Below are 233210 nucleotides of genomic sequence, written 5' to 3'. Positions count from 1 at the left end.
CCCTTTCATCCCAGCACCTCCCCCCCATCCCACGTCCTGCCCGGATTCAATCAACCTTGATTTGAGTCACCACAGCTGCTGTATTGTATTGGCTGTCAATAATGTTGAATGTTGCTACACATTACAGTAATCAATAACGTCGAGTACAAAATCGATAAACCGTTTTAGCAGTTAGGTTAGGGTTAGCTTATAGCTTTAAGGGAGACTGTAACTTATTAGTGTTGATAACATAATCACACATCCTGAAACATGAAATTAGAGTAATTTTAATTAATTTAACTTTTTAATTAAAGTAATTTCAAAATAAATTAAACATTAGCTAGCTACATAATTGACAAATGTAAGCATAAATTAAGCATCTGATGAAATCCTTACTTTTGCCACATAGCCTATAGCCTACTCTCTGACACCCTTTAATTCCTGGTATTGAGACACTAAATGAATGACAGATTGGAGTATTTCTATGAGATTTTCAAGGATTAAGGACTCACATTTAATATTCTCCCCTTAATCCTGACAAATAGTGTAAGGTCAGAGACTGTATCAGCAGCCCTGTCTATAGGCTACTGGTTTCTGCCTTTGAAATATATTGTCTTTCTCAACTCCTGTTCACACCTATATTACTGAGCCATCATTGTTGTCTGTTTTTTGTCTGTGTGACAAAAAATATCAGGCTTTTCCTGAAATCTGGGTCAAATGATGTTGGACACTGTTGAGATTGTTAGGTAAACATGTCAACCTCATTCGACACTAAAGAAAACGATTTGTATACTTTGAAACAGCAGTCTTGGGAATCATGTTAACCAGTAATCAAACTTGTGTTTGCTGAAACTTGGCAATTGATATTGGAGGTTTGTACAACATGTAAACATAGTCTACATAAACACGTTTTGGACTCATAAAGCTGCACAATGTTCCCTTCTACTGACTAGATTAAGTTACTGCAGCCAAGGGTTGTTTGTCAGCGACAGAGTCAGAGATACAGAGGCAACTCAGTGACTACGAAGAAAGAAAGACAAATTATCTGTGTATTTCTGTACACAGAGGAGGAAAAAGAGACAGGAAATGTGAGGTTGATGTACTAGTGGCTGAATGTGGGGGGAGGGGGGGTTAAAGGGCACAGACAGGATTAAAGAACGTAATCTGTTCACTGAGATCCTTCAGCCAGCACACAAAACATCCCAGTCAAATAAAGTATCAGCAGGTTTTCCACACTGTCTGTCTTCCTCTCACCTACAGAGCACCCCATCTACTCTATACAGCTGGCACAACTAGACTTAATTTTCTTAGAATTAAGTCACACACCTAACAAAAGTGTGTGCTGATATTTTGCCGTTTTTTTCCCCCTGTGCTTTTACTCCACTGTCAGTTTAAGTTTTTGTATTGTTTCACTCACGTTTGGGACCTTGCAACTACAGTTGTACATTTTTTATTTTACAACACTTACTTTTTTATCAAACATTTTCAGTACAAATTGTTTAAGAAATGCATATAATATGAACTACAAACAGGCAGTTATTCTTAGCTCATGCAAAGCTAAAATATGAAGATAAAATACTGCTTGAGAAAGGGAAGTCACCAGCACATAGGAGCATAAAAGGAGAGATGTGCAAACTAAACTTTTTTTTTTGTCTTTTTGACTGTGTGTTGTGTAATTATTTATCTGGTAAACAGCTTACTCAGTCTGAGCGCTCTTAGCTCACTCCATCACAAGACTGCTGTCAGCAGACCATCCTGCATGCTGCCCTCATGTCTCCCATTACGCCCTAAAGGATAATTCAGTTAAACTGCCTCACTCTCCAACTCACTGACTCTCTGTTTCTGACATGCTGACTTTCTCTCTCTGTTTCTTTCTCTTTCTAAAATGCTGACCCCTTTCTCCACTGTGCTTACTTTAGTGGTCTTTCTTTTCGGACTTCTTAGCACCTTTCTTGCTGTTTTCTCACGCATATACACACAACATAAACACATAGGTCTTATTTTGCAGTAGTTGGTTTTATGATTCAAATCTTTTTTTTATTTTAAGTCTATGTATGTCTGTAAATCACTGAAAATAATAGTAAAATATAGTTATCGCATTTAGCTGTATTAAACAATTCCTGTTGTTGTGAGGGGTCACTTCATATGATATAAAATGAACACCACCCAAATGCAAAACACAACATCAGTCTTTTACTGTCATCTGATCATAATTACCTGTCGAAATTAAATTAGAAGTTTTCGGGAGGAGACAGTGACTGCCTGAGTAACATGTGCATTCAAGACAAAAGATAGGAGACAAGAACAAGACTGACTAAGGGGAAAAACGCTTTAGATGACAATTTAAACTACATTTGAGAAGGTGGCACTTTATCAGCTTAATCGAAAATACAGTGGAAGAAAAGCAGAAGAACAAGACAGAGGGTGGCTTGCACTTCAAAGACGAAGAGAAATTTAATTTAGGAATGAGTTGTGGGGACGTATCGGCTCAGCAGTAAGTTTGATGAGACAGCTGTAACGTCCCAAGAGGCGGATTTTTGGACGTTCTTGAATCGTTACCTGAAAACAATTTGAGGATTTTTCACTGGACGCGTCATGTCTCATTCAAGACTTGTGATTGTACTCCTGTGTTGTCTACCTTTGGCAGGTATGTAGTTCATTTATTTCAATTCAAGTGGAATTATTACCAGAGGACATTCAAAACATTATTAATTTATTGTAAAATGTGTTTTCAGTGATATGCTACTAAAACTGAAATGTCTAATTTATTTTATATTTGAGGCGGTGTTATTATGGTAAACTAAAACTGCACATAATACAAATAAGTAGTGAAAAATAAGTCAACTGAAACTAAATTAAACTAAAATATTGCCAGGTTAAAAAAAAGTAATACAAATAAAATAAAAATGAATGTAAATTAATTTCAGACAGCATGAATTTCTGTCAACTCTCGGGACATTGAAGCACAGAAATTGAACAGACTTGATATTGCAGGAGATGGCACTGTGACACAATTGCTTTAAATTGGAAAATAAAGTAGCACGAAGAATAAACATTAAGGTCTTCTCCAACCATGTATTTTGTATGTAGCTACATACGTCTGTATTTCATAGTTTTTACCCAGAGAGGACTGACAAGTTTATTTTTAACCGTAATTAACTATGATTAGTGTACAAGGTCCCACTCAGGACGTATCTTGGCCACAGCTCTTTTATAACCACATTAACAAATCAAAAATGTTTGTTTATGTATCGGTTATCAGTCAATCATTATCAGATTATCAATGTCAGAATTCAATTACGCTCCCAGTAAGTTTTTTTATATTTTCCCCCACTGTTTGCTTTAGCCTGTTTGACCTGTTACACCTGTGTATTCCCGGCCATCTCTCCTCTGGACTGCTTTAAGTTTCCTCAGGAGTGTCCAGCCGGGCAGCGCTGCCTATCCAGTACTGCGATGGGGAGACGGGGTGAGATCCAGCTTTGTGTGCGTCTGTGTGTGTGTGTGTGTTTATTTCTGTGTCTGTAGATGAGATTATTTTCTGAGAATCTAGGGCAGGATGGTCACAATTTGGCAGACAAATCCTCATTGTCCTGAACATTGTCTGGGAACAGATTTGAGAATTGTACAATGCACTCTGTGTATACATCTGTAACATGTATATGTTATATATACATATACATATATGTATATGTATATATATGTATATGTTACTTAGTAAACCATCATTTTTCAGAGTCAAACATTTACAGTCTGATCTATGTGTGTTGCTGCTATGGATACTAACATAAACATTGTGATTGGTTTTCAGGACCTTTTCACAGGCCTGATTCTGTCCCAAATCCACAAGTGTAAAAACAAAATGAGACAAAAGAATCACTAAATAAATCAGAACTCATCCGGCCGGTTGTCAGCTCACTAATGGCTGTGATGCCATTAAATTATCTCTAAAAATAGCTCTCTGGGGTCCATGGGTGGAGCAAAACGTTCACTGTTTCTCATCAGTTTGTTTTGTTTTTCTTTTACATGCACCTTAACCCGTAAATGCTTGGACAGTTTTCATGTGAGCACCATGTGGGACAATCTTTCGATGTCCACCACCTTTAGGGTGTACAATTTGGTAAATGATTGAGATAAAAACCGGCCAAAATGCCAGCCAAATGCTTCTCTTAATGTTATTTTATCATCAGCATCAATGTTGTGAGAAATTGAGACTGGGTCTTTTGTGCAAGAATATAATTTAATCAGTATACTAGACAATAAGTGCAGTGCACAACATAAACTCCTTGCCTTTCTCTCGTAGGCGCTCTACAAGTGACAATGTACGAGAAGAGCTGTGCCGTCCAGTCCCAGTGTGGTGTGAGTGGGCAGAAATTCGCCTCAGGCCTTTACTTCAACTACACCAATGTCTGCTGTGATACCAACCTGTGTAACGGGGTTGAGTCCTTTGCTGCCCTCAGCTGGGGAGGAGTCGTTCTCTGCCTGCTGCCTGCACTAAATCTCCTTCTGGCCTGAACATCTTAGGTGGTGGTGGTGGGGGGTGGAGGTCTGGATGGGGTCACACTTATCAATGAATATCAAAAGATATAGGTGCCCTGGAACACTGACAGGCACATGAGCCTGCACTTGTAAGACAACAGGGTTTTAAACTCCTGTTTTTAGGAAAGAATTAACAGGAACAGATTGCATTAGTGATGCACTGATTGTCAGAGGCCTGTATTATCGGATATTTTCCTACCCACTGTATCCACTTGTCTTCTTAGAAAGGTCAAAATAAACAAGTAAGACTTGGTCAGTGGTAATAATTAATACAACATGTTTGACAGTTGTGTAAAGTGACGTACAAATACAAAAATGAAAATACCACAGTAGTTCAAAAATAGTCAGTAAAATTAACAGATTATCAAAATATATGTAAGGGATAATGTAGTGTGAGATGGTCATTATTGCAATTTAAACCCCGACAGGGTGACGCAGGACCCTACATATTACAAAAATCAATAATTTGAGTTGATAGAATGCTTGATTATCCAATCAGAATCAAGTATTCAACAAAGCCCTGTAATAAACCATCATATGTGTATATGTATTTCTTGGCTGTTCTGGTGCTTTTAATCATATCACATGATCTTCATTTGGAGATAAGAATTTGCTCAGTTGTAGATGATCCAACCAAAAAAGAAACTTGAGCACTTTAAGAACCGTTTGTCCATTTTGGCTTAAAATGTCATTGTTCATTCTTGACTTTGGAAACAACAGCAGAGAGAAAAAAAAAAAAAAAAATGAAGAGAAGGTAGTTTGAAGATGATGAAGAGCATGTGATAGGATAGAAAGCTCTTAAACAGCTACTGACTTACTGAGTTTTCTGTTTCCAATGTCAAGAATTAACTTTGAATTTTTATTTTGGACAATAGCTTTAGTTTAGCCATGTATCAGCCTAATTAACCTTAATAAACTACATTGAAGATATGTCTTTTTATTTGTGCTTTATTAAATATGCATTGGCTGTGTAGGAATAAATTTTTTGAATTACCATACTTGACATGTTTACAATCATTGCTGTCTGTGGTTTGAGCGTTATGCTTGTATAGACTACAAATCTTGCATCTTTTTGAATGCCTTCTTTTTAACCATCTCAATGTTGTTACTCTCCACAGTGGTTAGTAAATAAAAACACATCTGTCACTTGTTGATTTTTTTATCAAGATATTTCTTTATTGGGATATTAATACATGCGTCTGTAAAGGGCTTTAAAGTACAAAATACAATTCAGCTGTGCCATTAGTTTGATTGTCTTTATAGTTTATTCAAATCTACTGGTTTAGTGTCCACACCACTGTTTGTTTTGATCCTGTGGACTTTTAAGTGCAACTGCTTTTGACGACATGACATGAAAAAAGACAAAACAAAAAGTTAAAATATTGTAGGGAAATGAGTCAAAAGCACAATATGGGTCTTATAAAAAAGAAAATACAGCTTATGAAATTTAAAGAAAAAAGTGAAAAACTAACTAATTAAAGTAATGAATATATCAAATTATTTCTTTTTTTATTTTGTATTAAATGGTCCCTGAAATGGTATCAAATCCAACAGTAAGAAGTGAAAAACGTCTACACTTGGAGAGAAAAAAATACTAAAATACAAGAGCACTGAAATAGTTCAGACATGATCCCTTTAAATGTTGGTCCATTTTTAGAAAATGGATGAAATCCATAACAATTGAGTCAATATAAAATATACAGTATCATCTCTTTGATCAACCGTTGCATTACACCTCAAGGAAGGATTTAATTAAAATCATGTAGAAAAATAACCAAGTGTGCTCACACTGGATGCGTAAAATAATCAACATCTGTGTATAAGCTTGCCGTTTCAATCGGCTTGAATTGCACTTAGGTTTAATTTTTTATTTTAAAGAGCTTCACCCTGATCTGTCCAGTCTTAATTGCCAACAGCCTCTATTAATGGTAATTTGCTTAGTTGCTGTGAAGTTAATAAAATTGTCTACACAAGCTGCAGTCGGACAAGGCCTGGTTAGTTGTTCTTCCCAGCGGTTCAATTTTACACTTACACTTTTACAAGAATTACTTCAGACTAGCAAACTTAACAAGAGTGTATTATACTGGTGACACATGACAGTAGGGCTGCACTATAGGACGTAAAATCAAAATCACAATTAATTGCACATTTTACCTCGATAACAAATGAACGATAATTAATCACATGGTTCTAAATCATCTTTTCTGAAGCCAAAACGTTTTCAGATAACGGACAATGCAGGTTTTTTTGGGCACAATTTGCTGTTGACATTGGACTCTGTGTGTGAGTTATCCTCCATTATGCTTTCCATGCGGCTAACTGGTCCGGGCAAAGTCACGCGACTACACATGCGGTAGAATATTTTTAAGGAGAAAGTAGGCCTATAAACAGGAATAAATTATCGAAATTATCGTCATGGGAAAAAACGATACAAAAGTTGATAACAGCTTCCAAATTTCGATGTTGATAAATTTTTGATTAAACGTCCAGCCCTACATGACAGTTAAGTGACAGCCTGCACTCACTAAGTATACACAGTTTTTCATTTAAGGATAAGTCTGGTGATATTGAAATTGATCAGTTGTATACAATTTTGTCAACAAACACCATAGAAAGACCAAAAACATAGAGCTAGAAACACATCAATGACTGGTCATTGGTACACTGACTGACATGTTCCTTTCATTACAATGAACATATGCCCTGTAGTTTATTTTGAATCCCTCCCAAATACACCGTCCCTGTGCTGTAAATACCCACTATTTACTCCTGTTTGAGTGGTGTTTGTTAAGTAGCAGTGCCCTGCAGTGTTAGGAAACTACTTAGCATTTGCAAGAATTAAATAATATATTTGTGACCCAAGATTCCATCTTTAGTAGGACTGAATGATCTCAAGGCCACAGACAGGGTTGAATAATTCATTCATAAAGTATTGATATTTTAATGGGATCTGTTGTGAATTGATGTTATTAAAACAAGTATTGAATATTGCCAGTCTTATACTTTTTATTAATAAAAGGACAGCAATCTAAAGCTGCAAGTGTGATTTTCACTTTAAACATTGTGCATGTTTATATCTAACTTCCTGCAGTTTTTTCCCCGTTAGGAAAACATGTGACAGAGCAGGCCATGTGCCCCGAGCTACCAGAGGAGGCAGTACAAGTCCTTTCAAGAGATGCTCAACAGTGTGGTTCTCGAAGTAAAAATCCCGTTGATTTTCTCCATAAGGATTTTGATTATTAGTCATGAAGTCTAAACCATCCAAGTAGACTTACTTGAAACTTCAATGGAAATATTGAATGGGGAAAATCACTTCCGGAACCAGAGCATTTCAAAAGTTGGCTGCCACTGTTGAGCTCTATTTAGGACTAGCAGTTAACAACAGTTTTTAACTTCTTCATCCACGGCCACTTAAATACACTTACAATCTGATCTCCCTTTTTTGTATGACACTAAAAAAGGATCCTTCATATATGACAGGCAGAACAAAATAAACTGTTGGTTAAAGGCTCTGACAGCTTAATCTTTAATAATCCTTCACCCCTGTTGTGGGAGCGCAGAAAGGGGAAGCCCGAGTCTATTCAAATAGTTTCCTGTCTCTATAACCGTTTTCAGCTCTGCCTCCCTACAGTGCTACCCGGTCTGCAGGCCACTGAGGAAAACACCCCACTTCCTCTCTGAGGTGAACTATGAAGAATAAAAAGCTGTTATATCTATTTAATAAAATTAATATTAATAATAATATTTGTGATCCTCAACTATTAAATGAAATGCCTTGGTCCTTCAGTAATGAAATAATAAATTCAATGTGAAGGATCTGTGATTACAGACAAACCACAACACTTTGGCAGGTGAGCTGGCGCTAGTAAGCATGTTTGTAACCTAAAAAAACCCACTTCCTTCATACCAAGACTGACAATAAGAGGTGAATCAGCTTGTGTGAGGCTTGCACGACCCCCAAAAAAAAAAAAATATATAAAAAAAAACTCATCAAGAAAGGAAGAAGAAACAACTTTACACTGTATCTACGGATGGTGAAACTAATTACAAGTTAGACTTTAGTTTTTGTGTGTGTGTGTGTGTGTGTGTGTGTGTGTGTGTGTGTGTGTGTGTGTGTGTGTGTGTGTGTGTGTGTAAGCAACATGATCCATCATTAACTTCCTACAGAGGTGAATGTACAGAAAAAGTGGGAATACATTTTGCCACAGCTAACTTTTTTTGTGTGCATGCATTTGTTTTTGCATCAGCTTATCTGACTCCTGTGCTACCTCGTTTCCCTTCTGATGTAAACTAATCCACTTGGCAAACAAAAAGCTGGAAAACTACATGAATAAACATCTCTAAAACAAACCTAAGAGTATAGTTTGATGATAGGAAAATCAGCTATATGGACTAACATTATAAAAAGGTGATTTTAACTTTTAAAGCTGCAAAAAATGACCGTACAGATGCAATGAAGTCTCTTGAGAAACTGATCGACCAAGTTGCTGAGTGTGTGCAGGTGAGTAAATGTGTGTTTTTGTACTGGTGTATGAAAGGTGCATCCCGCTGGGCTCCTACTTGAGAGCTTTAGCTACAGAGGAGTAGGCGATGTGGATCTCCTCGTCGATCGGGCAGGTGGAGGCAAACTCCTCCCTGGCGTACGCTGCGTTCAGGTACCTCCAGAGGTTTGTCAGAGACTGAGGGATGCTGAAGTTTCGGTATTTTAAACACACCACCTGGAGATAGAATAAGAGCAAGACTGTGAGAAACACAAAACAACAAAACATGCTGGATACAAGCCTTCAATTTCAGACCAAAACATGGACTCAACAATATAATCTTTTCATCCCAGGCCCCTAATGCTGAAAAGCTTAAAACAGACGATTACCTTCACGATGTGGAGCTTAGGCAGCAAGTTACAGTCAGCCAGAGTAAGCTCTTGGCCGTCCAGGAAGGGGCGGGATGAGGAAGTGAGCTCATCGTCGCTATTCTCGTCGATCTCGTCAGGAAGTGGGGAGCCGAGGTAGTCGTCCAGCTTCTTCAGAGCCTTCAGCAGGCCTTTCTCTAGATCTGAGCACATGTGCACACAGAAAATAATACACTAATACAGTGTTTAATCAAAGCTAAAGGGATAGTTTGTTTCTCCAAAATAGATGTGCAAATCTAAGCTGATTTCAGAATAATGCATTTTATTTTTTCATTTGTTTAAATGGCTGAAATGATTGAGTGAATTTCATTTTAAAGAAATAAGCAACTAGAACGAAAAAAACACAGTTTTTACCCAACAACAGTGATATTTCCAGTAAGATCACCCAACACAGAGTGGCTAAACCCAGAGAGCGGCAGGCGACCTGTTTGCACTGAGGCAGAAAAGCTCCGACCGTAATGGTATTAGCTCAGACGCTCCCTGCTGGTTTTCTGTCCTGTCCTAGAGAAAGACAGAATGTTAGATATACTTACTTTCGTTGGCCTGAGGGTTTGAGTTCTTGACGTAAGCAGAGAATTTGGAGAAAACATCCATGCCTGCTGTGTTGGACTCTGGGTTACGAGCAGCCAGACGGGGATACCTAAACAAACAGAGAAATCGATGATTATTTACATATAAACATTACAAGCATACATTCACAAGAATGAACGGTGCATGAAATGTGAAGGGCTAAAACAAAAAAGATTAATAAAAGGATGACACAAAATTAGCAAGAAGTCGAAATAGTAGGTGAGTAAAACAAATAGAGCTGTAATTAACAATAATCATCAATTAATCCATTCATTGTTTGGTCTACAAAATGTCAGAAACAAGTGAAAAATTACTTTTACAATTTCCTATGATATCATCAAATATTTGATTTGTCTAACAGAGTCCAAAGATATTCAATTTACAATCACATAAGACAAAGAAACCTGAAGATAGGAAATCTTTGGAAAAATGACTTAAACAATAATTTTTTTTAAACATTTGTGAAACAGAGTGCGTGATTACTTCGGAGGGCTGAGATTTTCCTCCAGGAACTCCTCGATCTTGTTGGTGTCTGTTTTCACCTCGCTGCCGTACAACAGGAAGGGAGGCTGGGCACCCGGAGCCAGGTCCTTCAAGATGTCTGGCTTCCTAAGGTGGACAGTAATGAAAGAAAGTCAGAAACAGAGAGACAGACATCCAGCAGAAAAGAGAGAGGGTTAAACAGCAGGAGAGAGATGGAAGAAAAGGGGAAGAAGGAAAAGGAAAACATTTGAAACCGCAGGAAATGACTCATGTTTGCAACTCAAGACTTCCACAGCTGTCACTGAAATAAAAAGCCAGAGTGGCTTTATATCTTTTAACACTCAATATCTGAATAAAATGCCCCCTAGTTAAATTACCACACAGTACGTACCACCACCACCACCACCACCCACCTCCCCACCCCCGCTACATGGCTGGTGAGTTCACCTCTTCATATCCACTGTGGTAACATCGAAGGTGACTCCTTTCAGCCACAGCACCATGAAGAGGCGCTGGGAGAAAGGACAGTTGCCGATGCTCTGACCATCGCTCCCTGCCTGGCACACAAAAACAGAAAACATTTTATATTATTTCACGTTTTTCGTATTGTTGCTTACATGTTTATTTTATGTGGTGCCACTGGGTCGAGGCACATATGCGGGCCATGGCTGTTACTTTGCAGTTTTTTAGTTGAATTGTTTTCTCTCCTTTTTGTGTGGAAAAACAAAAGGATGAAGTTTTCACTCGTAAACCAAGGTAATGTTTTTCACATCCACACAGCCTCTTTTTTCTTAATGTTAAATAGTTATATGTTTGTGTTATTTGTTTCTGTATTTATTTCATATTCATGTTTATGTATGCACCAACAACCAAGGCATATTCTTTGTAAGTGCTACTTACTTGGCAAATAAATCCTTTTCTGATTCTGAAGCTGCAAAGTCAGCACTCAAAAACTATTACAACACCCTCCATCAACCTTTAACTAATTGGAAAACTCGTTTAGAGTCCTGGCTTTGTTTACAGACAATACGGAAGGAAGGAAAGCAACAGAGAAAGAAAAAAGAAAAGAAAAAATGAGCTAAAAAGAAAAGTAAAACAAACTTGACTCTACAGCCTAAACTCTGCAGGATGCCCCTATTTGTTTATTTCAAAACATTGACAAAAGCAACTTGAGCTTACAATATAAATTGAGAAATCAATCGTTAGTAGGGTTGGGTACCGAAACTCTGTGCCAATAGGGCACCATTTCCAACGTAAACGGTAGTAACAAATACATATGAAATTTTCGGTGCCATACTTTTTCAGAAGCATTGCTGCACAGGACGCTAGGTTATCGTTAGCTAGTAGCTGGATTAAACACAATGGTTGAAATGATGACCGCTTACGTTAAGCGGTGTAAAGTGTGACTGTATTTCCCTGTAGAGGATTCCAACACCGGGACGTAACAGTCTGACTGCAGCTGCCGTTGTCAGAAAAACAACACAGACATCACTTGAAACTCGCCACCCTTGTAGTACATTTTATGTTATTGTAAAACACCCTTTTCCAATCTGGTGCTTGTTTTTGTCGTTTACCAGCAATTTACTGGTGAAATAAGTAATTGTTATAAGTTAGTTATTACATTATTAATCAATTATTTAATTTGGACCATATGGCCTTAGCAAAAAACAAGCCGTTTTATGATTTTCTGCTTTTCTTTGTTTCATATGGCAGTAGGGCTATTCAGCTAACGATTATTGTCTTTACTGATTAATCTTCCAAATATTCTCTCCATTTATCGATTCATTATTTGGTCGGTAAGTGTAAGAAAATAGTGAAGAAAAAAAAAAGCCCTGATTTGTCTTAAAATGTCTTGTTTTGTCCAACCAACAGATCAAAACACAAATATAATCAGTTTATTATCACATGGTATCACAGGATAAAGAAAAGCACAACATCTTTATGATTGAGAAGCTAGAACAATGTAATGTTTGTTTTTTAGTTGAAAAATTACTTTGATTCATTAATTGTCAAAATTGTTCCTTCTCAAATATGCAGATTTGCTGCTTTGGTTTGTTTGATAACATGGTAAACTGATTATCTTTGGTATTGAATTGTTGGTTTGGATCAATCGATAAATGGAGAAAGTAGATTGATGATGAATATAGCCTACTAATTAGCTGCTCTCTTAGAAGCAACATAATTCACTCTTGAATTCACCTAGAGATTGTATGCTGCTCAGTAAATGCTCATACAGCTTTAAAATGTTCCTTGTGTGGCTGAAGGAAGTCATATTTAATCTTCAGTCATTCTACTGTATATCCCATTAAAGGTTTGTACAGTGGCATGAACAGCATACAGTATAAACTTACAGTTATAGTAAAACAGGAAACCTCTTACTTTCTGTTACAGAGGCCAATGTGAAACTATAGGCTACTTATATATTCTGTTAATTAAGGGTATCAAATGTCAATGAAGAGGCTGACTTTAGAGAAGTTACAGCAGCATGTTACACCCCTGAAGAGGAAAAAAAGTAGAGGGTGTTGCACATGTTCATACAGAGGAATCATTATTTAAGACCATGAGGGGAAGCCATATTTGTTGTATTGGAGTTTTGGGCTCAAAGAAGATTAGCCTGCCTGACATACTAACATACTAAATATAGATTAAAGTCGCCTGCCCATTATGTTAACGTGCATTTAATTAGATTAGTCTTACTGTAATTTATAAAACCGGGTGAGTCAGCAGAGGTGGTCTAACTGACATGAATATAGGCTATTATAGCATATGCTGTAATGTGATTTTAAGTGCAAGGTGACTTTATGTCTCCAAATACAAAACAGTGTAAGCGTATCAGCTTTTAATAACAATACAGTGAGAAGGGTAATAAAATATAATTAGATAAGAAATTTCAAAACACGCGTATCTTCAGCTTTAGGCCGTTAAATAAATTAATGTCACCGCCGTGTCGACACTTTTTTTGGGGGGGCGGGGGGCCTCATTCAATCACTTACCTTCACAAAAAGTTCAACTTTGGGCTGATTCGCTTCGCTCATTTCCCCCTGCTGATGCACGAGACCTTTTTAAAAGAGTAAACAGAGATAAATAAGTTTTAAAATAAGGCTGAATAAAGCACAAAGCTCCATTTCCTAAACAAAAATGAGTTCGAAACTCGGACAGCCAAGCCCATCTTCCGCTACAAACCCCAGTCAGTAATTGACGGATTAAGCATTGTAGCAGCTACGTACGTAACGTAAACGTCAAACAAAGCAAACTTTGGCTTCCTAAGAGCTCAAAATATTACATTGTAGCACATTTTAAATCTGCAGAGGTTACCTGCAAAGTGTTTAAAGTTGTCGCTGTCGCCTGTAGCTGCTTGCTGGTTTCCCCTCCCAGTTCTGCTGCCTCGGCTGCAGCGACGCACTCATCATCATCACAGCTCCTCCATTTCCTGGTGGTGCTGCACTATGACGGATGGAGCTTTCAGCAAATAGGGGGTGCAGGGTAAAGGAGGGAAGGTTTGGTTTGAGTTCAAAGTTATTTTCATCTTAAAGATAATTGATTTCTAAACAAAAACGTGACTTCACATAAGTCAAAATATGGGGTTATAGGCCTATTAAGCTTAATGTGGATCAAAAACGTCCAGGATGTGGGCTAAAATGTTATTTAGAAAAGCCATGTTGTGAATAAGCCGAGGCTTATACAGGGCGCAGACACAATAATAACACCTGTAGCTTACATTTTAAGGCAGTCCAATTTATCAGCTTTGTGATTTTTGTGAGGCTTTCTCGTTGTGTTGGATTGCATTAAATTGTGGGTGTAATAGTTTAGGTAGGTTTAGCAGTGGGCTTTAATAGGCTACACAAACACAAAACGTTCCTAAATGTATAATAATAACAATACATATCATTAATATAGTGCTTTAAAAACAAGGCACTTTACATAAAAACAAAGACAGAAACAGTAAAAACAATAACAAAATAATATAATATATATAAACAATATACAACTACAACAATGTATCATGTGGATATATATATGGACTTTAAAGTAGAGTCTTGCCTTTCTGCATCCTCTGTCAGCATGACCATAAAGAGTTAAATACATTTTTTAGTAAAGAAGTTTAGTTAAGAAGGATTTTTTTTTAATGTGTAGCAGGGCAAGCTATAGCTAACAGCAGGATAGAGACAGGGTGAATTTAAACAATGTCTGAGTTGAAAACGCATCTTGTTGTCACGTAGGCCTAAGGGCCCTGTTCATATGAATATATTGCACAGTCGACATTTTAATTGTATTTTGTGTCTGTTAAGAGGCACAAAGGCACTCGACAACTGCCGTTTTAGCTAAGTGGAAGCTCTTAGACGTAGCTGCAGCTACTCCGTGTTGACCGCACATATTCGGCTCGTTTTTTTCTATCGACTGTACTCGCATATTTAGCGATCAAGATTAACGTATAAATTGGCCGGAATTCTCCTTTAATATACACTTTCGAGTGTGATACCGCAGTATGTCTCGAAAGATCATCTTAGCTTTGTTGGATAGTATGCCATTATGAACACACAATGCATATTTATTTATCTATTTTACATGATTTTTGTCAAATACAACATAGCACTGTACACAGTATAGTAAAGAGTCAGTAGAGGGAGATATTGGCCTTTAGGCATACTTTGCTTGCTGCTCTCAGGAGTACAAACAAGACCTGAAAAGGTGTAGGCTACTGAGTCTAGTCCAAAAATCTGTAATCAATATTATGAGGGAAGTCCTGCTGGGTTGTCAGTCCAATAAGCATGTTCAAAGCCTTAACTCAGATACAGTGTTTCCTGTCATGGAGGACCAAACTAGTATCCAGAGAGCTCCACAGAAGTCCCTATTTTTGGGGACAGTTTGAGGATAGTTTAATAAATTTAACCAATGAGAGACAATGTAAGAATATAATTCTAATTCCAACTATTTTCAATGGCCAAAAATCTAAGCAAGCCATTTAGAGAGGGACTTTAAAACTTTAAAATAATTGAAATAATTAAATTGTGCAGCAGTGGCTGACACTATAATATCAAGAAGAGGTTGTTATTTTAGCATATTCGTTTGCTAATATTATATAATAGGGTACATATGGCTGATTCTGTTTTTTCTCCTCTTATTAAAAACATTGAATATAGTGTCTAAAGCTTGCTGCAGTAGCTTTTGATAATCAGGTTGTGGTGTAATTGTATTCAGCCTGGTAAAGTGCACTAGAGGGCATCCTTGGTTTTGAGATGACATGCAGGTAGGGTGGTGAAACAGGATTAATTAGATCATCAGGTTGTCTGTGAAGAAAACAATAGTGCATTGCAGACTGTAGCTGGTATGTGTTGACAACATGTCACAGCACAAATCCTCCTTACAAAACAAGCCCTGGCCTGCATAGTGCATACAAACCTGTTGTGTGTCTTTGTGAATAATAACAGTGTATCATTCCCACTAGTAAACATTTTTAAAGAAGTGGTTAGGGACCTATAAATAAAGCATTTTTATTTCCCAACATAAAGCTCTAAAAAAATTCCCAAAGCTCTCTCCAAGCTGCCTGGAATTCAATTCTGGCAGTGAAATACTAAATTCTTTAGTGATTTTTAATTTTATGTTTTTGGCCTAAAAGTAATCACTTTTAAACTGAGTCTAAAAATACTGGACCTAAAAAGTATAACTGCAAAATATAAACTCTCTGCAGGTTGCCCCCCTAAATAAATGTTTAGGCCTATCTGTAGGCCCATATGTAATCTGTATTTACTGTATGTGATGACACAAGGCAGAAAAAAATGGTTATAATTATTCTTTTTAATGATGCTTTATTGATTTTCAAAGTAAATAGTAGGCTATAGTATTCTGATTTATAATTATCACTTCATAACAGAATTAGTGCAAACAGTAAACAAATCCACTCAGTGAACTGTGGAAACAGAAGCAGATCATGCAAAACTACAACTCCCACAAGCCCCACAAAGAGGACAAGATGGCAGCACAGAGAGCCACAGTCAGAGAGAGCTGGACAGAAGTGGCTCCATTACACAGGTTTGTTGTACAACACTGGAAACTGCTGGTGAAACCAGCACCCAGGAGGCTGCCGGTCACTGTCTTCCCACACAGGTCTGAGTCCAGGCAGCCGCGGATGTGCAGAGTGAGAGCGCCAGTTCCATTGAACTCTGGGAAGGATTGGAAACAGAAGAGGATATTTGAAAATGTAGAAAAATTAAAGGGAGATTATTTTATCAGTTAAATATTCTGTTGCTAAAGCAACACTACTTCCATGTCAGTTTGACATTGTAACATCCACCATTTTCACACAGAGCAAATATTCACAGGCATCTTTTATTTAAATGGCCTTGTTCGAGAATCATCTGTACAGTAGATACTCTTTTCAATTCATTAAAATGAATTGTTTTGTAAATGTTTGTTAATTTAGTTTTGTGTGATCAGTTCAGTGCTAACCAAACTAGCCATTATGCTAACCTAGCTATCTGAGGGTAATGTGTTAATTAGCCTACTGTTGGCCTAACTTACATGTTTTTATTGTTTTTACTTTTACCCTAATGTGTAGGCTATATTTACTAGTAATTACTAATTACTGTGTTGTAGAACTTGATGTTGCTCTTTCACTAATAAGTAATAGTAATAGCCTATATGTTGTTTCTACTTTGTTTCTAACGAGGGACAATGTAACTAATTTAACTACTAGTCTATACTTTTTTGAATCCAGTTTTGTATTTACTGTAGTTTTGTATTTATTTGTTACAATAAATTAGCTCTAACTCTATTTGTTATGGAATCTCATCTTTTTATTTTTTGTAATCGTATAAAAATAGTAGTTTTTTAAAAATTAAGTTGTCCAAAACTATTTTAATAGTTTTTTGCTTCTAGAGAAAACTTTAAAGGCTATTGGAACACAATATGTGCAAGCTTTTCAAGTTATTTCATTCAAACCTTAAGTTGAAAGCCTTTGAATTTATTATTAATCATGTATTATTCATCATGGCTCTGGTGTTACTTTATTTTATTTGGTAATCTCATGATATTTTTTATTTATTACACACTTCCATATGTTGTAAGTAAATGTCAAATTTTGCTTATGTGTTTAGAGGTTTCCTTACGTGCTTCTCCACGGTAGCAGCTCTCAGTCGAATTATTACATGTGATGTCGCTTCCGAACAGACACGTGCCAAATATATCAAAAGGGCACTGACGACAGTTCAGGCATTGTGCTATTCAGTGAAAAGAAAGAAGGTAATCAGATGTGATAATCAGATTTACAGTACAGTAACTCACTCAACAACATTTCCAATTTATCCACCTACAAGCACCTCTAACACTCATGTTGTAACCAGTTTGTTTAATGTGTATAAAACCAAAGTGTGAATAACTATTTGTAGTTTTACGAGTGGTTATATGCTTATTTATTGGTGGGGAGACTTCCTGGACTCTTTAGGGGTTCTGGTGGTTGGATTTTGTTACTTTTGGACAGAGCCAGGCTAGCTTCTTCCTCACATTTCCAGACGTTGTGCGAAGCTAAGCTAACCTCCTCCTGCCTAGCTTCAAACTTAACGTACAAGCATACCTCTTATGTAGCCTACGCATTAGAGTGGTATCAGTCTTATCATCTAACTCTCAGCAAGGAAGCAAATTTATGGTGTATTTCCTAAAATGTAAAACTGTTCCTTTAAAGGTAAGATTGATCAACTGCTCCTGCTGGCCAGTCCTCAGTTTAAGTTCTTTCAGATCTGAGCTATGTTGATCTTTTTATAATTGAACATTACTGGGAGGGAATCTTGGGGTCAGTTTTAAAATGGTTTATCCATGACAAAATTTGACCTGTGGAGTTCCCCATGGCTCTCTACTAATAAAAATAAATGTATGTACCTTTATTTCTCTTTCTTTTCTGCCATAACATCCTTCTCAAACAGGTAGCCTACTCATTCATATTCAGGAAGTTCTCCAAATGCTTTATTTTGCATTTAAATATATTATACTGATTCTGATACAACATAAACAGAAATACCCTGTTGGATCTGTGGCAGTTAGTGTTGGCCAAGACACTTACCAAACTGAATGTCATTAAGATGCAGTGCAGGGAACTCACCTGAGACTTAATCATGAACAGCATTTAATATGACCACTCATCTTTAGCTTTGTTTGTCCAGAGGATTTTTGTTTGTCCCAAGTAATGAGCCACAGTAAAAGCCATTTCTTTTTACTGCATTTGTCATCCAATTAAAGTGTTAGATGGTGCTTAACAAATACATTAAATTATATTTAGTTGGTACAGAGGTCAGATTAAAATCATGTAAAAACAATGACACAAAAGGCATTTTTATTCCACAATAAGAATTATAGCGAACAAAGGCATATGTTACTCTTAAATCCTCCATTTGCTTCAGTGTAGTTCTACTGTACTGATACTATAACTTTTGTTTTTACCTCAGGGCACATTATTTTTACCTTACCTGCTGTGATGAAGGCACTCAGCGCAATCACTGCTTTCCAAGCTTTATTCATCCTTCTTGAGGGTTTCAAGGTCTATAGATTCCTTTTTTTTAAATGTACTTCTTCTTAATACCTCTCTAGTCTCAGTCTAGTGATAATTGAGTCTTATGTCCAACTGAGAAAGTCATAACAAGATACCAGGTTAGAAGAAGAAACGTGCAAGAATGAGGTTTATCAGGTTTTGTGTTCCAGCTACGTGAAGTGGGAGTCTTTCAGTCATTACTGGGAAAACCCAGCTCAAACATTCAAAGCATGGAGGAACCTTACACTCACTAAGATTGAACAATTATTATTATTTACTTCCATTATAAACATGCATTAAAGGGTTTCATGCAGTTAAAATATTCCCTTTTATACTGTGTCTATATTTCCTCAAAACAACACATTTATAGGCATAGATGTTACAAAAATGGGATTATCACACCATTGGAGTATGTTCAAGGTTAACTAAGTGCAGCAATTATAGCTATTGCTTGCGTACATAGGCAACACTCAGTCATTAATAGGATCTTTTTTCTTTTAAAGGCTCCAGCTGCTCCAACCGGTCTGTAGCAGGGCGCACAAAGCTGCAGTGAGAGGGAGCTGGATGGATGTGGCTCCAGTACAGCAGTCAGTGCTGCAGCAGGTCCTGGTGACGGTGCATTCTGCAGTTAGGAAGGCTCTGGATTCAGTTTGGTTGCAGAGAGACAAAGCCATGCAGCCTCGAGTCTGAAGGGTCATAAAATGACTGATATTGAAGGCTGAAGGAGGACAAGAAGATCAGAAGAGTGTTAACTTATTTTTTTACATAGAAAATAAAAAAGTACTAATAGGCTACATCAGGGGTCGGCAACCTTTTTGATATGAAGTGCCCTTTTCAAAATTTATTGTTTATTAGTGTGCCATGTTAACATTAAGTGTTATTATGACATCACATCAAAATGTAATATCCAGGGAATCTGTAATTTTATTCCATAGCAACATTTGATAACATGTATTTCTCATAATCAGGACCTTGTAAGTATTATTATTATTGTATATTATTATTATGATTATGGAAACATGGTTTTAGTATGCAGTCCTAATTGGTGGAAAATGGGCTGACAAAACTATCACTGTCAAAGAGCCTGAAGGAAAAGTTGAAGTGGAAAAGCCCAGCTTTAATGATGAATGGACTGATAAGCAGGTCCTGTATGCCTCATTTTCAATGAAACAATGCTGTGGCAAAATAATAACACAACCAGCATCATTATCAACATGAACATAACGATTGCGTCATTCACGTGCATATTAAGTAGCCACATGTATTTGTTTTGGTCTTATAATGCGTCCATATTTGCCGCTCCAGCGGAGAGGATGGTTTCTTCAGCCAGCTTAAGTTTATAAGAATTTGTCCAAATTTCAAGATTCCCTGCAAACTAAGATAAACAGACTACAAACCGACAGCTTTTGTTTTAGCTTGTTTTGTAAAAATGTGCTATTTGCAGAGTATAAAGCTGTGTTTGCGTAAAACAGCGCGGTGGACAAGAGTGTAGTGAGCAGACAGAGCAGATTGAAATATCGCCTCCTGCATGTTTATGCCGGTCTACACAGATGAGTGCACTGATAAGTAGTGACTTTTAACTCACGAAGGTTTAATTGTAGCCTCCTTACAGTAACAAGACTAGCGTTAGTTCATCTGCCCCAGCGGCAGTTGGTAATCCTCTTTGTATTGTTCCCAGTCAGAGATATGAGTCTATCAAACTACCGTAAATAACAGGTCGCGCACAGGCGCCGATTTATGTTTTCATCCGTGGGTGCTCACACGCACACCCTAAAAAAAAAAAAAAAAAAAAAGTAGTCAAAAATGTTTGCATTTCAGAACCTTAGGAAATGGACAGCGGCCGACACGAACACACACGCCATACTAAAGGCGTAAAGTAGCCTATCTTTCAACTCAGGACAGCGCCACTTCTCACAGATAGAGATAGGATTGGGGATGAGAAGTTTAATCAGGTTCGTGGGAAATTATAAATCAATGCCACCGCCATGACCAATCACTCTATGACACACGCTCCACTAAGCACCACCTGCAATGTTTAATATTAAATGAATGTAAAAATGAACTGGGAGTCTGGCACACGTGGGTGCTCAGTCGAGCTCCCACGGTATCGGCACCTATGAGGTCGCGCAACTGTGAAAGATGTAATTTGGCATGCGGATGAGAGAGTGCTTCAGCATTTCAACCATGATTTCAACACATCAATAACTCTCTTGCACACATATTGCCAGCGTGCCATTGGTTAAGGTCCCGCGTGCCCATGGTGGCACGCGTGCCTAAGGTTGCCGACCCCTGGGCTACATCATCACTCTGGGTCTGCAATTCCATATAGCCTAATGGAAGATGTATTCAGACCCTGTACTAACATAATAAGTATATATTGTGTCCTGAGTAAACCTTCCTCCTGCACGTAGGCTATATATATCCAAATATCCCCTGTTAGCTGAAGATAACAATATCAAAGCTGATTGAGGTGGAGCTGATTTGTCTATGTTGTATTCTGGGTAGTTGCATCTATAACAAAGCATCATATTTTGTGATGATCCCATGTTTTGTAAATGATAGTAAGTAATCTGAAGCGTAGTAGCTGCAGCTCCAATACTATCATGTGTATATTTGTGTGTTTACTATTCTAACCGCAGTTGGCCTGAAATGGACTTTTCAGCTGTGTGTGTGTGTGTGTGTGTGTGTGTGTGTGTGTGTGTGGCATTAGAAAGTTTATACTGTTTGTTTTATTTTGGGCATGACAGGTATTGTGCTGAGTTGTGTCATAGGAACAGTAGTCTCCCTTTGCCAGACCATCCACATGCTGCAGAGCAGGGGAGTCTGGTTACTCCACATAACATTCCGGGATGGGAGAAAAATGTGTTCTGGTTTATTGGTATTTCTTTAAACCAATCACAATCGTCAGTGGAAAAGTGGTTCCCAATTCTTCCTTGGGTGACGTACCCCCACAACCCCATAAGATGAGCTCAAGTACTGCTCACCGGCACAGTATTGTTTTCATACAATTGAATTAACAATGTTTAGATTTATATGCATACTAAGAGAAGCAGAACATTTCAACCATTTACCCATTTCTTACTTTTTATGCTAACTTTACTTGGGGTAGCGAGGACTTCTGACTAGGGACCCGTGCTGCTTCCAAGTGTAGTTACTCAATTTGGCCTTGTACACAGTTTTAAAAAAAATCACCCTAATGCTAGGCCCCGAATCCTGGTTAGTTTTTAAAAGTAACAGTATGTCCCAATACATAGGATGTCAAATGCAGTATGCCAAAAATACCAGGATGTCCTACTGCATCTGGTTGCATTTTGCAGTTTTCAAGCCAGTATGCTTTTCTGGCTTTTCTGCCCCCCATTCTTTGTGCAGCATATATGAGCAAGAGGGTCAAAGTTCAAGATGCAATGTTATGAAGAAGTAGTATGTCCCAAATTTATGCATACTACATGCAACAGTACATTTTGTAACACAGCCTAAACATGTTTTTTTTTTTTAAATCTGTTGATGCAGACAGACGATCACTCTTAGCACTCGGCAAACTAGCAGCATGGCTAAATGTTAGCACCATGGGGAACACAATGCATACAGAAATGGGCCATTTAGGTGACATCGCTACACAACCCTGTGCTAATCGAAGTAACAACTGAATTGGTGTGAATGCAACCTAAGAACGGCATGTGGCAAAATGTTTTCTACCCCTATGCTGCACATGCATCGTGGATTTGGTGGTTTTAAAAAAGGGAACCTGTCTATTACTTTTAGCAAACTATATTAATGTGTATTACTTTTGGCTGACTATTTCAACGCTTATCTATTATGCAATTATTTTAACTATTTCAACCATTTAGGGGGTACTTTTTGAGGAAACATTGTAGTACAAATTCAATAGAGTTACTAATATTGTGTACTGAATGATGTTAAAATAGGTGTGAATGTGAGCATGAATGACTCTGTCTCTATGTGTCAGCCCTGTGATTGTCTAGTAAACTGTCCAGGTGTACCCCAGCTCTCGCCAAATGTCAGCTAGGATTGGATGCAGCGCCCCACGACCCTTAAAGGATAAGTGGGTAAGGTAAATGGATGCAATAAAATAAGAGCAAATAGCAGAGGCAACAGATGTTTTTCAATGATTTACTTTATTTTTGTCATATCAAAGTTAAATAAAAAAACAAAACAAAGCATAACAACAGCTACGAAGATTTACGAGCTCAATGTTTCCCTGAAACATCCCATTGATCAACTTCCATGAAGTGGATACCTTAGTTTGGAGATTTTATATAATCTGTCATTAAAATTTAACCCTGACATGACAAGACCTAAGTTATGAAAAAAAGAGTGTCACAGCATATGAACATATAAATAATCATACTTATAAGCAGGGTCCAACATTTATTTTTTTGTCCACCAGCCAAATGGCTAGTGAATGTTCAAATTTTATCACCCATTCAATAGATCACCACTGTTTTTTGGCTGGTGAGTGAAGCAAATCCACCAGCCACTTGCATATTTTACCAGCATTTGGCCGGTAGATGGTGCTAATTTTGGATCCTGCTTATAAGCTCATAAAGTCTAAAGAGTTTATTTCAGATAGTGCTCTTGGCCTTGTGGTATGGTTAAAATATAGTGTATTCCAGTACAAATGGATTTGAGGTGCATCTGACTGCAGCAGTCCGCTGCTGTTTCTGTGATTTTGCGTTAGGCGTATCACAGAATGCTGCCCCACATGGAGGCCAGGGCGGCTACACCAACGGCGGCGGTGAGGGTCATCTTGGTCGATGGGGCGCCGCTGACCTGGACAGGGTTGCAGTTGTTTGATGAGCAACAGTTGACTGTGATCGTGTATGGAACATTCAGCAGGGTGCCGTTGGTGGTGGTGTTGCAGCCAGCAGGCTCCTGGCACCCCTGGGTGTTGAAGCCCACAGAAGTGAGTGAGGTGAAAGCTGAGGAGAAAGGGTTGTGAATACTTTTTACACAGCTGGAAAATAACTGTTGTACATGTCATTAAACACAGTTTGGAGGTCCGTTATTTGAGTGTTTCTATTAGGGATGAGCGAGTACAGCATAATCTGTATCTGTATCTGTATCTGTACTCTGACTGGGCGGGGCCTAACCCGGAAGTAAACAGGATTTAACCCGGAAGTGGGTCGGGTTGTCTTGAAATGGGCGTGGGCTTTAACCGGTATGTTATTTTAAGCATGCAATTGATATGAGTTGATCAGAAATTGATAGTAGTTTCAACTCTAGTTTCTATTTAATCACTGGATTACTTAAATCAACTCAATGGATGGATATCTATCTATCTATCTATCTATCTATCATTCTTGCCTTCACTACCTTAAAATACAAGTGTTTTTGCCTGACAATGAGATGAGTAAAATGAGTAGCCTACTTCACTACTTACAGCTACTACTAAAGACTTGTAAAGAAGTATTTTAATTAAGTAAAATAGACTATATTCAGGATTTTACACACTATAGACATAAAAAATAGATTAAGGAATTGCTAACTGAATCAGTATGAAGATAAAACATTGATATAGTCAGATGGGATACTGGTTTCCCAGCTGGTGTGCTTGTTGATCTATGCGTGACTGGGTGTCACAGTATTGGGGAGTGATTTAAATTTAATCATACCTATGCTGTTATGCAATGTTTGCAAAGAAAAGGGTGTGAGCTTTTAGATAATGAGGAGGAGACTTACTTGCTTTTCCAGTAAAGCAGACACTGGTGTTGGTTGAGCAGGTCACTTGATTGTTGTTAAAGCAGAAGCCCAGCAGACCATACTTGCACTGGTTGCAGGTCAGGGATTCAACTGAAACACAAACAGGTAGATTCAAAATTGTGGGAGGTTTGTGTAGATCTTTCTAAAACCTAACCTGTAATATACTTTACACTTATGAAAGTGATTTTTTCTAAAGAATTTGCGTTAATTTTGTTTTGAAACTAAACACTTTTGGACTACAGATATTGGCAGTGATGTATCATCTATCACACATTCTGCGCTGTGGCGTAAGCAAAATGTGTCAAACCCAACCCAAGCTAAATAAAAAAATCAAACTCAGATTCACCCACCGTTGTCAAAGGAAAAAAAATCAGGTGTGAAAGGGTGATAATCAGTGGTGCGCTTCTATTGTTAAAGTAGGGGTTTATCTGATTTAGAGAGTTAAAAAAGAGACAAAGGGCTATGTTAATATTTAATAAAGGTCAGTTTACCCAAATGACACAAATAAAACTTGTCTCAGTTTACTCTAGTGATAGCCTGATAGCTGTCAAAAGTTGTAGTTTCCCTTCCTCAGATTTTGAGATATCTGCCTCTGCAATTGTTTGCTGTCACCACAATTCAATAGAGGTATATAATTTCATTTTTATTGGAACTACATTTACATTACATGTCATTTAGCTGATGCTTTTATCCAAAGCTACTTCCACTTAAGTACTTTCAACCACGAAGGTCTAAATTTTCAACCATGAAGGTCCAAACTTTCTTCCAAAGAAATAGTCCCTTTACATTTTATTAAAGTTTGTGAATTATCCGGAGTAATTGTTTTTGGCAACACATTGCTGTTGAGTTTTCCCAATGTAATTTGGGTGAGCTGACCCCTTCTCAGAGAACTAAATTGGTTCCCTTAGCTACATGTTGGAGAAGCATCATGAGTTTTCTAAGTGTTAAGAAATTCATCAGTTGCAGTAGTTTAAGGATTTGTTAAAGAAGAACGTGGATGAAATTGATCCACCATTGGTTTGTGCTAATGAAATGATTCGGATTTGTGCATAAAAAGTTGAATTCACTTTGTCTTCTTTAATTAGTTATGATTCAATTGAGTGATAAAACAACACTAAGAAAATAAGTCAAAAGGCTTTGAAAATATTACTATATATTGACATTAACATACAGACACTTTCCAGTAATACATTTGTGATAATTGATTGATAATTGTTAAATCTTACCCAGCATAAAAGATGCAACAGCTGCAATGATTCCAAATAGGATCTTTCCCATCTTGATGTGTTGGTTTGGTTCTTGGTTTCTACTCAAAGACAAAAAGAATCCTTCCACCCAGGTGATCGGATGCTGTGTGTAGCAAAAACTGATGAGCTTGTTTGGTGATGGCTGTATTTATACATGAGACAGGTGATGGGAGGGGACAAGAGGGGGGTTTCAGTTCTTTTGTCATCAGCTTTACCTCGGGGGAAGAGCCACTGAGAGTAAAGGGTGATTGAACCAGAGAAACATCTGACTTAATACTCTAAGCTGTACAAACTGCCTGAACCTGTCATTCAAGTAAAAGAGTTAGTCATTGACGAGTCCTAATTTATACAATATAGTGAATTTGCTTGTAATATTTTCATTTAATTGTCATTAAACGTGCAAAACTCTTTTCTATCACATGACGCAGAGAAGCATCAAGTCTTCAATTTTGATAAGCTAACACCAGAGAATATTTGGCATTTTAGCTTGAAAAAGGATTGATCAACTGATCAATCGACCAATTCTTTCAGTTCTAAAGCATATTGTTGTTGCAAGGAGAACAGTAAAGTTGAGAAACAAATCTGTATTGCATATGTCTTCTAAAGAGGAAATATGGAAGAAACACCGACATTTGAGTTAAAAACAGGTGTGTTATGAAACCAATGATCTAATTTTCGCATAAGTATCACCTACTTTTTATATCATTAAACCTCTGGATCACAAAGGTCAGACTACACTCAATAATGCTTCATGTGAATTATAAAGAAATAGTACTTTGGTTATTTAATGATGATTTGAAAGCTCTTTGTTTGCAAGCAGCTTTTGTGTGTTTACTATTCTAACCCCAGTTGGCCTGAATGGGCTTTTCAGCTGTGTGTGTGTGTGTGTGTGTGTGTGTGTGTGGCATTAGAGGGTTTATACTGTTTGCTATGGGCATGACAGGTATTGTGCTGAGTTGTATCATAGCAACAGTAGTCTTGCTTTTCCAGACCATCAACACAATGCAGAGCAGAGGTCTGGTTACTCCACACAGCATTCTGGGATAGGAGAAAAATGTGCTCTGGTTTATTGGTATTTTTTTAAACCAATAACAATCGTCATAGGCGGCGCTAAGCTCCGCACCGAGCCGCTGTAAAATAGTTGTGCGAGAGAAAACTCAGATTGGACAGATAGTCTAGCTAGCTGTCTCATTTTACCATGCAGAGATCTGAGGAGCAGTCAACCATAGTCCTCATAAATCTACAGGAGTCTTAAAATTCCAACACAAAGAAAGCTGAAGGAAATGGTCATCTGCAAAAAGGCATGCATCCGGTGGAATTTCCTGAGGCACCAGAGCAATCCTGGAAGTTAAACGTCAAGGATATAAAGTATAGCAACAGCAACAATGACTGAAAGTAAAGGAGTAGCAGACTGACAGACATAAACATAAACACTGGTTTTACTGAACCTGGTTACTTCAAGGTTAAAGAAAGTAACACTATATTACATTTTTCACCTTACTATTGGCCTAAGTGCTAAGTTGTAAATTACAGTCCAGTATTTCTAGCAATGAACTGCTAATTATCATGATTTAGCCCATTTACAGTAAAAAAAAAAAAAAAAGTCCTCTAAATTAAATTACAAAATACATTGTTTGTTCACACTCTAGTATGACACATTAATCCCTTTCTGATCAGCATGACATATATTGTCTTGGAGCAGCCTGGTATCACAAAAAGGCCTATGAATAACACAGCAATTTCTTTAACCCAGGAGACCTGAAGTAGGTTTCAAATGAGCTTCATCAGCTCAGGGAATCTGCTTTTATGTTAAAGGTGTGCTATCACTGGGCATATAAAATAGATAGATAATCATGACATTGATATTTGTCAACAAATACTCTCTAAAATAATGAGGGTTTTTGACAAGAGGGAAGTTTATTAAAAAGCCAAACAAAGAACAAAGAACTGGCTTTGTACGTGTGTGTGTTTGTGTGTCATGAGTGTGTAAGTATGACAAAATAATCTAAATTCAAAAGTCAATTTATAAGCATAGAATAGAATAGCAATTGAATGTACAAACATGAGAGTATCAATCTCCTTATCTAACTCTCAGCAAGAAAGAAGTATTTCTCAAAAATGCCAGACTATTAACTACTGCTTTGTTAGTTTAATGTCTGCAACATCCAAGCCTTGTCTCAGAGAAATTACATGAGCATATACCATCATATCAATCATTTAGGAGGTTTTGTTCCAAATAAAGAGAAAATACAAATACAACGCAAATAATGTATTGTAGTTGCCTTCAACAGCCTGCAAATCTAGACTGATACATTAGTCTGGAAAGGTTTTGAAATACATGATTACATTAAAGCTTCAGTGCGTAACTTTTTGATATTAATAAACGTTACAGACAAGCCATTGCCAAATGAGTTGCTACAAAGCTAATCAAGACTATCAGCTCCACACAACTCTCTCTGTATTTCTGGTGACTTTCCCGTGCGGAAACTCAAGTGAAGATAATTACCTCTTCTGAAGAGTCCATTATGTTTTTTTAATCCTCCGTGTCCTCCTTGGCTACTAGCAACTGCGTGGAGGAGGGGTGGGGGTGTATGCGTGATCACGTAAGGCTTGTATCATGTGGAGGCGCCGACAGTTTTGTTGTCATTAGCCTACTTAGAATTCCTCATGGGGGCGACAGAAACTACGCACTATAGCTTTAATGAGGTGTTAAAATGTATTTAAATTACATAGAAAAGTATAGATATTCAGTCCTGATATAGTATAATAACAGCTACAAATTTCTGAGCTGAGTCATATCGTGCAGCCAGTATCTCTCCATTATATATCATGGGGACACTTCCTTAAGGCATATTTAAAAGATGATGGATTTTTAAAATGAGAAGCAGCAACCAATTTTCTTCCTCCTATATTCTTCTTTAAAGGGCCCACTGGTTCCAAACTGCCACCAGAGCAGCACCCAGAGCTGCAGTGAGAGGCAGCTGGATGGAGGCAGCTCTGTTACACAGGTTGGTGCTGCAGCAGGTCCTGGTGATGGTGTAGTTAACAGTCAGTATGGTTCCATTATCGTTTACGCAGTTGGAATTTTCTATACAGCCTCGTTCATGGATATCCAACAGGTCGGCACTAAACTCTAGAGGAAGAAAGAGGAGATACTTTTTGTTGTGATTCCTACGTGTTTGGAACAGAGTTTCAAGTTTCAAGTGACATTTTGAACAGAAGTTGATAATATATGATAGTTTATGACAATGTGCAGTATTCAAAGCATGTTGGGGATTTAAAACTCTTAACGAAACAACTAAAACAAAGTCAGTGTTACAGATAACACACGTGTATTCATTTATAAATCCCAGTAGGCCAATTCAGAGGGTAGAAAATGTGGAAAGAAATCCAATTTAAATACATTATTGTTCCCTGTTTTAGCTGTGGCCCGTGAACCTCTGTAGTATCAGAGGAAGATGAGGTATAATTGAGTTACTGGGCGTTTTTGGCATCATGCAAAAATGATTAATGAGTCATTCAGCTGATTGTCTTACTGGCTACTGCACTGAAGCACCTGTCCTGAGCTTTGGTGCAATTTACAGAAGCCTTGAGGAAGCAGGTGCCGAGGATCCCGTCATCACAGGTGTAACAGGAGAGGGGCTCAACTGTGGAGACAACAAACCAATAGCAAAGTGTAAAGAAGAATGTTTTTGGATCTCAAAGTATCAATCTTTTGTCATATACTGAAGGAAAATAAAGTTAAATCAATACATCCGGCTCCATCCAGTTACACCTGATATCAAACAAGCACCTGCTGTAATCACAAAGTACACATCAAGAGTTGGTTACATAAGCTCTCAAGGTGAACACTGGCTGCAGATGTGTCATCTAAAACGGAATCCAGGATACATGTGTATGACTTTGAAGCAAGTTTTGAGATTTTCTGCCTCCACCTGGATACATTGGAGGTGACTGCCTTTTGTTTGTGGTTCTCAAAACGTTGAAAAATGACATTTTACAGCAGCTTGTTTTTCCAGATACACCGTAAAAAAATGTTTACCGTGTGTTTTGTCAAATTCTGCAAAATAAAAACAAAACTACAGTGTCAGTTTCTGGTTTGTGGCAGAAATAAGATGGATTATATCTGAAAACCTGTGCAAATAAAACAAAAACAATTTGCTAAATAGTACTAGAAGTATGTGATACAATATGTTTTTTTTTTGTAATTTGGGTAAACTGAACCTTTCAATGCAGGACAGTTGTGATTTTCTTAGATGAAGCATTTGGTTGCTTCAAAGTCATATATCCTGCCCTGCGTTACAAACAAACACATCAAATAACATCACACATTTTAAATTGAATTAAACAATTGTGCTCTGACAACATATATCTGCAAAAATCACTTTCATTATTTCTGGATACCCTTTGTCTTTATGGGCTGGAATAAGGGTTAATAAGATTTTGAGTTTGTGAAAAGACATTCAGAAATAATTTTAAAGCCTATAAATAAGCATGAGAAATTCTAGTATGTGGAAAAAGATTTGCAGTTTTGAGAATACACAGTTAAAGTTACATGTTTTATGTGAGTTTCTCATGCAGAGTTTTGTCACACATTCACAAAAGGTGATATAAAACCACAGGCTTGGAATTACTTCTGAATACAGCTCAAAATCTTATTGATCGTTATTTGAGCCCATTCACAAAGTTAAAGGTTTTTGTTTTCCATCCACAAAATAGAGTCAAAAATCTCCTACCTGTAACAAACAGAGTCAATAATGCTGCACAGCTCCACAGAAATTTGTTCATCCTGATGTTCTTAGATGGGGAAAATACCACAGTGTTGGTCAGTCTCTAAATTTTTAAGATCTTACTGTTTCAGAAGCTGTGGGATTCAATTGTGAAGAACAAGGACTCACGGTCAACATATTTATACATGGGGAAGTTATATCAGTAGTACGTCAACAGTAGGGATAAGAAAGTTTGCAAGGGGTGACATATTCCCGTAACAGGAAGTGCAACTTTAATGTACAGTCCTTCAGTGGAAAAGTGGTTCCCAACACTTCCTTGGGTGACGTACCCCCACAACAGTGAACCTTCCCTGAATAAATAAAGGTTAAATAAAAAAGAATGTCAAATGCAGTAGGCCCTATGCCAAAAATACGAGGATGTCCTACTGCATCTGGTTGCATTTTGCAGTTTGCAAGCCAGTATGCTTTTCTGGCTTTTCTGCCCCACATTCTTTGTGCAGCATATATGTGCAAGAGGGTCAAAGTTCTAGATGCAATGTTATGAAGAAGTAGTATGTCCCAATTGTATGCATACTACATGCAACAGTACACACGATTTGTAACGCAGCCTAAACATGAAAATGTCCATAATCAATCATGACCATTGTTTTCTACCCCTTTTCTGCACATGCATCGTGGATTTGTTGTTTTTAAAAAGGGGAACCTGTCTAGTCATTACTTTTAGCAAACTATATTAATGTTTATTACTTTTGGCTGACTATTTCAACGCTTAACTATTATGCTATTATTTTAACAATTTCAACCATGTACGGGGTACTTTTGGGGGAAACGTACTAAAAGTTGAATAGAGTTACTAATATTGTGTACTGAATGATGTTAAAATAGGTGTGAATGTGAGCATGAATGACTCTGTCTCTATGTGTCAGCCCTGTGATTGTCTAGTAAACTGTCCAGGTGTACCCCAGCTCTCGCCAAATGTCAGCTAGGATTGGATGCAGCCCCCCACGACCCTTAAAGGATAAGTGGGTAAGGTAAATGGATGCAATAAAATAAGAGCAAATAGCAGAGGCAACAGATGTTTTTCAATGATTTACTTTATTTTTGACATCAATGATAAATAAAAAAAAAAAAAAAAAAGCATAACAGCAGCCACGAAGATTTACGAGCTCAATGTTTCCCTGAAACATCCCATTGATCAACTTCCATGACGTGGAAACCTTAGTTTGGAGATTTTATATCATCTGTCATTAAAATTGAATCCTGACATGACAAGACCTAAGTTATGAAAAAAAGAGTGTCACAGCATATGAACATATAGATAATCATACTTATAAGCTCATAAGGTCAGAAGAGTTTATTTCAGATAGTGCTCTTGGCCTTGTGGTATGGTTAAAATATAGTGTATTCCAGTACAAATGGATTTGAGGTGCATCTGACTGCAGCAGTCCGCTGCTGTTTCTGTGATTTTGCGTTAGGCGTATCACAGAATGCTGCCCCACATGGAGGCCAGGGCGGCTACACCAACGGCGGCGGTGAGGGTCATCTTGGTCGATGGGGCGCCGCTGACCTGGACAGGGTTGCAGTTGTTTGATGAGCAACAGTTGACTGTGATCGTGTATGGAACATTCAGCAGGGTGCCGTTGGTGGTGGTGTTGCAGCCAGCAGGCTCCTGGCACCCCTGGGTGTTGAAGCCCACAGAAGTGAGTGAGGTGAAAGCTGAGGAGAAAGGGTTGTGAATATTTTTCACAGAGTTTGAAAATAACTGTACATTTCATCAAATACAGTTTGGAGGCACTGGTCCATTATTTGAATGTTTCTATTTAATCACTGCATTGCTTTTAAATCAACTGAATTGATGGATATCTATCTATCTATCTATCTATCTATCTATCTATCTATCTATCATTCTTGCCTTCACTACCTTAAAATACAAGTGTTTTTGCCTGACAATGAGATGAGTAAAATGAGCAGCCTACTTCACTACTTACAGCTACTACTAAAGACTTGTAAAGAAGTATTTTAATTAAGTAAAATAGACTATATTCAGGATTTTACACACTATAGACACAACAAATAGATTAAAGAATTGCTAACTGAATCAGTATGAAGATAAAACATTGATATAGTCAGATGGGATACTGGTTTCCCAGCTGGTGTGCTTGTTGATCTATGCGTGACTGGGTGTCACAGTATTGGAGAGTGATTTAAATTTAATCATACCTATGCTGTTATGTAATGTTTGCAAAGAAAAGGGTGTGAGCTTTTAGATAATGAGGAGGAGACTTACTTGTTTTTCCAGTAAAGCAGACACTGGTGTTGGTTGAGCAGGTCACTTGATTGTTGCTTAAGCAGAAGCCCAGCAGACCATACTTGCACTGGTTGCAGGTCAGGGATTCAACTGAAACACACAGAAGAAAGCACAAAAGTTGAAATAAAAAACACTTTACGCTGTAGAATTTCCACAGTAGTCATCAAACATAGATTAAAACAGGGAAGGTTTTTAGACCAGGGGTCACAAGTAGTCATCAAACATAGATTGAAAAAACAAATTTGCTCAGGCCTTTAGGGGAGGTGAAGACATTGGTCATGTTAATGACCAATAATTTCAACAAACTTAACAAGGTGGGTAAATAATATCAATATTCAATTTTCATTTTTAGAACAGGCCTGAGGGCTACTCATGTGGTCCTTGGGGCTAAAACTCAGGGCATCCACCCCTGGTGTAGACCTTTCTAAAACCTAACCTGTAATATACTTAACACTTATGGCAGTGACTTTTTCTAAAAAATGTATCATCCATCACACATTCTGCGCTGTGGCGCAAGCAAAATGCGTCAAACCCAACCCAAGCTAAACAATCAAACTCTGATTAACCCCACCATTGTCAAGGAGAAAAAAATGTAATTTCTTCGTGGTTTTCAGTTTTTTAAATACATAATTTGGGTGAGCTGACCCCTTCTCAGAGAACTCAAACTTGGTTCCCTTAGCTACATGTTGGAGAAGCATCATGAGTTTTCTAAGTGTTAAGAAATTCATCAGTTGCAGTAGTTTAAGGATTGGTTAAAGAAGAACGTGGATGAAATTGAGCCACCATTGGTTTGTGCAAATGAAATGATTCTTATTTGTGCATAAAAAGTTGAATTCATGGGGTGGCCTCTAGCTCACCCGGTGGGAGTGTTTGCCCCATGTTGGCTGAGTCCTGCAGCGGCGCATGGTTCGAGTCCGACCTGCTGCCCTTTGCTGCGTGTCATTCCCCATCTCTCTCCCCCTTTCATATCTATCCACTTTCTAATAAAAGGAAAAGCCCCCAAAAAAATCTTTAAAAAAAAAGTTGAATTCACTTTGTCTTCTTTAATTAGTTATGATTCAATTGAGTGATAAAACACTAAGAAAATAAGTCAAAAGGCTTTGAAAATATTACTATATATTAACATTAACATACAGACACTTTCCAGTAATACATTTGTGATAATTGATAATTGTTAAATCTTACCCAGCATGAAAGATGCAACAGCTGCAATGATTCCAAATAGGATCTTTCCCATCTTGATGTGTTGGTTTGGTTCTTGGTTTCTACTCAAAGACAAAAAGAATCCTTCCACCCAGGTGATCGGATGCTGTGTGTAGCAAAAACTGATGAGCTTGTTTGGTGATGGGTTGTATTTATACATGAGACAGGTGATGGGAGGGGACAAGAGGGGGCTTTCAGTTTCAGTCCTTTTGTCATTAGCTTTACCTCGGGGGAATAGCCACTGAGAGTAAAGGGTGATTGAACCAGAGAAACAAGCTGTGTACAAACTGCCATTCAAGTAAAAGAGTCAGTCATTGAAAATTCCTAATGTCTACAATATAGTGAATTTGCTTGTCATTTTTTCATTTAATAGTCAGTAAAAAGTGAAAACCAGTGCAAAACTCAGAAATAATCAGTTTTCTATCACATGATGCACCAAATCTTCCATTTTGATAAGCTTAAACCAGAGAATATTTGGCGTTTTAGCTTGAAAAAGGATTGATCAACTGATCAATCGACCAATTCTTTCAGCTCTAAAGCATATGGTTGTTGCAAGGAGCTGTATCGAAGAAAAAAAAAAAAAAAAAAACACTATTGCATGTGTTCTGATAAGGAAATATGGAAGAAACGCACCAACATGAGTTAAAAACAGCATGTGTTATGAAACCAATGATCATACTTTTCAAAATCAAACATTTCAAGCTTTCATGATCCGTTTTCACATAAGTATCACCTACTTTTTTATATCATTAAAGCCTCTGGATCACAAAGGCCGGACTATATTCAATAATGCTTCATTTGAGTTATAAAAAGATGGTCCTTTGTTATTTGAGGATTTGAAAGCTCTTTGTTTGCAAGCAGCTTTACTCTGGTTTGAGTTGTAGTTTCTCATACAATAAAAATGTGGCAAAACCTGAAATCAGGACAGATGGTTCCTTCATACCAATAGTGCAGGGGTGGCGAAACTGTGGCTCTTGAGCCACATGCGGCTCTTTGCCTGCTCCTTTGAGGCTCTTACTGTGTGGCTTGGGGCTGTGTTATTGGTAGATTTTTTTTTTACTTTTTGAAACATTTCAGATAAGTTTAAAAAAAAAAAAAAAGCATTTGAATGATGCATTTGCCAATTATTTTAAAATAAAAAAATGCAGCAGAGTTTTTTTTTTTTTATGGACAGATTCTGCAACCTGAGGAAAAAAAGCGGCCACAGATCACCTTCCTCATTAACCCTTTTACTACGGATTGTTTGAAAGCCCCTCTAGTGACAAATGAGTGAAAGAGTGGCAACAACAGAGTACAACCTGACCTAAAAAGGATTGTGGATAACAAAGACTGTCAGGTTTCCCACTGAGTCAATCTAAGTAAAAAAAATAAAAAAAACTATGAAAACTGCTATGTATTATGACTTTCATTAGATCTGGAAGTCACTGTTGCAATATGGACGTGCATGTATTGTGTGGCTTTTTGCTATGGTGCGTGTTTTCTTGTTGCTCTTTATGCTGAACTGGTTGGCCACCCCTGCAATAGTGGAATCCTTTCCACTGTGACGCACCAAAAGCCGAAAAACCAGTTGGTCCTGCAGAGCGGGAATGAGCAGTGGACATACAAGAAGAAACCAAATCACAACAGTGATAAACACAGACCGGAAGTTTTTGTAAGTAATTTGTATATTTATTGCATTCCACAAATTGTTTGCATACCAAAATTTTGACACAGCTACACATTTCTTTTTCAGAAAATAATGCCAAAAGTGTCAATTTTAGGAATTCAACTTTAATGATTTGTGTTAAATATAGAATATCTAAAGATTGTCTCAAATTTCTGCAATCTCAATTACATTGCAATATCTACAAACATGATTCAAGTTAATCACGTTCCCCACACATTTCACATATCCAAAACTAACAAGATAAACAAAGCTTTTACACCAGAGTTTAAATAACCGGTTAAACACAGAACTGATGAAGCTATTTGTGTGAACAAGCTAACCAAAGAGAAATATTTTCACAGACACTACCAGACATAAGCCAAGAGACAATTTACATTATGTTAGCTACACGTTAACAAAGCGAACAAATGGCAATAAATGAAATTACTAGAAACAAATGTTCATAGGAGCTTTGAAATCTATATATTTGGAATGTTCTGACTTTAAAAAATTACAATGCAGTGGGTCAAAAGCAACAAACTAAAAGGAATAGTTCGACATTTTGTTAAGTACGATTAATCCTCGTTTTACACACACACACACACACACACACACACACACACACACACACACACACACACACCCACACCCACTTGTAAAACAAAATCACTACCACCTTTAAAAGCTCAATAGTAAAGTTACGTGTGGGTAAAAAGGAGGTGCTAGTAGCCACAATTTTTACCTTTAGACTGTCCCAAGCTAGCCATTAGCTAGCCATTTCCCGTTTCCAGTCTTTATGCTAAACTAATGGCTACTGGCTGTAGCTCCATAAAAATGCAAATAAAACAAATAAGCGCATTTCCCAAAATGTTGGACTATTCTTTTGACTTGCACTAATTCACCTACAAAAACAATTTAGTCATGCAGTGAAATGCCTACCATGTGATTCATGAATATGAACTTAATTCCACACATTTTTCAAGTGGAGAAAGTAAATTAGAGGGCATGTTAGACAAGTGGCGGACTACTTGTATCATCTTTGATGTCTTGTGTTACACTTTAAATTGTCAACTAACAATTTAATATCTCTTATAGTAAAATGAGGACTGGGACAGCTTACTGAGTAATCTAAATACAAAAACAAAAGAGGGAATTTAAACGGATATAAAATTTGTGTGTAGATCAAGAATAGTGACCACAACACCCATACGTTTAAAAAAAAAAAAAAGGAGAGGAGAGGAGCGAGCATTTAATCATTGTAGTGCTGGTGTGTGTGCAATAAGTGTGTGTGTGTTTGTGTGCACTTTGTGTTATCCATCTTCCGCTGTATTTTCTTTCAAACCAGGACGTTGGCCACAAACAGAGCAGTGATGGTGGTGAGGGTCAGGCTCAGAGCGGAGGTCCCGGGCAGACCGGGCGCAGCATTGCACAGGTCGGTGTTGCAGCATGTCATGGTCATGCTGTAGAAGGTGTTGTTGCCACCGAAGGTAACTTGTTCGGTCATGTTGCATTTGGCCACTGCTAAACAGCCCTTTTTCTTGATATCAAAGTAACCAGCTGTGAAGTAACAACAAACACGCACACAATCACCGTCAGTGTCTAATGTTCATTGTGTTGGACTGTAATGGTTGCACAGTGAGGAGGTATGCACTGCATTTTGTGGTTGTTGGCCATTGGTTTCCATAGGATATACTAACCAATTAGCAGCTGAACCGTATTGAGGTATATACACAAGTTACATTATCATTGGCATAAAGTTAAAGGCAGAATTTATGTTCACTATGATGAATTTCACAACTCAAGCTTAAACTGTAAGAAATTAAAAAGGAAACCCGACAGCTGTCCGGGACACATTAAGAAAACTAAAACTCACGCAGCCAAGCTGAGCTACACAATATTTCCCACGTACACCCTGGCATCTGCAGGTGTACACCATGAGATAAAATAACCCATGACTGGAACCATTCGCTTTAATGACAAAAAAATTCTGTTGATCAACCGATTGAGTAATCAAACAATCCTTGTCTTAACCTTTTGATGAAAATGCTTTTTACAAGCACCAAGGTATTCTCCTTTATTGCAGTTACATATGCATTTTAAGAATGCAAAAATTGGGTTTTATCCAAGTGTTGAAGTGGTGACAACCTTCCTTTCAGAAAAAATGTTGTCCGGCGAGATTGTTAACTTCTGAACTCCTTACCTGCTTTCCCGAAACCACTGAAGCATCGTTCTCCGCTGTTACATGTAGTATTGGTGGTAAAGCACAAGCTACTTAAGCCAAGGCTGCATTTGTAGCACGTCAGAGCTTGAACTGGTATCAGACAGTTGGGGGGAAGGGAGATTGAGGCAAGGAGAGAAGAACAATAGTAAAATTAGTGTAAACAGATTTGCAACAGGCTATAATAAGGGATGTTAAAATGTAGGCTAATTTAAAACGTAGCCACACTAAAACATCTTCCGTTTGTCTGAAATAAAAGCCTTTGCTGATACGGTTTCAGTGTTTAACATCCAGTCACATGATGCAGTTCGGCCTTACAGTTCTTACATGGTTGACTATGAGATAATGACAAAGTCAGTGATCATGGGCAATATGAAATAATGGGTGACCTTTGTTGAGGTCATACCAGCTGTTGGTAGCACCTGATTCAGTCTTAACTCATACACTTAGCATAAAACTGTTATCACACTTAATATTTACTATTTATTATTGACTTATGTTAGCACCTTATACTTATATAGCTTACATGACACCTATTCTTTGGTTTCCATTTTGTTCTGTTGATCGAAAAATGTATAAACTAATCGTTCCTAGTTCCAACCTTGATGAAAAGCTTATGTTTTCACCAATTAAATACATTTTGTGGTGCTTTTCTTTATCCAAATTGAGGGTGTAAGGATAGAGTTTCTTGCATATATGAAGGAAAAAAATAAAAAATAAACTTCACAAATTGGGGATTTTAAGCTGTATAAACAAATCCTGAGCCTATTTTACCAGCTGTTATTAGTTTCCAGACAGAAAAATGACTGCAGACTACAGGTAATAGTACCCTGTGTAGAACCTACACATTCAAACCATTAGTTTGCACGATGGGACATCTGAATTCAGTTTATATTTGAGGTTTGTTGACAAAGACCATGCCTCACAGATAACAGGCCTTAAAAGGTAGTCATCAACTCAGGATGGATGTTTGTCAGCTCACATGAAAGAAGCAGGTTTTTAACAACAGAACGGCAGTCAATTTGGACAATTTCAGAGCCGCATGTAGTGATGAATGTGAGGCTTGCACATCAGGAAATAAAATTAAATAAATACAATTGTATGGATAGGCAATAAAAAGCACAAACATAAATACAGAACCACAGCTTAAAAACTATTTAACACCTAAAGATAAGTTTAGTCGTAACAGTATACAATTGTAAAATTGTATACTGTTGGATTGTAAAATTACATGTTAAAAAACTGGATTGGAACAAAATATAGAGAGGGAGATGTAAATAAAACCAACCCAGTGGGTACTGTGGCTTGAGAGGGTTACTGGCCTCAAGTCATCTGAGGTGAAAAAGTAATAAATTAAATTCTCTCAGGAACACCTGTATGCACCTGTAAACTTGATACGTCACTGTAACTCTGATAAAGTAATAAAGCTACTTGATAACAAACCCTCTATTACTACAAGGTGGATTTAATGTTTTCCTGGACACACACCAAACTAAATACATGTTTAGCAATAAAGCCGCTCTGCAGATCACAGCTGTCTTTTCTTACTTCTTAAGTGTACAGATTTTCCTGCTACTAACCCTAACTCAAAGGATAACTTTTTATAGATTTAAGAAAACCAACTCATTGCCGTTTATTGCCGTGGTGATGCACCAAGCCTTAAAGCCAAGTGGCCATTGTAGACTGAAACTATGTGACTAAGTGCTGGGAGGGAAGATACTCAAAGCCTTTGTTAGAAACCTGTCGGTCCAGTTCTACATCACTGTCCTATGACCAGAATCTTCATGGAAGTGCCCACTGAAGTAATTTCTGATAAGTTCCCTTTTCTTTTTTAATGTTTGATCAAGATTTAGTTAGTTTAAAACTATTAAACAAGTTTGTGAAGCCACTGAGTGTTGTTTGACCTTAGTGTGTGTAAATGCAACATGGGCTCTTTCCCCTGTGTAAAGTTCATACAAGAATTCACTAAAAGTCATAAAAAAGGTCCAGGTGCATTGTACAACTCAATTTTGTGAATTTTAACCAGAGCCTCCTTAAGCAGAATAAGTAAAAGAGTAAGACTGTCGTGTTAGGGTGTAGGAAATAGTTTAAATTCTGCTACACACATTATTATAATCATTTTTTTGGGCTCGTCTAATGTTTTTATTGTGAAACACTGTATAATTTAACCGAGTGGTTCCCAATCTGATGGATCATGAAATAAATTAAAGGAGCAGGATGAGAGGATTTCCTGGGTAGGAAATAGGAAAAAAATTATTCTGCCAGAAAAATGAATAAATCTTATTTTTTTTGCTTTTTTCTTGTGAAACACTATCGTTTTACCTTTACAGGCCTCTAAAAATGACTCTTATCTCAGGTCTGATGAGGTCATAAGCAAAACACATTTGGCAACCATACACTTTGTCAGTGACTTGTCATAGCTGGGGCATGGCCTGTGGCGGAGTGGCCGTGGGGGAAAACAATCCATTCCCCTTGAATGGATAACACAGCGTCAACCCAGTATGGTCTACTCAAAATAACTTTTACCGTCCGACAGAGCAAGATACATTACAAAAAACTGAGCCATATTGGTACATTATATGTGAGTGACTGGACAACTGACCCAACGGAATGGCCAGAGGTGTTGTTTCCCGAAATTTTTTGTTAACGTTAGCTACCTGATTGAGTCTCCAGATGAGACCCAGCTAACGTTAACCGTTCGCTTATCTTAGATGATTCAAGCTGACTGTATTATCAGTAATGTTATCCCAGGGTCATCAAACAGTTTATGGTTATCCCACGTTCATTAAAGCTATATTAAAGACCAGTATGTCTGAGCATGTTAAATGAATAAACTCCTTGTAACCGTTAGTTTGGACTGTAGCAGCGACCTAAGTGGTATTAACACCGGCTCCGTCTGTCTATTTGGCAGTATATAAAACTTAAGATCATGATTTTTTAAACTTATTAGAGGCACACAGCAACTTTTTGGCATTGTACTAAGCACAAAAATAACCGTAAATATGACAAATATTAAAGATTATCCGCTAACAAGGTCTACACTCACCCACACATTAATTAATATATATGTAATATATTTACAGTAATAAATCCAAAAATGATCCCAATGAGTCATCAGATATTAAGGAAACATGCCAAGTTGAAATACAATCTTTTCGGACAACAATGCTAATGTGAAGTATTGCCTGGCTATGTGAGGCAAGCGTTAGCAACCAACTTGCCAGCAACATTGTTGTGGATGCTTCAGTCAGCAATGCAGCAATTGATTATTAGAACTGATGCTAATCAACTTATATTATTTTTAACTGATTATTTAAGTAAAGGATTAATTCACTAGAATTCTAAAGAATAGAATAATCTCACACGTTGAGGAAAGATGCAGCTCTTATCAGCAAACCGTCTCACATTAAAGCATCACAATACATTTTACAAAAACATGTAAGGCAATCACTCCGGTAGAGAAGATGGATGATATTTAACTCCGGTATTTGAGATAGAGAGAGAAATATTTACTGCTATATTACTGACGTGTTTGCTGGGCCGACTCCTCAATATTCACCTTTTTTCCCCCCAGCTGTGTCTGACATGTATTCAAGTCACAAAATAAAACATGTATGGCCTGATTTCAATTTTAATTTGATAATACCAGAGATTAAAAAGCATGGCCACGCCTTTTTACACAAACTGTCCCACACTCTGTCCTGCTGGTTTCAGTTACACCCGAGTTGGTGTAGAAACTGACAATTTAAAAGACAATGCTCATGTCCTCTCTTATTACTCCTATTATTAGATAATCTCACGCATACACTTAATATGTATTCTGTTGAGGGATAGAACAGATTTCATCAGGGAGACAAAATGACCAAAAAAACTTTAGAAATAAGGGTGCCTACAAATCACACTTGCTTTTACAAGATTACTAAAAAAATAGTTCTATAGTAAAATGTCAGCACACAAGTCCTAAGGTGAGTCACTGGTAATAACCGTCTCATATGATCTTGGTATAGCCACACATAGCAAAACGTAAGCGCTATTCAATGCTAACCAACGCGTTGCCTTGTGGAATCCAGTCTGACGTGATCCTCTGACCTATTGAGTAACCTCCCCATTGACACAACACACATTCACACAAACAAATGTCTTGCTCAAGACTTTTTCCAGCACAAAAGGTTTATTGTGAGAGGAGAGTCTGGAGGTGAAGTGACAGGACAGTAAAGTTTAATGATGTTCAATTACAGAAGAGTGTTCACTGCAGCAGAAGTGTCTAAACATATAATTGATTGTGTCTTCACCACACACACGAGTTTAAATTCGACATCCACCGAGCCAAAAGGCTTATGTTATCATTAGTTAGCTCGTTCCGTTTTCCTAACTGCGTCGCAAGTTAGGAGTATATCTGGGAACTTCATGGAGACAGCTAAAGTTAATGTTAGCTGTTAGCTAGTAAGAAGCATTTTAATATATGGGTAGTTTTGTTTTGGGTAGTTCAAGCTACAATATTGCATTCATTTTGTATACAATATCTTCATCTGCAAAGTAATTAACTACAGCTGACAAATGTAATTTAAATTTTAAAAATATTTGTTGCTGACATGTAGATGAAGTAGAAGTATAAAGTTGCAGAAAATGTAAATACTTAACAAGTAGCACTGCATTGTACTACTTGAGTAAGGTTATCTGCCCTACAAAAGGCCAGAGACCAGTTATTGCAAAAACTGAAGTTAGTTTTCTGGCTGATTATTCTACTTAAGACTGGCAACAGACTGACAATACTAACACTTCACACTACCTTTGTAAAATCTTCCATGAGAGGCTAATATGTAATATGATCATAAAGTTTTAAGGGATTAAATGAATCTGTTTTGCTAAATTTTTACCAGATATGTTACACTGACTTTATTTTGTAAGACTGTTAAGTGTATGTAAACTTATTCAAAAGGATTTACATTACATTTCATTAATTTCAATAAATGACAGTAGTTAAGTTAAGAGCCCTATTCATTAGTAAAGGAACTTTTGAGGATGGAATTTAAATACTACAGCTAGTTATACCACCTAGAATTGAGCAAAACTCAACCGTTGCCATCAATTTTATAACAAGGAAACCAAGGAAAACTAAGGTGTGGCACATTGTGTGCAGTGTCAGCTGAATACTGCCCTCTAATGCTCTGTCACTGAAACTACAGATCATGGAGCCCCTTGGGTTCTACCCACATATATGTATATAACTGGCTCTACCACAAGATCAGGTTTTTGTATTGCTTTGGTACTATTATCTCAAGTAGGTGGTTAACCTCACAGTGCTTAGTACAAAACTCAAAGCAGATAGCAGTTTTTTCAAACATTCAATCACATGTTAAAGTGACTAAGTACAAAAGACAGAATTACAGTAACTTTTTCACCACACCTAATCAGTGTGTTATCAAAGACAATACCTTTCATATGAAGTAATTGTCCATCACAATGCAATGCTCACACTACTTTTGATATGCTTCTCTTCTGATTTGCATATATACATTTCACCAACATTTAATCCAACTGCTCTTAATGGTTAATCACTAAACCGTTTGGTAAACCTATATATTTTGAATTTGTTTGTCAGCTATATTAAATGCGTGTATGTATGAACATTTAAATGACATGTAACCACACATAATGAATACTCGTTATTGCTAATTCACCTAGTAGCAACCACAATTGGTCTCCCTACGGTACACTAAGGAGCATGATAGACCGCAAGGAATAGGAAGAGGGATCCAGAGGTGTGCATGGGCACCAACAGAGAGGCCAGAGGTTACTGTAAAAACTAATTTGGCTAAATGATTGTAGAGGAAGTCTTCATTGATCACAACTTTGTTACACATAGGATAGATATTATGGAAATTAGAGATTCTGTAAATGATGGGTAATGTAAGTGTATTACCTACTACAGTATGTATGTGAAAACTGTAATCCATCTTTTACACAGCTGTAGCATATTACTTTCAGCACTTCTAATGTCGATTTGATTGTATCTTGCATTGTTTGTTACTGGAGTCACTGGTAGTTAAAAACAACTAAACCAAAAAGATATGTTGTGATTTGGTGATTAAACCGCATGTTCTCATGACATTTCACAAAAAGCTTATACTGTATTTTCACTCAATGGTTGTGTGGTGATAGATGTTTACAATCCAAATGAATGCAAAATGTAATTCAAAGTTTTGAATGAAAGACAGTCTGTGTTACAAGTGTGATGAGTTTGGAGTGGTGTACTAAGAGTTGTGAAATTGTACCACATAGTTGTGATAATAGTACCAAAGCGAAAGAAAAAAAAACCCAAGGGAACCCAAAACAGAAAAATAACAAAGAACAACAAATTAACTAACAGTGCCTTTGTTTAAAAGACTAAAGTCCTGTTAAAATCTAATACTAAGGAGGTAAAGAAAAAAAAAGTGATTACAGAGAAATAACCACACTGATGTGGTTAATAGTGTCTAGGCATATTCCTTGTGCTTTGGGAAGAGTCACTCAATAACTTTGTCCCTAATTCACTACTAAAAGATTTTAAAAAGCTTTGTATCATTTATTATTTGAAGGTTTCAACTCGCTGTGGGGAACAACTGGGAAGAAAAACAGTCAACAAGCCAAAATTAAACTCACAATGTGAGTCATGCACTATAACGCCAAACCCGCTGTGCACGGGAAGTTAAAGTGAGACGGCATGTCATGAGATCAATTTGCAAACAAGTTTATACATACAAGATTATGAAAAGTAATGTGAGGGTAAATATTCAAAGACTGCCATCAAAGCATCTGCTAAAACTGGGACCATTATCATTCTCACACCTACAGCCTCACAAAAGGTCAATATGAATAGGGTGGGTCTAGTGTCTGTGTAAATATACAAGGATAGGATTAGCCAGACTGATGGGAAGGAGCAGTCAGATTAAATGTTTTGTCCCCCTCGAAATTAATTTTTACAGATTAATGAAACATAATTTAAGTAAAAGTAAGTAGGTAAAATGTATTTATGAAGAGCTTTTCACAGAAATAAGTCAAAGTGCTTTACAGAGGCATACGAGCACAGTAGAAACACAACACACAATGGGTGTTGTGTCACCCAATAATGTTGAAAGTTCAGACAAGTGCCTACTGGTCAACCAAATGAAACAGCTTTACCTGCTTTTTTCAAAGGAATGCACAGAAAGAGCAGACCATATATAGGGGGCAGAGCATTCCATAGTTTTGGCACTATGGACTCCAAAGCACAATCGTCTCAGGTCTTAAGATGGTGGCGTGGGACATACAGTAAATATACTATAGCATATTCAACCTAAGAGAGTGAGCGGACAAATATTTAACTGTTTAGCAACATATGCAGAAGCCTGACCGTACTATGCTCTGCATTAAAGAATTTTAAACTGAATCCTATATGCAAAACTTTAAAAAAAAGCAAAAATAATTTGTATTTAGTACAAAATGTAATTCAAATCCAAAAACAGAAGAGTTGACCTACTTTAAAGACAAAGATGTAAACACTAAAAAAGGAGATACAAAAATTGGTCAATAGTCTCCCAACTTGACAAATTTACTGCCATCTGGATTAAAACGTAGCCAAGTTTTTGTCTATTTTACTGGTGATTGGAGGAAACCTCACAGTAGCCTGTCACATGTTGACCTCAAAAATCGACCAGATTCAATAATTTACCATTTGTGAATGAGAGCTGTCAGTCTTCCTCTATAATTCGAATTTCATTTGTTATTTTTTTTAAATATTCAAATAATATTTGAATATTTAATGCTCAAATGCAGCCTGTTAAATATGTACTACACTACTCAGGCTTCTGCATTGACAATGCCACTATAAGTATGTGGTTGTTGTTACACATTCAGTCCACTAGAGTGACTTTCAACATCAGCCTGGCCTTGAAGGGGATCTATGTAATGGCACATTGCATTTCTTGCATGCCGCTCTCCGTTTAAATTATATTCCACCACGAGCACACAGCAACAAACACATCAACAGAGAACTCCGTAATGAAACATTATCTAACAAGTGTAGCTAGTGAAGTGGCTCTGTTGTAAAGGCCAACATTGCTCGGTTAGCTCAATGACATGTTAGAAAGCACAGCCGAAACGATTGGTCATGAAATAAAAGTAACAGTGTTAGCCACAATGATAACGGCATTGATAACTAAGCCAAACCGTGCTGCCACTACTATTTTATTGATTTATAAGCAACCAGTTTCTTGCAGATTGTCTCGTTACTGAGAATACAGCTATAGAAGGTAATATACAAAGTTGATGCTAACTGACAGCTGTACGGCAGCTAACATTAACTTTAGCTGTCTCCATGAAGCTCTCAGCTAAGCTCCTATAACTCCCGACGCAGTTAGGAAACCAGAACGAGCAAACTAATGATAACATAAGCACTTATGCTCGGTGGATGTCAATTATAAAAGTAGTTAAAACTATTTTGCATCCTTCTACCGATTTCCAGCCGTAGCCTGTCACTCCCCCTTGTACCAACTTTACTCGATACGTAATGTTAACTCACAATGCCTTCAGTTTCTCGCTCCCGTAACTTATTGTTCAGACGTGACATGAGAAGATGGAGATTAGCTAACGTTAGCCAACCTATTTATATATATATATATAAAAAAATAAAACATTCAAATATTGGTGACGTGTCCTACGAGGGGTGATAAAACTATTGATTTGTTTTATACGAACGTTAAGGATGGCTATGTTTCTAATGTGCTTCCTCCGCTGGGTAAATCGGACCATAACCTGATAACCTTGATGTCTAAATATACTCCGGTGATACGGAAACAGCCGATAACGTCAAAGACTGTGCGCATCTGGTCAGAGGATGCCTGTGAAACACTAAGGGGGTGCTTTGAATGCACAGACTGGACTGTATTCTTTGATGGTGATAATGATCCGGATAGTATCTCTGACAAAGTGACTTGTTATATTAATTATTGTGTTGAGTCTATAATTCCTTGTAAATCAATCAAATGCTTTCCCAATAACAAACCATGGGTAACCAGAGAAGTTAAGATTGCAATAAATAAGAAGAAAGCTGCTTTTTATAGTGGTGATAAAGATATAATTAAAAATGCCCAAAGAGAATTGAAAGTAATTATCAGACAGGGTAAATTAAAGTATAAGGAAAAGGTTGAAGGAAACATGTCCTGTAATAACACAAGAGGACTATGGAATGGTATGAAGTCTATTACTGGATATGGGTCCAGTAAACCCAGTTTATGTAATTTGGGTGTACAGGCTAACGATGCCAATACTTTTTTTGCAAGGTTTGATGAATCTGACTTCTCTACACTTCATGAGAATGTTCTTTTTAATCTTAGGCAGAGCAACTCTGAGGACTGTAGCCCTGCTATTATTCTAAACACTGAAGAGGTTCGTCAGCAGTTAAGGCGTACTAAATCAAATAAGGCAGCAGGCCCTGATGGTGTGCACCCACGCACCCTAAAAAGTGTGTGCTGACCAGCTGTGCTCCGTTCTCCACTCACTGTTTTCTTTGTCTCTGTCTTCTGCTAAAATCCCGGTTATGTGGAAAACCTCCTGTCTGATCCCTATTCCCAAAAAAGCTAAGGTGTCTAACAGTCTTTCAAATCTGAGGCCTATAGCTCTGACCTCGCACATTATGAAGTGTTTCGAGAGGGTTGTACTAGAGCATCTGACTAGACAGGTGTCTGCCTTTCAGGATCCTTTGCAGTTCGCATATAGGAAAGGTGTGGGGGTAGATGATGCACTATTATATATGGTTCACAATATTTACAGTCATCTTGAAACTACTGCCAGTTCCGTTAGGATAATGTTTTTGACTTTTCGAGTGCTTTTAATACTATACAGCCTCATATTTTAGCTAGTAAATTAATTGATTTTAAATTGCATAATACCACTATTGCCTGGATTTTAGATTACCTTTTAGCACGACCACAGTTTGTTAGGATTGGTAACAAACATTCTGATACCATTCTAACTAATACTGGAGCACCTCAGGGCACAGTTTTATCTCCCTTTTTATTTTCTCTTTATACTGCTGACTACAGGCATAGTCAGCCATCTTGTTGGGTACAAAAATTCTCGGATGACACTGCTTTAGTGGGTTTACTTAATCAGGGTGATGATCTTGCCTACAGAAGAGAGGTGCAGTCTTTTTACACCTGGTGTGAGTCTAACTTTATGAAACTGAACGTAGGAAAGACCAAAGAACTTGTTATTGATTTTAGGAAGAAAAAAGAGAAGGTCCTTCCAGTTACAATTAATGGGCAGTTGATTGAAATTGTGCAGTCATATAAATTCTTAGGTATATACCTGGACGAAAAAATTAAACTGGAAGGAGAATACGAATGTCCTAATGAAGAAGGCTCAGTCGAGATTGTTCTTTTTGAGAAAACTTAGATCATTCAACATCAGCACAAAGCTCTTAAATGTTTTTTATCAAGGGATTTTGGCTAGCGTACTTTTTTATGCTGTACTGTGCTGGGGAGGCAGTATATCTGTTGAGGACAAAAATAGGATAAACAAGTTAATCAAGAGAGCTGGTTCAGTTATTGGTCTTAACCTGGATGTACTGGAGGTTACTGTAGAGAAGAGGATTAGTTCAAAACTAAAAATTGTCCTGCTTTTTGAAGGCCATCCATTACACCCACTGTTCAAAGGACTCCGAAGCTCTTTCAGTGAGCGATTGGTAATGCCTCGGTGCTCTAGTGAGCGCATGAGAAGGTCTTTTGTTCCCGCTGCGGTTAGATTTTATAACCTACACTGTTAACCGTTGGATATTATTTTTGTCTTTTATAATTTATTTATTTATTTATTGTCTCCTTATCACGGTCTATTGGTCTACTAGTCCAGAATTATTTGTTTGTTTATTTGTTTTTTAGTTGTGTATTGTGTTCGATTGCTGTATGGTTGGTGGCAAACCAGTTTCCCTATCGGGATTAATAAAGTTTTTTCAATTCAATTCAATTCAATTCAATTCAATTATTGATTTTTTTACTATTCAAATTATATTCAACTTTCAGAATTTGTTCCAACAGCCCTATTGTGAATCAACTATTTAAGTAAAGTATTTGTAGGCTTTAAAAAAGGTCAAAGTTATCACCTGAGAGTGTAAAAAAGCAGCCAGGATGGGAATAGGGTTCCTGCTAAGAAGTGTAGGAAACAGGAGACCCAAATAACAGAGTTATAGGCATCCAGAGAAGACAAATTGACTACAATAGCCTCAAAACACAATAGTAGAAGAACAAATGACCATTTTAAAGCACCCAGTCTATAGAGCCTGTGTAGAAGTGGAATTTGAGACTTGGGCAAAGCCTCAACAGTTACAGGGTGAGGAATTTCTCATGCAATGGCTGGCAGGCTGGAACATGATTCAGTCTTTAAAATTCTGGGGGAAAAACAGAACATCCTCGTCCCACAAACAGGCTGCCTCACCCCAACCTGTAATAACAGCATTAGAGTAAAGCCTGGGATGTGCATAGAGGGTAAACAGCAAAACTGCAGCTTTGTTTAACCGGTGACTCATTCTGTGTTCTATTGAATCTTACGTAGTCCTTTAAAACATAAAAAATGTTTTTAGGGCTGCATCAAACCAAGGTGATATGTCCAAATTTCTGGTTTTATCGGAACCACAGTTCAAATATTTAGCTTCCTGTCAGAGATGAAGAAAACCAGCAAATTCTCACATAAGCATTTTTGCTTGAAAGATTACAGAAATAATTAATCAATGATCAAAATAGTTAATTTTCTGTCAGTTGACTAATTATTTCAGTTCTGAATGATTCAACGGTTTATCCATTAGCCTACTTTTAGCCAATTATTATAACAGTTTTTACATTACTTTAAGCTAACGGTTTCAACGGTTTAGCTAACTATTTCAACGGTTTCATTACATTAAGCCAACTATAAACTGTATATCAGTTGCCTTTAGCTAACTGTTTTTCACCAGTTTGTCCATAACTAAAGACCATTTCAACTGTTTATCGGTTACCTGCAAAGTTAGTTATCTATTTAAACTGTACATATGCTAACACTGATTTTCAACTGTTTCATTAACCTACTTTTAGCTAAATGTTTTCCCCATTATTTTGTAACTGTTTTAAACATTTTCCCTATTACTTTTGGCTAACCCAAATCAATTGGGATGACTGATGGCTCTTATAGATGACATTAAGAGAAACACAAAATGGATATAACAACCAAACAGTGATAGCTAGGGCATCTGCAACAGTCAAACAAGTTCATTATAGCCTTTTGTCCACCAAGCAGTCCGGTTCAGTTCCGTTGAGTTCGGTTTGTTACACTGTAGCTACATGTTACATCAGAACAGTTATTTTTACCTTTCTGTCTAAAGTTGTGAATGGTAGGCTTACCAGTAAAAATCGCTCCATTTAGGCTACATGTAGGCTAATCTTAAATGACAGTTTGGCCATTTGTCACAAAAGGTGCCCAGATCCAGTTTTGGGCACCCTGCCCTTAAATGATGTGAGCACATCACTGGTAGGCTATACAGAGTGTACACTCAAACTGTAATTTCCCCATTGGGGCTCAATACAGAGTATTTAAATACATTAAACAACAGCACCCAGGTCTGCAGCCTTCAACACTAAGCACAATAGGTTAAACAAAAAAATAACGGAACACTTGTGACGCTGCTGACGCACACTTAATCATCTAACGTTACATCTTGCAAAAAGAAGTGTCATTTCTGAACATAGCAATACTGAAGACACTACTTTCTGTGACGTTGATTAAATCAACCAATAAACACAGCCGCACCAAACTTCATGTAGCCTACCTCGGGGGAAATGTTTAAATAAATTAAGTTTTAATAAGTTAATTTCACCTTTAGAGGTTCGTTTTTATAAGTTACGTTTTAAAATGATGGACAACTATTTGCAATTTTAAAGGAATTAAGTCATAATTGATTTAGGGTTAGCCTACTTACCGACTGCAAAGCAGAATCCGAGTGCAAAAAGCTGGAGAATAATTCTGTTCATCTTGAAAAAAGGACAGGAATAAGGTAGGCTAACAAACTCGACTTTCTGGAGCGGATGCTTGCCACTGAGACTCAGACCGTTATAATGTTTGAACAAATAACGTTTTCCCCACCATTTATAATCTTCCACTCCCATCCAAACGTCACCGTTATCCAATCAGAGGAGGTCTTCTGGGACATCCACACAGTTTTTTTTTAGCTCGCCCACCTGTGGGAATCACGGGTTGGGTGATATTACATTTCAGCAGTAAGATAAAGTGTGGAAAAGCTGGGGAAACCTGTGGGGAAAACAGGGAATTGATGATTTTAAGGTGATGTATTTAACCCCTTATGTGTCATTACAATACATGGATTTATAGTGTTTTGGTGGTGCTGAAAGGTGACTTTCATGTTGTTTATGGCCCCTTAAGCCTTTCGTTTTAGAGGCAAATATTATTTTAACTCTACTCACAATATCCTATCTAAAGGATACTTCTTCCCCCTGTGTGTTTTAATCTATAGTAGTGCCAAAAGGGACAGCTACATTGACATAATTGACCAAATCAGGATTATCAATATTTGTCTTCCTGGTACAATTACCCATGGCACCTCTTGCTCAAAGTGACTCAGTTAACAGATCACATACAGTACCCCAGTCTATCATGGCCTCTTAAATCTCCTGCCCTAACTCAACAGGTTAAAAATGAAAAAAAGAAAGTGTGTGTCAGGTCAGTGAAGACTAAAGTTAAACTGGTCAGTTATAAATGAGTACATTTGTTAAGAAATTAAGTCCATTATGACAAAGTAAACTTATTCAGCTTTTGCTCTATTCTTTACTCTATAACACACTAAATTATTAGACAAGAGTTCATTTCCTCCAGAGCTGCTGGACAGACACAGGTTTAAGTCATGTTTTTAGCTCAACTGTCTAGAGTACAATGGGGTTGTAAAGCAAACGTGGGCCATCATGTTGGTCACAGCAGCAGGAGGGACACCCAAAATATCATACAGTATAAACTTATATTTTTTATATAAACTTATAACACATTTAATTATTGCATCAACTCCTCTTTCCTGTTAGTGCACACTGTGAACATCAGCTAAAGCACCAAATACCATCTCATTATGTTATAACCACTATATATAACCACTACAGAACACACTGAAACTGATCCCAGGTTACGCATAAATTACAACTCTTGCGCACTCTTGATATTTAGAGTAATATTGTACTCCACTTGACAAATAAGTATTATGTGAGTACTGGAAGCAATAATACATTCTGTACTACTGTCTGAAATTGCTGTAAATCCCGGTCTCCTGTTTGCTTTGAAACTGCTTATCGAGGCATGAGAAATCTAAACTGTAAAATTCCAATAATAGGCCTATATTTTTACATTATATATCTATTTATAATAATATAAAAACAAGATGTGGTTTTGACACAAAATTGTTGAAAAGAGTATCATCAAGACCAAACTAGAGAAGGGAGGTTTCTGCAGGTCCTTCCTCCCATGTGATGAAGCAGCCTCACTTCTAGTCTTCAAGTCTAAGCAAATCTAGTCTCGCCCAGAGTTAGTCCCCAAACATTTGACTGTGTCTCTGTCTCTGAGTGTTTGCTAACAGCCTTAGGGAGAAATGACAAAAGCATTTAATAAATTACTGAAAGGTGGAGGCATGGGTGAGGCAATTTATTTGTACACGTCAGTCACAAAAGGACAGCAGTTTGTTTTGAGTGGTGGGGCAGGGAAGGGCAATAATAAAATGAGATCTTCAGAGTCATCGTTTTGAAATGCTTTGCTGAGAGGGAGGCTGTTTGGGCCGGTGAAATGCCTCTATTGTTTTGCCCAGAGATCCTCAGAGTTTCTCAACTGTTGTCACTTGAAAAGAGGGCATGTGGGAGAAGGCAGCCAAACTAACCCTGATTCTATCTGTCACAGCAATAACAGCAAAAGTCAATATGCAAAGCCAAACTGGACAGAAGAAGATAAGGTGGAACCAAAAGCAGGGAAGTTTATATATTAACATAAGCGGAAAATGTCATGTTTTGTTTTTTTTGCAACATGAAATCACCTGATCAGAAAAAGAGCTTTTAAAGTGGAAACAGACGGGCGCCTGGATAGCTCAGTTGGTAGAGCGGGTGCCCATATATAGAGGTTTACTCCTCGACGCAGCGGGCCCGGGGTTCGACTCTGACCTGTGGTCCCTTGATGTAAGTTGTTCCCCCCTCCCTTTCATTTCTTCAGCTGTCCTAAAAATGCCCAAAAAATAATCTTTAAAGTGGAAACAGATCAGTACAAAGGAATCTAAAAGTCAGCGCAAAGACCAAGAGACCTATGACACTTCATGAGCTTCAGAGGCTGAGATTGGATAAACTGCATACAACTACAGTTGGACCGGTGCTTTATGGGAGAGTGGCAAAGATAAAACCACTCAAAACAAGAGTCAAGAGTTTTAGACCGTAGTCTATTTGCTAATTAGCACTAAAAGTACAGCTGAGGCGGATGGGAATGTCATTACAGTAGTTTAGCAGGTATTTGGTCAAAAACAAAAGTGTTGGACAATTTGAAAATGTCCTTTAAGTTAACATAATTCACCCTATTATCATTTGTTTGACAACATGAATGTGTGTACAACATTTTAATTCAATCCATCTGCAAAATGTCAGATATTTCTATCAAAACTAAATGTCAACCTCATGGTGGTGCTGGAGGAAAAGTCAGGGGATCAGCAGAGTCAGTAGAATTCAATCTCTGGGGATCATGAATGTCTGTACCAAATTCAATTGCATGCATTTAATAGTCGTTGAGGTATTTCAGTGTGGACCAGAACAACCAACGGACTACTTATACAAATAAGTATTTTGTATTTGTCATTCACTTTGACATTTAATTTTCTTTTCTGTTGATCGATGTCGAAAAAGCCACATTAAATCTACTTTGCTTCAATGTTGTAATACAATAAAAAACATGAAAACTTCCAAGAGGGGGGTGAAAAATGTTTATAGTCACAGTAGAAGGCCAATTTACCAAACTGGCTGCTATATATCAGCTTCAACTTGTCTTGTCAAGTTAGAGCTCTAATGAACCTCCAACCGAATTTGTAACATTCTTGCTAACCTCAGCACAGACTGAAGCATAACACGTTGGAGAGTAAAGACACTAGAACCACATATTATATATCAACAATACATGTTTTTTAGAGTATGTTTTTGTGTGTTGGCTCAGTCTCGGTGGCTGGTATATTTCCTTAATAGTTTTGTCTAGTAGATCTGCAGAGGCATCCCAAAAAACAACCTGTGAGGAAAATGGAGCAATATGGCCTCTGGGTGTGGCAAAGCAGAGGCTGAACATTTTACATGACTGCAGTATGAGCCGCTCAACTGACAAGATTATTACTCTGTAAACACTCTCAGAGCTGTTTTCTTGCCACATTTGGAGATTTGTTTCCAGCCCAACACACAGACACCTTTCTTTACTTGTCAGACTATTGGAGGAAGAGTCTGCTCTTGTACAAAAAATGGAGACACTCACCAGCTACAAAAATGGGGGATTCCTCTACACAAAGTTAAAAGGAGTTACAGAGAGAAAAAGAGAAGGGCAGGTCCCAAGCCTTGGTTTGAGGTTATCCTGAGTCATAACGGAATCTCCTCCTCTTCTCCCTCTGGAAAAACTGACAGGACACACCACATGAAGACAACTTAGTCCTGCCAGTCATTTTTTTTTTGTCAAAGACAGCTGCCAGGCAGAGGGGGAAAACAAGTTTGTATGAGTCATACGTAAATATCCATACGTTTCTATGGCTTGAACTGGATCTAGTATGGATTGTGTACAAAATGTATTGTGCTTATTTGTAATTTCCATTCCAACTTATCAACTATATCAAAAGGCTAACGGACATCCAAAAGCTAATTTAAAAATTACAAAAGCCTGACTGAGATCTTATGATCTTGTCAATGCAGCTAGATGGCATTAATTTGTTTTTGTGTGTGTTTGTGCGTGTTTCACAACCAACGCTGTTACTCAGTCATGTGAAATGTCACAGCAACCACACCCAGAATCCAGACAACCATCATCTCTATCACCACAGGGAATCTTCCTACAACCTCAAAAACACTAAGAATGCAGCAACGGTTGTGTGTTGTATAGTTCCTCTGTGTTACAGTACATCCTCATATTTATGATTTAAATGCAACTGCTACAACAAGTAGTGCCTTGAAAATATTTAAATGTAGTATATATATATATATATATATATATATATATATATATATATATATATATATATATATATATATATATATATATATATATATATATATATATATATTTTTTTTTTTTTTTTTTTTTAAAGCATTAAGTTCTCTACTGACACTATGTGGCAGGAAGGCAGAACTGCAGTCTTATAGATAAAGTAAAAAAAGAGTATGAAAAGAAAATAGAAGTTTATTGAGAATTCTGAATCCTGCTCACCCTTCCACAGTAGCAGAAAGACAACAACAACAACACAGACAGTCATTAGTTAAAATCTGGACACATAAATACCGCTTCTCTTGTATCATGAAATCCAAAAACAATCTATTGCAGTCACACAAACTTAAAGTGGGGAGGGAGTGAAGAAAGGGCAGCTGAGTATCTGCCCCACTGCTTCAGAAACAAAAAAATAAGCGGCTGGTGGTCGGTCTGTCTCTAACCCTGAACATAAATAATGAGACTGTGCTGTGGAGAGACACCAGTAGGATCAGTGCAGTGGTGGAGTGAGCTGAAGGATTCAGATTGTCTAAATTCCTCTTTCTCTGGGTCTCCTCCTTGATTTTCACAGGAATAGTTTGACATTTGGGAAATATTTGCATTTAGGCAGAGTTAGATGAGCAGACAGACACCACTCTCATATCTGTACGTTAAATATAAAGCTACCACCAATAGCCGGTGAGCTCAGCTTAGCAAAAATACTAAAAACAAGGGAAAACAGCTAGCCTGGCTCCGTCCAATTGTAATAAAATCCACCTACCAACAACAAGTCGTATTTGTTTGTTTAATACGTACAAAAAAAAGTGTAAAAACTATTTGCATTTTGGTCATGGGCCGGACTATTTCTTTGCAGGGACCAGTAACTTCCTGGAGTCACTACTGGTTACCCATCGATTGCTAATCAGCTCTAAGCCCCTCTAAAATGGCGAATTGTCATTTGCATTTTTGTACCGATTAAACAAGATATAATGTGTTAATTAGTGATCTTTAGCTACTAGAAGCAGCTCTATAGCTAACACTTTATATTTCGTTTGTTTAATCTGTACAAGTGTTTAAGTGTAAAAACGACTGGGTGTAGCGTTACAGCCCGGACTTGGCCGGGACTAGTAACTTCCTGGAATGAAACAATGGTTGCCTAGCAACTGCTAACCCTCTGTAAACCTGTGAAATGCTGCAAAAATGGGCTGCTAGGAGGATTTATTTACCTTAGAACAGAACTAGCCAGGCTAGCTGTTAACTAGCCGAGAACTATGTTAAGTAAAGTTAACCAGCCGCTAGCTAGTCTTCTGATCTACTCTGCCAGAAAGCAAATATGTGCATTCCCCATAATGTCAAACTATTTATTTTAGGGAGATGAAGCTACGAGGGAAGGGGGGGTGATAATACAAACACAGCTAAGCCGGCTGCTGCAGGAGGGGACACGTCTCAGAAAAATGTAGCACAGGTTATATTTTTACTTCAGGACCAATACAGACAGTTGTTTGACACACGCACAGACAGCTGGAGAAATGACGCAGGCTGATTACAATTGTCTGAACGATTCAGAATTCATTTTAGTTAAATCTATTTCTACTTTACCTCCTCTAACAGCAGAAAAAAAAAACATTGTTGCTTGTGTATCTTGAAAAACAAAAACAATCTGGGTGTGTTCTCTGAATCTTAAGGCAAATTTAACAGAAAGCTTTGTGCAACACCACCACAAAACAAACATAACAGACAAACCGGTAACCAAATTCTTTCAAACGAGTCGTACAGAAAGACACCCACCGTCCAAACTGTCTCTGCGAGTGCCAGCCTGAGTGTACATGCATGGGGGGGCTTATGGGAAGAGGAGGCTTCCAATGAAGGAGGGTTTACCACCACCCTTTACCAAACTGTGCCAAATACAGAACAAACGCAGAGCCAGAGGTCAAAGCTGACTCAGCCGTTGCACTCTTAGCCTTTCGCCTAACAGCCCTGGACATTAAACCTTTTCTACGAGGAAAAGTTCCCTGTAGTGTCCAACTGATTATATCATTTTATCATCAGTGTGCTCGTGAACAGCAGCAGCAAGAAGCCCCTGGATTGTTCAGCTTCCTCTTACCTCACCTCCTGTTTTTGGCACTGATGAGTTTGGTAAGGTACATGCATGGAATCCCAAGTGTGTGGATGCATTGATGTATTTCTGTATGTATGAGCGCGCGTGCGCACGTGTGTGTGTGTGTGTGTGTGTGTGTGTTGGTTTGTGATTAAGATCATGGCTGTGCGTTTTTAGGTCTCCCTCACACTCAAAAATCTTTACACTTTTTCATTTGCCCTAATCTAAACCAAAATAATACAGTCTTCAGGGTTGGGAGGGAGCACCTGAAAAGCTTTGTAAAATGCAGGTGACCCCTCCCCTTCTGATGGTAATTCTTTCCCGTCTTCTCTCTCTTCGAATCTTCCTTCTCCATCTCCTCTGTCCAGGGCGCTCTAGCGGATGGCCTTGACGGGGCTCTTGAAGCTGGAGGCGGCCTGCAGCTGCAGCTGGTAGGCCATGGGATGGATCTTGAACCCGTACAGTCTGGAGAAAGAAGAAAGTGACAAACAGGGGTGAGCGTTTCTTCTGGCTACTGTTATGATCTTAAGCTCTCATGGTTTCCCATCACCCCACCCAGACTGTGTCTCACATGACATTATCTGTCAGCAGATTGAAATGGGATGCAAGAAAAGGAGGCGGATGTGAGAGAAAATAGACTAGTGATCAGGAATCTGCTGACATTGGTTCAAATTAATTTGTTGCGTCACATTTAGCAGATTCTCTAGGTCTGAAACAATTAGTCGCTTAATCGAATCGACAAAAAAATAATCAGCTACTATTTTAATAATAGAACATTTCATTCCCTAGTTTCAGCTTCTAAATGGTGAGGATTACTTCTTTTCTTTGTCTTATGCAATATTAAACTGGTTATCTTTTCGTATCGTTTTGAAAAAACAAGCAATTGTATATCACATCCATTGGCATTGTTCATGTGCATTTTAAACAATAGTCTGATGTTTTATAGAAAAAAAAACTATAACTCCATTCACTGAGATTTATCGATTGTGAAAGAAATTGTTAGTTGCAACCCTAATAACTAACTCTGACACTAATTTGAGTACATCCACCAGCCTACAGTGTAGGGCTGCATAATTTCGACTACAATCATCAGGGCGATCAACAACACATGTTCTAGCCTATTTCATCAGTCGGATCCACATGATTCACAGTATTTGGTCCCAATTAATATAGATGCTGCGATTGGTGGACTCTTTTCTTATGATGTGTTACATTTATTATAGTGAGAACGGTTAGACACAGCATGCTCCAAAACATACACCGATTGGTCAGAGTGCAGATGTTGCTGCTGCTACAGCTATTATTTTTACAGTCTCTGCCTGCTGTTCTAACCTTGGGACAAACTGGTTGGCGGGCCTCTTGGGCCTGTACTCAGGGTGAACCATGAAGAGCATGTGGGGGAAGCCAGTGCCAAAATAGGCTCCATCTGTGTGGTGGTGCCTGGAGGACTTGGGTGTGTAGACATCCATACATTTAGGACAGTACAGCTTCACCATGGCCTCTCCTGGGATGTCTGACAGACCTGTGGAGGAAGAGGAGGAGGGACAGAGAGAGGAAGAAACTGTTTAAGACGTGAGAGTAAATCTACCATTAGAGCCTGATCAATAAAAGGACTTTTAAGGCTGATATCGATACAAATATTTGGTGTTTTAAAAATCCGATATTCCAATATATCGGCCGATGTAGATTTAAAAAAATATATATCCAGAAACGCCTAACAATACAAACAGCTTTCCCTAACATTAGTTATTTGTAGTTATTTATGAGTCCTCACTAAAATAATGATAATGCAGTTTAAACATAAACTTGTTTGTTTTATTGTCACAACAGAACAGAGGAACATCAAAATATATATATAAGTTCTGATATATAGAACGTATAAAAATACAAACTTAAGATATGAAACTTAAAGGGTTAAACACGAGTGTTGCCAACAGGGACGTTGTAGAGCGCCCTCTGGTGGACAAAACACTCAGACCATGGTTGAAGGGTGTTTCGTCCGTTTTTATTTTATTTTTTAAATATTAATTTATCGGCCATTAAAAATGCCGATACGATAGTTTGGAAAATGCCTAATATCGGCTGACAATATCAGCCTGCCAATATATCAGTCGGGCTCTATCTATTATATCTAAGATAGAGACAGCACTGGAATGCTGCTAATACAATACAAATACTTATTAGTTCCTTCCAGGTATTTTCATCCATTTCATCGTCACACCCATTTGCATTTGAATAGAAACAAATGGTGCAATTTGAGTTGCACTGTGAGGTTTGTCACACCATAAATAAATTGCTAAAAACGGACCACATATTGTAAGTAAAAAAAGATTCCCAGACATTCCCATACCAAAACATCAGTCTAATACCCCTCTCCCACTGGCCAAAAATCCCACTTACACCCACTAACATCTGGCTTTTGTCTACAGTGGGAACGGTTACAATCGACATTCACTCCCGGGACAAATTACTCTGCAGTAGGCACCGGGTATTTATCAGCTCCAGCTCCAAACAGCAGTGATGGAAATAGTACACCAAGGTGGATGCGCTAATTTTTGGCCATTTTCCGGTGCGATGAGTCACCTCCGTTGGTAACTTCGGTCATCTTGTCTCCACCCAAGCAGTGCTTGAACGCCAAATTAGTTGGCACCAATATAGTCTACAGGAAACCCCTATACGGCCCATATGAAACCCAGAAGTGTTGTTTCCTGTGAAATTTTATGATTGAAATATCATCTACAGCCCAAGTGGATGAAAATAAGCTTGGTTGCTAAAAGTTGCATTTTGGGCAATTTTAGTAATTAGCTAGTTAAGGTGACATAGGAATGTGTGGGGCATCGTGGGGTAGAGTGGCAGTTGACAGGTGGGATAAGGGTGAGGAAGGGTGGACTTTGCATCATTGCTCATATAATCTTTTTTCTCTCTGTAACAGCGATTGACTGTAGGCTAATATGTCAACAAAATTAAACAAGAATTTAAAACCTGGCTTTCACCAATGTTCAGATTTCAGTTCTGGACATTTATGCAAATTAGCACATATTTAACAAGATAATGCCTCATTTGCATATTAAAAATAACATTTCAGAGAACTTGTATAGTTTATTTAGTAATGCTTTTTTTTGTCTTAACGTCAGTAATCAACTTGGGAAGTTTCATGTTATCTATTAGTTCATTTTCTTAGCCTATTCACCTGTGGTGTCTACCCCTAAATGAGCTAATCATGCTAATTACTAAAATAATGAGTGAGCGAGTGGTCTGATCGGAGGAAGGTTTAAGTTTATAAGTGAACGTTTCAAGTAAATGTACAACAGAGTTTTTTCCCCCCTTTTGAGCACTGTTATCGGAAAGCTGTAGCAGGAAAAGTTAAAACCCGTTTTCCAGCGCATTTGTGACGTTGAATGTGACAAACCAGAAAAAAAAGACAGACATACTCATATATTGGCAATAGAAAAGGAGTCTATCGGCTATTTTTAGCAGATGTACTTGTGTTTAAAACCCCCGCATATATAAGCTATCGGTGGGAAAAGGGTATAAATGACCTCTCTGTGTGACACCAGTTTCTCAGCTAAGAACTGTTGCAGATATTTAATCTATGCAAAGCCCCAGACAGACTGTAGCTATATTCCTAAATAACACTCTTTGAGTCATATTATATTCAACATGAAATGTTGTGTTCCATTACGATGGTGAGCAAAGACTTAATGCTAAGCTTAGAACAATGTGACACCTATAGAGACATAATGTTTATCACTATTATATAAGCCACAGCATTTTAATAGTTATCAGCTATCTTGTGGTGCTTTACCATATCTTGAAAACATGGACGTTTTGTATTTAAGAATGAATCTTTTTACTCACCGATAGGAAGCATAGGCTGATTCTCACAATAGACCCGGGGGCAATAGCCAAAATCTCCCTGTTGATACTTCTCCAACTGCAAGGTATAAAACAGGATACATACTATAAATTATAATAAGTGGCAAACAAGCCTTATTTAACAACGGTCTTTCACTGGTAAAGTAAGGCTTTCACTCAGGGCTCCAATACTTTACATCTCTTTAACTGTTTGCCAAACTGTCTGTCCATCTTTTGCACTGTATTTTGAAATGTAGACCTGGAAATAATGCACCAGGGGAAGTGTGTTGTAACAGTAAAGACCAACAAAAGTAAATGCAATATTGGACACAAATGGCCTCGAACAAGGTGTTTTTGTCAGTCTTGTTTCTGACTGTACCATATTCTAAGTTCCTTCAAGTTTGCCTAACCTCCGGTTTGTGACATAAAATTGCAATAATCGCTGCTCTACATCGTTTAAGTCACTTTGAGCAGATTCGCCTTTTTAGTAATAAGGCAAAACAAACCTTTCGCTTTATATCACAAAGGGAATTAAAGAATGTAAACACAAATACTGTTGGGAATACAAATATATGTAATCCATCTAGTGTTGACGGTACTATCAGTAGGTCAAATCGGATGCTGAACTATAAATCCAAACCTATGCAGTAAATAATCAATGGTAGGACTGTTGTCAACCCCTTGCATCAAGTATTAACCCAGCTTTAGAGATAGTGAGCTGCTGAAACTGGGACTGACCACTACTTGCTTTATTAAACAGTTATTGTAATAAAGTCCAACCATATTTATTAATTTTCCTATTCATCTCACAAAAATCCAGTATTATCACCGCTTTTATTGAATATATAATAATAATACTAAATTTTATTTATAAACGTACTTTACATTTAAAACAAATCTCAAAGTGCTACAATGTAAAGCATCAATATAAAAGACAGATAAAAGCATAAAAACGGGAGAATAAAAACAGCAACCAGCGAGGTTAATTAAAAGTCATAGGTCTTGCTAATATATGTATATGTGTCTGTCAGTTAAACTCGTTATTAATGGCGTTAACGCAAACCCATTTTAATGGCGTCAATTTTTGTATCGCAAGATTAACGTTCTTTTTGGACTAGCAAATTTTGTAGTTTTTTTCACATGCTGTTGCAACAACTAGTAACGTTAGAAAACTACAATACCACACCGGATCTAGCTAGACCGGAAACAAAACAACAGGCACGCCGCACACACTTGTTTGGTCTTGCGAGCCGGCCAAAGAGTAGCTAGTAGGCTAACGTTACGTTTTGAGTGAATGGCGAGTGCGAGACGCCGAAATGGATGCCAATAAGATTCTGAATGGAAAGTTTACTTTTAAAAAGTTGCCAAATGGTTCCATTGACAAGACCAAAGTGATCTGTGTGTTTTGTCGTTGTGAAGTCTGAGTCTGAAGTTGTCAGTCTGAAATACCACTTGATGGCCAAGCACACGGCTGATGCGAATTCTCCGCCACCTCGTCAAAGCCAGGCGACAATGGATATAATGATAAGAGCATTACAATGAGAAAAAAAAAATAATGGAACAAAAAGAAATCAAAGGACATTTATAATAGATAAAAATGTGCGATTAATTGCGAGTTAACTATTACATTAATGCGATTAAATATTTTAATCGTTTGACAGCACTAATTAATATATATATATATCTCTCTATCTATCATCAGTGTTTAAAGTTAAATCTCACATGGTGTATACAATTTTTCAACCTGTCAGTTTTTCTAATGCAGACATGGGTAGTGGATTTTCCTGGCGCTTACCATCTGTGCGATGCCTCGGTTAGTGAGGATGTAGCGTGCGTGGATGAGGCCGTACAGCATCTCAGCTGCCTGCTCGATCAGGTCACTCTGGTTGGGATTGTCCTCCAGCTCTTCATCTGAAGACAGAAGGAAACAGAGGACAATGGTTGGTGTCCAAATTTCTTTTTGATAGTTTACAGAGATGTAAAACTGTGCCGAGAAAGATTTTCAAATGGATAAGGTATATTATTGCTTGCCTTTAACCCTCCTGTTGTCCTCAGGTCTATTTTGACTCATTTTCAAAAAGTTTCTATATCACTAATTTGGGTTTCTTCCAAATTTTCAAAAAAAAAAAAAAGGTAAGGTGGATGTTTCCATACGACGCTCTTCACATGTAAAATAAATGATAAGTTCACTACTTTTGTTGAATTTGGGTATTTCACTTAATTTTATAGCATTTGAAAAAAAGAATTGATAAAAGAACATTGAAAAAAGTGACAAAAATGTCAGAAAAAGCTGTAAAAACGGGAAGAAAAAAAAAATCACAACAACGTCAAAAAGTGCAGAAATAAATCAACAAAAATGTCAGGAAAAGTGACAAAAACTTTGAAGAAAGGGTCAAAAACATTGGAGGGAAAGCGGCAAAAGTGCTGAAAAAGACGAACAAAACGTTGAGAATTTTAGGCCATTTTAGGCCTTTTATTTGATATGACAGGTTAGACATGAAAGGGGAGAGAGGGGGAATGACATACAGCAAAGGGCAGCACGTCGGATTTGAATCTGCAGCGAGCACGGAGCCTATGTACACGGGGCGCACTCTCTACCAAGTGAGCTACCCAAGCGCCTTGTTAATTTTAAATTTTGACCCAAAAAAACTAAAAGTTGCATGGTCTACAGGACACATAATATGTTTCTAAACATTTTCTATTCTTTGAAATGGCATAAAACAAACATAACAGGCGTTCAGAAGGAGCCTGAAGAGCAGTTAAAATAACATGCATGGTTTCAAAGATCTTGTGAAAATGTACAATGACTTTGATATAAACCTATACTGCTGGATGTGTTCAAATATTTGTAATCATCTGACAAGGAGAGAAACAACCTGCACAGCAGCTGAGCAGGATAAACAGCCTTAAAACAAAACAATGCTGAGATCAAATGCTCATTCTCATTTCTGTTTAATAGATGACAAGTGCAAGATGAGTAGAAAGCAACACTTGCTTTGTCTCCTTTGTGGTGCAGGGAATTAATTCCCCCGAAGATCCACTTCCAAAGAATTTTATTTCCCTTTTTCTTTGGAAATAGATAACATGTGTAACAGTGCTCAACAAAGAGCAGCATGCGGTACAGTCAGGATCACTAATGTGGTGGAATTTCCAGAAACACCATGTTGTGTTATGATGAGACTAAGGGATAGCTTAGACAACATCAGGTCATTCATAGGTCACAGGTCAGGGGACGAGAATATTCAGCCCGTCTCTAATAACCAAACGTCTCGCTTTGTTTTTTTATTTATACAGGACAGTTGAAGACATGAAAGTGGAGAGAGAGGGGGAATGACATGCAGCAAAGGGCCACAGGTCGGAGTCGAACCCGTGGGTGCCGCGTCGAGGAGTAAACCTCTATATGTGGGTGCCTGCTCTACCAGGTGAGCTACCCAGGCGCCCTATGTTCGTCTCTCTACAGATTGAGGGAATCTAGGCAGCTGTATGACAAGGGAATGTTCTGTCTCAGGACTGTCTTCTTTTGGGGGTTGGAGGGCCGGCCACACTTAGCACACTAGCATACTTCCCAGAGAGGTAGGCTTAACTAGGATTTAGCATCTGTGCTTATGGCGCCTGCAATATCTGTTTACCCTAAAGGTTCAGCTAAACGTAACACCTCCAGAATTAGTTTAAATACACCTACAGGAACTTCAGAGAGTTGGGACGGCACTGCACAGTAACACATCGTGGTTAAGCTGTACTGCCTGCTTAATTGTTTCCTCAATTGAGTGTTCATTAAATGCTTCTGTGTAAGTCATAAGTCTCCCGAACCTTCTTAACGTACTGTATGTGAAATGAGTTATGCTGCTCCTGAGTTTTCCTTAACAACTAATGATAGTCTCCTGAAACACCTGCAATTCCTTTACTTTTACACCTCTATATCTCTGTTACACATGTTAGCATGTTTGGAATGGTTTTCTCTCTCCCACCTAGACAATTATCCACCGTCTCAACCACATCAATGGATGTTAACTAAATTTGAGAATGTTGTGGCATGAACATAAGATACAGACCTGGTTCAAGGTCCAGGATCATGTCTAGGGCCTGGCGGTAGTGGGGGACCTGCTCATTGAGCCCTGTCAGGTTGAACTTGTCCTGGATGTAGTCTTCATCCACCTTTAGTTGGAGAAATCAGGTGAGACAACGGATTATTCGGAAAGAATGGCATATAACTGACAGCATAGGTTGACGTTTTTTAAAGTCTATGCCAAAAGGTCCATTTAAGAGTTGTTAATCTCTGTAATCATTCCTCCTGTGCATACCGGCGGTGAAGAGAACCCTTCCAAATGTTATACTAAGAGCTGGGGTTTAAAACTGGAGATACATTACGTGGGGATGTCTTCAGGACCAGTATGAACATGAGAAATGATAGCAGGGACCAGTAACTCTTTCAAAGTAAACATGGGCATGGGAGTATTGTTTAAAGCTAAACTTGAAAAACTGTGAACCTATTTAATAAGGAACAAGGGGTAAGAGCATGATTGTTTCAGGACCATGTTGTTGAAAGTGTGAAAATACAAACTCACTGAATGGTAAGAAATGTTCTTAGCAACTCAAAGGCTCGGAAAAACGATGTCAAGCAAGTGTGTAAAGTAACAAATGAAGCAATGATTTATTCAGTCAATACAGAGCATCTAAACCCAAGGATGCAGCACACCTGCTTCCTCACTCATCTTCACCGACTGAGATTTCAGTTTCTATTAAATTTATTGGAAGAAACCTTTGTTATTTTACAGTTGCTTGACACCATTCTTTCTAATCTTGTAGGTCACTACGAAGACTTCCTACCACCAAGTGAGCTCCTATAATGATGTAGGACCTGACACATAAGTACACAGTCAAAGATCAGGACTAGCTGTGGCTATGTCCCTGTGTGTGATGAAAGTAACAGTAAGCGAGACATGTCAATATGGAGTGCAATACACCTCACACTCTCTGTCTCTCTCTCTCTCCAACCAGTGAAGGCAGCTGGTTTTTTCCTCGCCACTGTCGCACCAAATTAATTGTTTGGTCTCTGTAAATTATAGTGTGTTCTAGTACTACTCTATCTGTAAAGTGATAACTTATATTATGATTTGACACTATAAATAAACTTGAATTAAATTGGTTCTGCTTAAAACTAAGTCCAGCTTCTAGTTGGACTTTATTTTAATAGGTCACTACATGGATGTCAACAATTAATAGTTACTCAGACTCACCTCACAGAAAAACTCATTCCCCCTCAGTCCACAGAACCAGGAGATCCATGACACTTCCTCTGAACTGCTCATCTCTGAAGATCTATAAAGAGACATGTGAATAAAATACTCAGGTATATTAATCAACTACATCAACACTGAATTCACACTTAGCAACATAATAACTATAATAAGACTAACTGCCAATGTCAAACTCATTACTTCAACGGGTGAGATTCCTTCAGGATTTTCACAATGATAGTTTGTCCAAAAATATGATACTCTGTCATGTCAAGAGTAACTGAATAAAGCAATAGCTTCTGCCCAAACCTGATGAAGGCTAGGCTAAACAGCTAGCTAATGTTATCTTCTTAACACCGTTCATTTAATGAAATACTCGTTGCAGTAGTTTGTAATTCTCGAATCTGTCGAAAACATGTTATGAGAGATAAATCGAACCTTTAATGTGTGGTCATATATCTATGCGCGACGACAAACGGTTAGCAAGTATTTTTCTCTCCTAGGATGGCGAAGGCATGTCCCGCCCTATTCTGCCTCAGATTGGTTTACCCTATTCTACCCTAACCAATCCCACTCCTCTGTCCTAAACCTAACCAACCCAACCAGAGCAGAATATGAGTACTAGCCAATCAGAGGGAGAGTAAGGCGGGTCATGCCCGCCCATATGCCGCCCATACCCTAGCCATCATAGGAAAAATATTTTCGGCAAACGATTAAAGTAGCCAACGTTAGCTCACTAAGCTAAACCCCGCTAGCAGCTAGGTGAAATTCAATATGGCGCATCGTTAGAAAATAGGCCTCATGATAAAGATTAGCTCTTTTTGGAGCTCCCCTTGCCTCTGCGTTTAAACGTCTAAGTACGGTTACATGAGTGATTCTGCCAACTTACCCGGCTTTCAACTTTTATACTCCTTAAAAAACCCGACAGCTCGAAAATTTAGCAATCTCACCGGTGTAAATAAGATGGACACCACCTCCCAGTTCACCCTCTACGTTCTTCTTCTTCCTACACAGACTCGGAGGCAGCATTCAGCGCCGATGATGCACTGCTGCCGCCCACTGGTTACTAGTGATAAACCGTCTCTGTGGATATGTTACGTGCTGTGCATACATCCGTGGCTGTTCCGAGATTCAGAGCGTGCAGTTTTCCGCAACAAACATGTATTATTTTCTTATATCCATTTATTTATATTTTATATGCTTGTAACCAGAGTTGTAACGTTTTAGACTAATGGCGTTAGTGACCCCCAAAGCCCAAACACAGTTGAGAAAAATTAAAGTAATCAATTGACTATCATAAAAAAGCAATCGATTCTATAATCTAGATCGGGAGTTTGCCGTATTAGCAGCAGCAAACAACTGGAAACTTTTTACAATTTTCATCTGCTATTCCACCACTAAATTCACTATTGAGACATTACAGACCCAGATAAATTAACTGTGTAGAGTTTGAATATGGGCAGTTTTACAAACATTGATGGCCAACTGCACATTTTCTCCGATGTTGTCAGAAGCTTCAGTCTGGCGGGACAGCCAGCTGGTGGCGGCCGGGATCGCCTCCCTGCTGGCCGGCCAGTGATGCTCACAGACACCGCTGTTAGCTGGAAGTCTGAAAAATAGCCTACACGGGCTGTACAAAAGGCCGTCAATCAGGAGTGATAGTTGTGAGTAGGCTCCATGTTGGAGAATAGCGCGGACACGCACCTCACACCGCGCGCACCACCCGGAGAAAAAAGTTTGAGAAAGAAAAAGGAGAGGTCGCAGTTCGGACGATGACTATCCGGTTGAGATTGTGTGTGTGCGTCCTCGAGATCTGACCACACACAAACACACGTAAGCAGAGCTACCCACACCCATGTTTCTACTGTTGCTTAATTAAATATAACATCAAAAGAGAGAAGTTGTCTGAGTCGTGTTTTAAACAGACACACCTGGGGCGAAGTTGGGAACCAGAATCAGCTTTAAATCTAGTCCTAATCTAGTCCTCACTAACACGGGCCCGATTATAGTAACTACATGAAAACTTCACGGTTGTTGCATGAAATGTGGTTTTTGTTTAGCTTACATCATCATTTTCTATCATGTGAAACAAGACCCAGCCTGGTGGTGAATCTGCAGACAGATGATTAACAGTGTGCTCCTCAGCAGTAAGCTCCCCCTGCTGCTCATAAGGTGCCTCTGCATCCCTTTGGTTTCAGACCCTCCCACCAGCCTTTGTGGCCACGCCACGTCAAGTCCAAATGAAAAGGCAATGTTAAATGGAAATTCAAAAGCCAAATTTTAAATTAAAATTAAAATCCAATGTTAAATTGAAATTCAAAAGCCAAATGAAAATTAAAATCCAATGTTAAATTGAAATTCAAAAGCCAAATATTAAATGAAAATTAAAATCCAATGTTAAATTGAAATTCAAAAGCCAAATATTAAATGAAAATTAAAAGCCAATGATAATTTGAAATTCAAAAGCCAAATATTAAATTCAAAAGCCAAAGCCAAATGGAAAATTTAAAAAATAATATTTTTAATTTGATCTCGCTTTGTTTTCCCTTTGGACTTTCAATTTCTCTTTGTACTTTCAATTTGAATTATGAATAAATATTTCCTCCATAGTCACGTATTAAGGTTTTGGTTAACTGGTTACTTCTTTTTTTGTGTTTGTAACGGCTGCTTGCAGCTTTTATGTTGCACTAGCCTACTGCTATCTTCTGGAGTTAGTTAACTTCTACACATAAACTGTATAAAAACAATGTATTATTTACAGTCATTGCTCCTACAGTGTCCAGTCAGATTTTCCTCAGCAGTCCTGTTCTCATTAGAAAGCTGAACAAGCATCTTCTGCCTTGGCCATGTCCACTTTCACCACACTTCAAAATGTCCTTTACTCTTGCTTCTGTTAGCCCAAATCATTTCATTTATTCCAACATGTAATTTCTCTCTGAAACATATTTTCTTGCAACTTAGCACATTACAGTTTCTGTGAGTAATTGAGGTACCATGGTACCTCTAGATCATCCCAAAAAACAGTTGGTTGCTTCACTATAATGCCACTGGTTACTTTCAGTACAACATATTATTTAAAGGTGTGTTTAAGTCAGTCTTGTAAATGACCAGCAATCACCGTTGACATATATATAAGGCAATCACACTACTTTTCTTGGCAAGACCCGCCCCAGCGTAGCAGCTGAGTGGTTGACGTCACCAAGGTAAGGTGAGGGTGATGACTTCCGAGTGGTTAGGGTGTATCTGATGTAATGTATGTCTGTTCTATGTATTTTGTATATTATTTGACTGTAATGAGTTGTATAAATAAAAAACATAAGACAGTATATAAGATTATATATAAGAGGTGGTTAGGGTAAGGATAGCCCCATTGGTCAGGGGATAGGACCTGAATGTGCGAGCATGGACGCCTGGCCAATCCTTGGGCTTGAATGCTACACAGGGCGTGTCTTGCCAAGAATAGCATTAGGATTCATATTAACGCGGTTAGCGTCTGTATTTTCATACTTCACCCTTACCTTTTTCAAGAAAATACATCGTTTGGTGTTATTTTTTCACCTCTACATAGAATTAAACCATTATTATCATTATCATTATTGTCCTGCAATGACATGTCAAATCACGTGCAGTGAGAAAGGTATTTCATCTTGCTGAACTTTTTTTTTTTTTCACAATTTTCCAAGAAGAATGAGACATGCAATTATTTTTTTTTCCATTAAATCAAAAGTAGTTTATTTAACTTTGCCTTCTCTGTATAACTTTATTATAATAAGACACTTCTCTGCTTGTACATTGCTCCCTTGAACTAAAAATGGCAACATTTGTTTGTGGGAATGTAAGTTGGGGTAGACAAAACTTAGATACATACCAATATACATACATGTGTGTATATTACGGTTCCATTAATAAAACCATAAATGCTATTTAAAAAAAAAACAGTTTGAACCACTCCAGGTACCTTGGTAATGCTGGAAAACAGTACAATCTTTGAGTAATTTTTCTGGAATACACTATTTGTTTTCTTTTAACATGGGTACATAAAATAATGCGCACATCAACATTAAGAGTTAACGAGGGATGAAGGACTCTTTGAGCCAGTGTTAAGTGTACAGCTATTAATGTATAAACCAGTAACAGACAAGGCAAGCTGCACCCATGGGTGTGTTCATGCTTAGAAGCGAGGGGAAAAAAAATATATCCAACTTCACTTGCCTGCAGAAAAATGTATGATTAAATTACACAAAAGAAAGGGGTGAAGTTCTCCACTGCATGTTCTTCATTTGGAGGATGAACATATACACACAGCTGAATGTATACATGTGGATGTATTTAAGAAACGTAGAATTGTCTTGATAATGGTTAAATCAAGTGTGGGCAAACAAGGCAGAAAGTGCTTGCCATTCATGTTAACCTCTCCGGTCCCCAACCCCTTCCCAAATTGTTATACTAACACCAGAAAAACGCACACATGCCACAGACACATACACACAAGCACGCACACACACACATACACAAATCATTAAATGCCCTACTCACAACATCCCAGAGACGATCTTCAAACTGTTGTCAGTAAACAAACAAACCCCAACTTACAGCAGTGACAGAGTTGACGCAGATGTATAAATCGATTTTAGTTCCCCTTGGAGGTCGTCTCCATGTGCCATTTTGTCTGTTATGTATGATACAAACTATGTTTACAAGTGTAATCCTACATCAATCCAATATTTTCTCAATACTCCAGGTCGGCATTATTTGTTGCAAGTGAAATCGTGGAAACCGTGATAACTGTAAGAAAGTGACTCGCGTGACACCTTGTCAGCTTTGTCCAAAATTGAACTAGTTTGGGCTTCTGGTTGCCACAATGTACTGAAACAGCCATCCAGAGAACACACTTTGAAAAATACTTCCTCAGACAAGGAGCTTTTGGTAGTAGTCCTTTCTTGGTGTGAGGAGTCTTCACAAAAGCACAAAGTAGTGTGGGGGATGGGGGGGGTGTAATAGTACAATACTCAACCCAGCTCTGTACTCTGGGCCCAGACAGAGTACCTGTCCTGTTGCATCACATGTAACCTGCCCAAAAAACAAAAACAGCAACCATGGGTTTGTGTTATACTACAAGGAGTGCTTATTAGGACATATTCAATAACCTATTGAAGCATTAACAATTTTTATGAAAGTCAAACTTTTTTTTTCTTCATTCTATCATTTCACTCATTTTATCCCCCTTACAATGTGGTATTTCATCTTCAGGGAGAGAAAAAAAAAAAGTGTTTCCATAAAAGTGGAAGTCACTGAGGAAATAATGGTTGTTAAAATAAAGCCGTCAAGCTATCAATAGTCTATCTAGCCTAGTCTTCATAGGTTAAACAAAACTCATGAATGACAGAATAAAAATTGGGGAACTTGGATTTACGCAAAAATTCTGCAGGTGGGGAGGATGCTACGATGAAGCTAAAAAAAGCCTCTATTTCATAAAAAGGACCAACCAATAGCTAATGAAATGTCAGATCAGAGGTCTATCTGAACAAGCAGCAGAAACATTGATATCAAAGACAAATCAATGTGATCAATGCAAACTGTAGGTGAGCAGTAGTACTTCAATGGGTCTTATCACAGTAATCACAGACGGAGTTTGCAGGAGTCAGCAAAAGGAGGAATTAGGGAATTTAGTAAAAAGGTATTTTAATGACCTGCTTTAGAAGAAAAAACACACACCCCTAACATTTCCCAAAGGCTGAAACCCAACTGACACAAGGCCAAAAAAAAAAAAAAAAAAAAGACAAAAACAAAAACTTATGGTACATTGTTCTCGTTAAAAGATGAAGCTGCACTCTTTCCCTTTGTGAGGGAAGTAATGCAGAACTGCACTACTGAATACCACCCAAGGCCAAAGTGTGGTAGAAATATACATAGGTACATATATATATATAAAAATTAGCCCAATCCAAACATTTGCCAATTTAATCCCTTGTTTTGATTTTGCAACCATATGACTGCATGTGTTCCGTATGTTTGTAAAGATGTCATATTTGTGCTTGAATACGCAAGTGTGTGTGGAGCTCTGTGTGAATGTCTTCTGTCAAAACGACGTGCACCTCCCATCTGAAGAACCACATGCTTGTCAAATCCAACTGGGGTGAAATTATTGAGGGAAGGTGTGGTGGGGTGGGGTGGGGGGTGGGGCACAACTGAACAGAGAGCAAGACAGAACAAACGGAGAAATTTACAATAACGGACGGTTGATGGTAGATTGATGTAAGGGGAAAGAGGTGACTGGGGCGGGGCACTAAAGTGAATGTGAATACCATCTCCGTATACTGTACAATGCACTACTCAGTTTAGGGATGCCAACAGATAAGCCATGAAGTAATTATCAAAAAGGGAGAAAGATGCAAGAGGGTGGGTTTAATGTGGGTGGGGGTCATCTGAAATGTTTTGAAATATTTCATCACTTCCTATTTTTTGGGGAGGGCCAGTTGCCACGCCTCTCCCCGCGGTTGCCACCTCCATTACCAGGCCCGCCGGAGCCACCTCCAGGCGGCCCTCGTGGGCCTCTTCCTCCCCCTCCACCTCCACCTCCTCCAGGGTTGACCCTCCGATTCTGTCGCTCCATGCCAGGACGCTGGCTTGAGAAGCTTCTTTTATTCGCTGAGGGCTCTTTCCCCGTCATGTTGCGGTCGACCCCACCTCCGCCTCCCCCTCCCCCCCTTCCCAGGTGATGGGGATGGTGAGAAGAATAGGACTTCCTCCTCCTCCTCCTCCTCCTCCTCCTCCTCCTCCTCCTCCTCCTCCTCCTCCTCCTCCTCCCTCCCTGTCTCTGAACTCTGTGAAGTCGCTGCTCTCGGAGGCCGTCTCCCACTCCTCGTTGGCCTGGTCCGAGTTCTGGTTGGTGAAGTCAGGGGACTTTGCTCCATGGCTGTGGTGGTGCTGGGGGTGGGTCTGCCCAGCGTTGCCCTGGTTGTAGTGGTGATGGTGGTGGTGACTGTTTGCATTGCTAAGATGCCCGCCACCACTGTTACTGTTGGTTGTTAGTGTGGTGTTGTGGTTAGCATTTTGGGCATTGCCCGTCACGGGAGCAGAGACAGGGGCTCCGTTACTGTCCTGAACTAAATTCAGGGTGGGAGAAGAGGGCCTTCCTCCCCCGATGACCCCCACTCCTCCGTTGATACGTGCGGCATTCTCTCGCTCCTTCAGTCTCCGGAAGCGAGGGGGCTTGTCCTGCTGGTGCTGGGACCGCCCGTGACGGCGACGTCTAGGTGGTCGCTCGAACCCACTGGGAGGAAACCCACGGTTAGTGGGAAGAGGGAGCGCATTTAACCCTCCAGAGTTTGGCGTGGGGTTGTTTGAAGCTTGCTGGGTCACAACTCCGCCATTTTCAGTGGAACACAAACTGGCAGGAGTTGCAGCGGATAAAGACGGCTGAGGGGGATTGGACCCCTGACTTTGAGTTTGACTTGCATCAGCTGTCTTGTCCTTCTTCTCTCCTCCATTTCCTCCCCTGCCCAAGTCTTTTGGTCCAGAAGTTTGTGGCGGGCCTTGCTGTTTTCGGGCAGAGGCTGAGGACTTGGAGGACCCACTGTGAGAGGCTGAGCTGGGTCCAACTCGGTGTCCCCCAGGTGGTCCTCCAACATTGCCACCACTTCTGTACATGTTTCCTCCCCCACTACCTCCACCCCTGCCCCTCCGAGAGGGCACACCCCTGGGGGTGAACACCCGGGCCTGGGAACCTCTGGCTGGTGCAGATGACATATTGCCGCTGCCAGTGGTGTGGGCATTATCAGAGCCATTCTTGGTGTTACATTTCTGGTGGTCTTCCTTGTCTGAGTGAGCAAGGTCACTCGCACCACTCTCACTGCCAGTCTCTGAACCTCTCTCCCGCCTTCTCTTGGGTATTTCCTCATACTCTGAACCCTCACTGCGGGTTTCACTCCGGTTCCTGGCCCTGGCTGGGTTATGCTGGGACCGATCCTGACCGTGTCTGCCACCGCCCCCCTCACCCTTCGATTCGTGGTGGTGGCCACTGCCAACAGATGAACGGTAGTCTCTGCCACTCCTGCCACTCATTCTGCCCCGACTGCCACCAGTGGGCCCAGCAGCGGCCGTGTAGGTGCCACGGTAACCCCGGCCACGCCCGTAGAACTCTCCCCCTCTTCCGCGACTGGCTCTGCTGCCCTTGGCGGGGACTCCATGGTGGTGGGAGGTGGCTCCTCCTCTCTCAAAGGAGCGGTCCCTGTCCCTCCTGGAGGACGACCCTGAAAATCCTGAGGAAGTGGCGTCTACATCTTTGGGTCCTCTACCAGACCCACCGCCTCCTCCTGTGGGTCGTTCCTTTCCTCCATTCCTGGGTTTGGCTGTCTGGGCTGGCTCATCTTTAGATGGAGCCGATGTGTTCTGGGAGGTGGAGGAAGCTTCCTGCTTCATAAGGATGGGTTGGCCACCATCTTTCTCTTTATCTTTCCCAAAACTTGTTTTTTCTACTCCATCAGCTTCCCCTCCATCTCTCTTCATCTCCTTCAGCACAGGCTTCTTAATGGGGCCAGCCCGCTTGTTGGAATTGCTGCCTCCCATCTGGTTGGAGGGTCTGTGGTCAGAGGGAGTGTTGGAGGAGTCCTCCCCTCCACGGGAGTTGTTCCCACCTCCTGCATTGTTGGCCCTCCTACCATGAGAGGACCCCCCACCTGTATTGCTGCTGCCAGGCCGTGGGCCCCACTGGGTCTCTGTCTTGTGCTCCCGCCCCCCTCTTTGGTTTGATTTAGGATGAGAGTGATGCTGCTGCTGAGTATGACTGCCATGTTGAGAGGGAGGTGGGCTAGAGGTCATGGAAGAAGGGGGAGCATATGCCGGGCCTGTTTTCTCCTGTTTCACATGGCTGCTATTGCCGGCACTGCCACTGTTGCCTCTTTCACCATGACTGTGCCCGACACTAACTTCACTCTCTCTCTGGGATGGGTGGTGATGCAGTGCAACTTTGACATTCCCATCTTCCCTGGCAGAAGAGGAGGAGGAGGAGCAGGAGGATGAGAGGGAAGGTTGGTGGATTGGGGGAGTAGAGTCTGTCTTCTTAGCTGGGGCCTCAACAACCCTGTCTCGGCTGGTTTCTGGCTTATGGGGGTGGAGAATGAAGTGAGGCTGCTGAGGGTGGTGGCTGTGATGGTGGTGGAGATGAGAGTTGCTCTCAACAGGGGGGTGATCAGCACGACCGTTGCGATCGTAGTGAGGGTGTGGGGCTCCCCATATCTGTCCCTGCTGAGACCCTCGTGGAGGCCCTTCATCCTGGTGGGTGTAATTATGCGGCTGATTTCCCCTCTCCGCCCTCTGCTGCTGCTGGTGGGTATGCATCCTCGCACCCTGGTCAGGGAAGTTGCTGTAGTTGCCCCGCCCACTTATGTAGTGATGAGGGTGGTGGCCACCTCCCTGGACCCCAACTTGAGTGCCAACTGGAGGTGGAGTCTGATTGGATGTCCCAGAGGTGGAGCTGGGCTGCTGAATGGGTCCCAATCCACCCTCTCGCATGCGGTGTGGAGGAGTGTCGCTCCTAAGATAAAAAAAGATAGAACACAAATTACTAAATCAATCCATTAAATAAAGGGCCGGTTAACCCGTATTACAAAAACACACACACACACACACACACACACACACACACACACACACACTTTGAGTATGTGGAGCATATGCAGTTTATAGAGGACATAATATCAGCAGTGTGTGTATTTTGGAAAATATCCATACCTGGGCCCTTTGGCCACATCGTCATCCTCCAATGCCTGCTTCTGCCTGAGGGGGGATGTCAGTCCACGGCCCTCCCCTCCGCCAGGGAATGCCTCCTGCCCCCAGGCCATCTTAGGATCCATAGGGGGGGTCCCACGGTGAGGATGCCCTGGATGCTGTTGCTGCCTGTCAAAGGAGTCTGAACCAGATCCCCCTGAATCAGACCGCTCACGCCCAATAAGCCCTGTGATAGTGAAGAACTATTTTTAAAAAAAGGATACTTTGCTGATTTTTAAACAAATTTATATATAATAATGGTGTTGTAAATGAACTATGTTAAACTTCACTTCATTTAACCAGCGCCCAGATCTCCCTACTCAAAAACCGAACTCTCTCTCTCTCTCTCTCAGACCAAACTCTCTCTCTCTCTCTCTCTCTCTCTCAGACCAAACTCTCTCTCTCTCTCTCTCTCTCTCTCAGACCAAACTCTCTCTCAGACCAAACTCTCTCTCTCTCTCTGACCAAACTCTCTCTCTCTCTCTCTCTCTCTCAGACCAAACTCTCTCTCTCTCTCTCTCAGACCAACCAAACTCTCTCTCTCTCTCTCTCTCTCTCTCTCTCTCTCTCTCTCAGACCAAACTCTCTCTCTCTCAGACCAAACTCTCTCTCTCTCTCTCTCTCTCTCTCTCTCTCTCTCTCTCTCTCTCTCTCAGACCAAACTCTCTCTCTCAGACCAAACTCTCTCTCTCTCTCAGACTCTCTCTCTCTCTCTCTCTCTCTCTCTCTCTCTCTCAGACCAAACTCTCTCTCTCTCTCAGACCAAACTCTCTCTCTCTCTCTCTCTCTCTCTCTCTCTCTCTCTCTCTCTCTCTCTCTCTCTCTCTCTCTCTCTCTCTCTCTCTCTCAGACCAAACTCTCTCTCTCTCTCTCTCTCAGACCGAACTCTGATAAAACTGTACAACTAGACTCTCTCTACCAGTATTGACCAAACTCTCTCTCTCTCTCTAAAAAATAAAACTGTACAACTAGACAGGCTGAAAAACTGAAAAATTTCTAACCTAAATGTTTCCAGAAACAAATTTTGCAGCGAACGCTGTCAGCGTGGAGTTTTAAAAACCGTAACCACACTTGCACCCGCTTCACCAGCATTACCGTGACTCTCTGTGACTTTAACAAACGTAGTTTCACTCTGTCCGCACCTGTGTGTGTGTGTGTGTGTGTGTGTGTGTGTGTGGGTGTGTGTGTGAGCTCCGCTCTGTCAACATGCAGAGAAACTTGCGCGCTCTCAGGTACCGAAAATTGGCAACGTTTGATTTAACGTGAATCGGTCCGTGGACGTAATTCGGTCAGTACCCAAAAAAGTAGCGAGATGCAAGGTTTTGTAATATGGCAGTATCATATTATCTCATTACTCAATCAGTGAGCTTTTGAATCATTTATCTTCAAAGCATTTCATTCTCAGTGATTACGTCACTTCAACTCACCTGACGGGTGCATGCCTGCTGGATAGTAGTCCATAGGTGGAGGGCGGCCCTGCATCATGCGCGGGTCCATGTAGGGCATCATCATCCAACGGGGGTCAAAATTCATTGGCAAGGGTGGGGGTCGGACCATATTGCTGGGTTGATACATGGGTCCACCCTGCTTGGGTCCAGGCCCAGGCTGGGGTGTTGAACCTGGTGAAGGACCCTGTTGAGCCTGGGGCTGGGGGGACATCTGGCTTTGTGATGCCTGGCTGTGCTGCTGCTGCTGCTGCTGCTGCCACTGCTGCTGCTGCTTCAAGAGCTGCTCCTAAAAAAATTAAAAATAATAAAAATAATAATAAATAAACATAAAAACATATCTATAAAGCCATGCCTGCATTGGTGGCAAAATACGTAGCTCCCTTGTGGTTAGGGCTGAACGATTTTTGAAAATAATCTAATTGCGATTTTTTCCCCAAATATTGCGATTCGATATTCGATTATTTTTTTAAGCTCTTTGTCTTCTGTATTATTCAACAAAGACAAACAATAAATCATTGTATAGTATGTATTATTAGACAAAAAAGTATATATATATATAAATCATATACATATATATATATATATATACAACACATATATATATAATACATACATACATATATAGACATATAGTATAAACATACATAAAATATATACATATATATATACATATATACATACATACATACATACATATATATATACATACATATACATATATATATATATATATATATATATATATATATATATATATATATATATATATATATATATATATATATATATATATATATATATACATTTACATACAGTGCAGTTTTATACAGTGCTGCCTCCAGCACCTCCCCTCGTGAAGTTGCGTGCCGCGTGTGCATGACACCGTCAACATTGCACTAGCTCAGAGAGGCTATCGTTACGTTAGCTGCTGGTGGTCTTGCCGTGGGATTAACTGTACTAATAAAACCGTTGAAACACCGCGGCCACGCTGCTGTGAAAGCTCCCCGAACCATCATTTATCAGTCTGATTGTTACCCCTCTCAGTGGCAGCTCCTCCACCCATATCTTTATAACGGAGCTAACCGCTAACCGGAGCTAACCGCTAATCAGAGCTAGCTCGTTGCCAACCGAGCCTTCAGTTCTGTGTGCCTGTATTCATTAACTGCATGTATGGACTTGAGCCCGAACAAAACCCTTCATTTTATTAAAATGGCTGTAAAAGATTTAAGCTTCAACTCAGAATTGTTTGAATGACAGAGATCAGCTCAAGGTACGGTGTAGCGTTAGCGTGCTAAGTTGATGCTTTCTCTGCGGAGTGCAGACTGATTTGCTCTCGCGAGTCACCAAATCGAGACCAAATTGCAGCCTTTGCGATTAGGAAATCGCGTTTTAACATATCGCGATATTATCGCAAATGCAATTAATCGTTCAGCCCTACTTGTGGTGGCTATTTTTGTCTCTGAATAAGACATTCAAAGAGTCAAACTCATCTAGAATATAACAACCATTCAAGCAACACTTGTACTAAAGACAACAGACAAGTATAGATCCTAACCTGCTGCTGCCTCTGAAATCGAGGTGGAAGAGACTTCTGGTACTTTGAGTAACCCTGGCCAGGTGGACCACTGGCTGGACGACCTGCTCCCCCTCCGATATTCTCAATCTTCACTGGGTCGACTCCTCTTTCACCTACACTTCCTGCACGGATGTGTGGACTGCCCATGGTCTCTTCCTTATTTTCTCCTGGTAAAGGTATGTCCAGCGTGGGCTGCTGTGGCTGTGACACAGCCGGCTGGGGACACTGTTGGACTTCTGAACCAAGAGAGAAGGTTGTAGGGCTGAATCAGGGGCCATAATCAAGCAGTGGAAGCTTTATTTAAACGGCCATATTAAACATCAGGTGTTAAGAAAGTAGAGCTGGGCGATATGTAGAAAAGCAAATATCACGATATTTTGGACCAAACACCTCAATATCGATACTGTAGGGTTGACTTATTGGTGCTTTCACAAAATATTTACACAATGAGATTTTTGACAAATACTCATCAATAATGTGGATATAATGACTAAGTGGGTAAAGGTAAATAAAACAGCTAGAACAGTCTGGTAAATTTAGAAAATGACATCACTTTACTGTACTGCAGCCTTTAATAAACCAGGAATATATAAGACTTATGCCACATTACGATATAATGATATCCAAAATCTAAGACGATATCTAATCTTGTATCACAATATCGATATATAATCAATACATTACCCAGCCCTATAAGAAAGCCGAATCAGGTGTCAGTGATCTAAACGATTCAGATGACCAGTCATCACTAATCACGTGTCCATGTACAAACTCACCTGCACTGGAGTCATAGCTGCTGTTGCTGCTGGCTCGCTGTCGGTCACCGACTCCAGGACTGGACCCCGGCTGGACAACCAGCACTGGAGGCTCTGCAGGGTCCACACAGGGGGATGGGGGCTGGCTGATGTTGGGGGAGGAGGCAGAGGCTGAAATAGATGGACTAGGGCTGCCTGCTGTGGCAATTGTAGCGTTTCCATCAGGGCTGGGGCTTTTACAGCCGCTACCAGCACCTCCTATGTTGCTGCCCTGCTGCTGTTGCTGCTTCTCATCCAGCCTCTTTAGCTTCTCTGCGCAGGCTGCGCGTCTCTCCTCCTCCATCCTACGTTCTTCCTCCTCACGGCGGCGACGGGCTCGCTCCACAGCAGCAGAGATCTCAGTAGAGGACTGCTTCCTGCGCTGACGCCAAGTCTCATCCTCATCATTTTCCTGGGGTCCAGGAACCAGCAGACCCGGTTGTGCAGGAGGAGAAGGACCTCCTGGTGCTGGCTGATGCTGGGCAGGGACAGGTTTCCCCGGGCCTTGAGAGGCGCCCTGGTTTTGAGGCCGGTCCTGAACAGTTAGAAAATAGGATTGCTCTATTATGCAGTTTTCAACTCTAGATAACACTAGAAAAATCACGAATGATTACATAAACCGAAACAAAACTCAAGATTCAAAAAGCGAACTTAAAACTAAAAGATGACTTATCCATAAGACCTGGGGCGGTGGATGAGATAATGATAGAAATGATTTATCTATGAGGCGCTATCCGGATGGCTACCTGTCGGTAAGAGGAGTAAGACCCTTGTCCAAGGAGGGGCCCAGGTGGGGGGGAGGGTTGCTCCCGGGGACCACCCAATCCAGGCCTGCGCCCCTGTATACAGGCAGACACAGTTAGCCATGCTGCACCACAATCTACACTGACAGAAACACAACTCTGCCCACAAAGTCTTTGCTTAACAGAATGTCCAAATTGTCCTGTGTTGAAAATGTGGACATACATCTTTTCAAAGCTTGAGCATGGCTCGCCTGGGAAACACCTTATTGCTGCTGGTCAGCATGCTACCTGGTAGTTGGTTGGTGCTCCCTGTCCCCCCCAGCCACTGCCTCCCTCCTCGGCCCATCCTGGCTTGCCGGAGGGGGGTTGGGGGCCATTGTCAGCATTAGAGGGAGGAGTGCGGCGGGCGTCTCCGCAGCTGTCCGATGCTCGAGAGCAAGAGGTTGCAGGTGGGGCATCCTGGGACCTCTGCTGCTCACTGAGGACAAGAGAAATGTTTGGTCAAACAAATGATAGTAGCTTGTATAATGTAATGACATTTATGCTGAAAAACTGTATTAACTTGAAGTGACATCACATGCTGAATGTACTTGGTCACGTACCGCAAGTCATTCTTGCTCTCGGTTCTCTCCTCTTCCCCCTCTTCATCATCACTGAACTTCAACTTGGCGGAATAATCAATCTCCTCATGAGCTCCTGTTAAAGCAGAAAATCAACAAGAAAACATCAGAACCATGTTTGTACCAAACATTCTTTCAGTGCATTTGCACATCATTCATCACACTTCACTTTGATAAACCAGATCCTCCACTCGGACCAGCAGGAAATATGATATGCAGAAACATCTGCAATAATGTAAGATGGCATGAATGTAATGTTAGCAGGGTTAGCATGGCGGCGTTAACCAGGACCAATCGGGATCACTTTACTGGCTATGTCTCAATTTGTTTTTGCGAGTAACCAACTTGGGTACTCAAGCTATATAATTCAATGAGAGTACACAAATTTTTAATAGAGATGGTCCGATACCATTTTTTGCTTCTCGATACAGATTCCGATACCTGAACTGCGTATTGGCCGATACAGAGTACCGATACAATACCAGTGGGTCATATATTTTATTATGTTTTAACAACTGTATACTACTATCCCTGTATGGATGTGATATGATATAACAACTGTATACTACTATCCCCGTATGGATGTGAGATTATTTCTATCTTTGTTGTCTGTCTGGCTCATGTTAAACTCTTTGTAAAACATGAACAAACACAAACAATGAAAGTCGTACAACTTTCTTTTATTCTCCAGTTTGACAGTCGGTTATAACGGAAAAAGAACATAAATAAACTACTTTAACGTGGATTTTCTTTAGGGCTTTATTACGTGGTATCGGATCGGTGCATAAACTCCAGTACTTCCCGATACCGATACCAGCGTTTTAGGCAGTATCGGAACATCTCTAATTTTTAAATTACATTAAATGCCCGTCCCTTGTAACGTTAGCTGTGATAAATTAGCCTGAAGCTAATATTTACCAGTTCAGGAGGAAATTGTCCAACTCTGTGTCCTTTTGGTCTCTAAACTGTCTCCATTTATATCAAAGTTTTATATCTGTGAATGAGCTTTTTGTTTTACCTGCCCAGCCCTCATCTCCATCGTGGTCCAGCTCGTCTAGCTCCTTCAGGTCATCCTGCTTTAGGATAGAGGGTCGCTTTACCACCTCTCCACCTCCGTCACGTGGGCCAGCCCTGGGGCCTGCTGTCCGGACCACCCTGCCCACGAGAAAACCTGAAAGAGGGGAGGAAATTCGTTGAAAGCCATATATCGACAAAAAAAAAAAAAAAAAAAAAAAAAAAAAAAAAACGCAGCAAAAGGCAGGAGAAATGGGTTTCAATAAGAAAAAAAAAAAAAAAAAAAAGGTCCAGGTGAATAAACTGTCATGAAGTAGCACAATACTAGCTTTACACTTGATTTCGACAAGTAACATACCTTGGAGGAGGCCCTTCTCCAGGTGCCGGGTACCTGTAGGGCCCCTGAGGGCCATATGGGCCCGGAAAGGGCAGGTAGGGAGGATACATCTAAAAAAAATAAAGATCAGGTTCAGGTACAATTTTTTTTTATAATCAGTAGGGCTGGGTTTAAAAAAAAAATATATATAAATTTTCCAATTCTAAATGATTTTCATTTGAATGATCCAATATCGATTCATAAAATCCAGTATCAATCTCTGTCTGTATCATAGGAAACTAGTCGACCTAAGGAATCCATTGGTACCAATGTCATGCTAGCTTGTTAGTAAGGGGGTTAAAAAACGCTCCAAAGATGGGCTACATTTTGGCAAAGAAAAACTGGCATGGCCATTTTAAAAGGGTCCCTTAAACTCTCACCTCAAAATATCTGAATGAAATGTCACTGAATAATTACCGACTGTAGAATTGCACTTTATTGTGTTGACTGCTGTAGTGTGTTCATGTTAAATAAAACATTAAATTATTATATATTATTATAGTACATTAATGCAATTGCTTTGAGGTCAATTATTAAGGTAAACATCGATATTTTTAATAATGCCGGTTAGAGAGAAACTTGTACAATTTTAGAATCTTTTTCATATCCAAGCGAAACTGGTTTTGCAACTGAAACATCCCAAATCGATATTGAATCAGAAATTGAAACGGGACCTTGTGAATCAGAATTGATTCCGGAAATCAGTGGCGATACCCAGCCCTAATAATCAAAAGAAAGTGCAGCACTGGCCAATTCTGCACTCTATCTGCAGACAAATGTTACATTATTTAAGTAGGCCCTGCAAATGCATTGCAAAGCAGTTGAGTAGCAATAGAAAAACAACATATTAACTGAAAAAAAAAAAAAAAAAAAAACAGAATATTAGCCTGAAATCAAAAAGAGGGGAAAAACAAGAGGAACACTTACAAAGGGAGGCATGATCCCTCGGTATTGGGGGAACCCAGGCCCCACAGGGGGCTGGGGCAGGGGCAAGGCGGGGCTGCCTGCGGGAGGGTTCCTAGGTGGCCCGTGGGACTGAGAGTTCGGAGGGGGGACCCCAGCTGCCCCATCCATCACCAGAGTCACACCAGTGCCACCCTCCACTGCCCCCTCCCCAGACAGGGTGGGCGCCAGGGCTCGGCCCCCACCGTCCCGCCAACTTGTAACGTCTGAGGACAGTGAACACAGGAGAGGACAGAGCAGTCAGTAGGATTTATAGGCTTTAATAGAATAAGGTCAGAGATGCAAAGCCATTACTTTAGAAAGATAACACATCCTTTTACTTAAGACCCCATTGCTGGAGTACTTGAATGAATGGATTAAGGATTTGTCATACAATTTTTTGTTAATAAAAAATAAATAAAAGTAAGAAACTTTTCTATTTTGCCTTATTCCCCAATTAGACTTGGTTTTGGAAAGTGCATACCAACCAAAGCATAAAGAAGATAATACATACACATTATGACCACTCTTGTTGTGAATTTGTAACAATAATACAAGCCAAATGAATAATCAATAGGAAAAAAAGCTTGCTGACTATTTGCTCAGCTGCCCCATGTTATCAACTGAACCACTCCCATACACAATATTGTGAGAGAAGTTTTCTAACCACCACTGACTTCAATAAAGTTTATCAATTATTGGCGATTAGTTGGGTTATCACTCACTCTGGGGGCGGAGGCTTGGTCCGGGCCCATACCACTGATCTGCAGTGCCCTGTTCTCTGCCAGCTTTGTCCTGGTCGCCAGCCGCCTGCAGGGTGGGAAATTCCTCGCGAGAGAATGGCGACGGTAGGTTTGATGCCTTTCCACCTGCAGAAAGGGAAAACGAGAGATGATGTGATGATGATGATGAGGGTGGCATGTGTCACGAAAAGCTTATTCCAGCATATTTCTTTGGAAACATGTACAAAAAGGAAGACTCACCATCCCCTTGTGTTCCATGTGTAACACTGGCCTGTGCCCAGGACCTTGCCCCTACGGCCTGGGTTGAAGCTGGGGCCAGAACCTAAGAGAGGGGGCAAACCCACAAAGAGACAAACACCATATGATACATGTCAACTATGGCCGCGATACATCTCCATGCACATTATCAAGAAAAAGTATGACTTTGTATTCATGTTACTGGCACTGCGTGTACCTCTGAAGCTGGCGGGGTTCTCGGGCGGGTCGGTGCAGGTGTCGGTGAAGCCGCAGGCTGCGGCGATTCCGGCTGCGGTGCTGGCGATGCATCGGTACTGAGAGAAAGAAAAAATGTTATTAGACAAGTTAGTCTCAGCAAAAGAAAAAAATAAAATAAATATAAATCAGTATTTTTTCGACTATCAATGTTGTAACTTTAACACGTAAAAGTCGATGGATTTGGTGCTAAAGGGGAGTTACTTACCTCTTTGGGTCCGCTTGTTCCGGTTTGCTTGCCCATCCTGTGCCGTCTTTGGGAACGAGTGAGACGTTGGGATCGTTGCCTTTGTTCTCTGCCTTCAGACTGGGCAGGTTGGCAGGGGGTGGCATACGCCGTGCGGAGGCAACTTTACCAAGAGACTGCAGGCCATGGCGGGGGGGAACTGATATGGGAAAGAGAAAGGAGGTCATTAGCACAGATGGACCACTGAAACCTGACACCAATTAGATCTACTGGGTGTAAGGAGCAGCCCGATGACAGGGATGGCGCTTGCTGGATACACAATTAGGATGCCAACCTAAACAACCAACAAAGTTAGAGGTAGGGCTGAACGATTAATTGCATTTGCGATAATATCGCGATATGTTAAAACGCGATTTCCTAATCGCAAAGGCTGCGATTTGGTCTCGATTTGATGACTCGCGAGAGCAAATCAGTTTGCACTACGCAGAGAAAGCATCAACTTAGCACGCTAACGCTACACTGTACCTTGAGCTGATCTCTGTCATTCAAACAATTCTGAGTTGAAGTTTAAAACTTTTACAGCCATCATTTTAATAAAATGAAGGGTTTTGTTCGGGCTCGCGTCCATACATGCAGTTAATGGATACAGGCACGCAGAACTGAAGGCTCGGTGGGCAACGAGCTAGCTCTGATTAGCGGTTAGCTCCGGTTAGCTCCGTTATAAAGATATGGGTGGAGGAGCTGCCACTGAGAGGGGTAACAATCAGACTGATAAATGATGGTTCGGGGAGCTTTCACAGCAGAGTGGCCGCGGTGTTTCAACGGTTTTATTCGTACAGTTAATCCCACGGCAAGACCACCAGCAGCTAACGTAACGATAGCCTCTCTGAGCTAGAGCTAACGTAACAATAGCCTCTCTGAGCTAGTGCAGTGTTGACGGTGTCGGCACGCAACTTCACGAGGGGGAAGGGCTGGAGGCAGCTCCTCTCTGTGCACTGTAAAAAAAATGTGTGTGTATATATATACACACACACATATATATATATATATATATATATATATATATATATATATATATATACACACACATATATATACACACATACATACATACATACATACACACACACATATGTGTGTGTGTGTGTTTTTACTTATTTAACTGTCTACTGTGTAATTGTGTGTTGTTCATACTATACAATGATTTGTTTGTTTTTGTTTAATACAGAAGACAAAGAGCTTAAAAAAATAATCGAATCGCAATCGCAATATTTGGGGAAAAAATTGCAATTAGATTATTTTCAAAAATTGTTCAGCCCTAGTTAGAGGCTTGGTAGTTTCAGTCTGGTGATTCTGATGAATATGGATTATAAAAAAGCCTCAAGACGTTATTAAAAACTTCCAGCAAACTCACTTCCATTACAGTTAACAGAGAAGTACTAGGATATCAGATTCAGATTCTAAAAAGTGAAGCCCTGCTGAATATCAATCCCCAATTTGTTTCCATGAGGCTTAGAGAAACCACAGCAGTCGATGGCTTCTCAGGGGGAAGTCTGTAGTTTGGAAATGGGACAGCTGCTTAGAGCTAGTGGGGAGCTTCTGAATAAAACATTGACTGGGGACTCAGCACAGAAGTCAAACACCGTCAACAAGTAAGCCTCTGTCTCAAGTCAGGCTCAGCTGACATGTTAAGGCTCGAGAGCCAGTCACCCTCCAGACCGTGCATAATCTCTTTCTATATAGCTACAGATGAGAAACATTGTAATAGACAATGTTTTTTCTCTCTCAGAGACAGGTATATAAGAGTATTAAATATCCTTGATCCCTGAATAATATTAACAGCATCAGCAAAACCAGGTTGGCAGACAGTTGAGAGATGCAGCAGAGAGATGCAGCACATCATCCACTTCCTGTATTGGAAATCCGCCCCAGAGCTATTAGGGAGACAGTAGGCTAACGCATCAAAGTTACAGTACTTGGTGTCAGAAGACAACACAGCACAGCCAGGCACTTTTAATCAAAACAGCCAACGGGTAAATCAAGCTGTGCATATCAGAATTGTTTCTCATGTCTAGATCTGATTAATTAGAAACTTTATTATTCCTAATACACAATCGTACAGTATAAGGTAGTGAAATTAAATTACTTTATTTAACAGATTCTAAGTATTAGAAGCAGTGGACAGCTAGATACACAAACTTGGGGTTCAGGGTCTTGCTCAAGGACACTTTGACATGTGGCCGGAGGATGGGATTGAACTGCCAATCTTGTGGTTAAAGGCCAATCCACTCTACCTCGCCACTAGCCACAACCATACTTAGTGACAAAACAAAAATGGCAGAATGTAAACAGAGCCTGACAGGCAAGCAATACTAAAAAATAAATAAATAAATAAATAAATACCCTGGGTAGAAAGACAAAAAGGCCAATCTATTAAAGTGGATGTATGTTGTGACAATAAAAATGTGGCCATAACAGAACAAAGATACTCACCAACAGGCTTTTGTGTTTCAAGGCTCTTTCCTTTGTATGTATCAAACAGGTTGAGGGACGCATACTTGGTTTTGCCTTCCTTCCCCTTTGCAGTTTGCCCAGAGCGCTCTGACATTGCGCTGTCCGCTCATTGAGTATGGTGAGCCCTGAGACTGGGGGGGCAAAAACAGAGAGAAAGTTTTGACACCAGATATACACAGAAAGTGGGAGTAAAAGGTGATGATTGTATAAGCATGCAATCAAAACAACTAGCAAAATAGAAACTGTTTCACAAATCAAAATATCCTAAACATGTGCGTTGACGCGACAAATTCAAATAAGGGATTCAACAGCTGGATGAGCGTGGTATTATCTTTTTGGGCATTTTAGGCCTTTAATTCCACAGGACAGATGAAGACATGAAAGGGGAGAGAGAAGGGGAATGACATGCAGCAAAGGGCCACAGGTCGGAGTCGAACCCGCGGCCACTGCGTCGAGGAGTAAACCTCTATATACTGTATGTGCGCCTTCTGGTCCATACCAACTGAACCAACCCGGCGTGTGGTATAATTAAGCACTTATAGAAGTATTGTACAACGGTGTTAAAAAATGTTAACTATAGAAACATAGGTATCACAACATAGGCAGACCAATCTCGTAAGCTACTTAGTAAGACTAAATGCCATTCCACACATTTTCTAAAGCTTTGACATTTTTAGTCCTCCGTCTCACAGAACAGATATTCCTCCATTTCAACAAAATATCATCCACAGATGTTGCAATACACAACTCGGTTATCCTGAGATGTTTTTCTCCTTCTCGCACAGTAAAATCACATTGGAGGCCAATAAAACTACATACATTTCCTGTTGACCATTGGGCACTTCAATTATGTACATTTGCAAGTTAAATGCATAAAAAAAAGCTACAAAACCACTTCTTAATGCCTGCAACCAAATAACTTCCTTTAAAAAACTTCTCTTAGGACATTTTAAGGACCAACTGTGGCATTCAACATTTAACATACCAGTTTATGAAATACATTTTGGCTGGCCAATGGCCTTCCAGTACAACAGCTCAGCTTCAAAAGATGTTATAGGTTCAACAACTTGACAAACTGAAGTATTCCGGTCAGTTTAAGCAAAAGTCACTTCTTAATTATGTAATTTTGCCGGAAGACATGTATTTTTTTGAATAAGCCAATCCATAAATCTAAAAATGTTGGTAGCATCCCAAGCGTCAGACTTGTTAAGTTAATTGGCCAATCTTTACATAACAATTGTCAATATAACACCAGGCTACATAAGGAACTGTATGTGTTGTAAGTATTAGACAAGTCAGATGTCGATGGACCTTTCCATAAATCAGAATTTTTAAAAGTTGCTTTACAGTTTCCACAGGGCTCTGTCCCATAGAGTAGCAATTTTTTTTTATTTGCACCAGAGATAAGAGTGCCTGTTCCATAATAACATACAAACTGATCAAATTAAATTAGTCCCAGTCAATAAATGTATTAAGGCCATTCTCGTATTTGGGTGTTGTTATAGAGACAGCGCCATGTATTTGTCCCATCCACGTCACTTACACTGTTAACCTACTACTACCACCCGGTCCTCCTGACAGCCCAATTCTTACTGACACGATGAAAGCTTAAGTGTGGTGTTTTAGGGTTATCGTGGTAGTTTCAACACCATGTGTGCAACTTAGTAGAAAACCACAGCTTTTTATGAGGTGGGCAGGTGGATTAGTACTGGGATAGTCTATATCCTTTGCGTTCCACTTCCGGGATTGCCCCGGTGCTGCAGGGAATTCCGCCAGATGCATGTATTTTCCGTTTCCTTCCGCTTTCTTTGTGCTGGAATTTCAAATTCGGTGGATTTATGAGGACTATTGTTGACTGCTCCTTAAATCTCTGCAGGGTAAATTGAGACAGCTAGCTAGACTATCTGTCCAATCTGAGTTTTCTCTCGCATGAATATTTTGCAGCGGCTCTGTGCAGAGTTTAGCACCACCCATGACGATTATGATTGGTTTAGAGAAAAGCCATTAAACCAGAGAACGTTTCCTACCATCCCCGAATGCTTTGTGGAGTAGGCAGACCTATCGTCAACGCGCTATGGAGGAGGGTCTGGCAAAGCGAGCTTAGTACTGGAATAACTTAAGCATCCTTTTTCAAAATGTATGTTATCTAGATACACAAAGTATAGCTAGGGCAGGGTCAGCATTTTGCCAGCATAAATACAGTTTAATATGAGCAGAACTAGTACAGTGCATGACTACACACAGAATTTTTTTTAACCATGGTCTCTATGGCAACACATTATAAATGATATTCTTCAATGCCTTTCCTTGGCTCCATGGCAACTGCCAGGCCTTTAGCTTGAACTCATTTTACTGTACATCAATAAAACACTGACATCTGTCCAATCAAAAGTGATTTGGCTGCATCCAGCAGGTTTAACAGCTGTCCCCACTTCATCGTAGTCCTACCAGGAACAATTACTGAGAACAGATGATTCTCCTGAGATCATTATGCTACAAATTACATTAGTAATTTCATTCACTTGCTTTGAATTGAGTGGTGAAATTATGCAAGCTTATACACATGGTTCATGACCAGAAGAACTATTTTAGAGCTGAACAAAGACTTCAGCAACAGTTAGCCTATTTTGTTCTGTAAAATATTGGGACATAAATATTTAAATGAACGAAAAGGTGAAAGAATGGAAATCCTAAATCATGACCGCTCTGTCAGTATGCCTGAATAACAAGTCTACCCTAATATAGATGACTGCAACAAGGCCCATACAGTAGTGGGACTATGTTTAGCCAAACCAACAGATTCAAAGACGGATTAATATTAAACCAAAATCAAAACGATGCTGAAAGACTCAAATGTAAAGCCAACTACCTTCTACTGCTCACTGGTAATCTTCATAATGAGAAAAAGCATGATGTCTGCAATACACACATCACTAAGGAAAATAAATACACAAAACAGAAGGAATACCATGCACCAGCAGCACTGCACCATGCCTCAATAGCCAGATGAGATTAGAAAAATTAGGTCGTAGGATAACTGGTCAACTACACGTTATATGGGGATTAACGGGGGGCCAGCAGCTAAATTACACTACGTTATGAAAATTTCACTTTATTTAACCAAATCAAACCAATTTAGACCAAATTAAAGGATTATTAAGATGCGCGGGTGTGGGTGTCAGTATGACCAGTGGTGTACGTGTGCATAAGTGATGTGTGTGTGTGTTAAGGGGCAGACAAAGTATTAAAAAAAAAACTAAAGCAACACAACGAAACCAACGGATGAGAATAGGGAGCTGAAACTGCAGCAACCGCAAGGCAGGCGGAGAGAGCTCCGAGTCACACAAGCCATAACTGCAGCAATGTAACGTTATACCACAAATCAAGTTACCGATAAACACGAGAATATTTGGCCAAAATCAGCTAGTAGCAATTAGCATCAAATATATAAACATCAAAATGCTGAAGCTACAGACGCATATAGATATCTTTATTGTAGTGCTAACTAACGTTAGCTGGCTAACACAGGGCCTCAGTGTTGGCGTTGGGAGGGGGACTGCGTTGATGTTTCATAATGCATCCCTTGTGGTAACATTAGCTTCTTGCTCTTCAATTCTGTGAGGTACTACGTTTTGAATCTCACACCATACATCACGACTGGACGTTTTCATCGATGTTATTAAGCTTTTCTATGTGTTGTAGAAGGCACAGGACAACGCAGAAAAAAACTGATCTTATTGGGAGAACAAAACAAAATGGCGGTGGGGACAGGCCCGGTGCATATTAACGTTAATATAACCGGTTGTGTAGCATTACTTGGCTCAAACAGCTTATATTACAATAGACACTTGCAATATAGGCAAAATAATGTTTGTCGTTTTGAAAAAATATCCATAGAAATAAACATCAGTTTTAACTAACGTCAGTGTATCGCAGACTGACAGTGTGTTAGCTCAAAGCTGCACAGTAACGTGTATCCGCTAACATTAACCGTTAGCTACGCACAGAGGATCGGTGGCAAACAATGATATATTTAAACAACTAGCTAACTTAGTAGCCAGTTTCACCAGATAATGTATATACGTAATGTTATGGCTATTCAGAAAACTATTACTCTACCATTTGATATGACAAACGCTAGCTAACCACTTAGCCAAGCTAGGCTGTAAGTCAACAACCAACTGTGCCTTTCCAAAAAAAATAAAGACTGCCCCTTTACAAAACATCCTCTCGGGTAGCTAAGTTAACTCGATGTCCAACGACAATGGTCATCATTTCTAATCAGCATAATGTAACTAATCGGTGTTTGCATACGAAATGCAACATGTTCCGGCCACTGACCTGGTCTTGTCCCGACTTGTCTCGAGGTTGTATCGCAGAGTGAGGTTAGCTAACGTTATGCTATCGCGTAGCTTTCTAGCAAATGACCCAGCTAGCTAGCGTAGCTAAGCAACGTTATCCTCCTGCATAGTCGAACACATAAGGTCTTTGCAGTAGATCGCCCCAACTAACTATGAGTAGTAACGTTACTAGCTATATATAAAGAAGGTGTTCGGCTTACTTGCACTCGTTTTCTTTTAATTCCAAAAATAAATGAAAAGGGGAAAAGAAAATTGTAATACTGGACTCGATCCGTCACCTAAAGAGCCGTCAACGGCTACTGGGTAATTTCGTGAGATGGAAGCCGTTTGGGACCTCAACAGTGATTTTCAAAGTGGGGTCCGGGGCCCCCCAGGGGTCCGTGGAACTCTGCCATTGGGTCCGTGAAAAGTTTCAGATTCATTCATTAATAAATTATCATGATGTAAACATTTTTAATTTATTTTTTTTTTTACAAAAAGCTTAAAAAACCCTATTCACACAGTACTAGTATTAGGCCTTCCTGGGGACCTCTGGTAATTTGTAATAATTGTGGAGGTCGGTTGATCTTAATTCAGTACGAATCTGCCATGTCTGTAATTTGTCATATTTCGCCAAACACAGAGGTTGTGTGATAATATTAATCCTGTGTGAATCGGCATCTCTGTGATTTGGGGCCGTATTGGCTGTGTTGGCAATTATAAATGAAAGTTTTGACAGAGCCATAACATATGTAAGATAATGATGTCAGTAAATACAGTGTTCTTTCACATAACATAACTAAGACCATAGAAGTGTAAAAAAAACTTTAATTATTCCAAGGGACATACATAAGGGGGCATATTCTCTACCTTGTAAGGGGTCCTTGGCTGAAAAAAAGATTGAGAACCTCTGCACTACAGTAAGACAAAAAATGTGACCCTTATTTAAATGCTTTGAAATAAACGTTAATAGAATAATTCTCATTACCATATGGATTAAGTATGAAATTAAATAGGTGTAAGACTGTTCTCGATGTATCCGCTATCTTCACGTCCACTGTCATAATCCCATTAAGAGGAATAAAAGATGAAAGATGCTTTGCAAACATCAACTTTATATTTGAGCAAGCAAAGAAAAGGAATGCAAAGGCTGCAGAAAAAAGTATCAAAACAAAAAGAGTTTTAATGTGATACAATTATCTCAGGTCACATGTATGGTAGTCTATATCCTTGACATTCCACTTCCGGTGCCGCAGGAAATTCCACTGGATGCATGTATTTTCGCCGATGTCTGTTTACTTCTGCTTTCTTTGTGTTGGAATTTTAAACTCCGGTGGATTTATGAGGACTATGGTTAACTGCTACTCAGATCTCTGCATGGTAAAATAAGACAGCTAGCTAAACTATCTGTCCAATCTGAGTTTTCTCTCGCACAACAATTTTACAGCGGCTCGGTGTGGAGCTTAGCGCCGCCCAATTCTAATTGGCTGCAGGGTGTCCATTAAAAAGTTATTTAGGACACCTAGTAACATGTTCTGGTGAAACTGACTGTTTACTGTTCCAAATTAATGCACTACATTAAATGAAAAAGAAACTCTGAATAGGTTATTTCCAGAGGTGTCAAGTAATGAAGTACAAATACTTCGTTACCTTACTTAAGTAGAAATTTTGGGTATCTATACTTTACTGGAGTAATTATTTTACAGCATACTTTTTACTTCTACTCCTTACATTTTCACGCAATTATCTGTACTTTCTACTCCCTACATTTTAAAAATAGCCTCGTTACTCATATTTCAGTTCGCTTGTTTTCATTCCAGCTCGTCCATCATCGTTCAAAAAACACACACACCAAAAAACCTATCCAAATCGCTCCATCCGGAGAGAGTGAATTTGATTGTGGTTGGATGAGAAGTATAAACATAGCTATTCCGACACCCTATTGGTTTGTACGCGATCCATAACACCTGTACAGACCCGGTGCTATCGCCACCGGTGCCTTAACGACCGTTATCTACCGGACGAATAGCAACACGGATTTGGTGCCTTAGGTGCCTGCGCGATGCTCGAAAACGGACGTTAGAGGGAACTGAACATCGCCGCCGCGGGACGCTAGTCAACACTACAGTTGGAAGCAGGTTAGCCTAGCGTTAGCTAGAAGATGGAGTAAACATGATAAAATGCTGAGAGCTAAACGGTGTAAAAGTGTGTCTATATTTCACTGGAGAGGAGTCTGACACCAGACTGTAGCTGCCGTTGTCTGAAAAACACAGAAGAGATGTAGCCTACGTGTCACCTTTTTCAGCCCTTCTGAGTTTGCAGGTATGATTTTAATATACTGTAACATTATTATAGTCATATGATTTTGTCCCCGCGTTTTAGAGTTAAGCTGTTGTCCTTAATGGCATTTCCCCCCCTTACATCAGGGGTCTTGAACGTTTTTTAAGCCAAGGACCCCTTAACTTAAAGTGAGATGTAGCAGGGACCCCCTACATATTGTATGAAATTAAGTTGCATATTAAACTGGGCCTACAATAACTGTTAGGGTAACCTAAAGCCTTCTTACATACGTTTTTTCATAAGCTATTAAAATATTAATTGTTGGCATGATTTTATAAATCATATTTTAATGTTACATATGTGGCACAGTAAATCTAGGATTAACTGTATCTGTGGGCTGATATCTTAGTGACTACCTTACCTATAGGCCAGTAAGCCTATCATCAGTGGGAATTTATATTTGCTAATACTATGTTGGAATAGTATTGCAATTTTTTCTAAAGACTCAAAAATGTACAATAATTTGGAGGCCCCCCTGCAATGACTCTGAGGACCCCCTGTTGAAGATCTCTGCCTTACATTACTTTTACTTTTATACTTTAAGTAGTTTTGAAACCAGTACTTTTACACTTTTACTTAAGTAAAAAGCTTGGGTTGATACTTGAACTTCTACAAAAGTCTTTTCAAACCCTAGTATCTATACTTCTACTTGAGTAATGAATGTGAATACTTTTGACACCTCTGGTTATTTCCAACACTGAGTGTGGAAATAACATTTGTTGCTGACCATTTTTGCAGGGTTTTTGATGAGAAAATCTGTGGATTTATGCAATTCTTTGCTGCTTAGGAAGACAATTCTAAGATTTCTTTGGCTAAATTATGAATGACACTGCAAATCAGCTCGGTTGTGCCCACAATTGTTAGAGATCATTTATTTATCTTACAGATAGTACAAATTAGATACATTTCCTGCATGAAAACAATGTAACCCTGTGCACAATGCTGGTAATACAGGGCATTCATGAATTTGATATACATATCCAAATCTGAATAGAGAGGATTTCAGACTGATTACAAAATATCAGAATACATTCTGCGCAAGTGCAAAAGATGATACTTTGGCTACATTATGCACTTACCACTCTCTCTCTCTCTCTCTCTCTCTCTCTCTCTCTCTCTCTCTCTCTCTCTCTCTCTCTCTCTCACTCTCTCTCTCACACACACACACACACACACACACACACACACAGACCATGTATTCATGGCACACTCACATCCTAAAGAAGACATTCATGGAAATTACAAACTCAGACCCATATAAGATTTGAAAGCAGTGACCATGTTGGCTCAGTGGTAGAGCAGGTGCACATGTACTGAGAGGTTTATGTCTCGACGCAGAGGCCCAGGGTTCAAATCCGACCTTTGACGATTACATGCATGTCTTCCCCCCTCTCGCCCTTTTCTCAGTTAGCTGTCCTGTCAAAAATTAAAGGTGGAAAAGCCCAAAAAATAATCTTTAAAAAAATTTAAAAGTAGGCTACTTCATTATGACATTATATTATCTGAGCAAATAGAAGTCATTTAACACCATCACCAAAGATATCTGACAGTTTAGTGATAGATGCCAGAGATGTTAAAAATGATTTTGCATACCATATTGAAACCACTGAAAGTCATTAGTTGTCTACTTTATGGAAGAATGTGTAAAAATATGTAAAAATTAAGTATTCAACTTCAAAACAGATATTTCCATGACAGTATGACTGGAAACTACTGTATTTGGTCTGAAATTGAATTTTCAACATTTAACTGTCCCTTGCTTGGTCATTTGTTGTTTTGAGTATGAACAAGAAAACTCACAAAATATTGTGGCTGTGCAAATTTTTTGAGCAAAAAAAAAGGTAAAATATCCAAACACATAAAAATGGACAATAGATTTGTGACTTCATCAAGTGTGGGAATTTAAGAAAAGAGGAAGACAAAATAAGGAGAACATTTTTAGATCATCACAGGCCGAAAACTGCTGGACATTCATGGTGCTGAGCCTCCCATTTTCAATATCATAAAGTGAGTATAAAAAGTCTTATTTTCTTCTTGAGAAAGTAGTGGGAGTATACAACAGCTTCCTGTTTCCCTTTCCTTCCAACATTTGAATCTGGGAGACAAACACAAGGGAAAATTAAAACAGGGTTCAAACTAACACTATAGAAATCAGTTTTCATGCATCGTACCTGTTGATGCTCGTCTGCTTACCTCCCTCTCAGATGCTCTACCGGCCACCAAACAGGTGGATCTTAGCAAACGAGACAGTCTCGTCATAGTCCTTGTGGCCCTTCTCATAGATGACAAAAATGTACTTCCGGTCCTCTGGAGAGCCGCTGTTCAGCGATGTGATGCTGGAGTAGCCGCTTGGACCAGCCCATATCTGCATAGCTTCTTGCACCCAAGAGTTGCCATCAGTCAGTGACCAACGTAAGGTCAGGTTAACTCCTGAGGGGCCAGAGGCAACCAGTTAGTATGTACTGATGATACTGATCTTTTACAACACAGACCTTAGCAAAAGTTACAAGTTACTTTCTATATTAAATTGCTCATATTATTCTCATTTTGGGTTCATAATTGTATTTAGAGGTTTTATCAGAATACGTTTACGTGGTTTAATTTTCAAAAAACGCCATATTTTTGTTCACCCTGTGTGTTGAGCACTCTGTTTTAGTTACAGAGTGAGGCATCTCACTTCTATTCCATCTTTGTTGGGAGTCGCACATGCGCAGTAGCTAGGTAAGGACTACTAGCCAGTCAGAAGCGGAGTATGAGGGCGTGCCACGCTAGCAGCTAGGTGAGCATTATAATGTGTGTTACAAAGTGACGCACGTTTGTCTCTGAAGTAAAGGCTGGAATACAATAGAGCTGTTTGGAGCAGTTTGTGAACAGTGTTTTCTGTTGGAGATGGTAAGTGCCTTTGGGGTGGACTTTGGGCTTTTCACTTTGTAAACCTATAACATAAAAAGATAAAAAAGATATATAACACAATAAAGGAAAGGGAAAACGCCAAAAAGCATAATATGAGAACTTTAAGATTTTACAAAAAAAAAAAAAAAAGATTTGGTTACAAAATATGATGCATTGTTATAGATTACATTACCCAACAGCATATAAAAAAAAACATAAAATTCACATTAACCAATTATATAATATATATGCTAATAATACATTCTGAGGAAGGGGTAATTATATCCAACAAATACTTTTAGTACATATTGCTGATAATACATTTTAACTTTTTTTTTTTTTTTTTTTTTTTTTTCAGAATAGTATTGATACTTTTACTTCCACCACTGACCATTAGTGACAAAAGTTAGGAAGGAAGAAGAACAGTTCTTACTGTGTTGCTCATTTGAGGGGTTAGTGAAGTAAAGCACTCCGTCTTTCTGCAGAGCTCCAGCTGCTACTACAGGATCCACCAGCTCGTAGTCAAAGAACAGATCGTCTACGGGCAGGGACAATCCACCATCACGGCTGCGTACCACGATGCGACACCGACAGTGGTAGTTGTTCTGGTTCCGAACGTTGATGACAATGCTGCCGTCCATCATCTCAACCGGCTGCAGAGGAGCAGAAAAGGTTTAGCTTGACAGTATTGAATGCTCTCATGAGCTATTATTTGATTGATTATGACACCTTGGTATCATTGCTAAATGGTTAAGATAACTGACATTTCTTTTTATAAATATACATTTTACAGCTGCATTTCTTTTGGCCCCTAGAGGACAGAAGAACACCACAACAAGCAGACAGATAATCTGCCCTAATAAGAGTTGTCACACATCCACCAGACACAATGCAACACATTAGCATTCATTAGGAGTGTGAAACTCTCCCTGCAGCTTTGTAATGTTTTTTACTCCTCCAACTCCAACTCCTCTTTTACCTGCTAGAACTTTTCGTTGCTTACTTTGTCTGTCTGCTGATGGTGCTGGACAAGCAGCGTACAGTGGCTTTATCACATACATTAATCCTATTTTTTTTGTATTTACAAATGTCTGCCACTGGAAACTGGGTTGATAAGAGCACTGTAAGAAGTTATAAGCACTTTTTGTTGTAATAAAGTTTCATCTTCATGAAGGCGAAGGAGAAAAAAAAGGTTTTCTCCTGGTATTGCATTAAAATGCCACACATAGCATCGTTAACTAACCCTACAGTGAGTTGTCAAAGAAGATGTGACTATCCTGGCGTAATTCACAAATGGCAGCAAACGTACCTGGCACTCGTCAGGGTTGAAGTCCTGTGCTCGCTTCTTCTGGTTGTAAGGGATGCTTTTCAGCGCGGCGCCGTTGTACCAGTTACGTCCGTGGTCATCACTCAGGATGCAGAAAACTCCGTCTCCCTCCAATGTCCCATGACCACACACCACCAACCTCCCCTTAGCTGGGTTGTAGCGCTTCTGTAGTGCAAAGACACAACAAATATGGAATATAATCAACACAAAAAATAAACAATGATGCAACCTTGATTCTAAAACACAAACATCCAATTTTGAAAATAAGATAAGCCTTTATTGATTCCCAGAAAGTAAATTCAGGTGTTGCAGCAGCACGAGGACAGAAATAAGTACAGATAAAAGAGAAAGTACAAAATAAATAATTAGAAGTATATAAAATAAGAATATAAACTAGAGCATTTAAAGGCAAGAGGGACCCTGTCAGCACAGTATAGCAGAGAGGGTACAGCAGAATAATATACATGATTAAGTAATGATACTGAAGTGTTTGTTTTTATTAATATAGAAATATTCTATAGTATATAATGTAATGAAAGAGTATAACATATTCAGTCTGACTTTATTAAATAGACAAAAATAACATAGAGTATCCTCTACTTCCAGTATATCAGTGTCCATCGTGTCCCTGTTGGTTAGTTTCAACTTGGAACTGCTGTTCCTCTTGTGGATACAGTTTGTCTGAGGTTGGTATATTTTGTTTTGACAAAATGTGCCAACAATATACTCCATCTGCCTCAAAAAAACTGCTACCTCTACTATAATAGCTGATAAACGCTGATAACGGTCATTAAAAGCAGAATAACCACAGCAATAAGCAGAGTTTCCCACTGTGATTAAGTTACGTAAGACTTTTACAGAAGAAAGGTGTGGTGAGCTGGATATTAGAACTAAGATAGTTTTCACTCCTTAATTTGGACAGAATTATGTAGTTCAATATACACTTCTTTTCATTCATCACTCAGTGGTGAGTAAACCCGCAACAACAGATGATCATAATATCCCTGCAGGGAGTAGATCAAGTTTTTGTGCCTTTAACAACTCACTTTAACACCTGTAATCATCCTTAGTACGTGACGCTACTGACTAACCTGTCAGTAGCTCATAATCACAATAAAACCAATGTGACATGAACGCAGCATGGAGGTAATTTAGCTTCAATTTGATCTCACTTTACAACTAGAAAGCAGCTCAGCCACAGGTTCGTATATTATGTTGTTTTGTTCTCTGACCTGGATGCCGAACCCTGGCCCAGGAGCAAAGTTTTTCACTCCGAGCTGGACCGAGAGGTTTCTGGGCGGGCTCCAGCTGAGCCCGTCGTCCATGCTCTCCACCATCATGGTGCTGGACGGGTGGCACTGGTAGAGGTGGAAGCAGATGGAGTAGACCAGAATCACCGAGCCCACTTCCTCGTCCACCACTACCGAGCCCAGGTTCAGGCCATCCGGCTTTGTTCCATCATCGACTATAAAGGTGGTCGGGGACCAGGTGGCTCCTGGAGGGACGGAGGAGGAACAGGAGAGGATTCAGACACAAATCCTGACTACTTTTACTCTGAATTCAATAATTACACTACTTATTAAAAAAAAAAAACTCATAGACCACAAGTCCCAACATCAGTTTTCAACCTCAAATTCTGTTATTTCTGCTTTATGCTTCCTGCTTCATGCCATTTCATTACACGGCAGTCAATGTGTATTTATTAAGAGCGTAATATTTCTCTCTTCAAGCAACTGTGTTATTTTTTGTGTTGCAAAATGCAGAGATTCAAATGTGTACAGGTGTAAAATCCTTTCAGAAATGCCCCTAAAATATTACTTTCATTTGTACATCAGTTTGGACAACAGCATAAATGTAAATATTTGATGTGTTCGTCTTGATGCTTTTGTTTTGTCTGAGGTTTGGTGAGTTTTATACTCTGGTCCAGAAGAAACTTAATTTCTGTTCCACTTTATTTTAACAGTTGATATGATACACAAACATAAACTTTGACCCTATTGTATGTAATCAGATGTATGCTGTAGTAAGTAGGGCTGGATGTTTGGTACAGCTTGAAATGTGTCAGTAATAAAATAGAATCAACAACTGTCAAGGACAATTTCATATTCTTATTTACTAACTTTGATCAGACATTTTCTGATTCAAATTGCAGTTTTGACAATTTTATACTGCATTTCATTTAGGTAAATGTGGTTTAAGAACTGTGAAGTTTTTTTTTGGGTGAATAAATAAATATATATATATATAGTGTTTATCTGAACTAAAAATATTAATAAATGGATATCAAATGATAATTAGCCCAAATTATAATAATAGACATGTTATTGTCTGTGCATTTTCTCTGTAGTCATGAAGGAGGCTTGACAGTTTCTCAATTGTGCTCATTGTTGACCTTGGAAATAGCAATTTGTAAAAACAAATCTTGTCAAATGGTCCACTTACTTGTTTTGCTCACTAAGCTACACTTCATCCACTAATGAAAGCCACAAGATGTGGTTATAGCTCTGGAAAAATCAAGATTCTTTTCATTTCTATACTTTTGTGTTTAACTCTTTATGTCACAAAATAAACCAGCACACTACGGTAAGTTTAAGTGATTATTAACTATTGTTTTGAACTTTTCCCTCCTTTTGTGAATGTTAAATATATCCCTGTGAATTTGTAACCACTCTGTTATTGTCTGTCTGTCTGGCTGTGTGTCTGTGTGTGTGTGTGTGTGTGTGTGTGTGTGTGTGTGTGTGTGTGTGTGTGTGTGTGTGTGTGTTTTGTCTGTATATCTGACTGCTGGTTGTCCTTGCCTTTGTCTGTGGACCGCCGCATTGCAAGGAACTTTGCGCCCTCGTCGCTGGCCGTCGACTTCCTGGCCTCTGAGAAAGCCAGCAGGCTTCCTTTAGAGGTGAAGGTGAGCAGCGGGATCCTATAGGTGCTCACCTGCCCCTGGGCTCCACTCACCCACAGCAGCTGCTCGTCATACAGCAGAGGGTCAATCTGGACATCAAAGAAAGACGAGACAGGACAATGAAGAGAGGCTGACTAAAGGAAAGGGAAAGAGTTTAAATATCTGCTGGAAAAAAACAGTTAGAATATCTGCAGGATGCGTCTGGTGTCAGGTGACACAAGCAGGTGATGATCACACTTTCACTTCAGGAACGCTTTATTTATGAAAGAAAATTGTCTTGGAGAAAGGGAAATTGCTGCATCAAGACCAGATATCACAACAAAACACATTAAATAAGAACACATCTGCAATCATCAGCCTGAGAGAAAAACACCAGTCAATTATTCCCACGCCATTCACTCTGTTAAGAGCTACAGAAATTCAAGACATAGCACACATCAAAACATACACACTTTATTACATAAAAAAAGCATGTCTCACTTCACGATCTGTAAACAAAAAACAACCCAGCAGTTATCTGAGTCAGTCCCCCCCTACCCTTCTGTCTATCCTCCAGTCAGGAGTTGCCCATTGATCTGTTTAACTGACGAGGGGCAAATTATTGATTAATACTTTAATTTATAACGAGTGTGCTTGTTTACACAGCTGTACCTCCTTCAAGAATGAATAGGACGGAGCTTAAACAACATGTATACCTACAGCAGGGCTACTACATTGTGTTGTAACGTATTTCTAAGATATTTAGTTTACTGTACCTGATCAGGGCTTAAAGTACAAACACAGAGAGACAACACAGCGGAGAGGAGTAAGGACAGTGCAGCAAGCCGGCTTCCTGTCTTCATGTTTGTTAGATTTAAATCCTGAAACTTTCTTCTTTATTCCGACGGATAAATATCAGTAAAGTACAGATGATGAGTTTAAAAAAACAACTAAAAACGGACAGAGAGATAAAAAAGCGGAAATGTTCTGGTTCGAGCTCATCCACAAAACTCCGGCACATGTCATGTGACCAAGGTGGGTGATCACATGACTATCGCGCACCAAAATAAAAGAGGAAGTTAAATAATATTGAATAATTATTTAAAAAAAATATATATAACAAATATTTAATAGTTAAATAATAAATAATATACACACTCAAATTATATAATTATATTTCGTCTTTATTTAACGTTATCGCATTTATTTATTTATTTATTATAATTGTAGTTTATATAGTTTTTTCTCTTTTACTGTTCTTGTCCTTTATATTATTTATATTAAATGTAAATATGATTGTGATTTACACAGTTCTATACACGTTTGTCGTGTCAAATATAAAATTAACTTATTTATGTATAACAATAAAGCATTTGCAAAGGAAGAGTGTTTGATTTGTCTTTTGAGCAATCGTAATTTATTCCGTCTACTTATGATTTATTTTGCATTTTAGGATTATCTTTATAGTAATTTATAAATAGTTATATTAGCTTTCACATAATTTGGAATGATGCTTGTAGCACACTTATAAAGCTGCTGCTGATGTTTAAATGTGTGTTGTTACATTTCAATAAAAAATGATTTAAAAAAAAATACCTTGCAATACAATTTAAATCTATGAACCACATATGCAATATCTATCACATTTCTCTTTGCTAAGTTGGAAGATCAACTGCGGAAGGAGTAACATTTTTTGTGTTTGCTTTTTACAGTAGGCATGGATAACTGCTATCAGATAAAAAAAATAGACTATGTGTTATTAATTTCAGTTGATTTATGCATTTAATTGTAATGTTCTTTTATTACCATAATACTAAATACACTTACAACTTCTATCCAGACAGGGGCAGAATTTTTCTAAAACAACATCCCAGCCACTCAGTGTTACAGTATAAAGTCCTGTGGACAGTACACAGCACTAAGGTGCGGTTTTCAGGAGTTTAAACATGCTGTGAGTCACTTTAGTTGTAAAATAACACCATGGTTAAAGTTACATTTCAAATCAATTCACGTGTCTTAATTGCAAAGTTAAGTTTATTTTTTGTAGCAATTTGCAGCAAAAAGCAAAAACAGAAGACTCATATAAAACCAAAAGTAGATTCATGTATTGTAAGTGTAGACCTCTATCCAATGTCTTCACAATTGCAGTAAGGGAAACGTGCGTATGAATTTTTATCCCTTGTATGTATGACCTCCATTGATCCACTACATGATGCCAAACTGAAAACCAAATGGAAAATCTCCGTAATGCCAATAAAAGACAGACTTTAGTCTATGTCAAAACCACAAGTCCCACGTCAAAATAAGGTGTGAATGGGCTTTTTTAATTACCCTCTACATATAAAAATGTTTACCCGCCTTCTACTAGGGTTGATTGTGTTGAGCTGAGAACCACAAACCACATTCCTGTAGTCATGAGGCCGAGCTGATCTGAGTCACACGTTAAGAGAGAGAGAGAGAGAGAGAGAGAGAGAGTTGCTCTCTCTCAGAAAGAAAAAGTGAAAGAAAGTGTCAAAGCAACATACGCCACAGTCTGTTTTAGCAGACTACAGACTGTATAATATAGGCGCAGACATAGAGTATATTGCTGCTTTCAAGGGATCTAATACATATCTGGCCGACAAGGAAATATAATCACAGTTTTGTTGACATGATGGTCTTACATCTAAAACGCAGGTAAGCTGTGTTTGATCATGTTAAATATGGACTTCCTAGCTTCATTTTAGTTGGTTTTGGTTTCATGACTTCAGAGGTGATTTGTGCACAAAGAAATGTCCCTTTTATATACCCTTATGTCCAATAAGAGCTTTTAATTGCATACAGATTTCAAGTTTTTGGAGATTAATTATTATAAGTATGACAGCTCAATATGCAAATATCAGTTTAACTTAGGAAAAAAAGAATATTGGGAAATGTTTTTCTGCAGGAATTGCTCCTTAAATAGACACAAATACAAAGTAATGAGGTCCAGCAGTATGTAACACAACACACATGGGCGTGAAAACAGACAGACAATATGCAATTTTAAGATATGAGATTGTGAGTTGAGTTTTTACTGAAAAGCTTAATACATCTGGGCGGTTTCCTCTATCTAACAGGGAAATACTGCTGTCTGTGTTTGACCACAGCCTTCTGCTTGCACTGACATGTGTGAACAATAGTATGTTTTCTTTTCTCTTTTTGAGCAGGTGCATGTCACGATTGACGACTGGAGAGGAGGCTTTTCAAGTTCTCAATTTGTCTTTATAAACAAAAATGACACCAAAATATACTCAAAACCAAAACACAAAAAACAAGATATTAAACTGAGGCAAAATAACAGCAAACAAAACAGCAACCTCACAGCAAGCTGCCAAGATTCTCAAACCTTCTTCTCCTGAAGCCCTTTTTAACTCAGCCTCCCTTAATTAGAACCTACCACCAGCGCAGGTGATTATAGGGTGAGCTATCCTGAGCAAGCAACAGTTACACTTAAGTTTCTCAAAACATCATTACAATTGGATAGATCAGTTACTGCCAACATTACTATTTATACATATATGTGCACCCACTACAGTAGGCACCCCAAATATTATAAACATGTCATTTACTGGAGCACTATCTTACCTATTGTTCTTCACCTTAGTATTGCCCAGCCCCTCCCTACAGAAAGGACCTAATGAACCCATAAAACCTGCCGAACAGGCCTATGTCAAAGAATAAAGTAACAAACTAAAACAACGACATTACAGTGAAATTAAGAATTAAACAGACACAAAACAGTAACAATCTTGGGAACAGGGCCTAGTGAAAAGGGAGAAGGGTAGCCTTTTCACAGTGCAATGTAAGCAGGCAGTAATAAAATGCCCTAGATTATGTGTGACTTTATTTACATGCAAGGAAGTGAAAATGAGTGTAGATAAAGGCAGAGAGGCCTGTGTGTAAAGAGAGGACTGAGAAAGAGGTTAGACTACATCAGAACTGCAGCATTGAGTTTTCACACTTAAGTGCAAAAATGTGGCTCCGTCACAGGCATGCAGACGAGAGTAGGCCTACAAGATGGAAAGAGACGCAGAGAGAGCTGGTTTAGTTTTATAAAAAAAAGTGTGCTATATGGAGGTCCAGAGTCACGACTAAAGATACCTCTTATCCTCTAAACAGATTGAGCTATGTAATGATAAAACATGACATTCTGGACACTTTAAGGCAGTACAGATATTGGCAACTCTAATGGTTCATAAAAATGTAAACTCACTTAAATAGCAGATAAGAGCAGATAAAACCATGACAATGTCACTGCAGTAAAGGCCATCAGCCCTGACAGCAGAAGTGATCTGGTTTCCTGCAGGTTTTGAGACGTTCTGCCTTTCTTTAAATAAATTGTAAACATGTCTGTCAGATAAAGGCTGTGGTTAATCTGAAGGGCTTTTAGAAAAAGATCACACTCATCTGGCAGGACCACTCCTTTTCTTCAAGCATGACATGTTTAATCAGTTAGGACAGTGGTTCCCAACCTTTCATCATGTCTGATGTGCCCACACATCAAATGAGCTCAAGTACCCCTCTACCTTCCCCTTATGAATGAAGTATAAACTGGATGTTATTTAACACTTTTTTTATATAAAAGTGGAAACAGTTCTAATTAGTTTTTTCATAAAATAGAACCATCAGTGTTTAGGCTGCTTTGGTCAAGGTTGGGTACCGAAACCCAGTTCTACTATGGAACCGGTTCCTACGCAACCGGTAGGAATCGGACCAGATTAGAACGCAAATTTCGGTTCCTCATTTCGGTTCCACTTAATATGTTGAGTGAAATATTTTCCCTCTGTCTCTCCAAAACGGACGTAAAAATATCACGCTTTCTCTGTAGTCTACCGTTAGTTAGCTACCGTAAATGTAGGCTATCATATTTTCCCTCTGGACTCACCAAAACGGATGTAAAAGCATATTAACCATTCACTGCACGTGATTGTTGCACTTGCTCTGCTAGTCTATCGTTAACTAGCTAGCTTTTAGTGCATTTAAAATGCCTAAAGCGAAGCGGTCAAAAGTGTGGCTTTAAACTCTATAAAAGAGCCTTTCTTTGATGTCATTTTTCTGTTTTTCAAGAATCGGTTTAGGAATCGGAATTGTTTTAAAAGTACTGGTTCGGCATCAGAATCGTAAAAATCCAAACGATACCCATACTCATAACAGTTACAATATGGAGTGACATTAAGCTGGAAGTTTTAAGCATTTATCCATTACTAGCTAACGCTAACTCTTTCAACTGTTTATCCTTTACTTTTCGCTAACGCTAACTCTTTTAATTATTTATCTGTTACTTTTACCTACGTTACCCATTTTAACTGTTCATCCGTTACTTTCAGCTAACTATTTCAACTGTTTATCTACTACTTTTAGCTAACTTTTTCAACCGTTTATCAGTTACTTTTAGCTAACACTAACTCTTTCAACTGTTTATCCATTACCTTTAGCTAACGGTAACTCTTCAACTGCTTATCTGTTACTTTTAGCTAACGCTAATTCTTTCAACCGTAAGGGAACACTGACCCTAATTTGGGGGGAAATCCTTGAGGGAACAGGGCTGAGGGAACATAGGACCTTATTTTGTTGGGGGGGGGAGACTGCCTGAGGTGTGCCTTTGGTTGGGAATCATTGTGTTATGACACACGTCCAGATACAGTAAATAAATACCTCTATTTTATTTAATGTGATGGAATATGCTGCCTCACTAAGTTTCTCCAAATTTTTACGCAACAGCATTGCTCCTGAATAATTATTACCTTCCTGTATCAGTCACAATCACATGAACACTGATTTCATGTTATTTTAGATTGCTGGCACCTACTTTCGACCATGATCTCTGTCGCAGTCCTTTCTTTTGCGACTTCATGTAATTGCTAACGATGCATGTCTGCTGCCACATGAAACCACTGGATCCTCTTTTGTTCTGACTGAAATGAAAGATTCAGGGATGTTTGAGTGTCAGGTTTCAAGACCTCTTTCATTCAATTTCTGTTTTTTCAAAAATTCTTAACAGGAAATCATAACAAACTTTCAGAATTCTATTCTTAAGACAGCAGCTTTTTCCTCGTTTTCTCCTGCTTTGTTTTTTTTATTTAGGACGTGGTTACCTCTGAGATGATGGAGGACATGAACAGAGTTTGTCATGTGATGGAGGAGAGTGAGGTGGATGTGCAGATCAGACAAACCAAAGCTCAGCCACAGCAGGCCAGCAACAATAACAGACCCACCTGGTCAAATGGTAATCAGCTGCCTCTTTGTTTTTATTTGGTGAATTGTTCAGCAAAAACACTCTTAATTCACTCTGTGTCATATTTTTAGATTACTTATTCACTGCATCTTTTTGAATTTCAATGTCACCCTCAATAAATCCTGAAACAGATTTTGGTAACAAAAGTTATTTCACAAGGTGCAGAGAATTGCAGGACCTAAATGCAGAGACAGCCAGGCAGTGGCGAGCTTGAGGATTTAATCACAATAAAAAGATCCTCTATGTAGCAGGCAAAATCATTCCAGAATGTAGAGGAAGCAAAAGAACAGGAATACCGACTAGAACTAGAACACTGAGACAACGGGGCAGACTCCACACACAAACACTCCAAACAATACAGTACACTGATCTGACAACAGACAAAGACAACACAGAGACTAAATACAAATACAAGACGTAACGAGGTGAAACAAGAAATAGGTGACACTAGGGCTCAGGAACAGGTGAAACACATCAGGGTGGGGCAGACAATTACAAAGGTGGGAAAACACAAGGCAGGAAGTAAACAGGACAAGACAAAGGAGAAAAACAGACTACAAAATAAAACAGGAAACAGAAACATACACAACCATGACAAGTTAAGTATTAAATGTGCACCAGTCACACTAAAGTGTTACAGCTGTCTTGTCTCATAAACCTTTGCCCTACAGTGCTTGTTTCAGATTTTCTTATAGTTTATGTCACTATAGTATAAAAAAGATCAGTGCTTTTATTTTAGATTACCTCGTGACCAGCCCTACCGTGTGTACTGTACAAGTACTTCTACACCATTAGACAAGCATTATCACTGTGTAGTCACCATAACATCACACTCACATGCCTCAGATGCCAGTAAACAGTCATGCAATGATGTAAATTAGAAATCTTTTAACAATTCAACATAGAGCCTAATTCAATCAGGAGAGACTTTGTTGCAGATATGCAAATATTTATTGTAAATAAGCATAATATGATATGAAATGTACAGAGTCTTTGGGGATTAGAATCCATAATTAAAAATATTTGAAAGGGGTAGAGAAGCCAGACATTTCCCCCAGATGAAGCCTAGACACTGGTGATGGGGGAGAGGGAACCCGGTGACCGAACGAAGGACCTGAAAGGGACTCAGGTTGTAGTGATTGACAATGCCCGGAGGTGGAAGGGGAGGAGTAGGGTTGCACATTTGCCTTAAAAGACAGCTGATAGCAAGGAGAGAAGACATTTAAAGCAGGATGTCATGCTGTGATTGGATCATGAATTTTGTGGCCAATTCTGGTTTGTTTACTGAAAAGTGAACGCCTCTTAACAGCTAAATAGTTTTAGGGAGCGATAGTGGTGATTGCCGTAATATAGAAGTCTTCCTGAAAGAATTTGCGCTGAGTTTCATTAGACTTGTAGGGAAACCTTGGGATTAAAGTTATGTTGTGTATAGGTTTGAACAATATTTGGCTGTACAGCATGAGTTTGTAGGGACTCGCCCACCTTAGGTCAGTGAGATTTGAGGGATTATTTACAGTATATTTGACTGTATAGTTTATATATTTTTTTGTGTTTTTGTGTCCTTAAACATTTTCAGACAAGTGTTTCAGACAAATGCAGGTTCTTGTCACACTTCTATTTTCAGCATTTATGTAGTGATAATGATGATCCTGTCATAACTCTTGTTAAGAAATCTCTAAAAGACGTGTTCGTTTGATTTCTGAGGAGGAAGGAGAGGCTGGGGTCGAATTGAAAGTTAAGCAAAAGGTTTAATGAACAACATGATGAAAACGACAAGACAAAACGCAATCAAACATAAAACATGAAACACTGCCAGCAGTGGACTGCAAGACATATGCTTCCCCTTGTGGGGTCACAGTTTGCAGCCATGCGACATGACAAAACAATAGCCTACACTGTGAACAGCAGACTGCAGAACCTTGTTCCCTTGTCGGGTCCCAGGCTTGCAGTCCTGAGATCATCTCAGGATCTGAATTATATTCCTGTCCCTCAGGATAAGGACACAAATCTGAATTTAGGTTTACTCCAGGTCACAGACAAAGGTTGTTTATCATGGTAGTGCCGATTCTACAGAGATATGCATTTCCTTTGTTCTAACCCAGACTAGGCACCAGGAGATTGGAGACTCAAAGAGACGTTTCTCTTCATACGTTAATAGTTGGTTTTAACCTAATCTATCTGCAAGAAACAGGAAGAGAGGGGGAGAGAAATAACCAGCTGTTTTTACCTTAGTAGTCATTCTAGATTCAATTCCTATTTTCATAACCTGACTGCAGCATACAATTTATTATTTAAAACATAAAACATACATGGTTATTAAAATCAGCATTGTTACAACTTTATTTAACTCAACACTCTCTCTCTCTCTCTCTCTCTCTCTCTCTTTCTCCCTCTACTTTCAGGTCAGTGTGTAGTGGCGATGCCAAACTGTTCGATGCTAAACCCGAGCTTTGATCTGTCTCTGTGTCGTGCCAAACTCGAGAATGATGGCTTTCAGGTCAGCATACGCACATACATGACCTACTGTGGCACTGGAAAATTCATATATCTTTACTTTAATCTGTGTTTAATCCAGGTTGTTAAATTGTTACATTTATACATTTTTAGATTCCAGTCAGAGACATGGAGGCTCCACTGAAGACAGCTTTGGACCTTCCCTCAGTTAGGAGATACATGGTTTTTAACTCGGCTCTCTTCCATTTTATAATGGCACCGGTATGTCCTCCAGCTTTCTGTCCAGTTTACCAAATATGTACTCTGATCATATCCCTCTCTCCCTATTCCTCTTCAGTTTTAATTCTCGCCTACTTCATTTTTTTCATTTTACTTTTTTCTGTTTTTGGTTTGTCTCAAATGAGCACTTCAATGTTTTAGTGCTACACTTCCATAAAGTTTGGGAATGTTCAAGAGACAGATTTAAAAATAAAAATAAAAAATTTAGAAGCTCTAGAAACCCCAGGTTGTTTTGCTACACAGCTGGAGCTAGGAGGCAATTAGCTTAGCTTAGCATTAAAGCCGGTTGAAGAGGGAAACAGCTAGCCTAGCTCCGTCCAAAGGTTAAAAAAAATCTTCCTACCAGCACCTCTGAAGCTCATTAATTCTTGTGTGTTTGTTTATTCCATACAAAAACAAAAATGTAAAAGTTTTACGTAGAATTACATGCTTAAACTATTTTTTGATGAACAGAGACAAACAAGATATAGGCTAACGTGTGTTAGCCTAATCAGAGAGCTTAAGGTGCTGGTAGGCGTATTTGTGAATTTGGCCAGGCTAGCTGTTTCCCCTTACTTTCAGCAGTCTTTATGCTAAGCTAACTGCCTCCTGCTGCTATTTACTGGACAGCCATGATATTTATATTCTTATCTTCTCATCTAACTTTCTGCAAGAAGGCAAGCATATTTCCCTTTTTTTTTTTAAATGCTGGATACCCCTGTCACTGAGAATATACTAATTAATATTTCCTCTCCCTCCAGGTGATGTATGTGGTGGTGTGGTGTGCCACGTTCTCCACCCTCCACCTCTTTATCACTGTCAGTGACTACTGGGTTCTCTGCCTCTCTGTCAGCCTGGTCTCCATCTTCCTCACCACTGTCATCATTTTCATTCTCCACTACAGTAACAAGGAGGTAAAGAGGGGGTCTGTTACCATAAAATTAGTTAACAGTAATACTAGTCTCGCATTGCCAGACCTTCCTACACAGCGAGGCGGAGGAGGGTCTGGCTAGTCCACACAACATTCCGGGTTGGGAGAAAAACGTGCTCTGGTTTATTGGCATTTCTTTAAACCAATCACAATCGTCTTGGGCGACCCTAAGCGCCGGACAGAGCAACGGTGCCGCTGCAAAATAGCCTCAGGAAGGAACTTGTTTTGGTGGAACATGTGTACGTTCAAAAGTAGTTTTAGGTGCAACAGAAAACTCAGATTGGACAGTCCATTCTGAGTTTTGCTGTTTAGCTGTCTGGATTTACCCTGCAGAGATCTGAGGAGCTGTTAACCATAGTCCTCATAAATCCACCGGAGTTCCGGAGTTCCGGATTTCCGGCGGCACCTGAACAATCACGGAAATGAAACGTCGTCAATATATAGACTACAGTAATACTGACTCATTCATATCTGAAGAGGAATCTTTAAATAAATTTACAAACTTGAAATGGGAAATAAATGATTCTCAAACGTGTTTCTTTGTCTGTTTCTGTGTCAGATCAACATGAACGTAGACGTTCGGTTAATCCAGGTGAATGAGAGGATGGTGAAACACAAGCTGCTGGTGGCCGTGGCCGACTGGGTGCAGTCCTGCACTGGAAACATGAAGGTTGTTCTTATAAAATCAACTGAAACTGTGAGAATATCAGGTCCCATATGGGCTAGAAGTGTACAAATGTCTTTATACATGTGTCCATGTCTACTGTTGTTAGATATTATTTAGGCTGATACACAGCTGTTCTGTGGTTGTCTCGTTTCTTAGTTTCATCTTATTTGCATTCAAACAACACAACATTCCAGGAAGAACAACACAAAGATGTAATAACAAAATGATGAGGATAATTTATGACATGGAGATCAAGAAATATTCAACAAAACCATGTGGTCAATGACACAGCAAGATGACAATGATTAGATGTCTATTAATCTAAAAAAAAAAAACAGTAGAAAGTAGTAAATTATTGAAGTATGCCATCCTTTATGGCTGCATCATACATTAAAACGTCTGCATGTTTTGTGCTTTACTTTATAGACATTTTCCCAAAATGTATTCTGCAATATTTGGTTTCTTTTGAAATTTTAGGATCTCCACTAGAATGCAAAATAAAGTTTTATGGGTTTGTACAATGAACCAATCATTGGAGTCAGTTTTATTGACTAAAGGGCCTGCAACAAGAAAAGGTTGGTATTGAGTGGGTTTGCTCAAAGCAAACAGCACAAAGGTCATCTTCAAGATCTGTCGGTAATTCAGGGAATAGGTCTATTTTGTTTTTTAAAGATTAATTTTTGGGGCATTTTTGAAAGGACAGATGAAGACATGAAAGGGGAGAGAGAGGGGGAATGACATGCAGCAAAGGGCTGGAGGTCGGAGTCAAACCCGGGCCCACTGCGTCGAGGAGTAAACCTCTATATATGGGCGCCTGCTCTACCAACTGAGCTATCTGGGCGCACTGGAGTAGGTCTATTTTACTTGTAATATTGTCTCGCATTGCCAGACCTATCTACACAGCGCTGTGGAGTAAGACAAACAAGTAGTATAGTATATATCTAATAAAAAAACAGATACATTTAAAAAAAGGGAAAATGTGGAGGTCAGTAATAAAATAAAAAAAATAAAAACACAAATGCTAAAACAAAATGTTAATACCATAAATGGCTTGTACTGAAGTGCATCTCCACTAATCTTGTGGGAGTAAAAAGCTTCATGTGATCAATAAAAATGTTAGAACTCGCCAAAATTTGAGTTGTGGGTGGTAATTAAGTGGTCTGGATTCAGGCTAGTACACCAGTAATGAACCACAAATTAAATAGTTTTGCTTCTGCAGCCACTGATGCTGTTGTATTTATCTCTCTGTGTCTTTCTGCAGCTGTACTTTGTGTATTGGGACATGTCCCACTGTCTGAGGGCACTGACTGAAACTTTAGAGGAGTGCAGCTTTGTGGTGAATGACACCCAGGTGAGTGAGTCGGGTACATCTGTCCCTCTGTTTGTTCTCCTGCTGCTTTATTGATTTTGCTTGTAATTCCATGTTAGTCCTCCCTCAAAATCAATAGAAACATAATTCTAGCTGCTGTTGAAAGGATATTTATTTCTACATCTTCTTCTGGTAAACAGAAGTTTAGTCTTTGAAGTATAATAACACATTTCATAGCTTCCATTTTTACAGCGTGGAGGAAGTTTAAAACGATCAATTTCACACTTTCATCAGAAAAAGCTGGAGAGGAAAATGGCGCATCTCGTTCTTGTGACCAAGGACACGGCTGTTGTCCCTGAGGACGAAGGGTCAGATGTGGAGCAGCAGGACTCAAATGAACAGAGGCCTCTGCTGAGACACGAGGACACCGGCTGCTGTACCTCATCCAGCCAACAGGAGGGCACCAAAGTCACCACCAACTACAGCCTCATCCCTGATGCATCGTTACCTGCTCAGGTAAAGAGACATGATGCTGCAAGATGTCTTTGCTCCCACACTGACGGAATTTATATTTATATGATCAGCAGCATTGTTTTATTATAGATACATCAGAATTAGCAATATATGTTTGCTGAAACACAAAAAGAAATTGCAGTGCATGTAAACTAGATCAGTTAATGTTTTTAAGGTGTTTTTGGTTAGTTTTCTAGATCAGGAGAATGTGGAGTTTTGATTTTTTTTGTGTGAGGGCCTGAAGTTTGCTCTTTTGCACATGTTTAATTATAGTTAAGTAGTTTCAGTACCACCATCAATCTTGCTTTTACTCTCTTCATTCTCATGGTGAAAGCAGCTTACTACAATTTATTAGTGGTATTATACTTTTTTTGCAGGCTACAGCCTACCAGCTTCTGATGACCTACAGTGCAGCTTATGTGAAGCTGCTGGTGTCTAAGAGGCTGTCAGGACCGTCACACCACCGCCTACACCCCCAGAGGAATCACTGCACCACCGCCCCTCTCTGCCTCTGCCAGTACATCAAAAAGAAGATCCTTCAATAACAGAACCAGTGTCAAGACTTTTGCTTTGAACCCATGCTCTTGAACAGACAAACTGACATGTAGGAGCACTTCCATTGCAGCAAACATGGATTATATTGTTTAGGTCAAATGAAGGAACCTTTTCAGAGCTTCACACTTTTGATTTCTCTGTTTTTAAGTCTCCAGTTTGCAGCCTCCTGTACCTCAGCTGCTGTCTTCATGCCTGTTCTGTATTTGCACAACCTGGATCCTCGTCCATTTGCTCCCAACAATTTCTGCACCATGCCAAACGCTGTCTGATCCAGCTGCTGTAAACCAATATTTGCACTCTTGCCCACATGACAATCACAGCCTTAGCCTTACTGTTTAAATTATTTGCACAAATAATAAATATAGATTATTGTGATTTGATTTGCAGTAGATTCATTCTGCAGTAGAATCATTGGATTTAGTTTCCTTGATGTATTACCTCAAATGTCAGCAACAGAAGCGGAATCAGAGTGTGTTTGTTTTTGTGTTCTCAACCCTTTGGTTTTATGTGTGTAGGTGGATTATACAGTATAATCTATCTATGCATGTTTGTGTGTAGGATGCTGGGATTCTCACCAGCGATTACCCATCAGTCCTGGAGCTGTGGCTGAGATGACAGCCCAGCGAGAGAGCCGCAGGATGGCACAAACACACAGTGAGACAGCCAGCGTGGCTGACCTGGGGGAAGCTGGGATTGTGTGATGGAGGAGAGACGCGTGCAGCGTGAGGCCAAGTTAAACGATCTTAGAGATCCTGGCTGTCCTCAGGAGGCTAAATGGCCATCTGTGATCCTTCACACACAGGTTGGCTTAGCTCCCACCTTTAGTTTCTCCCTCAAACCTCTTTTCCATTGGACGGATTGTTTGGGCCCATACTTCACATTTTCACAGATATGATTTATAATTAAAAAAAAAGTAATTGCAGGTTTAAAGGATTTTAAATCGTAATCATGTGGAAACAATAGCAAAAATAGGGGAAGACAGAAAAATAAGAGATGTGAAGACATAATAAGACATGAAACAGACATGCTAAGCTATTATGGTCTGAAAATGTCGAATTGTCCCCATGGATGTATTAGGCAAGTTCTTATAATACATCTGTGTGTTGTAGCATTCTCACACTAGCACTTAATACAATGTACAACTGAGGCTGCAGTGATGGCCGTTAGTTTTGCAGGTATTTGGTCATAAACCAAAATACCTTTGACCTGATGGTGGCACTAGATCTTTTACTTTGCACAGTTTCATCGTCTGTAGTCATCGCTCTTTACTTTGTTTGTTCAGCCATAGTAACCTAAGGGGAACATAAGTTTGTGTATAACATTTCATGGCAATCCATCCGATAGTTGTTCAGACATTTCACCCAAACCGACAAATGACAACCTCATGGTGGCACTACGGGAAAAATCAGGCAGTCACCGTAAGTCATTAGGATTTTTCCTATGGGGACCATGAATATCTGTACAAAATGCAATGGCAATCGATCCAGTAGTTGTTGAGATACATCAGTCTGGACCAAAGTGGTGGACTGCCCAAAAGATAGGCCGGTGCTGCCTGGAAGGGAAGGCAAAATCGTTTTATGTGGTACAGATGATGCACAAAAAAACAAATGCCACCATAATGTACGAAAAGCAGCTGTAAAAGAAAAAAAAAATGATAGTGACAGAAGATAGTGAGAGATATTGTAGTTCATGTTCTGACAGAGGGAGGAAAAATAGATGGAGAGGGAGAAAACCAGGGCAACTATAAATAGCACCTTAGTGATGAGGGGAGAGAGGAAAGGCCACAGAGACACTGAGAGGATGGAGAGACACCAAGAGAGAAAAAACAGAGCTGCAGAATGAGACCCTGCCTTCACCAACGTGTCGTTCACAACCCAAAAATGATTCTTTTATTCATTACTCAAACAACCAACCATGTGCAACACAGTCATGGACATACTGTAATTATAATAATAAACCCCAAGAGAACCACATGTACACAGGTAATTTTTGGCTCTTTGAAACAAGCAACCCATCGCATTTACAAGCTCAAAAACAAAACAAAAAGAATGAAAATGAAGAACCCATCTACCAGCTGGGTAGTAAACAGCTTTGTTGCTGAGCACAGAAGATTCCCATCAGAAAGCACACAGGGAGACGAAGCCTAGCGCTGTATAAACTAGATATGCTAGGAGTGACTCTATTCAGTAGACACACACTCACTGCCAGAGCCCCCTGTACAATAATAATGCTAAACAATACTGTGTTTCATTTACTCTTTTAACACAGAAATATCACTGAGTCATACAAGGACAGGGCATGTATTTATCAAAAGGCTAAAAGTGAAATTTAAAGTAAAAATCTTTCATTGTTACTCATGCTCGCTAATAAACAAGTGGGAAGTAGGCTTATCTACGCTTTCTTGGCGAGAGTTAAATAACAAGATTGATACCAATACGTTAAATATGAAACAACAGCAAGAAGCTAGTTAGCTTAGCTTAGCAACAGGGGGAAATAGCTAGCCTGGTTTCATCCAAAGGTAATAAAATCCACTTACTAGCCAATTTGCGTTATGTCTCTCTCTTTTTTTTATACAAACAAAGACTAAAGTGTAAAAACAACAATTTAGAGGTGACAGAGCCAGGCTAGCTGTTTCCCTGTTTCCCAGTGTTTATGCTAAACTAAGCTCATCGTCTTCTGGCTGTTGTGTTACATTTAGCGTACACACAGTTTTGGATTGATTGTAATGACTATAATTGTTTGTACTGAATATGTTATCTGAAGCAGTAAGAATAATCACGTTTTAGCAGAAAAACTCATCACTGAGTAATTGGATGAAGGATTGTTTTTGTTTTGTTTAATAATAAACAATAAGGCAGTTGTTGGGTAAATCTTTGTCTCTGATTGGCTATTCCTGCTCTGAGCATATGTGATCAATCAAGAAAAAGTTACTGGCTGTAAATAGGAGGAAGTCACTTTTTTTACTACTAAGCTTTTAAGAGCATTATTAATTGTAGTTTTGATAAATATATGCACAGATGTATTTAATATTATGAGTGATAATCAAATGCAATGCAGTTGCCAATAATAATACCAATAATAATATATAAACTACATAATAAACTGTATTTATACTGTCTCTATTTGTGTTCATTGTCAACAAACATCATTTTTAATATCTCTGAATAAAAATAGCATCATCATAGAGACCAACAGGGGGGAAAGGGGGAAGCAGAAATATTAATTGGTCCAATAACTCATGTGGACAGGAGAAAGACAAACAGAGAGAGGAAAGATACCAGAGGAAACATTTCATAGAGCTGAAAGTGCTACAATACAGTATAGGCATTAATATTTTCTCTCTGTCCTATTGGAAACATTCATTTTCAGTTCCTCCCATTACTCCAGAAACCTCATATAGTCGTTCATACAGTAACGTTACGGCCATGTTGGCTCTTATAAAGAACAGCACACCTGCTGCTACATTATGGAGACCATACTCATAGGAAATGAACCCTGACTCAATGTGTTACAGTGAAACAACGTCAAAGGAGCACACATCTAGCCTCGATATTTAAGACAAATGGAAACAAACTGTAGATGACATGCAGGGTTATGTTGCCTTAGAAGTCTAATGTCGTACTAAAGTTTCACACACAGTGTCTCAGAGATTAAATAGCTAAGGGATGTGCAACACAAAAAGGCCAAAACACTTACTTAATACTTGCGAAAACAATATTTGCAAAGATTCAAATACTTTCATTTAAATGGTCTCCTTTTCTTGTTCTGACAGTAGCTTGTTTGAAAGTTACTGTACCACACACTTGTAGACATTTTAGGAAATATTCCCACCAACAGCTGGGACACAAGCTATTATTGCACTAAACGCCCCATTAGCTTAAATTTATATTTATCATGCACTATAAGAACTCTGAATGTAAGCAGCTACATCATATCATCTGATTACTACAAAGCGCAACATTGTCAGAAATCAAATTTGAAGCCAATTTCAAAGTGTCAGATATAGCTGCAAAAAACTAGTGATATACTCTAAATTAATGAAGACAAAGGCAATGCATGGGTAGATATTGAATGAATTAATAAATAACAGATTTTAAATAAATCAACCAACATATAATTTATAATTAATGTATCATCTCATCCAGCTAAATGTCCATGTAATATAACAACAACCAATCTCAAATAAATACTCTGTGTTTGGTTACATTAGAAACTCTGTCAGTTGAGTCTCCATTTGGTGTGGTAAATGTGTATTGATCACCCCATCTAACAATTTCAATCAGTTTGGCAGTCTCTGTCAGCAATAACACTACTCCTTTAAATCAAAACAGTTTCAACATGGAACAGTGTTTTTAAAGAAGAAAACACATGTATACTAGTACTTGTAGTTAAGACTAAAATATGCATTTAACCATCCAAAAAATAACTTTGTGTGGGCCCATTTAGTAGATTTAGTTGTTGGAATATTTAAAACTGAAACACACATTGACCTATCCTCTTATCTAACTACATCATCAGTATGAATTAATCAGCGTCAAATGAATTATTAATACAAGGAGCTTTGTTTCCCTCTTGGAGCTCATATCTGGGTGTAAATATTAAGTGGTCACTGTGCTAACAGCAAAACTGGGCCTAATTTTACAGCTTCTTGTATTTGGTGTTTGAACATCAGCTGTGATTGGTTGTTTTTGGTTGTCGGCGTGTGTTTGATGGCAGCAGGTTAGGTCAGAGCTCAGTGTGTGTGTGTGTGTGTGTGTGTGTGTGTGTGTGTGTGTAGCTGTACACAGAGAGCCAGCAATGCAGTAGCAGTTTGTGTGCATTCTCAGTGCACCTCCAAATGATTGAGAGTAGTTAGCTAGCTAATAAATGCCATGATTTCCCATTTGTCTGACGCTGCGTGGAGTTACGGCTCCCAGTCGTCATCGTGGTGCTGCGAGGCAATGATGACAACAACGGTGAGGATGGTGCACAGCACAATGGAGGCGATGCCAACAGCCAGGCTGATGAAGGAGAAGTTGCGTGCCTCGCGGGAGGCTATTTCCGCCGTCACCATGTCCCCTCTGGATATCGCTGTGCGCACCTAAGTGGTGCAGGAGGGAGGGGATGGGTGTGTGGGAGAAAAGGGAAATTAGAAAATATGTTATGTAACAAGAAGATGCATGAGTGGGAGCAGGAGAAAGTCTAAAACACCATGAATGGATCGATTTCACTGCAGCACAGCCTGAATGTGCAGAAAGAGGCCACTCCACACAACATTAACACACCATAACAACATATACAGCTCAGACCGGTTGGTCCATGCCTTGTCAGCTCAACTTAACTCAAAGCCAGCTGAGCAGGCCCAGAGGAAAAAATCCATTCAATACCATTGCGCCGACAATGGTGCAGTTACGTAATGTGGTCTGTTGTGTGCATGTTGGTCAGCACATTCTCCCATTACAGAGGCAAACAACAGGCAGTGTGAGGTATGAGACCCACCAGACTGAGCCTTTACATTTCTCACATCACGCTCAACTTAACTCGACCAAGATACCAAACTGTGCCTTTTAATGCAGAGGTGGTATAGTTGTATGCACTTTAGGTGTAATGGTGGTGCGCTGACCCAAGATAAATTCTCTTTAAATGTGTATATAAATCCTGCGGTGGCAGTTTTCTTCTGCTGCTGACTATTTTTCCTTATTCTGCATAATTTAAAACAATTGAAAACATATGGTGTCAACATCAGTTATACACTACAGAGTCTTGCCTAGTTCGTCCTTGACAGGGAGGGGCCTGAGAACTGAACAAAACATCCAAGCAGCCAAATACAAGCTAATTTTGACACAAAATATACATTTTGTTTGAAAAATCACCTGTATTAACACAATTATGTGCACAATAAAAAAAAAACTTTAGCGCCAGAGGAAAAGTCAAGGGATCGCCAAAGTCATTAGGATTCATCCTCTGGACGCCATGACCGTCTTGTATTAAATTACATGGCAATCCATCAAATAGTTTTTGAGATAATTCAGTCTGGATAATTCAGTCTGAACCAAAGTGCTGGACCGAATGAAATGATCATCCCTAGAGTTTAAGATATAAACATGACATTTTCCCAAAACACTCAATCTTAATGTGACTAAAATAAGTGTGATTTATAGTACCTTACTTTTCTGCATACTATAACTTTGTTTATCACAGTGTCTTTCTAAAAGTACACTTCTGAAAATAAAATGAAGGGCGAAATGACTCTAGAATCCATTCACACAACAGTCTCCCTGGTAAAGGGGACATTATGTTAATAAAACTCAAAGATCAAAAGATGAATGATGAAGTGGCATTAACCTGCACTGCTTTGATGATCGCAATAATGCCTGTTGGCCAGAAGCAGCAGACGGTGGTGAGCACGGCGATGGGCAGGTAGTCGTGTGGCGGTCGACGGTCCATTAGGGTGATGCTGGGTGGCATTTGCATTGGATAATTCTGGCCCGGTAGAATCCCTGGGTGGCCTCCTCCGGCTGGCATGTAGGGTTGACCCTAAACAGAGGGATAGAAGAAGAAGACAGAGAGTAAGGACTAGTGCTATTTAAAAACAGAAGAGCTGTTGTAGAGCAGCTTACAAAGCACTTTTCACTCCAAAGACACAGGAACAAGGTGACACAGTCAAAGAGGAGGACAGCTGCATTAGCACAGTCTCTGTTGCATGTATTAAAGAGTTGTGCATGTCGTAGCTTTATCAGAAATGTCTAAAGATTTATGATTTATATGTGAGATTACAGCTGGCCTGCAAGATGGTTCAGTGAGTTTGCTCTTGATTACATTTTCCGCACCCTCCTTTAGTCCCGTACACAAGAATGTATGCACAACAACATCAATTATACTGCCAGGGATTTTGAATATTTCATTTCAAAATAGACTGGTGAGGTGGAACTCTTGTTTTAAATTCAGTGCTTGGTGGTGAGACTTAGTAGCACAAAAGCACTTTCAGTTTTTTGATGACTCAATTACATTTTGGGGCCTAATTACACCACTTTCAGTTTACTTCAAGGGGGTGGTGTGGATGGTTTTATCTACTGTGTAAACATGTGCAGCTAGATTTAATTTTTGTACAAAATTAATGAATAAGTAAAGGGTACAATAGCATCTATTAATTATCCTGAGCACTGGTACACAACCTGTTTTTATACCAAAGCAATGCCTACTCACATCCCCTCGTCTCAGCTTGCATATTTTATGAAATGTGAGCGACAAAGACGGATGTTCCCGTCTCATTTTTTCATTGTTGTTTTGGGAATTCTATGCCTTTAATAAATAGCCAACAGTAGGGAGATGACAGGAAATGAGGGGAGATAGAGATGACATGCAACAAAGGAGGGGAATCTGGGAGTTTGCGGTTTGTTCCAGTATTATTTCACAAGCAAAAAAGCACTTTTTTGTGTTGCAGAAGTAGTTTTATCTCCTATGTTGTTAATCATCTCACAATGGTAAGCAAATGTCATTTATGTCATATTCTGTTGTTTTTAGTCTCAGTGTCTTACATATATCACTTTGAATTAACCGTTGTTTGAAATGTGTCATACAAATTAAGTTAGCCTTTCCTGTTACCTGTCAGAATTTCCGGCAGCACCTGAACAATCCCGGAAGTGGAACGTCGTGGATGTAGATTAGCTGTCAGTGAATATTCTACTAGATGCTTATGTATCGGTTTGTCCTTAAAAATCAATATTGATCACATTAGCTGTTACAAACATTGCTGCAAACCGTTTTTTAATAAAATTCTTAAAATAAAAAATTGACTTAAAGTTGTTTTAAACTGTAAAAGAGATGTACATAACATCTTTGACAACATACTGCAACAAATGTATAGTTTAAGATAATTTTTTGGTGGGCTTTTCCCTTTATTCGATAGTGACAGTGGATAGACAGGAAAGGGGGAGAGAAAGAAAGGGTATGACACGCAGCAAAGGGCCACAGGTCGGACTCGAACCCGGGCCGCCGCAAAGGACTCAGCCTACATGGGGCGCACGCTCTACTGGGTGAGCTATAGGCCACCTCCAAATGTATGGTTTAGAAGACATATAACAGAGTTTGACATAAAATAAAGGAAACACTTTATTTTACAGGTTTGTAGTTTTTCTGATAATGTTTTAATAATTTCCGATCATGTTTCCTGGAAAGAAGTACTGTATGTAATTTTGTACTAATTATAGGGAAAACTAGAGACAGTGTTTATTTGGTCAATTTAACTGGTAACAATGGAGCTTTTCTTTAAAAGAAATTCCTTTGAAAATCCACACCTATACAAACTGAAAACAACAAACAACTGAGATAACAGACCACTGTACTTTCCCTATAATTAGTACCAAATTGCAAACTTCCTAGTCAATTATTATGAAACTATGGACCTGTAAAATAAAGTGTATAGGATGGAAAACATAATAACTATTACCTGTGATATGAGGTGAAAAGAAACGTATATACAAACGAACAGAGACTGGTGTAATTCAGACTTGTACAATCTTTCAAAGCACTTTACACGTCTCGGACTCACCGATGCCATGGGGTAGACGGGTACGTAAGCTGTGCAGGGCTGCAGCTGAAGCGGGTAACCTGGATGGATGTATCCTACAGGGGCGTGAGGCATGGTGCCTCCGGGGCCTTGGGTCTGGACCGCGTAGCCCTGCGGGGCCCCCTGGGGACCCAGCGGGCCGCAGTGGAACTGGGTTTCTTGAAGATATCCATCTGATCCTGGAGGAGGAGGCGGAGGAGGGTAGTTGGGTTGGGTGCCCGGTGCAGGCTGCATGTTGGGATGATGAGGTACGTTTGGGTCTTGCGGGCCGGGGAGGTACGGAGGAGGCTGCATGGTCTGACGGCCAGAGTCATCGAGACCTGACAGATGAAGAGGAAGACAGAGAAAAGATAAGAACAAAGCAGGTAGGAGAGGAATCATAAATAGAAAAAGCAGAGGAAGAGCAAGAGAAGAAACAGATGTAAGAGTGAGCGCGCAAGCGTTATCTAACTCGAGCACTGTTACACATTTGTCTGCATGTTGACTGTGATATGTTTTATCTCACTGTTGAGGAGGGGGAGAAACAATTACACAGACCACAGCTCCTCAGCAAGACTTCAAATAGCATTCACAAAGACAGAAAATCCTCGTAGTCTGTGTGCTAATGATGACAGTGATTGACATTTTCACCTCCAAAGAAGAAAGGCCTTTTTCTCTCCTTCTCTCTTCAAAAACAATGTTTATTAGCGGTTATAAATGTGGCATTTCTGGGCGCCTGGCTAGCTCACCTGGTAGAGCGCGCACCCATATACAGAGGCTCAGTCCTCGACGCAGCGGCAGCAGATTCACCTCCGACCTGTGGCCCTTTGCTGCATGTCATTCCCTTCTCTCTCCCCTTTCATGTCTAAGCTGTCCTGTCATAATAAAGGCCTAAAATGCCCCAAAAAAGAAAGAAATGTGGCATTTCTGAGATGGAGAACTTCATGTGTCTGAAGCATCCTTCTGCGTTTGAACATTTGATGCTCACACCTCTGCTCCCTTTGTGTTTGTTTAACATTAAACATGACTGATGGGGTGTCGTGTTTTCACAGCAGGGAAGCGGCCGAGGGTACGGTAATCCAGTTTGACAGGGACATGAGGAGGGAGGAGGAAGTGAAGATGGAGATAGATGGAGGTGAGGATGGAGGAGTAAGGATTTGATGGGACAGAGGAAGGAGAGAGCAGGAGGCAGTTTGCAGAGCAGAGCAGCTGAGTGATGAGTGATGACAACTTGTGCTCGGGGACCGGCTTTACATAAGAGTCCCCGACTCCGTCACAACTAAGAAGCAGGACATGGACCAGAAACAGACAAGAGGGGAAAGGAGCGAGCAAGAGGGAAGGGACACCTTTGAAAGGGCATGATGTGCCATCAATTCAAGAGTGGGCTTGTGAGATGGCTAGGGTGGCGGCGTTTGAAAAGATGTCATCCAAACGGTTTTCCAGATTGGATGTCTTCACTAGAAAATGGGGAAAGTACCTGAGCTTTCTGGAGGGAGAGTATGATGGGCTAGATATGTTTTTTTGGTTTATAGTTTATTGCATATTTTGTTATTTTGTTGTAAGGTCTTGAATATTGTAGTTATGTCCATGTTATCTTTTCTGGATTTTTGTCTGGGTGGGTAGTGATGTCGAAGGGGGGTATGTTCATGTTTCAAATTGTATGTTTTGTGTGTTGTGTTAAAGTTAAACAAAATTTGTTAATCATAAAAAAAGGGCATGACGTGAAGAGCAGCTTGGCAAACACAAGAGACAAAACATTGGTGTTTCGCCATTTATCCAACATCTGTCAAAGTAGGATTAAACAGAAGAAAGAAGCTAGGGAGTGGTGGATTTTCAATTTAAAATAGGTAACATGTGACATGTTCTAAACATTGGCTTTAAACAACACTTGTGATACAGCAGGTGATGCAGCAGGTATTTCCAGTAAAAAAAAAGCACCAAATTCACAAATAAAAGCCAAGTTTTAGGTGTGTGCTGCAAGCTGCCAGAGATAAAATGGATGGATAGCTATCATGTGTCATTAATCAAAGTAAAATGACCGATTTAGATGTTTTTAGAGGTAATTTAACATTTGCTTTTTGCTCCTCACTTCTTAAAGACTAATAGACTAATAGAATACAATACAATATAATTGCTTTATTGTAATTGCACAGAATAGATAGATGAGATATTCCACATTGTTGAGTTGTAGTGGCTCTATACATGTAATACTATTGGAAATAACTATGTACAAGGAATATGAAATGGCAGGTTTATTGAATTATATTGATCTATAATACCTTAAAAATTGGGCTAAAAGTCCCTATTGATCCAACTCTAGCTATAATGTTATTACACATTAGTTGTTAAATACTTATTTTTGAATAGTAGTTTTTAAGCAATGTTTTAGTTGTTACAATTGGAACGTTCGATTTTAGCAGGCGAATTGAAAATATTGACTTTTACCAAAACTAATTTTTTTAATTTGATTGGTTAAACTAAATAGAAATTTAACAGACTTTTCTCACAGGGAACATTTTTGACTTGTAGTAGCAGGAAAAGCACACAAGTGTAACTAATAACATTCATGCTTGTTCTGCTTAATCCAGTGAACCAGCATGCTCAACACTGTGCATACCTGGACCTAAAATGAATGTAGTAATGTTATTATACACTTGTGTTTGACAGGTCAGGTCAATTTCATTCATACAGCTCAGATTTCTGTGTCGACAGTTTATTCTGCAGTGAAGAGTAGGAACTTAAATTAGTGCCCTAATTATTAACAATTACATATTAAGGAACAGGAGACATTTTGTTGATAAGTAACTAGATGAAATATTATAAAAATGTTGTAGGCCTATATATAATATTTAAGATATCCTTTCCTGGTGACAAAATAAGTAGCTGCTAGTGCCTGTATTTAGCCTTTTAGGATAGTAGGAATAAACACAGTACTGCAGGTTTTCATCTGTTATTGCAGGTGTAATTTAACCCCAGGTTAGAGGGAAGCAGCAGGGTGAACCATGACAACTGAATGAATATCATCTCAAATACATAACACTGAGCTGTGTTGAATTTAACATGAACCAAAACCATTCCCACTCAGACATCTGCAAGGTATCATATCCCTACAGTATTGACAATGTACTGCATCCTCATGAATAACATTATACTGTCGGTGTGCTGTTGTTCTTGTTTTTACATCAATGATGGATTATTGGCCACACAGGGTTCATTAACGCACGAGACAACAGTAAGCTTTACAGTCTGCAGTCTCCTGTAATGTACCAGTGCAACTTTATGCTTTTCATTATGACCTTTATTATTTTATTCTTTACTGTAAAGCTGCTGTTTGAGCGCCTTCATTGGCACTTTAATATCCTAAAATGGAAGAGAAATCTGGAAACACGAGACAAAATTGCTTTTTGTTTCAGTGCACCAGACGTTAAGGATTATTAATTAAGGCTGTTAAACACGCGCAAGTGAAGGCGTGCACGCGCAGAGAACACCCACACTGATGTCTATAGTCAGGAGAGATGTACGTAGGCATGTGGGCAATGATGGTAATGAGACACAAAAGAAAAAAAATAACAATCACCCCATAATAAATTGTAAAGTAGCCTGTTACATAAATATATATTTTAAAGCAGTAACATAAATAAAATAACTTCACTGCTTGTGATACAAATACAATCACATAAAGTCTAATAATGTCACTTTAAACTCTCTACCCATGGATATAATAAGAGGCCCTATTGTGCTTTTTGCTCGCCAGTCTGCACCCACACAGCGGTGCATCATCCTATAGAAACACCGCTGTGCAGATAAATAGCGGATGGAGATGTTGACAAGAGGCGAGCTGGACAAAAAGATCTCGTCAGCCCGATATGTATCCGCGGATGAAACAAAACGATGTCCATTTTAAAAAAAAATAAAATTCTCACATCTTAAAGAGGGTTAAGAAGAAGTGGCTCAATTAGGCTGCCAATTAGGCTTTAAAATGCGCCACATTTTACACAATTAAAACACCTCACCGTGTTTTTCCGACGACATGCCTTCCGATCTTCTGTCCTCCACTTGTGGTGTTTTTACTCCAAGCTGGTGGTGAAAAATCCCTCCTTTCGTGCGCGATGATGCAGACTTTTACTCCAAACAACCCATCCTCAAGATGTCTTCATTTTAAAAACACCCACGTTTATTATGGTAACTTCCAAGTGTTAGAGTAAACCCAATTCTCTCCCAGCGCACAGTGCGCCTCCTCTCCTTTCTCTTTGTGCGGCTAATAAGGTTTCTCCACTAACGCGTCGCCTTACATTGAATTAATCAGACTCAAAGCTATCGTTGTCTTAAAGCGACAGCCCGGACTGCGAAACTGCACATGCACTGTGCTGGAGCATCCCATCACAGCTCAACGGAGCCACGGATTTCTTTCCTCGCGTGACATTTCACCACCTCAGTTTTTCCTCGCAGGCACGTTATCCTCAGATGGAAGATTTTACCTCGAGGGGTTTACCGGATGTCAGAAAAGCCAGGAGAATGCACTGGATGTAACCAAACATTTTCAAACATCTCCCATCATTTTAATTTCTACAAATATCCGAGACAAACAAACTTGTTCATTTTGGAATACAGATTTTTATTACTGTACAATAAATTACAATCCAGATTTCATTCCCACAGTCTGTACTTTGGTCTGTTGGTTAAAATCATTCCCTTTTTAATGCTCAGGAGTTTTCATGTAAACATCAACATGTCTTATAGGCACATACAGCAATTGATAACATTAACCATCTCTTTACCTCCCCCACTTGTATCCACATCTTTCTCACACCTTTCGAACAAAGAAACACTTGGTCTGCAGGCAGATCTCTCATTCGCCCTTCTCTCAGTGAGTGTAGAGGGAGGCGGTGAAGACGATGTCCCTGCGGATGGCCAAGGAAGCTTTCTCCATCTTGCTCCCCAGGACGGAGTCTCCCACAATGCGTGCGGCCTGTCGCACCTCCTTCAGCACCTCGTCCAGGCGCTGGATGCAGCGGACCACCGTGCCCTCCTGGACGTCCGTCAGCTGGGCGATCTCTGCGAACGGCTGCAATGGGACAGCAGGAGCGAGACAGGAGGAGGATGGATGCCAGAGAAGGTGAGACGTGACATGGTGAGATAGTGAATGATGCAACAAGCAGGGAAAGAGTTCAGAAGGAAATACATATTCTGTCTCTTTTCATTTTGTAAAATCTGCTGCAGTGTATTTTAAAAAAAGTATTTTAAACAATCACAACAAACCAAGCTAATAATAAATAAATAAATAAATAAATAGATGGGCAAAACTAGCCTGAACTCATGCTTTGACATCTCATACGGTTTAATAAAAAATCTAATATATCAATTGGAGAAAATAATGAGCAGATTTGATTATAAAAACAATTGTTAGTTGCGGTTTTAATCTTAATAGATTATCTGATTAATGACCTCTGATAACGTGCCTTTTCATTAACACTTGTTATAATCAGTGTTTTTGTTAGCTGGATTCTGCATGCTTCGTTATAAGGCCACAAAATGAAAAATGAGGTAGGCAGAGCTGGCAACAAATATGGCATGTCTCAGGTTAAAGGTCTTCTGTAGCTTTTTGCCAGTTTGCTTGAGATCTCAGGAAGAGGTGGAGTTTAGTGACTTTTGAACTGGTTTGGCCAGTATTTTTTTTTTAAGAATAAGAATAAACAGCACAGCTTATATTTACACCTAGCATAGATCTTGAACACAACACAAGAAACATTTAAAAGTAAACTAATCTTGATATGTAAATATGGTGTAGTGCCGTGAGTTCTCATCCAGATACAAATAGCAGTATAATACCAGGTGTATATGGGGTCAAAAGCAAGTGCAACAACAAAGAGTAAAACCTCACCATGCCTCTGGCCCAGCAGTACACCACCTCTGTCAGGCCAAACTTGAACTGGCCAACAAACTCCTCAGCTGTCTGTGGTATCCCACAATCCCTCTGCAGCTCTCCGATACGCTTGGCCACTGACAGCACCCGATCGATGCCCTGTAAGAAAAGGACAGAGACAGTGAGAGTGAGAGAGAGAGAGAGAGAGAGAGAGAGAGATAGTGAACATATTGGAAAGAGTAAGTTATGCTTGAAAGAGATTTTAGTATTACAAGTGGCCCTTAAATACATCACTCTTGCTTCTATGTGATGTTCCAGAAATCTGTTTTACAAACCATACCATGGCGCGTCTGCTCTCATATTGCAGGTCTACAAAGCTCGGTTCATCACTAATTCAGGCCCTCATAAAGCACTTTCATGTATCAGGGGCTGTTCACAACACAAACTGACACAGCAGAGGGAAGTTTGACAGAGTCAGACGAGAGTAAATTAATAACTGAGCGAGTGACTGGGATGAGTCAGGTGAAGTGCCCTTATTGTCCTTTCTGCAGGGAGAGAATGTAAAATGTGATAGCAAGAGTGAATGTGAGTCACCCATGGAGGAGGCAAAGTCTGTACAGTATGTCAGTACACACACATCATGACATCATCACTTAAATGGCTCTGCTTTTCATGGAGATACAAGCACGAATGAACCACTTCCTCCTTACCTCCTTTAGTGTGTTGGTAATGTGCGGCTCCACCTGTGTGTTCTGTGTGAAGACCAAACAGGACAGCAGAGCGGCGCTATCCTCGGGCGCCAGCGGGCTCAGGACGTTCTCGAACAGCAGCTCGGTCAGCAGCAGCTCATGGCTGCTGATCTGACAGGCTACGCGGCCTTTCAGCTGCACCGCCCCGCTGCTGTCGACGTACTGGAGGGACTGCAGCACCTGAGGCAGAGCAGCGGGGAAATAAACCTCTCAGTGCGTTTGTTCAGCCAGGATCAATCGAGCTGCGTTCGGGCTACAATTAAAATACTACTCCTCTTTGAAATTGCAAAACTTCCTTTAAAAAGTAAAAGTTTGTAGGCCAGGCTAAATCATATCTCGAAAATAAAAAATGCCTTGGCAGAAACAGGTCAGGACAGTGAGTCAAACGTCTGATCCAAACCTTGATCCTCTGGTGGTATTCAGGCAGGAGAGACAGAGACTGGTCCGACACCAGGAAAAGCAGCCGGTCCAGCTCCTCCTGCACACTCATCCTCTCCTTAACACGAGCAAACTGACACACACACACACACACACACACACACACACACACACACACACACACACACACACACACACACACACACACACACACACACACACACACACACACACACACACACACACACACACACACACACACACACACAGTGAGGGGGAAGGAAGTTACTTAACATGAGTATACAACAGCAGTACTGCAGCACTTGACCTGATTTTGGTGCAACAAAATAAGAGAGGAAAACATTGCCTATTGTACTGTCATTGACAGCACAGAGGAGTGAATATGTTACATAAACCCACAGAGGCCAATTACTGTATGCAAACCACTTGCATTGTAAAGCATACTACATTAATCACCGCTTTATAATACCCACTATGGGGAGGGGACAGTGATACTACAAGTAAGCTTGTTATCTTGCAGAGTAATGAAAGCTTGTGCGTGTGTGTGTAAAATAGTTTAAATGACACACAGTGAGACAGTGATGAGCTGCACCTATGAGCCTATATATGGGTAATTATAGAAACCGCCGGCTCCGATTCTTGCATCTTATCTCCTCAACGAAGCTGCCAGGAAGACAGGTTACGCAAACACAAAAGCAGAACTATTGTGGTGGAGTTTGATGTTATCATTTTGAAACTAGATGAGAAATGATGAAAGTATAAAAGGAAACTGATGCTGGGAGAAATAAAAGGGGCATCAGAATTGGGCCAATTGTTAATTGTCTTATGTAAGAGTATGATGTTATTAGCTGCATAAATATGTAATTGCGGCACAAAATAATGTAATGCCTTTATTAAAGAAACAGTGAAATGAAACACTTGCCTCATCATTTATCTGATGAAGAAAGAACTTAAAAAGAGTGCTCTCTCAGCAGTTAAACACCTCAACCAACAAACACACACCTGCTCTGCGAAGGTGGGCGAGTGGATGCAGTTGAACTCTCGGAGGATGTCTTGCAGCACACGGACTCTCATGGAGTCCTCCACCACATCGACGCTCTTCAACTGGAGGTCGTTCACGGGGTCGAGGGTCGCTATGCCGCTGGGGTTGGCCTCGGCCAATCGCAGGAGCTCCTGGGTTGCCGTGGAGATGGCTTGGCCGGGAGGGTCAAGCCTGAAGTACGAGAGGGTGAAGGCTTTTATTTTGCATATGGGCTGGCTTATGTTTGTTGGACTTTAAAGCCTTAAGATGCACTTGGAGGGAGTTTTCTTGTAAACAAACAGTGCATGCTAGGTTTCTTGGGTCTTTACTGCCCCCAACTGTCAGTCAGCAGAATAGCGTAAAACCCAGAGAAACAGAAGGAGAGTAGAACGGGCATTAACATTCAAATCAACATAGCCTGATGGTCAGAGCGGTGGCCATGTTTATGTGCACTATGAACTATGACTATGACTACGAACTATGTGAACTATGACCATTGTAGTGGGCTAACTAGTCTGTTCTACTCTCATTCTATTTCTATGGGGAAAGGTCTCTCACACACACCTGAATCGCGGCTGTTGCCTCTTTTTGTAGTTGTCGATGATCCTGTCTGGAATCACTTTGAGGGTTTTTACTGTGATGGCTGAGATGTCCTGAAGCTTCAACTTCTGCACTGTGTGGCTGCAAGGGCCTGACAAAAACAAAAGGAGCAAGGGAACCATCATACATGCTTACACTTCTGTTACACTCGCTGCAAATGACTCTGTGAAAGCCTCATGAAAATGACTGAAATGTAAATGTACGTCATGTCTAACCTTCAGGTATAAAGAGAGCTGTGTTGTAGAAGTGAGGGAAAGTGTTGTTGTTTTCTTTTCCTTCCCCTTCTCCTTCCTCGTTGCCCTTCTCACAGATGACGAGAGCTGTGAAGGTGCGATTTACAGAGTCACTGGACACCTGGCATTGAGAGAGGACAGGAGTAGATATCAAGAGATGGGTGTAGGAATCAAGAACATTTTTTTTCCATGTGTGGGCTTCCACTGGGTGCTCCTGTTTCCTCCCACAGTCTGAAGACATGCAGGTTGGGTGACATCGAAACTCTAAACTTCCTGCGGGTGTGAATGTCTGAGTGTGTCAGCCCTGCGACAGACTGGTGATCCATCCAGCTTAATTGTCGCCTGCCCACTGCATGCTGGGATCGGCTCCAGTCCTACACAACCCCACTGAGTATCCTGGGTTCCTACTAAACTGACTTGCATAGTTTTACGTTAGTTTCTTTCTTTTCTTATGTTTAGAGACTTATGTGGTTGTTTTACCTGTACCAAATTACCATAAGGAAATCTTTGCTACACTTTCTGTCCAGAACATGTATCCCTTTTGCCAATAGTATGTTCCTCATCTATTTGCTCTTCTTTAAAGGTCCCATGGCATGAAAATTTCACTTTGAGGTTTTTTAACATTAATATGCGTTCCCCCAGCCTGCCTATGGTCCCCAATGGGCTTGAAATGGTGATAGGTGTAAACCGAGCCCTGGGTATCCTGCTCTGCCTTTGAGAAAATGAAAGATCTGATGAGCTGTTCTGGAATCTTGCTCCTTATGGAGGTCATAACAAGCAAGGTTACCTCCCCTTTCTCTGCTTTGCCCGCCCAGAGAATTTGGCCAACCCATGAAAGAGAGACATCATGGCTTTCAAATGAGAAAAGTGGCAGTTAGTCAAGGCCACACCCCCCCCCCCCTCCACCTTGCCCCTCCCACTCTCCTCCTCAATAGCTACAGACACAGAAATGGCACGTTCTGAGGAAAGCTCATTGTGGGACTGGCTCTAGTGGCTGTAATTCTGCACCAAGGCCGAATTTTGGGAAAGAGACTTCAGATACAGTATTAGGGGACCACTAAGGTCTATATAAAAGAGACTTCAGATACAGTATTAGGGGACCACTAAGGTCTATATAAAAGAGACTTCAGATACAGTATTAGGGGACCACTAAGGTCTATATAAAAGAGACTTCAGATACAGTATTAGGGGACCACTAAGGTCTATATAAAAGAGACTTCAGATACAGTATTAGGGGACCACTAAGGTCTATATAAAAGAGACTTCAGATACAGTATTAGGGGACCACTAAGGTCTATATAAAAGCATCCAAAGAGCACCATGTCATCGGACCTTTAATTTAAAGTTTCTCAACTCAACGTTTTATGCAACCATCTCAGCCAGATCTCCCTTGCAAAAGAGGGATTTAGCTAGATATATATTAAAAAAATAAATCAACCAATAGCTAGAAACTCCTCAGAACATCAGCACTCTAGTTTATTATACACCACTTGACAGACAGCATGACAGTCTGTTAACTTTACATACATCAAAAACAGAACTGTATTTTAATGCTTGGATTTAGAACAGCAGGTCTTACAATTACATATTGTCACTTTGCAGGGTTTTATAAAGCAATTAAGATTGATATGTGTACAGTGTGATGTTCATGTCTTTGTCTGCTGCTACTCTTCAAGCCACCATGAAAAACACACACATTAACACACACCTACCTGTAGGATAACTCCCAGGGCGTTAAGATGCTGCTCGTTGTTCACCACCACAACTCGACCCACAGACAGAGCTTTCAGTCCGTTGACAGACTCCAGAATAGCGCGCTAAAACCAGAGACAGCAGTGAGGAAATCTAGCAAGCAGCAGATTAAAGTTGTACGAATATGAACTTTGTCTTGTTTACCTGGAGGGCCTCAGTGGTGGTTCGTAGCTCCGTCACTGTGTGGTAGTAGGGCAACATGTCGGACAGCTGGCCTTCTGTGTCCAGAGGAGGCAGAGAAGACACCATCTTCTTCAGCTGGCTGATCCTCTTCTCATGGGCCTACAGCATGTGGAAAAAGAGAAGGAAGAGAAGAAGAGGAAAGAAAGAGCTTTTATAACAGAATTGTCCGTTGTCGTGACTCAGGGAAGATGCCAGAGAGAGGAGCGAGGAGAACATTACTTTTTGAAACTGCATGTAATGTTTCTATGTTGTCTACTTACACCTTTTTACGTTTGCCATATAGCATTTATGATCAAACCTGTTGTTTTTCTGCAGCTGTACATTACCTGAGTGTCCCTGTGGCTTTCAGAAAAGCTCCTCCTCATCATGTCGGTCACGCGGAGGGCTTCGACTCGCAGAAGATTAAGGATCATCGTATAGGTTAGTCTGAACTGGGACTGGAGTGTGGTGGGTTTACCCTGAGCCAGATAAAAAGGATGATAATCAGTCAAAGAAAAGTCAGTGCACAACTAAGTGGTAAGAGTTTCCATATATATATATATATATATATATATATATATATATATATATATATATATATATATATATATCAGGATCAAGTGATTGTTGGTTTGGGTATCAACTAGACTTATCCTTTACTGCCAGCAATTTCATTTGCCTTTATATTTAAATCCATATAAAGTTTGCCAATGTAAACATACCTTGAAAATAATTGGGAAAGAAAAGAGCACTTTTAGTCAAGAAGATAAAGCTCCCAGTAGAGAGGAAGGAGAATTATTTCTGTTGACGAGCACATTGAAATCAAAAGATTTCTCTCAAAGCTGAAGTGAGTTAAAGAGCCCACCCAACTGTGCGGTCAAATATTAAATGACTAACTCAGCGTGTAAGACTTTACCTTGAAACACCGCCAAAATATACAGGAGGCTTTGCTTTTAAGAGATTATACATATCTTGCAATATTGACCTTTAGAAGGAGATTTAATACCACACCAAATGATATATAAACTGCTGTTTAAACATGGACCTTACCAGCATCATCACACGCAGATCTGACATCTCCTGAACTCCGGCTTTACACAGAATGATGACAGTGCCTGTGGGGTCCAGACCTCTCCTGCCTGCTCTGCCCGCCATCTGAATATACTCACCTGAACCAAGAACAAATTCAAAAAGATATCAAAAATAAAATATTTTAGTTTTCTCTCAACTCTGACTCATCCTCAGAGATAAATGAGCTCAGATGAAAGAGAGGAAACAAAGACAGAGACGGAGAGCGCCAAACCTGGCAGCAGATTTCTAAAGCCGGTCCCGTCGTGTTTCCTGATGCTGTCGAACACCACAGTCCTGGCAGGCATGTTTACTCCCATTGCAAATGTCTCTGTGGCAAACAGCACCTGAGAGATGCAGGACTATTGTTTCAACCATCTGTGGGCTAATGTGCATTTGCAGATTATTCTTGAAATAACAGATACATAGTGTTTCTATCTTTTTGACAGTACCACACTTGAATTTGAAAAAGGTTTATATTATATCTTCTCTCCTTATTAATGAACCATTCAGACTAGAGCCCGACCGATAAAGGTTTTTTTAAGGCTGATACCGATACAAATATTTGGTGATTTAAATATCTGATATTACAATATATTGGCAGATATATATTTTTTAAAACAAATCCAGAAACGCGTAACAAAACAAACAGATTTCCCTAACATTAGTTATTTGTAGTTATTTATGAGTCCTCACTAAAATAATATGACAATGCAGTTTAAAAATAAACTTGTTTGTTTTATTGTCACAACAGAACAGATGAACATCAAAATATATATATAAGTTCTGATAAATAAAATGTATAAAAATACAAAGTTAAGATATGAAACTTAAAGTCCTTTGAACAAAAACACAATAAAAAAAAACAACAAATAAAATCCAACAGGGACGTTGTAGAGCGCCCTCTGGTGGACAAACTAGGCAACGCCAACACTCATAACATGGTTGAAGGGTGTTTATTTTTTAAATATTCATTTATCAGAATCATTTATTTGTCATTATAAATGATTCTGATGAATGAATGAATGAATGAATGAATGAAACACACACACACACACACACACACACACGGCTCTAATTCAGACTCACCTTTACAAGACCTCGGGAGAAGAGCATCTCAATGACTTCCTTTAGAATCGGCAGGATCCCGCTATGATGGACTGCTATTCCCCTCTTCAACAGGTCCCTCATGACCAAGATCTAAACATGGCATTTGTATGTGTTACAATCACATATTGTGGTTGACTTTATTGTTAATAGAGCATTAAGACTTAACTTCCTACAGATACATCTAGGGTTGGGTGTGCCATTTGACTCAGACTGGACTTTAAATGGAAAAAAGAAGAAGCTATTTTTAGCTATGTGCTGTGAATAATAATGTATGTGTTTTCTATGTGTACATGATTTTTTGGAGATTGTGTTGTCTGTTGCAGTTTATGCTTCAACATTGATGGTTGTTTTAAATGATTGCTTGTTTGCCCATCAGAGAGATTACTATTACTGTACACAATTCTTATATTCATTTGGCCAAAATCAGATTCTGGTGTGAGATATAGACACTTCCTAGCATAATATCAATATTCTTTAAAACTTCTTTTAAGCTCTGTTTTTGTGTTGTCTGTTTTTTCCATCTCCTGATGGAAGTAGTGCTAAATAATCCACTGTGCTCACCAGCTCGTCACAAACTCTGTCTGTCTGACATCTAATGCTAGGCAGGTAGTGTACAGTGGTTGTTTATGAGTTGTGAGACTGAATCAAAACAGTAAAGTTGCGAGCCAAAAAAACAAAACAATGGAGCTAAAAGAAAGTAAAATGCTGAGGGGAGTCAAGTAATAATTCTCCGTGGTTTTGTTACTAAGAACCACCCCTTTCACATAACACACAACACATTGAATGTGATCAATTCTTGATATAAAAATATTGATTTGCACAGCTTTAAACCGCAGTGGGCAAGCAATGGCACATTAGTTGCCCTGTGCAGTGTATGTACCATCAAAATAGAGAATATTTTTCCTAGCCTTCCCTTGTGATCGCTACATTGTACCTAGGGGAGCTGTCTGAGCCAAATGACTATTAAATATTAATATTAAAAGGAAATTCATCATCCCTTCAGGATGCCGCCTATAAATCGGAGGGCTAAGCCGGCCGTTTATTACCTGAGGCAGCTGTCGGTCTCCTCCTCGGAGGCGACTCAGGCTCTTCTGGAAGAAAGAGTGGATCTCGGCCTTCTCTATGGAGGTGGTCATGTCCATGGAGTCCAGCGAGCGGGCATTGTCGTCGCATCGTGTCCGAGAGAACGTGAACGCAACCACCGGCGTCTGCTGCCGCTGGGACAGAAAGTGCAGGAGAGTGAGCCACACCGATCGGTCCTGTAGAGGGAAAATGCAGAGAGGGATGAGAACATGAAGCAACATGTTGTAGGAGAAAAATCAAGGAAAAGAATGGAAAGGAGTGACCTGACTAGCTGAGGTGTTGTGAGAAGTACTTTTCGTGCCAAATGATTGGGCATGTTTGCTGGTGCGCTCCTTTTTGGCATCGACGGCTGCGTAGTACCTGAACAACAAACACAGCTTTCTTTATGAGAAATCGCTTTCTGGACTAAAATAATTGGGAGTACCACAAAACTTTCTTCTTGTACCCTTTAGTGAGGAAGTTTCCTGTAGCATCCATCAGCAGGAACATCTCTTTCTGAGTCTTGGTGCTGTTTCCAGTGTACAGATAATGCTCCAAAGGCACAGGTCTCTTCATTGTGCTGATCACGTAAATATGCTTCTTCTTTATACGACTAGGAATTAAAGAAAAATGTATGGGGGAGTGAGGGAAATGTTTAAAGGATACAAAATGCAATAAATATTAGAAGATGTGCTCTTATTTTGATAAATACTCTCTTGTATTGAGTGTACCTACCCGATCCAGTCGCTAAACTCCAGAGCATTTGGAACTGTGGCGCTAAGGAGAATGATACTGACGTGATCGGGGAGCATAATCAAAACCTCCTCCCACACAACCCCTCTCTGAGGAAAAACCAAGGCACGGTAATAGAAGAAGAGGATAAACCATTAGTCTTGACTTAAACAGTAAAATGAGATCAATTAAAAATACAGAAAGCAGTTGGGGTCGTTCCTGACCTCAGCATCGTTGATGTAGTGAACCTCGTCAAAGATCACCCACTCCAAGTCTCTGATGACCTCTGATCCGTTGTAAAGCATGGACCTGGAAGAGAGCAAGAGCAAGAAATCTAACAAGCTCTTTCGGTTTTATTTAAAACATGAGTTTATAATCTAAAACAAACAGCCAGAGTACCGGAGGATCTCAGTGGTCATGATGAGGCACGAAGATTCAGGACTAAGCTGCACGTCGCCCGTCAGAAGTCCGACATCTCCAAAGGTGTTTTTAAAGTCTCTGAACTTCTGATTGGACAGGGCTTTGATGGGAGAGGTGTAGATGGTCCTATCAAAACACCAGATTAGAAAGAGGATCAGAATAGAATATGCACATACAGAAAATTTATTAAAATAAACACAAAAGAAGAAAGAAATGTTGATACTGTTGAAATACTTGTTAGTCCCCTAAAAATGTTATATCTCTACATAGAACAACATGCAGAGAAAGCATAAACACTCCACAATGACATGCATAAACTTTATTGCTGACATGTTCCATGCCTTCATCGGAGCGTGAAAGAAAGCACGCTGCTTCTAAAGTTTCTCTAATTTGGTCATTTTTTATGTTTTTGGACATGTTGAATGATTACCTGCTCCTCTGTGAAATTCTCCAAGCTCATAAGACACAGATACACACAGACACTCACACACACACACACGCAAATTGATTTGTACCAACAAATACACACACACCTTGTCATGTGTTTCTGTGAGAGAGCAATGGCGTATTCGGCCACCACTGTTTTGCCAGCTGATGTGTGTGCAGCTACAAACACAGAGTCGTGAGCCTCCAGTCTCAGCACAGCCTGTTTCTGGAAGACATCCAGCTCAAACGGCCACTGGAGCAGAAGAGGGACAGAGAGATAGATCGGTTATCTCAGGATGATCAGCAGATTTTCATGTTTTCATGTTTCATGCAAATACATATAGTGGTAACGTGTGATGTTTTGAAAACTACATATAAAGAAAAATACAGTATATCATTTTTAACTGGATGATTTCTAGAATACTAACCTTGAAAGCTGGGTTGGGGATGCGTTTATAGAAATCATCGCAGGGTGAAGTAATGTTGACAGGGATGGCCCATTTCTTATTTTCCTCTGAGTTCCCTTTTGGCTTTGATTTGTCATCTTTTCCTTTCTCTGAGGGAGTCGAGGATGACACAACATCCTGAAGACAGAGGAGGAGAATCAGATTTAGTTTAGCCAGAGGCATAGTTGGAACTTGGAATTGAGATTGTATCTATAACAGTACTACTGTGGTTTGGAAAAGACAGGGCTACATTACTTTGTGATTGATTTTCGGTTTGAAAAATTAACCAGTCGACATATTACTCATACTACATAATTTTCCTACATGTAGAATACCTGCAGGGATTGAAAACAGTCGAGAGACTGTCAAATGACAAAGAGATTTCTGCATTACACTTTCATCTCATCATGCAAACGTATACAATAAAAGGTTAACCATAAATCTGATCATTTTAAGTAAAAAATACACAAATATGTCAAACATCTGTACATTTTGATTAATGCACACAGACTTGCTGGCCTGTAGTCTTTATTAGCATGACGAAGACATACAGTGTTTTATTTCCAATGTTTTTATGGACTTTATTTTTATCTATTTCTTTTCTTCAGTAAGTTAAAAAAAAACATGCATTTAATGACCACGAGAGCCCTAACTCAAACACCAGAAATCCTGCGTGTATCCAGATTGGTTTTGAAACTGTTCAATTTAACATAACACATAATTAAATTGCACACTTAACCATTTTAGAGTTGACTATCATTTCAGAGAGGAGAAAACAAACAAACTGCAGTACCTTGATGCCCAGGTCTTCAAGGCTGTTTGTTCTGGGTAGTTTGGGAGCTTCTTTACTTCCTTTGCCTTCCTCTTTCTCCTCTGCCTCAGGTTGCAAGTAAGTGATGTCATTCAATGTGGACAGGAGGGACATGAGGTTGACCTCTGCCTTTGCAATCTTGGCATCTTCAGGATATAAAAAAAATGTTATATATATATATAAAAAATTATAATTTATTATCATTATTATTATTTTTAGATTAATGGATTAATTAGAAATTAAAAGATCTAACCTTTGTCAGTGAAGTCCATCCCCGCTTTAAGTCCAGGTGGGATTCTGAGTAAATCTTCGAGGGAAGAAATAAAATGACAAATTCAACCATAAACAGCTGAAATAATAACAGAAGTCTCACCAGTATTTTACAACACTGCAAGTCAAAATTAAAAAAATCACCATTCTCAAAGTCTATGTCCTCCTCCAGCTCAGATTTCTTCTGGATTTGGTCCAGAGTAAGCTCCTCCATTCCTCCTGTGAAGAACACCATTGCAACAAATATATTGTTAGATGATAAAGACACAGTGAAAACACCTGACTTGCAACTAAAGGAAGACTATGTAAATGACTGAAGAGAAAACGCTTTGAATGAATCTATCTCACCGGGGAGGAAGGGGTAGTTGGTATTGCTTCCTCGAAGGCTCTCTGAAGGAGGCCCCGGTTGACGTTGTAATGAAAGCGAGTTCTTTGCTGACAGGCTTGTGTTCTCCAGTAACACCTAAAGATGAATTAAAGACAAAACAGACCCCCAAAAGTAGCTAAATTAGATGGATTCATGGATCGATTCTTCAATAATATAGTTATACCACATGTTCTTCTCAGTAGGATAATTTCTACCAGTTTTTGGTATAAAAGGATGACATGATTAAGGGTGCAACTAACAATTCATTTTATTATTTCAATATTATTATATTACTCGTTTGGTCTATAAAATATCAGAAAATAGTAAAACATGCCCACCACAATTTTCCAAAGCGCAAGTTTACATACTGAAATTCCTTTTTTCATCTAACAGACAGTCCAAAACAAAGCTATTCAGTTTACTACGATGGAAAACAAAAAATATACACATCTGAGAAGCTGGAGCAAGTGCATTTCCATAATTTTTGTTTAACAAAATTAATAAAACCATTACTTGATTCTCAGAAATCTTGCAGATTAATATTCTGTTGACCGACTCTAGATGACATTATTCTCTTTATAAACAACTTTTTTTAAACTAATAACAGTACAGTGGGAAGAGCGGGCCAGTGTGTTTGTGAGCTACCTCTGTGAAGTCCAGCAGCATCCCTGTGGTTGGATCTCTGACAACAGACACATCGGAGTGAAGTGAAGATGGAGTACAGTTGATCAGAGAATCAACATTAACTTCTCTCTGAGTCACCCTGGTAAAGACGACGACACAACAGTTACATCTTCGTCAGATACATATAGTTGTTTTAAAAAAAATCCAATAAACAATATTTGCATAATCTGCTTATTTTTTACTTGTATCATAGTTTTTTTCTGGTCTGAAGTGTTTAATGTTGAAATGTTAACTTTATGTTTGTACCCTCCTTGTATTTATTTTGTTTTTGTGTTGAATTGTTAATTTTATATTGGTATCCTTTATGTATTTATTTTGTTTTGTGTCAGCACTAGGAAAGTGTTTATCTAAAATGTGTCTGAATAATCCTATAATGGATGGACCGGGTAAGCGCCCAGACACGAAGATACCAGATCATAAATCATATCTCATTCTTCTTTAAGTCTCATTTTTATTTCATACACTGGCTACTTTGATTTATTCATCTCTAAAGGCAACATTCTGGAAAAGCAGGGAATTAAAATTCAATCAAGGGTTTAATATACGGTTTTATCAAAGGTGTACAAAAATCAATTATAAACATACAGTATATGCACATTACATTTTAGCAACCTGCACCAAATCTAAAGCACATGCGTAAGGAATACGTACTTGAGAAACTTCTGGAAGGCAAAGTCTGTGTCGTGAATGGGAAGCCAGGCCGCGTCCCGTAAAAATTGTTTCTCTACTTCTGTCTCCAGGCTAAGGCTGGTGGGAGGAAGCCCATGAGGGAGCTGAGGAAGGGAAAGATAAGATCACATGTTCAGCTACTTATTAAGTGAGCCAGCAGATGCATACCATGTAACAGTTAAATCCCAGGTTTGATTCTTATATCACATATTAATTCCTGTCATTTTCCCTCATGATTACGGTCAATTACTGTATCTACTAAAGTCTATCTTTTCTAAAGTATTTATTCATCTATCTATCTATCTATCCATCTATCTATCTATCTATCTATCTATCTATCTATCTATCTAATGGCACAAAAATAATACAAACAAAATTAATAATAATGTATATGTGAATATAGTTCATGTAGACATTTATTTATAACCACACATTTTGGTTACTTTAATATTAATATTAAGTTGAATTTAACTGATAGCAACATACTGCATAATGTATTTTGTTCTCCTCTACTTGTGTATTGTATACTTGTATCTATATATTGTTCTGTTTTTGTTACTTGTCTAGGAACTACAGATGTAAATTAGCATTCTTGCTAACTCCGGTATGTTTACATTACATCTTGTATTTTATACTGATGTTTATTAATGTGCTCTGTCCCTATCAAAAAAAAAAAAAAAAAAAAAAAAAAAAAAAGGAAATAAAAAAAGACTGGAGGTATGAAAGCTCAGCAGTGGTAGAAAAAGCATTCAGATGCTTTAAACTAAAATAACAATAAAACAATGTTAAAATACACCACTACAAGTAAAATCTCTGCACTGAAAAACGTATGAAAGTAAAATACGCAAGTATTATCTGCCTAATGTACTTAAAGTATCAAAAGTAAAAGTACTTGTTATGCAGAAAAATGCCTCTGTAAAAATGTATTACATTACTGGATCATTAATACAGATGTTTTAATGTTGTTGGTCAAGATGCAGCAGTTTTAGCTACTTTGCATACTATAACTTATGAGCTAATTATGTGTTCTGGACTAGTATCTATACAGCTGTCAGATGAATGTATTAAAAAGTACAATATACCCCTCTTCGAAGTGTGAGTATACAAACTTTACTTTACTTTATTCTTTATTCAGGACACAAAAAACGGTCCATAGCACAATACATAACATAGCAAAAGACAGACAGAAATACAAATACAAAACACATACAATCAAAGTAAATACAAAGTATACAAAGTAAGTGCGAATTGAACTTAATTGTACAGTATTTGAGTAAATGTACACAGTCATCCTGCTGCATACTCACTGTGCTCTGTGGAGGTAAAGGCTGGTTAGGTATGGGGTGTGTGATGAGCTCAAACCTGCCAGAGCATCCCATCTCCAGCAGGGACAGCGGCAGGTCCATGGGGCCCGCGGGGGGAACATCTGCAGAGGGGAGCGAGAAACAACACAAAGAGTATGAATGCACCAAACAAATACAATAAGGCTAATAATGCATGTTGCAGCAGGAAGATGCGCCAAATGCTAACTTAACTTGTCTTTATGTTTTTTTTGTTTTTTTTTTCAAGAAAGAAAGAATAGACACAAATACAGCGATTGAGTAATTCGCTGAATGACATATTAATATATATATAGCTAACAGCCATGAGGCTGCTGAATGGAGCACTGATTGACAGCTACCCTATTAGCCACATCATCACACAAGCTACACCAGTGAGGCGTGTTAGCAAGATGAAACGCGATTCAATATAAACATTACTATGCAAGCTGACTACACATTTAATAAGCTACATCTTACTTATTCTGTCCATGTCCCCACTCCCAAGTAGAGCTAAAAGTTGCCACCAACTAGTTCCTGCTGTCGCCCCGGAAGTTGCCAAAATGGATAGGCGGAATTGGCTACTGAACTAGCTAAATTAAGCTCGCAGCGATAGAAAAAAATGAAAGCTAAACTGTAAACACGTCACCCGTTTTCACAAAACTGTCTACAACCATGTCTATAACATGTAATTCGTTGGTATTTCCCGGATTTATGTTGTTTTGTGTGCGTTGCTAAATGTAATTGCTAGTATTTTTTGTTGCAAAAAAAGCTAAACACGACCAGTAGCGTTTACGTCATATTTACGCGTCGGTGTTTTTGTTGAGACACCACCGTTTGAATTTGGTGAGTGAATGAATTTGATAAAAGCTAATAACTGTTATAGTAGTTTTAAAAGAAAACACGAATGTTTTTTTTTATGATTCTGGCAACCTAGAAGTTTACTTTCTATGTGGTCTGGATGGGCTAACTACATTTATATTCTCGGAAGAAAGTCGCGTTTAGTTACCTAGGCTAGCAGCTGTGATCGGGAGTAAATAGCAAATACGCGAATTTGTTAATGGCTATTTTGTGTTACTAGCTACAGTATTTGTTATCAGCTGTTAATGCAGTTGTCTGTATTGTAGCTGCTGCCATCATGGCGGTGTTTCCAAATTCACTGACGGAGGAAGAGGAGGCTCTGCAAAAGAAATATGCTAAACTCAAGAAAAAGGTAAATAAATGAACGCTTGCTTTAACATCCTTTTAATACCATGAAAATGTAAGGCTTGCATTTTTTTTTTTTAATGAAGACGTGAATGTTTAAAAATATCACATCTGTTTCAATAGCATGTGTTGAATTCCCCAGGTATGGAGTGAGCAACTCAAAGGACCACATTGAAATAAGTCTTTATTTTATTTTTATATTAGCATTTACATTTTCTCCACTGTCTTTTCAGAAAAAGGCGCTGCTTGCCTTGAAGAAGCAGAGTTCAACTAACCAGACAAACCAGAGTGGCTTGAAACGGAGTAAGTGCATTTGACTGCGTTTAAAGTTATTTGTGTGCTTCAGCGTTTGTCTTTTCTAAACTAAAACTAAAATACACCGTGTGTTTACTCGCCGCCAGCATATCCAGTGTGTATGATTTAAGCCATTCATTCACGCAATCACTTTAATTTATACAATGACACCTGTTGAGACTCTTATCTTATGTACAAAAATGACCTGTTCACAAGAATTTAAGATAACAAATGAAAACACAGTGACAAGAGTAAACACAAAATAATGAAGGTAAATACTAATAAATAACCCGACAAAAAAGACAAAATATATATATGCCTATTTGTATACTCGTACTCACTCAAGCCAACCGTATTAAAAATATTCATGCTTCTTGTGGCTCAATTTTTATTTTATACTACTTTTAATATACTTAAACACTGGGTATACTTTTATTAACTTAACACTTTCCTTCATGACAGCTTTGTCGGACCAGCCTGTTGTTGACACTGCAACGGCAACAGAGCAAGCAAAAATGCTGATCAAGACGGGTGCTATCAGTGCCATCAAATCAGAGAACAAGAACTCCGGCTTTAAACGCTCTCGAATGCTGGAAATTAAACTCAAGGTGAGCTGTCATTCCTTAGACGGAGTTGTTTTGGCTGATGTTCAGCTGTTTTCTTGCTTTGCTTTGTTTGATAATTTGTTTAATTGTTGCTTTTTATCTGCCGCAGGACCCTGAGAAAGGCTCAATTCCTGCTTTCTTACCATTCCAAAGGAGTGTCTCTACAGATGAAGAACAACCTGAGGTATAGTGGATATAAAACATGATTAAAAAAACATGGCTGCTGCATCAAGTCATGAAATTTAGAATATTGTTGGGAAAAAACACTAATGCAATGTTTACATCTTGCTTTGGCAGCCGATTGCGATTTGGTTGCGACGCATTCAACTAGTGTTTTCTACTTTAAATGCCTTATGTAGAATTTCTGTCAAAGGTGACTCCTAGCGGTAGCGTTAAAAAAACACATAGGCAATATTATGCACATTACAAGGTCTGAAAATGAATAGAGGTGGAGGAAAAAGCTGTAGTGCTCTGAGTTGTATTTGAACAGAAAATAAAAGTGTAACAGCTTATTTTTGATGTGGTCATATTTGTGCTTCTCCTAGTCTGGGAAAAGAGCCAACAGGAAGTCTCTGTATGAAAGGTAATAATATCTTAAAAACCACGATGAACATGCAAAAACGACGACGGTAAGTATCTGTGGGTGTTACATAATTTTTACCCATGTGCCCCCTGTAGCTTTGTCAGCTCAAACGACCGATATCGGGATGAGGAGGACGGAGGCGGCATGTCATCCAGCCGCGAGATGGACAGAGACAGAGAGCGAGACCGAGAACTGGACAGAGACCGGGACAGAGACCGGGATAAAGACCGGGAGAGGGAGAGGGAGCGGGAGAAGGAGAGGGATAGAGACAGAGGCAAGGAAAGAGACCGGGAACGGGACAGAGAAAGAGACCAAAGCAGAGAAAGGGATCGAGACCGCGACAGGGAACGAGACCGAGAAAGAGATGGACCGTTCAGACGTGAGTAACCAACCAAGGAAAAAAAAATCCATCCTTAGGAAAGGCAGAAATGCAGTTCATCAGTTGACGAGAATGCAGTGCAGAGCCATGCCATAGTGTGGATGCATTGTGGTTGTGAAATGGCATGCTGGGACACATAAAGGACACATTGATTTGATTGACAATGATTTTTCTCTGTCCCCCATGTTTTCATTCTCAGGGTCAGATTCATACCCAGAGCGGAGAGGGGTACGGAAGGGGAATACGGTGTATGTTTACGGCTCTGGGCTCGGCGAGGACAACCTGCGCTCTGCTTTTTCTCAACATGGAAACATCATCGACCTCTCTATGGACAACCCACGCAAGTATGGAACCATTAACCCTCGTGTTGTCTTCCCGTCAACCTTTTTTAAGCCTTTTTTCACAGTTTGTTTTAGCTTTTTCCAACGTTTTAAATTGTAAAAAAAAAATTCTACACATTTTCAGTGCTTATTTCTACGTCCCATATTTTCTGATATTAAACAAAAATTGAAAACTGGTCAATTTGACCCAAAGTCAACACAAGGGTTTTCAACAACTCTGTGTGCACATAGTGGTCATCTCTACCTACTGTTATAAATGTGTTGCTGTCCTCTTACATATATTATACGGTCTTCTCCTGCATTTTATTCTATGATAAAGTTGTGACTTTTCTTTCTTCTTGATGTTCTTTCTAGTTGTGCATTTATCACTTTTGAGAAGATGGAGTCTGCAGACCAGGCTGTAGCTGAGGTTGGTGTTATTCCATATAAGAAAAAACATAAAACAAATATGATCTTTTTCCTCTGGTAATAATACCACAAGTTCCAAAACAGAGCTACAAATAAACAGGAATCAGCAAAGACATTTAAAGGAAAATATACATGGGGCGACCTCTAGCTCACCCAGTAGAGTGTGCGCCCCATGATGGCTGAGAACTTGGCAGCGGCCTGGGTTTGAATCCGACCCGATCCTTGCTGTATGTCGTCCCCCCTCTCTCCCCTTTCCTGTCTTTAAACTATCCTATCAATAAAAAAATAAATAAAAATAATACATACGTGTAATATCAGCAACTCAGCCGACCATTAAAACAATAAGTAGAATATTCATAAATACATGTTTTACAGCATGAAGTGTAACGCAACGTAGGTGTGGATTTTAGAGTAAACTAATTTTTATGTGTAAGAGACTGCCTAATATAATAATTAGTGGAGGGAATTTGCTTATTCGACGATGGATTTATTACTTAATTATTAGTAGACCTAAGTATGATGGTTGTCTACAGGCGGGGAGATTGTAACCTGGTAACCATGGCGTTGTATGTGAACAGCCTCCTTCATCTTTCTTTTTATTTTATGTCTAATAAAATCTAGTCATTATTTTACTAGAAGACACCCAGAGGTTACGGCTTGCTCCTGTAGACTGTATACGAAGCTGACGACACTCTAAACTCACCTCGCTGTTGTCTCACAGTTGAATGGAGCCACGGTGGGAGACGTTCACATCAAAGTCAGCATCGCCAGGAAGCAGCCCATGCTGGATGCTGCCACTGGCAAATCTGTCTGGGCGTCACTGGGTAATAAACACAGCGCTCTTATTGTCTGTTTAGACGTTGATCAGACCCTCTGTGTCTGCACAGCGTGGATTCACCTTCAACAATGTCTCTCTTCTTTCACAGCTGTGCAGAACAGCACAAAAGGCTCCTACAGGGACAAGAGGAACCAAGTCGTGTACAGTGAAGATTTCCTGCGATGAAAGGAGGAAAAAAACAAACAATCTTGTTTCTTTTTTTTTTTTTTTTATTTTGGCATATAGCTTTTCATGTTTTTGTTTTAATGACATTAGCCAGCTGCTTAAATGTCTGTGTTGCAGCATAAATCCAAAACCATTGTTTGTCTTTTGGATTAGATCACTTTACCTTACATGGTTGGTATGTGCAGTGTGGCTCATTAAAATTAAGAGAGTTTTATGCTCAATAAAAAGTATCCAAACATTGTTACCTTAAGCAAGATTTTCATGAGCCTTGTACAGGGTTCATATGCATTTTAACCAATACTTTTTCATGACTTTTTGGCAAATTTCCATGACTGTGTTCCTGAAAATGATATGACATTATACAATAAGAATACAAATCTGTGTTAAAGTTTACCCTCAGAGGTTTAACTATAAAATGAATGACAATTTATGTGGTTCATAGTGGGATTCATAATATCGCTCCCTGAATAGAATGCTGAGGTTCAGACAACTAGAAAATACATTTGTTAATGACATATTATGCTGTGTTAAAAGAAATTCCATGACTTTTCCAAAACTTTCTGGGTCTTTTTATGTTTCCAAAACCTTTCCAGGCCTGGAATTTGCATTTTTCAAATTCCATAACTTTTCCAGGTTTTTTCAAAATATATGAACCCTGCTTGTATCAACAAGACACTGTCAAAGTGGGAATTGTTGAACAAGGAGGGCATAGAGACCATTTTGTTGGATGTGTATGTATTTGTGTATTACCATAAAAGCACAGATGACTTGAGACAAACTTTCCAACATTGAAAATTGAATGAGTAATTGTGTGAATCCTTTAAAAAAATACCACTTTCTAAATGTTAAACGTCAGGTTGTCAAGTTTTACACAACAGCCCTCACAGGTGCAACAAAACTAACAGGAGAGCGAGAGATGCCACTAATTAGTCAACAAAAGTGGAAAAAAAAAAAACTTTTGCGCGTGGACTAATATTATACAAATGGACTGATGTTTGCATGTAACTGAGGAGACTTTCAAATTATTTTATTTTCACTGATTTACATAATCTTTTCTTTGAACTGTGGCATGTCATTGTACTGAACATGTATTACATATATTCAAGTTTAACATTACAGTTTTATTCTAAGAGACACAATCAATGGGACTTTGTCACTGGGGACACTTTGACATGTCACAGTATGAAAAGCACAGGTGTAAATAACAAAATGAAAGATGGCAGAAAGAAAGTGTCTCTCCTGTGCTTTCTGAGCATGGTCAAAAAGCTACAGGATGAAAAGTTAACCCTCTCCTCGATTTCACGTTGTTCACGCCGCTACCAAGCGGACCGATCACAGTTGTTGCGGTCTGCATTGCTGCAACGTGTAGTTACATTTCTGGGGAGGTGCTTGTCAGGCAGAGCCATAAATTGGGCATCACTGGGACTCTTGAATACAACAGTCATCGTTAATGTTATAAGCAATACCTGTGCCAAGTCAAAATGTCTGGTGTCAAAAAGGCCTTGTCTCAGTGTAAGAGGGTGGAGGACCATTCAGTCCCAGTCATTTTACCCACATCCATCACTCAGTATATTTTTATGCACATCTGAAACCATTTTCATTTGAAAAGGGCTTTTGTTGTCTGACATTTTAAAAGGCCTCATATCTACATGGGGATTGTGACCCCCACATACTGAGCTCCCCTCTGGACTCGTCACTTGGTGAACTATCACTGCAGTAAGCTGCCGAACCTGAGGAGCTTTAGATGTTTACACAAGACCCTTAACGGTCTTTAATGCTTTGGTCTATGACAATTGCGCAGTAACCAGGCATTCTTGCTCTTCTTCTCTTATTCTTCCTCCGGCTCGCTCCCTCTCCTCCTGCTCATGTAGAGAGTTCTGCCCCGTGGTTTTTCCATGTTGTTCCTTCAGGTGGCGTCGTAAGGCAGGCTTGTGTGCAAAGCGGGCGTGGCAGTATGCGCAGTGGTGCGGTCGCTCACCACTATGGAGGTTCATGTGGTCGATCAGTGTGGATTTTTGGGTGAAAGTCTTATAGCACAGGGGGCACTGGTGGGTTTTTCCGGCGCCTCGGTGCACGGTCATGTGTCGGGTGAGGTTGGCGGAGTGGTGGAAGTGTTTGCCACAGCAGGGACAGGCGTACAGCAGGTGAGTGGAGCGGGAGTGGATGGCTAGGGAGTGGGCTGAGGGGAACGCCATGCCGCAGTGCTCGCAGGTTACAGGCCCAGCTACACTTGAAGTGGATCCTACCACTGCAACAGACTCATCCCCTCCCTCGTTTGTTGCCACAGCTGAACTCAGCCCTGAACTCCCTTCTCCAGGACCACAACTAGACTCCTCCAGGGCGTACTGGGTCAAACTGTTGGCAGCCATTGGCGAGGCCTTTTCTCCCTGCGTGTTGCCCATGCTGAAGTCTAACTGTGGGAGTTCAACTGAGACGTAATTTCCTGCCTTAAGTCCTTCTTGGCTGTAGTCCAGGCTGAAACCCCCTCCCATCCCCCCAGATGCTAGGTACCACAAATCCTGGTGGTGAGCCATGCCTGGAGGTCTTTTCTCCTGCGATGACACCCACCTTCTCCTCTTAAAACCCCGCCCCTTGCCTCTCCCTCGGCCCCGGCCAATTTTGGGGTCAGGTAGCCTACGCCCGAGAGCGCGTAGCCCCTCTACTGAAAGTCCCCCCATATTGAGATCATCTTCTGTTGGATTCAAGTCATATTCGCCTTCTTCTCCAATTACGACACTTTCTGTCTCTGGGTAAGCCGCATCTTGAGGTCCATCAGCGGGAGCTCCTCTCTCCTCCCTTTCTCTGTTCATTTGCTCATCTGAGACGTACACCCTGAACACACCATAGTCCTCCTGTCTGGCTTCTTCCTCCTCATCTGATGCATTAACCTGTAACAGAAAAGAAGACAGAATAAAGTGTGTGGTGCTGTTGTTGATGTGAAAAATCTAAATTTCCAAAATTGCTCACTGTGTCCAACCTACAATCCAATACCCAAAGATATTAAATTTACAGTGATATAAAAACATAGAAAAGCAGCCATTCCTCACAGGACTAAAATAGCAATTTAATGATTTGTATTGGTACTATTATGTTTGTACTGGTGCTCTATGTGAATTGTGCTTTAAAAGACAGACACAGGTAATGGACATTTGTGAGGAATTTTAATTATCCCTAAAAACCTATCCCTCTCTGTGTTGATCCTATGCTCTCGGTTATCTTCTTCATCTTTTCATCCCATTACCCTGTACCACTTCACTGACCCTCTGCCATTTCTGACTGTATAAAAGTCCTGAAGGGACAAAGGAAAACGTAGGTCTTCCTCCGTTGTGTGTGGCCAGATTTTATTCAGGATCAGAAACTGTCCTTAAAAGGCTTATCTTTGTTGCTTTGAATACATCTCAACAGGACAGAAAAACACCAGTGTGGCAATTCACACCAGTGACCAACCAAAAGCTGGTTAAAGGGACATTCTTTTCAGTAACTTCTGAAAACTCACTTTTATTGGATGCTTCTAAATGTTTTATTATGTTATTCTTTAAATTATTCTTGTAATCTAATCAGTTTAGCCTTTTTGCTTTTTGTTTTAATTTGAAGCAATTTGTAACTGTTTAGAGAAGTGCTACATAAATGAAGTTGAAATTATTAGTAGTTTTTTTTATTATGACATAAACACTGTAGATTTGTAAATCAATGTAGATTAAAAAGATACCCTGGTCTCTGGTTTTTCTTTCACACACAAACCTTAATGCATGGCTCATCCAGCGTGGGACTGCCACTGTGGTGTTGGCTGCTTCCCTCAGCAGACACGTCAACGCCGTTCTCCTCCACCGAGCGTACTACAGGACTGTGTGGGTGCACAGGTGAGGGTCGGCTAGTGGGAGGAGATGCAACAGAGTGAATGCTTCCGCTGACAATCAACGGTTGAGTCTGGCTCTCGTCTGAAGTCATCTAGAGGAAGGAAACAGATTATGAGATTGCTAAAAATGTATGGGAATTGCATTACTACAAGTTATGAAAGTGCTGAAAATGTATTACTGTATGTACAGAATGTAGAACTGAAATTACTCCTATTGCAACATACAATTACTGAGATAAGGAAGTTCCTATGGTTGTGATAAAATTGGAATAATAACAAATGGCTTACAATGAAGATTGATTTACATGCAACAGGAAAAATGAAAAGAAAAATAATGTTGTTTTTTTTTTTGAGAAGGTATAAATTATGACCAATTTAATCCTAAAAGATTCCAGACAATCAAAGAGGGGTACCTATTTTTCCATCACTGCACAACATATGTATCAACTCAACTAGAATGAATATTACCATTTAAAATGATTGTTTTAGATTACTGACCTTCAGTGGACTGGGGTTTTTTAGCTGCACATACTTCTTCAGTGCTCCTCGGCAGCGCTCCACAATATGCTCCATCTGAAGGTAACTGGCAGCGGTCAGGTAGTTGACAATCTCTTCTGGGTTAAACTGCAGGATGCCAGTGTAACAAGACTGAAGCAGATCACACACCACTGTGGAGCTGTACAACATCGACACCTGGGTAAGGATGTGAAACAAATAACATCAAGAAGCACTGTTTTTACTCAGCAAAAGAGCATTGAAGAGATACATGAAATTAGAGAGACACAGAGTTGGTAGTGTGACATTGTGCATTGACATTTATCTACCTGAAGCTTGGGGGACGGGTTGAGGAGGAACTGGTCCCTTAAGAAGGGCGAGCAGGCAGCCAGCACCACCTTATGTCCCCTGAACGTCTTATTGTCGTTTGCAACAATGGTGATGTCACAGAAGTGCTGGCGAGACCTCAGTGAATTCAGGTGCTTCAGGGTCGTGTCCCCGTGGCCCGGTAACCGGAAACACAGCATTTCCATCATGTCTGAAGAGAAATTAGAATCAAAATCAGTTTTAATGGCCAAGCAAGTGTAAACATATTTAAGGAATATGACTCTGGGATTTTGTTGCTCTAGCAGTACATACACAGGAATAGACATATGGCTAAAAAAAAGGACAACAAGGCTTAACAAGGTAAACATTAACATTTGACTATGTACATAATAAGTTTATATGTATACATAAACACATACATAAGAATACACATATGTACATACATGCACACATGTAAACAGAGGTAGTTTCATCACAAATAACTCAGTCAGGTGGGCTACTCTTTAAATCAAGGATAAAAAAAAAATAGATACCGGATCTAAACCAAATAGGCATGTGAGATCAAATTTGGCATCTAGCTAGTCTCTATAGAAGGCAATTTTAACCAAAGTGACGACAACAAATCCTGTAAAACTTTATGAGAAACTCCAAAAAAATGACTTAGTATCTCAAAATAATGGATGCTAAGTCATTATTTTGAGAAAGTTTCTCATTATTTTAAGATACTAACTAAATATAATGACAGGATCTCCTTTTCCATCACATTGGCGGAAATGGGTTTCCATAACGTTAGTCACACACACACACATCACCAGCGACATTTTATTTATAATCGCCAGCTTTGACTTGAAAAGTTAGCTAACATGTAACGTTAGGTGTAAGGAAAGCTATCTACGAATACCAACATTTAATGTTGTTTATGAGTAGTGGAGTCTACTATAAAATTAGGCAATTTAACGTTAGTCAACTGCCGTAAAAGGTTTAAATCGATCCTAACACAATTGTTGTAATCCTTTCCTGCTGGCCTGAACGTTAGCTAACGTTAGCTTTTGGTTAGCTTGCTGGCATCTGCTTGAGACCCACCACAGAAAAAAAACAAAAGCTCTCCAGTTATCGTGAAACTTTGCCGTTACTTACCTTCCCTTTTTATTTGGTTGAATGTTTTGAAATAAAAATTTCAGTTTGCTTTAACAGGACAACCGTTGATTCAGTTACTGTTACCTAGCTAGCCGACTGTATTTCCTCATCCCCATACTAGCTATCTAGCTAGATTTCTGTTTACTTTAGCTCATTTTTGGAGGAATCACATCTCGTGACAACAAATACAAACTGACTTTGAATCGGTTTTCGTGGGAAGCTTCTCCTCGCGGTTAGAGGTAGAATAACAGTACGCACGCTGACTTCTGATCAGTTGTTTTCAAATCAGTGGACACAAGGGGGCGAGTATCTTTTTTTTCCCACGATGGCGCATGGAACGACGGCGAGGGCATGTCCCGCCCTTCTTTGCCTTACTTTGCCTCTGATTGGCTTACGCTAACATTCTTATCATAACCTTGACCAATCCCAATCCTCTTGCCTAAACCTAATCAACAAATGCAACGAATACCAGTCAATCAGAGGGAGAGCAGGGCGGGTCATGCCTTCGCCATCCTAGGAAACTAAATTGGCACACGGGGGGCGGGGCTCTGCACGGTGACGCGGTACGTTTACTATACGTCGTTGATGCGCGTCGCGAAACATGTCGGCATCTGAGACAACGACGAAGGTAGCAAACCCTCTGCAACACAAAATTACATGCTAACGGAATTGAAGTTTGTTTAACCACTTGTAAACGCATTGGACTACATAGCAAAAACATGCTAGTAAAGCTGCACTCTGCTTTAATGCAAAATGTCTTCACTTGTCAATTATAGGAGCTCTTTGTTGCAAGCTGTGCTACACTGCTAGCTACGTTAGCTTGTAACAGTTTTTTTGTTAACCAACGTTAAATTGCTCTAATGTTGTTACTGTTTTGCTATTTTTTCTCGACTCCTTGGGCTTTAAACCATTGTATGCCCGTCGTATTCCGTTGCTTGTCATGTTTTGCTGTTTTTGTATTGTATTTTGTATGTTGTATGCTCAGTTTACCCAGTTTTTAAAGCTAATTTTGAGACAAAGTGTCCTTTTGTAAAGTTACATTGTAACGTTAATGAGTTAATCCCAGCGAAAAGAAGGGAGGGTTTCAGAATCAGAAATACTTTAATAATCCCAGGGGGAAATTATTTTTGTTACCACTCCAGGTATACAAACAACAAATAAAAACAACATATATTATCAAGACTTTATATATATATATATATATATATATATATATATATATATATATATATATAATAATAAAAACAAATATACATATATAATAATAATATATACAATATGAAATGTACAGTGTTAATGTGCAAATAGTGCAATAAAAAAGAGAAATGATTGTCTATGTTGAGATGATTGAGGGTTTGAAGCAGTCAGTGTGTGAAATCCAACTCCGTTCCTTTTCATTTTACGGACTATTGTTGAAAGGTTTATTTTGGAAAGGAGACTGCGGAAAATTGGCAAGTAGACTCACTAAACAGATTTGTATTAGTTATGATGACCCAAAAGGTGTCTGATAGAGATAGGGAGAAAATGGTAATGTATAAGTAAAGTTATATTGTCAGTCATGCTGATTTACACTGGAATAACAGATTACAAATATGTGACATTTACCGCTAATGACACCTAAACTAAAACCTGAACCACTGAGTTAGTATTAACTTTGTTTCCTGGGGAATGTGTTTCACTAGCAACATGTTCTAGGTTATTTTGCCAGTCTAAATTAGTGTGCGAAATATAATTTAAATATACTTGCTTATTACTACCGCGGATTGGACAGGCTTGGTTTGGTTGAAAAAAATGAGTTAGTATTTATTACACAAAAGTTATCCATTGTAACCCTGTTACATTTTTTATAAAATGTTGCATTCCTTATTAACAAGCCAATGACAAAGAAAACAGTCTAAGTGTGTCTCTCTTTTACCTGGTATAACACAAAGACACTGCCAAACCTGGGTTATATACATGTTACAGCCTATGAACTTAATTTAGATATTTGGTAATTGAACATTTCCAGTTTTGTACCTCATAACACCAAGTATAGCTCAATTGTTTCACATTGGTGCAGCTTCTTGAACTTCAATAATGTGTACTGTGGTGAATAATAAATAAATTGATCCAGTAGTCTGTAATCCTGAATATCAATTGCTTTTTATAAGGACAAAGATTACTATTTTTAACATGATATTTTTTGCTATTTGTTGTTTCTTTGTCAGGAGCCTACTGAAGGAAATGACTCAGAAACACCTGCAGAGTCATTAGCTGGACCAAGTCAAGTAAAGAAAGGTATGTCTATAGGGAGATGTCTAATGTTTGACATCTGTGCCTTTTTAGGTACACAAATAAACATAATTATTGTGTGATTTTGTTGTTACTACTTTTCCAGATAATGCAGCCTTCACCACTGCAGCTGTTGCCAAGAAGACAGAGCCCATGGGTGGCATGCAATCAATGTTATCTCTGCAGCCTGGGAAGGATGCTTCCAGAGCTGGAGAGGAGGGAGAGAAATGGTCACCTGCATCCTCTCCAAACAAACCTGCAGCAGGTAAGACTTTGGATCCGTACAGCTTTCATTGATGTTATTAAAGCGGTGACTCTCTGTTTGATTAACCACATTTGACATTAAGGTGATTTGATCCCAAAGCATACATTGAGATTAAATTATTTTCCTGAGTTTGCTTTGCTGAGGAAGATAAACATGTTGATATATATTTTTTTTATATTTCTTATTGCTGTTAGAATAAAAGCTTTGCATGTGTCAAATTGAATGTGCTACTCATTATTGGAAAGGCTTTAAAATAATTTTTCAAGAAGTTCAAAGTATTCATGCATTTACCTCCCTCTTACAGGACATGCAGCAAAGTCCCTTTTATCAATGTCCTCTTCTACTTCTACGTCTTCAACGTTGTCCCCTGGCCGAGCAAAGATGAGTGTATCTGGACCTGGCAGTAGTAAATCCGTCCTGGCACCTGGCTCCTCCTCTTCCTCCTCTTCGTCCTCTTCCTCCTCTTCATCCTCTGCCACAGCCTCCTCATCTCCTTCTGTCTCCCCTGGCCCACCCAAGATCCACCGGGCCCGCAAGACCATGAACAGGCCTCCACTAGGGCAGGTGAGCCTATATAGCAAGTAGTTAGCATTTCCATTTGGCATGAGTAAAATGAGATGTGTACCCCTCTGTCTTGATTGTGTACCAGCATTTGGTATCTGTCATTGCATTGGCCCTTTTTTGTTCTTGACCTGAGTAACACTCTTGGAAGTGTGTTGTGAATGTTACAATGTGAAGAAATATTCCAGCCACTGACAAAACTTACACCGTGAAGCAGTGGTTCAGTTTTTTGTTGCAACCTTTTCTTTACCATTTGAGTCACTTACTATTTTTGTTTTACAGATGAGCCATGTTGAAGCACCTATTGCACCTTCAGGATCCTCTGACTCTGAAAATGGTTAGTGGCTGTAATTTACTCACACTAACTAATGTTTGCCTGTGTAAAATAATGAAATTGCTATGAATACAAATTAATTAGTGTCTTATATAAGTTAAGACTCACTCTGTCGTGGTTGTCATGTTTCCAATAGTTGCAAAAAGGAGAAAACTGGGTATTTTATCTGATGGCACACTTGAGAAGTCAGAGAATGTTCCAGAAAATGTTCAAACTGTGGTAAGATTATGTCTTTGGAGGTACATGATTTACATTTACTAATCTAATAACATGTAATTAGGTTGATGTTAATATTTTTATTTCTGCTAAAACTCAGGAAGAAACATTATTTCACAAAAAGATGGAGTCTGTTACCAAGACTGCACCAGAGAAGAGCAACAGCAGTGAGGGGAGGTCAGAGGAGGAAGTAGCTGAGAAAATTCAGATTTCCAGTCGGTCCACGCGAAATTCAGAAAAGGTGTGAGTGAAGTGATCACATAATGCTATAGCATGTGTGCTTCATGATTTTTATAAAAGAACAAACTGAATGGTAATCTTTTTTTCTATTGTCAAACCTGTATTCATTGCGTTTCTATTATAGTTTGAGGATGGTGGGGCAGAAGCAAGGCAGCACACTAAAGACATAGAGGGGTCAGTGAACATGTCGGATCATGTGAGTCATTCTATTTTATTAACTTAATACCCTCTTATCTAGTTCTAGCTACATTAATCTCTTAATTTGTCTTCTAGCCATTTAGCTAGTCGAAAAGTTGTAATTGGGTCATGTTTACATACTTGGAGGGTGAAGATTGTGCTGACACACATGCTATCCAACTAGAATACCGAGGTAGATGCAACACAATTTGCACTGTAAAATGGGAAATAGGAAGACTGCAAGTCAATAATTCACGTTTAAAGGTGCCCTGTAGACAAACAGTTATGTTTACATTCAGTGTTACCCCTTAGAAACAACGTACGTGCATTTCCTTCCTCATAAAACTTTTGCAAAGCCAATAAAAAGAAATCTATTTATTTAAAATTTGTGTTTTTTTTTTTTTTTACCGTCACCGCCTTTAGAATAGAGGGAGAACAGTGGTAGGAACAACTCCACAGGACACCTCAACACTGCAACTTCACATACCTTCTTTGTTTTGTGTTATAAAATCGTCAGTTACCTTTTTTTCTACCCTTCACAGATGTCACACTTTTATATTCAGACAGAATTTCTCCCTTGCAGGGTTCAGAGTCTGAAACAAAGAGAAACGTCCAGAGTAGAAATGAGAGCGAGAAGTCTTTGTGGCAGCCAACAGACCCGGACAAAGAGAGAAACACAGCTGATGTGGTGGAGATAGTGGGAGGTGAGTGACATTAATTACCTAGTGGGTTTTCTACAACACTGGATCATTTTAGATGTAGTTAGAATAGTTTTAAACAGAAACATCTTTTTAATGGCATAGTGGGAAAAAATCTATACAAAATAATTTAAATTAAATACAATGTAAAATAAATTTTGCAAGTGTTCACTCCGTTTATTATAACCCACCTAAGGCCTAGTCCAAACGTACACAGGTATTGTTTTTAAACATAGCTTTTTCTATGCGTTCTGGCCTTTTGTCCACAAGGAAACTGCGTTCTAGGTCAATGAAAGTAGATCTTCTGGAAAATCATTCCAGGGTGAAGAATATCCAGAAACTTATTTTTTCATTGTTGACGTGTAGACAGAAAAACAAAGTTTTTTGGCTTATAACATTAGAGTATGTGCTGTTATCACCTTTGTGAGGCGTCACAAATAAGATGGAATTTCGTGCAATGGCAGACACGGCCCGAAGTGTCAAAATGTGCTATGGAGTGATCCATGCGTTATTTTAGGCTTCTGCTTGACCAACATGGCTTTAGGGTTGTTGTTACCTGTTGGTTTGGATTGCACTTGACAGTGGGGGGAATCCACCCCGTGATTTGGATCTGCTCCAAAATGTAAAGGGTCCTTCCTTTTCCGATGGTACACCGTTCCACCAAGGTTAATAAAAATGGGGCCAGTAGTTTTTCTGTAAATTCTATTTTTTGTGTAAAAAAATGTCTCCCAGTGTATTGTTTTTTATTGCCATTATATCTTAAGCATGTGCACCTCATTAAACTGCATCATTTTCAAACATGTATCCCTCCTGTCCAGTGCTTATACTTTTTCATTTGGTGTATTCTCAGAAGAAAGGTCCACAGAGTACACAGAGGTTCCCTTGGGTGCTCTGGACATCGCTGCAGCCGACAGTCTGACACTTTCTCCTCACCACGGTAGGTTTATGATACACATATGTCCCTGTAATCTGAATTGGTTGAAAATCTGAAAATCTTTTTCTCTACAATCAGGGTAGTATTAACAAAACAGTCACAGTCACAGAGCGAGGTTTTGGGACAATTACATTTATTTTCTTCCTTAGTATTGACTGCTGCCAGGGCATTTCAGCTGTATTATAAACACTACATATTCAGGGTTGGTGACCATACTTTAATGTTAAATGGACAATTGCCTTAAGACTATAAACAAACATCATAAACAATTAAATGTTTAAACTCCCCTCTACAGAAGGAAGTGATGCAGGAGACACAGAGCGGCTAGAGGAGCTTCCTCTCTGCAGCTGCAGAATGGAAGCTCCTCGAGTCGACAGCACCAGCCACCGCATCAGCAGACCGTGTATGGCCACTGAGAGCATCAATGGAGAGGTTTGTCTTTGTAGACTTGGATAACAGGACAGTGTCTCTGCTGGTCTGGTATTTGATTAAGCGCACAGATAACTTTCCTTGAAGCCACATCTGTGTAACTGTGTAATCCTGTCTCCTGCTGTTTGTCAGCTGAGGGCCTGTTCCAATCGGACAATAAAGGGGGAGACCATGCGGCCGTCAAGTCGGGTGCCCCTCATGGTGCTTTGTGAAGTCCATCGCTCACACATGGTCAAACACCACTGCTGTCCTGGGTGTGGATACTTCTGCATAGCGGTAAAGTGTTTAAACCGCCTCATATCATACTGGATTTAATGTGGCTCAGTTGTGAAATTGTGCAATCGCTGCACAATAGTTTTTTTTACCAATGCTGTTAATGCTGTAGGGCTTTACAAGCTATAACTTAATTTTGGCTTAAATTAATGTTAATGCTATCTTCTTCTTGATATCATACTTCTTCTTGAGCTCCTCATCCATATCCTACCCTATTTTCTTCTTTTTCCCTCTCTATATCCTGCCTTCTTTTCTTATTTCTCCTCCTCCATATCCTACCACTTTCTCCTCTTTCAGGGCACATTTCTTGAGTGCTGCCCAGACCAGCGCATCGCTCACCGTTTCCACCGAGGTTGTGTGACGGTGCTGGGCGCTGGGCGCAGCCGATCAAATGGCGGCGGTATGCTTTTCTGTCCCCACTGTGGTGAAGATGCCTCCGAGGCCCAGGAGGTTACCATCCCGTCCTTCAGCTCAGCCACAGCCTCCGTGACCACCGTTGTTACCATGTCGGCCTCCTCCACCACCACCCCGTCTCTGCCGCCGTCTGCTCTTACGGCACCCTCACTCACAGCCTCGACAGGAGGGATGAAGGACGGGAGGATGCCTGAGAGACCTGTCAGGTAATATTGGATGACATGTGAGAGATGTTATTGGCTCCCTTTTATTTTCTTCTATTAACTATAGAAAAGTTTTTTTTTTTTTTTTTTTTTTTTTTTTTTTTAAAACCTGGGCTCCCCTTCACTACCTCCTTCCAGTGCACGTATGCATAGTCATGGCTTAGTGACACCGGCAGTGGAGCAGCAGCCCCCGCAGCCTGTAGCCTCTGCAGCGACTGGCGCCACTATCCCCCCAGCAGAGGAGGGGGTGGACAGCGTAGGGCCCTCTCTCTGTATGCCAAATGGGAAACCCATCAGCCCTGGTGCACTTCCACCTGGGCCCAGCAGGGCGGCGCTGCAGAAGGCCATTCTCACACAGGACACTGAGAGGTTGGAATTTAGATTACTATTTTTCATCACAGTAGGTTGAAGGATTGAACACTGGAATAGATACAATGATTGAGAGATGTAAGAGTATTTTCTAAATCATGTTCTTTTGGATCTTTTATGTAATGTTGAGTTTAAACGCTCAGTTTAAAAAATGAGTTTTCAAAGCAGAGTATCCTTAATGTCCCTTAAGGTAAAGAGTTTGTTTACATTTTACTCTTTGGAAGTTTTTGTGCCAGCAGTTCAGAAACTTGTTCTATTTGAACATATCTGATCTTTAGCAGCAGACAATTTTCAAATAAAATCAGTATCTCCATTCTCTGCTGTTAGAACACTGCAGCCACAACAAAATTACAAGTTGCAGTGAAATGATTTCCTGTTTTGTTAGCTTTAGCTCTTCCAAGGGAAATTACAAAGCTTTCAGTGGACAAGAGGACATCAGCCAAGTTGAGACTAAATTGGTGATTGTTGTTTTTGATTTTACAGGAAGAAGAAACTGAGGTTCCACCCCCGCCAGCTTTACCCTGCTGCCAAGCAAGGAGAAGTGCAGAGAGTCCTGCTCATGCTGAGTGAGTGAGCTCGCACTTTTCATTTATGACTGAGTGTTGTAGGTGGTTTATTTATGTGTGAGTGTTGTGTGGTGGTTTAAAATGTGTGTGTGTGTGTGTGTGTGTGTGTGTGTGTGTGTGTGTGTGTGTGTGTGTGTGTGTGTGTGTGTGTGTGTGTGTGTGTGTGTGTGTCAAAGTGGAGGGTATAGATCCAACATACCAGCCTGACTCTCAGAACAGGCGCTCTGCTCTACATGCTGCAGCCCACAGAGGTCTGCTAGAAGTCTGCTACATACTTGTACAGGTGACAAATTTTAGCTTCTGTCTTGTTGGTTTCTTTTATGTAACTAGTACATGTGCTGTAAAGTGAAAAAGAAAAGCTGTTTATTGCAGGTTCATTTTTAAAATGATCTATAACACTTGCATTCAGGGTCACTGCTGACATTATTTGAAGCAACTGCTCCCTTGAGGGATGGGTTAAATGCAGAGAATGAATTTCGCTACATGTATGTGTATGTGACAATAAAGTACCCTTACCTTACCTTACCTTACCAAAATGAAACCTAAAACAGAGCTCTCATTATTCTGTGTATTTATTTGGTCTTGTGCCTGAGATTAGGGGTTATATTTAATTGTATATTGACAGGCCGGTGCCCAAGTGGATGCCCTGGACAAGGACAGAAGGACCCCTTTGTTGGAAGCAATCATCAACAATCACATTGAGGTGGCTCACTACCTGGTCCAGAACGGCGCCTGTGTCTATCATAGTGTGAGTGACTGTTAGCACCTAAAACGAAAACATAAATGTGAACTTTCAGGGGTTTGGTTGATATTTGTTTATGTCTTCAGGAGGATGATGGATATACTGGCCTCCACCACGCAGCCAAGCTGGGAAACCTGGAAATTGTCAACATGCTTCTGGAAACGGGTCAGGTTGATGTGAACGCACAGGTAAAGGAAGAGCCCAAATGTCAGTATTTTAGGGACATCGGATAACCCTCTGTTTATAATTACTGTCAGTTTGTACATCATATCTGTCTTACTGGAGGTGACCGATTTAAAAGGCCAGTGTAGAGTAATTCTGAATCTTCCTGTCGTTTCAGGACAGCGGTGGTTGGACGCCGATCATCTGGTCCGCAGAGCACAAACACGTAGAGGTGATAAAAGTGCTGCTGAACAGAGGAGCTGATGTCACCATTAATGACAAGGTAAGTTTCTACTCTACTTTTTTTGATTCATTTGAATTTGAGTCGGTGGGTAAAAATATAAAATGTCCTCTGTGATTCTGGAGCGATCCATTGTTTTTTATCTTCTCTCTGCTGCCCCTCTCACCTTTATTGTCCTGTAATAAGTAGTGACACTGGCAAAATGGATGTAGTTGCATGAAAATGTTTCAGGTTATTACTTTAAACAGTCCCTACCCTCCTTTCAGGAGCTGAACGTGTGTCTCCACTGGGCGGCGTATGCAGGGAATGTGGATATAGCAGAGCTAGTGTTGAACTCTGGCTGTCCCCTTTCCTCAGTTAACATGCACGGAGACACGCCGCTCCACATCGCCGCCAGAGAGGGCTACTTGGACTGTGTTACGTGAGTCAATACCAATCACAAGCTGTAGCCTAATTTAATGTATGAGTTACATGTATTCTTTGCTTTAGCTTGAAGCCCAAACAGTTATCCATGTTCCCACTACCATATACATACAAATACATGTTTCTCTTTCTTCTGCAGGTTGTTCCTCTCCAGAGGTGCAGACATTGACATCATGAACAGGGAAGGAGATACGCCTCTGAGCCTTGCACGGGCCGACACGCCGGTGTGGGTGGCACTCCAGATCAACAGGAAGCTGAGAAGGGGAATAACCAATCGTATGCTTCGGACTGAGAGAATCATCTGCAGGTAGGTTTTGTGCTATTTTCATAGTCTGTTTTTCCTCTTGTTTGTTCCTGTTTTTCTTCATGATTTATCTCCATGTTTATTGTTCCAGTGATGTTGCTCAGGGCTATGAGAACGTACCGATTCCCTGTGTGAACGCAGTGGACGATGAGGGCTGTCCTTCAGACTACAAATACGTTTCAGAAAACTGTGAAACTTCAGCAATGAACATAGACCGCAATATTACACACTTACAGGTAAAATATTAATCAGGCTCTCGTTTGAACTGTAATCTTTCTTACCTAATTATTTCATCTGCAATGAAAAATGCATCTCATGCCTTTTAATTATCTTTACTTCAGCACTGTAGCTGCACTGATGACTGCTCATCTAGTAACTGCCTCTGTGGACAGCTGAGTATCCGCTGCTGGTACGACAAGGTAAATAGAAATGTTGTTTTACAGCCACATCATTAAAGTAATCTGCTCAGAAAACCTGTACGATTTTAATCGAAAGCCTCGACTGACTAGCACCGTGGGGTCAATAGAGATCTGTATAATCTGCAATTTTTAGCAGAAATTCTAATGAGGTTTGGTTTGAAAGTCAGTAAGATCCATGAGGTCAATGACTGGGATTAATGAGTTACAGGAGAAACTAAAGGACTGAAACTAACCTTAACTTGTTGTATAATGTTTTTTAGGACCAGCGGCTGCTTCAGGAATTCAACAAAATTGAACCTCCACTTATATTTGAATGCAACATGGCGTGTTCCTGTTACCGAACATGCAAAAACAGGGTGGTACAGGCAGGCATCAAGTAAGAATTCTAAATATAACTCATCTAACATAATATTTCTCAACCACATGCAGCTTTTTTTTTTTTTTAAACTAATGATTATAGTTATTGACTGGAAGGCAAAAGCTGTATATGCCGGGGCATTGAACCCTCATAATTTCCTTTTTTTCCTTTTAGAGTTCGTCTTCAGCTCTACAGGACAGAGAAGATGGGCTGGGGAGTTCGAGCTCTGCAGGATATTCCCCAGGGAAGCTTCATCTGCGAGTGAGAGGACTGTCCACTAGTCAAACAACAGGTTTCTTGTTACTGTATATGAAAGGTCAGAGATTAGACATTAAGCTTCTTTCCTTACGTTCACACAGATATGTTGGGGAGCTCATCTCTGACGCAGAGGCAGATGTTCGGGAAGACGACTCCTACCTGTTTGACCTGGACAACAAGGTGAGAAATAAGTGTTTTCTTTTTAGTTTCTGCTGTATAAAAATGAGATGACTCACGGAAAACACGAGAGAGAGCATTTGGCATATTTCCTGTATAACCAATAATACATTACTATTAAATGAACTTATTAGCCAGACCTTAACTCATACGGAAACTCATACAAAAAACCAAGTAACATTTTCTATGGCAAGTGCAGTGTTGAAAGAATTCCCCATCCTTTGACATTTCTCGATGTACTGCACTTATAATTTTAACATTTATAAATCAATCAGCTCCTGAATTCCGAAAACACAAACAAACCATCCAAATAATTGGTGGAATCAAATTTTATTTGAAATCTGCTGAATCAGACACTATTCTGTTGTGAAATACTGTGCTACATAAAACCGTTGTATGTCATTGGTTGTCCGTCTCTGTATTTTGCTGATGTTATACATATGTTGTACATATGTTTTTAGTGGGTTTATATATATATTTATTTTATAAAAGTAAAATGATACAATAACAAGACTCTAATTCAACTCCAAAACAATTAATAATCATAATAAAACTAATAATAATAAATTTTATTTAAAGCGCCTTTCATGACACCCAAGGTCACTTTACAAACAAAAAAGGACATTAAAATGATAGTCCTCTCATAAAGGTGCTGAGATTCACACTAGGGACATGCAGTAGGCCTGTTGAGGAGGATCTCAGTGAGCGGACAGGGGTGTAAACTTCCAGTTCTCACGATGGAGCAATGCAAGACCACCTTACTTACTTACTTACAATAAATCTCAGTGTTTTTAAAATGCTGCATGTGGTATTTAACTTGGAATATCAGATATTAGGATCTGTTTATTATGCACAATGTATATATTTCTAACACAATGCATGTTTTTTTTTTTTTTTTTTGTGCGTTTTGTAAAGGATGGGGAGGTGTATTGTATCGATGCCCGGTACTATGGCAACATCAGCCGCTTCATCAACCACCTGTGCGACCCAAACCTCATCCCAGTACGTGTGTTCATGCTGCACCAGGACCTGAGATTTCCCCGCATTGCCTTCTTCAGCTCCAGAGACATCCACAGTGGACAAGAGCTGGGGTGAGAAGTTGAGATGTTTATGATCATCTGCTCAGAGTTTATTTCTGTAATTTTTCCAGTCTTTCTGACATTTATATTTCACAAACCTCTAATGTAGTATGACCATTTCCATTGGATTGCCTTGTTTTGGGGAGAGAGTTTTGCACATGTAAGCTTTTATTATTTTAACTTGTCTGTTTCAACAGATTCGACTATGGAGACCGCTTTTGGGACATTAAGAGCAAGTATTTCACCTGTCAGTGTGGATCGGAAAAATGCAAACACTCAGCCGAGGCCATCGCCTTGGAGCAGAATAGACTGGCTCGACTGGACGTTTGCGCAGAATCGGGAACTGACTGTGGGATGACCATACTTGGAAACTCTTAAAACACGTACCCACGGGGCCTTTGGATTAACTTCATCCATTTCACATGCGCACATTGGCAACGGAAATACACCTTGAGGGTTCTATCATGTTTGAAATTCTGTGTTTGGTGCATGGTGCTGTTTTTTCTACTTGAAATGTCCTTTTTTTTCTCTCTAAAATGTGCCACCTTAGGAGGATCATTTAGGTAGAGGACATGGGCCTTTACATATTTTTAAACTGTGTGGGTATAAATCACAACAACTTGTGATTCTGTACATACCGTATGTTTACTGTATATCACTGTCTGTTTGCCTTGACACATGAAGTTTGTGCATTAGGAGTCTGCCGTCATGTAATTGTCATACATATGTATTTTCTTTTGTGCCAACAAACGCAATGCATTTTTAACACCGTACAGTAATTGGTCAACCCTTAGCCCATACTGGACTCAATAAGGACCTGAGAGATAGCATTGGTTATGGATGATTGTGTTAGCTTTATTTTTTATACGCATTGTTTTCTTGATCACATTTAGTATAATAAATTAGCTCATGAGTTGATCTTTGGGCTCTTGTATTAAAGTGCTCATATTATGCTCATTTTCAGGTTCATAATTGTATTTAGAGGTTGTACCAGGATAGGTTTATGTGGTTTGATTTTCAAAAAACACTATTTTTTGTACTGCACATTGCTGCAGCTCCTCTTTCCACCCTGTGTGTTAAGCTCTCTGTTTTATCTACAGAGTGAGGCATCTCACTTCTATTCCATCTTTGTTGGGAGTCGCACATGCGCAGTACCTATGTAAGGACTACTAGCCAGTCAGAAGCAGAGTATGAGGGTGTGCCACACTAGCAGCTAGGCAAGCATTATAACATGACATAACGTTACAAAGTTCGTCACAGAAGTAAAGGCTGGACTACAATAGAGGAGTTTGGAGCAGTTTGTGAACAGTGTTGAGAGAGAGAGAGAGAATTCGATATTGTCTTTGTATTTAATCCTATAATCTGACCTATATCCTAAGTGATTTTCTGTGCATATACAATTTGACATTGTCAAGTTTTTAGAGCGATGTGAGCTCTACTCAAGAATGTTGCCTGGCACATCCAGATGTTAAAAGGAAGTGAAAGAAAGATGTCCCACTCTGTCAATAATTTGTGTCAATGAGTCTGAATTGCAGAAAAGGACATTTTAGTTCCCTGAGAACAAATGTTCATTGGTTATCCCAACCAAACTTCCTGGGTTATTAATTAACTTTGTATCTATTGTCCATTTATAAAGTCTAAAGATTAACACTGGCTCACTATTATAAAACTACTTATATTACTCTACGTCAAAGGAGGAGCTACTTTCAGGAAGTAAAAAGCCAAGTCTTAAAATGATGAAAAACGTTTACCACCCTGTACCTCGTGTACGTAAGACTTTGTTATTAGCTTGTGGTAACTTCATTAAGTTGTGCTTTTAAAACACAGAGGCCCCCCCCCCCCCCCTCTACTGAGTTGGGCCCTCAAGATCATAATGATGGTATCACTTTAGAGCCCCAACAATTTACTTTATATTGTGCTTTTAGTGATGCAAGCAGTATTACCAAAGAGCCTCTGTGCGGCTGCCCCCTGATGAACAGTGGTGCAAAAAGTATTCTGATTTTTAACAATACTACTGTGTAAAAACACTCTGTTACAACTACACGTAAAAGTAATACATTCAAAGTCAATGCTGAATTGCCCATTTCAGAATCCTACATTACTGGATTGTAATTACGTTGCTGATACTGCTGGTGAATTTGGGGCTAATTTTATTTAGGCCTACTTTATATAATGCTGGACAGCTTGGCTTATAATATATCATAATTTATTAGTTGATTTATAGTTTATCTGCAAAGAAACTAGTACTAAAGGTGTGCCTCCAATATGTAGTGGAGTAAAAGTATTGAGTAGGCCTACACATAATGGAAATACTCAGGTAAAGTACAAGGACTTCAAAATTGTAGCCTATACTTATAGCCACTCATAGATATAAATACGTATATTTATGATAGCAACTAACCTTGATCACGCAGTCATTCTCACTCTTTGTGAGAGAGGTTTAATCAGATCAGAGTGATCCCTCATTGTAATAAACAATCTTTGATAGCATGCGCAGGTGCGCATCCCTCAGCAGGTGCGCTCATGTCGTCACTGCCTAGTTACGACTGCCAGGAAGAAAAAGATTTCCTAACTTAGTTACCATGCCGCTCTGACACGGTGTTGCTCGTTTTAAACGCGATTTTAGCTGTTTGCAAAACAGTTTTACGACTAGGCCTAGCATTACTTTAAGCAACGGAAGTTGTGTTTTAGAAGTTAAGGAAGATACAGGTGGAGGTTCTGGTGGAGAATGGGTAAAAAACAGGAGACAAAGCCGGACTCCGAATATGGTGAGTAGACATCGCCCGTTAACGTTAACGTTAGCGACCTCAGAGGGTTCACTGTTTACATCTAGTTATCTGTAAAGTTTACTAACTATAATGTTGGCCTATTTTTTTGTCTCATACTGAGTTCTCAACACATTTTGTGTTGCAAGAAAAGTTTGTAATAGGCTAATTGATTTTACCAAATGATTTTCACGATTTATTACGTGATTTATTTTGGCATGGATGTCTTACTGTCTGTTTTACTGTAGCTTCTGTTCAAGTCATATTACATGTTATAGGTAGCTAATTATCAGCCTAAATCGATATTGTTTACACCAGATTTTTTCCTTTTTTAGTGAAATAGAGCCAAAGAGAGTAACTGAAATATTTCCCTAAAGCCAAATGTAGGCTTGATGTTTGTGAGTTGCTACCTGAGTGCCAACAAGGCCTACCTGAGGGAACGTTACACTCACATGAACGTTAATGGTTTACAACAACTTGTTAAATTAACGTTACCGGTATGTCATAATATATTTATAGCTGAGCCAAAACATCCTAGACAATTGACCTACAGATAAATGCTTAAAATAAACAGCAAGCTTTGAGTTGGCTATAGAAATTAAATAAATAAATATTTTATTATTTATTATTAAAGTTTTGTTTTTATTGTTTCTTTAAAAAAAAAAATTGAATATTGAATAATTTCACCTTTGCAGGTCTTCAGAGAATTGTTGTTGTTTTTGCTTTAAAAAATACTTTTTTACTCATTTATTTTTGCTTACATTCATTATTTGATTATCACAATAGTTGCAGATTAATCTTCTGTTGATTAACTAATTGTTTCCGCTCTAATATTGTTCATGCAGCCGTAGCAGAGTCTTTGAATGGCTAGTGTTGTCATATAGACAGACTTAAAGAGAACGACAGTGTCTTAAAAGACACAGAGGAGATTTTTGGAGTATGATCTGCTGGAACATTTCATACCTGCCTGTGACTGTTTGACTTTTAGCTGTCTGTAGTCATGTGTACAGTAGATCTCTGTTTCTCTGCATCCTGTTTACTCTTTGTGGTATTTGATGTAGCCCAAATGATGGAGTCACACATCTATTGACAGTCTGGGAGGTTTTGTAAGGCTACAGTAAACAAACCCTCCCTGGAGGCGGTCAATATCTAATCGCATTTCATGTCTCCTCAAATAACTTATGTAAACAACGGAGAATAAGATGTCGACAAAAAAAGTGTAGGATCTGGCCGTTTACTACTCATGGTGACAACTGAACCTCTGTTAACAAAAAATGCCTTTTATATGTAAATTCATGATCATCATCATTTCTAATTGGGAATCTGTTTCCTGCTAGTTCTCTACTGTTGTAGCAGCCTTGAGGAAGTAGATATCCTTTTGAATGTTGAACACATTAAGACTTCCTAATTCAGACTGTTGTTGCCACTTGTACAATATGTCTGGGTTTTGTCTTGTTCGGAGCAGTTACACATTTCAAATGCAACCTGTTTTTCTGTTAAGAATGTGAAGACACTCAGTGTTGGGAAATAATTGGCATGCGATGGGTTGCTTCTTCAAATCATTGACCAGAAAGTTTGTTAAATCTGCTGAGGTAACAAGGGGTAGAGACAATTTGATTAATGAACAGACATCTACTGACTTTTAATAAATTCAGCAACTCTCTCCATTAGAGTGGAAACAAGTCATAAGTATTTGGTGAGTGATTACCACTTAAAGTTACGTGTTAAGAAAAACCTAACATTTGCTGGTTCCAGCTTCACTATTGTGAGAAACTGATGCTTTTCTCTGCCATGCTGTAGTAAACCAGTTATGTTTAGGTTTTGCACTTTTGCATCTTGGGCTCTGGAGAAGTTTAATGGGCATTTCACACTATTATTTGACATGTTATATGCTAAATGATACATTTATTAATCTATAATCAAAATGAATCGCAAGTTGCACCCTTTCTATTTCTCTAAACTAAAAAAAAATAAGAAATCCTTTCTGTTGCTGTCATGGGTTTGACCTGTTTAACCACAGAGGTATTTAGGACTTCCAAAACAGTTTAGATAATCACTTTTAAATCATTACATCCCTTCCCTCATATTTTACACAACTTTGTAAAGAAGATTTTCTTTCTTTCTTTGCCATTGGGACAGGTTACTAATTAACCTTGTTGTCATCCTTTTTTTTCACAGTGAAATATAGAGAAGAGTGAGGTTTGTACAATAAACCAACAGTCTTTACAATATTTACTTAGATCACATAAAGAGAGGCATCCTTCAGTCAAGTGATCAATTTCTTTGATCATTATCTTCATTTGTTGCCCCAAATGACTGATTACCTTTTTGATTCATTATGTTACCTAACTTGGTCAAAGTAAAGTAAGATTAGAGACACAAGGTCAACGGATGAATGTCACACCCATTGTCTTACAGCTAGCCAGGTTTAAAGGTTTATAGCTGAGCCTCCATCTTTTACGAGGGCATAAAACTGAAAAGTCCTTTTTATACAGTATGTGTCACACAGTCCCGGTGAGCCATTGTCCACGTTGTCGTTTAGTCCAAACACACAACACTATCCTAGCAGAGGTGAAATCTGACACTCATGGCATGACAAGAGGCTGATCAACCGGTTTCTTTGTTGAGAACATTTAGTATCATAGCCGAGAGTGGTTTTTCAGATTTTCCACAAATGAAGGTTTAGGAAACAGCACAGAGGCATTGACATCATTCACACACTTGTTGGTTGTTAACATAAGATCCATATTAGATATTACTGAGAGGAGTTTGTTTAGAGGAGTGCCCTTCTCATCTAACGGGGAATTTTAGTTTCAGTGTACCACTGCTCAATGGAGCATTTCCTATTCTGAATGTGTGTGTTTAGTTTCTTGGTATATTGTTTACTAGACTGAATCTGATACTGTGCCAGGCTTAGAGCAGAATAAAAAGCTGCAAATGTATTGCATCCTGGTTGAATATTTGCATCCTATTCTGATGTCCTGATGCAAGAGTGTGCTCGCAGTGTTGACACAGTCTCCATTCACCCCGATTCAAATTACAGCCAGTGGAGATAATTTCAGCTCTATAGCTGCTATGAGAAATGATTATGGTGAGCTGCCTGGCTAAATGTCCATCCCTTTGGCACCTATCAAATTGAGAAAGCATGTTAGTATTTGAATGTATGAGTATTTTAATGTATCAGATATAAATCTGACACGTAACCAAAGGAACACCTGCACACTTTTTTATCACGGTTCAGGCTCTCCATCTCAACCTTTTACCACTATTATTTTTCTAGTAAAGTTCTGGAGCTCAAAAAGGCAGATTCTCTTTTTTTTGTGTGTGTGTGTTTTTCAACTTGAGTGTGTGTTTTTTCAAAGGCATCTTCTTCTCATGATCACATACCACCAACTACACAATACATATGTGGCATGGGAGGGTCCTGAATTGCTTCAATGACCTCTTTATAAAAAACAAATTTCCCTTTTTCGAACAGTTGTCAGAAAAAATGTAACAATATTAACAGATTAGACATTATCTTAAGGGTGTTACTCCCAATAAACCCTCAAACAAAATGATTGATGCTGTCATGTCTTTCCAGACATCAGGGTGCAATGTCATCTATACATGGGCTGATCTCTAAATTAGACTGCCCTTCCTTGTCTAAAATGTGAACATGGAACACATGGGAACAAGACCTTCAAATAACAACTGATGAGGAGACCTGGGCTAATTTTGAAAAGAGTTCACTCTTCGTCTATCTGTGCTTGACACTCTGATTCAATTTAAAGTGATACATCGGGTGCATCTCTCCAAGTCCAAACTAGCTAAGATATACTCACAAATGAACCCTATATGTGATCGAAGTCTGCAGATGCAACATGTTCTCGCTCCAACCCCCAACTTAGAGGGGTATTGAAATGCTATTTTCAAAGCTCTCTCTACAGTTTTAGCTGTCAAAATTAATCCAGGCCCTCTTATGTCACTGTTTGTAATTATTATTATTGGCCATACAGTTGTTGCCTGCACTAGCGTCCTGGCACTCCGCCTGGCATACTGCCTGACAACCAAATGTGGAAGGAGGCTGCCCCGCCCTCAGTCTCCCACAATCCTCCTGTACACTGAGCAGTTTATCCTGCAACGGAGGCTAATTGGGACTCACAGATGACTCTCATTATAGGAATGTTTTCAGTTGGGATCTCCTCAAACAAGTTTTCAGATCATTTTTAATAATTAAAATTATTAAACCTCTGTGAATCTCCCTCCTCCGAAAGCTTTAAAATTCAAATTCTAGTCAAATAAGCCTGAGCTAGTGTCAAGGCTGTGCTTCAACTCTGATCCCTTTTCTCTTTACTCTCTCAGCACATGAAGGAACTAATGTTAACTTTTTTTTAGTTCTTGTGTGAGAGGAACGACACACTAGATTTTATTGTTTGTGCTTGCTCACAGGGTCAGGCTCTCTGTTTTCAGGAAACAACACATTTCTTTCCTGTAATACCTGTCACCTCTGTTACAGTGGTTTTATTGTAAAGCACCTGTAAGCAGCTAACCTATAAAAATACATGATTCCTTCTCTTGGCTCTAAAAGTGTTTCCTCATTCATGTACACTGCAATTCATTAACTCTAAGAAAAGGACAAACTTTCTTATTGCTAACCCTGAAAATTTTTTATGCACACCAACTTCCCCCTATTTCCAGTATTTCAACTACTGTACACACACACACACACACACACACACACACACACACACACACACACACACACACACACACACACACACACACACACACACACACACACACACACACACACACACACACACACATATACACTGATTTAATCAGCAGTGCATTTCCTTGAGGTGGAATTGCAGGTTAAGTGCCATTACAGAAGTGAGTGATAAACTGTGTCCTTGATTATCTGTCTGAAACCAAATACAGTTGCTGATTAATGCAACATGATAACGGTGCACCTGTCAGCGATTCATTTGCATTGAAAGCTAGCTAATGTTGTTTTCTTTTCCCAGGAGAACCTGCTGAGTTTGACCCAGCATTCAATGGACCCATTAAGAAAAGGTGAATCTGTCTCAATTGGCTACAGGCTGCTTCTCTCTACCTATCTCCTTCAATCCCCAAATCCTCAGTCTAGCTGTTTGTGTGTTTGCCAAGTTTCTGTTGTTGACTGAATCACATTTGTCAGCCCCAAGGCAAACTTTGATGCAAAGCTCAGCCTCAACTCACTTTAACCTGTTGCTGTCTCTCTTTTCTTCATCAGGGGGTGCACTGATATATTATGCTGTATCCTGTTCATGGCAGTCATCCTCGGCTACATAGTAGTCGGGATTTTAGGTGAGAGTAAACTGACAACACCAACACCGTCCCTCGTTCCCTAACCCACTGATACCTAATCATTGTTTTCCACCATCTCCTCTCTGAGTCTTTCTTGTCTATTCTGTTTATTCAGAAAAACATTAGCCAACAAAATCCACCTACCAGCTCCTCTAAAGCTCAGTTATTAACACATTTGATCTTGTTTGTTTATTTTATACAAAAACTGAAGTGTAAAGATGACAGTTTGTGGTTTTACTTCCTGGATTTATGTGCTGTAGATCCTAACCAGCAAAGTAACTAAGCTGTCACAACGGTCAGAGTTCCAAAATGCAGTTGCTCCATTAAAACCTCAGACAATGTTGTGTGTCTCTTCGACATTTCACCATGGCTTGCTCAATCCCTCCATTGAATGCTGTGAGGCAGTGCTTGTAAGAGTCACTGCCTCAAATCAATTTAATTCTTGTTATATTCACTTCTTTGGTAGTACATCTCTACTATTTCTTTAAAGCTTGCAGTCATTTAATCAGTTAATGGGGAACAATATCACAATTGTCATTCTATGCAAAATAGAAAGAACTCCACAGTTGGGCCAGAGCTACCACAATGCTTTAACTGTTTATCAGTGAATTTCATTGAATATTCTTATTTATTTATCCTTAGTTTTTTTTTTCTCTCCTACCTTTCTTCAAATTAATGTATTGTAATTTGTATACTTTTATTTATTATTAAAGCTTTAGTGTGGAACGTTTTGATATTAATGAACGTCATTGGCCATGGCCAAATGAGTTGCTACAAAGCTAATTAAGACTATCAGCTCCACACAACTCTCTCTGTATTTCTCAGTCTGGCTATGTTCAGAAGATTGTGTTGTCCGGTGTTAAGAAAATTAAAAAGACGTGTTTGTTCGATTTCTGAGGAGGAAGGAGAGGCTGGGGTCGAATTGAAAGTTAAGCAAAAGGTTTAATGAACAACATGATGAAAACGACAAGACAAAACGCAGTCAAACATAAAACATGAAACACTGCCAGCAGTGGACCATGAGACATATGCTTCCCCTTGTGGGGTCACAGTTTGCAGCCATGCGACATGACAAAACAATAGCCTACACTGTAAACAGCAGACTGCAGAACCTTGTTCCCTTGTCGGGTCCCAGGCTTGCAGTCCTGAGATCATCTCAGGATCCAAATTATATTCCTGTCCCTCAGGATAGGACACAACTCTGAATTTAGGTTTACTCCAGGTCACAGACAAAGGTCATTTATCATGGTTGTGCCGATTCTTCAGAGATATGCATTTCCTTTGTTCTAACCCAGTCTGGCCCGCAGGGAGTGGCTCCCAAAAGTTGTTTAAACAATAAGTCTTCTAGAGCATCTACATTCATGCTAAATAACAGCCATGACCTAATCAATTCTTTAGAAGCTTGAGAAGGTGTGAGCCAGACAATTGCTGATTAGGCTTAATCAGTATTGAAACATTCCTTCACTCAGTCACACAACAGTTTACATTTTTTAAGTTACATTTTTACCTAAAAGTATATTGTACTAAAACATAAACATGGCTTTAACTTTTTATCTTCAACACCGGCGACTTTTCCGCGCAGAAACTCAAGTGAAGATAATGACCTCTTCTGAAGAGTCCATCATGTCCTCCTTAGCTGCTAGCAACTGCATCGAGGAGGCATGGGGGCGCGATCATGGAAGGCTTGTATCATGTGGACGCGTCGACAGTTTTGTTGTCATTACTTAGAATTCCTCATGGGGGTGACAGCAACCACGCACTATAGCTTTAAAACAAAAAAAAAGAGGTACATTTTATATGTTGAGTAATAATATTACATACAAACAACTGATTTTCATGTGAGACAGTGGCTCTTTATTGCCCTGTCATCAAACTCGTTCAAACTCTCTTATCTAGAGTCAACAGAGAGGGCTGATACGTAAAGGGTGTCAGCCGCCGAGTGTGTCCCAAATAATCAGCTATTTCCTTTTAGTGGAGCCAGTTCAAAAGCATTGGTTAGCTAAGGTTGATTTGTTGAAGTGGTTAAGTGAAGATATCTACAGGCCAGTGTTTGTACATAAGGGCTGGATTTATTTCTTAGCAACCAAATATATCAGTAAATATATGACATCAACAGAGGTGGCCTGTGTGTGTCTAGCTCAGATAAAGAAACAATACATGGACATTTTCTTCATTTGGTAGACACTATTGTCCACTTACAATAAGTGCATTCAAACCAAACTCCATAGGAACAACAGAAATGTTTATCAAAACTTGAAAGTGCATCCTGTCAGACTGTGTGCCCTCTTGTGGTTGGACTGAAACAATTCTTTAATTGCTGGTATTACACCAAATTCTGTGACCTGAATAGGATTAAAAAGGAATAATAAGACACCTTATTTTTTAAAGGTGTCAACAAAAATGATCATTTATGACCCAATCTAAATATTTGACATGTTAACCAAATATAATATAATATTACATAATACATAAAGTATGTGATTGATTAAATGTGATAAAAATATTTATAGTTTACTGAAAATGTCCTAATCAGTTTAGAGGATCTGATGGGTTACAGATTTGGTGTAACACCAAATTCACACCCACGCCTCAATCAGTAAATCAGTAGAGTATCTTTTCACATCCCTCCCAAACAAACGCATAAAAAAGTGCAGTTTTTATGTTAAAAAACATACAGTAGAACTGTTTTCAGTGCAAAACATAAAATCGAAATTGCGTGACTAACTTTTCATTCATTTTTACGTCATTGACTTTTCCTTATCTCTGTTTTAATGTGCATTTTTTTCTATCAGCTTGGCTTTTCGGGGATCCTAGACATGTTCTTTATCCAAGAAACTCAACTGGATGGTTCTGTGGCATTGGACCAAATAAGTAATCACTTTTCTCTCTCGCCTTTTTATATCATTGTTACATGAGATAATGAATATGCATTTTACTGATTAAAAATCACCTCTTTCTTTCTGTCTTCTCTCTCTCAGAGGCCAACCCAACTTGCTCTACTTTGACATTCTCAAATGTTCCACATCTATTAACGTTATGGCAACTGCTCTTAATGGTTTTCAGTGTCCAACCACACAGGTAGAGAAGGCTGCTTGATTTTGTTGTTTCTAATGTTACTTTCCAAGTGTCCCAGAAACATTTTTCTTTATTCACTACCTGTAGGTGTGCGTGGACAGCTGTCCCACTCAGTTCTGGGCTGTGGAAATAAAGGATTATTTTCCAGACGTAAAGCCAAAAAACGTTTTCAATCAAAGCCTCTGTGTGCCATCCATAAACCTGATGAATACTTCGCTGGTAAGTCCCATGTTGTTACCATTTGTAAACTTGTATGTCCACAAAAAAATCCCAAATGCAACCTTTTTTTTTTGTTTTCTTCCAGTGAAGGAATTTTTTTTTTATAAAAGATGGGCTGCATAATAATCAGCAAAAATAACCTGACACTTTGAGCCATTCAAATGTAATTTTTCTTTTTTAAACAACATGATCATGTTTTTACAGACTGTTCAAGATATTGTTATCAAGGAGCTGTGTCCTTTCTTCTACATGCCCACAATCCCTGGTAAGCGGTGGACACATTAGCACTGTAGTAAAGGCTGCTCATGAGTTACACCTCTGCTCGTTTAAATATTTGTATTAATTTAACTGTTACTAAACAGAAAGTATACTGCTACCTTTTGTTTATGTCTAAGTATGTTCAATGGATGGTGGATTGTGATGCAAAGTTTGCAAAGTTAATAAGAGATCAACAAATCAAATAATGAATTATAATTTCATCCACTTCAAGCTGATTATTTTCTCTACTGTTAGTGCTGGGGAGATGTTTGCCCGATATCTCAGCGCTGGGGAGCATCCCTCCAAAATTCTCCAATATTCCAGGTTTACCCTCCTCAGTCAATGACACAGTCGGCATAATCAAGAATGGTACTGGGTAAGATCCATTGGATTCCTGACCTCATCATGTGTTGATTTGAAAACAAAATTACTCTTAATTTCAGGACATGGTCTTAAATCACAGATAACTGCACATATGAAGACAAATACACTTTTAATCGTTTCTTTTTCCTGCTCATCACTAGCAAAGGGTGAGTGGCTTCATGAGTTTTTGTGTTGACTTTTAGTGTAGCAGCTGGTTGTAGTTGTTCTTGTTGCCTTAGATGCCGTGTGAAATGCTCTCTTGGTGCTTGGAGAGTTAGCGCATTACTGTTTTTACAACACATACAAAGGTCCATTCTCTGTCTCTCTATACTAAGTGTCTGGGGTTAGCTCTTATCTTTTTAGCCTGCTTTTACCACTACATTACTTTTAGTAGTTTCTTCGCTGTATTTGTTTTACCTGACCCTTTACTTTTCACTTTTACTGTTTGAAAAAGGAGAACTGTCGCCAACGCAGCCTGTCCTTGCTTTTGTCTTCATTAGGGATATTGTGAATGGCTTCAATGCCAGAGAGATTGGCGTCCGCATCTTTGAGGATTTTGCGTCGTCATGGCGTGGATCCTCCTGTGAGTTGCCATCTATTGCTCAGCAATACAGAGCTGAACTCCTGGTTGTATCAAATAAGCATTTAATTGTTATATAGAATTTTATGACAAAACAATTCTAGATCACACGTTGTTATGTTCATTTGATATACATTTTATATGTCATATTTCTTATAGTTTAATAAAAATATGCTTAACTCTTAAACCTCTTCATCCTTTGTTAAACTGGTTTTAGATTTTATTTGTAATTCTCGGTTTCATTTCCCCTCATTTACCCCAGTGGTCTGCTAATAGCCATGGTGGTCAGTATGCTGTTCCTGTTGCTGTTGAGATTCACTGCTCCAGTCATGGTGTGGGTGCTCATCATAGGAGTCCTGGGCGCTGGGGCATATGGTAAACACTCACCTGGAGCAGTTATTTAAGGCAAAGTAGGATTTTTAGTTCCAGTATAGATTTCTTAAGAAATATTAATAATTGTACTATTTCTTCCATTCTTTTCTGCTCGGAAATTCACTTGAACATGTGGAACAGAAAGGCTGTGGATTGGATAAATAACTTTCCTTATTAGAAGTTAGGTTATGAATGCAAAGTTTTGCCGCTGACTCTCACAAAAACAAGTGTTGCTGGTCCTGTGTTTAACCTCGCTTGTGAACAAGTGGAGCTCAAAAAGAACACAAAGTCGACAAGGGCAGTTTTTTTTTGTTATGACAAAAAATATATGTGCCTAGTAGCCTCTCAGTTGTTGGAGTGTTTCTGTTGCAGGTATATGGCACTGCTACTGGGAGTATGCCAACTACAAGAAAGCCAATGCTACCATCTCTAACATTGGCTTCACCACTAAACCAAGGGTTTACCTGCAAGTCCAAGAGACCTGGCTGGCATTCTGTGAGTCTGATTAACATCACAAAAGGTTTCTCACAGTGTAGGGATAAGTCTTATCTTTTTTTTTTTGTTTTTCTGTTGTTTTTTTAATTTTGTAGGTGTGGTGTGTGGGCAGGTGTGTTCATGTCAAAAACCTAATTACGTCAGCTTCTGGATACAAAGATCAAAACAAAGAAAAAGATCTCTGTATACTAGAAATTAAAGCTCTGTTGAATAAAAAGACACAGCAGCTTTTTGCACAGGCAAATACAATACCATTACAGAGGAAATGAGACGTATAAAATTGAAATAACTAATGACATCATAAATGCCAAATCACAGCCACATCCAAAAAATAATTCAATAAAACCATTGGTGGTATACACACGAGCCACACGTCATGTTTACAACACCACTTCATTTATTACATTGTAAAATACTTCTGATAAAAGATAACCCTGATGTAAGGGTTATTGTTATTGCTGCAACTTGTAGTTCATATTGGATATTGGTCTTCTAAACCACATTTTTACCCCTGCCCCCAGTGATTATCATATCTGTGGTGGAGGCGATCCTTCTCCTGACCCTCATCTTCCTGCGTACCAGAATCCTCATAGCCATCGCCCTCATCCAGGAGTCCAGCAAGTGAGTCCTAATGCTACACAGTAAAAGTCTGTCCACAGGGTTTACACCAAATATTAACCAATGTTTGTTAATGTGAGATGTTCTCAATCTTAAAAGGAATTTATTTAAAGGTGCCCTGCCACACATATTTCATTACTTTGTGGTAATGTCTGAAGTTCTACCATGGACTCTATAAAATTTTTGTGGAAATAAAATACCTTGGTTACCTTGTTTCAAGCCATTCTAGCGTGGTATAGAAAGCCTGCAGGAAGACTCAGCTCAGTTTGTGCCAGTTCTCATTAATGTTCAACGAGCTAAGCTGCTTGACTCTGATTGACTAACAGCTAGCCAATGAGAGCCTGGCTATCAGCATCCTTTACCCAGCGCAACTGGGCGAGCTCATGAATAGTAATGAGCCTAGGCAGCGTGATGTCAGACTGACCAGCTTTTGTAATTGGCCTGATTTCTCCGCTTATTTCTTTTCAGTGGCTAGAGGTGACAGAGGAGGTGGCAGTTCATTTTCACATTCACGACATAACACAAACACTTATGGACCTAACATATTTCAAAAAAAATGCAAGTAAAAACGGTTTTGTGGGCACCTTTAAAGGTTAATCAGGTTAATGTTTAAATATTGTTCTTTTTTTTTTGTATCTTTCCGTGAAAAGTGTATATGACCTCGGCATAACCTCACGATGTGTGTGTTCATAATCTACAGGGCAATCAGCCACATGATGTCCACCCTGCTGTACCCTCTGGTCACCTTTGTTCTCCTGCTGGTGTGTGTCGCTTACTGGGGCGCCACTGCTTTGTATCCTTTAATTTTATGTGTGTATATGTTTGGATGCATGCTGTTAATACCACCGTGTGTAGGCACAGACTATTGTTAAAACATGTCTGAGGTTGTGTGTTTATTTGTTACTCTACAGTCCAGAGGATCTGTTCTCCTAAACTGATGATTGTAGATATTTGGCCACTTCAGGAGGCCCTATCTACAAAGTGGTGGCTCTCAACTCCACTTTGAGTGACTGTAAGATGATCAATGGCACTGCAGACTGTGACCCTCAGGTGAGCGGGCAGAATGGGAACTTAGGGTGGACATAAACAGTGAAACCTTCTCACATTTTTATCTAACTATAATATAATAATATAAAATATTTCCCCTGTAAAACTAAAATTCTAGCCATCTAGAAAATGTTGCGCCAACTGTTCATCATTCTTTCTCTAATTCTTTCGTCCTCTCAGAACTTCAACTCGTCAGATTACCCAGGCTGCCCCTCAGCCAGCTGCATCTTCATCAAATACAACAACGAGGGTCTCTTCCAGAGGAACCTCTTCAACCTGCAGATCTACAACGTGGTGGCTTTTCTCTGGTGTGTCAACTTCGTCATCGCCTTGGGGCAGTGTACGCTGGCCGGTGCCTTTTCCTCCTACTACTGGGCCTTCACCAAACCAGCTGACATCCCCATGTTTCCCGTGTGTGGTAGCTTTATACGCTCACTCAGGTAGGTTAATGAGCTGCTGTCACATTGGTTAAATACCTGTAGAGGGTGATGCAGAAATGGAACTTCACCCAAAAGTTCAGAGTACATCAAAGGACATAGTGGCGGACTGCAGTTCCCTCTCTGGCTCCTAGAGGGCGCATTAGACCTATACATAACAGTTTGGGCAAGCAGACCTCAGCCAGACAGTGAGACGGTACCATCTTTTACATTTCAGGTACCATGTGGGCTCCTTGGCATTTGGTGCTTTGATCCTGACCCTGGTGCAGATAGCAAGGATGATTCTGGAGTACATTGACCACAAAACAAAAGGTAAGAGGCTGACCTACCCTTATTTCACTGTCTGTGTTACCTAAAAGAATACTGAACATGTTCATCTGCTAAATCCTAATCTTGACATCGGATCAAAGTTTAGTCAGTGCAGCTTTTAGTCTTGAGGGTATAATATATGAATCCCAGGACATATTTCAGTGATTATTGGCCGATGCATTGTCTGCCCTTTAAACCACATGCTGTCACTGTCCAAAACAACTATCTTTTTCAGATAAACTAAAGGACAGCATGTTAATTTATGGGTACGTAAATAAACTTTTACAAACCCATGGGGTTAGCTGAAAAAATACATAGTCACAAAGCAAAGCTGTTTTTCTTACCTCATAAAAGATGACATTTTAGAAGCATAGTTTTTACAGGACTGCGAAGATCTGTTTTCTCTGAGATTGAATCCAGCCACAATTTTCAAAGTCTCTTTACTTAATCTCCAGTCCTATTTTACAAATGTCTCAGTGGATGAATGAATACTAAAGATTTGCAGGCAGTGGACATGCAGAAAAGAAACAGTCCAATAAATGACGGGCTACTTATACATGTTTTGGCTTCTTATCTCCAGCGCGCAGAATCCATGTGCACGTTTCATATTGTGCTGTCTGAAGTGCTGCCTCTGGTGTCTGGAGAAGTTCATCAAGTTCATCAATAGGAACGCTTACATCATGGTGAGCACAGCATATTATTGTACAGGTGTTAGTCCTCTTATCTTAATTGTTACTATTATTATTGTGGTAATAATTAATATGTTTGTAGCACTCATCTTAAATCATACAAAGTACTATCAAAAGGGGGGGGAAAAAACATGCTTTGCTGGAAATTAAATTACGCTTTTTCTACTGACTGTTAAAAACCTACTGAGCAGCACAACAAAAATGTTTTCATATAATATATTATATATAATGTATATTATATAATGTATTATATAGACTTTCTTGATTTTCTTTTCTCCACAGATTGCCATTTATGGGAAAAACTTTTGCGTCTCGGCCAAAAATGCTTTCTCCCTGCTCATGAGAAATGTCGTGAGGTTTGTGCTGAAGTCATGTTCCCTATTCTAAATGAGATTTAGTGTTTCCAATGCTGGCTGGCTACATGTTGTCTGACCTGTTCCTAACATGAATATATTTGCATGTGTTTGAGTAGTGTCGTGTTTCTCTGACTCTTGACTGTGTCCCCTCAGGGTCGTGGTGCTTGATAAAGTGACAGACCTGCTGCTGCTCTTCGGGAAGCTGCTGGTGGTCGCAGGAGTAGGTAAGTAGAAGAAGACTAGAGAAGAAGCAGTTCATACGACGTGTTGTCCGATTATGTTGGAAACCAAAAGTGTTAATAGTTGTTCGGAATGGCCACACTGGAAGGCAGAGTGGAGAGCCAGCCGAGAGGCGGGAGTCGTGATGTCATTTAAATACGGGGATAACTGCGCATATCTTCAGACAGTCTTTTCATGAAGATACTTTTTTTTGTACACGTTAAAGCTGTGTGACAAGTATAAAAAAAGAGAGGTGGAGAGAAAAGTTAAAACTGTGGCTCCTTTCTCACCTCCATGCATATGTCGTTTCGAAAGTTACAGAAATTGTCGGACACAGCCAACCACCATCCAACATGCAGTTCTGTGTATACTGGCCTCCTTAGGCAAATCCAAGACTAAAGAAATGGGATGGGTTTGATGGATTTTTTTTTTTATTTTTTTTTATATTGATGGATTGAATTTTGAAGGCTGATACCAATATATTTGGACTAAACATTCAGATTTACAATATTTTGTTCTGAGTATCTTTAGTATCTTACCTAAATAAAAAAGATAAATGCAGTAAATGAATGACTATGTGTTGTTAATACAATGAAGCCCAATCTGAAATGAACATGAATCGTCAGGAAAGATTGGAGACACTGAAATCTCTGTCTCTTGCAGGCGTATTGTCCTTCTTCTTCTTCTCTGGACGAATAGTGCTACCAGGCAATACCTTCAAATCTGAAACCCTCAACTACTACTGGATGCCAATTATTGTAAGTTACAAATGGTTCTTCTCTGTTTTTGATATTTAGTTTGTTCTAATTCTTTTTTCTTCTTCTTCCAAATCTGTTTTTTTTGTAGAGCGGTGGTGTTTGGTAGCTACCTCATAGCTCACGGATTCTTCAGTGTGTACAACATGTGTGTCGATACACTCTTCCTCTGCTTCTGTGAGTAGATTTTTGCAGTTTACCGAGTGTTTTTAAACGCCTGTACCAGTCACGTTATTCACACAGAAATACTACCGACACAAGGAATCTTTATTTGTGTAAGGAAAGATTTTGGAACATGCAAATATAGTCAAATCATTTTAAGATAACCACATTTTAACATGTCAATTTCAAGCTAAGAAGCTAACTAGGATCTAATTAGAAGAATTTAATTAAATAACACAACAATACACACCGAAACCAGCTATATCATCACTTCACTCAATTTGGCTCTTTTTCTTACAGTGGAGGATTTGAGCGGAACGATGGATCTTTACAGAAGCCATACTTTATGTCCAAAAACCTCATGAAGATACTCAACAAATCCAACAAAGCACCAAAAAAGGGTAAAGGCAAAGACAAAGACTGAAGAACATTTTCCCACCGTGGTCATTATCCCAAATTCTTTATTTATTTTACATTACATTTTAACACTCCATTGTTTTCCAAACAAGTTAACCAAAACTAATTTGCACTTTTAAATAATTGTTTTATTGTGTTTATGAGCATATGTAGTATTAATGACTGTACACATGAAAAGACTGAGTGTGTCAATGCAGGTAATGTTTTGTTAAATTTTAAGTTGCAAGGTTTGTTAAAACAATCTTTGATTTGGCTTTTTGATCTTGATTTGACTCAAAGTCCCAAAATATTTCTTCTATTATTTTAAAGAATATTGGTTTCTGTTCAGGCGATTGCACATTAACACTGCACACGTTTTAGACTGTGTCCATTAATCCAGTTTAGCAGCTTTCATGCGGGTAAGATTTAGTTTTGTTCTACTTTTGGCTGAGAATCCTTTATAGAGGACTTATAGGAAGGATGTGATTTCTTCATCCATCCATCCATCCATCCATCTTAAATCCGCTTATGGAACTAAACAAATTCAAAAAAAGTTCTTAATCGTGCTATATTTTCAAATATTTGTAAAAATATAAATACAAAACATTTTCATGACCACATTATTGCTTATATTGAATATAATGTAAAAGTTGTAAATATAACTGTACATGACCCAGCTGTCAACTACTGTGTTTGGCTGCCAGCAACCTACATTTAAACCCTTTGACTTTTTCTGCTTATATATAGTCTTGGGCAAATGTAGACAGACATATTGGTGGATATTTTCTAATCTTTGGTATCTTGTTTATTAGATTACCCTTTTCAAAACGAAAACAAGATAACGCAGTCATTTTCCTTGTTCTAAAGCCTATGAATTGTTTCCCGGGTTGAATTAAATAATGTAATGAAAAGATGATACACAGAGTCCTTTGATATTATTAAAATGTAGATAATGACGACACAAAACAAGTCTATGTTTAAATGAAGTTTTAATCTTCTACATCATATGGTTTTGCACGTCTCCAATTTTAGTCTGTCAAATCATGACCTCCATCACTTGTTTTTAGTGTCACATAAGCCTTATAATACAAAGTGTAGCTCGAACAGACAAATATGCAGGCAATGAAGAGCCCCAGCAGCCATCCTGTCCATCCTACAGTTTCATCTCTGACCCTGGTGTGAATGTGCCAAACACTTGATTCATTAGATCTAGTTCAGCTGAAACCTAGTGATATTACACATCAATGACAAAAATCTGGGGGAGTGGAGTTTAAGAGGAAGTGAGTTTACCAGTAGCCCTGTCCTCATCTCTGCTTTTACGTTGCTCAACTGCTTCAAACAGTTTGTACATTAAAAGGGAGATGTTTAAAATGCAGTTACAAGAGAGCAAAAGGAGCTGAATCATAAAGGAAAGAAAGACCTTTATCTAGAGGTTAGCAGAAAAGTTATTCATTTGGGCTGTAAGCCTTTCCTTGAGTAAATGGTCATAATTAATGACAAACCAGGAACCAGATCGTTTTTCGCTTTACAAAAGCATCTTTAGGCCTACTTGCTCATCTCGTCCCCTATCGCCCTCTGTGGCTGACCATCCAATCAGAACACGTAGAAACAGCATTTACAATATTCATATATACAAATATATAATGTTTACACACTCACTCAGACACATACAGTCAGAAAAAAACTAAACAACTAATCAACTGTGACAGAAAGTTCATTGAACAGTTGCTGGTCATTCCTGTAAATTCTTAGCGTGCTGACCCTTCCACCTCCACCACTAATTGAAAGGATTCTCCTCCCCTAGGACACCGCATCGACTCAGCCCTAATGATGCTACACGTATTGTGTAGCATCTCATTGAGCTACTAATTAGTCGGGAATTTTTCTCTCTTGACAATTTGCTCTGTAATTGACAAACTGTGCTTGTCAGATTGCTCGCTCATGTTGATGCAAATATTTCCCAAACTGGCCCTTTAACAGTACACTTATCCATCTTTGTTCAGCTTTGTGAGGAAAGACACAGCAAGTGGTTAAACACCAGCACACGCTTCAATCTTTAGGACAGCTCCGTATACAAATAACTTCACAGTGCAATGGCAGGTTTTTGTTAAGACAAATGTATATATATATATAAAAAACAAATGCATCCATCTGTGCTATTTCCATCTGTCCATCTGTTTTTAAGAGTAAGTCACAAATTCTAGAAGTACTTTTTTAATTCACAAGGGAACTGTTAACAGGAACATAATTCAATTACAATTTTCATCCCCCGGCATCGTACATGACTGGTCTGCTACTCTTTGGCCTTTTAGAGTAAGAAAAGGTTGCTCATTATAGCAACCACTACATTATGTCATACTGCTCCCTCTCTTCCCTGATTTAACCCCACTTGAACTGTCCACAACCTCCCTCTGACCATTAAAGATATAAACCTTTAAGAGGAATGTGAAAAACTGAAACAGAATAAGTCAGCCAAATTATCCTACACCCCCCTCTTTTCTGCACCCCAAAAAAATATGAAAATCCTTTACATAGCTCACCCTGATACCCTGATACCTAATACTGTCTCTGAACCCCAACAGTTATTTTTCTGTGTGCATATATCTACAGGTCCATGTAGAGAGGGAGTTCCAACATGCCTTTTTTGGGATTCACGCACCACTACTTTCCAGTGTTTTTTGTATAAACAAAATCAACGTAGCAGGTGGTTGAGAATCCTAAAGTGAGTCTGCCTTTGCCAGGAGGAGAAAACCAAACATAGTATTATATCCTGTATTTCTTGTTTTGGGATCAAACACAATGCCACACTCTCTCCCAAGTTAGTACCTGCTAGGAAATGTAAAATGGTTGTGTGACTGTGGCTTAAGTGTGTAAGAGTGTCTTTCATTTTTTTTTGCTCTCATCGATCCACTCGTCTATCCGCCTATCCACCGGTCTCCATCACACACTCAGCAGCCAGAAGAAGAAGAAAATGGCCACGAATAGGAAGAGGGAGTCTTGCCAGTTGTTATTGCCATTGTTGTGGTTAGTGTTGCCTTGGTGATCACCTGCATACGGGTCTGACATGGGGGAGAGATGGGTGGGAAATGTTAACACACCAGTGTCTCGGGGGGGTGGTGTGTTTGCATCGGTACTGTAATTATGTGGCCCTGAAGGCGACAGATGTGTTTGGATGGAGCTTTTTACCCACTAATAATCACAATAATCCAGCCGCAGGCTTTATGCAAATTTAGGATTTTTAGTTGAAACACAAAGACTACAATTATTCATCAGTACATTAATTTACTGACATGTATACCATGGCCACTGAAAATTCTTTATAACAGCTTTAGTAGAAGACAGTTATAAAGAAACGTTCCCCTCTTGTTTCTAGTAAGGACAGGCCTACTTTTAGTATAGTATGGTTGTCATCTATTAAAAGTGATATTTTGACACACCAACCTTCTATAAGACAGGGCCTCAAAAAAAATGCAGCAGCCACCAGAGCATATTTACCTTTTTAGCTGTGCTTTAAATCAGACCTGGTTACAAATGATGGCTCCTCAGTTTGAATAATAACAAAACCAGCAAGCAAGAGACACTCATCAGCGATTTAGACGCTTCTGATTGATTTTACTTGGAAGGAAAGATGTTGGCTCATGTAATCAGGGAGAAAACGATGTTTGTGTCTTTGTGCGTTTACCTGCTCTGTGAAATGGGTCGTTGGCGTTGAAGACAGTGGTGAAGAAGCCGAAGGGGAAAGCCCCGATGCCAAAAGACATGTGAAAGCCAGTGTCCCCGAAACCCTGAAACATCTGACGGTAAAAATAACACGGTTACGTTTTTTTTTTGTTTTTTTTAAATGAGAAGACATAAAAGAGATTATTGTAGTTATGAGCTTAATCAGTGGATGTAAGACGACTCACCCCGCCTCGACTCTCTGGCTCTGTTCTCTGTCCCTGAGGCCGAGGTGGAGTTTTCAACCTGAACGACCACAGTAACATCAAATCAAAACCATTAAACACACACACACACACACACACACACACACACACACACACACACACACACACACACACACACACACACACACACACACACACACACACACACACACACACACACACACACACACACACACACACACACACACACACACACACACACACACACACACACACACACACACACACACACACACACACACACAACCTGGGGTCCTCTTGGCTGGAGCTCCCTCTGCCGTACAGTGGGATGACTTTCTCCCTGCTGATGCCTGCTTTACACACAGGACACTGCTGCATGCTGGGCCGCGTCTCCAACCACTGAGAGGAGCCACAGAGGATAAAGATGTCAAAATGTTTATAACACAGATCAGATAAACCCCCTTCCTAACTGTTTAAATACTGGCACATTGTCTAAGAAAGGCTTGTGCGGCAACAGTCTAACTGAAGATTTCCTCTTGTGAATGTTACCTGAAGCACACCAAGGATCACAGGACCCAGCAGCACATCACAACAACTTTTCTGGATTAACAGTACGTACATTTCTACAAATGGTTGCAGTCATTTTTAATCTGTACTTGAATAAATGTAGTGCTGATGCTGCTACACTGACAGCAATGTACAGCTCTACGTGGTTGAGTAGGAGTGAGTGGCAGAGAAAAAGCTGCAGTAAACAGAGGCATTAAGTGCATTAGCATGTTTAAGCTGCACTAAGTCAACCGATGTGTAGTTTCCACGCTGAGGTTACATCACATCCTTACAGTACATTTAGGTTAACTTGCTGAGTGCTGGAGTCCGAAGGGCCCTACTCAGCAATAGCTCGCTCACACAGGTGTCCTCACTCACTGTGTCTGACTAGAGAGGACTGTGTGGACATGTACAGACCCACTGTCTTGTTCTGATAAAGCTTTTTCAGACAGACCACACAGTCCGACAGCATGCAACAAAACAAGACGTAGATGTGCTGACAGAGCTTTGCTGCAGTCTGGTGGTGGTGTATGAAACCGATTGATGGGACATTTAATCGATGGCTCGGCCACAAATGCGCAAAACAGGTACGTTTTGACATGCCTGCCTGAGCCGGTTGGAGCTCGCACAGAAACTGGCAAATACTTGTTCATCAATTAATCATTTATATGTGCTTCAGTGTGAGGGAAAGGAGATAATATTCTCAGAGACTGATGCAAATTAATTATTTTTTATATTAATAATATTTATTATTATTATTATTATTAATTAAATTAATATTTAGTATTTTCATTAACAGTTAATCCATCAATTGTTTTAATTTGATCATTTCATCTATTAAAAAAAGTGAGAATAGTAAATTGATTTCTCATAACCAGGAGGTCTTTTTAAATAGGTTCTTTTTGGGGCTTACTGTCATCCATTAATCTGCCAATACTTTCTCCATGAATTGATTTATCAGAATAGTTCAAATTTCCAGAGCCAAATGTGACACGTTCACATTTTGTCCGACCAACAAAAGCCCACAGTCGAAATAACACCCACAGATTTCCAGTCATATACAAAGGAAGAAAAAAAAAAAAAATCTGGAAACTATAAATGTTTAGTATTTTTGTTTGGAAAGTGAGCCAAAAGTTCAATTGATTGTCAAAATAATTGCAGATGAATTCCCTGTCAATCAAAAAAAACGCAATCTGCATGGAACCTGTGAATGCTAAATGACGTAAACAATACATCAGTTATTAAAATCGTTTTTGTCATCCAATAAACATTTTACTAGACCCACTATTTCTTACTACATAGGTTTTGGTGACCTCACAATTCCCCGACTTTAACCTAAGTAGAGGTCTAATCAGTCAGGGTATGGAAAACACCCTTGTGGCTGTTTAACGAGTATTACCAAACAAAGGGTGACATTAGGAAATACTCACTTGATGCAGACAGGGCCAGCTGTAGAGACAGAGACAAACACAAAGATGAATTTGCATTCTCACTACAGCTCTTTTCTCTTAAAATGTCAGCCTCCTGCTTCAATAACAGCACAATCCTGGAGACAATTTATTATATGCATGTATCATATACATCTCAATGGATAGAATACATGTAAAGTCTGTCTGTTTTTGGTAACTCTCAGTGCGTTTTTTTGGGTGAATCTATCACCTATGGAAGCCCACCTGGCCAGAACAACGTGTTTCTAAAGAAGTGGCTGATTAAACTCGTCCCTGATCCCCATAGTTAGTATTAATTGGCTCCATCTGTTCAGCAGTTAACAGTCTTGTTTGTGCAGCTGCGGGCAAGGCCGACCTGCTGCTGCATAGTGGGAGTGCAAGATGCAGGTTTTTGAGGAAACGCCACATCAGTTGGTACCAAAAACTGAGGCTTTTTTCAGGACACGGACAACAACACAGCGGTGAGTATTTCTACCTCTTACACCTTTTATAACTCTCTACTGCCCACAAAAATCAAAGTGTGCAAAGACATGTCGAAAGAATTTATTTTAGGATTACGATGGATCAACTACAGTACATGGCAAACAAAGGCGAAGTGAAAGACTCTGGTAGGTTTGTCTTCAACAGAATTGATGTAGTCTTATGGTTTTAAATTTGATCAAACTAATCTGCAAGTATGAAGGATACTGAACCATAGTCTATAGTGCATTATCTAACTATTAAACCAAGACCCTCTGTGTGCGTTTGTGTGTGTGTGTGTGTGTGTGTCCGTTGTCTTTTAAATATCTTGAGAACCGTTTAGCCAATCTACTTCACGCTTGGCGGGTGTATTGCTGGGTACAAACCCCCAACCAGACACCAGTCAGACACCGCTCACCAAGAGCCTGGGTCTTCCTAAAAAGGGAGTTTTTCCTAGCCACTGTCGCATTTACGCATTTATGCATTTATGCATGCTCTTGGGAGGAATCACTGGAATTGTTGGGTCTTTGTAAATTATAGAGTGTGGTCTAGACCTACTCTATCTGTAAAGTGTCCTGAGAATACTCCTGTTATGATTTGATACTATAAATGAAAATGAACGGTTCTGGATAGGGCTGGGCAATATATCGATATTGTATATGAGGCTAGATATTGTCTTAAATTTTGGATATCGTAATATCCTGATATGACACACACAAGTGTTGTCTTTTCCTGGTTTTAAAGGCTGCATTACAGTAGAGTGATGTCATTTTCCAAACATACCAGACTGTTCTAGCTGTTCTATTATTTGCTTTTACTCCACATAGTTATTATATCAACATAACTGATGATTATTTATGAACAATCTCATTGTGTGCATTTTTTGTGATATTTGATTTTCTCCATATCGCCCAGCTCTATTCCGGAGACGGCCCCAAACAGCCATACAGCCCCTGCACTAGCAAATTAAATGTGTGAATACGTGAGTTCAGTTTTGCCCTAAGACCTCCGTTAATTAGTCACCACTACAGAAAGCTTACATTTCTAATGTTCCTGTCATTAAGGTACGTTTTTGACTGAAAAGACATGTGGGTGCAAGAAATACAGCCAGTGTTTAACAGTACAGCATGTTACGTAGCTGAAAAAAGGGTTATTTTTCTTTTTCAATTGTCTCTTATCCTCTCTCCGTGTTCTCATTGTCTCTAAATGCTTCAGTCACAGATTCCTTGTGAGAAACTTCAACAGCAGAATAAGTCCGATCATGCAGAGGAACAGGCAGGACTGGTTTTTGACACTTTCGCTGTTTCATAACCATAAAACAGTCAAAACCTCATTGCCTCAGGTGGGCCTAACCAAACACCTCGACATGACCGTAAGCAAATGAACCAAAAAGCAAAACAACCTCGTGCCAATCTGCAGGCGTTTCCACACATTTGTATCTATTGAGCATGGCTGACAGCGTTACAGTATTAACAGTATTAACGTGACCTATCAGATCGCTGCTGAGAATGGCATTCCCAAACAGCTGAACAAAGCGTAAGGCCTAAGTTGACATAACAACCCATTCAACTGTGATTTAACATGTGGCCACACGTATAGCCTGACTGCGGTATACACACACAGACTCCATTAGGTGACCCCACAGGAGCCATTAAATGGATGCAGAATCTCTCATTTTTTTCACCATTTAATTAGAATAAAAACATAAGCGCAGACTGGATTCTTGTCTAGTTACTCCCGTCTGATCTTAATCATGTGTTTACAGACAGACTGCAGTTATGTTTCAGTAAACACAATGCTTGGTGGCTGTTTTAGGCATCTGAAATGTCAGCAGGAGCAATGAAAGAGGCTGGCTGCATGTAGTCTCGCTTTGCCAGACCATCCACACGCTGCGGAGCAGAGCAGAGGAGAGTCTGGCTAGTTCACATAGTATTCCGGGATGGGAGAAAAACGTGCTCTGGTTTATTGGCATTTCTTCTCACAATCGTCAGCGCCACAAGAACTAGAGGAGAGTGACTAGGCAAGGTGTGAATTCTGTTTGTTTATTTGTTGTTGTTGGTTTTTTCCTTGAGACCGTAGAGGTTGGGGGGTGGGTGAGGGTTTTTGTTCTTGTTCAGTTTGTATTTCTCCGTTTCTGTTCCGTATGTTTGCATATAAAAAAAAAAGTTGATCTAAAAAAAATAATTAAAAAAGAAATTCAATCACAATCAAAGAAGAAGTCAAAATATTTAATTTGACCCTACCCAAGGTAGAGTATTCAAATAGCTTTCTTAATCCGACCAAGAGTCCAAACTCCAAATATATTCATATGTGACAAAGAGAGGCAGCAAACACTCAACATTTGAGGAGCTAGAGACAATGTTTTGCATTTTTACTTAAATGACAACTGATACTTTTGTGATCGACTTACTGATTGTTGAACAGTTGTTTCAGCTCTAAACTGTTCAGTCAATCTTAAAAATAAGTAATTGTCAGATCATCCTTAATTGTAGCCCTAAGTGAAAGCTCTAATAAAAGCAAGTATGTAGACTTTGAGTTGAGATTATTAGGTTTTCTACCAGATAGTTTTATAGACCTTCAAAATAATAAGGCAAATATAAAAATACTGAAACCACTGTTTTAAACCACTTTCTATGTGGGCATTATTGTGTATCTTGAAGGTTTTACATATACTACCGGTCAAAAGTTTGGAGTCACTTAGAAATTTCCATTCTCCTCCATTATAGACAGAATACCAGCTGAGATCAGTTGCATCGTTTTTTTTAAACCAGGGCAGCAGTTTTCAGATTACATTATGTGCTTACATAATAGCAAAAGGGTTCTCCAATGTTTTCTCAGTTAGCCTTTTAAAATGATATCAGATTAGTAAACAGAATTTGCCTTTGGAACATTGGATGAGTGGTTGCTGATAATGGACAATGTAGATATTGCATTAAAGATCAGCCACTTCTTTCTACAACAGTCAAGAACCCTTTTGCAATTATTTAAGGACATAATGTAGTCTGATAACTGCTGCCCAGCTTAAAAAAAATCTCAGCTGGTATTCTCTGTGGAATGGAATTTTCAAAGTGACCCCAAACTTTTGACCGGTAGTGTATGCAAACACTGAAACCTTCTATTACAAATCTTGTGGACTCTCACTCGGATCGTAAAGATGTCACACATTCATTAACCCTTATAACCTAATATTTAAGTGACAATGTCCCTTTCACACAAATCATTCCTCTAGAATCTCTTGCACTGTTTGCCACTAGGGCTGCTTTCTCATTTATTGTTTTGATATTTTAGTTTCAAACTAAAATAAGGTGGTGTAGGGCAGTCTTCTCATGAGGAATGTGTTAGTTTCCTGAATAGTTTCTCATGCTAGAAAAGTGTTACTGCTGGCTCAATTCAGCAAAGCACGTCTACTGTGCTAACTCTATTTATTTGTGGGCATTTTGGCAACAAATAGTTGTTTTGCCGCAGCTTAACTAATGGAGAAACGCCAATAGGTTGGTCCAGAGCAATAAATGGTGTCAAAGTTAAATAAAAGCTGAATAGATGCAGCCAGGATTAAAAAGGATTTAAAAAAAGGATTTAAAAAAAATTTAATAGAAATACACACAATTAATATGCATTAAAGTTGCAATTTGAAGTTGCAGCAGGTGGGCTGACATCAACACCTTTCTTCCTTGCTGATAGTTTCATCACAGTTTCATCACAGAAGATGAGAGATGCGTGGTAACATAGCAACTAGGTTACATCAGCTCCCCTAACACAGGAGCTTCAAAGCAACTGCAGATGTAACTGAGGTGAATTTCTCAGATCAAATATTAAATAAATTACAGTAAAACATTAGACAATATTAAGATTCCTGCAGTAATAATAAAATCTTGTGTGCTTGAAAATGGGTAATTGTTAGGGTTACTACTCCTGACGAGACAGAAAGTAGTCACATGAATCTGCTAACGGCAACAATCAACTGTCCCAACACTCTTACAACTGTCTGTTCTCCAGTTCAATCTTTATTTTCGGTTTGGAAAGCGACTTCAGTTTCCATTTTTAAAAGATGTTCAGACAGGCCAAATAAAGCCTATGTTCATGTTAGTTTTGCAGCCATACCAGATATTTTCTTATTTAAAAGTTTAAAACCCTGGTTTAATAGTTTAAAACCCTGGTTTAGGTAGCTATGTCACCCCTTGTACATGATGGTCTTGTGCAGCTAAAAAACTTTTTGTGGCCTTCTTTGGTTTGCCACGGAGTTTCTCCGTTAAAAAGTCAAAACCTTGACACTGAAAGGAGATAACATCTGTAGTCACAAAGAGATCACCGTTTACAAATGTACAGCAGGAGCATCCTACTACCTACTTCACTCCACTTCTGTTTCCAAAACACGCGGTGCACAACCAAACAGATCATTATTGTTTAAAATTACAAAACGCACCTCATTAACAGGTGAAGAGAGGTTACTTTTTCTTTGGTGTGAATGAGTTTTACTACTGATTATAATGCCCTTAGGTTTGACCCCCCAATCCCAATCTCTTGGCTCTAATCTCACATTAGCCTCAACCTGCAAGCGACGATGGCCTTCAGTCAACAATCATGAATGAGCCTTCAAACACGTCATTGTGTGCATGTTTAGATGTTCAACACAAGCGGTTTGAAGGTTGAGCCGGCTTGCGCAATTCTTGATTCAAAGCGAGATAAGAGAAGGAATTAGAATCACAGTTAAAGTGCAACCTAGGGTTACAGTTAATTTTCACTATTATCTAATCTTCAAGCATACTGCATCTTTGGCATTCCTGTAGTGCAATTCCTATTATTTCACATATACACCAATATCAATATAAATACATTGAGCAGATATTAGAACATACATTTATTTATTGGTCAAAGTTTAATTTGTATTGCATCGTTTTGATTTACCAGGGCTACAGCTAAGTTATTTGCATCTCAACTGATTGATGTAAACTGTCAGAAAACCGTGGAAACTGTCCATCACAAGTTAATCAACTGTATTATCCAACCAACGGTCACATTGTATTTTTAGTAAATTTGAGAATCTGGAATCAGATAATATTTTTGGGGGGTTTTGTTTATTAACTAATCCGTTAATTTAACTTGTTTTAGCTCCAATGCCTGAGAGTGGCATGTTTGGAATGAAAAACTGAGCATGGACCTGATCTCAAAGCTGCCAATGATTACCTGAAAGTAAATGTGTTACAGAAGGTGAGCGACCAATTGTGACCTCTGACCTACATCAAACAATATCATATGATCAGGCTGAGCCACTTAACTCCTCACAAGATCAGAACCTTCCTTCGAGACATCAGGACCACGAACACGGTTTACAATGTCCAGCCACACACTTCGTTCATCACCACAGCACTAAGAGCAAACCGACACCATCTTCAGTTCTAAAAAGCCATCTTGGCCGCTGTCATCTCCAACATAATAATAATAATCAATCATCATCATCATCATGCGGAGACAAACGACTGGTAAAAGCGCGTGTTGGGCGTGATTCAGCCGTGAAATAACTCAAACTGACGGTAAAAGGAGGCCGCACAGACAGCAAAATTACAGAACCGAAACAAAAACATCCACCTCCACACATTAAAACGTCCCCTCCTTCCCCCGCATCGTCTCGTACCAGAACAAGTGGCCGCACATACTGATGACAGCGTCCCTGGCAGTGTCCAAACAAATGTTGCACTCGAAGGTGGCCCGGTCCCGCTCCCGTTCGCCCTCTCCGCCTCCGCCGCCGCCGCCGCCGCCGCCCGGCCCGTCGCGGTCGTTGCTGCTTTCCCCGGCTGGAAATCCGCCTCTGCTTGCCGGCCCGCCGTCACTTGAGGACCGGGGATCCGCGGCCGCCATAATATCCACTGTACAAGTGAGTGTGTAACGTACCAACCCAACCGGGCCCGACCCGAGCTAACGTTAGCTGTGAGTCAGAGGCGACGACCAGTGTCACTGACCAGCACCAACCGAGCTGAGGCTGCTACTGTCTATGGCTGCTGCTGCTGTCGCTCTACCTGAATTAGTACTTCCGCTTCCTGGAAAAACAGACAAGGGGCGGGAATAAAAAAATAAATAAATAATAAAAACACCTATCCCAAATAATGGTAAATAATAATCAGCATAATCATAATAAGCTTACTAATAACGATCAGTTATCAACAAAATATGGGGGAAACGTTGATGAAATTTTAGGAATGTTAAAATAAATAAATAAATACTCATGGTGAGTAAAAATGGTGATCAAAACGCTATCTACATAAATGTCAAATCAAGTTATTGTTTTAGTTTAGTTTAATCAATGAGGTTTTGCATGGCTCATCTGTTAAAAATATGTTTTCATTTGTCAATGTTAAAATTGACCATGGATTCGATTACTTGGTCATCTGGAAGTAACAACTTCTCCATATTCGCCAAGGTTATTGAGCATGATCTGAAGTGAACACAAAATAAAATATCATATGTGCATTATAAGGGCATACATTTTGTGGCAGACCAAACATGCAGTCTGAAAGACTTTAGTATCATGTAATATAATATACCATGTAATATGTGACATATGAATGTAGGCTAATACTAAAATGTATACATATTTGAAAACCCTAATTTTAGAATAACAATCACCATTGATGAACGCTGTAGAAATCATTACAGCAGACACAGCTTACGCTCATAGACAGTATTACGCTGTGCGCATTTCTCCGGAACCATTGTCGTATAACTTGTTTCCGCACGGAGTCATGAGAAACAGGACTGCAAGCATGTTGTGTGTACAGTAGAATGTCCATGCTTAAGAATCCGCTAGGGATCATTGTAAATTTGTATGAAAGACATCAATAAAACGAGTCAATGTAACCGGAAGAATCATTTTCAACGGCAACGGATATTTGAACGTAAACGGTTATTCGTAGCCATTCTTCTGACTTCATCTGTCAGCCACCATGGGGCTCAAGCGACAGAAACAAGCCAAGAAAACCCTAAGTTTCTACAAATACAACTTCAGCTTCAGGGAGCCCTTTCAGATCCTCTTCGACGGGACTTTTTGTCAGGCGGCTTTAAAGAACAAGATTCAGATCAAAGAGCAAATGCCCAAATACCTGATGGGAGAGGTGCAGCTGTGCACCACAAAGTGAGTAGATTTACTTAGCTATGTTAACGTTACAGGTCAAATGTAAATGTCTGATCTAATATCACGTGATTGGCTCTTTTATTCGCAGCTGTGCACTGAAAGAACTGGAGACTCTGGGAAAAGAGCTGTACGGAGCCAAAATCATCCTGCAGAGGTTTCAGGTGAGGAGATGTCCACATTTCAAGGACCCTGTCCCGGCTTCAGAATGTCTGCTGTCCATGCTGGGGGAGACAAACCCACACCACTACTTTGTTGCTACACAGGTAAATATAAGGAGATCCTTCACAGATACACACATCACTCAATGGGGGGAAATTAAATGACAAATAACAGTGTCTTTGTTGTTGGAAATTAAAATCATCCTTTTTCAACTTGTTGACCTCTGCAGCATGTGCTCCATTAATAAAGCATTATTTTAGATTCTCATATCTCATAGCTTGCCAATTAATAGGTAACTAGGACTAGGAATACAAATATTGACATGCATGATGGAATGGAAGGCAAAATGTCAAATTGCATCAGGTTAAAAGGAAAGTATTAATGAACAGTAACTTGATACGCCACAATTGGCTGATTGTACCTGCCACACAATCTAGTAATACCTTAACTAAATTGGCATGTTGTTACTTTGCGGCTTGTGGACGTACAATGTATTGGTTCCATCTTAGTGTGGGGATTTTACAGCAGTGGTACAACATCTGGGGGTCGGGAAACCTGGCTGCAAGCAGTTGCAACTTGCAAGAAAGACCTTAATCATTATGACACAACCTGAGAAGTTTAGAGGAGAAATCACTCTGGTTAAAATGGCATCATAAAAGCATTATTAACAACATCAATCCAAAGAGATTTTTTTTCCCCTTCAGGACTGGCAGAGGCTGCTGCTTGTTATGAGTCTTGTCATGGAAGAGCTTTGGAGCTCCTGAAATAGTGTAAAAAATAGTTATTTAGTTTTTATTTAAATTAGATATCTCCCCATATAATCATTTGCAAGTCTAGGAAGAGAAGTTCCTTAGGACAAACTAAAACTGTGGGAAGTACCTGATATGTATACATTTGGCATCCCCTCAGACACATTTGGTGTATCTGTGTGTGTGTGTGTGTGTGTGTGTGTGTGTGTGTGTGTGTGTGTGTGTGTGTGTGTGTGTGTGTGTGTGTGTGTGTGTGTGTGTGTGTGTGTGTTCTCCAGGACCACACATTAACTGCCGGCCTGAAGAAGATCCCTGGCGTTCCTCTGCTCTACATCATCCTCAACACCATGGTGCTGGACAAGCCCTGCCAGACGTCCCTCGACCACGTGAAGGCCGTCCAGCTGGGAGAGCTGGTCAGCCCGGCCCAGCAGCAGAGTATCCACAGCCTGAAAGAGGAGCAGGGCATCAGCCCAAAGGATGGAGAGAGGCGGGGAAAGAAGAGGAAGAGGAAACAGAGCAATCCTAACCCTCTAAGCTGCTTGAAGAAGAGGAAAGGCGGGCCAACACCGCCGAAGAAGACGGAGCAGGGGGAGAAGAGGAAAAGAATTAGACGCAAGAAACGAAGGACGGAGGGAGGAGACATGTCTGCTCCTGCGGTTACAAATAAATAGTGTAGCAGGAAGACAGAGACTTCAGCCGTTGGCTTCTTGCATAAATATTGTTTGAAGATGTCCATGACCCCAATTTAAAATAATTACACTCTGGTCATTTTTTTCTGATGTTAATGCATAGAATAAATCAATGTTTATCACACAAAATTACATTTAAAAATACTACTCATGGTATTGTTTTAATTTAGAAAAATGTTGCAACGGTTTCCGGGACTCAGGCTTACAGCTTACGGGCACAGGGCTGAAAACGTTGAGAAACATAGCAGTATTTTTGAGTTCGAGAAGATTTGTCTTGGCTTTTATACAAAATAAAAAATAGCAGGTTTACAGGCACATAGTTAAAATATAAGATGCACTTAGACATTATATGATATACAGTTTACATGGAAGTGGATATCAAAAACGATGTATTCAGCTTTCTTTGCAGAAGCACAAGAAGAGTGCTCACAATGATTTGGTGGTCTGCTTGTTTTTGCTGTATGCTGAGTAATTTGAGTGTCTGCTAAATTCAACCTGTAGTATTTTCTGGTACAATGAGTTTAGAGTCCAAGCGACAACGTTCATAACATATGTCCATTCAGACTTCACTTGATCGTGTTATCAAGTAATTATATATATATATATATATATATATATATATATATCTATCAATAAATGAATATTGAACAAGTCTCTACATGACTTACACCGTCAGTTAAGCATTACTGTGTGTCACCCAGTTGTAACTAAATGACAATCCATATATAAAATGGACACCAGATAAAGTCTTAAGAATGAAGAGCAACACGGTAATACAAATGGTAGTTTCTCGAGTAAATCCACTCTAATAAAATATTTCAGGACAGAGCATGCAAGTATAACAGACTATTGATGTTTAGCTCATCTAGAGGTTGAAACTGAAGCTCTTTTCATAAGCTGTGTCCCAGCTCCATAGTACATACTAGTTATATACAGTATGTATTATACTAACCTTTATAGTATAAGTTTTTGCAGTTTGTATACAAGAAATCACCATAAAAAATAAGTGTTGTCTGGCGTTAATTAAACTGCAGCTTTTGAATGCTACTGTCAAATAAACTAAACAAAGAGACAGCGACATGTTTGTCCAGAAATGTAATAGTTCTTTGTTCCTGGAGCAGCTTCACCAGCATCTACAATTAGCTTGAACTTTTTCCCACTTATGAGCGTCTCCTTTTATTTCCTTTGTGCATTATGTTGTAGGAGAATATTGTGCAACAACAACACACTCAAAAATTAGATTTTTGGATTAGTATGTAGTATAGATTTGGGACACAACTTCAGTTTTGTGCAAACAGTCGATGATGCAAGCAACGCATTTGCAAAAATGACAACTTAGAGTTTGTAATGCTTAAAGTGCTACACTACAGTTGTATAATGCTTCATTGCTGGTCGAGTTTGCGAATCACTATCATAGTAACTGTTTAAATGTACTTGCACACTCTGGATATACAGTAGTGCATGCATCTTTTGGCCAATGTCCTTATACATGAGAACTTCTTTCCTGCAGTGGTGGGACAGATTAATCTCCAAGTAACATGGTTGATTGAGTTATCATGCCTACTGTAAACATATCTTAAAACAGACTCATTTTAACTTAGGTGCCATGCCAGTGCAACACAACAGGTTGTAGAGGGAAGAAGTGCTTGTCAAAGTTGGTGACGTCACCTTGAAAAAAAAACAATGAGATTGAGTTGATGAAGGCAACTCCAGACAAAAAGGGAATAAACTGTGTTCACTTTATCTTACCTTCTTAATACTAACTTGGCTATAAAGTGAGTCTTAATAATAAAAATATACAATAAATAATAATAAATAACAAATAAGGAAAGTGCCCATTGTTTGGAGTTGGAAGAAACCTCTTAATAATCCAACCATGTTATTTAGACCTCATTCCTTCCACCGTAGCTTAATATTAAAATATTGCAGACAGAAGATAAAACTACACATCATACACAAAACAAAGTCAACAATTTGAATAAATAAATAAAACGTGACAGACACACAGTGTTGTGTGCAGGGTTCCTTTTTCCTTTTCTCAGTGTAGAGTTGTGTTGTGTTTTCTAGATGATGTGGAAGCGAGGTCCGGGCGTAGCTACGATGTCGCTGTAAGGCTCTTCCTGGACGAGCTCCACCGCCTGCTGCTTCTTCAGAACCAGGAAACTGTAGAACTTAGCAGCCGCCTGCTTCTTGTTGTTGTTCCTGCACAGATCCAGCAGGCCGACCGACTGGGCGCCTGTTTTGGCCATCACCCTCTGTGGCAAGGTGAGACAGAGGCATTCAGAAGGGGAGGGCGTCATTCAAAAGAGTATTTTAAAGTCATTCAAGTAGCGCGCCTTGGTACACCTATAAGTTGACTGTAATATTGTTACTCACCTCACTTTCATTTTAAAGTGATGGTTCGGAGTAACTTCAAAAATATTTATTAATTTAATGATTAAATAAGGTAGTGTCTCCAAACTTGTCTCCTGCTAGTTGTACTACAGCACTTTTAAAAAATAAGTTAAATTAATAAATATTTTTGTTGTATCTCTTTTCGGTGTTGTAATTTGTAGACGTCCCTAAGCACTCGTCTTACTGCCGGTAGCAGTAGCAGCAGAGAGCAGAAGCCAGCAGGCAAGTGTTATTTAAAATAAACTCCTGGTGTACTTACAAACTTTCCAATCCATTGTTTTATGAGTACATAACCTATTTGTACTAGTGTAGAAGTTTGGTATCATTTCGGGCATTATTACTGGGGTAATGTACAAGATACATTCTTGGATCCATTAGCGCCTGCACTAAGCTATTCAGCTGATAACGCTAACTTGCCCAATATTCGATCCAGGTGAAAAAAGCTTCTGGAGGGTTGTTTGGCTCGAGGTCATGGCGCAAAGGACCCTAGGGTGAAATTACTCTGAACCATCACTTTAAGCAGCAGACAATAGGCTACCTGATACCAGATACAGAAATCCAGCGTCTCCTGCACTCTTAAAGCACAAGTAGAGCCAGTGTTGGGAAAGTTCACTTTCTACATGAACTAGTTCAAAGTTAGTGTGTTTTAATTTTTTTAATATAAATTATGAAAACTGTATTGTATATATTGTTTGCTAGATTGTTCTTGTTATGTAATACCTACTTTTGTTGTCTTGTGCTTGTTTGTAAGCTGTATTTGATATTTTGTCAATAAAGTTTACAAAACATATAATATCAGTTTCAGTTCAAATACCAGGAAAAACACATTAAGATTTCGTAAAAAATTCCGTCAATAATAAAAAAGTACATAGTCCAGGGTGTTGCAGTTTGTAATTAAAAACATAAACTCTTTAGTTGTAGCAACAACAAATCCTCCTCTTCTTTCAGTTCTTCCAATAAGATGTGAAAACATACATACCTGGAGGCCGTGGAGCATCTGCTGGGTTCTTTTGTTCCACCTCCTCTCCTCCTGGTCCTGGTCTCCTCCCTGCCCCTCCTCCTCCTGGCACAGAAAACACAGTTAGAAACACTAATAAAGGCTATCTATTGTAAAGTCCTATTGTGTAATCTCACCTCTTCATCAGAGTCACCATCATTCTTCTTCTTGTCCTTGTCACCAAGCAGGTCCAACTCTATCATCTGGCTGATGTTAGTGGTTTCCTCTGGGGGCAGATCCACATTGGATGTCTCCAGCTGCTGGGACACATCAGAGGCTCCAGACCCCTGCGGCTGTTGTTGCTGGTCCAAAGCTCCCATCTAGTAAAAGAAGCGTGATATCAGATATGGAAAAATCTCATGGGTGTAAAGCACATGATCCGCAGTGAAAACCCGCTCTGGGGCTTGCTGTGTCATTATTTTCCCATGGGGAGAGCGGTGGAGACAACTCAGAGAATGCACTACCCTTAGCATGGCGCACCGCTCCAAATTGCAGCTGAGCACTGTGCTTCAAAGTTCAAATGATTTCAATTTTGACCTCGTTGCCGTTGACCTTTCAAGGCACAACCAAAAGCCAGAAGCAATGATGACATATACTGTACCTGTGCTGCCCTTTGCCTCTCTGCCTGCAATATGCTCTGCGCCCTATCTCGCGGTTTTACCTCTGATCATGTGTAGGCGGCTTAAGGATGTATCTGCTTCAGTACATACAGGCACTAGTACTAATAGGGGACCTCTGTACTCACAGGCAGGGCTGGTTCTGTGTCCTGGGCTTTGCGTTTGAGGCTAGGTTGGGAGGACGGAGGTGGCATGGCCGACTCGTCCAGCATCGTCCTGCTGCCTTCCACAACTGAAGTCTGCAGAACACTGGCCTCTTCCATGATGGTCTGGTCTGGAAAGGAAAGGGGGACATACTGTGCATGTTAGAAAAACTGTGCATGGACCAACTATTTATGTTGTTGTACATGGGAACGCTGAATGTTTCAGATCATCGATTTGTGGGCATCCACAATTGCACATAATCTTTTCTTTTCCCCCTGAATGGATAACTCAAGGTCATTCTTTCTGCAAACTGGTCTAGACTGCCACAAATTAACAAAAATATTATATTTCAAACCGTCACCACTTTTTCAACCCATACACCTGTATGAATTTCGTACCACGCCATTAACAACCCAAATTCAAGCTCTACAACAACCCCGGCCCTTTTTTTGTTTTGTTATGGCATAAACATATAATGTACAAAAAAACACCCATTTCTTACCCATGATGTCTCTCTGCTGGTGTCCTGCTGTTTCCTCTCTGGGCACCTCAGGGTTCTCCAGATCCTTGAGGAACTCATCCAGACTGTCAGCCTCTCCACCTTTCCTCCTCTTCCTAAGCTCATCTGGTACCAGCGGCGTCAGACACCTTGTAAACATCTAACGAGAGAAAGCAAAAATGCAGATAGAGAGAACAACCAGTGAGATACACTATTTTAATTCCACTGCCAAAGACAAGAGCAAACTGCAGCGTATCATTCACTCTGCGGAGAAGGTGATTGGCTGCAATCTCCCGTCCCTCCAGGACCCTGAGGCGGCCAGGAAAGATTGTGGCTAACCCCTCCCACCCCACACAAACTGTTAAACAACTCCACTCTGGTCTGGTAGGAGGCGTCGGTCCATCAGAACCAAAACCTCACGCCACAAGAACCGTATCTCCCAGTTGATTTGAATGGGAGTGACCTTTCTATCCATTTTATTTCTATGGTGAAAACCTACTTGGTAAAAACTCTATTCTGATACAATTATCCCTGAATGACTGTGCATCTGAAACATTATGTTACCTTCAGCAGCCTAGCATTCCAGAGAGGCTGAGCAGGGAGAGAAAAAAGCTTCTCGACTCCTCCCGTCTCCTTCCACATCATCAGCTTCTTGGTGGGCGGTGCCAGGTCCAGGGTTGTGACAATGTCAGAGTAATCAGACAGCTGTGCACGGATGGTTTTACTGTCCAACTCCTTCACGCTGTCCACAATCAGCTTCCTCTTACGCTTCGCCTTGGTCTCCTTCACTGCAGTCCATAGGGAGACGGAGATAAATGAGCTCAGTGAACCAAAATAGCTCTGATATTTGGAGCAAAAACACCATTTCCATATAAACACATTGTTCCTGCGTAGACAAAAACTGCCATTCTGTAATTGTACACTTCAATTTTTATTTGTAGAAATTGCTGGTCTGGTGTGTTCATGGGATTATCACTGATTGATTGATTTCTACTCAGAACTTATCAAGACACTTTAATCACCAATTTGTTGCTTTTTCTTTCTGCTGCTAGTCTAGGATTTTTGGATCCCTATGCCACCCATGCAATCTGTGCTCAAGATGTGATCTTGTTCATGGAAAGGGAAGGCCATCTATTAAAATATGACCTGGAACTGTATGGGAAATTCAGACTGAAGCACACAAATGGAAATTACAGGGATCAAGAAATGTTGTCTCTTAAAACCAGCTGCATTACCTGTGATGTCAATCGGCTCCAGGGCAAAGGTTTCTTCCTCGTTGTGAACCAGGGTGGTCTGTTTTGTCTGGTCTGCCATGGCTGGTAGGGGCTCTGTTGGGCCTGAGTCTGGACTGTCTGGGGCGCCCGCTAACAACGCACAATCACACCATGTTGGATATACATTGTGATGTGTAGGTAACTGTATTGTCATTTCAATTGTATATAATCAAAGCTATTGCAACACAATATGGCTTTTTTTTAAAGATCTACTGCTGAGGTTACTTGTGGAACTGACCTGAGAGAGCATCAAAGTCGTCGTCATCGTCTCCATGGTCCTGAGGCATCATCACACTCTCTGCGATGGCTGGAGGGTCGTCAAAGATGCCGCCTCCATCCTCGTTACTCAGCAGCTTGTCCACTACACAGAGGGATGAGGTCATTCAATTATTACAATCAAGATAATTCATTTTGATTAACAGTCCATCTAAATGCTACAATTTCAAATAGACATGTTGAAGCTATCAGCATTCGTCATTACAAATGGCTTACATCAGTGCCTATATTGACAAGATCCTACCCAGCATGCCTCCCTCATTGTTCTCCATTGGGTTGTCTCCGAAGTCATCCTTGTACTGGTCATCGTACTCTAGATGGTTGGATTTATCAGCCATCGCGTTGGCTCCACCCTCAGCCTCCAGCAGCAGGTTGGAAGCTGACACTCCCATGATGTCCACCTCGAACGCACTCTCCTCCCGCATCATCTCCCGGTCGTCCATACCAAAGTCAGCTGCACAACAGAAATGTGTGTCTTTACGGTATACAGTGAGGAATGTGGGCCAGTGGAGGAAGCTACATTCTTAACTAACAATGAAAAGTACATTACATGTTCAAAAATGTGACTCTAAAGCATAACATTATTGTACAAGTTTTCAGAGGAAAGATGCCTACCGAAGTCATTGTCCTGCAGCAGGTTGAGGTTGCCCACCTCCTCTCGCATGGTGATCTCCTCCACTCTGCTCTGGTTCAAGTTGAACTGCTGAGCAACGTCAATATCACTGTACAAAACAAACCACAGTCAATTCAATGTTTATATTTACAGCACTTTTCTTCAAATCAATTTTTTCACGAGCAGTGTAAGAGGAAATGTGCTGCTAAAATATATCTGCACTTCAATGATCATTTAGTGTCTTCTAGCAGTTATTTTGTGATGAAGTGCTTGTCAGCTCACCTGTTTTGTCTCTTTTAACATTTGTGTGTTAGTAGCGATTACCTACATTTCCCAGAATATAGAAATATGTCATATGTGCAGGTGGAGAGCAAGAGCAAGAGCCATCATAACAATTACACCAATTGAAAGAAAAATCATGCATGGTTATACATTATTTATAAATAATCAATTTCACAAGCAGAAAATTACTAGAAAGACAATTCAAATTGATGTTGTTTACCCAGCCTCTACTGCCTCTCTGTTCCTCTCTCCAAACACTTTTCCACCTCCCCCAGTCACCTGACTCTCACCCCCAGCCACTCCTCCATTTGCACAGTTCAATTTAGTTTCTATTATAGCTCTTAGTTTCTATCATATCTCTAACTACTGCTCTCTCTGGAAGAGGTAGACCGACAGAGGACTCACTCTAGGTCTGGTAGTGGCTGGTCAAAATCATGGAACTCCTCAGGAAGCGTGATAGCATTGTAGGCTGCTTCTCTGTTCTCCTCTGGAAGATCCACCACACCTGAAACACCACAGTGCAAGAAGAGAGTAACAACATGCGGATAAACCAGACTGAGTTCGCTAATATGTTTATGTACACAAGCAGTTTTAAGAACAATCCTAAAATTGGTGCTAAAGTACCAAAAAACCAAGAACAGCTGGACACATTGGTGAAAACCATTTTAACAAATTTAATAATAATAAATAATGAAATAACTTAATATCTGAATACATTTGGTATATGATTTTTGCATATAGACAGAAAGTGAAGGAATCGGTGTATTTGTACTGTATGTACGGTATAAGTATTGCATGTAGGTGTGCATACAGTGTGTTTTCTTTGTTTCTTTAAGAGTCAACATGTATCAGAAGAACTTGCTGCATTCTCTCATTTTAGAGGTAAATACTGTATGTATAAACTCTGTACACTGTCATAATTATACTGTAGAATATATTTAATAAGTGTGGCATGTGTGCATGCATTTGTGTAGATACATATATTCCATTAAAGTTACTACAAGGGACTTTTATATTGATTTTGGCGGCCCCTGTGGACAAAAGCGTTTTCCTGAGCACTACCACCTTGTGTTGTAAATATATGCATCTGCCAGACTCCAGTGATGGCGAAGCTCTGCTACTGGCCAGAAAATAGAAAATATTCTCTCTGATGGACTTGTTTGCTTATGTAGGTCATATAGAGGCATCAGTATTAAATTGAGACTGTTTCATAAACAGTTAAAAACTCTTAGAGCTTGTGCCCCATGTACAAAGGCTCAGTCCTTGTCGCAGCGGCTGCAGGTTCAACTCCTGCGGCCCTTTGCTACATGTCATGCCCCCTCTCTCTCCCCTTCACATCTTTAGCTTCAGCAGAGGCTCAGTCCTCACCATAGCGGCCGCAGGTTCAATTCCTTTGCTGCATGTCATCCCCCCCCCCCCCCCTTTCATGTCTAAGCTGTCCTCTCAAAAATGCCCCAAAATAGTCTTTAAAAAAAGTAGTAGTAACTTTAACAAATATCACCTTTCTCAAGGGACATGAGAAAGGCTTCAATCTCTGACTGACACTGTATGTCATATGGACCACTGGAGGAAAGCATAGAAATCAGTCACTGCTGATGGTTTTACTTGACTCATAAGTTACATTTTGCCCCCAACCTGGTCTAAATGCCATCTTGATTTTGATGAAGGCCTCGTTACAGTCTGCCAGCAGGTACTTGGCCTTCCTGTGGTAGATCCTTACCACCCCCAGCAGCAGATGCCCTGATGTGCGTAAAGCCATTTTCACCTATAAAAAGGTATGTGCATAAATGATCAGTGATGATACAATTAAATTCATTCAATCAAATATCAATCACGTGTTACAAAGGCCCTAAATTATGTGTAAAAAATTAAGTCTAAGACAAAACTCAAAATACTAAATTTGGAATGATATACAATTAAATATTAAATAACAAAAAGGACAATTATATGAAAGCATGTTTTGTGCTGCAGGAGAGTATGTGTTGAGAGATGCTTATTTTCTATATTTTGTGTTGTCTTTGTAAAGCTGCGGAACGGACAAAATTCCCTTTGGGGACAATAAAGTATATGTTATAATTAAAACCATCAGCTCTGTGAAAGTGAAGACCCTGAGAAATTACCTTGGGTGAGATGATGCTCTCCACGCTGCTCTCCAGATTGCATTCAAATACATGTGCCTTGGTCAGCTTCTTGTCCCAGTGGGCCGCCAGCCAGATTTTGGCCAGCGGCCCACGTTTGCTGAGAACAAAGTGGGCATAAAACATTGTCTCGGTGCCTTCTCACCACAAGGGAAAGGGGAAAGGGGGAGGCCTGGAGAGAGGAAATAACACAAAGACAGAACATATTGTAGGCTATATGATTGAAATCACAACACTAAATAGGTAAACAAAGTATGACAGTTGAAAGGACACATTAATTGTGTGGTCTAAGTGTTTGCAAGCAGACTCTTTAAAGATGCAGACATGGTTGTCTTGCTCAATGGGAGTATTGACAGTAATTTACAGAAGGATGCAAGCTGATTAATTAAGACATGAACTTATTAGGAAAAGGTTGATTTAGTTATTAAGGCAGAAGTAGGGTCATTTTTCCCATACACCTCTATAGAAACTCACTACTTCTTGGAGCCATTGGAGTCGCCCACTGCTGGAAATGAGATATAATGCAGGATTAATTCAATTCTGCATTGGCTTCACTTTACAGGCTTGGGTGAGACTGGGTGAGCTGAGCATATATAATCTCAGCACTGCCCCACTCTGCTCTACACTATCTATACACCAGTCAGTGCAGAGCAATAATAAATAAACAACAATCAACTAATAAATGATGTATTATTAAAGAGCACATATCAATGTATCAATCATAATCCAGTAATATGTGTATTCTAAAACGGGCTGTTCTGCATAATGAGTACTTACTTTCAGTACTTTAAGTAAGCTATATTTTAATGCTAATACTTGTATAATACATTTTGAATGCAGGACATTTACTTATTAATTGTAGTATTTCTACACTGTATTGCTACTTTACTTCAGTAAAAGATCTGACTTCTTTCACCACTGGAAACTAAATGATAATTGTTTTCTATATTTTCTATAGTTGTTATTTTAAAGCTTTACAGTTCTTTCTTTCCCTTGGAACTGGTAGTTTAAAAAGCAGAGTAATTAAGTCAGTAAGTAGGCTATAGGAGTAACAAGCTGGAGATTAGATTGATTTTCGTATTTTTGCCTAACTATAACTACAATTTTGAATGGACATTTACTTGTAACAGAGTATTTCTAAACTGTGGTATTGCCAGTTTTGGTACAAGATCTGAACAGTCTTGTGATGCTTATCAATTAGGATGTTACTGTTAGGTTTTAACGTGGATGTGGTAAGCCTACGTCTGCCAGGTTGGTATCTAGCCATACCGGACACAACACCGGCAGGCAGCACTATAATGTAACGTCCATGTAACGTTACTTGTAACGTTACATGGACGTTACCTGTAACGTTACACCAAACGTTAGATATTAGACTGTTATCACTGTAAACAAAATGAGTCAGCAACGTTAACGTTACTGGTAGGCTACGCGTCCAGCATTTTCGGGGCAAAAAAACAGACAGGCATTTTTACATTTACATTTAACCGCATTAACCGGTGACGCTCTCCCCTGTGTCACAACAGGTGATGATGCAGACAAGCTAGCCGTTAAAACCTGTGCGTGTCTTTGTTAAAAAAAAACGATAAATTATAGAAATCACATCAAACGTAAGCCTAACTTACTCACTGGATAGCCGTTTTGTGCTTATCTCGTTTTGCCGGCCGTGGTGGTGCTGCTGCGGGTGGTGGTGCTGGCTGCTTTTCCACCCCTCCTCCGACTAAAACAAACAAGATGGCGTCCTCTCTCCCCCTGACAGGATTGGACTCTTAAAAAAACCTCAGCAAGATACAGAGTGGTGCTGATGAGAGAGAGAGAGAGAGAGAGAGAGAGAGAGAGAGAGAGAGAGAGAGAGAGAGAGAGAGAGAGAGAGAGAGAGAGAGAGAGAGAGAGAGAGAGAGAGAGAGAGAGAGAGAGAGATGTACCTTCAGTAGTGGAGGAAGTATTCATCAGATCATTTACTGTGATGTATTGGCATTAAAATATAGGCCTACTCAAAGTACCAAAAGTATACTCATCATACAGTAGCCTATGTCCCATTTCAGAGCAATGCCAGTATTGGATTTTTTTGGACTTCAGGAGCTCTCTTGTTAGACAAGTTACAACTTTATCATTATTAGTGTATGGTGATGCCATGTAAATCCCAGCATGTGTAGCTTTGCACAACTCCAATATGAGAAGGTTTAATTAGCCATAAAACACCTGTGAGTATGCATAGCCTTTAATGATGCAGTACTTTTATCATTTGATCATGTTTTGTATGCAAAATCAACGTAGGCCTAATTGTTGGCTTTAGCTGTTAAATAAATGTAGTGAGGTATTAAGTAGCCTACAATTTTTATCTCTGAATTGTAGTGAAGTAGAAGTATAATGTAGCAGAAAATGCAAATACTCAGCGTACAAGTATATAAATAATTGTACTAAAGTAAATGTACTTAGTTACTTTTTACTACTGGTATTCATATAATTTACTTCTTAGACAAAGATATAGCAATATCACCACAATATTAAAATATTACTCCTACCAAATTATTACTAAAGTGTTCGCACAGAAAACAAGTAGGCCAACTTAAAGTACCAATGCAGAATGATCCTTTTCAGAGAGTGTTAGGCTACGTTACATACAGCAGCTTATTTTAATGTTGTAGCTGCCTGGAGCAAATTGTAAGCTAACCATTTGCCTCCTGTTGGTATAATGGATCATATCTGAACTGAATTTCAAAACTGAGCACATGTTTTGTATTTAAATTATGAATCTGCTAAGTAACCAACTAGCTGTCAAATGACTATAGCAAAATGTTCTTTTAGTTGTCAGCTTTGTCTTTACTTGCACTTTCATTTACCTCTGTTTCAAATCTTAGTTCTAATCTTGCTTAACTTTGTATAAAGGTTCTATGCAAATATTGTTTGGCCTGAACAACTCCACTCCTAAAGCTATTTTAATTGACCAGGAGCTCAGCATGGAGAACAGTAGTTTGCTCATGTGACACAGAACCAACTCAGCTGAAAGATGTCTGAAAACTGCCGTCCCTTAGGCTGCTGGAGCATATCACAGAAATAGGAAAAGTGCTACACCTTGAAGATGAGCCTAAACAACTGCTTTCTACCTTCCAGTTTCAGCTGATCCTGTTCTATGCAGCGGTTTTCAGGCCAAAAAGACAAATTTGAGTGTGTTAGAAAGGCAGCCGTGTAGCTGAATTCCACTCTGAATTGCTTTCCCTGCATGCCCTATTTTCTTTTGATGACGTTCAAAATGCACCAGCATTTCTTCATGGTTTCCCTTTCATGGTTTCTTCAGTTCTCTGGCTCGCGACTGCCCAATAGTGCATTTAAACAATTATGCATTTAATGCATTTCACATCAACTTGATCTTTCAGTTAGTCTCCCCCACTGAACTAGCTTATGCTGTTAAATAAAAAATAGTCAATTTGGTTGAATGTCGGTACAAGTAAATAGTACACAAACCACAACAAGCACATGTTACATGTTAAAAAGCACTATTTGTGACTTTCTTCTGAAAGTACCACCAGGAGGCAGCAAAGTTAGCTGAAAGGTAACACGCAACTCAGATAATACACATGATCCCATCAGCACTGAATTTAAATGATTAATATGAAATGTCAGGTGTAAAACATTGAAGTGGAGGCTCTTCAGTGGAGAGAAAAATCACCAGACTGTGGTGGATAAAAATCCATAACAATCGTCATACAAGGTAGTGACTTCACTTTTAATTGGATGGATTTCTTCTCAAGGCAATAATGGTTCCCAGAGTTTGACTAACCATAATGCATATTATTTCCATTTGTGTAATTACAACAATTTAATTTAAACAGTGGAGCTGAAGCCTGCAGTCCATTACTACAATTTATTTTCCATCAAACACCCCTAGAATCTTAACTTTGTGCTTCCTCAAATGGAAATAAACATGTTTTTTGTAAGATACCTTCAGATTCAGCCTGTACTTTATAATCCTAGTATTGTTTTACTTGAGTCACATAGCTTGGACTTGAGACAGACTTGATGAATAAATCTGAAAAATCTGATGACATCAGTTGACAAAATCAAAAAATATTTACAACTTAATTTTATTTTATTTATTTATTTAATTAGTTATTTGTCAGGGACAATGTACAAAATACATTAATCTTACAAAAAGATGTTTTGTACCGGAGTTAGCTAATGCTAGTTTCCATCTGCAGTCCCCGGGCAGGTGCACACAATATTAAAACATTACATTACAAATAACTGTCAGTAGTATTAACAAATACATGCAAGATTAGTTAAACACTAATCAGATATTTAAATGAAAAACTAATCAAAAAACCATCACAGCCTAAAATATATACAACATAGTCAAAAACATTTACTTCAATATAACATTTGTAAACTTTTAAGTGTGCTGATACACACATAGCTGGTTATTTAACACCAATGACTTGATATTCAACTTGGACTTTAGCCTTCTAACCTTCAATGACTTGATATCTTCCCCAAGCCCAAATATTAAAAATTATGTTATACAAATACAGTATTGCATCGAGTTTTCTCCATTTTAAGGGCACCCATTAGTGTACTTTACGTTTTCTTGCACATTGGGCCACCGTATTGGCTTTATCATGTTTTATCCACTATATAGGAGAATTTGTATTGGCTTTATCATGTTTTATCTACTATATAGGAAAATTCAAGAGGGCAGCCTTCACTTTTTCACGCAAAACAATGTACTCAAAAAAATGTGGCCTCTGGCTATAATATAGTAATACAGGATATCTTAAAGTCAAATACGACCACCTATTCCATAACCTGAGGCTTACTCTGTGTATCTGGGAGCTTGTTTGTCTCTGTTATTGTTACATATGTGACTTGCTTCCTGACCTTCAAGACTGATGGCCCAATTCCTCCCACCTCTTCTCATGCTCCACAGACCTCACAAATGGAGTCATAGCTCACGTCTCTTATGAGCTCTGACAAGTACCCTGTCTCTCTAACATGCTCGTCCATCCATCTATACAAATTACGTTATGACAGAATTGCAAATCAAAGCCATTTATTTAATGGTCAACAGTGGAAAGAGTTTCTTGATAAGGTGTTGGACAGCACAAGGTATCAACTCTTTCTCAGAAACACACTAACATACACACCACTTCTCTTTATGACATAGCACTTTAAAAGAGCAAAACATTTCTCAACGTAAAGAATTTCCTTGGGGAAAGAAGCATTGACTGAGTGTGATGTCCCCTCCGAATTTGCCCTCTCAGTCTTCACAGCCAGGACCATAAGTCAGGCAGGAAAATACACTAGACCCCTGTCTCATCTCTGTACAGAAGTCAGGGAAAGAACTGCTCATAGCTGCCAAAAACCATCCCACAAACCCCACAGGGGAATGGAATTAACTTGGGCACAAAGGGCCTGGTTATATTTCACCGTAGGATGGCCTTTGTGCCTCTGAATCGGCTAACACTGAGGCTGTGTCTCCTTCCTCGTCCAACCTGTCCATCTCTAAGCTGACAAACAGGTCTTATTTAGGGAGAAGCACTAAAAACGTTTTGGACACACACACACACACACACACACACACACACACACACACACACACACACACACACACACACACACACATTTACACTTGTGCACTTTGTCCAAATGAGAGCTCACTCACAACACATTTCTCACACTGGAATTGTATGGGGGCAGGATTGACTAAGAAAAAAAAGAGAAAGAGGGGGAGGGTGTGGTGGTGGTGGTGGTGGTTAGGGGGGTCTTTTCAGTTCTTTTAGGAGGCAACAATAGTCTTTGTCCGAGATCTTCCACCATTCTTATTAGGGCAAAAAGGAGGAGGGGATGGGGCATGCAGGCAGAGGGTAGTTTCTCCATAGTAACAATGACAAAACAAGCCAGTTTAACACCAGGCAGGCAAAAGGGATGATTGCAGCTGCTGAACAGAAGCACACAGACTTGTGCCGAGTGCTGTCCACATAGGGAGAGGAGGAAGACCAGTTCAGAGAGGTGGAGATCTAGTGGATTGCAAAGAAAAGAGAAGAAAGAAGATTACCAAAGTTTTATGAGAAAGTGTATATCAGGCTGTCAAAGAACGTGCAGGGAGGCAACACGTGAGAGGGCACACACTTACAGTACCTGCCCTACACATTCATACCCTCCCAGCATGGACCGGGACAGTCAAAGCGAGGATACTTTGTCCACTATTGTTCTGGAGAACATTAAAAACAAACTGATTCATGCCTTCAGGGCGACAGGAGGGTCTAGAGAAAACCCTCAAGACTCTGGTTCCACCGTCAGACCAGTCAGCATCGGTAGGAGTTACCAAGCCAATGAAGAGCTGCGGAGGGCGCAGATAGATGGAGCGATAACCTGGCTGAGGTCTGAACTGGTGAGTCGACTAACAGATTTGGCGTTTTGTGCCTTTTCCAGTTTGCAACAGTTGTCATGTCCAGAAATGTCTGATTTATCTCTTTTTGTCAGTTCATTAATGTAGAAAATGTGGAAGGAAAGGACACCTTTTGTGTCGCTGCATCTAAGTGTAAACATTATAGTTACAAACTTATCTGGCTGATCAAGTTCTTCCATTGTTGTCATGCAGCTGGAGATGCGCTCACAGGACCTCCAGCTGGCTCAGACACTGCTGGGGCTCAACACAGAGATCCAAAGACTGAGGAGGGAGAGTTTCGGAGGTGTGGAAGTAGAGGGGGATGATCAGCAGTAACGGCCCCAGTAGATAGCCCCTTCTCTGGGCAAAGACTTAACAGTGACTAGAGGTGGCAGAATGCTTTTACTGGAACCCATGGCGGACAAGGAAATGGCCCTGTTGCAAGTTGCAACAGAACAGTAGAGATTGAAAGCATTTTCTTGTGATAATGGCTCATTGTAATAAAATGTGTCATGGTAAAAAGAAGTAGAAACCTGTTGCATGTAAAGTAACCTGGGTAGAGAAAAAAAAAGAAAGGACAGAATCTGCTTTCTTTTGTGTGATGCTGACATTGTTTTTTGTTGTTTTCTTTTAGATTTCTTTGCACTTATGCAGAGTTGTACTAAAGACAGTTTTGTTTCTTTGCTTAGTGAAGAAACAATGCATTATGAATGTAAAAATTAAATAGAAAATCACTTTTCACAATTTTATGTTGACATATTTTGTGATTTGACAAAAAATAAAATGCGACCATCAATGATTTTATATCTTTATTGTGTATTTATTGGCACACTGTAGTACCTGTTTGAAATACTACTAGAAGTTCAGGTATGGTTGTTAAATACATCTATGTCTCATTCCCAAAGAATTATAGTTTATTCAATTCAAAAATATTTCTATACACAATCGACCACAGTAATATTTTTCAAACATGGATTTACATGTTGGTTCCCTGTACTAACTTAGATGTCCTAATAATACTTTCTCAAAGAATATTTAAGAATACATAGAACAATGTCATACTGTCACCAGAATGTGCACAATAAAGATGCAGTGAACTCCAGGCTGTCCTGCTGCTGCATTGAATCCATTCGGTTTGCAGTTAGTCATTAAAGGTCAGTGAGCTTCCAGTGTGTGTACACACACACACACACACACACACACACACACACACACACACACACACAAAAGCGTACATACTGTATATATATATATATATATATATATATATATATATATATATAAATCTGGAAATTTAAAACATTTGTCCAGAAAATCTGACCTGTGCCTTTCTGAAACACAATGCTACACAAAGACAACAATGATTGTCTTTAGGTCAATGTTTAATACAGGACATATATCCTTTGTCACACAATTTATATAACCTACTAACTTAAAGGAATAGTTTGACATTTTAGAAACACCTTTTCACTATCTTGCTTAGAGTTAGAACAGAAGATTGATACCTCATGTCTATCCGTAAAATATTAAGCTATAGTCACCAGTTGCTTAGCTTAGCATAGCTTAGCATAAAAACGGGGGGAAACAGCTAGTCTGGCTCTGTCCCAAGTCAACAACATCCACCTACCAGCACCTCTTAACCTCACCAATTAACATGTTGTATTCTCGTTTGTTTGTTCTGTACAAAAACTGAAGTTTACATTCGGACAGAGTCAAGCTAGCTGTTTCTTCTGTTTCCAGTCTTTATGCTAAGCAAAGCTAGCCAAATGCTGGATGCAGATTACTCTTGGCAAGAAAATGAATAAGTGTATTTCCAAAAATGTCTTACAGTTCTTGTAAATTCATAGCAGTTTGTCAGAAATGGTCGTGTTTTAATATACATTATTATTATCGTTATGAAAATAGAATCAACAAAGGATAAATTGTAAGCTAAAGAAGCCATTATTGACATATTTTGTGCAAGGGTTTGAATGAAACATAAAAAGACCATTTACATGCTTCCCTTTATTCTCCCTCAACACCCCGTATCCTCCTGTCTGGCTTCTCTGTAAAAAAAATGAAAATACAGAGAGGGAAGTGAATTTATGGTGGGAAATTGCAAATTTATTTTTCTTGCTCCACCTTGTCTTTGTTGATTGTCTTAGAGGATATGGAAGGAAGTTGAGAAGGGACTTCAAAAGTTGAATTTCATCCAATATATTTGGATTTTCAAGGCACAGAACTTCTCCTGCTGAACGACCTCTTTGATAAAACCCTTGAGTGAAGGGATGGAGACGTCTTCAGGCAGGAAATGGAAAAGCCCACCTCCCCTGAGCCGGAATAGACACTGCCACTTCCTTGTTCGCTCTCAGAATCCCAGTAGCTGCCTTCCTCTTCCTCCTCCGATTCCCCGTGGTCTTTGCCATCGTCTTGCTCCTCCTCAGACAACTCCTGCTTGAGCTCCTGGATGCCAGAGTGAAGATCCATCAGCTGCCGGATCAGAGCTTGATCCTGGGAACGCATCTCCATCTATAAAAAAAAAACCCATCTGTTTAGTTTTTACTTTTATACATTTTAGACATATGCTGGAAAGAGAGGAAAACAGACAAAAAGGCCCAAATAGCATATTATAAACTTGAAGGAAATAGAACAGTAAAGTACCCCTAAAGAAACTGAAACTGAACTTCAAGAGTTTCTTGCCTTTTCTTTTTCTTACTCACGGGGGTTCGTGCTCAGTGTGACACTGCAGCCATTTCATTCGAACGTTGCCTTCTTTCAAATGCAAATGCATCTTTCTGCTGTTCCCTTTCTTCTCTTTTTTTATGAGAGGCTGTCTAATTGCAAAGCATTGTAAAATAAGATATTCAGAATTCCAGGAACTTCAGAGTCCAAGTTTGTCCTCAGGAGTGAGAAATGTCCCAAACCAAAAAACCATTTGGGCCGATCGGCATTTCTTTTCCCTGTTAATTACAGCACCCAGCTGAGACTGGGCTCCGGCTGAAAGATGCTGGTTTTAACGCCTTTGTCATGCACTTGGAGGATTGAGAGAAGAAATGTGAAACGTTTTACCAGCCCTTTTCAAATAATGTGCTGGACACTGTGTGTGTATGTGTGTGGTGTGTCTGCATCTGCCTGTGCCCTTTTCTTACTGTTCCACTGCAAACTATCCTGATCAAAATGTCTAAATCAAGGCTTTTATGTGGATAACAAAACACCAGCCATGTTTCTTGCGCTTATGAAATACGTTTCTCTAAAGGAAAACATCCACACAATGCCGTGGGGTTTGATAAGAGCTGATTTACAGAGGTTATCTAAAAGTTGGATCTTTCATAAAAGTGACAAAATCCCTAGCAGGTTAACTATTGGTCAGCGTGAAGTGGAAATAATTGTCTTTTTGGTGTGTCTTTGACAAATAAGAACTATAGACAGAAAAGTCTTACTTTAACTCCTCTTTCTGGATGATCAAAATGTCTCTAAATAGAGTAAAGCATCACAATAGAGATGTTTTTATGCTGTTAGTGGAATATATACTGTATATGGAAATAGTTAGGGCTTTTCAAAAACCAGGATAAATAGTTTAGAGCTCAGAACTTTTCTTTGAATTGGGCAAACTCCATCTGGTGATTAAGATCAGGTGATACGATCAACAGCTACTTTATGGACTTTGAGGTGAGATTGTTTTGTCAACTGCTGTTTCAAAAGTCAAGAATAAAACTTGAAACTCAACTTTAAAGCCAACATGGACAAAAGCTCATTTAAGTACTCAGAGAAACTGTACATTTGAACATCTCCATTTCTATGACAACTGGCAAACTCCGGCTGCTGAAAAGGATCATATTATATGATTCAAAAGCTTGAGAACAGCTATTTGAGCTTTATCCCGGTTTCTAAAGGTCTAATGATTGCCCTGTGGACTTTCCTTACAAGGATAAGTTATATCATACTAATGCTAAGTTATGTCATATAACTGATGGGACATAATATTTTAGTAAGATCTGGCTTTGAAATACGGTAAACTGTTTTTACTGGCTGTTTTGTCAGGCTCCTACTTAGACACAAGGTTTCTCCTCCTCTGTGTGCTCAAGACACTCGGTTACCATGACGAGTTGTCTGGCTGAATGCACTAAATGCCAAGTGATATATTAAACTGTGACAATGAGCCTTACACAGAGGTGCAAACAGACACACACACACCCACACACCCACACACACACACACACACACACACACACACACACACACACACACACACACACACACACACACACAGAGCCTCTTTGACTGGAGAAGATGGTTTAATAGGGGTTGACATTGTAACAACATGACCTACATGCATCAAGGAACAAAAAGGCAATAACTTCCCACACAGAAACATTCAGGATGTTCCAAGAGGTAATTTTGTTGTGGTGACATATTATTTGACCTTTAGCATTATGGACTATAAAATGCTTTAATATAATTGTTATTTCACTTTTTTTCTGAAATATTCAATTCAACACTGGAACTCTGGAGTTCACAACATACCACATACAGCAGTGGTGGAAGATATATTCAGATCATTTACTAACCATCAAAAGGCAATAACACAATGTAAAAATACTCTGTTCCAAGTAAAAGTACTGCATATTACCGGCAAAAAGTTCTTAAAGCAAGACAATGCTAAAAGATATGATAAGAGTAGCAGAAGGAAAAAAAACTGACTCACTAATGTTTGTTACATAGCAATATTGGCTAAACTTAGGCAGCATAATCTACTGGTCATGCCAGACTATGTGAGGCTGTAGCAGCAAAATCCCTGAGTGTATTTACCTGATCGAGGGTGCATTTAATTGCTCATGAATTCAAATATAAATAAAATAAACAATTAATTCATTAATTTCTTCTTTCAAAAGTTACATAGTCTCACTTAAAGTATCAATAGTACTCATGCAAAATTTCCTCTTTCAGAGTGTTAAATCATAGAGCCCCCAAGGTCCTGAAAGTGGATATGTTTTTTTCTTAAGTGCACAAGATGATTATTTGAGAGCACAAGATAAAAAGTGTGATTTCTTTCTGGACTTCAGGGGCTCTCTTGTTAGTTTTAATGTGGGACAAGTTACAACTTTATCATTCTTATAGTAACGTGGTGTTTTGTATTCCATTTCATTGAATTCTGTTAATAATTGATTGTTCTATCTACCTGCCCAGGGACTACTGGTGGAAAATAGCAATTGTGCCAAAAAATGTAGAAAGAAGAGTGAGACTTCATCATAGTCTTACCAGTTCCCTTCGCAGCCAGGCCAGAGCGCTCTCTATGTCCAGTTTTCTGCCTTTCTCTTCAGCTGTGCACCCATTTCTGCTCCGAGGATCCCTGCATGCACTCTGTCCTGCTGTTTTACAATTATCAAAGGTGGAGGTCTTGCAGGAAAAGTCCCGCAATCTAGTTAGGACAACCTCCATCATGTCAGGTTAGTGATATCCTCAATTTTTCCAACCGGGTTTCTTCTAGACCCTCTGCAGCGTCTTGTGTTATTCTCAGCTGTAGTGCTGTGTAGATGCAGCCTCGTCTGATCTCTCTGTCTCTTCTGTTATGAGGTCCCTCACACTTCTGACGACTTATGAGGAACTCACTCTCCCTTTCTCTCTTTCATCCCTACTCCTGTCTCACCCCCCACCTCTGCTCTCTCTGTGTGGCGTGTGAATGTTGACGGAGAAGGTCTGACGTCAGGGCATTGTCCAGATGCCTGACATGGAGTTGTTTACCACTATTTTTGTGAGGGCTTTTATCAGATGCACAAACACACAGAATGATCATTAGGATGGAGAGGAGTTGGGCGGTTGCCATGGCAACAACCGTTGTGTGTCTTTAAGAAATACTTGCAATGGTTATGGCCTGTTAAAAGAGGATGCAGGGAGGACAAAAGGTATGTAAACACACTTACAGATACACAAACATGCACACACAAAGGGCTTTAGTGTACGTAGAGCTCTCATGATCTGGTGAGTGGCAGGATCTTAAGAACAGTGTGAACACCCATGTGTAACTAACCCTTCTCGTGCCATTTTCCTCTCACTCTGCAGCCCCTAGCAACCCTACTTCACCATCTATTCACATTTCACACACACACACACACACACACACACACACACACACACACACACACACACACACACGCCCTGGCAAACCAAACACTGGCCCACTTTTTAAGAGTCCACAGACAGTATCAACCAAAATAGCCACATTGACATATTGAAAGCTATTTTTAGTCAAACTGACTCCACTTTTAGACCTCTCCAAGAAGACAACATGCCATGACTCTCAAAATGAATTAAAAAAAGAAGCCTTTAAGTTCCATTGTGTGATTGTCTCATGCTCCTAAAGCGGGTTTCAAAGAGACTGAAGAGCACTGACGTAAGTTGTATGAGTTGTAACGTCACCAGTCGCTTTGTGAATGAGTGAATGTGTATAATTGAGCATCATATTACACTTTTTCATCTTCTATCATTCTCTATTTATATATATATCATCATTATTATTACTTAAATATAAAATATAAAATCATAAAATTATGTCTTTTGGAAAGAAAAAAGGAACCATACTCTGAGGAGTCACAAGTATGCATTTATTAAATTAAATTAAAATGATACAAAACAAATGTATATTTTGACAGTATGTCTTTGTTAAAGTTTGCAACAACTTTTCTTCCCACAATTTTTTTGTGTTGCAGGTGTGATGGTTACAGTGGTGGAAGAAGTACTCAGATATTTTATTTAAGTAAAAATAGCAAAACCACAGTGTAAAAATACTTAACTTTAGTAGAAGTAAAAAAGTATTGGCATCAAAATATACTTAAATTACCAAGAGTACTCATTATGCAGAATGTCCCTTTTCAGAACAATGTAAAACAGAAACATAGAGAAAGCCATTGGTGCCAAAATCTCTGAAATAACAATCAGATAAAATATATTAATGATAAATAATAATAATAATATATTAATTTGCATCATTAGCATCCTGGGTTTTAAAAACCTCTCTTCACACGACAGATGTGTAGTACATGGGAACACTTTCTATACATGGCTCATTGTCGCCATCTTGTGGTACATCTTGGAATCAAACATTGACAACTGCTGCTTGTGTTTCAGAGATTCAGAGATTAACATACTGTACAGTATATAAGGACCATTCATTCTTTTAGCAGATTTCCCTAGAGCCTAGTATGAGCTTGTGAAACTTTATAATTACCTAAACCCTGCTCAACGTGTCCTGGCATGTTAAGCACCGCTTTGCAATTTAGTTTTACAAAAGATGTGAGACTGAGTGTATATCTCAACATGTGATTTTTTTATAATCTCTGGTATGGTTCATTAAGATGGATGTATGAAATACAAAATGCCCCATGTCAAAGACGACACACACCACCTTAAATTTGGAATTCCAATATGTTATTTCCCTGACCTAGGAAAGTTCAATGAATATTTGTGAACATGAGCTACACTCTCCTTTAGAGTCAGAAACCAGAGAAGTAAGTCTCAAACTTGTGGTTTTCATGAAGAATGAAGTCTAGAGCTGCTCCACAGCCAACCCAAATTAGCTTTATTCTATCGTAGTGTTCTCATTCCTGAGACAGAACATGTTACTCAGAACACTCAGAGCAGTTCCAGACTTGATGACATCACAAATTTGAGTTTTAGCACTCTAGGTTTTGGATTTGAGACAAAAAGAGTTGATCATGTTTACTAATATTTTTGGACTGTCTAACAGACAAGTGGTTTTCAAAGTGGGGTCTGAGAGAGTAACACAATGACCCAATGTATGACTATTTTGTTATGGGTTTCATACGCTTTCTTTATTAAAACATCTAAAACAAAAACACAAAATCCTATCAGATGGGGGACCCCAGGACAAAATCTTATCAAATTGTGATCTGTGGTCTAATTTGTGTCAGTTTGGGGGTTCCTGATGTGAAAAAAGTTTAGGAACCACTATGTTTTAAAACATATATAATCTACTCTTTGAATAATAATGTGTCTGATACAGGTTTTTTTTTCTAAAAAAAAGTTACATTTCCAGGTTAAAAAGCTGTCAGTATTACATGCATACACCTTTAAAATTAGACCTACTTCTTCTCCCTCATCAAAAACTAGTAATATTATTTTAAAAGTTTAATTGTTGGACACAAGATGTCTCCCATTTCACTGAAAAGTAAATGATCAGTGTTTTTGCACCGGAGGCTTCAAGTTTCTTCTTCCAAGATTAACTTCTTTGTGATGTCTCAAAATCAAAATCAGCATACATACATACATACATACATACATGCATACATAGGCTACATACATACATGTGTTAAACTGTAAATTAAAACTTTTAGCAGTCAAATAATAAATCACATCATTCTACAAAGTGAAGCTTACATAGCCTAAGTTACAATAAGCAAAAACACATTTTTGAGTGAGGGGGACTTTAATATTTGACAATCAACAATATCCTAAACTCACAGGAGACACTAAAGTAAAATTAACTTTATACTGGTGTTTACAGCTTAAGGCAGATTTTCGATTAACAAGTAGGCCTATGTTATTTATACAGCATGACGATTGTTATTTAAACTGGGATGAGCCTGTATTCAGAAATGAATGGCCATGTGATGAAACACACGAAAAGAGCTCACGGGTTTGATTGTACAACCAGTGGCGGCTGGTCAAGGGAGGGGGGCGGATCCCGAATGAGTTTAGCCTTTGGCTCGCTGAACACAACAGAACAACTAGGCTATTTGTGCCCCTCCCGATTTAGATGAGCAGTGCGCACAAGGTGAATTTGTCTTCAACTTTTAGGGCTACATTCAAGAGAACAATGACATTGATAGGTGTTTATGGGGTGCTTCTCCCACCAACATTGTGCTTAGAGATTTGGTGTCTTTTAAACCCATCGTAGGCTACATCTAGCCTATATTTTGAATTCCCGTAGGGCATCAACTTCTTCTTCTGATAGCGCTGCAGGCGGCCAACCGGCCGTGCATCTGCACACGGTACAATCAGTGGTAGCCTGGTCACAAGGCTGCATCACACATGAAGCCGTTTGCACTCCGGATGGTTTCAGAGGATGTCCAGCAGCTGTTAAAACACATTTCGAGAGGAGACAACAAAGCCTAAAGATCAGAACAAGACATACAAATTAAGTTTGTATTAACAGAACTATATAGCTTTCTTAGAAGTAGGCTACTTTTAAGTTAAATTTTATAGTTTTCGTTTGTTTTTTTTTAGCATGTTTTGGTTTTAGTCTGAGATTTTATCGACTTTGAGCGAGCTATTTAAATCTGATATTCTCCACATCGTCAGTCATGTTCAAAAAAAAGGATCCAGAAAAAATGGCTCTGGTGTCAGACGTGAGGAACTCGTACACCACTCTAAGGTAAACCTTTATTCTTTCATTTGCGCTATATTAGTCGAAGAACATGGCTAATTGTCTGTTTATCCCAAGGCTGTGTTATGAAGCATTTTATTTGTTTATATAATTTGTTTACCTGAAATTGTTCAGTGACACTCAAATTAGCCTACATATAGGACGTTTGACAAACATTTGTGAAAATGTACAAATTTTTTTTTCTCAGTAGGCTAATTCTTGTGCAGTGGGCACTATTGTCTTTGCTCACGTTCCCTAGTTTGTGAACTACTAGTTTTACACACGGTACTGGTCTGGGTTCTGCTGCTCTGATTAGCAGTGCGCAAACGTGCAGGTTCATTCCTGTCATTGCTGATGGAAACGTCACAATTAAAAACACAGGGAGGTGTGCCCATAGATATAGAACAATATATCTATGGGTGTGCCCAGGTTACAGCACTGCTCTAATATTTCATTATTTACAGGACACAGAATATACCGGGGACCCCTCATATATTTCCCTTGGAATAATTTAACGTAGCCTATATCTTTACATTTCTAAAGCCTTATTTATGTGAAAGAAATACACATGATACATTAATTAGAAAGATATTGGACATATATTAAAAAATATGTGCACTATCTCAACACAGAATACCCATAAAACAATGCAGTTGACATCAATTCAATTAACAACATATATATATATATATATATATATATATATATATATATATATATATATATAAATCCTTAGTCGACTAACACTTATACGATTTTGTCGACTAATCGATTAGTTGATTTAATTGACAGAGCTGTGCGCTTTGAGAGGTGGTTAAGACTAGAAAAGCACAATATAAATGTAGTAAATTAACCATCTGTAAAACTGAGTTTCTCCACAATTAATCCTGCAAAAGCACCACTTTAAATCATGTGTTTACCATAAATGTGCTCAGAAGTTTCTTGGAAATAAGTAATTAAGCATGAATAAGCATAAAAAATGACTAATCGACTAAAGAAATCTTTTTCGACTTAGACCAAACCAACCGATTAGTCGACTAATCGACTAAGAGGTGGCAGCCCTAGTAAGTATGTATGTATGTATGTATGTATGTATGTATGTATGTATGTATGTATGTATGTATGTCCTGTTGAAAAATAAATGATGGTCCAACTAAACGCAAACCGGATGGGACGGCATGTCGCTGCAGGATGCTGTGGTAGCCATGCTTGTTCAGTATGCCTTCAATTTTGAATAAATCCCCAACAGTGTCACCAGCAAAGCAGCCCCACACCATCACACCTCTTCCTCCATGCTTCACAGTGGGAACCAGGCATGTAGAATCCATCCGTTCACCTTTTCTGCGTTGCACAAAGACACGGCGGTTGGAACCAAAGATCTCAAATTTGGACTCATCAGACCAAAGCACAGATTTCCACTGGTCTAATGTTCATTCCTTGTGTTTCTTGGGCCAAACAAATCTCTTCTGCTTGTTGCCTCTCCTTAGCAGTGGTTTCCTAGCAGCTACTTGACCATGAAGGCCTGATTCATGCAGTCTCCTCTTAACAGTTGTCCTAGAGATGTCTGCTGCTAGAACTCTGTGTGGCATTCATCTGGTCTCTAATCTGAGCTGCTGTTAACTTGCGATTTGTGAGGCTGGTGACTCGGATGAACTTATCCTCAGCAGCAGAGGTGACTCTTGGTCTTCCTTTCCTGGGGCGGTCCTCATGTGAGCCAGTTTCGTTGTAGCGCTTGATGGTTTTTATGACTGCACTTGGGGACACATTCAAAGTTTTCGCAATTTTCCGGACTGACTGACCTTCATTTGTTAATGATGGCCACTCGTTTCTCTTTACTTAGCTGATTGGTTCTTGCCATAATATGAATTCTAACAGTTGTCTAATAGGGCTGTCGGCTGTGTATCAACCTGACTTCTGTACAACACAACTGATGGTCCCAACCCCATTAATAAGGGAAACAATTCCACAAATTAACCCTGACAAGGCACACCTGTGAAGTGAAAACCATTTCAGGTGACTACCTCATGAAGCTCATTGAGAAAACACCAAGGGTTTGCAGCGCTATCAAAAAAGCAAAGTGTGGCTACTTTGAGGAATCTAAAAAATAAGACATGTTTTCAGTTATTTCACACTTTTTTGTTAAGTACATAATTCCATATGTGTTCATTCATAGTTTTGATGCCTTCAGTGAGAATGCTTAGCACTTGTATAAAAATTTGACAATCAATAAACTCTGTTGTTGAATGTCAATGTTGAATAATAATTGACAGGTTTATTGACAATGAAAATGATTTGTTGCACCCTAAACACGTTGAAGTGTCGTTGAGTCACAAAGTCATTTCACTGCATATGTTCTGTCCAGCGTGTCCAACCAGGAGGCGTTACAGATGGACGACACAGGTGACATCAAGCATTGCCATGACAACAGCCATGCACAGGAGGATCGTGAACTAGAGAAGAAAGTCGCCAAGAGGAGGCTGTATGTAGTCTCAGTCATCTGCCTGGTTTTCATGATTGGTGAAATCCTTGGTGAGTCATTCTGTTTTCCTCACATTTCTTTAATCCCTGATTTATGTTCGTGCTCACCACACCAAATTCCATTCTCAAATTTAACATTTAATATTTTCTGACTATTTTAAAGACTCTATCCACTACACAGCACATAAGGAAAACTCACTTTTAAAGCTAGTTCACCTGCTACTCTTGTTATTCCCTTCCAAAACAGTGGTGATGAACACCAGCAAAAATTGCCAGGAGTTGAGTTTTCATTAAAATTTTGAATGGTGGGTTAACTGCATGCCACATTTATCAGAGCATACAAGGCCAAATTGCCTCCTAAGTTACCATACGACCGGTTGCTGACAAGCATTTAAAAGCTATTTTTTAAACAGCGTCTGATGCAGTCCCTCTACATAAAACACACCGGGGCTACATTCACTTCCAGCTAATTTCACTAAGAACAATAAGGGCAAGCCGGTCCTGTTTGTAACCGGTAGGCTACCGACAACGTGATCTTCCCCTGTTCAGCTGACTTTACCTGATAGTACACGACTGTCCTGCTATTATTACAGACCTATTAGTAACCACAGACACTTTCCTCGTTCATGGACTCATGGCGGTGCGCTGCTGAGAATAAATAGGGGAAACTTTTATTTTAAAGGAACGGGAAACACTGATGTATGAAACTGCCAATAAAATTAATTTACTTATTAATCGAAGGTGCAGGAACGCCGTTCCGGTTCATTCCGGCCCACTTTAACTTCTGCTTATTGCTCATTTCCTACACAAGTATCAAGCTAGCATTTTAGCCATATAATATTTATATGAATTAATTGTCTCCTTCTGCAGGTGGGTATTTTGCAGGCAGTCTTGCAGTGATGACAGACGCTGCCCACCTGCTTGTGGACCTAGTCAGCTTCATTATCAGTCTGTTATCCCTCTGGCTCTCCTCTAGACCTGCTACACACAAGCTCAGCTACGGCTGGCATCGTGCAGGTACAGTACTGACAACTTTTATCTACTGTTGCTGAAGGTGTGGTGGAGGCTGTTTTCATCAGACTTGAGTGGGTGATGGATGTTTGGCCAACAGTGACTGTCCGTTGCCCTAATTTTCGCAGTATGCATTATTTTTACTGTCCTCTTAGGGACTATTCGTTATTTATATAAAGGTTTTGGGACCTTTTGTAAAAATAGATTTGACCCTCCCTTCACCAGTGAAAACAGCTCCAAACAGGTGAATGAGGCCTCTCCACTTTGCCGTTGAAAACAAAGTGGAATAAAACGTATACAAGTCCACAAAACACGCAATCAATTTGTAAGCTGACATCAAATGTATATACATGGCATTTAGGAAACCTTTATTGCAAAGTTGGCATGGCAAGATTTGCAGACATAGTGCAAGAGTAATTTTCGTTTTTTACGTCCCGCTGCTCCCATCGTCAGCCAGGTAGGAACTTTTTTTTTTTTTTTTTTTTTTTACTAAAGCAGCATATGAAATCAGATGTATTACCTACCACCATTTAGTTGTTTTGTGTTATTTAAAATATTTATAAAATATCTGATCATGCCAGACATAATTATTCCACTCCTTTTAAACAATGCAATTACCCGTTTCAGCCACCAGGGGAGCAGTGCTCCCTCTGCCTCCCAGCAAACTCATGGGTCAGACCCATCTGGTAGCAGGGGCCTAGAGAGCTACATGGATAAATATGCACCAAACAAGCCATTTTTAAATGTTGCTGTTTCATGAATACAAAAGTTGTGTGACCCCCACCTCCCCCTCATAGACTCTACAATTTTATATATATAATTTTTTTTTTTTTTTTTAAACAACTAAAGGAAATTTAAAACATGTTCACTTTTTCTTTTGGGTTGACAGTAAAACCACAGACTTGTGTGGTGGGTGCTGAATCACATGGAGGTTAATTGCTTTGGTACATATTAACTTCCTAGCAGATTATTTTTGTTTGTTTTGTTTGTTTAATCTAATAATTTTCAGGTTCTTCTTTGGGTTATTTGGAGTTGGAAAATCTTGCATCGAGACAGCTTCCAGTTAGTTATTGACCACAGTTGTTGTATTTTTCTTGATTTATTTTCCTCCTCATTTCTCGTCCCATGCAGAGATCCTGGGTGCGCTGCTCTCTGTTTTCACCATCTGGCTGGTAACAGGAGTGTTGGTTTACCTGGCTGTGGTGCGCATTCTCGACGATAACTACACCATCGAGGGGACTATCATGCTCATTACCTCTGGTTGTGCAGTGGTGGCTAATGTTATGTGAGTAAAATACACACTCAGTTCTCATTTATACTGCTTTTATCTTTGAATATTTATGATTTAATTAAAGCCGATGCAGAGAGGAGGTGAATACTAAATCTACTTAAATGGACTCTTGAAGAAGTTTGTGTTGTATCTCAGAGCTGATTTTCACACTTTGAAATAACTTTGTTCCTACTCTCAAAAGCATGGCCTTCGCTCTTCACCAGTCCGGCCACGGCCACAGTCACGGGGGTCTCAGTTCACCCGGGCACGGCCACAGTCACAACGGTCACAGCTCGCACAGCAACAGTAACGGGGGTCAAGGGCACAGCCACAGTAAGCAACAAAGTAAGTGATATCAGAGTACAGTGGTTCACAATTGGCCTGTTTCCAACATGGATGTTTTGAAGAGACACTGCATTAGTGGATTATAAGATGATGCATAATTATTTTTATGGATCGTTCTTACTGAACTACTTTCTTTCAGGACAGAGGGCTCAGCAGGGCAACGCCAGTGTGCGAGCAGCCTTCGCCCATGTGTTGGGAGATCTTCTCCAGAGCGTCAGCGTGTTTCTCAGCGCCATCATTATTTTCTTTAAGGTTAGGGGTCTCTAGAAGTGCACAAAGTGTGGGAAGTCTTACAGAGTGAAACCTAAACCAATGAGGGGACGTTAAGAGTGTAGAGTAGGTGTGAAATACATGAAGACATTTTTGAATTGGGTCAATAAACTGTTTGTTTTTAGGATAAGGATTATTTTAGAAATGCTTTAAATGTTCATGAAAGACAGGCTGGTGGCTGGATGATCAAATTGGTTTTCCCAGGTTATTCTCGAAATTTTATTTAAAATTTTTGTTGATTTTTTTTTTATATAACGATTCCCATCCCAATAAAGCAATAAGTAATTGAAGTAGTAATAAGTAATTTTAATGCATCACTGCATGTGTGACCAATGTAGTAACTGCCAGAGTATGAAGTAAATGCTTAAAAATCTTGCAATTCAAGCTTTTTATTAAGTTTTCCAGTAGATAAAAAAAGATAGAAAAGATAGACTTGGGTAGCATACAGTACTGTAGCTCTCCTTTATTAATTTTTGCATTCCTTTTAGCATCCAACTATCCACGCTCTGTATTTCTCAGTGCTAAAAACACACTCACCCTTAAGGAATAAATGTCGAACAACACAAGGCTGCGTGTGCAGGAAAGATGGTGCCATTTTTTTCTGTCTACAAGCTGTTTTGTTGCTTGGTGTCCATATACAGAATGCTAAAATATTTTCCTTTCCCCGCAAAATTATGAGCAAAATTATGAGCTTCACAGTTACACAAGAAATTGTCAATATCCGGTGTCCATTTAGTTTTATAAAAATTACAAAAAAAAATAGATTAGGATACTTCAGCTTTATCCTTTTGATCAAATATCAGCCTGTAAAGATAGTGTGTTTTTGAGAAATACTACTCTTAATTTATACTCAGTACATTTAACATTAACATGTCTGATATTGGGCGCCCGGATAACTCAGTGGGTAGAACGGGCGCCCATGTATAGGGGTTTGCTCCTCGGCGCAGCGGGCCTGGGTTCGACTCCGACCTGCGGCCCTTTGCTGTATGTCGTTCCCCCTCTCTCTCCCCTTTCATGTCTTCAGCTGTCCTGACGAATGAAGGCCTAAAAATGTCCAAAAAATAATCTTTAAAAAAAACATGTTTGATATTACTCAATTTTCTCATTTGTTTCTTCCAGCCAGAATATAAGATTGCTGACCCCATCTGCACATTCCTGTTCTCCATATTTGTCTTGTGCACCACGCTCACCATCATGAGGGATATTGTAATTGTCCTGATGGAAGGTGAGGTTATCATTCCATGACCCTAAAAACAATGACAACATACAGTGTTTGCAGCACTCTTTCTCGCTCTATCTGACGCCCTATCATCTCTCAAAGTCTTACATTTTCCTTTTTTCTTGATCCACTATTAAGGCACTCCAGCAGGGGTGAAATATGGTGAAGTGCGGGATGGTCTGCTAGCAGTGAAGGGGGTGACGGCGGTCCACAACCTTCACATCTGGGCCCTCACCATGAACCAGACTGTACTGACTGCACACGTAGCCATAGGTGAGAAGAAAATATAACATATGAGCCGCTGGCACGATTTAATCATATTTTACTTTTTTCTTTAATTGGTGCCACTTGTAACCAGATGTCATGAAGGAGTCAAAATCCCAATCAGTGTTCATTATGGTGAAGTCCTTTCCACCATTGGTAATAAGCACATAGACCCTTACTATACAGTCTATGGTGACCATTACAACCTTAATGAGCTGCTAACATGCCTCTGGACATTTTTTCTGTAACTATTTTTAAGGCACACACACACATCCAGTATAGCCTACAGTATAAACACAGGGTGACTAACATTTGTTTACTGGCATTTTCTTTGTATTCCTCTACCTTCTGCAGACGAGACAGTGGATGCTCAGACTGTCCTGAGGGAAATGACACAGGCTTGTTTCTCCTCCTACAACTTCCACTCTGTTACGATTCAAATGGAGAGACAGGCCGACCTGAAGCCTGGATGTAACCTGTGTGAGGATCCCAAGAAGTAGGAATCTGCCTAAATTCTTGAATCTGATCCCAGCAGAATAAGGCCAAACTCTATTTTTGCTCCTGTAACCTTAATAATAATAAGTTGTTTTGCACTGCTTGTTGTATCCTAAGGCCTGTTCCAAAAGTGCCTCTATCTTTTAGACTAGTGGTGTTTATTTTACTACAATTTGTCACACAATTTGTAATCAATTGGGGAAGTTTCATGGTGATACCTACAGTATTAGTTACATTTATTACCCTATTAACTTGTAGTGTCTTGCCTTAAGTGCCTTTGTGTTGACATTCCAAAATAAATATTTGTATTGTAATGAACAATCATGAGCAAGCTTGCTCATGATTTTTTAAATTCTTTTTTTTTTTTTTTTTTTTTTTTTAGAAAAGCACATCCTCCTCCTGTGTACAGTTTTAACTTGTCAAAAACTTTAAAGGTCCAATATGTAATATATTTACTGTAATAAATCCAAAAACAACCCCAATGCGTCATCAGATATTAAGGAAACATGCTAAGTTGAAATCCTATCTTTTCTGACAACAATACTAATGCCAGTATTTTATCCTTTTGAAATTTGCAATCTGTGACGGAATTTTTGGCCTGTGTGGTGTTATCAACTGCCCAGTTTGACAGCCAGGCCGGGTTGCCAGATATACCTGTAAAAACATAAACCCAGCGCGCTACAGCTGTAACGTTAGTACACCCATGAAAGCAACAAAAAAAAAAACAGGATGAACGGAGATAAATTCTACCCGACCTAAAAATAAAACGGTTGCGTGACCAGATATGTTACAAACCCCGGGTAAATATTGGAGATGTGTTTGAAAGATGGAGACAGCTTAGAGCCCAAAAGGACACCAAGTTGGCTAATTTCCTCCTGAACAGGTAAGCATTAGCTTCAGGCTAATTTGTCACAGCTACAAGGGACGGGCTTTTATGTCCTTTCAACATTTGTGTACTCACATTGAATTATAGCTGGAGTACCCGTGTTGGTTACTTGCAAAAACAAATTGAGACACAGCCAGTAAAGTGATCCCGACTGGTCCTGGCTAATGCCGCCATGCTAAACCTGCTAACATTACCGGAGGACCAGGCAAGTGGGCCACGGCTGTTTATGAAGTGTAGCCTGTTCAGTGGCCGTAGCCAACAACAATGAGTTATTTTAAGCCAAGAGAGGGGGGCTGTAAATTGGGAAGAGGACCGTGAGTTTGCAGTGTGTTTAGCGATTGTTGCCGTAATACTAAGCCAAAGTGTGTTCAGTCGGGTGGAGAGGACAGCCAGGTAGTGTTATTTTTAGTGGTTCCTCCCATAATTCTAAGCCTAGGAAGTGTGTCTGTCCGTCGGGTGGAGAGGACGGCGAGGTTGTTGTGTTTTTAGCGGTTCCTGCCGTAATTCTAAGCCAAAAAAGTGTCTGTCAGTTGATTACAGTGCTCCGCTCAATATAGCCGCATCTAGCTACTCCGCTGTGCTGTGGAGTAATGTCTGGCTATGTGAGACAAGCG

At 39.4% G+C, this 233210-nt stretch overlaps 18 protein-coding genes across 26 annotated transcripts; 7 read left to right on the top strand and 11 right to left on the bottom strand.

Annotated features, from left to right (window-relative positions):
* Positions 1-8611: 8611 nt before the first annotated feature.
* clic1 (chloride intracellular channel 1) lies at positions 8612-13924 on the bottom strand. The gene is made up of 7 exons (XM_028597388.1): positions 13793-13924; positions 13471-13535; positions 10925-11034; positions 10478-10603; positions 9958-10064; positions 9386-9567; positions 8612-9233 (listed from the first exon to the last, which is right to left on the bottom strand). The coding sequence occupies exons 2-7, from the start codon at positions 13510-13512 to the stop codon at positions 9072-9074; spliced, it is 729 nt and encodes a 242-aa protein (XP_028453189.1). The 5' UTR covers positions 13513-13535; positions 13793-13924; the 3' UTR covers positions 8612-9071.
* A 9280-nt stretch (positions 13925-23204) lies between these two features.
* Positions 23205-26063, bottom strand: LOC114568773 (long neurotoxin LNTX28-like). The gene is made up of 3 exons (XM_028598422.1): positions 25943-26063; positions 24696-24806; positions 23205-23935 (listed from the first exon to the last, which is right to left on the bottom strand). Exons 1-3 carry the CDS (start codon positions 25992-25994, stop codon positions 23700-23702), a joined length of 399 nt encoding a protein of 132 aa, XP_028454223.1. The 5' UTR covers positions 25995-26063; the 3' UTR covers positions 23205-23699.
* A 9891-nt stretch (positions 26064-35954) lies between these two features.
* Positions 35955-51215, bottom strand: spaca4l (sperm acrosome associated 4 like). Its single transcript, XM_028597815.1, has 3 exons — positions 51029-51215; positions 38050-38160; positions 35955-37406 (listed from the first exon to the last, which is right to left on the bottom strand). Exons 1-3 carry the CDS (start codon positions 51213-51215, stop codon positions 37186-37188), a joined length of 519 nt encoding a protein of 172 aa, XP_028453616.1. The 3' UTR covers positions 35955-37185.
* A 4270-nt stretch (positions 51216-55485) lies between these two features.
* csnk2b (casein kinase 2, beta polypeptide) lies at positions 55486-67539 on the bottom strand. Of its 3 annotated transcripts, none has more exons than XM_028597169.1 (7): positions 67367-67539; positions 66478-66559; positions 65293-65395; positions 63036-63151; positions 61244-61319; positions 58718-58907; positions 55486-57850 (listed from the first exon to the last, which is right to left on the bottom strand). In XM_028597169.1, the coding sequence occupies exons 2-7, from the start codon at positions 66547-66549 to the stop codon at positions 57760-57762; spliced, it is 648 nt and encodes a 215-aa protein (XP_028452970.1). In that variant the 5' UTR covers positions 66550-66559; positions 67367-67539; the 3' UTR covers positions 55486-57759. The 3 variants fall into 3 exon arrangements, with proteins under 3 accessions (XP_028452970.1, XP_028452972.1, XP_028452971.1); XM_028597171.1 differs by having other exon boundaries at positions 67428-67538; XM_028597170.1 differs by lacking the exon at positions 67367-67539 and adding an exon at positions 66916-67007.
* Positions 67540-70186: 2647 nt separating this feature from the next.
* On the bottom strand, positions 70187-92372 carry prrc2a (proline-rich coiled-coil 2A). Its single transcript, XM_028597096.1, is given in 19 exon segments — positions 70187-73224; positions 73272-76012; positions 76210-76432; positions 77673-77979; positions 79249-79505; positions 80046-80598; positions 80810-80902; positions 81095-81284; positions 81409-81502; positions 82445-82553; positions 82555-82597; positions 82799-82887; positions 83744-83985; positions 84484-84627; positions 84742-84823; positions 84956-85052; positions 85202-85379; positions 87674-87825; positions 92036-92372. Coding segments are annotated over 18 exon segments (5856 nt in total). The 5' UTR covers positions 87789-87825; positions 92036-92372; the 3' UTR covers positions 70187-72925.
* Positions 92373-95793: 3421 nt separating this feature from the next.
* neu1 (neuraminidase 1) lies at positions 95794-102510 on the bottom strand. Of its 2 annotated transcripts, none has more exons than XM_028597671.1 (7): positions 102248-102510; positions 101392-101581; positions 99826-100088; positions 98576-98758; positions 97700-97919; positions 96546-96804; positions 95794-96469 (listed from the first exon to the last, which is right to left on the bottom strand). In XM_028597671.1, the coding sequence occupies exons 1-6, from the start codon at positions 102332-102334 to the stop codon at positions 96584-96586; spliced, it is 1164 nt and encodes a 387-aa protein (XP_028453472.1). In that variant the 5' UTR covers positions 102335-102510; the 3' UTR covers positions 95794-96469; positions 96546-96583. The 2 variants fall into 2 exon arrangements, with proteins under 2 accessions (XP_028453472.1, XP_028453471.1); XM_028597670.1 differs by having other exon boundaries at positions 96568-96804.
* Positions 102511-103986: 1476 nt separating this feature from the next.
* On the top strand, positions 103987-114789 carry tmem268 (transmembrane protein 268). The gene is made up of 9 exons (XM_028597924.1): positions 103987-104147; positions 107577-107718; positions 110130-110224; positions 110335-110442; positions 111201-111353; positions 111930-112040; positions 113299-113388; positions 113641-113862; positions 114237-114789. Exons 2-9 carry the CDS (start codon positions 107595-107597, stop codon positions 114402-114404), a joined length of 1071 nt encoding a protein of 356 aa, XP_028453725.1. The 5' UTR covers positions 103987-104147; positions 107577-107594; the 3' UTR covers positions 114405-114789.
* Positions 114790-119281: 4492 nt separating this feature from the next.
* prrt1 (proline-rich transmembrane protein 1) lies at positions 119282-127178 on the bottom strand. Its single transcript, XM_028598457.1, has 4 exons — positions 126955-127178; positions 122945-123282; positions 120739-120930; positions 119282-119494 (listed from the first exon to the last, which is right to left on the bottom strand). Exons 1-4 carry the CDS (start codon positions 126971-126973, stop codon positions 119318-119320), a joined length of 726 nt encoding a protein of 241 aa, XP_028454258.1. The 5' UTR covers positions 126974-127178; the 3' UTR covers positions 119282-119317.
* A 357-nt stretch (positions 127179-127535) lies between these two features.
* skic2 (SKI2 subunit of superkiller complex) lies at positions 127536-143924 on the bottom strand. Its single transcript, XM_028596806.1, has 29 exons — positions 143585-143924; positions 143093-143211; positions 141768-141889; positions 141078-141195; positions 140414-140528; positions 140210-140284; positions 140049-140102; positions 139778-139941; positions 138967-139122; positions 138646-138791; positions 138092-138238; positions 137917-138001; positions 137696-137802; positions 137427-137573; positions 137245-137341; positions 136945-137157; positions 135878-135988; positions 135024-135135; positions 134771-134889; positions 134068-134199; positions 133703-133840; positions 133519-133623; positions 131789-131927; positions 131538-131664; positions 130955-131165; positions 129954-130064; positions 129515-129733; positions 128823-128963; positions 127536-128006 (listed from the first exon to the last, which is right to left on the bottom strand). Exons 1-29 carry the CDS (start codon positions 143595-143597, stop codon positions 127806-127808), a joined length of 3744 nt encoding a protein of 1247 aa, XP_028452607.1. The 5' UTR covers positions 143598-143924; the 3' UTR covers positions 127536-127805.
* nelfe (negative elongation factor complex member E) lies at positions 143632-148173 on the top strand. The gene is made up of 11 exons (XM_028596807.1): positions 143632-143950; positions 144232-144317; positions 144544-144613; positions 145067-145212; positions 145319-145393; positions 145755-145792; positions 145888-146171; positions 146371-146515; positions 146867-146921; positions 147642-147744; positions 147847-148173. Exons 2-11 carry the CDS (start codon positions 144243-144245, stop codon positions 147921-147923), a joined length of 1068 nt encoding a protein of 355 aa, XP_028452608.1. The 5' UTR covers positions 143632-143950; positions 144232-144242; the 3' UTR covers positions 147924-148173.
* Positions 148174-148925: 752 nt separating this feature from the next.
* On the bottom strand, positions 148926-154035 carry LOC114567700 (zinc finger and BTB domain-containing protein 12). Of its 2 annotated transcripts, none has more exons than XM_028596804.1 (5): positions 153739-154035; positions 152604-152812; positions 152278-152472; positions 151665-151871; positions 148926-150811 (listed from the first exon to the last, which is right to left on the bottom strand). In XM_028596804.1, exons 2-5 carry the CDS (start codon positions 152808-152810, stop codon positions 149708-149710), a joined length of 1713 nt encoding a protein of 570 aa, XP_028452605.1. In that variant the 5' UTR covers positions 152811-152812; positions 153739-154035; the 3' UTR covers positions 148926-149707. The 2 variants fall into 2 exon arrangements, with proteins under 2 accessions (XP_028452605.1, XP_028452606.1); XM_028596805.1 differs by having other exon boundaries at positions 153936-154035.
* A 268-nt stretch (positions 154036-154303) lies between these two features.
* ehmt2 (euchromatic histone-lysine N-methyltransferase 2) lies at positions 154304-166858 on the top strand. 3 transcript variants are annotated; one of them, XM_028598061.1, is made up of 28 exons: positions 154304-154366; positions 155946-156015; positions 156116-156274; positions 156579-156838; positions 157118-157172; positions 157306-157388; positions 157486-157626; positions 157750-157821; positions 158386-158506; positions 159351-159437; positions 159730-159866; positions 159996-160139; positions 160434-160756; positions 160892-161122; positions 161606-161688; positions 161865-161971; positions 162314-162436; positions 162517-162618; positions 162771-162875; positions 163100-163254; positions 163396-163563; positions 163652-163796; positions 163902-163979; positions 164240-164355; positions 164512-164598; positions 164697-164775; positions 165688-165863; positions 166049-166858. In XM_028598061.1, exons 1-28 carry the CDS (start codon positions 154340-154342, stop codon positions 166227-166229), a joined length of 3615 nt encoding a protein of 1204 aa, XP_028453862.1. In that variant the 5' UTR covers positions 154304-154339; the 3' UTR covers positions 166230-166858. The 3 variants fall into 3 exon arrangements, with proteins under 3 accessions (XP_028453862.1, XP_028453861.1, XP_028453863.1); XM_028598060.1 differs by having other exon boundaries at positions 163082-163254; XM_028598062.1 differs by lacking the exon at positions 157750-157821 and having other exon boundaries at positions 163082-163254.
* Positions 166859-168377: 1519 nt separating this feature from the next.
* LOC114568264 (choline transporter-like protein 4) lies at positions 168378-184554 on the top strand. The gene is given in 23 exon segments (XM_028597757.1): positions 168378-168619; positions 173626-173674; positions 173874-173947; positions 176740-176818; positions 176926-177025; positions 177110-177241; positions 177446-177506; positions 177755-177875; positions 178363-178430; positions 178433-178445; positions 178705-178817; positions 179187-179309; positions 179831-179930; positions 180628-180720; positions 180875-180977; positions 181155-181414; positions 181629-181730; positions 182301-182403; positions 182692-182765; positions 182919-182989; positions 183648-183746; positions 183833-183920; positions 184202-184554. Coding segments are annotated over 23 exon segments (2190 nt in total). The 5' UTR covers positions 168378-168579; the 3' UTR covers positions 184326-184554.
* A 715-nt stretch (positions 184555-185269) lies between these two features.
* Positions 185270-196672, bottom strand: rnf5 (ring finger protein 5). Its single transcript, XM_028596819.1, has 6 exons — positions 196288-196672; positions 190179-190197; positions 188489-188601; positions 188203-188260; positions 187980-188091; positions 185270-187356 (listed from the first exon to the last, which is right to left on the bottom strand). The coding sequence occupies exons 1-6, from the start codon at positions 196509-196511 to the stop codon at positions 187238-187240; spliced, it is 645 nt and encodes a 214-aa protein (XP_028452620.1). The 5' UTR covers positions 196512-196672; the 3' UTR covers positions 185270-187237.
* A 647-nt stretch (positions 196673-197319) lies between these two features.
* utp23 (UTP23 small subunit processome component) lies at positions 197320-199510 on the top strand. Its single transcript, XM_028596818.1, has 3 exons — positions 197320-197781; positions 197870-198044; positions 198968-199510. Exons 1-3 carry the CDS (start codon positions 197594-197596, stop codon positions 199358-199360), a joined length of 756 nt encoding a protein of 251 aa, XP_028452619.1. The 5' UTR covers positions 197320-197593; the 3' UTR covers positions 199361-199510.
* Positions 199511-199523: 13 nt separating this feature from the next.
* On the bottom strand, positions 199524-210360 carry rad21b (RAD21 cohesin complex component b). 3 transcript variants are annotated; one of them, XM_028596817.1, is made up of 15 exons: positions 210242-210360; positions 209087-209117; positions 208595-208784; positions 208110-208239; positions 206880-206979; positions 206195-206301; positions 205824-206033; positions 205542-205664; positions 205265-205393; positions 204594-204817; positions 204033-204189; positions 203515-203660; positions 202907-203089; positions 202752-202835; positions 199524-201633 (listed from the first exon to the last, which is right to left on the bottom strand). In XM_028596817.1, exons 3-15 carry the CDS (start codon positions 208736-208738, stop codon positions 201442-201444), a joined length of 1929 nt encoding a protein of 642 aa, XP_028452618.1. In that variant the 5' UTR covers positions 208739-208784; positions 209087-209117; positions 210242-210360; the 3' UTR covers positions 199524-201441. The 3 variants fall into 3 exon arrangements, with proteins under 3 accessions (XP_028452618.1, XP_028452617.1, XP_028452616.1); XM_028596816.1 differs by lacking the exon at positions 209087-209117 and having other exon boundaries at positions 210238-210360; XM_028596815.1 differs by lacking the exon at positions 209087-209117.
* A 4049-nt stretch (positions 210361-214409) lies between these two features.
* Positions 214410-215703, top strand: aard (alanine and arginine rich domain containing protein). Its single transcript, XM_028598358.1, has 2 exons — positions 214410-215000; positions 215211-215703. The coding sequence occupies exons 1-2, from the start codon at positions 214674-214676 to the stop codon at positions 215331-215333; spliced, it is 450 nt and encodes a 149-aa protein (XP_028454159.1). The 5' UTR covers positions 214410-214673; the 3' UTR covers positions 215334-215703.
* A 7912-nt stretch (positions 215704-223615) lies between these two features.
* On the top strand, positions 223616-232391 carry slc30a8 (solute carrier family 30 member 8). Its single transcript, XM_028597551.1, has 10 exons — positions 223616-223767; positions 223924-224367; positions 226721-226887; positions 227707-227853; positions 228979-229132; positions 229320-229462; positions 229602-229714; positions 230852-230957; positions 231090-231224; positions 231570-232391. The coding sequence occupies exons 2-10, from the start codon at positions 224297-224299 to the stop codon at positions 231713-231715; spliced, it is 1182 nt and encodes a 393-aa protein (XP_028453352.1). The 5' UTR covers positions 223616-223767; positions 223924-224296; the 3' UTR covers positions 231716-232391.
* The last annotated feature ends 819 nt before the right edge of the window (positions 232392-233210 follow it).

Source organism: Perca flavescens, chromosome 14, assembly GCF_004354835.1.
Source record: "Perca flavescens isolate YP-PL-M2 chromosome 14, PFLA_1.0, whole genome shotgun sequence".
Classification (NCBI taxonomy): domain Eukaryota; kingdom Metazoa; phylum Chordata; class Actinopteri; order Perciformes; family Percidae; genus Perca; species Perca flavescens.
Note: the sequence above shows the minus strand (reverse complement) of the source record. Positions and strands in the feature narration are given on the sequence as shown.

Bases quoted from the DNA above. Each gene is read 5' to 3' on its own strand.
- skic2 (XM_028596806.1), bottom strand. The intron at 134,200-134,770 runs GTAAGGTCCATG...TATCTGGCTCAG, and splicing joins ATCTGCGTGTGATGATGCTG to GGTAAACCCACCACACTCCA. The intron at 130,065-130,954 runs GTGTGTGTTTGT...TGTGTGTGTCAG, and splicing joins CGCCCACCTTCGCAGAGCAG to TTTGCTCGTGTTAAGGAGAG.
- LOC114567700 (XM_028596804.1), bottom strand. From the start codon at position 152,810: ATGATGGAAATGCTGTGTTTCCGGTTACCGGGCCACGGGGACACGACC. The intron at 152,473-152,603 runs GTAGATAAATGT...ATCCTTACCCAG, and splicing joins ACCCGTCCCCCAAGCTTCAG to GTGTCGATGTTGTACAGCTC. The intron at 151,872-152,277 runs GTCAGTAATCTA...TCCTTCCTCTAG, and splicing joins AAAACCCCAGTCCACTGAAG to ATGACTTCAGACGAGAGCCA.
- clic1 (XM_028597388.1), bottom strand. From the start codon at position 13,512: ATGAGCGAAGCGAATCAGCCCAAAGTTGAACTTTTTGTGAAG. The intron at 11,035-13,470 runs GTAAGTGATTGA...TTTGTGTGCCAG, and splicing joins AAGTTGAACTTTTTGTGAAG to GCAGGGAGCGATGGTCAGAG. The intron at 9,234-9,385 runs GTAATCGTCTGT...TTCTATCTCCAG, and splicing joins CTAAGCTCCACATCGTGAAG to GTGGTGTGTTTAAAATACCG.
- utp23 (XM_028596818.1), top strand. From the start codon at position 197,594: ATGGGGCTCAAGCGACAGAAACAAGCCAAGAAAACCCTAAGTTTCTAC. The intron at 197,782-197,869 runs GTGAGTAGATTT...TTTTATTCGCAG, and splicing joins GTGCAGCTGTGCACCACAAA to CTGTGCACTGAAAGAACTGG. The intron at 198,045-198,967 runs GTAAATATAAGG...TGTGTTCTCCAG, and splicing joins ACTACTTTGTTGCTACACAG to GACCACACATTAACTGCCGG.
- ehmt2 (XM_028598060.1), top strand. From the start codon at position 154,340: ATGTCGGCATCTGAGACAACGACGAAG. The intron at 161,123-161,605 runs GTTGGAATTTAG...TTGATTTTACAG, and splicing joins CTCACACAGGACACTGAGAG to GAAGAAGAAACTGAGGTTCC. The intron at 164,776-165,687 runs GTGAGAAATAAG...CGTTTTGTAAAG, and splicing joins TGTTTGACCTGGACAACAAG to GATGGGGAGGTGTATTGTAT.
- nelfe (XM_028596807.1), top strand. From the start codon at position 144,243: ATGGCGGTGTTTCCAAATTCACTGACGGAGGAAGAGGAGGCTCTGCAA. The intron at 144,318-144,543 runs GTAAATAAATGA...CTGTCTTTTCAG, and splicing joins ATGCTAAACTCAAGAAAAAG to AAAAAGGCGCTGCTTGCCTT. The intron at 146,922-147,641 runs GTTGGTGTTATT...GTTGTCTCACAG, and splicing joins CAGACCAGGCTGTAGCTGAG to TTGAATGGAGCCACGGTGGG.
- tmem268 (XM_028597924.1), top strand. From the start codon at position 107,595: ATGATGGAGGACATGAACAGAGTTTGTCATGTGATGGAGGAGAGTGAG. The intron at 107,719-110,129 runs GTAATCAGCTGC...CTCTACTTTCAG, and splicing joins CAGACCCACCTGGTCAAATG to GTCAGTGTGTAGTGGCGATG. The intron at 113,389-113,640 runs GTGAGTGAGTCG...CACTTTCATCAG, and splicing joins TTGTGGTGAATGACACCCAG to AAAAAGCTGGAGAGGAAAAT.
- prrt1 (XM_028598457.1), bottom strand. The intron at 120,931-122,944 runs GTGAGTCCGAGA...CCCTCTGTTTAG, and splicing joins CCGTCTACCCCATGGCATCG to GGTCAACCCTACATGCCAGC. The intron at 119,495-120,738 runs GTTAATGCCACT...TGCACCACTTAG, and splicing joins CGATCATCAAAGCAGTGCAG to GTGCGCACAGCGATATCCAG.
- LOC114568773 (XM_028598422.1), bottom strand. From the start codon at position 25,994: ATGGGAAAGATCCTATTTGGAATCATTGCAGCTGTTGCATCTTTTATG. The intron at 24,807-25,942 runs GTAAGATTTAAC...TTTGTGTTTCAG, and splicing joins TGTTGCATCTTTTATGCTGG to TTGAATCCCTGACCTGCAAC. The intron at 23,936-24,695 runs GTAAGTCTCCTC...CTTTCTCCTCAG, and splicing joins CTGCTTTACTGGAAAAGCAA to CTTTCACCTCACTCACTTCT.
- spaca4l (XM_028597815.1), bottom strand. From the start codon at position 51,215: ATGGGAGTGGAAGATTATAAATGGTGGGGAAAACGTTATTTGTTCAAA. The intron at 38,161-51,028 runs GTAAGTAGGCTA...GTCTGATACCAG, and splicing joins CGGATTCTGCTTTGCAGTCG to TTCAAGCTCTGACGTGCTAC. The intron at 37,407-38,049 runs GTAAGGAGTTCA...GTTACTTCACAG, and splicing joins CAGTGGTTTCGGGAAAGCAG to CTGGTTACTTTGATATCAAG.
- aard (XM_028598358.1), top strand. From the start codon at position 214,674: ATGAGAAAGTGTATATCAGGCTGTCAAAGAACGTGCAGGGAGGCAACA. The intron at 215,001-215,210 runs GTGAGTCGACTA...GTTGTCATGCAG, and splicing joins CCTGGCTGAGGTCTGAACTG to CTGGAGATGCGCTCACAGGA.
- neu1 (XM_028597671.1), bottom strand. From the start codon at position 102,334: ATGAAGACAGGAAGCCGGCTTGCTGCACTGTCCTTACTCCTCTCCGCT. The intron at 101,582-102,247 runs GTACAGTAAACT...TTTGATGTCCAG, and splicing joins GTACTTTAAGCCCTGATCAG to ATTGACCCTCTGCTGTATGA. The intron at 97,920-98,575 runs GTACGTTTGCTG...GCTCCTCTGCAG, and splicing joins TCAACCCTGACGAGTGCCAG to CCGGTTGAGATGATGGACGG.
- slc30a8 (XM_028597551.1), top strand. From the start codon at position 224,297: ATGTTCAAAAAAAAGGATCCAGAAAAAATGGCTCTGGTGTCAGACGTG. The intron at 229,463-229,601 runs GTAAGTGATATC...ACTTTCTTTCAG, and splicing joins CAGCCACAGTAAGCAACAAA to GACAGAGGGCTCAGCAGGGC. The intron at 230,958-231,089 runs GTGAGGTTATCA...TCCACTATTAAG, and splicing joins TGTAATTGTCCTGATGGAAG to GCACTCCAGCAGGGGTGAAA.
- csnk2b (XM_028597169.1), bottom strand. From the start codon at position 66,549: ATGAGCAGTTCAGAGGAAGTGTCATGGATCTCCTGGTTCTGTGGACTG. The intron at 65,396-66,477 runs GTGAGTCTGAGT...CTCCAACTAAAG, and splicing joins GGAATGAGTTTTTCTGTGAG to GTGGATGAAGACTACATCCA. The intron at 57,851-58,717 runs GTTAGAACAGCA...TTCTTTCTCCAG, and splicing joins GCCAACCAGTTTGTCCCAAG to ACTGTACGGGTTCAAGATCC.
- rnf5 (XM_028596819.1), bottom strand. From the start codon at position 196,511: ATGGCGGCCGCGGATCCCCGGTCCTCAAGTGACGGCGGGCCGGCAAGC. The intron at 188,261-188,488 runs GTTGTGTGTGTG...GTGGTCGTTCAG, and splicing joins TCCAGCCAAGAGGACCCCAG to GTTGAAAACTCCACCTCGGC. The intron at 187,357-187,979 runs GTAAACGCACAA...CCCCCATGTCAG, and splicing joins CGACCCATTTCACAGAGCAG to ACCCGTATGCAGGTGATCAC.
- rad21b (XM_028596816.1), bottom strand. From the start codon at position 208,738: ATGTTTTATGCCCACTTTGTTCTCAGCAAACGTGGGCCGCTGGCCAAA. The intron at 206,034-206,194 runs GTAGGCATCTTT...TCTGTTGTGCAG, and splicing joins GCTGCAGGACAATGACTTCG to CTGACTTTGGTATGGACGAC. The intron at 205,665-205,823 runs GTAGGATCTTGT...CCCTCTGTGTAG, and splicing joins CAATGAGGGAGGCATGCTGG to TGGACAAGCTGCTGAGTAAC.